This window comes from Melospiza georgiana, chromosome 1 (genome assembly GCF_028018845.1).
Source record: "Melospiza georgiana isolate bMelGeo1 chromosome 1, bMelGeo1.pri, whole genome shotgun sequence".
Lineage (NCBI taxonomy): Eukaryota > Metazoa > Chordata > Aves > Passeriformes > Passerellidae > Melospiza > Melospiza georgiana.
Genome location: NC_080430.1, coordinates 38974718 through 39263075, shown reverse-complemented (window position 1 = coordinate 39263075; position 288358 = coordinate 38974718). Strand labels below are relative to the sequence as shown.

The 288358-nt window shown below is 41.0% G+C and overlaps 2 protein-coding genes across 13 annotated transcripts; one reads left to right on the top strand and one right to left on the bottom strand.

Annotated features, from left to right (window-relative positions):
• The first annotated feature begins 52042 nt into the window (after positions 1–52042).
• THRB (thyroid hormone receptor beta) lies at positions 52043–221126 on the top strand. 12 transcript variants are annotated; one of them, XM_058021091.1, is made up of 10 exons: positions 93722–93742; positions 94829–94858; positions 136650–136720; positions 171681–171745; positions 201436–201536; positions 205311–205458; positions 206857–207062; positions 209805–209951; positions 213986–214244; positions 215686–221126. In XM_058021091.1, the coding sequence occupies exons 4-10, from the start codon at positions 171739–171741 to the stop codon at positions 215925–215927; spliced, it is 1110 nt and encodes a 369-aa protein (XP_057877074.1). In that variant the 5' UTR covers positions 93722–93742; positions 94829–94858; positions 136650–136720; positions 171681–171738; the 3' UTR covers positions 215928–221126. The 12 variants fall into 12 exon arrangements, with proteins under 12 accessions (XP_057877033.1, XP_057877042.1, XP_057877049.1 ...); XM_058021050.1 differs by lacking the exons at positions 93722–93742; positions 136650–136720 and adding an exon at positions 52043–52097; XM_058021059.1 differs by lacking the exons at positions 93722–93742; positions 136650–136720 and adding an exon at positions 64541–64576.
• Positions 221127–254528: 33402 nt separating this feature from the next.
• NR1D2 (nuclear receptor subfamily 1 group D member 2) lies at positions 254529–278512 on the bottom strand. The gene is made up of 8 exons (XM_058041656.1): positions 278215–278512; positions 274610–274870; positions 272580–272668; positions 271615–271759; positions 269409–270025; positions 266020–266205; positions 262039–262249; positions 254529–257662 (listed from the first exon to the last, which is right to left on the bottom strand). Exons 1-8 carry the CDS (start codon positions 278228–278230, stop codon positions 257466–257468), a joined length of 1722 nt encoding a protein of 573 aa, XP_057897639.1. The 5' UTR covers positions 278231–278512; the 3' UTR covers positions 254529–257465.
• Between the last annotated feature and the right edge of the window lie 9846 nt (positions 278513–288358).

Genomic DNA, 288358 nt, shown 5'->3' with positions numbered 1-288358 from the left:
AGGAAACCAAAGTAGCTAAACTATTTCTCTGGCCTTATTGCTAATTGGCTGGTGATCTTGGGTAGTGTCAGGTGGGAATTGCATATGAGACCTTCTTTACAGGGTGTTGAACTGCACACCTCAGTGCTCTGTACTCTTCTCATCCTGCATCTAGGCCTGTGGCATGTTTTAGTGAAGCGCTTGAAAGGCAAGTTTGTTCACTATTTGACATTTTGAGCTAGTTTATTTTCAGTACATTGTCAGAATTAAACCTCCAATGTTTTCTCATTTTTGTGTGCTGTTCAGAGCATCAATGTTTGCCTTGTTATTTTCCCCCTAGGAAGATTGCCTTGTCTACTAATTTGAATGTTTTGGTCTTTTAATCTACATGGATTTTAATGAAAACTCTTTTGACTGTTAGTTCACAGATTTTCCTTGCATTAAAAAGAGCCTGAGGTTTTTTCCATTGAAGTAATTTTCCTAATATGGTGAGAAAATGCCAGCATCTAGAAGTAGTGACTTAAAAGGAATGAATTAATACTTGAATGAAAATAAAACAGGATACTAATTCTGATTATGCAAAACTTTTTTATACAGTAGTGCTAAAACCCAGTAAATCTAAGAAGTCACATAAAGTCTTAGACAATAGACTATAGAGAAATCAAGAATGCATGTAGAGATTGAAGATTCCTGGAGAGAGCAGTTATTTAGAGGGCAAAATCTATCATCTGGATTTGGGAGAGCAGTGGTTTGGAAGTGTGGAGATGGAGTTACTGATTTTGGAGAGCAACTGCAGGAAGCAGTGAACAAGCATTTCTCGTAGGTTCCTCTTATTTTAAAAAAGTCACATCTGGCAAAGAGATCTTGCCTTGCCTCCATTCTGGAGCCTTCAGTTTAACAGGTGCTTCCAGACCTTGCACTTCTTGGCACATAATTTAAATTGCACTGTCCAAAGACGTCCCTGAAAGTCTTTCTTTCTCCCCACCAGGGTTTGTTTTCCTTCTCTGAATATAATACTGCATGAAACACTTATATGGAGAAAATAATAGGTTAAAAAATATTAGAAGTTGACAGTGCCTCTTTACTTCCCAGAAAGGCAAAGAGTTAGTCATTCAAGCATTTGAATCTCTGCAAGAAAAACCTCACAGGTCTTAAGGTATTCCCAAAGGACTTATGGTTCCTCTTCTCCTGATAGCATTTAGCACAAATCATATTTTCCAAGGCCTTCTGACCTGCCCATGGCCCTCTGTTTTACTGAAAACTCTTGCCAGTACACAGGACATATGCAAGTGAACAGGGACATCATTAATTACTGTAGCTTCACTTCAGGTTTCACAGATGCTAATGTCCTGGAACTTCTACCCCCCTGCTGACTCAGACTTCTCCAGACACAGGAAATTTGTCCTACTTTACAATAAAAACTTCTGTCACAAAATTTAAGGATATCCTGAACATTTGTAAAAAATGAGTGCTAAGGTGGGAATGTTTTTATGAAGATCCACAATCACCACCAGCCCGTGGGGATAATTGAGTCTATGGACATAGAAAGATCCATTCTAGAGAATACCCCACTTCTTTTGTGTGACTAAGAGATAAAACAAATAGTGCCCAGGTTTCTGACACTTTTTATAATTTCCATCTCCTTTTTGTCACTATGATTGCTGTGAAGCAATAAATGTTTCAAAATGCTACAGAGAAAGGGAAAACTAAAGATTTTCTGACCTAGAGAATGGGCAGAAAGAGAACAAAAGGGGAAAAAGCAAAATCCTAATATTTAAGAATTCAAAGTTTCAGTTTTAAGAAAACCACCTGCTTTACCGAAGAAGGCAAAATATTCCTGTTGAAGTTTTTGGTGTTGAGAGCAAACACATAATTTCAATTTGTGGGAAAGAGGATGCAAACATAAAATTATAAGTGGAACTGCGTCAATTGTGAATAATCATGGGTAAGAGGAAATGATAGTTCTGTAATACACACTTACTGTGCAACAAAAACTGGTTTTTTTCCATGTAATTGTATTTAAGATTGAGGCTACATTCTGCTTTCATTGGAGTAACTGAGTGTCATTATATAACAGATCTATCCCCAGTCTCTAGACCCTGGAACAGAGAGTGGGTGAAATCAATTATGCATCTGCTTACTTCTGCAGCAGCCTGTACATTTTTGTTGTTTTGGCAGCATCAAATATGTATAGCAGATGCCATCTCCTGGCAAGATCGCTTTCGGAAAGTAGTTCTAACCTTACACAGCTTACATGCAGGAACCGATTTTTAACTATTTTTGAAATATATTTAATGTGAAAGCAAACTGTTATGCCCTTGGAGTTTCATAGAAAGCAGAAACAGTTCCGGGACATTAGTTAAATGCTCTGATTTTCACTTGACAGTTCCTAATGGTCTTGTAGCAAAGAACTCTATAAAAGTTTAAACACATACATTTAAATACATATTTAAAAATTTTGGAATTCTTAAAAATCTGACGAAGTTAGGTAGGGGTTATTTTTTTCTTTAACTACCTGATACAGTTGGAAAGAGAACAAACTTTAGGATTCAAGAGGGGGTTTGTAAGCTTATCTTCAAATTCTTGTCTAATTATATACAGAAGGAATAGGAATCAAAGTGTAATGATTTTAAAGAGACACATGTCTTGACTAGCAGAGAAATCTAGTGCAGTAACATGGAAAAAAAACCCAGAGTTCAAGGGGGTAAAATGCAAACCAGTCTGATTTGACTTGTACGTATTTAGAATATTTTATTGCATTTCATGAATAATTATTGAATTTCAGAAGCATCTCTAAGTGGCAAACAAGTATGATAAGGCCACACAACAAGCTCATGGAAATGAGGTTCTGACATGCAGTGATCCGCTTTATTACACCAACAGATTGCCTGGCACTCAGCAGAGCATCTCCATGGGGTCTGTGGCCCTGCTGCTTTGACAAAGCTGAAGCAAAAACAATAGTGGTGAATCTTCCAGCTAACTGTAATCTGTGTTCATTTTGTATTTCCGAGTCCTTTTGGACTTAGTGATGTTAAAGTAAGGAACTAGGAGTAGGTGTCTCTTTGCTCCACCTCTGTTTGCACCGTCCTGTGCTTTGTGATTTCTGATACAGACAGGTTCACACAAGACACCAAACTGGCAAAAGTAAGGAGCTCAGAAATAGGCTGCAAAGTGGTCTTAGGATGTTAGGGCCACTGGGGCTTCAGGGAAAAAAGGAATTGGTAGAAAAAAGCTGACACTGAGTACCAGATCAACATTACTACAGTTTAGACAAGGAGAAAACTAAAAGCTAGACACATTTTTGGATGATGAGTTTAATCTTGCTGAAGCTTCTCCAATGTATTTAATGCAACACATTGCCATTGCTTCTTCTGTTAAAGAATAAGAAAGTAGGTGATTAAAAGATGCTGATTCTCAAAGAGTATGCTACATAATTTGCAGCCAATGAGTTCCATGGCTGAGAAAATGAGCACTTTGCTCATTGTTGTCAGACATGGAAGTTGCAGTCAAACACTGAAGCAATAGTGGTTAAAGGGCTACCTCCTTTAATTGAATCCAGGAGTTTGGTGTCTTTCTGGATAGGAAAACTGATGGGAAAATAAAAAACCTCTGACAGCTGGGCACTTCTACCCCTAGATGAGGTTTCTTATAGGGCAGCACAAAACCCTGGTGATCCATACTTGAAGCAGGGTGATTTTCTCCATTGGAGAATCATAGTAACAATCACAACTGGCCCAAATAATGGCATGAAAAGGCTTGGGGTCTTTGGAGCAGACCCATCCATATGGAATATCATATTCATGGAGAGTAAATATATCTGTGAGGTACTTTCAGACCCAGGCAATCCTGTGCATTCATGTATATGACAAGTAAAAAACTGTGTCTCAGCTGCTGCAGCTGGAATTGCTTATACTACATTTTAGTAATAAAGCCAACAAAGAGCTGCTTACCAAAATCATATCTTTTGCAGTGGTTTTAGAAATTCTCAAAAAATTATAGTGCTTTTTTCTTTAGGGCTTTATTTTGCTTGATTTTTCTATCATTCTGCTCAGACATTTTTTGGCAATGTTTTGCTGATGCAGCTGTATGGGGAACAGAGTCCCAGTCAGGGGCTGGTTTTGCCATTGTTGCCTATGTGGGAGCTGAGAGCCCGTCTCTCTGGAGCATCCCAGCTGAGCTGAGCGCTTCCCACCTCTCACTGAGCCTGTGATCTTGGTAGGGCAGAGACTGTTTCCATAGCCCTAATTGCTGGCTTTGCAAGGCTCCTTGTTACAAGTGTTTTTGCGCTCACTGAGGCATGTGAATCAAACTTGTCTGTGTTTGCTTCAGCCCCATAAACAGTGCTTGTTACAATATGGGCTGTTTGCCTGATTATTCAGAAGTCTAATCATTGTGGGCTTCATTCTAGCAGCGCTCACACTGAGCTTGTTTTGCAAAGCCCTCTCACTACTTCCATTATCGTTTTAGTACTATGAAATTCTTTCACATCATACTGTTTTCAGAAAAGGAGTGGGGGGAAAAAACATCAGAAAAAGCCGACACCACAGAAACAGCTTCTTTGCACAGCACAGTACAGTACTGTTTTCCAAGTCCTGGCCAGAACTACTACTACTTATTTTGCTCTATGGGAAAAAAAAAACTGTTTCCCTTTGGTAATTCTCATCTGCCCAGTCCTGAGCCTCATTATAATCTCTTTTTCCCCGCTTAAGTAATTATTCCCTGGCTCTTAATTCCAAAAGTAGAATCAAATAATAAAACCTGGAAATTGCTGTCATTGATGTAGGGAGAATATAAACCAGCCATGTTTTCCTCCTGGAGGTTTTAACTTGAAAAACTGGAGCGTAACTGTTGTCATTGTCTGAAACTTCTGTAGCGGCTGGTAATTTACATTAATTAAGTATGCAAATAGATGACATAAACAACAAATTGGCCTCAGCGTTAACAGTTTTCCTCCCACATTTTGAGACAAGCAAAGTGGTATAATGGTATGGAAGGGATCTAATTCATCCTAATTCTGATCTTCCTTTGGGAGCAGAAGGAATCCAGCTGGGCTGCTGGTGCTGTCAGTAATTTTGACACATGGAAGATTTTGGTTTTAATGTAATTTCAGATAAAGACTGCTTGACTTTTTTTAGCAACATTCACAGCAAAACAAAATGTGATGAGAATTAGGGAGTTGCTGGTCAATCACATTACCTCGGACATGCAGAATTCCCATCTTTTAAGTGGAAACAGAACTTAGTCATTTTTAGGAGGCATCAGATTAGTCCAAATCATTTCTAGATAATGTTCAAGAATCTTGGTTGCAGTTTTTACTGCCCTGAAAGGACTGTCTTGTTGGAGCTCTGGAAATTAGGGCTTACGGTTATTGATCCATTTTCTCTCTGGCCGTGGTAGAGAATGTGTGTCAGAAAAAATTTATAACAACAATACTCACTTATCTTTAGACATACTCTTCTTTTACAGCCAACCAAAATGAATAAAAAATGTATTCACTTTCAGATATCTATGTGCGTTCACCACAGCTCCCTATAGATCACTCTTTCCTTTATGTCCCATCCATTTTTCCCTCCCAGAAGGAGGGATGCCACAACCTGCCTCAGCCCCCAAGTCCTGGCTTGCTTCCCCAGCTGCCCCATATTGTCCCACAGGCCATTTGTTCTGCTCTCACGCGTTGCTCATCTTTCAGTCATGTCATGCATGCTGTTTGCTAATTGCATCGTGGCTAACTAATCTGGGTCTCTCACTCATTTGGGGTGGTGGGGGGGGCACTTCTGCCCTGCTCACAGGCCTCTGCAGCATCCCTGGCAGCGTAGCTGTGGGTAGAGGACTGAGCTGTGTTTCATCAGAAGCTTAACTTTTTTGGTTAATACATTTCTTTGCAGATCTATTTCTGCAATTGTACAATGCTGAACATTGCTCTTGTCTTCATACCTATACATATTTGCTGCATATAAATAAATGGTTGTAGAGCAAAACCATGCACTGGTGCTCTCATTGCCTCCTCATCTGCAGATCACTGCAAGTTTTACATATTTGAAGTGAGTTTTGCTTATTTTGACTGGCTGCATCATTCATGTGGTTTTGTATTGTCTCTTCTAAGTGGAAGTGAGACCTAAGTGCAAATTCTACATTCTGAGATAAGAATGCTCCATGATTTGCCAGTACCTTTGTTCATCAGGGCACTGGCAGAAACCAGTAGAAAGCAAACCCAGATAAAAGCATATTTAGTAGTTAGAAAATCATCACAGGTATTAGCTTGTCTCCATTCACAGCCTTTTAACTTCAAATATAAGATGGAAAAGTCTCATGTTTAATAAAGAATGAAAAACAAAAATAAACACAGCTGTATTCCACGGTCTTTATTTGACCAAATTATTTACAGTTGCCTTTTATTATTAAACTTTTCTGGTTTGGAGGCTGATAATTTTCTTTACGTAGCTTTCTGCTCAAAAGAACCACAATAGAATAATTTGATCCCATATGCTATCAGGACAAAACAAGGACTTCTCCAATAATAATTCAAGATTGTTCTTCAGAGTTTTCAGGTGACGAGATGTGAAGACAAATGTAAGTGAGTTATTTTAACACTGCTTTGGTTTTGTGTAATTTTGGTAAGTTACATATGAGCTCTACAGACTCCAGCAATCCTGTCACAGACTAGAGTTTTTAAAGATCAGTCCTAGAGAATTTCTGTGTGACCATTGCACAAAAAAAAAAAAAGTATTTTTAAATAATCAGCTATGTTATAATTTCATGTCAAAACTGCAGACATGGTGAATTTGCTATGATTGCACTGCAACAAGAACTACCAGAAGAGTCAGGCAGCAGCCTGGATTTCAAGGAATTAAATTTCAGCAGAGTGTCACACTCACATTTTCTTGCTCTAATCTAGGCTTGTTTGAAGTGATGATATCTGTAGGGAAAGGCCTCGACTTCTGATACTGAAGAAAAATCGGTGTCAGTGAAGTGCAGACTCAAGTGATAGGGCAGGGATGAACTTCTTCAGAGAGGAAAGAGCCAAGGAGTGTCTGCCATTTGGGACAGACAGTTCCAAAGGCTGGCAGGCTGATCTATTTGTGGCTGTCTAGTAGCATATAAGAGCAGCTAAGCTCTGTGAAAGAAGGAAGGAATATGGCCATGGACTTCTTTTCCTTTGGTTAAATTAGGAAAATAGCTGTGCATAAACCTGACAGGTTCTGTTCATATGGAGATGCCATTTCTGCTTAACCTCAGACTCCCACTGCTTGGATCTTAGTTAATTGTATCGTGGTCTGTTTGGATCATCTCTCTAGGCAGTGTCCATGGGGAGCACTGCTGGAACATACATTATTATTTGTGCAGAAGTATTGAAGAACAACTGAAATACAAGTCTTGATCCAAGGAGATCTGGTCCAAATCCTACCTCTTCCAACTCTGCCTACTGTGTGGTGGTGACCACAGAGCTCTGAATCATCTGGTTCTCCTAAAGGGAAACTGGTTCTGTGCCCAGTGAACCACAGTGACCTCCTAAATAAATGATACAGTAGAAAACTCGTTGTTGAACTGTACTGTGCGTACTGGCCTTGAAGGCTTTACACTGTGCCAGGCCACTTTTATAAAAATAATAGACTGTGGTTTTAAAAAAAGCATTGGCGTACATGTACATTGACAGTCATCTTCACAGGAAAGATTACATCCCTGTATTAAAAAAAAAAAAAAAGCAAGAACGACAATATTCTTTAAAGATGTCTGGGCTTTAACCTATCTTAGCTTTGTGAAATCTTTAGGATTGCAGTGGAGTATCTGAAGTCTTTGGTGAGGTGTAATGAAATCTTTATGCTGAGGTAACTTTCTTCCTTAATAGCATGGTGAGAGAGAATCCATTATGTTTTAAATCTGTCTTTGTCTCTGTGGAGACATTTATTTTAAAGTAACATTTTAATCATGGCTTCAGCCTGTGGGGAAAAAAGAAGATACCCAGAGCTGAATAATGCATGTCCAACTACCAAAGGGGATGCTCTATTAACTCTGATTTACATATGACTGATTGTTTAAATTTGTAATATCACCATTCAGATGGCATTTTGGAAAGGTGAAGACCTCATTTAGGGCAACCATAATTCAAGGAGTAAATGAACATAATTTAATAAACATTATTTGAATGTATACATTGTCAAAATAAGGCTGACTCCCACCACAATCACTTTTAAAATAAATTAGTTTCCAGGGTCCTTTTCCTACCACATGGGCTTAGAAATTACTTGCCTGGGTTTTCTTTACTGTGCCTGTTTTTATGGACCACAGGCAATTTTGGGGTCAGAAATAACACACATCAGCAGAAAATGCGAATTTAACAAACGTCACTATAGGCATGCATTTCTCATACCCATGTTATTTCCAGAATCAAACAGTTCTGCTCAGTTCAGTTTGGCCACTCATCTTCAGTTAATGGGTCTATGAAGAGTGATCCTTTATTTATTTTTCAGTGGTCTCTCCTGGCTTTTCGGGGCTGTGTGTGTAGAGGGAGACATTTTGCCCTTCTGGCAGCGTTTGTGCAGCACTAGTGGGGTGTGCCCTAGCTGGGGAATGCCTGGTTAAAGGCTTCCCCCTCGCTGGACTGGCACTGCCCTCAGTGACAGCCCTGCAGCTCCAAGCCCTGAGCTGCCACTCCTGCCTCTGAGAGTAACTGTGCCACCCAGTGCCACAGACAGCGCTGGGCAGAGGCACTAACAGTGCCACAGGCACACATAACCTAATATCTTATTCAGAAGGCTTGCACAGTAATCGCAATGAGAATACTTTCAGGATTTTTTTTTTACGAGCTAGAAGCAGTGAGCACTGTTATAAATGCTAGCATATAACACTCTGAGAGGAATAATTGCAGCACATAGTTACTTATGTTAATACTATCACATTATCTTGTGATAGCTGTGCAATTAAATGAGTCACCACTACGCCAAAATCTCATTTGTCTCCAAGCGCTCTACAAATATGCTGCATTCACTGTCTGTGCTTCGGTCTGATAGCTTTTTAGTCACTGCATTCTCTTTGTGTTTGGAGAACAACAGAGCTGTAGAGCCTTTGAAAAGATAGAGCATGCTGTTTGAAACTTAGTAATAGAGGGATATTAATCTAATGAGTGGTTTTCCCAAAATGTACTTAAGAATATACTTTTCTAAGAGATATTTATACAGCAATGTCTGATTCTTAAAAGAGTGTTTTAAGAACAAAAACAATGTTGTGACATAACAGTCTGTATCCTATTTATCCTCTGCTCTGACTACAGCCTGTGTACTCCATATTCCACTGAAGCAAATCTCATTGGCGCTTTTTTTAATTTTCAGATATTCCCAATAAGATATGCATAAGTTTTGTGATGAGCAATACTGGAACATCCCAAAAGTGAACGAATATTCCACTTGAAGAGTGGTCAGCTCTTGTTTTCTGGTAGGAAAAGAAAAGGAACCTAGCAAACAGAGAGGAAAAACTCATTGGTGTTTGGGGAAGCACATTTTTGACAACAAATATCATTTGTCCCTTTTGTGTTACTGATTTTTGCTGCAGAGATTATATCGTGAATGAGGAAGAAAACTGATTGAAAAGGTTTCCTTTTCCTTGCACAGAGTCTCGTCTGTTTCTTTTCCTAATTAAAATCTGCAGTCTGAATTTTGCATACTTGAAGAATGCCTCTCTGGCCTGAAAACACAGCTAGGTCTAAATGTGGGTAGAAATTGCTCAGCTTCCACCTAAATCAGTGAGGAACTGGAACATTGCCTCAAAGCAAGCGAGAGCTAAGTACAGGCACAACAGCTCCTCTCCTGGTTGCTGTAGCAGCTCAGAAATGAACTGAGGATAAACAAAGAAAAACAGACTTAAACAGCACTTGAGAAAATGTTCCCTGTGGCCTCAGGACACCGTTCTGTTATGGTCAGATGCTGTTAAGGTTTAAGGAAACAGAAATCGAGAGTGGTACTTTTATACCCCAGAGTTTAATTGTGACCTTTTGTATTTAGGCAATATCTTTTCCCAGCCCAGGAATTAAATATAGTGCAGAGAGACACTCCTCAATGTGACATCAAGTATCTTTCTTCCCCTGAAGAAATAAATGTGAATGATGAAAGCAGGAATGTGGAAATAAAAGTGTTACTTCCACACTTATAATGCCAGCTAGCACTTGTTACCAAACTTGTGAAAATAACACGATTTACTGTAATAGTTTACACTTGACTAGTGAGGTATAAAATATCTTTATCTTATAGCCATATAAACTATGGTTAAATTAGGCTGAAGAGAACACACAGAGAAGTGCCCACAAAAGGATTAGGAGTACAAAAGCATTACAAATACAAGTGGCAAAAGCAGAACATCCTGTTCGAAATATATGTTGAACGGAATGGAAATGAGTGGAATTAAACTAAAAAAAGAATGAAGCAGCTCACCTCTTGGGTAAATCTTAATCTGAAAGAGAAGTTGATTTAGGATGAAACTATACAAACCCCTTACTTCCCTGGAGCATTTTGACTGATAATAAAACAGGGACTGTAAATGTGAGAATGCTTGGAGATAATGTGATTAGTCTGATCACTCAGATTTTTACTAGAACAACAAAAGCTTTGATTGAAGTGGTATCATTGTATTTGCATGCTCTCACCTATCTAATTATTTACATTGAATACCAGAAATTTTCAAGGCTTGTTTTGCTTTATTTTCACATCAGGATTACTCAGAAATCTGAGGTGAGAGTATTCACTATTCTTGTGTTTGAGAGAGATAGAGATATCAAGCTTTCCTTTCCAGATATGGGAATTAGAGTTTCAAAAATAAAAGTAACAAACCAAACAGCTGAAAACAGCCTGAGCTGAAAAAACATCTCAACTGAATTACATTTTTCCCATTTCCCTGATGTGATAAACCTTACACTCTTAAAAGATCTGTCTTTTAAATGGAAAATCAAATGGAAAACCTCAGCGCTTTGGGTTTTTTTATACTTCATGAAATATTGAACAAAAAAGAGGTCATAAGCCATTTTGCTGACTTTATAGGTCTCGTGAGACTTCTTCAGGCTCTCTTCTTGTTTGCTGCTGTACATCTGGAGTGAGAGTCATGCAGAGACAAGATGGCAGGTGTAAGTTACTCTTGGAGATGTAAAACATTTTCCTCCACGGCATGCAAGACAAACACTTCTTTTCCTGTTTCCACCAGAAGGATAAAAAAATCTTTGGGCCGTGCTCTTGCCCCCCAAAACCAAATTATTTTTTCCAGAAGTTCCAGCATGACTGGGATTTCCTCCTATAAAGTAAAATATGCAGCTTCCTTTTGAAGAAATAAAAAAAAAAAAAAAATTAGTTACTGCCATGGGAAAAAATAGTTTCACATACTCTTCTATAATAATTTAATGTTGTAATTGCACATATGAAAAACAGTAAGCCACGGGGAAAATGAACATAAGGAAGACCTAGTGTGCACTAAAATGAAAAAAGTCTATGTCTCTAGCAGCAGCAACCACACGGCTCAGGAACCGCGGTGAGCTTGTGAGGGGCTCACAGAGCTGGAATCCGCCCCGAGGTGCGGGCGGCTCCCAGCGCCCGGGCCGGCCCCGGCTCTTCCCAAATGGCGCCACCGGGTGGCGCTGCAGGAGAGAGAAAGGAAAGGAAATGTGTCCCGGCCTCGGCCTCGGACGGGGAACGCCGATCCTCGCCATTCCGCACTCGCGCCCCGCTGAAATAGCGCTTCCCCTCCTCGTACACACGCAGCCTTCTTGTATTAAATTTCTGTATCGTGAGTTATTAATTTTACTGCTCTCGAAAGTTATTGAGGAGAGAAAATAATGCCGTAAAATCTGTGTGTGACTCACATGAAGGGCAATGCAAGAGTTGATGGACTGAAATGATTTCATTTTGCTTAGAAAACCCTCAAGACTTCACTATGTAATTCTGTTGCAGTTAAACCTCTGTGGTCAGTTCTGATTTCACATTCTTTTAATTTGTTTGTTTTCAAAAGAAACCTCTCTAAAACGCAGCTGTCAGCGCTGCTGATTCTCCTAAAATTTTTGCACATATTCACCAAATGGTTTGCAGCTAAAATCCAGGAGGGGAGCCCATCAGTCCTAGCCCTGCTGACCCATTCAGCCCTGCTGGACAGGGATTCACTCACTCTGCGCTGTCTTACCTGAGGCCTGATTGATCCTCATTTCATTGACAACTTGGTTAAATTCCCCCAGAAACCTACCAGGATTCTGGCAGAAACTAACAATGTGCAGATGTTATTAGGAATTGTAATTAAAAGGAAATTCCTGTGTTATGAGGACTTGCCTAGGAACCAAAAGGCAGTATCAAAGCATATGTCTCTGCTGTTTATTATTAGACTATTTTGTATTATTGAAATATGCAAATCATGGCTATTAAGGAGAATTTCAAAGAAGCAGCCAAAGGAGTAGAAAGTTTGCAGGTGGCATGCCGATTGTTTCAAGATGCTCTACCAGAGACTAACAGCAAACATTTACTGCTTATCAAAAAAAGACTTTAAAAGGACCACACGCACACAGAAAGCTGGCATGACAAAACAGAAATGTGAAAGTAGTTGTTAGAAGTAACAGTCAGTCTTCAAAAAGTGGAAATTGTGTTGAAATGAGGAAAACAGAAAAGAACATAAACTCTTATACGTTTAATATAAAGCCTTTATAAAGTGGGCCAAAATTATTTTGAGGAATAACTTGTGATAAGCATAAGAGTGAATAATAAAACTTGCTCTAAACACATCAGAAGCATGAATTGTGCCAGACAGTTTATAGGCATTCTATAATGTTTGGGCTATAAAAGAAGTATTTAAAGAGATAAGCCCAGAGCTGAAATGCTAAATGAATTTTTCACAATAATGTTCTCCATGGACAAGCTTAGGCAGGTTTCAATAGCAGAACATTTTTTTTGGGTCCAAGTCAAAGAAATTATCTCAATTTAAAGTGTCAGAGAAGAAATTTTAGAGTAGACAGAACCAAATGGTAACAAATCAAGTAGATTATATCAGGTTTTCAAAACATTTCTAAAGAAGTCTGATATATGTGACAAATTATTAATGCAATGTAACTTGACATGTAGATTGGCCTCTTTTCCAAAGGAATGGAATGTGGTAAATGTGATGTTCATTTTGTTCTTAAATTCAGTGGGACCTCAGGAATTACAGCCCAATGAGCCTGACCTCCTGTAGCAAGTTGATAAAACTTTTTCAAAAGAAGAGTGTAAGGCACAAATGACTGGAGTTTATTGAAAAATTCAGCATGCAAGAGGATGAGAATGATTTGGATGGTACATTATGAATGGTACATCATAGATGGATTTCCTAAATCTTTAAGCAAAGATCCTTCATTAAAGCATGCTGAAGAAAGCAAGCTTGAGATAAAGTAGGGTTTCTCGGGTGTCCATACACAATTGAAACAAAATCTTCAGAAATCAGGATAGGGAATGAATGAGTAGCTTTCCATTTTCACAATTCAGGGGTTTACTCATGGATTTTCTCCAAGATTTGATGCTCACACCTGGGCTACTTTATATTTTGAATGTTTTAGAAAAGAAGTAAACAGAGAGGTCATAAGATCAGCAGATGATGCAAACCAAGAGCCACTTGTGATGGGACGCAGGATGTTTTCTCAAGACAGAGCAATTTGGCTATAAATGGTGGGAGAAATTCAATGTTAAATACTGGAAAATACCCATGGGGAGAAGAAAAGTCTTCTTATGCTTATGCAAGTGCAGCTTTAAATAGGTAATATCAACTACAGAAGGAGGAGTCTGAGTTCTTCAGGAGATACTGTATGCAAATGTCAGATTAATGTTCAGCAAACAAACAAAACCCCAAAGTATTAGCAGAATGAAATTATGAATAAAATAGAAATCAGGTTGCAATCATAAACATGATACAATTTGCAGATGCAGAGTTATAAATCTGACCCATATTTTGAAGACCATACATTATTCTAGTTGGACTTATTTAAAAAATATTGTGGAACTGAAATATATAGTAATGATGGCAGTAAGTGTGGCCAAAGATAAGGTATGGCTACCACAAAAGATGGAACTTAATAGAGAGGGCGTACTTTAACTTGGATGAGAAACATCTACTTGGCATATGAAATAACAGAGGTTATGAAATCATTAGTGGCATGGGAAACATGAATAGGGAGAATAGGAAAATCTCCTCTTTCTGTCACAGTGTAAGAACTGGCCTCCCTGGAGTGCCTCTCGCAGATAGTAAGTTTGAAATCAAAAGAAGGGAGTAGTTTTTTGTTTTTAGTTGCCATGGAACAGTAGCCACCGTCTCAGCAGCAACTCCTGCTCTACAGAGATTTGAAAAGGCCCACAGAGACAAAAGAACATTAGATAAAGCTCTAAACTGTACCTCAGTCAAGTATAAACAAATGTAGTTGTCAATTGTTTATGAGAGGCAGACACTAGCTTAGGGAACTCTGCTCTGAGAGGAGACTGAAATCTGTAGGCTTGAGGAAATGGTGTGTTGGATTCATCTAAGAAAGGAGTCTATTGCTTGTCCTGTTCAGTTGTACCCCTCTCATTTACAGTAGTCCAATCTCAGCCAAAAGTCATGATTATCCTAAGAAAGCCTGGAGAATGTTTTCACTAAAATCCTGACTGTTACTTGTGAGTGCGATATGTTCCAGGTTTGTGATTTGTAAGTCAGTTTGTTTTGTGATTTGTAAGTCAGTGGATGTGTCCTGAGGTAGCTTCAACACCCAACAGACAGAACAGCATGCCTTCTACATGCAAGGGGCACAAATAGGCCCTGCCATGGGATTTCTCCTATCCTAAACTACAAGCCAGATGTGTGACTTATCAACTTCCAGTGGGAGTCTCACGACAGACAGGGAGCATTCAGGCCTTATCAGCCTGTAATCCTGTTGCCTTTTCTAGAGAGCTAACTCGAGTTACAGGGATGCTCTGTGCAGTTTTTGTGCAGGGGCTTTTGTTCAAGACAGCATGAAAAGAGTTAATGTAGATTACAGTTTAACTCTTCAGGGAAAACAGCTCCTACAACCTAAGTATCAGTGTTCTCCCAATGTGCATTTCTGCATAGCATTTCCTCTTCTGCAGAGCAAACCTCTACTGTGGACAAAGGAAATGCTAGGCACTGTGAGGCACAGGTCGCAATGACTAAATGAAATTAAGATAAATGTGTGCACAATCAGTGCAGGTGACTGTGAAGTTCCAGGCAATCCAGAAATCCTTTTAGATACAGTAGTTCAGTACTATGTCCAAGCTAAGTCCTGGGGGTTACTTACATTTTTACAGATTTTCAGCAATTTGTAAGGATTAGTAAGTTATTGCTGAGACTTCTAGCTAATTAAGTACTTAGTTATATAGCAGAGTAAGAGTAGGATGGTATTTCAAATGGCTTACCTCTGACACAGAGAGGTCACCTGGTTTTGTTAATGACACAGTAAGGCCATAAACTTTATTACATATGAACCTGTTAAACTCTAGCGTGTGTGGAATGGGAAATAGAAGTGCAATATCATCAAAATCTCTGAAAAGACTTTTATAAGGTCATGATATGCTGACACCAAGGATTTTAATTTAAGGTTAACATCTTCTAATAATACATTTGATAGCTATAATGAGACTTTCAATGGAAAAATTATTTAACTGTTATATTTAACTTTAAAAATTATGTACCCCAAATGTATTGTGGCAGATATTACCACTATAAATTAAAATTAATGTATATATTACATAGTTACAAGAGAAAAAGGGGCATTTTTTGATTAATGGAATGGTAATAGTTCAGTCTCTTTTCACTTGTTCCTGCAGAGTGAAAGATGTTATGAATATGAAAGAGAAACAAACCAGTAAGAGGTTTAGCTTCTCAACTTCTCCTTTACTTCTGTCATGCAAGCTTAATATATTCTGTACTAGTTTCCTGGGAACTTCAGAAGGATGAACATGAAAAAGGAAAAGAAAGGCTGTCTTTCTAAGCAGCCTTTGTCTAGAAACCAACATTTATATTAAAGGCTGAACTGTGTTATTTCAAGCTTTAGCATATATACCTCACCAAATAAGGGACCAGCCAACTTATGTAAAAGAATAACCTGCCTCTGAGCAGAACTTATTAGCTTGGGCACAGTTCCACAACAGCGTGTCCAAACAGCTTTTGGATTGAATGTATCTTCCATTTTGCACCTTAGAAAATGAGCTAAGCTATTCCACAACTGTCTCCACCTGACTACAGAGACATGCCTTCATAATACAGCTTGGACCAAGGCCCTTCCCCAGCTTGCTGACACAAGCTGGATGTCGACTGCTCTTACTTCCCAGCTGATGTGAGGCAGTGGCAGCACGATGAGTTCAATACCTATATTAACAGGAAAGCCATTAGATGGGCATTAAATGAGCACTCAAGAACACATAGCTTAGTTTCTGAATTTTGTAGGCTCCTTAAAAAGTGCTGTGTGAAAGCAAACAGCTCTCTCTGCTTGCTTACTGCCTTAAAATAAGAATTGTCTGGAAAAAAATTGCTGTTAAAACTGAAGACACAAAAGGGGTAGAAGTTTCTGTCATTAGCCTTACAGATCAGTCAACCTCCAGTAAAACATAAACTGTGCTTAAATAAAATTAGGAAGTCTTCCCAGAAAAACACATCTTTGTCTGTGGGGCACCTATAGTTCAGAGGAGAAGGACCATCCAGCAGGAGCTCTGCTCTGGTGAGTGGCTGTGACACACTCAGTAAGTATTGTGTGCTTGGCATTGCAGGGAATGTGCATCTTCCCAAATCCCCACAAGTTCTTGAGCACATGCGCTTCAGTCTGCTCAGCTCCTCCCCAGTCTCTCTTCTCAAAACCCATCGCGTTTTATTTATCTGACGTGTATGTAACAATTTCAGCGTTGTGGGAACATTGTATGACTGTGTGATTGCAGCCACAGAGGAACTTGTTGAAGGCCCAAAGCAGGGAAGGCTACATAAACAAGGGAAATATTAGAAAGAAAAGTAAAGATAGGGTTCAGCAGCCAGAAAAAAGGAAAAAGTACACCCCTCAAAAACATAGGAAAAGAGAAGGGGCAAGGAGGAGAAAGAAACAATAAATAGTTTAAATATGACATTGATTACAAAGTTGCTCCATTGTTCATGTTTGGCAGCGGGAGGGGAAGGGGAAAATAGCTTTTTGGAATGCTGCATGAACATTAATATTGATGACCTCATAAAAGTAAATTTGGGTTTCTCAAGGGAGAAGAGTGCAGACACTCCTTTGCCATTTAAAGCTGAAGTTCATGTGGAGGAGAGTCACAAAAGTCTTCAGTCTGTGTACCACGAGTGTTCAATAGACCAAATATTTCTGGCAATGTGCCTGCTTAGATGAGTGTGTTAGTGCTGCCTGCTGGGTTATGTAAGGGGGGATACTGCAGCAGAGACAGTGAAGCAGGAAGCCTGAAACGTTCCAGAGGACCAACTGGGATTTCCCCTGCTGCTGTTGTCACAGCAGAGACACTATTTTTAATTTAACTAGTAAAAATTAATTTACTTGTCTTATTCTATACTTAGTCCGCTACCAAAAAAAAAAAAAAAAAAAAAGTGTTCAGACAATGCTAGGGTAATTAAACAGAGTAATTTCCTGACTGGAGGGGAGAAAGCTGGAAGACCAAGCAGCACAGACACACCATGTCTGCCTCATGCAGTCCTGTGATGCTTGGTGATGGGGGGAAATACTTGGCTGTGGTGCAGAGGTGGTAGAAAGCCAAGTGAGGCTGGCAACTCTGCTAACATAAACCAGAAAATAGCCAAAACTCTTGAGGGGATGCATCGTAAAAAATATAGAGAGGGCAATGTGATGTAATTAGTTATTACAGCAGAGGCATGGGAACCAGAATGCCTTGATTTCTAGTGTTGTCCAAGTTACACACTGAGAGCACAGTCATGCCAGGTACTAAATGTCTTCTCACTCAGGCTCTTGTCTATTCAGGATATTGTTGTATAGCCTTTCCATATTCACCTGCTTTAGCCAAAACTTTGGACTACAAACACCATTCTCAATGCTCCTCTCTTGTAAGCTAGAGGCAGACACTTTGTGGTGTCATTTTTTTTCTAGGATACAATCATTATGTATGCAGACAAAAATTTTTAAAAGTAGTTATTTGAGAATATGGTTCCAGTAAGATGCATTGTCTTTTTTGATATTGCCTTTTTTGAGTAGTAATATATGCTGCAGTAACACAAATCCTGTGACACATCTCTGCAGGGTGTATTTGCACATGATAAATATACAAAACAATGTTAGCTCTACCATGGCTGAGTTGCTGATGCAAAGGCACAGTAACAAAGACAGTGAAGTGTAAAAAGTCATGCATTAGTCACATACAAAGCTAGAACTAACAGCTCCTGGACCCTGACCCAGTGTACTTTTCCTTTGGCCAAAGGGTAAATTTGAGTGTCAAACAGACATAAAAAGTTTAAATGTGTCCATGGTTACTTGAATTTCAGAGTTGATTACATGACTTCAGAGATGCACAGGAATGTGGGAGAATGTGATGAGTACTGATACATTCTGAAAAATTAGGAAGTGGCTAACAAATACTGCAATGTACTTACAAATAATTGCTTTTCAGATATTTATAATTTGTTCAGTGATTTCCATGGCATATCACATCACAATCCCTGGCTCCAGTCCTGATATCCCCACTAAGTTCCTTGTCTAGTCATTCTATCTTCCCTCTCTTCTCCCTGATCTTGAAATCCTACTGTCTGCCCATTATAAATTATTGACCCAATTTTTCTCCTTTTCCACAAGCTTGTAGTTTCTTGTCCTTCCAGATTTTCTCATCAGTTACCTTATGCTCTAGCTTCACACCCATTTGTACCTTGCACTTCTGTCAGGCAGCTTTGTCCTCTATCTGTAACAAAAAGGAAAAAAAAAAAAAAAAGAAGAAGATAAAACCCCAGGAAAAACAATTTCTTGGTCCTGATAGGTAAAATCCCAAAGCATCAACTGTAGTTAGGAAAAGCTGAGAATATTGTTGCACCCTTTGGATTTTCAGGTGAAAAGTGAGTCCCTTCTGAGCACTGATGAAGAGATTTTTTCCAAAGACCTGGACCCTGGTCAAACTTGGTGTGCTTTTCACTGAACGAAGGAATGGACATTCATTGCACAGAAATTGTCCCCTTACAAATTTCACATTTTCCAAGATGTGAAGTGCTGCAGCTGTTCAGAGAAAAGGTTGTGATCAGACACAAACCCGCCGTAATGGTAAAAGAGCAAACTGTTAAAGCACTGTGAAGTTATAGCAAGACAATACAGGGTATTCTCCCAGAGAGTGCCAGACAAACTTTCTCATAGCTAATGCTATCAGCACCACCTCTTGCTGCAATTCACACATAGTAAACTCATACTTCTTCTGTCATAGTTAGATTTTATGTTTCTGAAACACATCAGAGGGTGATATTTTTCTTGCATGCTTATGGCCAAAAAAATCCTGCTGTTGATTCTTGTGATTTACGTATCAGTTTTCCATTTTAAAATAAGTGCTGTGTAAACAACAAAGAGATTAATATAATGCTGTGGGAAATTGTAACCCATTCACATGCCAAGATTTCATCAGACTTTTAAAGGCAGGAGCTTCAGCTACATCTTTAAAATAATTGGCACTTCTTTCTCTGTAGCCCTGAGTCTGCAAAATATCAATTGCCTTATATGATGCCCCAAAATCTGTCAAAACATTCTGGATCAGATACTCAGCTCCTAGAACACTAAACTTCAATATACCAATTTCATGTGGATGCTGTCTTTGGTCTCTTTAAAACTCCTGTCTTCTGCCATTTTAATTTACACTCTCGCATAGTCAGCTTGCAGACACCGTTTCTTTTGAAACTTAAAATTTTGGCATGACTCTGAATAAAACATGCAGCATACCAGGTGTGGATTAACTAAATGGTGCTTGTGTTCCTAGAAATCAAAATCCAAAAAGTACTTGTGCTTATTCATTAAATATCTATTTAATCAACCATTAAATGATTTAACTGTGGGATATACTTAATCAACCATTTTCCAGATCAGAGAAACATGGTTTTTATATGGTAAATCAGGCCGTGTGAGATAATCCGTATTTTTCAGATTTCCCAAGGTGCTTATTTTAAATGGCATAAGGTTTTTTCTTTTTTTTTTTTTTTTTTTCTTTCATCTGCAGTATCACAAAGTGCTAGACAGCATTAAGCAGTAGAACATTTCTGTGAGGAAACATTGCAAATAGTGACAAACAGGAAATCTGTGTGCCATTTAAAGAGAGATTTGTAAAAGAACAAAAATCCCCCACACTCCAGCCCAGGATCAGATTGAAACTATTGGGATGGTTATCTCCCTGGATGTGAATCTTTGACTCACCTCATACCATTCTAATATTTTAACTGAAGAATTAAGTTTTATTACAAAAAGGACAGGCTTGCACTGGGGAGTCCAGGTTCCCTACAAGCTCTGCTTTTGCCCCTTGTCCTGACTTTATTCATGGCAGAGGCTGCTAGGTGAGCTCAGTTCTGGGTAGTTTTGCAATGTGCATAATCACCCTGAAGAAAACAGAATTATTATTCCCTCTGTTTAATAATTATTATTGGTTGAATGGAGCTTTACGAAATACAAAATGAAATGTATTCATTTCCATGCAGGCTCTCAAAGTCAAATGGATCTCACTGAGATGAAGACAGTGTCTGTCCCTTTATGGGGCTCTCACTCATCTGGGGCTGTCATTCACTCTGAGAAAGGTTTTCAGGGAGCAAAGAGTGTGCTGTGGACAAGACACTGGAATGGCTCCTACCACAGCAGTGTTATCACATTTCTGGTGGCACCAGGCAGTTTTGCTGCATGTGCATATCTCTGCTCCTGAACTGAGAGCCTGTGTAGGTGAGCTCCCAGGAGACAGTGCTGGTGCCAACCTCTGTGATTCCTGACCAAGACTCCTGAGCTTCCCATTCCTTCTGGATCCCACTGCCAAAGCCTGCAAATAAAACAAAACTCTCTGCTCCTTTTGTCCTGATGTTTTGACACCCAACTCTATTTTCCACTGGAAAGCCTCCCATTCCTTCTTGCTTCCCGACACTCACTCTGCAGCCCTGCAACAACCACGGGGCCCCCAGTGAGGAGCACCCTGCTCTGTTTAGCCTTTGATCTGTTCCTGCCTAGCTCTCCTGCCCATGTCTGCCACTCTTCCTGCTCTGTTCATCCAGCTGCTGCTAGTCCCCCACCTTATACACTCCCTTACCCTCTTCTTCACTGCCATGGCCTCTTCAGGGTGGTGGCCTGTCTGTGCCATGCCCACCTATTCCCTCCTTCCTGCCCACCACTTAGCCCTTCTTCTGATAGCATTTCACAAGAACGAGTTCCAGATGTGCTTCCTGGGAGTCCTGTCTGAGAGTAGTATCAGTAAATGTGTTCTGGACACAAAAAGAGCATAGGAGTAATCCCACTGCAATGCTAAAGAAGGCAGGAGGAACTTTGAAAAAGAACAGAAAAAGCCCCCACTCAAACCTAAACAAACAGAGTACATGGGTCTAGTCAGCCTGGGAAGGGGAGAGATGGAGCTTCAGGACCTGAGAGAAGATTGTGGTGGTATCGAGGACCGAGAGTTCAGGTGACTTTGACGAGGGCAGGGTTCAAAGCATGAATGGAGGGAATGGAGGGAAGGAAACAAATGTGCTGATGCACATCAGGAAGGTTGTTTCATTCTTGTAACTGTAGAAAACCACGAGGAAAGGGCTGTAGGAGTAATTTTTTATTCGTTTTCACCAAAAATAAACTAAGCGGCATTATCCTGTGCTGGGAGGGGAATGTTGAGTGTGGACAAAAGTTGCATCCGTGGCATCCAGCAGATCTTGTGCTGGATACCACCTCAGGATGTGGATGTGATGCCACTGCCTTTCAAATAAAAAACCATTTGCTTTTCAGAACTGTCACTGAGGAGCCCGGGCGCGCAGCTGTGACAGGCACCTTGCGCAGTGTCCCGATCCTGCGCTGTGACACGGCTGCACCAAAGCTCCTGGCCACGTCCCCCGGCCCCGCTGGGCACAGAGGATTGTCACCCGCTAATCCGCACCCACAGCTGGCCCTGGGCTCTGTGCTGAGCACCGTGCCATGGCATGACTGCGCTCGCTGCTCCCATTGTGTGCGCCAGGCTCTTTGCGCAGCCCTCGCTCTTGGGGCTCTATGCGCTGTAACTCGCCTTTTTGTGCTTTTGGCTTCCATTGTCATGACACTAGAGGGTGACAAAGATTCAAACGAGAGCCACAATGAAACCATGAAAACTGGAAACTTGAAATTCAGATGGATTTTTTAAAACTGGCGAGTCGTCCGGTGGAACGGGCATGAAGATTCAGTGATGCTAATGGTATTTTAATAGAAGCTGGTGCCACTTAGTGGAAGCTTGTTTGGTTTGGATCAACCCTGAAACAGATCGTTTAAAATTAAGAGGGGGATAACAAGATTGTTTTCTGGGACTTTTCCAGAACAAAGTTGAAAAAAATGAGCATTTTGTTGAGTTTTTTTACATGGTGCAAAATAAAGCAAATTTGAATTAGTGATGGGAAATCTGTGTTCGTGGAAAATGTGAACAAGGACAAGACAAAAACCACACAATCAAATGTAGGCACAAAAAAGTACTGCTGCTAATAGGAAGAGTAGTTTTCAGATATAGAATTATACAGAAAAAGAATATTTTTCTGTATGTAATGCTGTTTACAAATGTGAATATATTGGCTAAGAAGTGAAAAAGGTGCAGTTGTTTTACAACACTGAGGAAACCAACCTCATTTTTTGAAACATTCTCATTATTTGCTACTACATTTTTATGCACATACAGTTTATATTTCACATGAAAACAGGATTTGAATATGTATTAGCCACTTGATAACACACACAGAGCAAGAGATTCAGGATCAAATCAACCATGTTTTCACTTTCAGACACTGTAGCAATCATGTTAAGCCTTGCATCACTTAAAACATGGTCTATTATGTATGTCCAATACTTAAATTATTTAAAAATAGTAAGAAGTGCTCTGCTGAGTTAATTACCTTAGCTTTATTTGCCAACTCTGAGTAATTTTTGAGTGAAATTTGCATGATGTTACCGGCTCCCAGGGTCTTATAATGAAATTTGGTAGAAACTGCAATGTACTGGCACTAAGGAGTGTGTAAATCTCAGCTTGCATGTCTACAAAATATTTCCAGGCTGTAAGACAGTGGAAAAGGAGTGGAAAAGAAATGAATCTAAATTTGCATCATCTGAACTGCAATGAAAAGAGCTTCCTTTTGTTATTTTAAAATGTTATTTTAAATTTTATTGCTATTTTAAAAATGTTTAGGCGGTCTTGTGATGTTTGGGCTCTTATTCATCACTCTCAGGGCTTGCTGTTGGCAATAGAGTGTGCAAATGGCACCAGTCTGTGCTAGCAGCATCTATCTGTGCTGACTGCAGTGAGGAATTTACTCCACCCTGCTCTGAAAGGAGCAAAGGACGCGTAAACCCCTTTCATGGAAACTTTGCGAAGAAATAGGAGATTTGGTTAAGGATTCTGGCTGCTTTAAGCACTTGGCCAAAAGCAATGATGTTTAGTGGTCAGAATAAGGCACAGGCTGTAATATCTGCTGTTGCCAGAGCTAAACCAACACGTCACCTAACAGACCAAAAGTGCCTTTCCCCTCGTCTATCCCTCTGCACAAGTGTCCTTCTGGATGGTGAAGCATTTTCTGGCAGATAGGTTGGGATGCCGTTTTTGTGACATCTGTGCACAAGGCACAGTAAAGTTCAAAGAGAAGGTGTGTTTTTCCCAAAGGAGGATGAAAGCCCCCCCCCAGACTCTAATGCATGTGTTCTCCACTTGGGATAACCCCGTGGGAGAGGGAGGGCCACCTCCTTTGGGGCTTCATGTGCTTCTTGAGTGAAGCAAGGAGGCCAGGACACTGGTCTAAGACATAGGACTGGAAGAGAGACACTTCACATGCTATAATAGTCCACGCTTTGCTCCAGTTTTTGCTCTGAAATCATATTATATAGAAACTATAAAAACTTCTGTAATGTGTTTTGAGATCTCTGTGGTCCAACAGAAGCGCTGGTAAAAGCTGGAGATGAAGAAGTTGCTGTTGTGGACATGTGTAGGCTGAGCAACAAGGCCTGAAGTCATCCAGCCTAGCTGCAGGTGCTCAGCCCCCATGGGTGTGTTGGGGCTGGAGCTGCCTTTGGTCCCCACATAAGCAGTGACTGGAGAGATACTGGAGTTTTTGGGCTTGACCTGGCCCTTCTGCCCAAGTCTGTCATTTGCCTTAGTGCCATGTTTTCTGCTGAAAGAGACACCAGAAAGCATTCCAATGAAAATATGTTTCATAACAGTTGCTTTATGCAATCTTCTCAATGTTCCAGCAGCCCTGACTGATTCTCAGTGGTAAAAAATGAGGGGGGAGCCACCCAGCAGTCAGCTGGTCTGAGAGGAAGAGAGGGAGCTGCTCTCACACAATGCAAGGACTTAGCCCCAGCAAAAGCAGGCAATGGCAATTAGATCCCCACATGGATGGTTCACACAGCCACTGGTGGTTTGGGTGCAGAGAAGAGGAATAACACTAATGCACTCAAGATGCTGTCCAGAGAGAACAATCTACATTGGTGTCTCAAAGACTGCCCAAGGGAATATAAATGGAAGTAACCCAAAGCACAGGAGGGGTGGAGAGCATTTGATTTTGCTGTGAGATCTGGGGCTCTACTTATATATATGCAGGACACTTAAAAGAACTGTAGGTGGGAGACACCAAAAGCCCCCATGGTTAAAATAATGCTGTTGGGTATAACAGAAAGGCATTTGTGTTTGTTTTGCTTGCCACCTCTTTGTTACCCCAGCTGTTTGTTTTATTAAGCCACTCGGGCTATGGGTAGGTACGCGGACAGCCGCACAGCGTCTGAGGTGTCTGCTTGGCCGCCCTGCAGGCTGGGCAGTGACGCCTGTGGGGCTGCAGTGCCCACTGCTGATGGAAGGAGCACAGAGTCCTGCCTGGCAGATGGCAGAGGAACCTCACAGGAGCTGGCTGTGGTCCAGATCACCACCCTCATGTAGAAGCTGCTGTCCCCTGCGGTAGCTGACGTAACGAAGCAGTAGATCACCAGATTTTTCAGTGTGTGCTGTGGGAATCTGTTTGTACTCACACAAATGGTCCCTGGAAAAGGGACTCCAGTAGAAGGAATGAACACAACATCTTGCCAGTTTGTTTTGTTCAACAAGCTGATTTGCCATTTAAAGGAAAATGCCTCCTTCCTCTCAGACGATTCTTGTCTGCGGCTATTCCATTTTTCAGGAGAAAGATGGAAGGCTTTTTCCTCCCCTTTTTTCCAGACATTTTCATTTTTCTTTCTCTCACCTAATTCTTCAGTACTTTTCCTTTTTCCTGCCAAAAAGTAACTGCTGGTGTGATATTTTTCTGTAAACTCTCCTTGTGGGAGATTAAAAATTATTATCAGTATTTTGGAAAGAAGAAATCTAGACTATTCTGCACCTTTCTTTAAGTGATGTTATGTTTTGGCATGAGTTGGAAATTGTTTATAGCATTATTAATGTCAGTACTTAAAAAGTTTACCTAATTATATGCTTTGCAGAGAAACTATGCAGACACAGCATATTCCTCCAGAAACATATGGTTCTGAAGATATTTAATAAAGATTAAAAATACATAATACAGAAAATCAATAAGTACCTCGTAAATTCTGACTAATCTTCATTTTTGGATCTAAAATTATACACTTCCTGGTTTTGATTTCCACAATTACTTTAAGGTTCCATCTATTTTTAAAATTATCTGAATAAGTGTTGTGCTAAACTACACATCATCTCACCATTATAAATTTCTTGAATTCATCTTTGTCATCCAGTCCTGTGTTGTTAGCTTGAAAACTTTGATGTTGAGCTTGTAAGTCAGCGATAATGCCACTAAGAAGAAGTTTCTTTTGTAACTTGTGAATTGATGGTTGGGGTCATGATTCTTTGCTGACATTTACCATTTGTCACCACTGTAGCTTTTGTGAGCTGGATCTTCTGTGGTCCAGAAGTTACATTACTTCAGAATTATAAGTTACATTGCTTCAGAGCTTACGACACAATGGTAGTGGGGACTTCACTGGTTTTCAGAGAGATCCATAGATGAAGAGAGCAGTTTAATGGGTTTGTGGCATCTCTTCTACCTCCTTGCTTTGGAACATTGGGCAAGCAGATCAGGTTGGAGCATTACTGGGCTCTAGCTATGCCTTGGCTGCATGAGAGAGCTGCTGGGAATTGCTGCAGTCAAAACACTTTGGAAGTCTGTAACAGTTCTGGCTTTGGGAAGAGAGCCTTCGACAGGGTTAGAGGAAAAAGAAAAGGAACAAAGTTGCTGCACATCTATTTTCTCCCTTCCCTTCTGCATAAGCCTTAAGTGTGGGTTGGCAAGAGTGGAGGGTACTCTTCCACAAAGTTGTCTGTTGATGCTTTGCATGATCCCTAAGTTCATTAACCTATTAGATCTAGGAGTAATGTCCCTGGCTTATTACAGATCCTTCTCTCAAGTAAAGCCCAAGGAGCAAGCAAAATTAAATAGGCTAGAAGAAGCCAATTGTGGAGGTCTCATGGATTGACAGAAACATTTGGGGAAGTTTTAGAAAATGGATGACAAGTAATGTACAAAACTCCATGAGCCAAATCCTCATCTGGTTAATATAACTTTTTTTCCCTATGAAACTTAAACCTCTAGATTCATTAACACCAGATGAAGATCTGGTCCTTGTCTGAATTTTTCCAGCCAGACATCTATTACTTTTGCCCTCAAATACTAGCCCTATTCCTTCAATAAAACTAAGCAGCCAAAAATTCAAAAATTAGAGGGAGGGATATAGGGGGAATTTCAAATTCAAGCCAATAATGATAAGTTTCTTCAATCTAGTCTGGAGTAATAACATACTCCATAAGTGCTTCTCCATAATGGTCACATTGAGATGGTAAATTAATTCAGTTGTAAGTGTAATTGGTAGCAATCTATATGATTGACTGCTGGCAATATATAGATTTTGTTCAATGTCTCATGTTTTCAAAAAGAATATAAAGTCTTCCTTACAGATAGATCAAATAGATAGTAATAATAAGAAAATACAATTTCTTGTTTGCCCTTTCTCTGAAAGCAATCAAAAAATCCTGCTGGTTTTCCAAAAATAATTCAACTGAATTCTGAGAAATATGATTAGGGTCTGAAAGGTCTCTTTTTCATGAAAAAAATTCAGCTTAGGCAAAAATCTTTTTTTTTTTTTTGCCCTTTTTTTACTATGCTGAGACTCTCTGAGCAAAACTAAAATGTTACTGTGGTAACTGTACAAGCTGCAAGACACCATTCTCCAGAAAATTACATTCTTGGACATTTCCAATGTCTATATGCCAACATCTTGCTTTTTGTAATGTATACTTTGTGGCTCTTAAAATGGATCTTTTGTGATTGTTCTTAGTGCAGATCTAAACCCATGTATTTCCTCTGGCTCATATAAGCTTGACACTGTTACACAGACTCTTTCCTTTGTCTGGGTGTCTGTATGAGAAATATTGTCTATATTGAATTTTATCACTAAGAGACACCCCTGTACTTCCTGCGTTATGTGCTAACACATACTCACCAGTATTTACATTTGTTTAGATTAATATAAGTGGATAAAATTCTTTAAAATAATGGGTTCCTTCAGAAAGCCTGAGTACTCTTAGGGATCTGAACTGGATAAGTAAGACCCAATAACTCAGAGTCAGAATAGAAACTATGAGCCCTGGATCATCCAAAAGCACAGAAATAGGTGAGAAACCAAGCTTCTCATGAATCTTCATTGCAATGTGTAGAGCCAAGTAAGGTCACAATCTTTTTCTCTCAACTTCAGTGGTACCAAGTAAAAGAGATGACAGACAGAATCCTTGCCTTTTATGGCCTTGGAATTACCCAAGAAATGAACTTTGCAGTAAAAATTTAATGGTGGAATGTCATCAGACACATTGAGTCATTTTCTTATCTCAAGCCCACAATATATACAACTTTTTCAGATACCGGGTTTTCATAATTATTGTAAAATAATTAAATAAATGGACTTTGTCTGGGATTTTGAGTCTGCTAGCAGACAGTCTTAGAGCATAGCAGCTGTTTGGAGGGGTTTCCTGAAAGTCTTTGTTCAAAGAGAATTACAGCCAAACAAAACATTACTAAGACAGAATTAGTACTAGCTACAAAAGAGGGTGTTAAAAAAACCACACATACATATCAGACACTTGAGAGCTGATCATGGGCAAGATAAAAGACATGCAAAAGCAGCCAGCTTGTGTGAAATACTCTTACCCTCCCTGCCTGCCTGCTTTCCCAGGGTATTATCGCCCAGGCTACCCGTGTTATGGAGCAACATGAGTGGCAGTGATGAGCAATGGTGACCCCTCTGGGCAGAACCACTCCTTTGGTCACCTCTCAGCCAAGTGTCCATTTCCTCCTTCAAATAGCAGCTGGAGTAGAAACTCTGACTGGACTCTCTCACACTTAATTCTTTGCTTTCTTTGATGTGCATAGAAAAGAATTAATCTACAAGAATTATTTTATTTCTGGGAGGTTTTTTGTTTTGGTTTTTTTTTTCCTTCTGATTTCTGTGCCAAAAGCCTGGGTGTGGTTTCAGTGCTGTTCTCTTAAAATAAGTGCAATTCTTTGGCCCAAACAGACAAAATTCCATGTGACACCCCAACCTATTTTTTTCTCGATCAGAGAAATCAATATCCATATTCAAATAAAACCCCAATAAATTGTCATGATGCTGCATAAAGCACTTAAATGTTATTTCATAACTAATAAGATCAAAAAGCCTTTTGAATATGTTTAGTTGGGAATTTGTTGTTAGCAAATGATAAGATGTCAATGGCATCCACTAAGAGAGGGGGTCTTCGTGGTCTTTAAGTATTAACAGCCCAGAAGTAAAATTTATAAACAGACAAAAAACCAATGCCTGAGTCTTCCAATTTGATGAAGTGTTTTGTGACTTCTGCAAGGGAAGTATGATATCACTTCTGCTTTCTGCTGCTGTAGTTGCCATCACTGCACTCAATGAAAATTTTTTACTAGGAACCCACCTTATTTCTAAATCAGTAAATACCAGTTAAGGTACATTGACAGACATGACAAATGGGATGCAGTAGTGCCCAAACAGAGTTCCTTTGGCTTTGTTTCATGCAGTGAACTCTTGGTATTTTCAGGGAATATTAATTTTTTAAAATGGAAGAGGCTGCAAGTAAAAGTACAAGTCAGGTTCTTTCAGAGTGTTACATATAGAATTTGGAACTGCTAGCATGCTCCTTACAAATAATATCTGCATATGATTAATAGGGTTACTCACTGTTGCCACAGGTCTCTCTAGAATGCATGCAAAAGTGCCTCCAGCTGAACTATATAATTAATGGCACCATAAAATCTTATTCATTAATATCAGAAAATGATTTATTACCACAGATATATGCATTCATTCAGAAAAAAAATCTTGCATTGGATGCACACTGTGTTGGACAAAGTAATGTGGCAAAATTATCCTTAATACTCTCTAGATGTTTATCTGAGATCCCTAATGAAAGTTACATGAAATCACCTTTCAGTGTAGTCGTTTTTAATATCATTTTTATTATCTGAGGACATTAAATGCAAAGAAAAGAAAACTAAAAATGCACAAACTTTGCAAAATTGCTGTCCATTTAAAGAAAGCTAGGTCTAGACTTCAAAAGACTTGAACTGATAATCAAATATATAGGCCAGTTACATTTCTGATTTTGTCACTGTGGAAAAATACTGTAATATGTCCATTATATTCTGTGCTTTTCCCAAAAAATACTTAATAATTTATCATTGCCAATAGTTTCAGTGTGAAAACAGATGTATTTCTCTATGTCCCTATGGTATATTTGAGTTCCCCATGAAGGAAAATCACTACCAGAAGATAAGCAGTTCTACATGGCAGTTCTGCAAAGCAATGAAACTTCACTTTGCCTTTTCTCATAAAAAAGTAAATGAAAAAGAAAAATCTTGAATTTTAAGTCTGTCTCAGTTTCTACTCAAAAAGAAAGTTTAGGTCTCTCTGAATATCATGTGCATTAGTCTCTGCTGGAGTTTAAAATAGCTCAGACATAGTTACAAAATGTCATGTACTTACTGTCTGAAAACATGAAATAGCAGCCTACTACTTTTTGTGATATTCCCTTTTCCAAAATTCACTGAAGTAAGTGGAAATGTTTCCACTGATTACATGAGTTTTGGAACAGATTGTGTTCGTGCCAGTTAAGGTTCTGCCTAAGGAAAGATTACAGGAATATGATTCTATTCTGAGAATTTAAGAAAATGCTTATTTTAAGAGATTTCCATTTAACTTTTTTCTTTTTTTTTTTTTTTTTGCTGGACAACTGAGTACTTAAATGAAACTGAAAAAAATGGAGCTAAAGGAAGAGTAATCTGCTTACTGGATGGCAATCTCTCCTTCTCTATCTTCTTATTTTATTCTAAATGACACTTTTCTTCATAAATATTTAGCATCTAAAAATATTCAAATTTCAAGGAAGAAAATTGATGGAATTATTTGACTAATATTTCAATATTGCTGATATTTTGCAAATTATTAATTTAATACTCAGGAAAGTTTAATTAAGTATAAGTAAATTCTGGCATTTGCATTGCAAGATTTAATTGGCTTCTTTGACTAATAAATACTCTCCTTTTCTCACATACTGTAGATTAGAAAACTGCTGGAGGTAAACTTTTGAAGTATGGAGAATTGTCTGAGCTTCATGACATCAATTACAGGCTAATTATTCTCACCTATTTAATTTCTGTTTGTTCCCCCAGTATTGCAATACCCATGTTTTGCAACTATACTAAAGCTAAAGCATTAAATTTATAGCAGGTCCCTTCCTATGAAATAGATATGAATGAAATAAACTTCTTCATGTCTTATGACTAGTGAGATATTACATAAAGTGAAATTTTCATTAGAAAGTGACACATTTTTCATGTGTCATGTAAATAGCAAGGTTACAATACAGAAGTTCCACATATGGAGAGCAATCTGTCAGTATGATCTTTTTCACTAATGAGTACATATGGTTTTTCCTCATGTTTTCTCTGAACACTTGTACCTAACCCACAGTATTCCAGAGCAATCAGATATTGTGGCAACAAGCCCACACACAAAAAATAGAACTTTGCTTATGCAGGGAAATCAAAACTTTGCTATCATACGTATATATATCTATGAAGGATGTTTTTCCTAGGAGGAAAAGAGGCAAAAACTTCAAACCATATTGAACAATGAAGACTGACTGGCTCTGCCAAGTGTAGTTGCCTGTGATAACACAGAGCTGGACTAGATGACTCAGTCCCGTATTCCTGTTTATGACAAATCTGATTTGGTGTATAGAAAATATTGTAGGAAATCTCTAAGAGGCAGCTAAAAAGGAATTGAATAAAGATAACTATCCTTTATTCATTATCTATATGTAGGCAGAAACTAGTATGTCTGGCATATGTTACGACTTGTATTTCATTTCTTCTCACGGATCTCAATAAAGTATGGCTTTGTAATTATTTATACATGAGTTAGCAAGTCCTGAACCTCCTAAAGAGGAAGGTTGGTTTTTTGTTTTGATATTTTTTTGATCCTAATGCAAACTGTACGGTGTGAACGGAACCCTGGTTTTGGCACTACTGCTTTGACCGCTGCCGTGGTTGTGAAATTTCTTTGACACTTGGTGATGCCACCAGCACTCTGGGTACCAAGGTCTGCTTTGGAGATCATCTCTGTGGTACAGAGCCCACCTCCTGGTGAGGCTGGGTAGGCATGAAGAAAATCTCCCTGGGCTTACCTGAACTTGGGGTCCCAATCCCAGGTTTGACTGACTCTACTCTTCCTTGTAACACAGGAGGAGTTTGTGAAGCCCTGCTGAGTTTCAGCCCCTTTCTTCAGGGTTACCAAGGAACCTAAAACTGAGTGAAACCCAAAAAAAGAGCAGCTTTTGTTCCAGCCAGGAAGATTATGGCTAGCCCATGTGGCATTGATCCAAAGCCTGTGCTTTGGTAGCAGACATCTGTAGAGACTTTATACCAAAGGTCTGGGATAAAAGGAAAGGGATGAAAGAGGAGGTTAGCAAGGAAATGCTAACTGGAACTGAGAGATCTGGGACATGGATGAGAATTGCTGCCTCAGTGGACATACTTCTGGGTAGCACCTAGGAATTATATTGCTCAGCTCTGGAGATGAACTCAGGTAAGGAAAAGGAAATGCGACATGTCTTCCATACTCACATCCCTGCATCATGCAGAAACAAGATATTGAGGAAATGTACTGTCACCATTAGGGGAAAGAAATTATAATGCACTTATATCACTTTATTTCCTGTTGCTTTTATGTACTTACAAGATTTTGATAATGCTAAAATCTTTGCATGCAGTTTTATTACTCTTCACTTTTTCTCATGTATTTACATAGCAATACACAGCACAGTCAAAACCAAGTACTATCAAATATGAGTCTAAAATGAGCACTTTTTAAAGCCATTGCAGACTTTATCTGCCAGCTGAAGAGCAAATCAAGGCATGGAGAAGGCTGCTGATGCTGCATGAAATCAGCCTCTGCTGATTAGCTCTGCCTTAAACATATATATCAGACTATATCTGATAGCTGGTCTATTTTGTCTAAAGGTACCATGAGTATCTCAACTGAACTCTGCAATCTGCAGGACAGATCATTACAAATCACAGCATTCAGCAGAGCTGGGCTTTGAGCAGAGGTGGCTGTGTCCATGGCTACTACGGGGTGAGTCAAAATCAAAGTGCTGCTTATAAAAGTTGTTCTTTCCAAGAATTTTTAATCTGAACAAGAACAACAACAAAGATTATTTTTCCCTGGACTGATGAATTTGTGGGTATAAAGGGTAGATTTTGTCTTGTTCCCATTTTTTTCATGGGTGACAGCATACCTAACAGATCAAGGCATCCTTTCTCTAAAGTTTGAGCTCTTCTTTAATTTTGCAACACTGCCGGTATGGAGAAGGAGTTCAGATTCCCCATTCATGCCACAAGAACATGGGCTGGAATGAAACTTCAAGAAAGTGGGCTGGTTTTCAAAGGTCATTATAGTAATTTTTTCTAAGCTGTTCCAGCACTGTTCTGAAACTACCAGAGGACTTCATGATAAAGTACTTAGGCAAATTTAGCTGTAATACTAGTCCATACAATTTCAGAGACTAAATAAATGCTATGAAGATTATATTCAGTTGTTATGTCTAATTCGAAACCATATCCAGAAGCTGAATTGAATGTGACACAAGATCAAGAAAGTACAGACTACCAAAGCTTTTTCCTCATCCACTTTTGCCTAATAGTTTGTTACTGGAGATCAGGGCTTTAGTGCTTGGGTGATAGCTGTTTTTATTAGCACTAGGGGAAAATCCAAAGTGGAAAAAATGATGAGGCTTGTGTCTGTCACATTTTATGGATTGACATAAGGTTTATTATTGTTTAGCAATATTAATGGGCTGACGTAGAAAGAGAGATTTATTGGAACTGTTCTAATATTAAGATGCTTCTGCAAACACAATAATAGATTTAAGACCCAAAGGGTATCCAGGCTCATTTCAATGTCATGTACAAGTTTGGCAGTCCTCTTTGCTTTGATTTATCTGCTCTCTTGCTGAGTCCACAGTCTCTAAGACTGGCTCCTTGCTTATTATCATAGCATTATGGATTTCATTTGCTGTAAACTAGCGGGAGAACTATGGGAGAACTATTTTCATAACATAACATTTTCACAAAATATTATTTTATTATCAAAATGTATTTTATATAATAAAATTATAGCAGTAGTTATTAATAATTATTTCCTTTTATCTACTTTTTTTCAGATTACATTTTCTAGAGTTCTCTTAACTGCACAGGCAACAGAAAAACAAAACAAAATAATGAAAATACAAAGAGATGTCAGCTGACAAAACAACATATAAGGTACGGTATTATTTTCTTTTCCTGCAAATATAAAACAGATTAAACATACCTTTCCTGTGTTTATCTAGACTTTTCTTCATAAAACTTTTGACTGCAAGGGCTTGCAGACCTCAGACAAGAATTATTTTTGATCAAAAATTTCACAAACACCCAGTGATTATTTTGTTAGCTGTGTGGAGACCGTGAAATCAATAGCCATTTCAGAAAATTGTTGCCTGTCAGAGATAATGTTTATCTAGCACATTTCTGGTATTTTCTGCTTTTTACTGTTTTCCCACTATCTGATTTTCACTTCCACTTGAAATATTTTTGAACACTATCTTCCTACTGCTGTTGTGCATTGTCTTCAATAAAACTGTGTCTAAAGAGAAAATAAACATTCTGCAGCTCTCTGCTCTGATAATTTGGCAGCACCCTCTCGCTGGTTTCACTGTCTCTGTATAAAGCCCAGTTTCTGTTCGCTTGTACACAGCAGCAAGGCGAAGCAAAATACTTTAAAAAACCTAAATATACGTTTGAAATGGCAGGAATGGAAGGGAAAGCAGGGAGTGTGGGAATACATACTTGATATATTTAATCTCTGATCTATTGACCCAAGATAGAGCTTGCCCATTTCATGACTTGTTTCTTGTGCTGATGATCTAAGAGAATTTATTGTCTGTAAATCCTTCCTTAAAACTCACCCCCGCCCTGATGTATACCCTGACCTTTGCAAGGCAGCTGGGCTGGGTTCTCTTACCTAATTTAGTCATCTAAAAGGCATTTAAGCACTAAATATAGACCAGTTACCTAGGTGCCTTCTGCAGTCAATGGACACAACCACATGCAGAAAGTGATTCATCACATTCTAAAATATGTTGGATGAAAGGCCCATTTCATCATGTCACTCTCCATGGACTATGGCAACAGCCCAGGTGTCTAAGACCAAATGCCTTACTTTTATACAGCTGAAGTTAGGTGAGCTAAATCCCACTTCTGGCATCCACATTGGATTTCCTGTCTTGACTGTAACAGTCCCATTGTTTCGTTGTCTATCTTGTCTGTGGTAACTATACATAATCCTATTTACTGTAGACATACGTTCTGGGTCCAGATGTTTTTCCTCCTACACATAAATTTCAAGCTCTTTAGAGAAGGAACATGGAGAAGTCCCTCTTTTCCCAGTTTCTCCCTCCTTTCCCCCTCCCCCCCTCAAAAGAACAATAAGAAATAATTCTGGTGCCAACAAAAAATGATTTTACACATACCCTTTAAACTATCTATTACTGCTAATTTAGTCAGTAGAATTTATGACATCTGTTCATGGAAAATCACCCCAGATAATTTTAAAATTGGTACTGGAAACTCTTACTCTTCCAGTTAATACTACTGGGGGCAATTGAAAAATTTCTATAAATAAGGGTTTGAAATTAGTGAGAAGGCATGCAAAAATAAGAATTACTTGCATCAGTAAGATTTTCTGAATTCAGTCTTTAATTTATCATTTGCAAATATGGCCCAGGGAAGATGTAGTAAGATTTGCTACCCACTAGTTACAGTTCCAGGCTCTGTTATGTGATAGCCCATGATTGAATAAGTGCATGGTATTTCTGAAGGATTTGGAAGGGATGTAGAAAGATTACTCTCTTTGCCACTCTTCTAATGAAATTTCATGTGTTTGAACAGTGTATAATTTCAAGCTCATTTATGGCTATTTCCCTTTTTTAAATTAAAACTTATGAAGGTGGAAGCCAGAAACAATATCTATGGGTTCATTATGTGGCATGTAATAGGATTAAACCTTCAGGACCAAAAAATAAATGTCGTTTTCAGAATCATTAAGGCTTTAACTGCTTTGAAGTTGAATTAAAAAATCCGCAATGACACTGTCCTACACTAAGCTTCCTGGATTCTAACAGTTCCCATTCCAGACTGTCAAATTTATACACTTTGTGCCAATTCCTGAGAAGATCTTTCTAAAACTATTACACCTAGCTTAGTCTTTTCTCAGGGTTTCTCATTATAATTTAGCATTTCATCATTTCAGTTGGTTGTAGTAAATGCTTTGGACAGCTGGAATAAAAGAGGCTTTGTTTCATAAAATCATTTTGGTAGTTTCATATGTTTGAAAGAGTTGTGCTGGAAGGAGTTTGAAGCAGACTCAGAAATTGCAGCTCCTTCCACCACATCACATGTGAAGAAGTAATGCAGAGAGAATTCCCTTTGCTGAGCACAAGGCCAGACTTTGTGGAGCACTGAATCACTGCCAGCTCTCAGAATTTCTTGGCAGTTAATGTTCATCCTCACCTTTAAACGCGTACCTGCAAGTGCAGCTCCGGGGACTAATTTCCACCAATTCCTATGGGGACTAGATATTACCCAGAATCAAATAGAAATAATAACCCCCTTGTCTATTTATGTAGGAAGTATTTTAAATACTGATCTTTTTCAGCTTTGCAAGAAGAGTTTGTAAATACTGAAGTGATAGGTTGCTGTCTGTGTGATTGAACCATCTACTAACCCATGTGTCTGTGCATTTAAAATCCCTGAACCAAACTTGTACTTTCTCACAAGAAAGAAACTTTGCACTTGCCTCCATAGGAACATCTGAATAGAAAATCTCACAAATTTCATGCTGATGGTGGTTTGATGCTAGTTTTTAGAAAGCAGTCTAAGACTCTGTTATTGGGGAAATCCCTTAGCACAGAATCATAGAATTATAGAATCACTTAAGTTAAAGAGGACCCTTAAGACCAAGTCCATATGAGTTCAAAAGTGGAAATCAAGTCTGAATTTGTCTGTTTTTCTGGAGTATCATTTTACTTTTTCCGTTATGAGAAGAGATTAATCCGGCATCTGTGGAGGATGATTCACAGTAGTCAGTGAATAAAAAAAAGAATTTTAGGACCCTCTCCACTTCAGCTATGTACTGGTTGAAAGTTTTCAGTCTCCTGGGGTAAGGAGGATACACCCATGACCAGTTTTCAGAAAAGCTGTCATTGTGCAGCCACATGGCTCCTGGCCTCAGAGCCCAGGTTTCTGTGGAAAAAGAATGGAGGTTCACCAAATGGAAAAGTGCTACTGTGCTCCTGAGTCCCACCTCTGACTTGGGTGACTGGAGAACCTGAACTCTGGGTTTCAGGCACGGTGTTGTGTGAGAAATGCATCTCTCTCATTTCCCCAGCTTCTTTAAATTCTCATGCTGCTGCCAAGTCACGTTGTATGAAATATGTTCTTTGGTGCTCAAGTATTCCTTGCAGGATTTTCTTATGTAATAATTTGATTGCCTTATATTTACTTCTGCATTTATAAATGATCCATCTATTTTTAATTTAGGTAATGAGTTCCTTCTACACTGAAACAGCTCATTTTACTCATAGGTACACATTTCAGCAGAAATCTTAAAATATTCATAAGCTTCTCTAGTTGTTTTTTTCCCTAGGCTGTGAATCACTCTCTGATAAAAAGGACCTGACCCTGCTTCTGTTTAAATCAACAGAATAACTTTTAATTCCCCTCGGACAGAGATGAGCTCATGATCATACTGAGGAAAGTTTGTTTTACTTTTTTTCCCCAGGAAAGTATGTTTTCCTATCCTTCTGTAAGATTGAAGTACTTGCCAATATTTAAACTTTATTTAGGCAAAGCTCCCATGAATATGGGTGTCAAGATAAGACCTACTGGCTCTTCTAATAAAGGAGGGGGAAAATCCACAATCAAACAGAGCCCTGACTTCTTTTCTATTAGAGAAAAGCAGTGAGCATTTTTCCTCAGCTCCTCATACCTCAGTGTCCTGGGGTTATCCCTCAGGGCAGTAGGATGGGTGTGGAGAGGCCCAAGCTGCTGCCTCTGAGATTTTGGTTAAGGCTGGCTGCAATCCACGGCATGGGGAAGCTGTGGAGGCTGGTCCCTCTGTGAACAACCCAAGATGGATTTTTGTGTGGGGCAGTACAAAGGTTATTAACCCCCTGAAAAATCTGCCATAATCTTCCTTAGTTAATGCCTTGACTTGTGCTTTTTCCTTAAAACTTTTTTATTTCTCCTCTGTCATATTAGGATTTAAAGAGGAATAACCAATACACTCCAAATTCAGTGCATGAAGCTTTCCTGCCAAATCCCACAAACAAAATTATAAGGTCTGGTGAAATTGTACACTTTTTGGTTATTAGCCCTGTCAAATGAATCATGCTTCTGGGGAATCAAATGTTCATAGAATTTAAGCACTCATAGCTGTAAATGCAGAAAAATATCAGAATAAAAGTTTGCTGTTTAATGAATTTCAGCACATGATTTCTGCAACCTGTCCTGTTACAAAATGTAGGAATAACACAAATGTAGCACGACACAGATAATAGCTATCATAGCCCTTGCCAAGTCATTGTATGAGAAATGAAATTTATAATTAATAGTGACCAGTCTCTTGTGGAACGAGGTCCTGTTTTGGATAGTTTCCAAGTCATCTGCTGTGTCCCTAGGCATACACTGACTGCAGAGTGTCACAAAAATTTCTTGCTTCAGAAGCAGGAAGGACAAAATAATGTAAAAAACAATTTTAAAGCACTTGAGATGCCTAAGCTTTGGACAGATCCATTTTGTAAAATTCACAAAGGAGAAAAAGCACGTATTGAAATATTTTCTTGCAGTTCTTTTAATTGTTGGTTTATTCGTGGGTTTTCTTTTCATCTGCTTTGATGTGTAAAACATAAATAAATATACGACTGAACAAATGTAAACAGTGTAACCAAATTAAAAGAATTGTCAGCAATTACCATTGTATTTATCTTAATTTGCAAATTTAGTACTTGCTCTGAAAAAGACAGAGGCAAATCCTATTTGTACTGCTTTTTAGGAGAGAAAGCCCATTGCAAGGATCCCTTGTACAGCATAGCCTCAGATGGAAGTGAGGGACACAGCCCGACTCTAACCCAATTTTGATCCCTTCTCCAGCAAATAATTGGGGAGTTCTGGAAGTGTTCAGCCCTTTGGTAGGACCTAGTGTCTAATTCTACAGCCACACTGCAATTCAAGCCTGTGACAGCTCTCATTTCTTACAGTACATGTCAGACAGAATATGCTTGCCAAACCTGCCCTAAATTATTGAGGCAAGGGACAGAAGTCCATCATCTGCTACTTTTGCAGAGTTTAAGTGGTACCTTATTTCAGAGCCATCTCTCTGGAGCCAACACTCCTATGCACATCCCTGCTGGAGGCTGCGTGCCCTGCACTGTCTCTGTGCAGACCAGCCAGGTCTGTGTTCCAGGGATAAGCACGGAGCTGCCCACGCTCCTGATGCAATGGCACCACGCCAGTTAATCTGCTAAGGAGATGACATCAAGCTACCAGGGAATCTTTCATGCCTCCCTTCCCCGTGCTGCCTGATACACACAGGAACAGAATTTAGTGGTCGTCCTGGCTATCAGCCTGCTGAAATCAGTACAGGTTACGGCCATTGTGAGCAGCATCAGTTTGCTCCAGTAGGGAAAGTTCCAGTCCAGCCCCAAAATTTTCAAAGCTTTTAAAGCAAAAGAAAGAAACCTCAAAACCCCCTACAAATGAAGAAGTAAAACAATAAAAAACCCTCCTAAGACATTAAACAGGCAACCGAAGTATTTTTTCCAAGTACTGGATGTGCAACAGCTTTGAAGGGGGACATGCAATAAATTGTAGGATTTAATTTCTTACTCGTATTCCCATTATGGAACAGAAACTGATTTGGATTTTGTGTGGGGGTTTTTTCAAGCTTGACTCTGACCAGTAAATTTCTTTCTGCTACAAAATGTCCTCTGATGTTTCCTATTGTCATAAGTAGCCTTACATGGTCTGTTCTTGAGTCTGCTATGTTTTAAAATTCTTTAAAAAGAATGACCCTCTTTCTCCACTGCTAAATTCATTAAACCTGAGGGACTTAATCTCTGTAGGAAATACTGGTTTCAAAGAAATTTAAAGTTTTGGAATTTAATTTACTTTTTGTTTGTCTTCTCTCTGATATCATTCTGATATCTTCTCATTGGAAAATTAGTGTCAGGAGACCTTGATGATGTAGTATGTATTTCCATTAATTTATTCTTGCCAGATAAATTATTGCCAGAACTTCTCAGTCACTGTCTTTATTAACTCAGTTAAATTTCTCCTTTGAGTCATTGTCCAGTAGTTTGTCCAGCTCACTGATCTGCTGGCAGACTGAAGTAACCAGTGTCAGGAAGAGCACTCTAGCAGGGAAGATGATGAAATCATAACATTTTTGGAATTACACTTTTTATTTTCATTGAGAAACAGTTTTATGAAAACCAGTCACTGTGGATCACATTTGCCTCAGAACACAAAGGACAAAACAACTCTGTTTAGTAAAATAATTTGTTTGGGTCTGACTAGTTGGTTTTAAATACAGTTTTTCTTTGAACACAAAGTTTCTATTCACAAGAACAACCACAGCCTGCGCTGTTATTGAGGGGTGGTGCAGCATCCAGCAGGACCCATTGAGAGGCTTAATGTTATCTTCTTATTTGTATTTACTACACAGATAAAAGCTTCCTCCCTATCTAAATCTTCTCCCACCATGTTCTCACAAGTCTGCATAATGAGATTAATAACTAAAGCTTCAAAAGGTAACCCGATCAACAAGACTTTGTATTCCTCAGCTTTTGGTTGTGGTGAAGCAACCCGATGGTGAACTATGGTGAACTGCAAGCTCCTGGTGCTCCCAGACACTACAAAGCACCTTAAATTACAAATTTATTTTCCAAAAAGTGATGCTAGAAAAATGACACAACCAAGTTATATTTTTATATTGTTCTAATTTGTTCCAGACAAAACATATCAAATTTACAAGTGGAAAGGAAAGCTATCTCCCTTTTCAGTCCTAATGCATTAACTTGCCAATACTTGGCTCTATCAACTTGCTAAGAAGCTGAATGTCATTTTGGATTCTTTCTCTTGTTTTTCCAGTGTGTTGCAACGAGCAGGCCAGCTCCACCACCAGAAACACTTGGCAATCAGATTGTCTTCAGTAGCTTTGCGCACATACAATGGATTCTGACAATGTACAAGACAAATAACAGAAACCATTTCACTTCCTCTGGTCTGTGCAGAGCTAGCAGGAGTCAAAACAAACTGCCAAGCCTCCAGGCAAACAAATAACACGAACACACATGGAGGCTGCAGCAACAATGGCCAAATTTTGCAGGATCCTATAGGAAGCTGCCCTGCCTTTGAAAGCAATGGGGAGCTCTGCCTGAGGCACAGGCAGTCTCCCTCTCACCCCCTTGCAGCTCCTCAAATTGCACTGCTCAATGTCTGGTCCACTCAGCAAGGTTGGAGCAGACTTTTCCTGGAGAACTGGCCCAAATTATACATCCATCCTGGCACCCATTCAGCCTGCAGTCTTTCTTCCCTGTTTGCCAAAAAGCATGCTAGTAATTCAGATACACAGTTGGGTCTGGGATATGAATAGTTGGCCACTGGGAACAGTATGAAAACTTTATTGTTATCCATAGCCCATCATAAACCAAAAATGATTCGCCACATGTAACTGAGCTGGTTTTGGATTTTAAATCCTAAGACTTCAAGCCTTCCAATCTACTTCAATTACTTTATTTTTTTTCCTTTCCATTGCTCTGGGAGAGAAAGGGGAAAAAAACTTCACTTCAACACAGTAAAAATATCCAGAGGTTATCAAGAGGCAGTTCAGGGATTGTTTGTTGTTTGTCAGGCAAATTTATGCAGTCCTTAAGTATACAGCTGGCACACCACTGAAAATGGGTCATTTCTGTACGTCTTTTGGGACAAGGAGTTTAGCAGGTTAGTCAGATGGAGAGTTATGCAAACATGGTTTAAAAAGCCATGCTTTTGTAGATGGTTTCAAAAAACAGATTCAGAATTTGCAGTTCATCAAAAACTGGCCAGAGAGAGATGGAGAAATAACATAGCTAAAAACCAAAACATTGGAAGATAGATGGGATTTTCTTCAACAGTGTGATGAAGAACTGACAGTGAGAGTGGAATCTTCGTGGATTCTGCTGTATTATGCTCTCAAAGCCATTAAAAGAACTGTTGAAAAATTAACCACCATACAGGAGTTCAAGAAATCTCTCAACCGTGTGTTTATTTTCCCGTCATGACACAGCCTTATGCATGCAAGAGAAAGACGCAATCTACCATTCGTTTAAAATAGCAGAGTCCCAAGAAACCCTCGCTCTTATATAATCTAAAACCAGCAATATTAAAAATCTATCTACCCATTTCTCTAAGTGGACTTCTTACAGCATATTTGTGTGTCTTACAAGCCTGCAGAAGAAGAAGAGGCTGCTCCTCTCCTAACTGTCAAAGCTGTGGGCAGGTTTAGGGATAATGCCATTGCTGCAGTGGGCGGATACGGCAACATGGAAATCAGCTGAGCTTTGTCATTCTGAGTTTGTCTCATTCCAGGCAGGAACCTCACTGGTTTTCTCCACCTCACCTTCTTATGGTCTCTCACAGCCTTCAGTGCATGCCAGAGCATCCTTCAGCTGTTCCAAGTCCTTATTCTCTTGGCCTGTTGGCAGCTGGCGATTGCTAGCTCTGTTAGACACAAACCATTGCTTTTGGTGGAAGAAGGAATAGCTCTTCCAGTCCATCAGAAAATTACAATGGAAACCTGTGTGGACAAGGTTGGGCGCTGCCCACCCACTCTGCTTTCAGTCACTGGCAGCATTTCCTCTGTTCCTCCCTATTTTCCTCTGTTCCTAATTCAGCCATATGTTTGTGTTTTGTACATGTAAGTGAAGCTAGCAGGAGGCTTGCTGCTAACTTCAGTGGGGTTGGAATTTAACCCCCTATCTACATTTCTGCTTGTAATATTAAATGAAGGAACTGGAATTTCAGCAGCACTTTTACAGACAGAGAGATGCACACTTGGGTTAAGATCACTCGGGTGAAATTCAAGCCTGTTGCAGTCAATGTGGGAGCTATTTTTTTCACTACGCCTCTGTTTAGCCCACGCTTGAGAAGAAAACACACACAGACACCAAAGAATTATTTATTTAGAATAAACATCAGTTGAGGCAATTGAATGTAAATTGTTCATATCCTTAGTCACAATTATAAAAGCTGCCTGCAAAAGGGCATAGCATAGAGATAATACTATTCCTTTGGTCTTTTTCTCTTTTTCTGTAGCTATCTTCTCAGTAAAAATCTTAATGACTTGGAAATGCAGCAACAGTATATTGTAGTACTAATTTGAGTATGGAGGAAAAGTATTTGTTGTCAGTATTAACCTTTGTTTATTACTGTGAAAAAGCCACAGTAGCATGTCATGCAGATCTAATTTGAGAATTATGTGTTGAAATTATTACATAATTCTTTTGTTTCCACCCTGTTTAGATGTTCTAGAACTGTTTCTGCATATTTTGTTTTAAAGTGTTTATAAGATTGTTTACAAGGCTTTGTTTGTTTATTGTCTAGTAAGGTAATAGGTGCCAGATCTGACTTTACCTTGGTTCCTCACCATTATGTAGTATTTATAAGTAGGATTAACTTCCAAAAATTCAAATTTTTTCAACTGCCTTTGCTGTGCAAATAATGTGGTGCATTTGGTTGCTCTTTTAATTCACTTATTTATCTGCATATTAGATTCTAGCACCAAACTGAAAATGCACCTAAATTTATTAAATTGGCAGTATTTATTGGGTTTTCTAAGTTGTTTTTACATGGTTTCCCTTTCTTTCTCAGGGAAAACAAGAAACAGTGGATGAAAAGCCTGTGGATGGACACAGGCAGTCCTAGTAATGTCATTGCAGTCCCTTGGTGACACTGCCCTTCCCTGTGGTGCCATTTGGGAACTCAAGAGAACTACAGGTACCTCCTACTGTAAACTGGGCAGGGAGTGATGCAGGTTTGAAGGCTTATCTTTCAAGGAAATCTTTCCAGCACACACATGGGAGGATGCTGAACAGTAGATACACAGCTTTGCTTTGACCTGCTGGAAGAGGACCAATATTCTGCTCCACAGTAAATTTCCTACAGCATCCATTAATTTCTATTTCTTGAACATTAAGTCCCTCTCAATACAGAGCTCCACCTGTAAACTATGTAAACTGCTCTGGGAAGAAGATGGAACACATTCACTTCTCATGAAAAACACAAATATTTATAGATGTGTACAGGTATATATTTAGAATATTTTAGAGAGTTTCACCTGCTTTTTCAAAGTAGTATAAATATATATACATGTATATAAAGACTTAGTTCTAATACTCAGCTCTGAGTAAGGAAACAAACTGGTCTAAGAAGCCAAACAGCCTCTGCAACCGAGTTTAAGACTCTTCAGTTTTTTTTACTGGAAAGCTTCAGGTGGGTGCTTGTGATTACACAGCAGTCCGTGCACTGTAGCAGTTCCTATAAGAAGAAGTGGTTTCACCAGTTTTGCAACCTTAATAAAAAAGTCATTCTATCACAGAGAAAAAAATTTGCTATTTTAAAAAAGCGTGGCATGATTCATCTGTGTTTAAGTCACTTTTAAGAATAAACAAAATTTGTGCTTTTAGAGCACCAGTCTCTGCCAGTCCACTGCTGGAAATATATAGCAAACTGCTGTGCTTCACCTTCCCTGAACAGCAAACACTGGGGCCCGTGGAACCAGTATGAACTGATTTTACATAAAGGTTTAACTCACCCATGACATAGGAGACAAAATAACTCTCCTGCATGTTTGCAGAGCCTGCTGAATCATAAAAAATGCAGGCAGTCTGGAAAATACGCCATAACACGAGTTCAGAAATAATTTATATTTCCCTTCTGATTATATGCTGAATATTGGCAGGCCAGTCAAGGAGGACTGTTTATAATATACAGTAGTTGCAAAAAGCTATTTCTTATTTACAGGAAATGAAAAAAAGCGAAGTTAATAAGATGGTTAGAAAGGTAAGATGGTAAAGAAACCTTACACTTCTAGACATAAATAGTCAAATAATTTATGCATATGATTGACATTTCAGTCAAAATTCTGAGTTTGGGATGGTTTATTATGGTTAGGCAGTCAGAATTTCACTGTGCAGCGTCACCAATTTGTTCTTTTCTCCTACTCGCAAAGGGATGCTCTTATCGAGTGACTTTCCTGTGGAAGAGGGATGACCAGGCTTTTAGTTTTTAACACTTGTTAAGTAACCTGACATGTTTTTCCTTTGTTTGTTTGCTTGTGTGGCTCTCATTTCCAAGACATATCCTGTGGATTGTTCAAGTGCAATTCAAAAGTGAGAACTATGTATATCTGCACAGTGTCTCACTGCATGCTGTCTGCCTGAAATGAAATGATTAAATGAAATTACTGACTCTTATACTAATTGAGTCCATCCACGACTGTACCAGGGTTCACATTGTACCAGGGTTCACATTATCCCTCTTAAAAGCTCCAAAACTTAACTCTATTTTGGAGGGAAAAGGTGGAGTTTTTGCCACATTCCCGATGTCTATCCTAGTAGAGCACTGGTTTTGGCACAGACAAAAAGTTCTACCTGTGAAGTGTTAATTTTTCTTGTTGGACCAATGTCAGCCTTCCTATCCTAGAATATGAACAGTTCAAGAATTTTTTTTCTGGGACAACTGAGCTAATTAAATTTATAGTTTCACAGTGTCTCTGACCCTAAGATAATTTGCTTGTGCCCTTTTGCCCCCTTATTAGGTTACTTTGTCATAGATTTTATTTGGTTCCAGGAGACATCAGGGGCCAGTGAGAAATGGCTGTTCTGCAAAGGCAGGGGAGCCTTGACTTTATTCTGGTTGCAGCTTCAGTTGAGGAAAGAAGAACATAAGGCATTTCCCTCTCTACAGCAGAAAACCCAGTGATTTGCATAGACTCTGATCTCATCTGAATGTGGTTTTAGCATGGCTGCTTAAGATATTAATAGACTACTTTTAACTTGGACCTCCCTAAATATCCTCACAGTGGTATTGTTACTGTAACAGAGCACACTCCTACATGATCCTCTTTGGTTAGCCTTAAAAATACTTTAAAACCAGAAAGGAAGAATGGAGTCTTTGTCTATGAATGCTAAAATCTATCTTCATCCATGAGAAGCTGTCGATGATTGCCATGGAAACATTTACTAATTGTCCATGGAGCCTGTAAAATAGTAACAAAAAAGGTAAGATTTGTCAAGAAATAACACTTTGTGAGATTTGACCTGAACCAGAAAATTCTGAAAAGCCACAAAGGCATGGTGTGGTATAGCAAGGCCTTTTCTTCTTTTAATCCTCTCTTGCACACAGACCACCTTGGTGTCCTACCTAAAGAGACCACATTCCCATTGAATGGGAGTAGTGTCACCAAGTCCCTTGATGTCTGTTTACATCTTTCAAAATACAGGGACTGCTGGACTGTGACTGCAGTCAGAAGGCAGGACAGCCATCCACTCTGAATCATAGTTTGAAAGATTTGATAGGTCACATTTCTCACTTTTTTTTTATGCAATTCTCTTCCACTCTGTAAAAATGCCATTTTCCAGGTCTAAGTGTATGCTTCTGGGCGAGGTGTGATGCAAACCCAGTCATAGCTCTCACCCTGGGGACTTTGCAAGGTAATTTAAAATCTCACAGCATATCAGTGCAGGAGGATATCAGTGCTCTCCAAGGAGGAGAGGCAGGACAAAAGAATACACTCATGTATAACTAGGTTGGTCAAAAGTACATCTCAAGAAGCCTCAATAGTTGGTAGTTGACTTTTGGTTTTGGGGTTTTTTTTAAATAATCTTGAAGTGCTACTGCTAAAATCTATTATTTGCCGTCAGTTCTCCATTGGCCAACCCAAGAGGCATCTGGGCTCTTAACAAAACACACTAAGGCTCTCTGGATCTTTAAAGTGTTAATCATCAGGTAGCAAAGGAATTATCTGTTCTAGGAAGTATTTTTGTGGCTGCAATGGTCTTGAAAAAGTTATGAATGGCAGCAACAATTTTGTTCATCACCAATTCAGACTGCCAGCTATCAGTTGTTATTGACCTAACCTGCTGTGTACTACTAGATTTAAACAATTCTTTACTCATTACATGGGTCATTTAACACAGGCAGAAAATAGAATCTAACACAAAGAGGGGCTGTGCTTTGCCTCTGTATTCCCATTGCAGAGGACTCTGTTCCCTACTGGGTCCCAGTGTGAATGAACAAACAATGTCTTCTCTTAAGGGGAACAGATTCCTTACCCACTAGAAAAACGGTGGAGCTTAGAATTAGTTTCTGCTGAAAGGCTTTCCTCCTTACTGTTCCTACAGGGTTTTATAAGAAGAAGTATACCTATATATAATTTGCTTAAAAGGGGATGCCATATGGACTTCTGCCATGTGGCCACTCAGAACATGTATGACAGCATATTACTACAGAAGAATTCTTAAATAAAATTGCCATTTCAACCACCACATGACTAATATTGATTTTAAACCAATGAGGCCCCCTAACAGAACGATAGCAATGGAAATTTTCAGTGTGCTTTGGACCAGAAAGAAGTAATGAAATTGCTTTATATGTTCCTACTGGAAACATCACAAACCCACGTTTCTTTACTATCTGAAGTCCGTATTTTGACACATGAATGGCCATGCTTTACTGCAGGTGCAAAAAACCAGATCACTTAGGGGTCTAGTGAGTCTCTTAATATTGCCTATTGCAGATTTCACTGGGGATCCCATGAAGAGAGAGAGGTAACTGGAAGGGTGAGAGGGAGGCTTGTTAGGCTGAAGACAGAAGCAATGGCCAAGGCAGAGCTGTGTGAGGACAGGAGCTGTCCAGGCAGCCCATGTTTACTGAGAGCCACTGCACAGCTGAGGGCTTTTCCCTTTCCAAATTTTTTCCAACTCTTAAGCCTATGTTCTTTCAGTAACAGTACCAGAAAAGTCCATTAAGTGACCTGCGTGAAATTTGTCTGCTCCTTTATTTCTTGTTTGTGGATAAACCTTTTCATATAATGAATTGGCTGAGGCAGAAAGTTCATGGCAGGAACTTTGTTCCAGGTGAACTTTATTAGATATTTCCCTCACAGGACCACTGATGGCTTAGGGATAACTAGTTTAGTCCTAGCTCCAGCATACACTGTGTGGTGATCTCACCTGGGACTGGTCAGCACATGACCTTAGCAGGCTCGAGTGCATCTTTTTCCATATAAACACTGATTTAATTTTTCTGCCAGTGTAGAAAAGGGCACTTGGCCTTGTTGATGCATAATTTTTTCTGTCATGCATAATTTTTCTATTATTTTTTGTTACTTTAACCTTTCAGAGTGTGTATCAACATATTCTAAAAACAATCATCAGAGGAAAACTAAATAGCAAAAAAATACTGATATAAACCGTGCACATTTCACAGAAGCATTTGATATTCTCTGTTCTGATATATTTTGTTGCATCTTGATGAAATGTTTTATATCAAGGAAAGAAATTAATATCAACACAGATTTATATCCAGGTGCATCATGCACAGATAAAGAATAAATGAAACGAGATAAAATATTCTGCTTGATGATTAACATTGGACAAGGTTGTATTGAACAAAGAGATGGCAGGGGTTTTTTATATGAATGCACATCAACAAAAAATGACAGTGCAAAGTATTAAGTGTTCTGGGGTTGCTACTGATTCACTATCAAAAAGGTTTAGGCGGACAGACTACTAGACATTAAATGGCTCAAGAGCAATATGCTGAAATTCTGTTCAACTAGAGACTTGGATCTTCTGTATCCACTCAGACACGTAAAACCATCTGGAAAGGTGAGCTTAAAAAATACTGGGCATGACAGTAAACATAGGGTTAACAGAAATAATATGCAAAAAAAAATTCCAACAAGAAACCTAAAATTCAAGCATTGCTTCAGAATTCAAAAGAGTGCAAGAGATGAGTCAGTCTCAATACCTTGGCAATAATATGCAAGCCAGCGGGGATATCCAGAATGAAATCATGTCACAAATTGGCAAGGCAGCAGCTGCATTTATCTGCTTAAAGAAGATTCAGTCCTTGAAAATCTACAACTTAAAGAACAAGCTGAATATTCAATTCATGTTATTTTCAACTGAACAGATGGATGGGAAAGCTGGAAATCTACCAGAAGTATAGGCAGTCATCTAAGAAGTCTGATAAAACACTCAGAGAACATAAACTTAGAAAAATAGTAATTTTTTTAATAGGTGGCTTTCTAATAAATTTTCCAAAATATAACAGTATGTGTTATCAGATATTAACAACAACAACAACAAGATAGCTGTATCTGTGATACATGTTGGTAATAAACATGCAGAATGCACAGGGTAAAAGTACATAGAGAAGTGTAAGCAAAATAGAGAGCTAAAGGGACACTTCTGCTGAGCACTCTGAAGGACTCCCCTTCATGAAGGTCATAAAAGGTGCTGTGTATGGAGCCCACCTGGCTGCTGCTGCTCTGGCCAACCTCCCCTTGCCCCCCTCCCACAGCAAGGGCTCCCAGAGCAGCAGGAGCCCTGGGTGGCTGCTTCCAAACTGAGCAACAACCACCATCTCAGACAGTGAGTATCTGCCTTTCACATGGGCTTCTACGAAATTCAAGTCATGAAAGCTGAGGGTGTTTGTGAGCTCCTCTGAGTTTGTACGACGCAGAAAAGCAGGTGCTCCTGTGTGCAGGATGGAAGGGTGAAAGCACTGCAATGGCTCAAATAAACAATGCCTGCATGCATCAAGCAGCTGCTTCATCTGGTTGCACTCTCTGCTCAGGGGTTTTTCCAGTAGATTCACCCTACTCTAAATTTTAAAGGCAAAATCTGCAGGAGAAGATATCCCTTTTTTGTAGGCAAGTACAGAAAGATAATTCTAGTAATTTTTGTGTACTTTAAATTTAAAAAATCATCATTATGGAAAATAGTGTGACAGTCTAGTAGGAAGCATGAATAGCAAAATTGTAGACCCTTCTCCAGACACAATTTTTCATTACACTGGGCCTTGCCTGCTCTAACATGCTTCCCAGTTCTTCCCAGCTCCAGTCAGTTGTGTGTTCCTACCTGGTCCTTCAGCAAAGAGCAATATAAAACCTCATCAATAGTAAAATCGTGTATAGTTCAGATCCATTCTTTTGCTGTTGGAAGGAACTATAGACACTCCATAAAAACCCAGGAACTTAAAATGTACCTCAGGAAAGGTCTTGAAAACATTCTTCTTTCCTGATGGTCACTGTCCCTCCCTGTGCTCCTGTCTACAGCACCCCTTTTAAGCATCCAGCTTGCTTCCCTTGACCTGCTATGTTAAGGTGAAGTTTGTCCTTACTTGACTTCACCTTGCTCCTTTGCCATTGATTTTTTGACTTTATTGTCGTCACTCCCCTCACCTTCTCTCATTAACAAAGCATGGAACAGCGTCTTCTGTTGGCTTACTACAATCCTAGACTACAGACACCCTTCTATACAGAGCAACTGGACTTACAGGACGCCTTACGTATCCTTGCTAGCTGAAAATCTCTACATTTGTATAAAAATGAATAAAGATAATTCAGTTCATCAGCCCTAGATATTTTAAAGTACATTGATTTTTTCTCTCTAGAGTAAGATTGGCCCTTCTTCAGGTCTCTAGAATACATTGAAACTCTTCTAGACATCTAATCATTACAGTGGGTCCTGAATTTGATAGATCCACAAACATGATAAAGGTAGACCCTGCAGCAGTGGACCAAGACTCAGGACCAAATTCATGTTTGTTTAAATACATAGCATATTTCACCTGGATTATGAGGACTTATGCTTTTTTTTTTTTAGTAAAAAGTACACTTCTCCTTTACTGAAGACTTGAAAATACTGAACTGTGTATACAAGTTACATTTTAATGTATTTCAATATGCTGAACTTAAACAGTTATTTTATTACTTGAAAAGAAAATCCCAACTGGCTTTGTAGGATTGTAATTCACTGGCTACATCTTCTACATATAAGCTGAGCAGAAACGTGACGCAGAAAGCACTGATACACAATCAGCACGTGCTATCCCATTTTCAGAGCAGAATCACATTATAGAGTAACTGTGTTCTAGAAGCTTAAACGCTAACTGGGATGGAGCTTTAATCCTTTTACTGCCTTTGAACCACTCTCCCGTCTCAGCTGTGATATTATGAGGCTGTCTAGTCAAATTATTGTATCCCCTAGTAGGAGTCATGTAGGTGCTTCTTATTTCTACATTTATAATGCAGGCAGCACCATGACGCCTAAACTACGTCCTTGTGTCTTTTTATTTCCTTTTGTACTTTATCACATGTAAAAATTGTCCGTAGAGACGTGAAAAGCAGAAAGAAGCAAGACATTGAAAACGTGTCAGCGAAACGGATGTCTATTTTAGCGGCTCCGTTAGGTCAGCCTCCGCACCTGGCCACTGGTGAACAGTGGTGGGAAGGAAAAAAACAATAAAATAAAATAAAATAAAATAAAATAAAATAAAATAAAATAAAATAAAATAAAATAAAATAAAATAAAATAAAATAAAATAAAATAAAATACCACAGCAAATAAACTTCTTTGCAATCTGTAAAGAAGTCCACGGCGTGTTTGCAAAGCCACCTCCAAGGGGCCCGGGCGCAGGGGCCGCTCTTACGCAACCCGCTGCTGCCCTGCTGGGCGGCTCTGCGGAGCGCGGCTCGGCGCCGAGCGGGGACAGCCCCGAGCGCTGCCGCGGCGCTCCGCTGCTAACCAGGGCAGCGCCCGCACCGCTCCAGCCCGCCGGAATTAACTCAGTTCGTTGGCCGGCAGTTCTGGCCGTGCAGAAAAGGCGCATTCCAGCGGAAAGCTGCCGCGGCAAGGGGCGCTGGGGCCTCCCTCCGCCGAGCCACAGGGACACTGCAGGTCCCGTCCCCGGCAGAAGCGCTCAGGAGAGGCGTGAGGAGCTCCGGGACCCTGCGCTGTACCCGGCGCCCCGCGCCATCCCGGCGCGCAGCCCCGCAGCGCTCCCCGCCCGCCGCGCCGCTCGGCCCCGGCGCTGCCCGCCCCGCTCCGCTCCGCTCCGCTCCTCTGCCGGCCGCCTCCCTCCGCAGGGAGAGCCGCCCGTCCGCCCGTCCGCCCGGCCGCCCGGCCCCCCCCGCGGGGTCACCCGGGGACAGCGCCCGCCTCCCGCCGCAGGAAGCGCCGCAGCCGCCCCGGCGCCTCCCGCTCGGCGCTCGCCTGTGGCAGGTGAGACTCGCCGCGTCCCTCCCCGCTCCCCGGGGCCGCCCCGCACGCTCTCCCCGCCGGCCGAGGGGACGGGGCCGGGGAACTACCCCGGGCCGGCGTGTGGGGCGGGAAGCCCGAGCGGGGTTCCGCGGGCGGGCCGGGCCGGGCCGGGCGGGGGTCCGGGCCCGCTCCGCTGCCGGCGCTGGGCCGGGGCGGCCGCGCACGGCGGGGATGGAGCCGCGCCGCCGGCCGCCCCCGCAGCCCGGCCCGGCCTGCCGCCCCGGCGGGGAGGCCGCGGTGTGCCGCCGCCCGGGGAGCGCCGCTCCCTCCCTTCCCAGACCTGCCGGGGCTCCCCTGCCGGCCCCGGGCTCCCCGAGCCGGAGGGGATCGGGCTAGAGCTTCACTCAGCGGCTGAGTGTCCCCCGGCCCCGCGTTTTGTCAGACCTATTTACTGGCTACACGGGAAGAAAATAGGCTCCAGGAAGGGCTACGTCGTGTTTGCTGCTTCTGCAGAGTTCATTCCACCCCTGGGAACTGCTCCGTAGGGAATTCGGGCGCTTTCCCGGCGCGGCGCGTGTGGGAGCGCTGAGCTCAGCTGGGATGGCAGCATGGGAGATGGCTGGGAAACCCTGGGGAGCTCGGGTCACAGATGGCAGCGGCCGTGTGTTATCATTCCAGACTGCACTCTGTGACCAGCTGACAAATTGAAACAAGCTGTAAGAACCTCTCTGCGAATGTAGTAAGGCTGTTTGCTAATCGTGCTTGTGACTGCAAAGGATCACTTTTTTAATGAGTGCTACCGGCCTCCTACTCGAGTGAAGTCAATGTCCCACATGCAGAAAAACAGAGTTGCATAGGTTTCTCTGTATGATGCTTCTGCGGGAGTGATGTAAACAAACTAACACAGAATATTATGTGGAAAAAGGAATATGGAGTAACGTAAGCCCTGCAGCAACAGGTGGCAGAGCTGAGGAGAAGAACAGAGTGCATGTCCTGGCTGTCTGTCTTGCATGTCTGTCATAGCACCAATCTCCGTCCATTAGGGGCAGGGCTTTGTGTCACCAAAACAGTGGCAAACACGGGGCGAGGTGAGCGCTGCCGCCGAGGAGCTGGCTCTGCTGGGTCCCGCAGCAGGGAGCACTTGTGCCCTGGGGCACTCAGGAGGCGGTGAAAAGCGGAAGGAGCCTCAACAAAAAGCAAGTACTTGCAGCACATATCCGATAATCAAATCACAGTTCTTTCCCACGTTAAAGATTTTTCTTCTCCCCCAGAAAGCATACCTGAAACAAAATACTTCAGGATGCTGAGGCACTAAACCAGTGGCAAAGGAAAACAGAGAGATACTGTGTATCGTTAAAAAAAGTTCACAGAGTCAATCCATACAGGCAAAGTTGCCAAAATGCTTGCTTGAGACTTTAAAGTAAGACTTGCTTGAGAATTTAAAGCACAACAGCATGCTTGGCTACAAAAGCTTAAGGTCTTGGCCTTTCTCATTGAATCAATAATCATAAACTGAAAATAGATAGATTTAATATAAATTTATACTGATCAGTTGAGATAAAACTTGAACAGAATAAATGAGAAGGCATTGTTAGGAAAAAAAGCTTGGGAAATGGTATCAGGATTTATTAGGGAAATGAAGAAAGACATATTGTCTCAGATTTAAAAAGGAAATCTCTTTAAAAATGAGGCCTAGCAGAAAGAAAGAAAGGGAACCTGCTAATGCAAAAATACTTTGTTTTCATGGTAAAAGCAGCAGGGAAAATGTTTTGAGAAAAAAAGGGCCAGGAAAAAAATGTCTTTGATAATGATGGAAACATCCTATTAAAAGAAATTGAAGTTCTCCAGGTAACATAAACATTTTAAAAAGTAATATTGGAGTAAGTTGACTAGCTTAAGAGAAACAAACAAAAAGGACATGGGGGTAGTATTACTCAGAAGGAAGCTGAAATGCAGGAGATAAATTGCATTAATTTTCATCACACAAATTGTCACAATCTGGAGATCAGCTCAAGTAAGACACAGAAAGAGAGGTAGCTTGCAGAAAAATTGTGGAATAGGATTAGGAACAGAGAGTGGGAACCAGAGCATAAGTAGATAGCTGAAATGCTACAAGTGTTTCTGGAGACTTTTATATAGGAAGGAAGGATGCCACACTGCTGTCCTAGGGAATTGTGAGCTCCTTTTGCTATGTGGATGGCAGATAAGGCTAAAACCCCAGATCCTGAGACTTTACCATTTTATCTTATTGGCACATGAAGATACTTCAGAGAAACCTGAGACATTCTTAAATGTACTATGGTCTGCACTTCCAGAAGAAGGACTAAGCAGGAAAACAGCTGATATAGGATGATGTATCTGCCATGGCAGGGGATGTCAGAAGCAAGGCCAAGAAAATTGAGGAGGGAGACCCAAAAGTCCCTTATGGGACATTGAAAACCAAAGGGACTTACAGAAAATACAGATTTTATATACACCTGAAAAAAAGACAAAAGATTGTGAGGTGATTTCCTGGAAAGTATTACCAACTAGAAGGGGCAACTGTGATAAGGGCTGACGTTCAGCCACTCTTGTACAGCAGCACGTACACAGCTATGAGGTATGTTGTGTTACAGGATGTCCTGCAGACCAGGAACAGCCTGATAGCTATCCTGTACCAAGCTGGGCTTTCTAGGCCATGACAGACCAGCATTTCATGGAAAAAAAGGAGGCAAATAATTTCTTCATCTACCCAAAGGAAATGTGGCATTTTTAATGGAGTGTTTGACACTGTAACGGAAGAAAAAACAAAGCAAACCATGAATAAAAAGGAAGGAAAGCTTTTGAAGAAGGACAAATGTAACAATGTGGTGCAGTTATGAGAATATAGACAGCTAAAGAGAAGGCATTACATAAACAAAATTAGAGAAAAAACAGAGTAAAATTCCTAACCTTTCCAGGTCAACAAAGCAATTCAGCCCCATTTGCAGTCAGACATAAATTATGGCAGTCATGCTAGCAAAAGATATCTTACATTAGGATACATTTTCACACAAACTTTACACTTTGGTCTGACCTTGGCTTTCTGAATATGGACCAGTTTGTTTTTACTGGTTTTATGACATTCTTAACATTTCCATTACAATTATTCCATTTGCATTTCAGAACATGTTCTATGGAGGGGAAAACAATAATATCATTCCCAATCAGTTTGGTCCCTACAAGTTTAGCAAAATGAAAGGGAGAACACATGGAACCTATGAAACCCAAGGAACCTATAGAACTTAGGCTGAAAGGCAGATAGAGATATGAAGGATCTTCCAAACATTTTTTTATATTAATGGATTAATAAACCAATAATGGCAGGAAGAAAAGGATCAGCACAAAGCTTTCAACATATTAGCTAAAATGTTGCACTTGTCTGACATATAGCGGCTATAATTCAAATGAGCTATTGGGGCTGCATTATATAAATGCTACGATGAGTTCTGCCCTCTTCCTTGGTGAATTAAGATTTTAGCCATAGTTAATACATGTTAGGAGGTTTGATCTAGCTGTTTTTGGAAAACAACAGAACACAAAAGCCACATGGTTATTTCAGAGAAGTGTTTTCCTTTAGGTTTCTGGAGACATGTCCAAGAGAAGCCCTTGACTCTCTTCTGTATGACTTGGTCCTGGTAGTTAATCTTGATCAAAAACATGGTAAAGTAAAACTGCATGAACTTTACCTGTCCTCCTGGTGAAGGTAATGAGATTTTTGTTAAGAGGTTTGATTTCTGAATAACAGGTAACTACATCAGGCATGAGTGGAGGGAATGTAATACTTGGTGTTGAGATAAACTGCAGAGATCCTGTTTGTAAACTAGCCAGTGGAAGATTGAATGACAGAGAAAACTGAGTAGCTAAAATACATTGGAGGACTTTTAGAGGGTTCTGAGTCTTAACATTGCAATTAAAGAGCATTGGAGTGGAAAATGTTGTCAATAACTTCTATGACTTTGGCAAAAACCTGTCATATAGCACCACCTTCCTAATTTTGTTGGAATAATGAGAGGTTAATAAAAAAGTAGAAGGGGACTGTAAATAAGTAAGTAAGTAAGTAAATAAATAAATAAATAACCAACTAAATAACTAAGTGTGGTAAAGTGTTATGAAATGGCAGAACAGGTATATATCTGGAACTGGAAACTCAAACTCTATTTACTATATGTGTGCACATTTTGTTGTCCTTTACTCTGGCCAGGTTATATGGATTTAAGTTAATTTATAATGATTTTTTTAAAAATTTTTAATTAATGGTCTTCACAGTAAGGATGAATGAGTTATTTAGTGTTTTGAGATATTATGGATGTTCTTAGTATCTGAGATCTGTCCAGTCCTCTGGGATTTAGATGGATGATCTCGTTAGGTTCAGAGTCATGCAGTAAGTCCAGAAATATACAGATGCTAAACATAATGCAAAATCTTAATTATTGTTTGCAGTTAATTAAAATGCTATTTTTGTTTGTTTTGCCTCCCTCTGGCATCTTCAAGTCCTAATTAATTCTTAACTGTGGGTGGTGGGATTAGGATTGGCAGCAAAACACACCTCAAACAGCCCACCAGCACCACAGGGCTGTACGTGCAGAAGCTCTGCCGAAGCAAAGATCACATTCTTGAGAAGTTAGATAAAAGTCCCTATTGTTCTTGCCGCCAAGATTATTTTTATCACACTGTCAACATAGATGTTAATGTGCAAACATGCAGGTGAGATACAGAACACACGAAACTCATAAAAAGGGCGGAGACGATGTACGCACGTGCAATCAGATCACTGGAGATGAGATGCACATAAAAATGCTCAGGGGGAGCAAGTGCTCGCTTGACAGATTAAGGAGCTGGCTGGCACTGTTCCTTGTGGTGAGCTGCTTGGTGACATTTATGGCACTGATAAATAAGATTTGTGAGCAAATATCATTAATTGATGTAGTTCAAGGAGTGCCTGTTTGGCCCATTTCTGTGGAGGTGGTAATTCAGGTGCATAACCAGAGCGACACTGAGGGGTTTTGGATTTTGTTTTGGTTTATGTTTTTCTATAATGTTGCAGTTGTTCAGAGTACAATGAGATTTTTTGGCTTAGAAGTGCTGCTGTAATTGGTTTCTGGGACTTTCTTGATTTGACCTAATTGGACATTTTGAAAGGTTGCCAAAGTACAGGGTAGGATTTTGCCAGTTTTCTATCAATGATTAATAAAGCTCATTTGGAGGATCAATTAGAGGTTCAAAAAGAAGATTTTGCACCAGGATTGTTATAAAACCAATGAATTCTGTTTTATTAGTGAACATTTTCAATGTTGAATGATGAAAAATGCGGCTACAGTGAACAGTAAAGGCACATTGTTTTAGAGATAATTTCCTCCCTTCAGGTTATTACTATGTTATTTCAGTAATTCTATAATCAGGGTGGGGAAGCACTTTAATTCTGGTTTGTAGTGATACTTTTGGCAAAATTCAAATTGTTATTTTTAAAAAATCATTAGACTATTAAAGAGTGGTTTAAAGAGGTAAGATTTCCTGAAATGTTTATTTCCTTTTCACAGTGCTTGAAGTTTAAGTAGAAGATTTCTAAAAGTTTTTAGAAAGAATAAGTAACTGCCCTTGGTGTGTCTGAAGACCTAGTGAATTTAAAGACATGAAGTGATATGTTTGGAGGAAGGAAAAGCTGGTAGTGTATGCCATCATCAGTTTCTAATCATCCCAGCTCCTCCCCAAGTTCTCGTTTTCATAAAGATAATTTAAAAGCAACATGCAAGTGGTTCAGCCTGTCTCTGTGCATTTCTAATTTGTTTGTTTCCCTGGTACACAAGCATAGATTTGGTGGATTGTTTTTTCTACAGTCAGAGGACTGACTAGGGTGGATAAGTTAACAAGCAGGAGGTTCCTGCATGTTGGAATTAGCTATTTATCTGTCTCATCCATTGCTTGTTTGTTCATGTTTTGCTCATTCAGATGTATCCTAAAGAAATGAGATACCCAGCTATTACAGTAGTGCCAGTTTCTAATTTGTTCCAGGAGTTCATAGCCGTGGGTCTGAGCACATCAGGAAGGACCTGTAGGTGTGTAGGTGTTTCCATACTCCTTCTTATTGTATTTGGGTCATAAGTAAGGTTTTAATCTTCATGTTATTGGGTTTCAGCTGACTGGGTATCTAAATAAAAGTGTAGCACTGCTATGCTATGCTATGCTATGCATAGCTATGCCATGAGTTGCTATATTTACTCTTTAGAAGTCAAGCAAGAGCTTTTACTGAGGCACTTCCCTCTGCAAAGCTTTATGCACACCAGGTAACACTGCCATTCTGCTGCAGTGCTTGAAGGTCACTTGAGAAGCCAGAGTTTTGACTAAAGTGGGACTCTTCCTTCTTTCTTCCTTCCTAAAGAGATATTTTTCAAGCTGGCCTCCCAAGTACCTTCTGGGGTTCCTGACAGATCGGGTTTTCTAGGGGAAGGAACTGCTTCTTCTGCAGACACTATTAGCATAAATATCACAACTTGAAGACCATAAGCACACTCAGAGGACTCTTTCCTCTTGTATGTCAGGCAAATTGAGTTTAATTTGGCATTTACTGAAATATGACTGTTGAAAATCTACCAGCACTGCATATTACACTGAGCAGGTACATATACTACACTACGTGCTACACTTGGGGCAAAAAAATGGCAATCCATTCTAAACTAATAGAATTATAGCACTATCCATTATAGCATTTCTGCTAGCACCGGAGTAATATTTCTGTCCCAGTTCTCTCAAGAGAATTTAGGAACCAAAATACTTCCATGAAAACACTGTGCATATTTCCAAAATCTTCCAGAAATTCAACTATGAATGGATTCAGGATGAAGATGGTAAAGTGATCCCATTTGTTTCATGTGTTGGGCCTGCTAAAATAAAGCTTATCGAAATACTGCTGCAGCAAGGATGGAGGATGAATGGATAGATTATAGAGCATTATTGTACATGTTTTTACTTACTGAAATGAGTAGATGACCTAATCTTCCCCAGAGTAGAGACAGCAGGCTTCTGCTCTCTGTTCTGAACTTAGTAGAAAGGTTGAATCTCAATTCCTAGATTTTGTTATTTTTACTCTGAGGTGGAGGTTGTTTCCCGGCATGTCTGTGTTTCTTGCTCTCTTTTCCATAGTAATGATTGCTTATGAAGAACAAGTTGGTTTAGAATAGGACGAGCTGCACGATCCCTCAATTAATGCACCCACCCACCTGGTAGTTGAGCTCCATATGGTCTTGGATTAGGAATGAGAGAACTTGCAAAGCTCTTGCTTCTGTCAGGCCTCCAAAATCAAGACTCTCCTCAGTGTGTTTTAGCTTTGCCTCAGAGTAACCCAGTTATAATTATTCCAACTGAAGGAGCCCTTCCAAGCCCTAATCTTTTAACTGAAACCGCTGTGGTTTGGGACGAGGGATCTGGTTTCAATGGGACCTCCACACATCTTCCCACTCCACCTTCTCTCCCAGCTGTGTTCACTCTTCATTTGATTCTTCTCAAAAGAGATGTCCCTTGTCCACTGCTGAAAGGGAACTGTGTGGAAAGCCTTTGGTGCTGCCACAACCACTTCAAACCACAGGCTTTTCTGCAGGCCAGTTAAATGCTATTTCTTCTTGCCTGGTGGGCTGTCCTTACTAGTGTGCTCCTTGACCATCCCATTTGGCATGATGGAAAAGCTACAGATCTGAGCTACTGAAACCCGTCCTTTGTCATCTACTTTTTGCATTAATATTAATTTATTAATGTGAAGTTGCTTCTGATACGTATTTTTGGAAAATCCAAACTAGGTCCACTATCATGAAATTTGGAGCCATGACTCATTAAAAAAATCATCACAGATGGCACTAGGACAAGAATGGTCTTGATTATCTTTTTAGAGAATAAGAATGAACTACTGGTTTTATTTACTCCAGCATCTCATCTAGCCCAGTTGCCCTTGGCTGATGAGTAGAGGATGCTTGCAAAAAGACTGGAAGAAATAGAAAAAGTGTAGGATTTCCTAATTTCTGGCAGTCAGAGGATATGGGAATTTCCTAAACCAGAAATTTCACTGGATTGCATCATCATGTTTATTGGCCATTGATGGACTTGTCAACCATAAATTGTCTGATCCGTTTTGAACTTTCTTGAACCTCCACATCATCCTTTGATAACAGTCCAAATAGCCTTTTTTAGTAAAATAGCTTTTGCAATAAAAAGGAGAACATACATAAATTCCTGTTTAGTCTGGAAGCTGGCTTCTGTCTAGGAGAGCTGAGACCTATTTTTCCCAATACTTTCTTGCTGCAATTTAGAAACATAGATCTTAAAAATAATTTATTGAAAATAATTTAATCTTACTGTTTTCTTTCAGTTCAAATTTTTTTGCCTGTGTTCATTCGGTTTTCTGGACTGAGCACTAATTTCCTGTGTCATGTGCAACCCTGCATAACTTGAAAAAAATTCCCTGCTGTGTTTTTTCATGACAGATCAAAAATGGATATGAACTGTGCATTGGAGGTTAGAGTGTGCCTCCAGATTTGTTTCTCTCCCTTTTGCTTTCCTTCTTGTTATTTATTTTTCTTTCCTATTTGTCTCAATTTTCATTCATTTCTCTTCTGTTCTCACACATCCGCTCTGGTTCCCCTTGAGTTCTGGTGGTAGGATGGATTGGATCTATGTACAAAAACAAAGTATTATTACATTAGGTTATTTTTATATTCCCCAGAAATCTTGAAACAGACACATATCACACTCCATTGGAAAATGGAAAATAAAGAGGAAAAGAAAGAGTATATAGTACTACTGGTTTATTTTCTATTTTTTTTCCAGGAAATGGATATTTGCCCCAGACAAAGACTAAAGGATGTTGGCCAAATACCTTCAGTTAACACCAAAATGTTTTGTAGTGAATTTAGAGAAGATTGGCCTCAGTTAGCATAAATAATAAATGAAATTAATCTAAAGTCATTGCAGTCACGTACTGCCCATCAGTTTTGTTGTGTGTTTAAGCACTGCTTATCCATCATTTAGAGAGGGACTCACACAGGATGCTTTCCTGCTGTGCTGACTCACTCCTGGTAGTCTAAAAATGAAAAGGGGCATGTATGCTTCCTGATTTTCACATTCCTTTTAACACTTTTAAAACAAAATGTTTTGGATTCTCTTTGTCTGCCAAAAGGTGAAGTTTTCATTTAATCAGCAGACTGGAGTAATTTTGGAAATGCTTTACTGTGATTGTTTTCATTTTTAATCACCGTGTCTCCTCATGCACTGTAGCACTCAGGAAGCAAGAGGCCTGGGAAATTGCAAATAAAACCTGTATGGCTTGTAAGACCCTCCTTCATTAGAGGGTCCCCTGCCCACCAGATAATGTGTGCTAGGTGGTCAAGTGATTCAGCTTAGCTCATGTTTCACTGCCCATGCTCTCTGCCTGCTTGTGTACAAACAAATTAAAAATGGAACAGGTGAGGTGTGTACTACTTCTGAAAAAAACACAAAGTCATTTGCATCAGAACTGATGAGCCAAATAACCACTCTAAAATCAAAGATCAGTAAAGCAAAACAAACCAACCAGTAACAAGGAAATCTGGCAGCTCCTGTCAGATGCACAATGTCCATTACCCTTAGAAAGCCCAAAGAAACTGAAACTCTCCCCTCTGCCCAGCCCTAAGGTGTGAAAGCCTGACAAAAATTACTTAGGGGGAAAAGTAAATTGAGAGCAATAAAGGATAAAAAGCTGAAATCCACCAAGGTACCAAACTAAGTTGTTGTGTTAAAATGCAAGAGAAAGAATACGGTTTCATTGACAAGAGCCTTGTGCCCTGAAGGGCGTACCGATTCCCTTCCAGCTCACCTCAGAGCTGGACACATCCTAGGCATGCCTGGACCAGCTATCAGGCATTTGATGAGGTCAATGTTAGGTCACTTTTTGACTGAGGGGAAGTTTCTGGCTCCTGCATTTGTGCACACAGTCATGGACTGTGCATAACTGGTGCAGTGGGAAATTGTGCCTGTACATGACCTGAGCTTTGCTTCGCGGAGAGGAGGGAAACGCTGCCATTGCTGTCCTGGTACAAACTATGCCCTGCCTCCCTCTGCTCCTCCCTCCCTCTTTAGTGCCCGCTCCAGGTCAGGCAGCACAGACACTGCAGGGTTTCAGAGGCTCTTTGACATGTCCTGCACTTGTACTGAACCCTTATGCCAGGCATAAGAAAAGCATTTATGTGAATGCATGGTAGTCCAGCACATCCCTGAAACTCAAAGAGAACAACAGGACCTTTCCTTCTGCCAGACAGGAGTGGTGTTTCAGGCGCTTGGGGGAGCATTGATAGTGAAAGTTGCTGAGGGCTTAGGGTCCTGGATTTCCCAAATCTGGGGACTTACAGTTCATATGCAAGTATCATCTTCTGCCTAAGCAGATAGAAGAGAAACTGTGGTCATGTGAGGACCCAGGAGCATCTGTCCTCATGCACAGTAGGTGCCTAGAGGAACATTTCAACTTTGACATATCTTTTCCAAAAGATGCAGGGAATTGGAATCAGAATACAGGAGGAAGCCGTACCTCTACAGTATGCACAAATATTTGCTCCTGCCTTCAGTGAATGGCGTTCTGTCTCAGTTGCATTCGACGGGGATGATGACACAATTTAAGGCTCCCATTCTCACCATCACATGGCTTTGTGTCCCTGCATTTTAGTCATTTCAGAGCAGTGCATCACCACCCCACTGGCTCATGCTGCGCTCTGTGTTTAGCAGCACATATTTATGACATGGGGAGTGAAGAATGAAGTCTAACTCAAGTCCTTAACTAACCCGTAAGTTAGGGAGGGGATTAACTGCCTACTGCAATCTTTTACTAAGTATTAATCACTTAACATTATTTTCATTTTTTTGAAAAGTCTTTTGCTGCCTCAGTATGTCACACAACTGGGTTTGAAATCACAGCATTTGGGGGACTGCTGATACACTGCTGTTGTTAGCCTGACAAGGGACCTGTTGTGTTACTTTCTGGGTGAAGGAAGAAGTACATGTGGATGGGCTACAGCTATCAAGGTTTGCTCTTGCTTTACAAACCTGTCTTCCTGGCTGTGGTAGAGTTAAAAAATAATTACAAGTTTTTCAAAGGATCACCCACATACACATGGTATGAGAGCTCTTTTCTTTGTTGGTTTCATTTTATTTGTACATGACTCACTCTTGGCAAAATGAGTGAGCCTCGTGAGCCTGTAAAAATTCTGTTTGGATTAAATGATTTGCATTAAATGATTTATAACTGCAAGAAGGCTTTAATATTCCTGTAATTCCTTAAGGAAAAACAAACTGATCTTATTCTTTCAAGTAGCTATTGCTTTCACGCCTGTTACTTCAGACGCCATTTTACTCGCTCCAGCTGATAGCTGCTAATGAGACTCTGGGTACTTCTTCCTTGCTTTCCCTGCCTCATGAATTAGAGATGGGTGGTGGGGATGTACTGTCATCTTTTTCTGAGAACGTTCTTCTGAGCGTCTCTGAAGGCCAGGAAACCTACAGCCTCCCAGACCTGCTTGCCTTGCTAAGAGCAAGGAGCAGCATTTGTGCTGGCCTGAGGTGGGGTGATCATGTTTCTGAGACCCAATTTACCCCGGTTTTGTAGCCCAGAGGCCAATCAGTCTTCATTTTCCTGTCAGAGCCGGTGTGCTGGTTACAGCCACTCCTGACTCCTGCATGGACCAGCTGTCAGCTGCCCCCACACCCTGACCCTTGGCCCCCCCAGCTCAGAGATGTGGGGCATCACTGGGCATCCGTGCAGAGAGGGGACAGCCAGCCGCCGGCAGCCACCGAGGCTGCCCGCACCCTTGGGATACAGCCTCGCAGCAGGGTGTGCCTGGCCAAAGCCCATGGGAAAAGCATGCGAGTCAACAGCGGGACAACCCAGCCGGATGCGGGACGTGCCATCAACAAGCCCTTTAACTTCGTGTTTGCGCAGCGCCGCGACTGCCCCGGCTGCCCGCTCCAGAGGCTGAGGCGCGGCACAGTTGTTAGCGGGGGCCGCTGCCTTCGGCCTCAGAGCGCGGGGAATCCTCCTCCTTTCCCGTGCCCGTGTCGCTCTGACAGGACGACCCGCGGTCACGGGATTTTAATACTCGAAGCAGAGAAGCGTCGCGGTGCCCGCGCAGCGGCTCCCCGGGGCCCGCAGCCGCTCGCCGCCCGCACCTCTCCGCCCGAGCCCCCGGGGCGAAGCGGTCACCGGCGGCGCCCCGGGGCCCGCCCTGCCGGGCACCGCCCGCGGGGGGATCCCGGCTCCAGCGGCGCTACAAGTGGCCGCCGGGGGCGGTTTCGGCTCCGGCTCCGCCGCGGTTTCCCTCCGCCCCGCGCCCGCCTACCGGCGACCCTCTCCGCGGCGCGGAGGGGCCGCGGGGCGCGTTGCGTAACCAGCGCTGGGCTCCGCTCCGCCGCGCGTCGCTCGGGGCGGCGGGAGGCGCGGCGAGGCGGGTCGGGTCGGGCGGCCGCGGCCGGAGGTGAGCGCTGGCGGCGGGGCGGGCGGGGCCGGGCCGGGCCGGGGGGGCGCAGCGCGGCGCGGCGTGTGCGCGGCCCCGCGGGAGGCGGCGGCGCAGGCGGGGGGAATCCAGGTCACGTCCGCAGCCAGACGGCGGCTGGCGGGAGGGACGCGGCGAGAGGCACCGCACCGCGCCCGGGAGGGCGGGCGGCGAGCGGCGCGGGGCAGCGCTCCCCGGTAAGTGCCGCGGGTCAGTCCGCGGGCTGCGCTCGGCGGGCAGCGCGCCCGACCGCGGGCGTGGGCGAGCGGGGGCTGCCGGCTCCGCAGGTTGGCGTCCCGGAGCGCCCCGGGGAGCTGCGGGGCGAGCGCGGAGGAGCCGAGCCGCGCTCCCGGCCGCTCACTATATTTAGCCGTCACCGGCGGGGAGAGCGGCGGCAGCGGCGCGCAAACGCTGCCGGGGACGGAGCTCCGCCGGGCCGTCGGGGCGCCGCCCGCCCGCCCGCAGCAGCAGCAGCAGCAGCAGCAGCATCCGGGGGTGGCGGGGGGCGAGCGGCGGCGCGGCCCGGCCGGGAGGGCAGGCAGGCAGCGAGGGACGGAGCCGCGGCACCGCCGGTATTCATCAGCGCGGGGGGAGCGGCTGCCGGCGCTTCCTGATTTATTTATGTTTGCAGCATAGGTGGTATTTCCCCGTTAAGAGTTTATCCATTGAAGTTTTCTATTTGACTTTCTAAAGCGGCGGCGACGACAACGACAGAAATCCGCGAAGTTAAAATGCCAGATGTGTTAATTGTTAACTGGATATAGACGAGGAAGGCTTGTAGTGGGTGGACTGATCAGGCAGCGTACGAGTAAAAAGGAAAAGGCAAAATTGTCGGCGAGGTGCCGGTAGGAAGGAGGGATCGCACCTGTTCTGGTGAGTGGTAGGAGCCCCATTGCCCCGTGGTCCCCTGAAACCTTGTTTACCCTCCTGTGATGCGGATGGAGGAAGGCGAAACACAGGTTAAAAATGCTGTAAAAATACCGGGTCTGACCAGGAAGGCAAACGGGACATTTTTTTCTACAGTATAAGCCGTGTTCCCTTTAGTATTTTAACACAAAATTCGTGCATTCGAACTGAGCCATCTGCTAGTTATAGTAACATATTTAGCGTTTATTTACAAAACTTAGTCTGTCGTAAATGTATGCTTGCATAATTGATAGACTGGATATTTTTATAAAAAATGGTTTGTTTTCCTTTTATAGTTCAGCACTACTTGTGTGTTGAGACAATTTTCTAGATTTTTTGGTTCCTGTTTTCCCTTCTGAATAAACATTTGAGAAGAAAAACCAAAGCAACAGAGCAAAGGGTTTGCTCTTTTACAAGAAATTTCTGTAATAGGTAATTTTCAGCAGAATTTACCATAATCAATGCAGTTGCATTGGTTAGTTGCGTTGCCTCACAGAGAGGCTTGAGTTCTGTCCCTTATTTGAACTCTAAATATCACAGCTATCTGAATGTATGGCCATTTTAAAGTGAAGAACCTGGAGGAAATCACTGGAAAGTTTAGCCCTTCACTTTCTCATAGAACAGCTGTTTAAGATGCAATAACAACAAAAGTTTTGTGAAACTGTGTTTGCCTACTTCCTTCCTGACAAGGCTTTTTTTCTTTTCTGCCAACTGGCATGAAATCACCCTTCATATTAGTCCCAGGACCCTTAAATTAGTCTCAGCCTTCTTCCAGTTTATTTGAATTGGTGACCTTTGGATGAGCTGGTGTGTTCCATTGTTACTTGCTAATGATGGAATAATCTAGTCCTGACGTACCAGTTGTGAAACCGGGGGCGCTGCTGCTGGATGGAAATTCAAATGTCTTATGGCTCCATGGTGGAAAAGGCAGGATTTAGCTGTGGTTTTCATCTGCTTTTAACTCTGTGGACTCTGATTTCCAGAACTGAAAGGGCTCAAACCAAAGTTTGTTAGAGTTGATGGAAAATCTGCCATTGATTTTTACTGATTTTGAATAGAATCTTGTATGAGCTGGTGTTTAGCAAATCATGGCTACTCCAAACTGTTCAGTCCTTTTGAAATTCTTTGCATATCCAAGTCATTATGTAAAGTCAATTTTTTTTGTGCTCTTTCTTTGTGAGAATGTTCTTTTGCTTAGTAGAAAGTGGTGGTGTTTTTATTTGCTCTCTTACATGCTGCAGCATTAATTTTATTATCTGATCATTTCCTACTATGTGAGTCTGATGTGGGCAATTTTGGAAAAATTGAAAGTGCTTTTTCTGAAGGCTACTTACACTGAAGACAGGTTTCTACAGGTACTTTTCCAAGACCTTGCAGGAGCTGGACATCTTATGTCATAAGACATGCTTTCTCTGATGTCCATGTTGTACTTCCCTTGTCCAGTATATATGGTTGTTTGCTGTCTTTTGTGTTTTGGGGTTTTTTCCTTACAAATGTGAAGAGGGGAAAGTTGTTAGTGATAACAGATACTGTGAAGAAGCTTGCAGAATAACACATACCTGTGGTACGCATATATTCTCTCCTGGCTTCACTGTTGTTGATGATGAGCAGGATTTTTCCTCTTGGCTATATGTAAAACCCCAGCCAAGAGAAAGTAGGGAGGAGAAGGACTGCTAAACTTAAATTATGGAAGTTTGTCAGAGTTTGTTGTCTAGTGTAGCCTGTCTTGAAATTTGATTCCATTTGGAAGGGAGTCAAGGGATGAAACCTCAAAAAAACCCACCTGATTTGAGGCAGGACGTCCTCCAGCAAGAATCTCATTTGCCACCGGAAGGGTGAGACCAGGAATTTTGGCTCCTTGGAAAAGGAAATTCTGGAGCTCATTATCTCTCCACCATCATATTCTGGTTCACTGATTTGGGGTTTGCTTGTTACTTAGAGTAGAAGAAGGCAAAAGAGACATGCATGTGAAAGAAGCTCAGGTAAATAGGCTGAGATGAGGGAAGGCAGGTGAAACACAATTACTGTGAGCCCTCATGCCTTGGATTTCCTCCTAAGACTTGGAAAGTGCTAATCTTCCCAGCCAAACTAATTTGCTCTTAAATGAGAGATGGCTGTTGTGGCAGAAAGCAGAGCTGTACTGCAAGGTGCAGGGTAGCAGTGCAGAGCTGCATCTTTTCTCCATCTTGTCCTTTTTCCTGTGGGATTTCCAAAACCCATGAGAATCTGGCCTCTGGAGGAAAGGTGGAGATAGTGCTCAGGCATTCTTCACCTACCTGCAGGGACTGAGGCAGCACATCCATGCCTTGGGTTTGCAGAGATTATGGCCAGGATCTAAATGTGTGAGTTCACTGTCAGAAATGGTCGGAGGATCAATCAGGAAGGATTTTCCTAATAGTTCCACAGTTCATCTTCATTCCCTTCTTTCCAAATATCAGAAATGGCTATGTGTGTAATACTAGATTCTCTCCTCCATGGCCCCATTTAAGTAAATAAATAAAAGCTGTTTGGTAACTCTTCGGGTGTATGACAGCAAAATTCTGCCCAAGTCACCAAGGTCCTTTCCTTCTATCTGCTTAACTGAAGGAATGCCTCTGGGTGGGTAAGGAAGTCTTAGTCCAGGGAACTCCTTGGCTTAATTTATCCCATCAAAAGAGTTAGCAGAATAATTCACGTGGCCACTAATGTGGCAGTACTGCTGCTGGCGTTTTTTAAACTTGTCATTAATGGTGCAGTGGAGAAATAATCTCCCTTCTTAGGGATGAGCTAGGATTTTATGTGTTGTACAGGGATAACTAAACAAACAATGTTTGCATGTGTTATGAGAACCTTCGTCATTAAAGTCAAGGGCAGACGATAAATTTCTGTGTAAAGATTAAACAATTGTATTCCTTTAATTCTGTGTTATTCCATCAGTTGTATGTGGTCCAAGAGGACATTTTGAATAAAGTAATTGAGTCTTGCATAAGTTGTTTCTCTCATTTAATTCACAACACGTGAATGAGATTGTTTCCACTATTCATCACAACTACTTAATTTAAATATGGTCATGGTAGGGGGACAATGCAAGTAAAAAGACTGGTTGGAAAAGTTGTGTCTGTTGTTAACCTTTTCAGTGTATGGTCACACTGCCAAAGTGCATGTAAGCCTGCAACTAGAGAGGAGTAAATTGAAAGCAAATAAAATGGGGTTTTTTTGACATACCAAAGTTAACCTGAATATTCAATTTTGAATGCCTTTGGTTCTAAAAATTCTCATTTTACTCTAACCCATTTTGGCTTATTAGAAATTAAATATCCTGTGAAACTAGTGAACTAATGAAAGAACAAAGGATTAAACCACAGTTTAAAAAATACTTCATATCCTCACGTGTCTTAAATATAGAGAAGCTGTAATAATTTTTACTGATGCACTAAAATACTCTTATGTTATAATTAGATTATAGGCATGAGAGCGGTGTGATCATTCTAGACTGTTCTGTGTCCTCTGGTGAACCTAACCCAACAAGTTAGGGTTCTGTTTTTCCATTGGAAGAAATGAAAGGACTGATTATCAAGCTGCCTAACAGTAAGGTAAAAAACAGAGCAAGAAGATCAATGTCTCATCAAGTGTATTTAGAGTCAAACCAAGTGTTAAGTCTTTCTTCTTCTGGGTGAAGTTGGTACATGTAGAACCAAATCACTTGTATGTTTGCATACACAATGATTACTGTTTTATCTCGGGCAGAAGTTCATTCTGCTCACCTGCTAATTTTTTTTTTTCATTTTTGATGTTTAACTGTCTTGGATACCTCACAAGAGTTGGTTGGCATGAGCTGCATGCCACAGGTACAGCACCAATGTTGCAGTTGTTGACAGTAAGATGTGCTTTGCAACAGCTGTGGTGTAGGAAAATAAAGGAGCTCTTTGAAGAAAATTAGAAGTATCTGTCAACTACGTAAGTAGTTGGATCCTTGAACAATTGCTCACTAACTGATATCTTAGTGACATGCATATGGATGAACCATTTTCAAAACATTCACAAGAAAAAATATGCTTCTGTGGGTAAGAAGAGCTTTTCTCATCACCATTGCAAGTTGGCTTCCTTGAGTTGTGTGTCATGTTTGCTGTGATTATCTACATCTGTACAAGGTTCTTGAACTGCGGTCCTTTTCCTTTCTTACATTTTCATTTGCAGACCTTCACATCTTTCTTCCCCTGACTTGGTTTTGCACCTTGGCCCCCTTTAGTATCCTGTTATCTCCACACCTCCCACTCTTGACTTTGCATTGTTTCTCTTGATTCCACTGTGCCAGCTCCTTGCCATGTGCTCCAGCCCAGCTCCACTTTGGCAGGTGTGGAGTGCTGCTGCTGCTTGGTTTCCTACCAGTAGAAAGAATGACCACTAATAATTTTAAGCTATTTCTTCTTTAGCATTGCTTTTTTCCTCTGACCTTTAGCACAAAATCATTCCTGGTTCATTTGCCTACCTTCTTGCAACTTTTGACAGGTGGGATTGCCTTCATATGACTTTGTTCTGTTTTCTAGCTTTACATTAAAATAGTTTTATTCCCATGATTTATTAACTTGTCCCTGGCTCTGTTTTATTTTTAATATTTCATACATCTTAAAAAAGATGTGTCATGTTTGTGTGCAAGGTGCTTCAAAGTATAATTATGAGTTGTAACATTTATGTATAATTCTTAAAATAACTGTGTTCCTCCCTTCAGGAAATTGAAGGGTTTATCTTGAGCCTTATTTTATAAGTTAGGTGTCTTGCTTTCTATACTGCATTTTTTCTCATTAAAAGAAGATAAGGTGAAATGCATTATCCAGTTAGATAAACAGGGAAAGAGTCTGTAGAGGGTTGTATCCATGTAATTCCAGAATATACATGAGCACGCACATATGCACTGAAAGAATATTCCCCTGCAGAGTATTTGTGACAAATTTAATTATTAAAACAAAATAATTACTTCATTAAATATTAAAGTATAATTTTATTTCTAAAAATACAGAGAAAATTGTGTCTGGAACAGAGAGTGCTTCCTGTGCAGTGCTGAACTGCATGTATTTTGTGTTGTGCCCGATTCACTGATGTGACTTACTGAAGTGATTTATTTTATTGAAATTTTCTATGTGACCAGAATAAAACAGCTTGGGCTAGAGGACTTGGATCAATTATTTAACTGTAGAAGTTGCTGATTATTAAGGTTAAAGAAAGGAGAAGAAATACCATAATTAGGGTTTGATATGCAGCTTTAATTCAGGCCTCTTTGAATACATGCAGGTAAACTAAGCTTTAGAGTCCATGGATGGTATTACTTCTATTTTCAGGGTGTTTAGCCCTAAGTAATAATTGCCATCCTTGAAACCTCCTCTTAAATTTATTTTAAAATCAGGAAACTTGGGATCAGATCACAGGGAATGCAGTTGGTTATGTAGAATATTGTGGGCGTGTGGTCCTTGCCTGTGCATTACACGTGTGTGACAGTAATTTTTCACAGGTTGTAAATTTTAGTTGAAAATCACCTCTGCACCATGAAGGTATCTAACCTGACTACCCAACTTTTTATTTAATTGTTGCAAACTGTTTAGCTCTCTTTATTTCTCTTGCTTCTCCTGTTTCCCCTGCCCCTAGTCCCATGCCTCAGACCCTTCACACTTTTCTCCTTTGCCAGAAATGAGAGAGGGATGCTAGAGACATTTCATTTTTTTGAAGAGTCTTATGCATGGAGATAGCATCCTTGACCTTCTTTCCCCTTAGAACATCCTGTCACTTGCTCCAGTTCTGAATCTAGCCGATGTTGAGGGCAGCTGCCATGCACCTGGTTCTTTCTTACAGGGTCTTCTTGCCACCAGAAGGGATAAGCCAATGACAGGAGTCCCACTTGCTGTTTTGTTGACCAGAACCTGTGCTTTTGCCTTCTTGACTTTTTGCATTACTGAGTATTGAGTTATTTGAGGGTTTTTTTGTCTTCAGTCCCACTGCCAATTGGCATCTCCCTGCCTGGCAGCCCTACCTGGCAGTTCTGCTGGCTGTGTATGTGAGCACTGCCCCATGCTGTGAGACTTGGACATAAATGGTGATAGCCTCCGTAGCCTCCAAAAATGCACGAAACCTTCTTTCTTGCCGAGTAGGTTGTTGCACAAGATACCATCTTGATGGCAGCTGTCTTAATTTGCATTGAACTCTGGGAGAACCCAGAGACTGCTCTGATAGTCAGGCCTCCCTGGAAGCCTGTGTGCTTTCATCCTCTGCCCGGGGAAGATGAATCTCAGCTGCTGCCACTCTCACGGTAGGATGCGGGGAAGGCGCTCCCAGCCATTCTGGCCATGACTTTCCAGTGGGTGGATGGTGGGAGTGTGTTTTGCAAGGCAGAAGGATCTTCTGCTGTTATCTCTTCTACAGACCTCATATCAAAGCACTCTCTTAGATTTGAGAAGTGCTTTCTGTGCTTGGAGGTTAGGCATGAATGGGAATAGCATGACCTGGGGAAAGGAAAGTGCTGGATTCTGTAATTCCCAAGGGAGGACGGGCTCTGGTCGAACTGTCTCTATAGAGCAGTTCCCTGGGCTAGCCATCCTCATCTCTCCATCCTACTTGCAGTGACGTGGGTCAGTCTCCTTGCTTTGGCTCTGCAGTGGCTTCTCTTCAGTGCCACTTTCCTTGCATGGAACCATGTACATGGAAAACCATACATATATGGAGGGTGCTCCCTTCTGTTTTCAGATGTGTTAATATCTTCTAAAATACATGCTAGCTTACAAATTCCAGAATCTGGATGAAACAAGTTTTTTTTTTTTTTCCCACATACTACAAGAAATGTTTGTGAAGAACACATAAACTTAGGCAAGCCACTTTTCCTTTTTGACTAGACTATTATTTTCACTGGGACAGCAGGATTCATCCTTGTCATAAGGTCCTTCCTTTCCAAGTTACTGGTTCACTTCCAATGAATAGAATTTAAGTAGTTGAAAGAAAAAAAAAAATTAAAATTTGGCATATAGAAAAAAGCCCAACTCTAAACATTTTCCTTTGCTACTTCTGCAGAAATAGTATGACTCTTTGTACAGGTTGCCCAGAGGGCATTGTGACATCTCCATCCTTGGGGATACTAAAAAACAGGTGGCCATGGTCCAGGGCAACCTGCTGCAGGTGACCCTGCTTGATTGAGCAGGTGGTGGAATGGACAGTCTGCAGCCTCCGGCATTCCTTGACTGAAACTTTCTGAAAACATTTTGAAAGAGAATCGCAGTTCTCTTTGATAGAGCTGAGTGAAATACAGAATAATTTAAGGTAGATTAATTCAATGGAAAGTGTAAAGCACACTTTCAAATTAAGCTGGTATGCCAGGCTTCCCCATAATAAATTAAAGAGAGTAAAAAAAATTATGAATTTATACCAAATTAACAGAGCAAATAATATTGCTTCTGTCTACACAAACTACTGAAGCTCCTCTGTAACTTTAAAAGGTGCTCTAAATATATTTTCCATGCACAGATCAGAGTTATGAGCTTACTTAAAACTTAGAAAGAGAATTCATGCTCTCACCTTTCACATAAGAGGCCAATTCTCAGGATCATTGCCTTTGATCCCATAGAAAGAGTCATAGGATTAAAAAGGAGCCAGAACTTGCCTGCTGTTTAGTAGTAATTTTCTGATTATACTTTGCTCATACGAATGTAAATGTAAAGAGCTAAATTTACATAAGCAGACTACTCTGTGAACCTTTGCCCTCCCCTCTCCCTCAAACTTTGCTGTCCAGTTTGGCTCCCAGTGCATTTTCAGAAATCTCTTTCTAGGGTTACTTGTCTCTCTAGCAAGAAACCCAAGTTCTGAAAGCAAGAATGTGTTGGAATTGCAGCCACAAAACCTGAGCTCAAGCAGTCTTCCCTGTGCCATTACTGCTACTCCTGCTCACGAGGCAGCCCTGTGGGGACCAGTGTGGACACTGGCTGGCAGCCAGGCATGTACCAGACATCTCTTTACCTTTGCTCATAGATAGAGCTCATCCACAAATGGCAGCTAGAAACTCATGCCAATAATAGAAGTTCACGTTAGTTTGACCTGTGTTTTACTATAACAGTGCAGGCTGCCTTTTTCCTGAAAAAAATAATTTCTCAATATTTTTATCAGTTTATTCCCTCAGCTTAGAACTAGCAGGAAGGTTGATCATCAATTTGTGGTGGGAGATAGAAAGAAAAGGGGAATTGGATTGCTGACAGGGTATTGCTTGCTGGCTGTGCAAACATAGTGTGCAATAAGACTAAAAGTTTGGACTCCTCTTTGTGAAGTTCAACTCCAAGCCAAATTAACTTGACCTCAGCCTCTTCAAAACGTGTCTGTATAAATATAGCTGTAGTCGGTTTTGATGATCACAGGTCTCTGCAGCTGAATTAATTATTTGATGGTACACAAAAGATATGTAAAGGGAGACTTTTGCCCCTGAAGCCCAGATCTACAAGATCAAATCTACAGACTGATTTTCTTTTCTAATGTTTTCTTGCTAAGTGCTTCCTTATACATCATGCCTAATCTTGTCAATATTTCTTTAGGTCTTGCTCCTTTAAATAGCTTGAAAGCTGTTTGTGTGAGGATGGGCAGCTGAAAGAAGCAAAGGCATTGTGAGCCCTGCACAGTCTTAGGATGGTCTGTGTTTGGGACATGAGAGTAGTATGGCATTACTCTGTTTGCTTTGGAGAGTAATCTAATCTAAAAGAGCTTGAAACAGTTTGCAAATTAGGACTATGGAAACCTCAGTGTTGGGTTTTCTCTTCTTTAAGAGAAGAAATATTTAAACTCAGAAAGAGCATTAGGCAGGAAGAATTTGACAGATTCAACCTGGCAGATGTTACAAGGCATATGATAGAATAGGACTGAGCTTTTACCTGTTGCTGTGTGAAGTTAAAATCTGCAATCTCTGTTAGGAGCTCCAGATTTCACAACACTTGGGTGATGGTGTAAGAGGAAGAAGGGTGTGGGCAAAACTACAGAGCTACATATGAGTAATTCAAGACCTCACCTGTTTTCCCATGTGGAGAGCAGGACAAAGTGGGGAAAGCAGATGGACAGATCAGAAGTTAGAGTTTAATCGCTTAACTTTTGTTGAGGTTATCTCTATTGAGGATAATCTTCAGGGATTCGTGTTTGCTGCATGCTTTCTGCATTTTTTTTGGTGGATACATTTTGAGTCAGAAAAAATGATGTCCGGTGTCACACCTTTTATATTCTGTCTCAGCATAGCAAATCTGAGCTACTAAGTTATAGCCAGCAGATGCCAGCAGCCTTTATGGTACTATACTGTCAGTTTACTTGGAATTGTGTTTTCTGCAGTGATGTTCCCAGTGGTGAACAAGCTACCTTTTTAATAATATCAAAGGGGTGGAATTACTGCCTCACTTCCACGTGAAAAGTCTCAGTGAATATTACAGGCAGATTATGACTTTAAGTAGTGCCCAGGAGTGAAAGGTCAGAAAGAAAAAGCAATGATCCCAGCAATGATTTTTTAAATTGGGTCAGCATTACATGTGTTAAATAGATGCATGTCTTCCTGCAATGTCTGAAATCGGGGTCAGCACTCCAAAATGAAACTTAATGAGATTGTCTTCAGTGGCTATTATGGCTGGAGAATTGAGAAAGGCAAAAATAAAGGTAGGTGATACAAGCTTGCTGTTTTCCAAAGCTCAACAGTTTTCTGAGCAAAATTATCTGCTTACAGGGTGGTTTTAAGATGGAAGTAATTTTATCTACAGTGCTAAATTTGGAATCAGTATACCCAGCCATCTGCATCTGTGTATATGGCAAGTCTAATATCTTGATTTGGGGATTAAATTTATACCATGCTCTTATGTATTTTTTTTTTTCTGACCCTTACCTTAGGCTTTGGTTTTGTTCTGTTTTTTCTTTTTCTGTTATAATGTGGAATCTCATTGTTGAATATTGTTGCATTTCATATTTACTGATATCTTTATGAAAAACTTGGTGAAAGTTTGTGAAAACTCAAGGCTCCTTGTACTCCTATATGTCAGTTAGCCAGTGGTATTGATACTGAATGCAATTAATGCTCTTCTCTTTGTAATCCAAGCTAATGTCCTCTAATCAACATTATGTAATTCAACAAATAGAGCAAAACCTACTGAATTAAGATACTGTTCTGTCCTATTATCTCTGGATGTGCAGCATAGCACGTATTTTTGTATCTTCTGAACATTTTGTAGATCAGCAGCTGAATTTCTGGGAGCAAACACATTGTATTTTTGAGTTAATGAATTTCACTTTCTTTCAGCACTTATGTTCAAGTTATGTTTCTGCTGAATTACACATTGTTAATTAAGAATAATTTTATCTCTTTGGTTAACAGAAGAAATTGGGGCATTATTAGGGTGTTGGCCATGCTGTTTCCACAACGGGTTAGCTGCTTTGATCTGGCTGTGTTGACAGTAAAATTGGGTCTTCTGCTTGGACATGTAGAAGTATGTGTTTGTTAGACTGTTATCAAATTGGAGGAAATTACTAGAATCAGTAAAGTGAAGACAGGCACAGTAATGAAAATCAAGCAATGCAGGGTCACTCAGAACACTGTCACTTTGCTGATGTAATTTGTGGCTGTAAACAGAGGTCGTGATGTCATGCTACAGCTATCCCAGCTCTTCTCAGTTTTGTACCATTTTCCTGTAGCTCACACAAGCCCAGTCATAGAACACTGCATTCCCTTTTGTGTACTGCTCCTTATTTAGTCTTTTTCTCCTAACCAGAAGAGATTAAGCAGCAAAGAATTCAGGCAAGATTTTGAAAAATAACAGAGTGTGAAACAAGAATTAAACTAGAAAAGACTGCAAATATGTGTATATATATATATATATAGATACACACACATAAATATACACACCCTGTCTCTATACATCCATTAGTGACCTTGTATTTACTGAAAGAATTGGTGAAAGGTTACTGCAAAAAATGAGGGGTTTAAAAATTTTAACAAGGCGATTTACTTCCTAGACTTTGGTCCATGTGTGATGGTATTACCACCCTGGGAGTGGTCGATAGGAGTTAAGCTGTGTAAAGCACCAGCAGCTGTGAATTATAGAACAATAAAACTTTGGTAGAATGAGCGGTAGGCACCTACTGAAGTCCCCTCTTCCATGACCATTTTTGGCATTAGTGATATGTCCTGGTTTTGAACACTAAATGCCTTTGACCTAATTTAACTCTAGTGTAACAGCATTGGAAATATGAGGCATATCCATCATGGAAAGGAGGAAGGAAAATACATTGAAGTATTTCCTTATTTAAGTGTAATATTTTTCCTCAGTTAAACATATGCAATAATGTAAAGCAAGATACAGCAAAAAATAGGATTCAGTGGTATTTGCCTAAAGTAAGCATATGTAATCTTATAAGCACTGTGTGACATTTTAGATTTTATTTAATTTTCCCTTTAAGCTTCAGACTGGAAATTAAAGTGCCCTAAAGGAGTCTTTATTCTAGCTGAAGTGCTCTGATTGCGCTGATCTTTTCTTCCTTTTCCTTCTCTTTTTGGTAGTATTTTAAGGTTTGTGGCTTGTCAGGGAGGAAGTGCCATCTATCTTATTAGGAACATTGGCAGCTAAAGCTACTCCGTGCCTCTTCAGTGATCTTAACAATCACCACTCAGCCAGAAAAGGAGGAGGACCTTGCAGAGCTGCAGGTTATCTGCGACCCTAATTCAGAAGTGTGTCTGTAATTTAGAAAAGTTGCAGGGCAGGTTGTGGGATCCATGCTGTGGTTGGCCATCTCACTGGCTGTTTGGTTCTTCTCAAAAGAAACACTGTTCAAAATGTTACGACAGCTTTCGCGAAACTTGTGATTTAAAATCACAAGTTACATTTAATTTAACACAAGTTTAATTTAACTTAAATCAAAAACTCAGAGCTGTGACTAACTATATGAAGACTGTAGGTTGGTCAGAGCACGAGAGATTACATTTCAAGACCAATGCTAGGAGAAGTAGACAGGGAAGAAAGGGGGGAAAAAGCTACCCTGTCTCCATGTCAGAATTACCAGCTTTTTCCCCCTCTATTGCTTGGTATTCCAGCTGGGTAGCACTCCCAAAATGGGGTGGTCATACCTGGGTTTGAGCAGAGGTGTCATCGTAGAACTTCAGTGCTTTTCAGTGCAAAGAAATCCAAAGGGACTCCTTCATCCTCGTGAATTTTTCAAATATATCCTGACATCCTTAATTTCAGAATGTAGGACATCAAATGAAGAGCATTAGTCCTAACATTTGGACAACACCCATTTCAAGTGGATCTTTTTCCAACACAGCAGTGTTCACAAAGAAAGCAAGTTGGGTGCTTGGTGTTTCCTATATTCACGTAATTCCTTGTTGTTCTTAATTTTTATTTTATTTTTTTTTTTAGAATCCAGTTTGTTCTACTATAGTCCTTACAAGGAAACATTTCAGAAGTTTAAATGAAAAGTTGCAGTTCTCGTAGAGTATGTTTATGGTCTCCAGACCTACCACTCTCAGCTGCTGCAAAGTCACAAAGGATCACTAGATACAATTTAATTTGTCTTCTAAAACTGCTGATGAGCTTCACAGGTGTCTGGGTGGCTCTGCAGAATGTCTGGGAGCAAACTGTTTCAGGCAAAATCCTTACAGGTGAATAGTGGATGTAAGCTTGTTTTTCATAATCTTCATTCTGTCATCATACTCCCCTGAGGAACTTCTGGAGCCTGGTGGTGGTTTTAGAAGTGTGTGAGGTAGCAATAGAAATAAGATGCATATGGGAGTAGCAATAATGAAGGAGAGACTATTTCACCACTGTTGGTGATTGTCTGGAGGTGAATTTCCTGATGTTAAATTCCCAAAGTGCTAGGAGGTCATCTGATAACATATAATAAAAATGAGCAGTTGCATCTCTATTATAATTATGGTGTTAAATTTGTGCTGCTTTCTTGCCTGAATTCCAATATGTTTGGTCTGAATTGTTTGTAAGGATAGAGTAGTAATCCATGAAGAATGACAAAATTACCATGGTCTGTTTGTGTTGTGTTGTCCAAATAAAAATCTCTTTTCTGTTTGTACCTGCATATATTTAAGACTAAATGTACCTATTTCTATGTTACCCATTTGTAAATGGTGCTTTACAGTCATATGAAAAGAGATACAGTCTTTTCAAGATCTTCCAACATATTTTTATGTAATTTTGTCTATTTTCTATAGCCTTTCTGGTTTTTAGCACTTAATTAGGACAAATACACCTAAGTGATTCAATTTTCAGTGCTGTCTGGTTACCCATGTTAAAAATTATTCTTTAACTCTGTGTGTTTGCCTTTTTGAGGATATCATGACTCATTATTTACTCGTGGGTAATCATCTTTAGTAAACAGGGCATCTTGTGAGAGCTAATACAGAGCTCTGTGTGTATCAGTTAGAAAGGACCCTTCGAATCAAAAGTTCCTGCCAGCTGCCACCTCCTCAGCTAATATCACCTCATAATACAGAGCTAGTCACAAAATACAGAAGTGATGTTTGTGTTTCAGGAAACAGGAAAGCTTGCAAATAAACCAGAACTCAGTAACATCTATGACTTCAAGGCTGCAGCAAAATATATCGGGGCATGTAATACTCCAGATTTCTATTTTGTGTCTGGTATCTTATTGCTATGTTTAGTGAGTATTGTATACATTTTCAATTAATGGAAGCAACAAAAAAAAAAAAAAAAAGGGCAAAAAATGGAATAACTTAATCTTGTCCTTTTTTCCTGCTGTGGGAAGAAAATATACTTTGTATCTATTACCAGTTACTTTCCTTAACATGATATCCTAGGTTTAGATTTTGAATCATTCCCTGGCTGACTAAGTGATGACTCGCTCGTTTCGTCTCCTGTTTAGAGAAGAAGTGAAAAGATTTAGCTCATGAATTTTTCATGGAGACCACAGATGTACTGGTTGGGGCCAAGTGCTGTCCTCAGCCCCAAGTCAGTGTCGCCGGTGAGCTGTCGATGGCAGCGCTGCGAGCGCGTTTCAGCCTAGAACTGAGATTCAAATGTTTTGCTTCTCGTGTGCATGTGCGGGTAAGAATTAAGGAGATGGCAGATAAACTGATTATAAAAATAGATAGGAAATAGAGGTTCATTTTCCAGTCCAACATGCTGCTGCCAGTACTGAAGCAAGGGTAAAACCATTACTCACTGCCCTGCGGGTGCTGCACCCTGCAATGAATGAGTACCATATTTTAAAATATCTAGTAGCATTATGAAAAACTGAAGTCGAAGCAGGAGTTCAGATCTTAATTAGTGAAACTGCCTTTCCATCTTTGGTGCTCTGAGCCAGAAAAATCTGATTATATTTTAAACTTTCCCAAACGGACTTTGCCTTTTCCCTTCTTAGGAGCTGCCTGTGAAACCAACAGCAAGGAAAGGTGTAGCACAGAAGGCAGCTTTACTTGCCTTCATAGCCTGGTTTCAGGTTGGAAAGATCCCTCTGAAGTTTTACTGTATTCTTTCAACCTCTCTGTTTTTCTGTACTTTGAAGTTAAAAACCAAGTTAACCTTTGACCAAGAATTTCAAAATCACCTGGTAGAAAGCCCTTCCCTTTCTGCTGCCTGATAAATGAAAAACTCTCCTTTGCATATAAGACTCAAAAAACCTCTGTAGAAAAGACATGAGGCTTTATTAATTCTGAATTGCAGTTTTTCTGGATAATTCTCTTTAGGATGAGGCACCTCTTCCAAGTGTTTGAAGCTCTTCCTTACATTTGGACCTGGAAATGGAATACTGAGCAAAAATAATTAGAGGGAAAATGTTAGCAGCACTGTCGTGATGTAAAGACCTTACCTGCAGCTGGGGTCTGCCCGGTAAATGAGGGTGACTGTCAGCCTCACCAGCTCGACACCTGATATAAAAGAAGAACCAACACAAAGAAAGCTAAATGAAAAAATGCCTATGCCATGTGGTTTCTGTGCTGTAATGAAAAAAAAAAATCCCTTTGTGCTGAGCTTAAGGTTGTGTGCTGAGCTTAAGGTTGTTTTTTCCCATTGTCTTATTCAGCATCTATTTTATGAAAAAGGGCAGAGCATGGGCAGAGCATGGGCTGGTTTCACAGCTCTCTCCAGCTAGTGGGCATAGGAAGTCTCAGGCCCCGTACTAAATTTCAGTACAAAACGAAGAGCATTGTCTGGTATAGGGTAGATTGTGTATTTCATGTTTGAAATTCCAGCCACTGCTCCCTGCATGAACAGTGGAGGTTTCTCACTTGAGGTTTCTGAGTGAATCTGTTAGCAGTTTCATAGATTTCTGTCCTCTTGTAAGGCTTTTTCAAACTTTTTTCCTGATCCTGTGTCAGGATGGCTCTCAGGGGCGCTCCTGGGCTCTGCTCTGTTTATGGGAGGGTTTTGTGTCAGGGGAGAGCTGTGCATTGGTACCTCCTGGGCATGGCACCATGCCTTGAGCTAGTGCTGTGCTGCTGCTGCCTTACATCCCCTCGGTGCTCCTGGCAGAGGGCTTCAATGGAGGGGGCTTTCTGTCCAATGCACGGGGCAGCAGCAATGGCATGGCTCAGCAGAACTGCAGTTCTGAGTGAGAGGAGGAGATCTACAGACTGCATCATGTGCTGTAGAGCTGGGTGAGTGGCCAGCACCTCCCTTGCACCCATAGGCTGTCCAACAAGCTCTGCAGTGCTGTCTGTGCATACAGGCTGAATGCTCCTGCTTCAGGTTGGGAAAGTCAGAGATTCCTGCTCATGGTGCAGCTCTGGAAGCATCGGGGTAGGACATTTTTAGTGCCTTTTCAGGAGGTGATTTGTACCTGGGAGGGACACTCTTCTAATGGAGGCAGTGTTGTTTATTGTGCGATACACAGGTGGGACACAAACTCCTGAAGTACTACCGGGATATAATGCAAGATAGGTCTTTTAAGGGAAATCATAAACATGTTTGGCACATACACACAATAAAGTGTCTCCTGTAAGACTCATTCTTCCAGTGTTGCCTAATCAATTTGGTACGCTGTTTTTGAAGGTTTGATTTCTTTTATGCCTTGTGTCTCCTCCTGGTATTCGGCTGTCTGGCTGGCGAGGCCTTTTGATGCTATGTGTTGTATTTATAGCCCTTATGAACTTGTCTTGCAAAATCACTAGATTTTAATCACTCGCTTCTTTGAGAACTGAATCTTAAATATGCAGACTCCTTGGCACTTAGACAGCTTTATTTGTCTATCAAAATATATTAAAGGCAAGTCAGTCTATCAGACCTGGTTATCTTGAAAGGTTTACTGGTTAAGTTATCAGCTTTTTCCAGGGGCAGCACAGAGGTGAGTAACAGTAGATAGATGGGCAGAAAGATTGGAAAAGAATTATTAATTTAACTATCTTGGAGTCATAAACTCCTGTTTTAGCAGAGCAAGTCTGTCATTATCTGTTTTGCTCTTTGTGCAGGAAGCTCTGGTCTCCCTAAGGCTGAGTGCCATTTTGAAAATCTTGTCAGGGATAATTGCTGTTGCGAAGGTAGACGTTCACACATTCTGGAAGATGCCTGGGATATAAAAATGGTGATGTCTCTAACTACCCATTTCCTTGCTTTTCTCCTCTTTTCCTGAAATTTCAAAAAAGAGGTGTTAGAGAATGATGCTGTTAAAATCGATTGACTGCCTTTCAGTTTTTAAATTCTATCTTTTCTTTGTTTTGTCTTTTGATTTCTTCTTTTCTTTGAGTTTTCTGAATTTTTCTTTGCCTTTTAGATTATTTTCTGTGGAGAGTTAAAATTGTCAGAGAGGTTTCTAGACATAGAATATGAACTGTGCTAACTGAACAAAGAACAGTTCCTATTGAAGCCTGTCTGTGTGGCAACATGAGCACAGAATAGAAGAAAATAGGATATTAAGAGGAGTCTCAAAGATGTGATAAGACCCCCCTTCCTTGCTACTAAAATACCTTAAAAATTGAGAGAAAGCTGATAAGGCAGTGTGTTGAAGATAGGCAATACACTATATAAAAGCACAAGTTTGGCTTTCAGCTTACATAATAGACAGGGGAAAATGTCACTCCAGATTATACTAGTTGCACTAAATGCCTGTCTATTAAAAGCAATTGAGTTTTTTTCCTGCTGTGCTGGCATATAGAGCTGCTGTCTGCTGTGCTGTAGCATTCAACCAACACAATTTCAGCTATGTTGATTTTTTTTTTCCCTGAAACACTATGTCTGTCAGTCACTTTGCAGAACTTGCTTGGAATTACAGATATAAAAGTTTGTGTGACAAGGAAGCAGGCTGCTGTTTCATCAGTCTCTCCTTTTCAGTGTCTTTTCTCTGGGCAAAGCAGAGTTTTAAGAGTTTTGGAATGTCAGTTCTTCAAACTGCTACTTATGCTAATTTTACTAGGTAAATTTTGAGGAATTTTGATCCTTAGCATTTACATTCAGTCATAAAAATATGAAATGTTTAGTTTAAACTTTCAGAGGGACAGTACTCGAAATGGGCTGATGTAGCATTACATGCCATGTCAAAAAAGGAGACAAACTTTTGTTATTGCTATTTTGATTTTTCTTCTGAAACACAGGCAGAAGCTGTTCAATTTGGGAGCAATGTAAAATATTTTTTGTTTTCATTTAAGAAAGAGGCTTATTTTTGTGTTTATTTGTTTGTTTTTAACTGGCCAGTTTAAAACCTTGATTGTTGTGTTTTGTTTTGCTTTAGGAAAGAAACTAGCCAAAGTGATCTTTCATTTTCTCCAAATTATGGTGCTACTCTGATAATAGTTAAGGAATTTATTTTTTGCTGGATTAGACACAGGATCTTAAATTTTCAAAAGTGACTCATGATTTGGAATAAGGCCATTTTAGAGTGCGTAACCTAAAACATCTGAAAGATGGTATTCAGTTCTTACTGGAAACAAGATTCCATTAAAGACATTTCAGTTGGTCAGAGAAGTGCCCAGGCATCCAAAATCACCACTTGTATGTTCAAACTGAGCTTATTAGATTTAATAAGAAATTAGATTTGAGAGCTTTAAATAATTTAAGAACGTTAGAAGATTAAAATCAATCAGATTTTTACATCTATCTGTAATTACATAATACAGTGTGATAATAATATAATTTATGATATAATGTCATTTATTATAAAAAGATTGTGCTATTATTGCATGTATTAATGCAAGGGGAAGGAAAGCAGGCATAACTGATGGGCTAGACAGTGTGTTAGGTTCCACTGTTTTTTATACTGCAACATAGAATGCCCTGTAATTTTCAGTTTACAGCACTTACAACGCTGATTTTGTGGCTATTTCATGGAATCACAGAATTGTAGAATGGTTTGGGTTGGCAGGGGCCTGCCATGGGCAGAGATACCTTCCACTTGATCAGGTTGCTCAAAGCCTTGCATTGAATATGTCCAGGGTTAGGGTATCCAGAGCTTCTCTGGAAAACCTGTTCCAGTGCCTCCTCACAGTAAAAAATTTCCTCCTAATATCTTATCTAAGCCTACTCTATTTCAGTTTAAAGCCTTTCTGCCTTATCCTGTCCCTGTAAAAAGTCCCTCTCCAGCTCTCTCATAGGCTCCCTTTGGGTGCTGGAAGGTGCTCCAAGGTGACTCCAGAGCCTTCTCTTCTTCAGCCTGAACAACCTCAACTCCCTCAGCCTCTCTTCATCAGAGAGGTTTTCCAGCCCTCTTATCATCTCCATGGCCTCCTCTGGACTCACTCTAACAGGAAGCTGCTAAGCAGCCTGACATAAAAGAAAAAACTAAATCCTACAGAGCAAAATGTAAGACCTAGCAGAGGTTCTTAAAGCAGCAGCATCAAAATAAAAAATTCCATTGAATGACAACGTATACATTTATTGATAAAAGTGGTGTGCTGTGTTTATTTCTGCCAAGGAAACATTGTTCAGGTTTTTGTCACCAGTAACTACCTGGGAGGATAATCGGACACAGTATATTGTCTTCAAAATACACCTGTGAAGACAGTCCATAAGCATGAGCTTGTTGTTGTGTTTCATTCCCAAACACTGGTCAATTCTCTTAATTGCTAAAACAGTCGGGAAAATAATTTGAACATTATAGATAAAAAGATCTGATTTCAGATAGATGAGACTGTTACAGTCCGATTTTGTGTTTACAGCATCATTTTCATCACAGCATAAAATGGAAATTAAAAAACTTAGAGTTTACCGTGGATGTGTCCTATGGGTCAGGTTTTCAGTTCATTACTGTTCTGAATGAAGAAAGCAGATACAAAACAGAAGGAAATCTAAAATAGTTCCATGAAACAAGAAGCTGCTTATCAAATAATCTGATTGTAAGTGTCAGCATCCAGTGGAAGATGTGTTCATAGTTAATAATTTTGATTCTTTATCGGTGAGGAAACCACAGAGTGTTCTGTCCAAGTTTTTAAAGATGCCATCCAAAATGCCGTCCAAGATTTTGATTAAAACAGCGTATGCCTTTTGCACAATGAGTTGTTGTGGCTGGATCTAATTAACAATGAACAATTGCAACCATGAGAGAACAAAATAAAATAATGATTCAGATAAATTATGGAGCTTTTCCATTGCGTAGTCCATATGACTGATCCCAAATACAAAAATTGCAGATTGTTTTTTGTTTAAATTTCAGGGTCAAACACCAAAGATGAAATATATGTAGCAAAAGCTCTTATGGTTTGTAAAGTTGAAAATGTGGCTTTCTAATCCATTGTAGCTTAGCTTACATTTTACTTAAATTTTACTTAAATTTACTTGCTTTGTCATAGAATCACAGAGTATCCTGACTGGAAGGAACCATGGAGTTGGACAAGGACCATGGAGTCCAACTCCTTGCCCTGTACAGGACAGCTCCAGGAATCACACCATGTGCCTGAAAGCATTGTTCAAACACTTCTTGAACTCCTTCCTTTTAAACAAGAAAGTAAACAATTATAAAAACATTGTCTGAATGAAATGGAAAAGAGAGAAAGTAGAATGTTTAGTTTCTTACTATTTCCTGTGGACATGGAATCATGCATCAGCGGGATCAGGCTGGAAGACTATGAACCTCTGCCTCTGTCCCCTGTTTTCCTGTCCCTCTCCTCTGCAGCAGGTGATCCTCCTGTCACCACCAGTTTATGCTGCTGTGGAAGGACAGTAGAGGTGATGCTGCCTGTTCCTCCCTCCAGTCAAACTGGGACCACTCAGCCCCCTTGTGCCTTGGGTTTGCTCCAAGTGCCTCCTACCACTGTATTTCTCCCTGTGCATTTCTGTCCCACTGCCTTCCTGCAGCCCTGAGTGGTTCAGGGATCCATGCCAGAAGTCAAAACATTGTAATTAGTATATTAAAAAAAAGGTTATAGTTGAGAAACATATTACTAGTGCAACTGGCATCTTTTTCATGGATCTGGAATTCCCTTGGCCATCTAATTAATGCCTGTCTCCAGAAAAGCAATTAATAATAAAGTAGTGGATTTTTTTTTTTTTTTGATCATACATTGTGCTAGCAATTGTTCCAATGTGTTCACGTGTAACCTTAAAAAAACGGAATTGCATGTTACTGATACCAATAATCAGTTATTTAAAAAATCTGAACTAGGAAGATGAATCACTGATCTTAGACAAGAGGTTTTGGAAAGTAATTACAATTTTATTTACTGTATTTTCTTGATTAACTATGAGATTCTCCCATTTTAGTTTACCAATAAGCTAGTAAGGTCAAAATGATCTCAGAATAAATTTATACAAAATATTTTGACTTTGTGATTCCCAGCTCCATGTGAGGAGATGTAGAAATCATCGTGACTTAACAAGAGTAGGAACTGTGGTAAACATTACTAAATAAAAAAATGTGCATCATATAGTAAAATAACTTCTCAGCTACATTCTGCTCATGGAATATATTGAAGTGCAACCTTACATCATCTTTAATTCAGACAGTGGGATGCTTGAAGTCATCTTTGCTTTTGTGTTTTCTTACTGTTGGGACAAGCTGGCTGGCAGCCAGCTTCAAAGCATCCTCAGGGCACTGCTGTAGCTGGAGTGTGTCCCCTGGGGAATGCTGTGCAACCAGCCACAGGTCTTGGGTGCACTGGGATCACCTGTCCTCGAGAAGCTGCTGGTGAAACAGGAGAATCAGAATACTGGCTGCGTCCCCCATGGTTTAGAGCATCCTGCTCCCGTGTGTCCAGGCGCCTTTCATGACCAGGTGGACCAGTGCAAAGGCAAGAATACGGTTTTTGTCCTTGGTGGTGTGTTACTCAGTGTGTGTGTTGTCCCTCGTGCTGGTGTCCCTGCAGGAGCCTGGTCTGCAGCCGGACTGGGCTCCTGGATCCACGGCTCTGCCGGCGCGGCTGCCGGGCACGGCGCGCTCCCCTTGGGCTCCGCTCCCGCTCCCTGCCAAGGCTTGCAGCAGTGACGTGCTGGGGCTGCCTGCTGGAGTGCATCATCTGCCTGCAGTGGGGTTTGTTTCGGGCTCGGGGTTTGCTCTGCTTGTTCATCACCATTAGCTAACCATTAAACAGGTATATGCTACCAACTTCAGCCTACCCAGGGGAGCTTGGCAGAGTCTGCGGGCATCCTTTAGCATGGCATCCCTTTTATGGTAAAAGAGGTCTTATTATAAGCAGTGATAATGCTCAGAGGATTTCTTTTAAAAAAAGTTATTTTGTGTATGGTATTTCTTTTAATACATCCTTGTGCATAAACCCTCTCGGTATAATTACAGCTTTGTAAATCCCCATTATTTGTTCTCTCTTTATAACAAAGGATTTGTCTGTTAAGTTACAATTGCAATTACCTCATAAACCCAGCAGCTGAGTATTATCTTGTGATATACTGGAAGAAACAAGCAAATACCACCATCTTTCTGAAAATACAGAAGTGTAAATGAAGCCTTTTTTACCGAGCATCCAAAGTGAGGGAAATACCATTTTCCCCTTGCCTGCTAGTTGTTAGTTGTGCATTCAGAAGTTTTCAGTGTGCATGAATCCAATTTTGAATTTGAATACTTTGATAGTTCTTTTTTTTGGTTCTGTTTCTCTTTGGTAGAAATAAACACAAAAGGCAGTTCCAGTGGATTTGGTTTGGTACATTACTACATAGCTCCTAAACAAATATTTGACTCTGTCAATTTGACTCTTAATTGGAGTTTAGTCCAATTTCACCTTTCAAAAAAAACTCCTGAAGCTTCAGCATACTTGACCTTAGCTCCAGAAAATAAAGCAAAAATAGTTTCTTAAGGCTTTTATCCTGTTAGCTTAGCCAGAAAACCTTGATTCAACAAGGTTTTGAATTTATTCATAGTTGGATATCACTGGCAAATGATGTCATTGTCACTAACAATGGTGTCCACTGCCTCTCCACAGAAGATGAAGAGAAGTTAGGCAGCTGCAGACACTAATGAAATATAACTCAGTTTAAGTGAAGATCTATCTTTGCTTTGTATACTGGGCACAGGGAGACATTTTCCAAAGCCCTTTTTTAGAAATACCTGTTTCTGTTTCATTGCATATTTCTTATATTGGCAACCAAAACTGCCATTTGAAAAACACTTCCCAGCAGAATTGTGGGCCTGATCATTATACGGTGTTGTTGTACAGTACACCTTCAAACCTCTATGGAGTCCCATAAATAAGAAGAAATAACTCTTCTCTTTAAGCTTGCTTTCACTGACTTTCACATGTCAGGTTTCCATGTTATTTATTCTTTGGATACTATTCATAGCTCTCAATATGCAGTATGCAGAGTTTAAGGCCATTTCTTGCTCAAATCATACAGTCTGTGCCACAGTTCTGAACTGCATTGGGACAATTTACTGGGATACATGCTATACAGGGCTCGTGCCATACAGGTAGGAAAAAGCAGAAGAAAGAAATGTAACAAAAAAAAAGACCCTAAACTCAAAGCAGTTAGTGTGCTACAGACCAGTTCACCATATTTTTCTGTGTGTATTAACATTTGCTTTCATGGAACTGCCTTAATTTTGGATGGAATTACCCTGACAGCTGCATTCCAGTGTGCAGATGTGATGGTTGTCATCCACCATCCCAAGAAGAGCAGAATAGCACCAGTTTTTAGAAAAAGCAGTGCAGGAAAAAAAAAATTACATGTTCTGGATGAGTTGGAGGCTGCCAGGCTTTATTAAGTTCTAAGATGTGTTGGGTTGGTAGTGGCACCTTGGGAAAGATAACATAACAAAGTCTGTCATATTTTATTCTAGGACTCAATAATGAACTTTACTGGCTGGGGATATTATGCAGCAGTACTTACTGTATGTTTGTCCTTCAAGATACTAGCTTATTTAATTTGGCCATCTCACAGAAGATAAACCTGGGACAATTAAGAAAAATCATAGTCATTCACTTATCAGTGGGGTGATTACAAGCAGAAAAGTATAGGCTTTCTGAGAAAAAGCAAGAAGGTCCAAGTCTTGTCTCTGCAGTGGATTCTTTATGCTTACGCAGACATATGGACAATTATTAAAATCAGGCATCTGGTGTAAAGCAGTCTGAGTCTGAGGATGATTGAAAGGCTGAAGAAACCTTGTTTTGGCTGTCTCAGCTTATCTGTTCCCTGGGTTCCGCTTCACTAAGTTGGCAGAGGAGAGGAGAAGATTCCAGGGTGCTGTTTGTACCATCAGTCTCAGAAGAATTGGTGGTGACCTCCACCAATAGTTGCAGTATATGGTTAAACACACATGGGATGAATACCTCTGAGTTCCCACAACTTCCCATATCACTGTCATCGTACATTGCATATAGTGCTTGAAGGTTTCTCTTAGATTTGACTATTAGTTGGTTGGTTAAGTTTTTTAATTTAATAATTCAAAAATATGTGTGAAGGCTTGTTTTCAATATCCTGATGCTTTTCAAGCTTGAGTCTTTGGTCCTACACAAGGTTTTCAGGCCTAAGTGGAATGCAGGGCTTCTTATCAGCTACAGTTTGTTTGCTTTCTGTGGCACTGGGCCCGGCCCTATGGAGATGACATCCCTAAATAACTTTCAGAGGAAGAAAATAACTGGATTTAGAGCATATGATTATATTATGTACAGAGAAAATAGCTGCCCTTTTCTGGGATCTGCTTAGTTCTCTTAAATTCAATTAATTCTTACCTTACAAAAATGCAATAGCTTTTCTTTTTAATGGCATAAGCAATGTATTTTTTCTATAAAGAGCGGTGGAATAAGTTTGAAGATTTTAAACAATTATTTTTGGTACAGTTTTTATTTTAAAGGTAAATTAATTTATCATTGCACTTTTCAAAGTCAAGAAGAATTGCGACATTAACATTCTAATGTAAATACAATGTACTGTAAGAAAACTTGAAGGTCTGCTAGCCAAAGAGTATTTAATCTTGTTACTTCTTCATTAAAGCAGAGAATTGTAATGGAAATGTTGACAAAACAGGACTGCAGACATTACTGTCTGTGGACTCATCAGTTGCATTTTCTGTAAAGCAGCTTTGAGCTCTTTAGTATGGTCTGAACAAACATACAGCAGTAGCAATGGTTATTTTTGTTTCCACATTATTCCATCTCTCAACAGTTGGGTCAGGCTACCTGGCTGATGCCAAGACTTCTTATACCGAGGAGGATGACTAGCTTCCAAAAAAATCACTGATGCCCTTGATTGCTATGACAGCCAGTCATCAAGAGCAATAATAAATGGTGACTCTTTCTTGGGCACTTTTTTGGGGAGTAGGACAGATGTGAGATGGTGGCTCTTGGTTGGTCATGCTAGTGGGGCAGCAGAGCACATATTCCACTTACATCTGGCAGTCCCTGCAAAGGCAGGTATAGCTGTGGGTGGGGCTACGTGCAGTTTTTTGGCAGCAGTGGTTAATTCTTAATCTGTATGTATGTTTTAAGTGGAGCGATTTTATGGGTTTTCTGCCTCCCAGCTATGGTCTTGTTCTTGCTGTCCAACCTAAACACAGGCTTTCTTCTGCCCTTTTATCCTGCAGAGAGCCTATACCTGCATGCTGATGGTGATTAGCATTGCACTGGTGGTGAACACTCTCAGGATGCATTCTCAGGATGCATCCCTGGGTCCCAGGGCTCAGGCTGGGCACACTGGGTGCCTCGCAGCGCCGAGCAGTCCAAGGCGCGCTGTGTGGAGTTCCAGGACTGGGAATGCCTGTTACAGATTAGACTTTGGCATGCTGCAGTCATGGCTTTTCACTCTGCAGAGTGCATGGCATGGCTTGTTAACTACTGCAGATACTGGAACTGTGAAATCAAATGGCCTTGAGTCAAGACTGGTGGGGCAGGAAGAATTAAATTAACTTTCTGTGCCAGCAGAGTTCCTTGCATCTTGAGGAAGAGCTTTGCTGAGGGAGGTCAGTGAGATTTTTCCCTGCTGTCCTTTTCTTTCCCCTACGTTTTTGTTCTTTTTTATTCCACCTCCACTGTCATGCTTTTAATTCTGACTGGGAGCTGCTAAACAGAAGAACTGAAAGCCAAACTTACTGGAGCAGCTTTAAGAACGAATTTATCTCCTGGTCGGGAGTGCTCATCCCCCACTCCTCTCTTTTTCCTTCCTTGGCTCTGACGGAATGAGAACTCTCTGGCTTTTCCAGGCCTGGGTGGCTTTCTGGGATCTTTTGTGAAAAAGGAAATTGTAGTGAGTTTGTTCAATCAGTCTCTTTGTGGACTTCTGAACACCAGAGCATCCTGCAGGGACTAAAAAAGTAAAGTGAAATAAATTCTGGGGTGATTCTGTCTGGAGGACTGAATAGATGCTATCTTTTGGTAACTTCAGGTTTTTTTCCAAATGAAGATGTCTGTGATGGGTGTGAGGAGCTTGAAAGTAAGTTTTAATAGGATGAATAGGATTTGATGGATAAGAAGAAAAGTATAAGAAGAAAAGTACTGCTCTCATCCCTAATCTGATAGCTGTTCAAAGACTCAGGCAGAATACACACTTGATATCTAAATTTTCTGAAGAGCACTTGGATGTCTTTTCTCCTACTGTGTACTGGATAAGTATTGGATCATATGAAAATAAGTTGTTTTAGCTAATTGTGTGTATTCCTTTTTGGGATTAAACCCATACTTTAGTTAATGACAAGTTATTTTCAGTTTTTCAGTTTCTGCTAAACAGCATACAACAAAAAAAAGGTGAAATAATGACTGAAATGAAAAAGGAACATTTTTACTTGGACAACTTCATGCAGTCAGGAATTTTCTCTATGTTAAAGTAGGAAATTTTCATCTACGTCTATTCTGCTGCCTGATCATTTTAGCAGTATTGGTTTCCTGTGGTTCAGCAAGTCAGTGGTGAATTTTCCTTAAGAAAAATCATGAACAGCTTCAGTAGCAAAGTACATTATTTTAACAATCTCTATCAGTAGTTTTTTTAGTGTTAATGATAGTATTTATAAAACTGAGAAGGTTCATAAGTTGTTCTGAAAAAGATGGAACTTGAAAAAATATTTACAATTCTTTTCTCTCTTTTTTTTTTTTTTTTTTTTTGGTACCGGGACTGAAAGGATAATTGTAAATACCCTGATGAATTTACAGGGCCTCTTGTCACTGAGTGTGGACAGTTGTCTACTTAGTTTAACTTAATGGTACTGATGTGCCTTTGAGGCAGTCTGGTAGAATCCTCCTAGAGTCTGTCCAAAGTTAACACATTTGGTGACTGGCAACAAGTATGGTTTTTACTGTAAAGAGGCATATGCTTAGCAAGATGACACATCTGAATATTGCAATGTAAATGTCCTCACTTTTTTACTTTTTTTTTTTTCCCTGTAGCGCTCTCCCCCTCCATCTAAGCAGTAGGCTTTAAGCTTGAAGGCAGTTAACAGGAGATATATTTTAATTTTAAATTCTTTGCCAAGGTGTCCGAGGCAGATAAAGCAGGAAACCCAGTAAGTCTTCTGCAGGGACCACTGAATGCTTGCACCTCACTTATCCAGTGTTGTTTTGGGCACACTGGAGGGGAGGTTATCTCCACTTGGATAAAAGCCAGATTTTCTCAGGCTAGAAGCTTCTTGCTACCTGATGGAGATAGTAATTGGTCCTCTGAACAAATGTCTGCTGAGACAGGCAGCAGAGCCCATAAGAACTTGTGATGGGAGGTGCTCATGGCCCTCATTAAAGCTTGTCCTGTTATCAGGAGCTAGATCAGATAAGGAAAACTTATGCAAATCGGTTTTTTTTAAGCATGTTAGGGTGGTTTTTTCGGTTTTTTGATATTTTTTTTTTCTGGGAGTCATAAACCCTGCCAAAGTAAGCTTTCATTCTTCTTTTAAAAGTATGTAGGATGCGTTAAATATGCTTCAAAGCAGCTTGCACTGTGAGTGTTTCTAGCATAGAAATACTTTTCTTTGAAACTGTGGATCTTGTCACAAGTCCAAGATGACTTTTAGTCTTCTTCAGACTTGCTTCTGTACCTGCTTTATATTTAAAACAGGCTAGCCTGTAAGGTACTCCTATCCCTTCCCAGAAAGAAACATTCTGTTCCCAGAAACTTGGTGCTGTGGAGCGCGGTAGTATTGTGACAGGTGAGTAATAGAGAATCAGGGATGCAATATGTCCTCAGTTGCACTCTGGCTAGCTTCAATGGGTGTTTTGCATGAGAAAACTAAGAAGGATTTGGCTCGTGCTGTAATAAATCCCACTCAATCCTATTGAAACCCTGCATAGCATCCAGTGATAAAATGCTTACTGGTTCTGTCCCTTGATTTCTGCGTGCAAAATCTTTCTTAAATTACTTTTTATGGGTGACCCACACCTGTAGCCAGACAGGTAAATGTGAACTAATCTGGTACTGATGTATTTTTTCAATAGCTGATTATCGTGGGAGCTGTAGAAAAATTAAACCTATGAGGATTTTATGTTTGACTAAATAAAGTGACCTTATAGTTATTTTTCTTCCCTTAAAGGTAACATGTGCAGGTACTCTGTTGTGGGAAATCACTTTGTAAATGTCAGCTCTCATGAGCTGACTCATAAAAATGGGATCTCATGGCTTTTCTCAAACAGGTGGTTAATCCAGTGTTTTACTGCACTCCAGGAATGTCTCTCTGTAAGTTTACCTGTTCCATGTGTGAAGCAGTCTCATTTTATAGGTCTCTCAAAAATATCAGGTGACCATACCATAAATGAAGGGAAGACGCACTTCTACTAATCTCTTCGGCTTTGTTTCCCTCAGATTGACAGATTCATTCCTAGAAGACTCTGTTTGAACCCTGCTGTCCCCCAAATCACAGTATTTTCACTGCAGAGCAGTGAAGAGAATCCATCTCTTCAACCATTGCATTGATTGCATGCTTTGAGGACAAGCTTCGAATTTGTCCTTGGCAAAGATGAACGAGGTCTCTCCTTGTTTTCTCTTCATCTGTAAATCTCTAACCATACTGACTGATGGCTAATGAAGTGTACAGAAAGTGCTAGAGGTTGAGATGCTTTGCCTGTGACTCAGCATTATTTTCTCTGCTTTTCAACAAATACTGCTAATAATTGTCAGATTTTATTAGACTTGGCTTTTTTGTTTTCTATTTCATGCTATATATTATGCTAATTTAGAAAATGAAATAAGAAAAAGTGTTATTTTATTCTTGCATGCATTGGTGACAAAAAAACCCCCATTTACTACAGAGTTACCAGAATCCAGTCCTCAGCTATAATGCAGATAGATGCTTGCAGATAGTTCTCCCTGGTTTTAAAGGACTGAAAAAAACTAATGAAGAAATAAAAGGTTAATGAATATTTTTGCATGCCTCACCATTCATTGATTGTTCTGAGTTATGCCTGAACTTTCCCAGAATACTCTTAAAGCTTTTTTGGTTTTTGATTTTGTGATGTGTGTTGGTAGATTGTTGACAAATGTGTCATTCAGAGCAGCTGAGTTGAAGTAGGTGTTTATTGAAATTGCTTGATGCTTTCATTCTTCTAAACTGCCACTGACCCTACCTGTTTGGGGTTTGAGCAGAAAATAGCTACTTTTAAAAAAACCTTCCAGGCTGAGGAACTCTTTAAATGGGCATACTGCAATGAAACCCATCCTATACTAGAAAATACCAAATGTCCAATAAAAATATTGGCAACACAAACACAAATACTGTTCATGAGATAGAGCTTGAAGTGAAAATAAACCTACTGAATGTGTCTAATCAGCCTGTAAGTTAGGTGGTGAATTGATGAGACCAGTTGTTTGTATTGATATTTCCAAAGCATTTGAAATGGTTGTTCAGAACAGCTAATTAAGATGGCAAATAAATAAAGGCATCCACTCCAGAGTGTTGAGAATGATTAACCCTGCAAAAAAACAGAGACTTACTGCAGTTATGTAAAAAGAACCTTTTAGTTTTGGTGTTAATTGAAGCGAAACTGAAATAGTTACTTCAGAAGGTTCTTTTAACCAAATGGATCTTTAATACAGATTTCTTTACTCTTTTCAGTGAAAGAACAGAAAATGAAGCTCTAACAAGGTAAGAATTTTTTTTATTCCACTTTAGTAAGATATTCAAGTTAATTTGAGATAATTTTAACAAATATACTCAGCATTTTAGGCTAGATCCTGGACCAGTAGGTTTCACATTTCACTAGTAGATCCCAGTTTGTGTCAGTGTGTCGAAGCACAAAAAAGGAAGAGAATGAGTCTAACAATATTTAACTTTTTTGTGGTTGTTGTTATTGAAGCACTATTTGGTCTTTAATCAAAATAAGATGCCTTCATAGATTTGGAAACTTCTTTTTGTGTGTGAGGAATTTACGGGTAATTATTTGTCAGCAGATGATATAGTTTTCACTACACAGTCAATGAAAATCTTTGTTTTCTTCCAGTTTGAAAATGAAACATTAGAGAATGTGCTGATAAAATAAGTAGCTTGGTCACAGATTTTTGGTTTTTGAGGTGTGGTGGTGGGAGTTTACGAATTATGTAGTTCAATAAATAAAGGAGGGGTGAACTCTTCTAGGAGTGAATATTTCCCCTTATATATAACATAGTTCAGCTGCATTCTGTAAATGGACTCTCAGTCATCTGCTAGATGAGCAAAAGGCAGAAGAATGTCTTTCCATATACTAATGAACTGTATTGGATGTTAAAAAAGTGATTTTATCTTTCCATTTCTTCCATTGCTAGTGAGGATGCTGACATTCATGTGGTGTGTCACCTAGAAAATGAAGCATCGCTGTCGAATAACAAAACCAGGTGTACAATAGCAAGTTGTTCTGACAGGCAGCTGAAGTATGAACCTGTTCAGAGCATTACAAAAATACATAATTACTTTTCTGTCACAATTAATATTTCAATTATAATAATCATTCTCAGGATTCCAAGGAAGGGAAGTATTGTTGACTATTGGGTTTTTTTCCTCCTGTATTTGCCTGGTTTGGTTTTTCGCATCAGTGGTTAAAGTAAAATTTTGCAGAGTTGTTAGCTGGATTTCATACACCTATTTCAAGTCAAATGACTTCCAAATGGAAGTGTGTTCATAAGAAATTTTTTTAAAAGCTGTTAACATCAATAAAAGTTGATATGTCTGCATAAACTGTGTTCCTGGTTTGCAGAGGGGCATTCTTGGAATAGGGAAGAGGGAGGCTCAAAAAAAAAAGGCATTTAAGCTATGCAAAATATAAACTGCTAGAAACCGCAAGTGAGTAGAAATGTGAAGTATTAATGGAAAAAACAGTAGTGTTGTGAAAAAGTAATGAGGTGTCATAACAAATGGTGGTGTTAATAGCAGACTATCTTTGCAATTCTTACTTTGTATTGGTACATGGAGAGTATGTGCATCTATTTGCAGCTACAAAGGTGTGTGCTTATGTAATACATCTCTGAGACAGCAAGATGCTGCTGTTTTTCCCCCAATCAGGGGGAAAAAGAAGGAGAAGGACTGAACACCCTTCTGTAACAGGGCTAATGAAGCTAAGGAACTTTATAATGTGTTGAGAACCACATGGGTAGCGCAGGGATTTAGTAAATGCCAGAAGAAATTCTAATTCTGAGCAGTCTTTGTACACTGATCTCATCAGCATCCATGATCCAGGAAGAACACAAGTCCTCCTTCTGTCTCTTTACCAGGATTCAGCCATACAAGCACCTGGCAAACGTTGCAGAAACGAATTAAACTCACTGTGTCTGTAGGTGATCAGCTAACACAAGGGAGCCTTATGTGGAGCCTCTGAAGGCCACAGTAACACAAATCCCTAAGTAATATGCCTAAGTAATATAGCATGACAGCAGTAGTGGAAATTTACTTATTTTGTTTACCCAAGTCACAGCTGGAAGTATTTTAAGGTATACATTGCTCACTCCTGGATTTCTGCCTTGGCAGTGCCTGCAGAAGTACCAGGTCATTTTTATGTGATTTGACATATGGGCAGTAGAAAACCACCTGCCATCAGCCATCTTTTTATATCTAAGTTAACAGTAGTGGTTAGTAACTACTGATCCAGTTTGAGCTAGAAATTTTCAGTTAGGCTGAAAATGAAGCTATGCAGGTCACAGTGCTGTTCATCCCAAATTTCCAGGTCATACAAATGGGTGCTGCAGAAGCTGGAAAAGCTTGTTAAAGATGTTTGGTGCCTTCCCCTTGCATTTGAATTGACTTTTCTCTTTTAGTCTCTTTAGTCAAAAGCTATCTCTAATACACCACCACAGATGCTGCACAATTGACTCAGGAATCCCTGTTTAGGTTTGCCAAGCAGGCAAACTATTTATCTCAGGTAAGAGAAGTTTGAGGTGTGATGTGGTTAGTATCTAAAAATATCAGTATAGGGAGATGGGATAGGGCTCCAACAGACAAAACCATGGCAAGATAAGGAAGAGGAGTTCACGTTGGAATTACGATACCGTGGGTGTAATTAACCACTGGAAACGCTTAGAAAGGAATGTGGTAGATCACTTGGAGTAATTAAATCAAGATTAGATCTGGTTCTGAAATATCTTCTAGTAGAGTTACAAGTTCTTGTGCTTTGTGAAGAAATTGCTGCATGAGGTATTACAGGCTGTGCCAGGCAGGAAGTCAGACCAGATTACCATAAGAGTTCCTCCAGGCCTTTTAAATCCACATCTCCACCAACAAAGGCTCTTATGTGGTACAGCCTGCCACAGAATTTCCAAAATCTGAGGTGGAGCAGGTCACTCTTGTTTCAGTGGTGAGAAGTTGAAAAGTCTTTGAGCAGATCCTTGCAGAGAGCAGAGATGCTGAGGTGGGTACTCAGCGCCGCTGAGCTTGTGCATTGTGTGCTTCAGCCCTGGGCACCAACACTGAGCCACCTCCTGCTCTGTCTGATCAGCCCATAAATGCATCCTTCTGCCCAATCTTCTGATATTATACCTGATTTATTTAGTGGTTTGCATTTTTTATTGTGTTCAGTGAAATTTAATAATTATTCTATAAAGCTTATTGAATCCCTTCTGTGTTACAAGTAAAGTCCTGAAGGAGTTCAGAATTTTCTTCCGTTGCTCAGTGAGCATAATTCCATTGTCTTTAACACAGGATCTTCTATAACCACTCTTAATATCCCTATGAGCAGAAAGGGCAGGGAACATTATTAGCAGATTATGTAGAATTCCTAGGATAAAAGAATCTGCTTTCCCCAAAACTGAAAAAGTAGTAACTTGTATGTTTGCTCCGGGATGTGCATGGAATAGTGAGAGTGGAGGACACTCATCTTTTAATTCTCTTCAGCTACAGGGAAGTGTATTCTTGTCTTACTGGGTAAGAGGTAGTAGATCCTTTTAATAGAAAAGAGATTAAAATATATCAAAAAGTAATTTTATACCAGAAGAAATACAAAACACAATGGTGAACAAGAATAGCCTTTACAAGAATAGCTTACTTTGATAAGCTCATTAATTTCAACATTCAGAATTAATCAGGAATTACTGTGCAAAGTCTTGCAAATGAAAAAATCCATCAACTTGAGCTCAGAATTATGTCGCCCTAGGTTGCATAGCTTTTGTTAGAGGAATGTCTAGTGTAATTCCACAGCAGCATGACAGGAAGAACAGCTAAGAATTGTCCTGGCTGTATGTGGGGATAAAAACTTACTCAGGAAAGTTTTCATGTAATTCTGGCTCTGTAGAAAGATCTATGAAAAAGCTTTTCTGTAAAATTATCTAGGGTAAATTCAAGAGTGAGCCCAGGCATATTAGAAGATTTTTTTCCCAGAATACCTGATACCCAACCTGACAGCGCGTAGTTTGCACTTGGTACCTGACCTCCCTACTGCTCTCCCTCCCTGGACTCTGTACTTATGGTTTACACATGGCAGCCTAGACCTGAAAAAATACTGGACTAAACAATAGAAAAACTAAAGTAGAGAAGAGAGATACCATTGTGTTTGATAAACCAAAGTAAGGCGGTTGAGGTAAATAAGTTTGTGTCCCTCCATGTGGAGGCAACACCTGCTTTCCTGGACATCCGGGAAAGAGGACAATATGCTGGAAAAAGATAAGGAAAGGTTATTTACCCTTGCTATTAGGTTAGGGATTCATGGCTGTGGTGAAAGGAGAGAAGACTTTGGTTAGTCAGGAATCAAATGTTTGCTTGGTTGCCATGCAATAATAGTTGTGATTTTTTAGCATGAGGGTTTCTTCTGTACTACGTCTCTTGAAAGTATAATACATGCCTATGGATTTTACAAATTCCTGATAGCCGTAATACTGACTGTGGAGAGTATTTAAAAACAAACTTCAGGATGTCTCTTTTTCACATATTTTTTCAACCAGTGAGTCACTCTTAATGGATACTTCAGTTCTGAAAAGGAATGGAGAAGGCAGTGCCATGGAAGAAAATTGCCCTCTCCATTAGTAAGGTATTTGAGACATCATATCGCTGCTATTTCCTTCCATGTGAAAGCTCATAGCTAAGTCATTTAATGTAAAGGAAAACAGTCTTTTCTACCACAGAAGAAGTGCCTCTACTGGACAGCAGCACACAGGCCTGCAAAATTGACTTTGGTTATCACCGAGGGTTTCCTTGGCGTTTCTTTCTGTCCAGGCAATTAATGCTGTAAAAGCATTCCAGATGACAGAAAAGAGCAGTTGTGTTGAGGTCTGGGGAGTTCCTTTGGCACATCTCCAGTGCGCTGCTAGTCCCAAATTCATTGTTTGTATCTAAGAACCACACTTGCTTTAAAAGCTCAGTTTTACTGCATTTGAAAGCTATTCAGTCTTGTTTCCTGCACTTTGTTTACTTAATAACCCCTATAGAGAATCCACAATTTTGCCTGGGTAACTTGGTGCTCTCTTCCAAGAGAGAAATATACTACTGGTTTTTAAATTTTTTAAATCCACATGCTAGCTTGGAGCACAAGTGAGTGTAAAGAAGTACCTGGTGCTTAGCCCTGTGCTCGCAATGTCTGCTCAGATAAGAGTTAAGCGTCCTGTGCTCACTGTTACAGAACTCTCCAAAAATGTAGATTCAGGGAAATTCTGCTGCCGTGAGAGAACGGGAGCATCAGGAATGTTCTCTCCCACTTAATGGAAATGTGGCTTTTGGTGACCAGTGCATTTAAAAAATAGCAGATTGCGTGTATGTGCTCGTTGACAGAGTCCAACTTGAACATCACAGGGATGTTCAGGGCAGCAGATCCTGCTGTGTGCTGCAGCCCTGGGAGACTGGATGAGGCTCTGGTAGCAGCAGGCTGGTACAGCATATGTCTGGCTGCTACCAGAGGGATTTGCAGCTGTACAATTTTTGGGTTTGAGTAACCTTTCGAAAAGTGCATCTGAAAAATTGCCAGGGTGGCCAAACAGATTGATTCCCATCAGCAGGAGAGACAGCTGTTCATTTGACTACATCTGCTTCATTTGACTGTGTGGATCGTCTTACTGGATGGAATGGGCTCCAGAGACCTGCCTGTGGAGAAGAGAAGCAGGTAGGACAACGTGCACTGTGTCAGAAATTCTCTTCATCTTTGACATTACAGAAATGGCCTTGCCTTATGGATGTGGTGGAGGGGTAGGTGGCTTATCTAATTGTTTGACCTTTGCCCATTTGCCCATAGCCCCTCTATTTCAGACCTGAGGAACACTACATCTACAGAACAGATGGGTTAACTACAGAATATTTCAGATGGCTGCACCCTGCTGATAGCACTAGTCAAAGCCTCCCCCCTGCCCCAATATATTACTGTGAAAACATGGATAAAAGATTGGAAAAGTCAGTGTTGGCTGAATAATATTAGTCCTAATCTCTATAAGCAATATGTATTCTCTGCCTTTTTGCTCACTTTAGGGTCAAAAGCCTGTCTAGAAGGTGCTAGAGATCTAGATGGTGTTAGCTAGATTTGCTTCTAGGTCATTCTCATTCAGCACCATCCTCAGAGCAAGCTTTGGTTCTATTGTTTCAGTTTCCCCATCTGTGGCTTTAGTCCAGTTCTCTTTCTTTAATCACATCCTATGTTAAATTGTCCTGCAGCTCTTCTCTTCTCTGAGTTTAAGGTTTCAGTTGCTGTGCAGGAGACCCTGTGAATGATTTTATTTCGTCAACTGAGGTAAAAAGATAGTAACAACATACACTAAGGCACAAAATCTTCTCTAATCTGTTATTTGACAAGTGCATTTAATTATTTAGCATGGCTTGTAAAAGTAATGAAGTCCTTGTAACATGAGATTTAACACTCTCCTATTAATTTTTCCCTAAGAGGTGGGAAAAGACTGCCATCATTTTGTGTGCAAACTGAGAGCATGAAGTTAATGAGATTTGACTGAGAATACGTAAAAGGGGCTGGAACCTTTCAGTGCTTCTTAAGAGTTTTGCTAATAGGTAGTAAATCCAAGCACATCCCACAGTTAGATAAGATTCTGCCTGTGTTGGCAAACCAGAAGGTGCTGTCTGATGCTTTGCCAAAGCAAAACAGAGTTTTCTTGGACCAGCTGTATTTTTTTTTTTTTTGGAATGTTTAGCTTAGTAAAAAGGAAAGCTGTAAGTCACAGTCTTGCTCAAGAGGCATCATTCAAAACAATTTTTTATAGCATGATAGATTTCATGTTGCTACAAAATAAATATTTAATCGGCACTAATAGTTTTGGTTCCCTCAGGCAGGCAGGGAAGTTCTAACTTTTTACTCAAGTAAGTGCAAATGGAATCTAGCAGGAAGTTCAAAGTAAAATGCATGCATATCTTAGAGATTTTTTTTAATGGATTTTAGGTCCAGCCTGCCAGGATTGATGGCTGATTTTGTTCCTGACAGAAAATATTTTATCTCAAAGTTAAAAAGCCCCTATCCCCAAAAATGGAAAAGAACCCAAGGAGAATCTGTGTTTGATTGGTTTGAATTGTGTGGTGAACTAGATCAGTTACAATTACACTGAAAAAAGAAAAAAAAATAAGAAAGGCAGCCTGAAATGTTTTGTTTACAGTCACAAAGCTGCCTCAGCCATGCCAGCCCAACTCTGTGACTTAAGAGTCACTCAGAGTTGGGCTGGCATGGCTGAGTCACTCAGTCCAGTGACTCTGTAGAATTGCTCTTACTGCTTAGTTTCTAATTCCTCGATCTTATGTCATCTACTGGGCTCTTTATTCAGGAGCTTCACTTTGTAGTACATAAGAATATTTGTAGAATATGCAGAATGTGTGTGCAGTGGATATTTCTTACCTTGACAGCTGCTCTGTCAAGCACAGTAGCAGAGTTTGGCCCTTGGATGCCATGAGCCCTCTGTGGGCTCCTGAGAAAGCTCTAGCTCCCATGATCGTCATCAGACAGGAGGATGGGAGACAAGCACTTGGATTTTGTGCTCCTCATGTGGACTAAATGGAGCCCACTTCATTTTTTTTTCAAATGTGAGCCACTGAGTGAGGCTCCTTCTGCTGTTCTCCCTTTCTGCCCAAGAGTCAGTAAGAGCTCTTCCCTGGTACCATGATGGGCAGATCTCTATTTGTAATGGATCAGTCTTGAGACTGTCATCATGCTTGCATTTAAGAAAATCTTTCAGGACGCATCTACTCATTAGTGCTCTCTATCTTTTGATCTGTTAAAACTCATTCCCATCCTTCTAGCCATCAGCATCTTTCATTGTCCTTTCACAAATTAATTTAAAAACCAATCCTCCCTTCTTTGATTTAATAATCACCAAAAAGAACAAAGAGAAGTAAAGGTAAAATAATACAATTTCAGGCAGGAAATTGTGTGTTCTGAACTGAAACTTTAATGCATGTGCACCTCAGAGAAAGGCATCAAGTTTCTCTAATGTTCATCCAGAAATTAGGGAAAGCATTCCCTCCCATGTCTGACTGTCACCAAGGAAAAGTACTGAATTTTTGCTGACTCTGAGGATGTCAGGTTAAAATTGTCACAGTCCTTTAGCTGTAGTAGATATATAATACAGAGAGAGAATACTATTGAGCAGTTTTGACAAGTTTTGACATTTCTGATTTCCTTTATATTAAGATGCTAACCATAGACACTATTAATCTCACCCCCTGACTGGGGCTGATTCAGACAGCCTTAAGTTTTCAGATACAGAGTGGGTTTGTGAAGTGGTAAGACATACAGGATAGTAAAATTTTCAGTGTAGAGCTGCATTAAAATACAGTGACAGTACTAACGCATCAAGATTTCCAGGTAAGTAGCCACAGTGCAGGTGTTCACCAGCTCTGATTTTCTTGAGGTACAGGATGTTGTGCTTTTTCTGGCCTGAAATTCCGTTTCTGAGAACAAATTGACTGGAAAATACTTAGATTTATAGGAGGAGCTCCTGCTTTGCTGGCAGCAAAAGCTAAGTGAAAATGACAGGGAGGGCTCACTTCTTTCTGCAAGTTCTGTCGGCAGTAGGAAAATGGCAGGCTGACCCTGGTGTGTTCCAGCTCTGTGTGGGAGGATTTGATGTATTTTGTTTCCAAAACTTGGTTATAGTTGCAGCTTTCACATATGGAAAGAGGCAGAGGTTAAACACGAGACTGCTGTAAAAATGTACTAACATTCATAATTATGTTAACATTTTATTATTCCTTGCTTCTGTGAAATAAAATAATTAAAGGAACATGAAATAATAACAGAAGAGAAAAAAGTCATTTCTTGTTCTTATAGGATCATAAAATCCTAGAATGGCTTGGGTTGGAAGGGACCTTAGACGTTATCTAGTTTTTCTAGATAACCCCTCTGCCTAAGATAAGGACACCTTCCACTGGGCTGGGTGGCTCAAAGCCCCATCCAAGCTGACCCTGAACACTTCCAGGGTTTGGACACCCACAGCTTCTCTGGGCAACCTCTTCCAGTGCCCCATCACCCTCACAGAAAAGGATCCTAACCAGGTTCCTCAATCCTGGTTCTGATAATGTTGCAGGCCTTGTTTCAGAACCTTTTTAAATTGCCTTCCTTAAAACCTTCCTTAAATTGCCAGTACAGTTGCTCCAACTAATTCTTAAATGGAGTGGAAATTACACAAATAGGAGTTATTTGAAGCTGCAGAATGATTTTACACTCATTCTTATGTAATGAGCTAGAATTGCACAGCTGACCAAAAAACAGTCCTTAATTCAGAATTCCAGCCTGTTTTTCACTTCAGTGGCTTTGTAAAGTTCCCTCTAGTCTTTATGCACCATTTTATGTGGTTTAACTGAAATTCTGAGAAAATAAAGGAAAATTAACCATGGGCATGGAGAAATGTGGAAGGACAGATGAAGTGAGATATTTCACACAGGAATGGGGCGTAGAGAAAGCAGTTCTGTAAGAATGGTTTGATCAAAATGTTTGGGATGGTAAAGTGACATAGAGAAAAAGTTTTATTAATTGAGAAAGAATGCACGACCGGAAAGATGTGATTTATTGGACTGAAAAACTCTTCCTCAACAACAGCAAGTGGCATCATCTCCCAAAGAAAGTGTCAGTCTTATTTGGGAACTGAAAAATTGTTTGAATAAAGACTAGGAAATACCAGTGTAAAACCTGTGCTTCTGTAGGTGAGCACTCTTGAAGCAGAAACCTTTTCTACATCCACATTCTGACTTGCTTGAGAGAGCTCCATGAATCTGATTCATGCTTGGGATAAAACCATAAGGTATGTTTTCTCTGCTCGCTCCCTTTTTCCCCTAAATGTTATTATACTGCAGCTTGGCTCTGTCCAGACAGTCTGGAGCAGACTGTGTTGTAACTTGCTTTAGCCGCCGCTGAATTTAACAGCTTTTGGCTTGGTAAGGAATGCCTTAGGAGAACTCTTGCTCATCTGTTCCCCGAGCCAAAGGAAAACTCCTCCAGTAGCTTTCCCAGTGTTTTCTCTGGCTGGAACACATAGTTACCGATTGCTAGGTGAAGATACACTACCTTTAATCTTATTTTGGGATTTTTGGTTTGTCCAGCTGACGTATTCTAAGATAACCACTTTGACTAAAGCAGTGAAAGAGGACTTTCTTTTCTTTTCCCTGTACTCCATGTAATTAAATTCTTCCACTGGTGGGAAAAACGCTTTTCCTTGATGTAAATGTGTGGCAAATAGTTGATTGCTGAGCCAGTCAGTCACATTTCCCTGCTAAGCGTCCTATTTCCAATATTTTTCATAACAAATTTACTTATCTTTGTTTCCTAGCCCTGTATGGTTTGCTTTCTGATCCTATTGTCATTTAAGCTGTTGCAAGAAATGCATCCATTGGGAAATTGTTAAATAGGATCTCAATAAACATTTGGATTTTATTTAGCAAGTACAAATCACTAGGAGATGTTTGCATATTTATTTGTTGAATTTCAGCTTCCACTTCAGGTTAGATGAGACATAAACAATTATATAGCACCTCTGGCAAAGAATTAGTCTTCAAAGCAAGTCAAAGTAACACTGGGAATTTGGAGGAAGATTCCTGAAGTTTTAGAAAGAACTGTGAAAGGCTTGTGCTTTGTTTTAGCTCCATACATTTTATGTCAAGTATGGAATTAATGTTGTAGACTTTTACTCTGATACATCTTGTTTGTTTTACTCTAATATGTATTTCTGACAAATATTTATGGCAACACTGGTCAGAGTCTGCTCCTTTGCCTGCCTTATTAATGTAAAAATTACCCTAATTTAAAGCCAGCTAAAATATTTCAGGGGTGGTGGTTTGTTTGTTTGTTTGTGTATTTTGTTTGAGGTGGTTTTTTGTTTGTTTGTTTTCTATTTTCCCTGGGTCTAGTGATCAGACTCTCCATTGTACTTTGTAACAGAGACCACAGATAACTGATCTGCCAGAATGGTTTTAATAGGTTTTATGCAAGATCCAGGATCAGGAGGCCAGGTACCACAGCATGCTTTTGTGCCCTAGCAGAGGAAATACCTCTTTGGATGTGTTCTTGGCCTGCTTCATTTTAGAATGTGTAAATTATGGGTGAAAATTAACGTAATTAATTGTAATTAGTATAGTGTTTATAGTGGATACATGTTCCAAAATCTTCAACAACAGTGCAGGAGACTTCATAGTTTCCAGGAACTGTAGATTTACAGTAGCAATTAGATCATTTAGGCCAACCCTGAATACCTTTTGAACTCTGCATTTACTGTCCATTTGCGTCTTTGAAAATCCTCCCACTTATTGACAATTAAATTTGATGCCTTGTTACTTGTGTACATGAAAGCAATTGGCATACTCTTTCTGTCTGTGTCTCAGTGTGCCTTATTTATTTAGTAGCATTGTTGGATTTTAAGTTCTGGAGATAAACCAAAGCGTTAAGGGCACAAGGCTTACCTGCTGTTCCTTGCTTGTCCTTTCTTGCATGCCTAAAGGAAAGACTTGCACTGACAGTGAGATTGATAAGCTTCCCATTCTCAAAACAAAGTGCTATTTTTATTATATAGTAAAAGACTTGAGACAACACTTTGCTTGGTACTCTGTTCCTACACATTCACGTGTTCTTTGAACTCTGTCCTCAATATTTGTCCTATAAAATCTTTGTTGTTTAAAGGGGCAAAAACAATAAAGTGCATTTTAGAATGTGTGATCCCTTAATGTTATTTCAAACTTTGATGAGAATAATCAAGGGTTGGAGTCTGTACTTTGATTAGCAGAAAGATATCCTTGTTAAATCCTTGAACTGTATTTTCTTTTTAGCCACGTGTTTCTGCAATCATTTCCAGTTTGCAGAATATTATGTTCAAAATACTGTGTTCTGTGTGAGGTTCACATAAACTTATTTTTCCTATTTCCCAAGCATGAGGAATCATTTGTTAGTACCTAGCCTTGTCTCAGAAAATTAAGATTACTCAATCTGCATTTGTGATCTATGACACGAAATTCTTCCCACTACTTCTTTCATTTTCTTCCACCTCGGGAGGCATCCATTTTTCTTAAAGTTTTAGAAGAACATCATGTACAAGAATCCAAGAATCCCTGCCCTACATGTGACTACTCTTTCTCTTTTTTTTCTTGTTATTTCCCTGGTGTTTACAAGACCAATATGTAGTTTTCAGTGGATTAAACTTGTAGCTGAAGAAGATGGGGGAGTTTTTCTGCCTTTGATCACAACTAGAACTTTCCACCCAAGAGAGCTTTGTTCAGGCAGATAACTGCCTTTCAGTCAGTGGCCAGAGGAAGCCAGCATTTAATGAAAATTTAGAGTCTGGATGCATTTCATCTGGGCTATTTATTTTTCCTTGAAGGCAGAGATGAGGAAGGATGTGCAGTGATGCAGCACTGAATGAAGGATAGCAGAGGAGACACCAAGACTTGATGCAGGAACAGAAGGAGATTTACTTTCTTCAGTGTTACCTGATAGAATCTATTTTTATCTAGAAATGTCACCTGACAGAAGTCAGGAGAGAGAATATCCAAGTAGTTTAGATGCAGCTAGAGGCAGGGAGCTAAAGCCACGAGGGAATAGAAGAGGCAGTTGAGGTGATCTGAATGCACAGCTGTACATAAAAATAGTAGTTGGAAGGAAGAGGTCTTTGAGGGAGCTGACCACGGACTGCATGTGGCTATAATCACAGGATAGAAGCTGGCACTCATTGGTTGTGGAGAAATCAAGTGAAAGACTGATGTGTTATGATGGGGAACTCAGGAGAAAAAGTGAGAAACAGATGACTGGAAGAAGAAGTGGCACCAGGAGAAAAGGAAGATAAGATGGAAATAAGTAGAGATTTGAGGCTGAGAAGGAAGAAGGATGTAATTAGAGAAATGAGGACAGCAAATAGTTGGGCAACATCAGGGAAAAAAAGGAAAAAAAAACCCCAAACCCCATGAAAATCTGGGTTTCCTTGTGGCATGAGAAAGACACAAGTGTATGAGTCTGAAGACATTTTCTTTAGGTGGAAAGGCACATCTGTCAGCAGAGTTTATCTGGGGGAAGAGCAGTGGTTTGTTTTCCAAGAGTAAACAAACACTATGGGAAGATAAAACTAAAAAACAGTCCTGGAGTAGAAACTTGAGACAAAGATGTCAGAATCCCTTTTGGAACAAAACAAAGATTAGTATATCTAGACAGAGAAAAGTCTCCTAAAATCTGTGGCTGGTGTGGTTTTAGTAGAATTACCTTGGTCTCTGGGAAGGAAGGTGGGTGAATGACAAGCTAATGAAGATGTACCAAGAGGCATGAAGACCTCAGGGTCATGCAGGCATGAAAAGGTCTTCATGCAATGGGCATGTCTGTACTAGTAAATTAAATGGAGTCTAGAAGCAGTCCCTGGCCCTGGAAATTAAATGCATCTACTGTTGACTGTCCCTGGCCTAGTTTTGGTGTACACTTACGGGAACTCACCTGAACTATTCCCAGGTAAGGTTTGAAAGTTATCTTGGGATTCTTCCCAGTAAGCAGTTAAAAGCAACCTCCCTGTTCTGGAGGGTGCTAGACTTTATTAGCATGGCACCTTTCTGTGCCAGTTGGCCTCAGCATTCTTGGATATGTTTATTTTGCTTGTAGAAATAGAGCTGCAAATGGCTCAGTAGATGCAATCCCTTAGAAACTTAGGACATCACAGTCTTTGATGCAAGCTGTGACAGGTACTGAATATGATTTCTTCTTTAAAATGTTGCTGAACTGATGTCGATGTGCTCTCAGATTTTGTTTTCATGGAGCACAGGGATGTTGTAGAAGAGTTGGTTATACAAAGTAAGTTTGTATGAAGCATACATTTACTTATTACCATTTAAATTTTAGACAAGTATAAGCAAACATAGGTCATAAGTAACACTCCATCTCACAGAAGGACAGGCTGTGAAATTAAAGAAACAAGGCCATGAGGTTGGTAGGTAATTCAGTTGGCTGGACTAAAAAGCCCAAACATTTAAAAGTAGCAAAAACATTTTTAAAAGTTCCTGGAACTTCTGTAAAAACAAGGCAAATCTCCAGACCTAAGCAGATAAGATAAATATGGATCTAGAATGGAATAGGTGTAATGGGAAGGTGATGGAAGCATGGAAGCTTTGCAGTCAGTGTAGAAAATTGTGTAAAACAAAATTTCATGTGTTGTTCTGGATTTTGAATTCAGGAATGATTCAAACTAAAACAGAAACAGCAAGAAAAGTGTCACTGAGAGCCTTTATCTTAGCAGAACAGGCTAGCAAAGTGAAACCTAGAGCATGATAAGTTCCTTGATAAATACAACAAGGAAGGGGCTGAGGAAAGCTAGTTAATAAAGCTAAACAGTGTTGACACGTGAACAAAGTTAATAGCAGATGCCAATTTTAGCAGAAAGCAGTTAGTTAACTCTGAAACTGAAGTTAGGTCATCCATGTTACTAGAAGCAGCATGCACCTCAGCTCACATTTGCTAAATGGGTTCATGAGTGTGACCTGTTCTTAACCAGGAGCAATGTTGGTTTTGTGAGGAGCTTCAGAGATGAGCAGGAGGATTTGCACTTTCCTTTCAAATGCCTTAGGCTGAGAAGCCAAATGCAACATTTTTGGAAAGGACTGTGCAGGGTATTTGGCAGTTCTCCTCCAGCATATCATCAGTCTTTCAGCAGTCATCCTACACTCATGGATCCTTTCCTCTTCATTTACAGAATTATAGAATCATAGGATGGTTTGGGTTGGGTCTTTGACCGGGTTGCTCAAAACCTCATCCAACCTGTCCTTGAATAGTTCCAGGGATGGGGCATCCATAGCTTCTCTGGGCAACCTGTTGCAGTTTCTAAGCACCCTCACAGGAAAGAATTTCCTCCTAATCTAAACCTACCTTCTTTCAGTTTAAAGCCATCACTTGTCCTTACACTGCATGTCATTGTAAAAAGTCCCTCTCCAGATCTCTCATAGGCCCCCTCTAAGTGCTGGAAGGTGCTCTAAGGTGTTCCCAGAGCCTTCTTTTGTTCTGCCCTTCAGATTTTCTCGGTTGAGAGTTGATGTTGTATGTTCTCTGTGGTCCTGCCATCACAGGTGCTGTGCTGCTTTCCTGGATGAGCTGTATGGGAAACCAAGCCCACACAGCAAGTTCACCTGAAGGAGCTTGTCTCCAGGGAGTGTTGTGTCAGACTGTGTCAAACTGTTGCACTATTGTTTTTCTCAGTTTGCCCTATTGCTGAGGCAGGATTTCATGGAGAGCATTCAAAATGCATGTCAGTGTAATTTGGGAAATGTTTTGTTTATATGTGAGTGAATGTGAATGTAAATTGGTAACCCCAAATTGTGAGAGAAGATGATTTTAATGTCTTTCTTATTATTTTTGTTGGCATGTACATATTTCTATAAATACTGTGTAGTTGAATGAGTACCAGACTGATGAATGTGGAAGCCCTCCATGTCTCTAAATGAAACTTCCAAATATAAATAGCTTTAAAACTATAAATAGAAAATATTTTTACTATATTTATCACTTTTAACCACTTTCCCCCCCCTTTCATTGCATCACCCATTTTATTTTTAGTGATGCTTACTTAAAATAGTTTCCCTGCTTCCCTGTTGGCCATTATATGGCCACTGTGGAATCCAAGTGATTTCTAAGCCAGATGGTAGGGAAAGTGTTCCTTATTTGAGCAGTGCGAGCCTGAAGTCTTGTCTGTTCAGACCTTGTTCACTGATGGCATCAGCTTTGTCTGTTCAGTTAATTTCACATACATATTCCTCAGCTGGTTTCAAAATGTGATTCCAGCATTGTTCAGGACCTCCTATTCTTCTTCCATTGATGTTATTCTATGTCCCCCTCATAAGATGGTAGCTCTGGTTTTGCTGAATTACTAAAGTCCATACTCTTCACAAAAGTCACTGTGTTGGCAGTCATAACAATTTTTAAAATTCTAATTTAATTAGTTTTACAATATTGATGTGTTGGTGGTCACTTCAGCTGCACACAAAGTAATAGGAGTAGCTTTAAGTTTTGACGGCCCTCAGGCCTTAGCTTTGACTTCACTGTTGAAACTGCAGCTTCCTGTGCACTATTACATCCCTTTCCCCCTTTGTGTCTGTGTTCACAGATACATAATTTAAAGTAGGGTTGAATGTAGTGTAAGCCACATTACTGTTTGTTAGGGTTTGCAGACCAGTGTTGCCTTCCAACACTATGTGTTTGAAGAGGCTGCAAGGGCACCACATAGTTCTTTTCTCCTGAACTGTCTCAAAAGAGGGAAGTAAGTGTCGGTAAGGGCTGGCTGGTTATCTGTACACTGCTCAAAATGGCAGGCAAAGTGTAGAAATTCAGTTATTTAAGGCAAATAAGATCACAGTTGGTTCCTTGTAACTCTGACTCTGCATGCTTTGGTCTCAGCCTGAAACACTGCTGTGGGAAGGAAGAGGAAGGAAGCAAGATAGGAGATTGTATGGCAAAGAAGTAGGAAACAAGTAGGACAAGTGGACAAGTTTTGTGCCCACACCACCAGCACCGAAAGATTTCCTGGCACTTCTGAGGCAGCAGTGGTTCCCTCTTGCACCAATAGAAATGCCTTTTCCTGTGTCACTTTGCAGGAGCTGTGTCTGTATGGGCAGATGAGCTGGGCCCAGGGTGCACCTCAGACATGTCAAGGTGCTTGGCACCATTTATTGTGGTGTTAGTGGGGCCCCAAGAGCAGCATATCTGGGAGCTGATGTGATGAGATAGAGTGAGAAGTGATGTTGCTGTCTCTGCCCAAGCCTGTACTGCTGTAGTCATTGCCATGAGACCACTTGTACCTTGGACTTCTTGCAGATTTGAAGGACTGAAGAGAGGAGTAAAAAAGTGTCCTGTCGTCTTTGAGAGGTGGAGGAGGCATTGCTCCTTGTCAGATAGGAAGTTCCCAGCTACTACTAGTAGGGTCATGGACTAAAACTGTTTTCCTGTACTTCTCAGGCAGGAATTTTTCTCCTGCCAGTAGGCCATCATGAAGATTCCTAAACTGCACATCCAAGCAGATTGCTGTTGCACCCAGCCAACGACAGATGAAATGGTCTCTGTTCATGGGGCTCTGAGACTCTGAGGAACCATGGACTTGTTTATCCATCAATCTTCATGCTTTGAGGCATGCCAGCATCTGCAAGCTTCTTAGTTTTAAATGTGATTGATGTAGTTTTATTTTTATGCGGCATCTTGGGATGCCTACTGAGAAGGGCTCTTAAAATAGGTGTAACTTAATGAGCTGTTCAGACTTCTCATTAATCTGCTTGTCTTTACTCTTACCCAGAGGTAAAATACAAAAGCTACAGAGGGAGGAGTTTGGAATAAAATTATATAAAAGGAGGGTCTGAAATAAAGACATTTATTATTGAGGACTAAGACTAGGAGTGGAGGAAACAGAACAGGATGTTCAGAAAGTCCAGGCCCTTTGGCATGAGTTAAGGAGCTTGGAAAATAAGCAGGGCTACAGTGAATTTGTGAAACAATGTTTGTCTTCCTAAGCTGAATACTGGAAAGGATCCATTTCACACTTTGCCTTTGCCAGCACCCTGATATCTATTGTAGCACTCATCTTCTGGCTTCTTTATTTTCAGAGGAAAGTTTGACTTTGTGTTTAGAAGTTATTTGTGCTTCCCACTTTCTTATGACACTAACAGGATCATGTTGTGGCTACGGGGCTAAACTTTGGAGCCTTAATCTTTGGTCCTGCTGTGCCACCCTGTTTCTGATGTTTGTATTTCAACTGCAGCAATGGCTAATGGGCTTAAAATACTCCACTTCCACTTTGCTTCACTGCTGCTTTGTCTGCATGGGTACATTCAGCAGGGCCAGGACTTGTATCTTATGATTGTCCATATTGTTTAATTTCTAGCACATTCCATGACATGATTTTGGTCCGTGCCAGCTAGCACACTCCCAGATGACAGCTGTGGCAGGATGGCGTGGGAGAGACACTGTTCTCAGCAGGCATTATTGAAGAGGTAACCATGTTTTGCAGGGGAAAACAGTGTAAAGATGTGGATTGGAACTGGCTTTGCCTTTCTCCCCAAGCCTCTGGAGTCTGATGTACTTTATTCACTAAGACCAGTCTCTCCAATCTTAGCATTTGTGAAAGATACTGAAACACAAACTTTTGCTTCCTCATTGCATCACTAGGTGCTGTTATCCACAAAAACATCCAACCACCTCCTCCTTCTCCCTGTGGGCCATCTGCTCAGGCTTATAGCAACACTTCCATAGTGATAAGATTTTATCTTTGAGTAAGTCAGGTTAGGGGCACAACTCAAGTTTTATGTCAAGCTAGTTCACGACAAAACCAATCCCTCTGCAACAGAGTGAGCTTTCCAGAAAGTGGTCTTCCACCATGCAGCATATCTGCACCCAGAGGTACAGCAGTGGCTCACGAAGCCAGTGTTGTCACAGGCCCACAACAGCAAGTTAGATAAGTAATTGCTGTTCTGGTATGTATGTATTTGCTTGTCACACAGGGTCATGATGATTGCACATACAGATTGTTCATTTGCTTACTCACATGGGTTTTTTTGAATTTCACACCTATAATTCACTCTTCAGGCTTTGTTTGTGACCCTTTTCATGAAAATAAGGAATGTTTACTTTTCCCTGCGGGATTTCTAGTTTGTGAAGCCCTCTGCAGTTCTCTGCTGTGTAAGGGACCACTGAATTTCAGAGCATTGCCGATGCTTTGGCTGAATGTGTTTTTCCAAAAATTGTTTGTATAAGGTGAGATATTCTCTATGTGAAATATTCTTTATAAACCTTGATTGCTCTCTTTCTGACTTAATTTTTTAGTGTCTGAGTTTTTAGTTGCAAATGGAAATATTATTAAAACCATAGTCTTCCTCACTCACTGTTGCAAATATTTTTTGTTTATGTAGTACATGTAGGATGTACATCAACAGTAGCTGCAGTTTGCACAGACTTGGGTTTTTGTCGTGAAAATGATAGGATTAGCTGCACAGTGAGCCTGTATCTATCATGAAGATTTAAGCTCTTGAGCCTGTTCTTGGTGCCACTGGAGCAGCAAAGGAAGAAACCACTGCTGAGTCATTGGACTAACCAGTGTAGGTTTCTTCATCGTGACAATCTGTGTACAGCGCTGTTATCAAGGGGATTAGGAACACTGAGCAAAAGGGATTTTGTTGTGTTAGTGCTAGATGAAAGGGTGCTTTTACAAACTGGTGCGGTGGGCAGGTTTGAGGCTAGTGAGAGCCATGAGAGCCATGATGGTAACAGTCACACAGAAATTGTTAGGAAAAAGAAAGGCTGTGAGGGGTACAGGGTCTCCTGTGTAAACTCTGTTTTACAGTTTGTGCCAGTCTATGCACTCCTCTCAGTATTCATCAGCTGAACAGACTGAAAAGTCAGTCTGGAAGAGATTTGCTGACTACAAGTTTCTGTAGCCTTTGGTGGTGCCAGCTGCAGAAATAGGCAAATCCGGCTGCAGCGGAGAGCGTGATGGGGCAGCTCCAGCCCAACTGCTGCCCTGGAGGTGTTTTGGAGGCTTTGGCTGGAAGCCCGAAATGCATCTCCCTGGGGAGGACTGCATTGCAAACAGGCCTTGCCCTTCCCTGTCGGTGGATTCCTTTGGCAGTAGGCTGGCATCAGAACACCTAAACATATTTATGATAAACTGCAGTGATTTTTTTTGCCCCTCTTTGAGATGGATGTGAGATTTGCATTGTGTTCATTAATTCATCTCACATATGACCCTTTCAAAAGGTCTCATTATAGCAGCCATTCATTAGTGGTGGCATTGTGCCTGGCTGAAGGCCAGGTGAAAACATGTTTCTCAGTTTCTCACTCTTACATGGCCTAAACCAAACATTAACAGCTCCCCATTGATTAAAGTGGCTCTTGATCGGATCAAGCCTGCTCTGGTGTAGGAAACAAAGGACTGGAGGAGTATTCCTATTTTTCCTTGGAGTTTGGCTTTCTTAAAGAGGAGAACTGAGAGGTCCTGTGCACCCCAACCTGAAGGAATACCTTTGAAATAGGATATTTGTTTACATGTATAAACAGATTAGCATTAGAAGTAACTTAGAAGTTACTTTATGCATACTTTAGAGGACTTTCTCTTTTCCCACAGAATTATGGTCCTTGGTAACTTGGTCAATTCTGTGTATAAAAAGTCTTTCTGGGAAGGGATTATTGTACAGGGACAAAAGCCCACTGAACAAAGCAAGCTCTCTGCTGAAAATGAAGAGTTTAAAAAAACCACAACACTGCTTTATCAGTTACAATTTTATGCTATTTTTTTAGGGAATAATAAATCTTTCTTGTTCATCTTATTTACTTACTTTTCATAGGAATGGGAAACTGTTGGGATCACTCAGTAAACAAGAAGTCTCAATAAGAGCCAATGTTTGCTTCAGGCAGCAATTGGACCACAGCAAATGTAGGCAGGCAGGTGTTAGCTCCCATGAACTGTAATGACACTTAGATTGTTGCTGAACTAAGTATGCAGGTCAGTGGGTAGGTCTCTGTATCCCATACTGGAGCTCTTACTGCTGTATGATTCACTGCTTTTAGGACCGGCATTAGTAAGATTAAAGTCAGTGCTGCTTTGCCTACCTAGCTCCTTCCTGCAGGGAATGCAGGGGAAAAATACTTGTGAAATCCTGAGCACACAGAAAAGAAAGAGAGATCCACACTTACCTTGTTGCAGTGATTTTTGAGGCTTTTCTGCACTTTCCTGTGGGACAAATTGCTGTGTTGCCTCATTTTCTTTGGTGGTGTTCAGACATCAGTTACTCAGTTCCTACCCTTGCACAAGTGCCAAAAATCACAGATGTGGAAATCTTGGGCACTGTGATTTTTCACAGCATTCATGACAGAAAGACAGTTGGCTTCAGAGATCAGAGGCGTCTTTGAATATGAGAAAAGCTCTTTTAAGTGTGTTCTTCCTTTGTAAAGGCAGTTGCTCATGCACCCCACAGTCAAGTGTGAGTACCCTTAGCTGGAATCCTCTGTGCAGTGTGGTCTTGCTCCTGTTTAGAGTCAATGGGGTTGTTTGCACCACTGCAGCTCATTACCCAGGCTTTTCATCAGCTGCTGAACTTAATTTGTTTTCTGGAGTTTACTCCCTTAAAAATATGGTAGCCATCAGTTGAAAACCAACTGAAACAAGAAGTGTTGGACTTGTTTTCTATTTTAGGTATTATGTGGTTCTACAGCAAATAAAAGGTATAGATTATTTAGTTTTATTCAAGCAAATAATTTGCAACAGCTGGTAAGGAAGGGGAGCAGCCATGAGCTGAAAATAAAATTTACAGCACAATTCCATGTATGTTGTCAGGGAATCATTCCCATGCAACCCAGTAATGGCGCAGAGATTTCAGGGATTATGTTCAGATTAAATGTCATCAAGAGCTGAGCCTTGGCAGTATGCCAGGAAGGTCATATGAGGAAAGTCCCAAACTTTTACACTCAAATAAAATTTTCTGCTTAATAGCCAGAATACACTGCAAATTTTAGCACAAATAATAGGTTAGGAAATATAATTTTATTTTTAGAAAGTTTACTATTTAACTAAGGTTCAGGATTTTTCACTGCTTTTTGGGATTTAAGACTATGTTGGCAATTTTATTTGGGGGTACAGGTTTTGTCTTGGTAGTATGATGTTAAGAAACTTTATACCAAAATTTTACAAGTTTCAAAATTTGAAATTTTTCATTTTCAAGTTAAACATGAAGGGAACAACAGTCTGCTAATACTTCCACCAGTATTATTATTTCCCAGAAACATCCCTGTTATTTTTAAGAAGTCTAAAGTGCTGTAATTCCATTGCATTTATGGAAGATTACTTTATTATTGGGAAGGAATGAGAAAATAGTTAACAAATGCATAGTTGAGAATTGCTTTTTCTTTTATTTATCTGTGGCTGGTGTGTACCATTCCAAAATACCTGTGGAATTATGAAGGAATATGCTGACAGTCTAATACTGCATTGAGAATGTGTCATTTTGGTTTAATCTGATCTATTTACAGTGGATTGGTTTCAACTACAGAAGGGAATTCTTTTCCTAGGGGATATCTATACATGAAATTGTTGAGCCTTAGCTATACCACTGGAAACAAACACTCTTTTAATCTACTTGCCATCTCTGAAAAAAAAAAAAAAAAAGCCGAAACTATTTAAAAAGTGATTTCTTAAATCTCTTAAGTGCTCTCAAATGTGATCCTACTATGAATATGCCTAAGGGTATATGATGATTTTTTCTGTGGTGTTTCATTTGCTGCCTGGCACTGAGCCCAGCAGTGGTGTGGGCAGAGCCCTTGCTGCCCTTGGTGGCAATCGGGTCTCACAGAGAGAATTCTCACAAGACTTTCTTTTGGGTGCCACCAACCTCCCGAATCAAAGCACTGCTGTTGCATTTGATTTACCACTGAGCTTCAATAAAATGAGAGCAAAACTTGGGGTCATTAGCCAAAGCAGTGATGAGATTGTGGATTCAGGGCTCTACCTTTATTTTCTAGTTATATATGCATCCCATATTTGTAAACCTTATTTTAGGTCTACTGAATATACTTACGTATGTGCTTATATACCCAAGCGTGCATGTGTGTGTAAACATATGTGTGTGTCTATGTGCATGATGAAGTTTATTTTCCCCTTTCCCCTCCTCTCCTCTTTGCTCACCTTGCCTGCTGCAGCGAGGCACAAGACAGGGTAGAAAATTGTTTTAGCTGACGAAGGCCAGCATTGCAATGGGAGACTCCACAAACTCGTCTTCAGTTCCCTGAAGTGTGGAGGTTGGGAGGTAGCGATCAGAGCTGTCAGATTCTGGAAAGGGTCACAGTGATAGCAGTGGGATCAAAAGCCAGGCTGGAAAGCACCAGGAGATGTGGCTGGGTGCAGCAGCAGGACCCAGGCTGGGTGCCCAGGCTGCTGAGGCAGGGGTGCTGCCAAGTTCTGCAGAGAACAGATCAATTGGATTGTTATTTATGAAGGGTACGGTATGCAACCCTCAACGTGGCAACAGTTCTTTAAAGTGCAGATGTGAGAAATTCCAGTTAGAAGTCAGTCCTTTAACTACTATGAATAAACAAGGTAAATTCATTAATTATTTCAATAAACTTAAAGACCTTATGTTGTACCATTAATTTGTCCTGAATTATTGATAGCATTTTTTCCATTACTTTTCTAGACCTTTATTTAAACTACAGTCAGTAAAATTTTACCATCCTACAGCCCCAGACACACAGTAATAAATCACCCCTTATTTCCTTGTTTGCTTGAGGCTAATGAGACAACAAATAGTCTGTTCACATACATTATTTCTTTGTACTACATCGTATGCAAATATTTCAATTATTATCCTTTTATCTCTATAATATTTTAACAACATGATACAACATGTTTCTCTGATAAATTGAGTTACATAAAAGCAGCTTCGCATCTACATAATGCTTTAACAAAACATTCCCTCTATTTCAGCTTAAAATGTGTGTTCAGCTTGGGAAGATCCTCATAAAGAAACTTAATTTGCCTTATTAAGAAACACTTGTGTATTCTTATAAGTTTAAAATTTTTTTTCTTTTAAATAATAATTTTATCACATTTTGGACTGCTGCCTGCCCAGGCTGCCTGGGGCTGGCAAAGGTTTGGTAAGTTGAGTTCTGCAGTTAAATTGAGTTGGTTTCTTGTTTATAAAGGATATAGCTTGTCTTCCTTGCACCTTTTTCTTTTTTTCTCGCCTTCTGTGACTATTTATGTAACTGGATGTTTATTTTCTGGTATTAATCCTTAGGGGCTTGAGAATGATGGCTGTCCCTCTAAAGCTGGTGGAACCCTGAAAACTGATGTTACCCCAGCAGGGTTCATCCAGCTTTGTACCTGTGCAGCTCTGTGTCCCCAGCATTTTTTTTGAGCAGGATTGATCCATCAAGGGCCTGTGGGATCCCTTGGCATGGTGCAGCTTCCCCTGTGTGGGTGGCTGTGTCCCAGTGCCCTGCTGGGACAGGCGGGAGTTTCGGTGCCTGTGCTGTCACAGGGATGGCGATGGCAGGTGCTGCCAGGGTGCTGGAGCTGACCTGGGTGTGCTGCCCACCCAGCCTGCCTTCCTCAGGAGGAGCTGAGTGTCGGGCACTCAGGGCTGCGTGAGCTTGCACTGCCTGTATCCTGAAGTATTTGAAGTGTTTATCCTAAAGTGTAAAGCAAAATATGCGAGGGAGGAGCAGGTATGTCTCCCCCCTTCCCAAAGAAGGGGAAGAGAAACACATAATGATAGAAGAAATAATTTCCTCTTAACTCTCTGCCTGTACTGTCTCGAGGCTTTTTATAAAACCAAATAGCATCTGTTTGCTGGAGGAGTGTGAAATAGCCAGGTGTGCTTTGTGTAAAAGCAAGTGGTTGTAGCTTGAAACATCGCTGCAGACGCTTCATGAGTCAGATCATTCATGACTGCAATAACGAGATTATTCATGGCAGGCTCCTCACTGTGACAATGGTCCTTTGTTTGAAGTCTGCATTGTGTATGTGCTATACTTCCGATTTGAAGATTCCTTCTCTGCTAGAAAACAGCGTTGCAGCAGGGAACCAGAAGTGAAGATCAGTGCTGCTAAGTTCAGGATGTTGCTCGGTGCTGGAAATAATTGGGAAAGTTCATAGTTGAGTTAAAAGCTGTAACCATGAACTTCAGTGGGATGATACTCCTTCCTGTTGGTCCCGAGGTAAGTTCTTATTTGATTTTTAGTGAGTTGTCTCTTGGTTTTGTGGGTTTTTTTAAAATTATGTCTTCTGATTAGAACTGGTTAAATACTGCCAAGAGAGTTTTGTTGCTCATGATCATGTAAGAGGTGTTTTGTCTTGATAGTGACGGTCCTTTATGTACACAGCCATTTTGTTTAAGGAAAGAAAGAACAAAACCACAGCATTTCTTTCATGTTCAGAGTGAAGTTAATTTTTAGCTCGCCCATACTTCTAATTTTTTATTAAATTATTCTTGTCTCCATTATATAACTTTCATGAGGTCCCTGTGTTAGGAGGTGATTACACTTTGTGGTGGAACCATGACCAGGGTGTTTTAGGTGCTATAATATGGCTTGGATTTGTCTCCTGTACCCAGGTGGTCAGACTGAAACCAAGGCACGTTGTGCTCCAGATTTTATCCCAAGTGGAGCATCCTCGTGTGATCTTCCTGTGCCTGGTGCACAGAGCAGCTGGGAAGTTCATCCCTGGCGAGGCAGGCTGGGAGCAGGAGGTTCTGGAATCCTCCTGCTCTTCCGTCTTGAGGAGTCCCACGGAGCTCGCAGGCAGCTCTGGTGTGAGCTGTGCTGAGAGGAGGCAACCTCTGCCACCACTGGGAAGATGATGATGGTGAGCCGGGGATGACTTTTGGGAAAGCAGAGAGACCATCCCCGTGTGGGAGCAGCACCTCAGAGCTGTTTGCTGCAGTAGTAGAGTTGAAAATAACTGTGTTTCCCATGGTCAGCAACTTGTAAGGGAAACAGAGCAAACTCGGTTCTTGAAAAGCACATCTGAAACTAAAATACTGCTTTTGTTTTTACTTTTGATTCCAGCTTCTGTCCTTGAAGCTCAGAGGTTTCCTGGTGTTTTCTTTTGAAACTCTGCTGTTTCATGCAAGGCAAACAAGACTAAAATAAATCCAATGCAAATATTACAGAGACTCTGTCCTCTATTTGACCATGTGATTTTTAATTTTTTCCCCCAATTAAGTATTATAGTCTACAGCAGAAGATTGTTTGCATTGTTATGGATGTTAGTGATTAATTTTGTATTCCCGTTTCAATTTGAATTCCAGGGCATTTTGTTGCAAGTTCACATAATATTTAAGTGCTCACATTCAGAAATAAAAAAGAAGGAGTTAGTTGTTTGACAGGAATAATAAAGCATTTGAGAATTCTGTATTGTGTGGGGTAGTTATGACAGACTTCTTTTGGTTGCACAGCATTCAAATTATGCATCAGTAAGGTAATATTGCATTATATCATCTGTTGGTACTTCTACAAGCAATTTCATTACTTCATTAAAAATTTACAGTGTTCTGATAGGCACTTTGAGATAGAGTAATAATTATACGCATATGATTTTGTATAGTGTTATGTAGATCAACATTTTCTGCATCCTATAGCAAGAAATAGAATACTATTCCTCTTGAGATACTTGCCAGGTAATTGAATTTAAAACCTGAATTTTTAAATGAAGCTTTTAGTATTTGGATTTTAGCCATTTCAGTTGCAGCTGACAAAAACACTCTCACTATTATTGGGAAGATAATCAAATTGAGTTTGCTGAAACAGAGAGAATTTTTTTGACACTTGATTTATTTACAAATGAGAGTAAATGGGAATGCAATAATGCTTTTTGCCGTAAGCAGTCAAAGGGAACAGTGTTTATTTATTACCTTTTCCACACATCTAGATCAGGGCTGTTTAAATTGCAGGTTTGATTTTGGCTTGAACCATGAGAGTATTTGACCTGGCTGTGATTACATTAACTTTCCCTGATGGTGTTGGAAATGTGGCACATCTTGCTGCTTTTTCCAGTTTCTTGGAGAGTGGATTCACCATTCCTAGGTGTCAAGACTGGGCATGACTTTTGGATAGCCATGAGGATGCAGATTGATCTCACAACAAATGGCTGAATAGCCCTTAGTAAATTAACTGAGTAATGCAGATTAATACAGTGTTAACTTGTTATTTACTGCAAAAGCTTATTTCTCTCAATGAAAGGAAAAAAATAAACTGTAGAAACCTGTTGTCACTGAACTTTTGACAGTTTTATTAAAAAAATTTTTTTCTATGAAAATATATAAATTGCTATGAAATTGAATAAAACCTTTGTTATGATCAGAACTGAGTTACCTAGTTTAATAGGTATTAATGTAATTTTTGCTGTGCCATGCTTGAGGAAGCCCTAGATCTTATATTGGTTATAAGGATTATCAATGTCAGAAAACAGGTTGGGAGTGAGGGATATTGGCTTCTGACATAGTCCCCCATGTGTAAAAGTGCAAAATGAGCAGTAATTATATTGTGACCAGGATGACATGTAAAGAGCAGTTGTTGGGATAGGAAAAGGTCTCCTTGGAGTTGCAAAAACTGATTTCAGTTTTCTTATTTCTTTTTATGTTTTGAGAAGTTCACAGATTTGCAGTTGAAATTTTATAGCAAATACCAGGTTTGAAACTCTTCAGCAGAATTACTGAAGTGTAGTTACTGCGTCTACACAACAGAGGAAAAATCTTGACAAGAGAATCCTCCCATTTCCAGTTTCCTCAAAACTTTTAAAAGGAAAAGTCGTGTGAAAATATTTTCTTTAAATTGTTTGACAGTGCTGTTCAAAAATGAGATGTTTTGTACTCCTACTTGTTAGCTCAAGCACAACCAGATAATGATAATCTTAGACCTGTGATTATTAACTGCTAAATTTATTAATAATGGTACTCTTTCACTCTTGTACAATTGCTTTCCAAAGCAATCTCCATAGTGAAAGGCAGCCTGCTCATATTTTTTCTTTTACCACCATAGCAGTTTCCTTTTTTCTTTTTCTCCTTTTCTCTTCTTTTTTTATTTTTCTTTTTTCTCTTTTTCTTTTTCTTTTTCTTCTTCTAATTCTTTTTCTTCTTCTATTTCTTTTTCTTTTTCTTTTTCTTTTTCTTTTTCTTTTTCTTTTTCTTTTTCTTTTTCTTTTTCTTTTTCTTTTTCTTTTTCTTTTTCTTTTTCTTTTTCTTCTTCTATTTCTTTTTCTTCTTCTATTTCTTTTTCTTTTTCTTTTTCTTTTTCTTTTTCTTTTTCTTTTTCTTTTTCTTTTTCTTTTTCTTTTTCTTTTTCTTTTTCTTTTTCTTTTTCTTTTTCTTTTTCTTTTTCTTTTTCTTTTTCTTTTTCTTTTTCTTTTTCTTTTTCTTCTTCTTTTTCTTTTTCTTTTTCTTTTCCTTTTTCTTTTTCTTTTTCTTCTTCTTCTTCTTTTTCTTCTTCTTTTTCTTCTTCTTCTTCTTTTTCTTCTTTTTCTTCTTCTTTTTCTTTTTCTTCTTCTTTTTCTTCTTCTTTTTCTTCCTCTTCTTCTTCCTCTTCTTCTTCTTCTTCTTTTCCATTTTTTAATTAATTATTGTACAAAATTATTGTACAAAATTTCATGTTGTACGAAATTTTAATATACAGCCTTGCTAGGGAAGAGAATGGAGGGAAATAAGATAAATTGGCCTAAAAGCAAATTGAAGTCTAAAATCGAAGTAAAGCTCTTAACTTAACTGAACTTTGAAATATTTATCTTGATCAGTAATGATTTCCTCTGTGGGCACTGTCTAAAAAAAAATAAAAAAGGAAATCTGGAATTATTTGCCTAAGGTTGAAGCACATCATTATCAGATACGTCACCACTGTCTGTGGGTTATTCAGTGGTTAATATGTAACAATCATTCTTTATAGTGATCAGTTTATTTTTATCAAATTTTGCTCTTTAAGATCTTCACAAATGTTGAGGAAAGAGTGGGAGGAGAGATTTATTTTCTTAATGTGCTGGGATTAAAAAAAAAAGCACTACCACTAAACCTATTTTAGGACTATTTAGAGGAGATTTTTTACACATGCTTTCAATAATACTTTACCCAAAAACATCTTTTCCGCTTCTCTCATTTTTTCTCAGTCTGCAATAACTATACCCCAAGGGTGTCTTCACTTCCTTCCAAACTTCTCCTGGGCTTGGGGTTATTCCACCCATACACAGAGACCTCAAAATACTTGTCCATGGAAGTGTTTTTTCTCAAGACCTCTGGAAATCAGTCTTTCCCTGAGACTGAATTGGTCCATTGTTCAGCTCAGCACTAAGTAAACAAAGAATCTTCATATGATTAGGAATGGAAATGTATTTCCATGCTCATGAACTTCTACAGAGAAATCCATTTGCTGTCTTCAGTGTAACAACACTGTTGACACAATTTCTGCATGCTTAGCATCCTTTTTTGACATTACCGGATGAATTTGGAATATGTGGCAAAGCCAATGCACTACACCACCATAAGGCTGTATTTCTCTGTTTTCCTCTATCTGACCAGTTCTGACTTGGAACAGGTGATGTTGCCATATGAGTGAAATATTTAAAGTCACAGATGTGAAGAGGAGCTATTTTAACTAGTTTGTTCAGGAGACAACACTATTAACTCGTCTGCATGTACACACCCTTCTTAATTGCTGAAAACTTCTTAAGGAATTTCTGGGTTAGTGTGAGAGCTTGGCTGTAGAGTAACTGAACTTCAGAGCTGGAGAAGACCTGAAATTTATCTGGTGGATTGTCATCTGCAGTTCCCATCTGCACAGAGATGACCTAGATCAAAACTTTACCTGTCAGATGGGTTTCAGAACAAATAAAAGCAAACCGAATGCAGTTTTTGAACTTTGATTAATTTTATTGGATTGCCGCACTTGGAAGGATCATGGCCAGCCCATTTACAACAGCACCAAAGTGGGCAGTGATCAAGACAAATGTCTTAGTAGGCAGAGTCCCAGAAACCTTTTGGAAGCATCCTTTAATCTGGTGGTGTGGCATGTGCGAAATCCCCCAGGGGTTACTGTCATTAACTACTCCCATGAGACTCCTGACAGAGAAGGTTTTTCAACACCAAACGTGAATCATGAAGCGTGCCTTTGATTGATTGCAGCCTCTTGTTTGGGAGTGTAATTAATGCCTGGGTTCAGCGGCCAACACGCTGATGCACAGTGATGCTTGAGATGTCACAGAGGGTGTCCCCCTTGGCCTCCAGCAGTGGCTCTAGAAGGAAGGGTGTCTCTGTGAGAGATGCCCCGTAATGTTGGGGGGGTACTTGGAAATAGGCAGTTGAAAAAAGCCCTTCTGTCAGGAGAGCCTTGTGTTTTTTTAAATTCGTATGAGAACTTGGGGTGTTTTCCATTTTCATCATTTTGACTTCCACTTCTTCTTCCGTTATAAATAAAACTTAAATGTTTCTGTAGAAGAGGACTAGATTGCCAGCAAAGATACCAGCCACTTGTCACAAGGAAAGAATTGTTAGTCTTGGTCTTCATGATGTGTAATAATGGCCAAATGATAAAAACATAGCATTTTTTCTTTAGTCTTTTTGATGCAGAGATTAGCAATTCATAAATTATTTTCTTCTTTGGCTGCTGATATCTTCATTATAAAACTGAAGGGTTCTTAGGGCAGTTCAGTGACGCTTTCACAGCGTTTCCTCTTGGATGAGATCCAGAGGATTCCAGCATGGTCGTTTTGGCACAGTTGGTTGGTTTTATAAAACATGTGTCTACATGTGTGTAATAAATCCAGTTATGCTGATAAATCTGAACAGATAATTGAAAAGTGTGTTTTACAGTGAACAAAGCTGGTAATTTACCATGTCAGTAAAGCAAAATATAAGCAACATTTCTGTAATGTGTGTAATGTTCAGTAATTCTGTAATTTAATGGCTCTATTGTGTGAGCCATTTTTAAATTCCTGTTCAAGATGTTCTTGATCCAGATGTTCATATATTTTATTACTAGTTGCCTTTCAGTTAAAATCTGCAAAACTGATTATCTTCTTGCTTTACAGTGGTACCAATCAGTCCATGACAAAGGATATAAAATTAATGAGGAAGTGAAGAACTGAATCATACACATTAAAAATATATGTAGTAAATGAAAATCATCAGTAGGCTTGTATTACCAAGAGTCACTTTTCCAGGTGATGTTCCAGCCTATTCTTTGAAACCAAAATGCTTTTTAATCCTGCTCATATCACTTACATTAGATTGTTGCTAGTTAAGTTGCTAAGATTCAGCATATAATATCTCAGATGGCCTGGAAATCTTAGAAAAGCAGACTGGCCATTTTACTGTAATGAATTTCATCAGCAGCATTGTGATGTTTTGGGCTCTTTTTATACATTTCTTTCCAAAGTTTTGAAGTCTCAGTCCTTATTTCAGATTAATGCCTTGACCTTATTATCACCATATTCACGTGGAGTCCCATGACCTTCAGAGAAAGGCAGAGGATCTTCAATGTTTTGTAAAGATTATTAACAGCTGAAAAAAAATTAAGCTCAAATGTGATAACCTCCATGATTACTGCTACTGAATTAAGCATCGGAAGCATTGCAAGGAGACAGTTTTATTGCACTCACTGGTTAGCAGAAGGTCTTCTAAAACCCAAAGGATGTCTTTGGTCATTGTTCCTCAAGTGTGTAACAGATTTCAAGGGTTGCCTACAGCTCTGGGAAGAGCTAGGACCCGTGAGCAAAGATTTCAGAGATGCAGGGAGAACTGCTAAAGGAAGTCCTGGATTCTGTGGTGATTTGGGGCGTGTGCTGAAGCTGAGGATCAGTCAGTCAGGACCAGTAGAACAGTATCTATGTACTCTGACTGTACCCATAAAGTATATCTATATTGTATCTGTACATTCAGGATCTGTGAGTTGATGTGGCCTCCATAGCTCATCAAATGATAGTCAATCCCTTATTCCTTTAAATACTCTGTAAAAGTCCACGATTCTTAAGAGGCCACCTGGATGAGAGCTGACAAATGGGACTGTTCCAGATTCTTTTCTCCTCTTTAGGGTGTTTTTTCCTTTGCACAAGCTCTGAGAATAGGTCTGATCCTGAGGAGACTGATCCTAAGTGCTTTTGTTCAGGGAAGTGCATATATTGCCCCTGTTGCCTCCCTTCCTCCTGCTCAGGATATCCAGCTAGAGCTAAGGGCAGCCTGGTGAATTAACAGCTTTTGCACTTTATTTTGAGGGTATTTTCATCATCATGAGTTTAGGAGCACAAATTCCCTTTAGGATCTCTCTGCACTGCCAGGTATGAGTGAAGGAGCTGTTCAGTACATTGTCTGAAAAAGCAGGCATATAAATCCTCTTCAAACTGGGAATATAACTTCAAGTAAAGAACTTCTTTTATGTCCCTTGATGCAATGATAGTCAGTTAATCTAGTTCTCTTAGCTGAGTATTGTGAGGTGTCTTCAGACCTAAATTCAAATATCTAAGGAGAGTTAGGATCTGTAGATGAAAGGCTTGACGTCCATGCAAAACACAGTGAGAACAATTTGTGTGTTGTCCTCAGATTCAGCTGTAATTATGTTTTGTGACCAAGAGGAAGAGGGAAGTGTGATTTACAGTGTTGAGATTTGTGAAGCTTTCCATTAGTTTTGACACAAAAGCAGTTTTGGAGCTCTTGTATTCTGTGTTGCAAGTCTCCCCTAGATGAAAGTAATATGGAGAGAGCAAGAAAACCATAATATTGACCACCATGCTTGTAAGAGTGTTATGTGATAATCCATTCTAAATCAAATAGTGATGTACAAGTTTGTGTATATGTTCCTGATTTGGGTTTTGTTGATTTGTTGGGGTTTTTTTGGTTTTGTTTCTTTGGGGTTTTTTGGTTGGTTGGTTTATTTTGGTTTTTTGGGGGTGAGTGTGGGTGTGGGTTTGAAATCCAAAGTTCCAGGATATACAACTATTGAATTTTTTTTTAAGAGTTAATGTTAAACTCTGTACTTGCTGCCAAGTCAACACATAAAAATAAATGAAACACTCACACAAACATTCTGCTTACCATTTCTGTGCTCAGAGAGATTTGAGTTTTTATTGCATCTCTCAGCCAATATGTAAGGACCCAGCATTTCTGCTGCTGAACAAGATTGTTTTGTTGTGCAAAATTGATGATACTAATTATTCTGAGCTGTTTTCTTATGTCTCTGCCCAGTACATTGGTGATGATGTGGGAGTAGGATTCCAAGGCTTAAGTGCCTGAACTGCTTGCAGAAAATCTCACAAAATCACAGAATATGCTGAGTTGGAAGAGATCCACAAGGTCCAACTTTTGGAAGGTCCAACCCAAGAATCATACAGGGCCAGAGAGCATTGTCCAAATGCTTCTTGGACTCTGCCAGGTTTGGTGCTGTCACCACTTCCCTGGGGTGGTTCCAGTGCCCAACCACCCTCTGGGTGAGGAGCCTTTTCCTACTATCCCACCTAAACCTCCCCTGACACAGCTTCAGGCCATTCCTTTGTGTCCTGTCAGTGGTCACCAGAGAGAAGAGATCAGTGCCTGCCCCTCCTCTTCCCTTCAGGGGCCTCTTCATCTCAGGAGCATGCACAGGGTGCATCAGAACATGAGTGTATGTTATGGGTGTTATGCTTGTATTGTCTTGGACCTTATCTGTATTAGAATATTGGAGGATTTATGCCCTACAGATTGAATATTAGTGGAATGAATGAAGAATTGGATGGGATTCCAACACCAGCTTTCGAGTGTAACTGGATTGAGATTATTCTGCTTCTGGTTTAGAACTAGAAAAGTTTTTAGAAACCTCAGCTAAACAGAAATGGGGACTTGCTTTATCATCTGGTAAATGGAGAACAGTCCCGTGCTTTCGCCTCAGCCACTGCATACATTCTCCATAGTAATATGATCAATGCAAAAGTAGTTTATACCATATATTAGTGTCTCGTTCTTGCATGGATACAGCCTCAAAGTTGTGTATTAACTTTAAAACAGTGAATGGAGATGGACAGGAAATATGAGACAGACCAGACTAAGGAAGGACAATGCAGGTTTTATTGATGATACCTCCAGAATTGCACTGGTTTTTTGTCAGGGTGAAGTACATGCAATACTAGCAAGACCGTTCATGCCAGCCTTGCCTTGTGATTTTTTTCACTCATGATGCATACCCTGTTGTACCAGAACAGAAAGAAGTCTGCAGGGAAAGAAGTTCATTAGGCCCTTTCCAGACACATGTGAAATATGCAATGAATAAAATCTTTTAAGAGTGCTACTTAAGGTTATAGTGTTCATATGTCAAGCTCAGAAGAAAAGTCCAATTACAATCCCCATGCAATGAGTGGTTTATGTTATGTGTGCAGTGCAGGTGTCATAATTATTTTCTTCTCTTGATATATTGGTAATTTATTGAATAGTGGCATGAGGTAGTGATTTTTTTTATGGCTGTCTAAGATCATGGTATATTATTAATGCTTCATATTCTTCACACTGAAATGGTTTGGATGCTTTCTCTATTTTATTGAGGTCTAGTGCTATGCGTAAATGTATTCTACCTTACTGATTTATCAGCTTTTCATAACCATATCTGAATTGTCTCAAATATCCTCCTATTCCAAATCATTCAGCTTGTGCTGTAGTCACTCAGACACCTTCCTCACAGCTTCCTGTCCTCTATGATCATCTGTGCTTTTATACTCTGACAGAAAGTGTAATTAGAGAACAATGATTTAGCTTTTTGCTTGACATACACTAAAAACTTATTACAGTATGCTTTCATCTGCTGCTGTTGTCTTATTCAAGTGTTAGGTATCTCTTGTTTTTCTCCAGGTAATTTCCCAGCTCTGTCAGAGGTGAAATGCTCTGTCCATTAGCCATATAAAACATTGTTGTCTAGGCGGGGAAGAGAAGAGTTATTTCTCTTAGTCAGCCTAGTGTGGGAATTTGGAGAGACAGAATGTAATTAATTATCAGGCTTGAATTTTGGCCAAGGCTCTATTAGAGATGAGAGCTACAGTTTATGAATTTCTTTCATTCTTGTGATGATAGGATGAGCAGGAGGGAGACGAGAGTGGGGTTTTATGCAAACATAGAAGTTTGGGCTCTTGCTGTGGCAGCGTGTTTCAGTTGTCATCATGTTAAACTGGACTGTTTTATGTGGCTGTGGCAGGAGAATGGGGGGTAAAAATGATAGCACAGCTTCGAATGAAATTGTTTGCAGGGGAAAAAATGGTTAATTATACATAAATCAAGCTCACAAAAGCCAACCAGAGCATGAAAGAGCTACAGTGCATGCCCTCTGCCTTTCACAGACTCTTTCCAATTCACTTGGTGCTTTGTGTTGCTTTTCTGAGGCAATTCTTTTCTCTTTATGTGCACCAACACACATTTTGTCATAGTTTGTTGATTGTAATTTTGGGACCAGATCTAGCAAGTCTCTAGTAGGCTGTTTAGCAATTAGATCAAATATAAACTAAGAAGTTGCTGTATAAGTTATATTCTGTAATTCCTCTACCACGTCTAGAGTTAATTTTGTAGGGAAGGAATAATCACAGAGACAAGTATTAAGACTGAACACATCCAGAACTGGAGGGGAGGAGAAGCTATGTGTCCATCAAGGCCATTTTTCTCCTGTGTTATTGGGAGTACATGCCACATCAGCCAGCACTAAAGGAAATAGTCTTATGCAATGGAGAAACAGGACTGGAGAGTAGATGATCTGTTTTTGACAAATACCTCTCTTGTGAATTTTCAATTGTGCTCCTTTTTACCATTAAAATTCTTCAAATGTTATCTAATAGTTTATATTTAAATGATGGAAGGAAGTAATTAAAGGTTCTAAGTTTTCAGAATCTCTTGCTTTTATGAATTTGTCTTCTGAAATGCATGGTGTGCCAAGTCCCAACAGGTCTCGGTCCTTAAATAATAAGAAAATAATAATTCACAGAGAATGAGATCTGTTTTTCTTCTAAGGAAATGCTTGCATTCTGAAAAGGTTGTAGTGGTGTACTGTGTAATGGTTCCATCGTCCTTGTAAAACAAGATGTACTTTCTCCTGTTAAAATTAGAACTACTTAAGAGTAGTTCTTGCCACACTTGGTATGAAATTGCAGAGAGTCTCTCCTGGGAAGAAGGTGATTTTCCTTGCTGAAGGAAAGTTGGCATTGATAAGCACATAATCCATGAAAAAAGTGTTGCCATAAAAATGGATATTGAAGTTTCTATCTGTGGGAATAAATAATACTGTAGGGGGTAGGAAGAAAAGCAGGGTGCAACTGCACAGCCAGTGTTCCTCTCCATCTTATGCCTTTAGGACTAATTCATCACATAACCAGCTAGTTGGGCGAATTCACTGTGGAAAGGAGAACACATCAATGAGATAGAAAGTGAGCTGAAAATTGAAAGAAAAAAAAAATCTTTGTATCTTTCAAAGATTAATCACTGGGTACAACCTTGAACCCCCAGTCACAGGAAGTTTTCTGCCTTACTTTGTTCCATTTCAGCTCTGGACTGTGGTGTAGTTGCGCATGCAATGCCCTCTCTCCGTTGAGCAATCAGCACCATAAAGGCCAATAATTAACCAACACTTGGCTACTGATCAAAAATCACAGCAGAAATCAGAGAAAACCATCACAAATTCTCCCGTGCTGAGGCAGATCACCCATCCCACTCTTTGCCCACAGAGGACAGCAGTTCAGGGCTGCCCTGTCCTTGCCCTGCCTTCTGACCCTGGGCGTGCTGGCACGGTGCAGCTGCGGTGGAACAAACTCTCCAGCGTTGTACATAGCTGGATTTGTAAGGGAAGATTTTCAAAGGCATCTTTCCTTAAAAAACTCTGTAAAATTATCTACCTGATTGCTGTAAGAGGTACCTCAGACCATGTTTCTCATTTTGATATGTACATTTCTAATCATGGAAACAAGGGGTGTACTTTTAAATGCATTTTAAAAAGAGGACTATTTACCCTCTTTTTAACAGAGGTTTATTTCTGACTTCAGTTTTGGGGATGTTTTGAATCTCAGTAACAGGAGACCTGTGTGGAGTGGCCTAAATATTTAGGAGCAGCATGTTTTAGTCAGTATTTGAGAACATTAGCTTTGAATTGTGCATTTCCAACTCAAAAAGTTATTATTCATTTTATTCTTGCTTAAGTGAATAAAGTGCGCAGACACAACAAGCAGTTTGCAAAGTCAAGTGCTATTCCCCACCCATGACCCTCTCTGTTTCCTTTCATCACAAACTCATTATCAGTCAGCTAAATCCTCTTCTTTTTAATCACTTCGGGGGATCCCACTCTCTTCTGCATAAATGGTCTGTATGGGCCAGATATACCTTAGTTCTCCTCCTCTTTCCATCAGTTTTTCCCTGCTGGAGTGTGGGTCAGCCTGGTCCCACTCTCTGTGCTGCCTGACCTCCCTCCTGGGCTGTGGCACAGGAGCAGCAGTGGCAGCAAAGGCATCTCAGCTTCCTCTCTTTGCCTGAGGATAATGCTCCTCAGGGGAACCCAGCATTAAATCCGGTGTCCAGCACCTCTCACAAGTTTGCAGACCTTTGGAGTGTCATCACATTTGAACTGATTTTTACTGGCCTGGCAAGAGCCACTTCCCTGACTAAAATGAATCCTCTACTATTTAAAACAAAATGAATATCTGAATTCTTGAATATAGTATTTTCTTATGGCAAAACAGTGTATTTTTTTTTCCTGGCTTCTATCTTGTAAATAATCAAACCATTTTGGTTAATGTAAGAAAAAAATAGCCTGAACCATGCATCCAATGTGGAAAGTTTCAGCCCAAACAATTAATCAAGCAAGTGAAAATCAGATTTATAGGAAGCATTGGATAATCCTCAGTAATGGTCTGTGTCACAGCTCCCACCTGTGTGTATTGAATTCACAAGACCACTTTCTTGTCAACATGTATGCAACTTGCACACAGTCTCATGCAGTGTATTCTGCTGAAATGCATATCTCTCAAATAATAATCCACTTAACGTGCATAAGAATCTCTCTAAATATGACTGTAGCTAATGGCATGTGTTGTTAAACCTGTTAATTGCTTATCATCTGTTTGCATAGATTGTGTTTTATAACAGCAAATGGAGAACCAAATGCTCAGTTGTCCTTTATAATTGTTACTGTTAGACATCTTTAAATAATTATAAAATTTTTGTCCATCCTCAAAAACATACAGTAAATTTATAATATAAAAGCTCAGTAATTGAAATGCTATTGTGACACAGAAAGCTGTCTAGCAATTAATGGTTCAGGAAAACAATAAGTTAGTGCAAAGCCTTGAGTCTTCATTCTCCTAATACATCATTTTGTTTATTTCCATACATATTTCATAGTGTTGTTCGCAGTGGGAGTCAGAGGAAGCCTTTGGCTGAATATTCTCTACCCCTAGCTAAGAGACTCTGTTGTGTTTTCATTACATTTGCCTCACATAATTACTCACTGTTAATTTCAAAAAGCCTTTGATATTTCTGCATGTGTGTGTCCTAAACAACAAGCTGATCCATAATGCAGCATGATTTATTGCCTTCTGGCCTTACACACAGCTTCTCCTTGTGGAAAACAGCTTACAAATCTGGGTGTTAACTGCAGCTCGAGTAGCACAGAAAACTTTCTTCCTGTGTGCCGTACCTGCATTCCTGGGCAAGGTCAGTGATCTGGTCAAGTGAGGCTTTTTTGTTTGGATGGCCTGTCCTGCCCACATTCCTTATAATAATTTTTTTTCCCCCTATACTCAAGTATGCTTCCCAAACCAACTCTGCATGTGTGGAGAAGTCTCACTGTTTACTGTGACTGCAGGCTGGCAATGCAGTGCATCTAGGCTGAGTACTCCTAGGACCAGATGGAAACTGCCAGTGTGCTGGGGAAAATCAGCAGCAAGCATGAACACCTTTCCTTCAGCTTGTTTGTTTTGGTGGGCTCACGCTGTGCCACCAGAACAAGTCTGATGTAAGGGATGCTGGGGCAGGAAGGCTGAAACTTACCAGGTAGACATGGAGAAGGAAGGTGGTGTGCAGAGAACATTGCCTTAAAGCTTATAATTTTCAGAGAAGCTGTCTGCAGGGAATGCTGTAGGCGTGGAGGAATGAAGATCTCAGGGAGCACTGAGCTGTATCCTGGGATTTACACCCATTGGTGGGAGGAGTCTTCTCACAATCTCTACCTTGTAGGTAGAACTGTATAAATTTAGGTGGCCTAACTGAACCCAGAAAATCATTGCCCAGCATTGAAAAGTTGGAATTAGGAATTTGAGTCCAGGAATGTCTGCTGCTTAGTTCTCTGGTAGATAGATACTTGTTGCTTAAGGTACACAGGAGGGAGAGGGTAAGAAGAAAAAAAGTAAGCAAAGATTTTGGAAATCCAGTATCTTTACATAGGACATATGATCAAAGTCTGCTAGAAGCCTTTTGTGTGAGAGAGAGAATGTGCAGTTAAAATAGTAATTTGTTGCTCAGGCAAGTTCTTCTGGAAGAAGGTGGCTGACTGACTCTCCAGGTGCTAATGGTGAGAGTGGCAGTGGTTACTTTTCTGGTTCTGCCAGAACTGATGCCTTGTGAAGTCTGACCTAGAACACAGGCTAGATGGAGTTAAAGAATAAAGTAGGGATTTATTAAAAGGTGTCAATGGATGCACATTGTGCAGCACAAGAGCCCAGCCAGGGCTACACCCAAGATAAACCCAAAATGGTCACAAAATGAATGACCAGTCATGAGATCTCTCACTTTTATAAGTTCTGGTCCATCAGCATATTGGAGTTAATTGTCAACCTGTAGCTTTAGGTTATGAAGTCTCATCCTTCTTGTTTTTCTCTCTTCAGCCCAGATTGTTTATACTCCTGGGCCTGAAATTTGGATCAGTTGTCCTTGGTCCCAAGCTAGAAAAGGAATTGTTTTGTCTTGCTGCTCAGTGAAAGGAGCTTACCATCCCTTAATATGAAACTCAGAATGACACACTAAAGCAGTACAGAATCTGAAAAATATAAAAGCTAAAACCTAAGGCATCATGCTCACTGTCATGGCTTGGCCAGTTTTACCTCCTCTGTCAGTCTTTTCAAGGTGAGCAGAGCCAAGGAGGATTTTAAAATGGCATCATGCCTTGCAGTCAGTTCCAGAGTAAATGGAAATAATGGAAAAAGTAATAAGAAGGTGGCAGCAGTGGGGCAGGGAGAGAAAAAAAGAGAGCACAGTGGTACTGCTCTGTTCTGTGGGAATGAAGGATCACACGTTAGGGGAAAAGCTGGCTCTCATGTGTGTGGAGATCTGCCTCACACATGCTCATGTGCTGATCATGGTCAGTGACCTCATCCATATGCAGGCCTGGATATCACAGTGGTTGGGGTTTGCCAGCCAAGGACTGACTCTGGAGGAAAGTGAACTGACTCTGGCTGGTTTTGGCAGAGAATCCCCACTCTTTGCGGACTCACTTGGAATCTTGTGAAGGCTATGAATCTTAGAGTCTTTTCTTTCAGGGCTTTAAAGGTGCATGGCAGATGAAATAAGTTCATTTGCTGGTTATTTTATTCCTCAACTAAATCTGCGTTCTATTTGTACCTGCATGAGCTCACTGATTTGCATTCCTGTTATGTGCTCTTTCTCTTTTCTTTTGTTTTTTTGGGGGCTATCTTACTGTAGAGTCCACAAATCCAAAACCCTACTAAGTCCACTGAGACACAGAGGAATGGTGGTACCCATTCCATGTGCAGGAATTATGGGAATGACCTTGGAAAGGGTCATGACAGTCTGGATCAGTGCTACAAGTCTGGGCTGAAGCCTCTGTCCCTGCAGGTGCTCTCAGTTGCATGCAGGGTCACCAAGCTGTGTGAGCTGGGACTTGTCCTGTAACTCAGCGTTTCCAGGCAGGGAAAGGCATGAGAACCGGACTGCTCTTTCCCAGCAGTGCTGCTCAGCTCTGTCCAGAACGTGCCAAGTCCTCATTAACACCTTTTTCCCACTCTTGACGTAGCTCTGGGATGGCAGTGGTTGGTATTTCCATTTAGAGGGACTGATTTTTAGGTTCCTTTCATAGTTCTGCATCTAGCAGTCCTTGCTGAAGCGTACAATAAGTATACAAGAGACTCCCCTGTGGTCTCCACAGCTCTGCAGTAAAGGTAGAACTGGTGATCCCAAGAGACAGAGCATTTTCCCATAAATTCTTTGCCCTGTCTGTTTTCAAATTAACTGGTGATGGATGAGGGGGAAGAGGAAGAGAAAGAATAGCATAATAAAACTCCCTCATTGCATCACTTAAAATTCTCAAGGAATGTTCATAAAAATCAATGTTGCTTCTCTTCAAGCTGCTGGGGGGCACAAGTCTTTAATCAATTAAATTCTCATTTTTAGAATTTTTTTTTTTTTAGCAAGGCTTCTTAAATGTCTTTGTGCTATTATGTGTGTCTGGTGTTACTTTTCTAGCTAGAATATTGGATAGGTTTTGCATATTTTAGGTATATACTAGATAAGCAAATAATAATGGGAAACATGAAAGTATGGTTTACATTAAGAATTAAAAGTTGATGTAATCTGAATGGGAGCCACATGAGTTTGAATAGCCAGTTTAGTTCGTGCAATTGGGAAAATAATGGAAAGAAATGTACGTATGTCTGGTACATTTGGATACCAATGTATAAATGGATAAAGCAGAATATAATCTAAAATTTTGTATTTCTTTTTGTGTATTTCTATTTGTAATAATAATAAGAAATAATAATTTCTTTCTAGTCTTAGGGGGCAATCAAGATAAAATAAGGTCTGTGAACTGCCATTTTCCCCGTAAGCTATTAAAAACTTACTCTGGTAATTTGTTCATGAGTAGGTGAACATGGCTGTTCCTATTGTATTCCCAATTTTAATTTTGAATAAGGATATTAATCTAGCAGGCTGTACTTGATTTGTTTTTCACAAAAAAACAACTGGTGGGATATGTGTAGGCCAGATAGGAATAATTTTATCTGGAGATACTCACTTCTTTAATAACAAGTCATCCCTTTTGCTCAGAGTAGTTTATCCCACTACTTTTTCACCCATTTCAACTCCACCAAGGGCTGGTATCCTGAGGAGACCTCCACTCCTTGCGTTTTGTGCCTGACCTCCCAACAGTAGTTCTTGTTTACCTAGGGAGATAATTGTTTTCTGGAGAGCATCCAGCTGATAACTTACTTTCTCATTAGACCCCTTTTTCCTATTAGTTATCTCCTGTCAGTTGATCTGTGTCATTTGATAAAACTAATTAGGTAATAAAAGACTGTTTCTGAGCTCCTCCCTTTAATTTTGGCATGGTGAAATGTGCTTCTTGGCACCTTGCTCTTTCCACATAAAGACAGCCTTCAGTTGACAAACAACATTAATCCAAAGGAAAACAAGCCAGTTCACGCATCCTCTCTTGATATATCCTTGTGCCAGAACAAAGTAGTTCCTAACAAATTATTTGTACCAAAGATAGTGACATAACCCTGGCACTGTTTTAGAGTTTTGCAAATGTTTGCAGAGCTTCTGAAGAGGCCAGGCTAAAAATACTCAATGAAACCATTCAGAATTCTACTAAAAGCATTTTGTTTCCTAGGACTTTCCTCCCTTCTGAAAATGCCCTCCCACAGCTGCATGGCATTTATTAGAAGGTGATGAAGGTATAAGGTAGGAAATAACATTTTATGTTTTATTTTATAACTTGGGCTAATTTTCAGGCTTCCTTTTTAGATTACATACATTTTTGTAAAGAAAGGGATATTTCAATGGAAGGTAAGCTTTTTTATTAGCTTCAAATTGAAGTATGCTCATCCAGTGAAAAATGCTGATCAGATTGTTCTTCTTGAAAGTTTTCAGTGCGGGGGTTTGAGGTGTCATGGTATGCAGCATTTCAAAGACAAATAGCCAAGAATTGCTACTCCCTTATGGACAATGGCCTCTGCTGCACCCTAATGATGTAGGAATTTCCTGAGGATGCTGGTGGATTTCTTTTTTTCTCGATTTCTTGCTGCACCCCAGAATAAAATTCTTCTTCCAAATTTACTTTAAGAAGAGTATAGAACATGCTATGCTCAGATGTAAGACCTGAAGAAATTGCTGTAATCATTTTCCATTCACCCCAGAGAGAATCTATCAGAGCTGGTGAAATTAGACTAACAAAAGGATCTCCACAGTAGTTGTTCTGTGTTTTACACCCAGAAATGTCACCTCTCATAAAAGAATGGCTTCTACCTGTTTGATGTTGAATGCAAGCAGTGCTTTGGTCAGATCTGAAGAACTGTTTTGGTGTTAGTTGCATATTTACTGTGTGTTGTATTTACTTCCATCTCAGAAAGATCTACCATGGGGATGTTCATGTTGTGCTTGCAGAGATTTGGAGTATTACATCTTCTGGGATGCAGGAGCCCTAAAATAGCAGTATATGAAATTTTAAAATCAGTGGTATGATAAACCTGGATAGTACCAGTGTGTGTTTGTGATAAATAAATGATGGAAGTGATAGTGAGAGTCAGTTACAGCAATAAGAAGTGACTGCTTTAAAAACTAAGAAGGAATAAAAGTTTGTACTTTTATTTGTCTTAATTAGATTCAGAAAAGGTTTTTACTTGCTTTTTGCCCCTGAACTTTTTTATCTTCTCTAGATGCACTTATAGGCAATAGTGACTCATGGGCATTCAGCTAAGATGCCTGAGATGATTATTAATCCTCTGGAGCTGCTGCTTTACCTAACAGGAACAGTCTGAGATACTGCAGTTTATAACCTACCATAATGCTACCTTTTTCTGTCTGTTTTGACTATCATACCTTGTATCTCAAGCAGAGTTGATTTTGCATTTCTAGCATTAAACATAAGAGCTTTCCAAGCAAATGGCAATCATCATTGCAAGGGAATTAAAAGCATGGGCTAGCCTGCCATTGTGTCAAATCTGATAATTGGTTTTCACACATAAGCAGCTCTGGAAATCCAAACTACCAAGCCTGTTTGTCCTGTGTGCTTTCCTTTCATGTACTACTCATTTTCACTTCAGATAGTTTCTTAGCCCTCCTGGCCAAAATTCAGTGCCACACGAAGCCCCTGTGAAAGCCTTGCTCAAATTGTTCCAGTGCTGTGCTTAGTGGTGCATCAGTGAATTGTATCCTGTGTGGCATGATTTTCAGCTGTGAACAAATTCTCCAGGATTTGCTAAGTGGTAGTGTTGGGAAACTGTATTTATAGGCAGCCCTGTGGTGCCCAGCAGCATGACACTCATTTTCCCTCAGGATCCTTTCCCTGTCTGGACTCTGTGCTGTCCGCCCTGTTGGAAGTGAGGATGTGGAGCAGTGCCAGAGGTGCTCTTGCCAGCAGGCTATGGGCTCATTTTGGCTTGACCCCAGCAGAAGGGCAACAGATAAGGAATAGAGGAGGCTACAGCCCAGTTTTGAATGGAGTTGCTCTTGGTTTCTCTGCCTTGGCTCAATGTTTAGCCATGGTCCCTGCACAGCTGTCAAGATCTGATCCACGGGAAGGGAGAGAGACTGCTTGGCTCACGCTGCTGCAGTCCTGTCCTAGGCACTGCAGAAACACATGAGGAAGTGCTGTTGAGCAGAGACACTGCTCTGGGTGTCCTGGCAGGAGACAGCACAGCACCTCTACAGCTACCTTGGCTGGACAGGTTGAGAGAAGTCACCAGCCTGCTGCTCATCTGGGCTGCTGACAGATGCTGCTTGTACAACTGCTGGGGGAAGCCAGCCTTGCCATCCCCAGCCTGGCACATGAAGACAATGCAGTTTAATATAATCGTGTCCTTTTCACTGCTTATTAAAACAGAGCTGTATGTTAACATTTTGTGGATTAAACCATTAATATTCACATTTTCACTCCTATGGGGTCCACAAACGCTATCTGTATATGGAATTAAGAATGCATAGCTGTAGGAGAACTGTCTTTACCAACTAACTACTGTGCAGGATTTTCTGAATTAATGAAATCTTTCTATAAATCAGGATTGTTTTTTTCTAGTAGGGATTGCTGTTGTGACTCTAGATTATTTTCAGGTTCAACGACATTGTCCTTAGATGAGACAATGAATTGTTTTGTTGGATTTTTTTTAAATTAACACATCAGAGAAATGCCTAAACTCATCTGAAAATTAGAAGAGGAAAAATGCACCCTATTTTACTGCCATGCTAGTGCAAGGTTTACTGACAGTTCAGCAGTGATGATGTTTTACAGTGCTTTTGTTTGGTGCTAAAAAAAATTTTCTGTTTTATGCCTAAGTTACATGGAATACATATAAGATCTAAAATTGAGTATATGTCTTACAAAGTAGAATTAAAATTGGAAGGAAAATACACTAAATTGTGGTGTGAGTGGGTTATGACAGTGACTTTCTTCTATGCAAAATTTAAGATAAAAGATGAAAAATGCTAAAAGCTAAGTAACAGCTGGTGCTGCTAAACAGTATTTGTCTTCAAAGAGCCATAGGGATTTTCATGAATTTCAAAAGATCCATAAGTGAAAGAGATTATTTGGCTTGACTTGCAGATACTGCTGCTGAAGCAAGGAACTCAAGTAACTGTCCATAGCAGAGTCAAAATGAAATCTGACTCAGGTATTCCTGATCTCTCTCCCTGTTCTCCAGTTTCTTGACTGTCAAGGCAGACTGACACAAAATTGTCAGCAGGTTGGTCCTGGTTTTTTTTTTAGCCATTAGAAACATTGGTTCTCTGCAACAGACAATGTTTGTACTGCGGATGCTTGAAAGTGGTTTGAACATGTCTGCTTGTGGATATATTTTATTTTTAGAAACTGCAGAATTTTCCCCTGTTCTTACCATTTCCTGTGGTTTTACTCTGGAGCATGATGGATGAAGAAGGCTATTTGTGTGATTAAGGTATGAGAATAGCAACTGTAGGTCTTGGATTTGCAGTTGCAAGTCAGATGTGACGGTCAGTCCCCGAAGTGTAGTGGCAAAAAGTTAACTTCTTCATCTAATAAAAGAACATTTGTCCTGTTAGAAGTGTGTAGGAGAAGTGAGGCTGCATTAATATTTTTAAAGCCTTGTGGGATCCGTGTAAGAAAGTGTCCGTAGAAGTGGTATTAAGTCAGTGAGAGTGTAGAAACAGTACATTCACCTGCAGTAAGCAGTGAGAGAATTAAGCTAAACAGGAACACGACGCACTGGAATAAGTGTTGACACATGGAGTTAATTGAGAGCAATTAGGTCTGTGCATAGACAAGATCTACACAGCCCGTTTGATGCACGGCATTATGTGAGTAAAGGGTGCAGGATTACACCTTTTGTTTACAGATTTACCTAGTGCTTTGAACTATTTGGATGAATGGTGTTACACAAATGTTAGTCATAATTATTATTTAATTATGACCGCATGTTTACTTTGAACATAGTCCTGTGCCTAATATGTAGGAAAGTCGGGATAATGTTGCAGCTCCAGTGTGCAAGCCACTGTTTGCCAAGCAGCGTTTCCCTAATGGTTTCTCCTTCCAAGGGATGGAAATGCCTCCCTGGACGGTGAAGTTACACCAGCTGTGGTATGTAATAGGCAAATAGCTTGCATAAGAATACCTTCAGCTAGAACATTTTAGAATATGCATCTCAGATAGAACGCTAACTTATTAAAATTGAGGCTATTAAATGTGCTGCTTGTATATAATTTCAAAATCCCTGAGATGCCAGTATTTCATTCTGTTTCCACTGAGAGTGCAGAAAGCAAATTTCATAGTATGATTCATAATATAGGAGTGCTACAGAATTTCTATAATTCATGTGTTGCTACTTTAATTTGCATTTAAATGTTTAAACTGTTATAAAATTGAAGATTCGTTAAACTTTAATCTATTTTTTTCACTCTTAAGCAGAATGAAGTTGTCCCTTGTTTAACTCTGTTTTGAGGTTTTCCTTTGCTCTGATCTTCCATTTCAGATACAGTGGAGATCTTAAGATAATTTTATGAGTGGCTACACATATAAGCAAGAACGAGTTTAGTGGGGGATTTTTTTGTTGGTGTTTTTTTTTTTTTGTTTTGCTTTGTTTTGTTTTGGTTTTGGTTTTTTGTTTGGTTTTTTTGCTTTTTTTGTTTGTTTGGTTTGGTGGTTTGGTTTGTTGTTGTTATTTTTAACCTTTTTTTTTCTTTTTTTAAAGATTCTTATAAGAAATATAATTCTGATAAATGTATGGTATCCTAGGTTGCAAGAGATGGAATGCTTTCTGTCCTATCCTTTCCACTAAGTTAATGTGGGTGTTTTTTTAAGTGACCAAAGGTAAAGGAGAATATGAACCTCTTCCTTGGAATGCTCTTAGTGCTTTGAATGGAGATACCTCAGTTCCTCCATGCCTCGCATTTTACAATGATTGTTGGTCCTACTGAGAGGGGGGAAAAAGACTTCTCTTGAGCAGACTGAGCACATGGACTTGTGTGCAGGATCACCCTCATTAATTCAACAAATATCTGTCTTTTCTTTAACCCAATACAGGAATCTTCTGATTCCTGAGATTCTGGGTTACTGGATCCCATAATTGCAGCTTATATTTTTCTCATTGTTTAAGGCACTTGATCTTCCCTGTGGGCCTCCCCTGACATGCTTGGCCCTGCTCACCAGTCTGTAGAAGATTTGTGAATCTCCTGGTGCTGACAGGCTTAAGGTGACATGACACTTCCCACGTGCACCAAAAAAGCACGTGTATTTCTGTACTTCAGCTTTCCTGAGCACCTGTTTGCTTTGGTGAGAAATTACTTATCCAGTACATTTAAAAAGCAAATTAAAGTAGTCAATTATTTAGAGTAAGTGTATGCTTCCTAAAGGGAAAAGGGGAGACATGCTGATTCCTTCAGGAGAGAAGAAACTTTTTTAAAGTCTAGGTGTTCAAAGTTTACTTAAACTTTCTTTCACACAAAAGGCATTCTGCTCTATATGACTGTGTCTATCTGGAAAGAAAGTATTAGTTTATGTTTGATTTGAAAAGATTTCTGAAAAGAAGTTTGGTTTCAGAAAATTATTTCACCCTTTCAATTTATTATTTTGGTGTCGAAATGAAGGTAAAAATAATTTGTGAATGCAATTTCCTTGAGAGGGCTTGAGTTTCTGCATTCCTTTGCTTTTCTCTGTGTTTTTCCAGCCTGGCCATACGATTGAATGTTTGAATATTGTAGTGTCAACAGCTCCTTGTATTTTCACTTGATACAGTTGAGCAAAAATTTTGACATTCAGCTGAAATGTTTGAAGAGCCATTACCAGCATAATTCTGCTTCTTTAGTAAATCTCATCTCGGTGCTTGAAATCTAAATGGATTAATATTTTTAATGTCTTGTTTACAATGCTGCCTATGAAAGCCTGTATTTGTCTACTTGCCAGCCTTCCTTCTTGGCCAGGAACCATTCTGGCATGAATCTCAACGCTGGGCTCCCATCCATTTTCCTTGAGTCTCTCTCTGGTTCCCTCCCTTTTCCTCAGGGGCTCTCTGGAAGATTGTCAGAAGGGCTTTAATTTCTTGAGCAAGTCAGCTTTTTTTGACTCCTAAATATTTCTGCCCCAGCCCTGAATTTTGGAGTTTGCCAGCCAACCACAGATGGCTTGCCCCAGTGGTGTTACAAAAAAATATATACGTTCTCTGGTTTTGCTGAAAACAAACCTAAAAACAAACCAGTGTTAGCTTTGGAAGGGGGCAGAAAAAGATGCTTAAGAAAAAAGAATCAAATTGAGTGTGTGTGTGGGACTTGATAGGGTGCCCAGCAGTCATGGTGGAGTAAAGGTGAGCTAGTAGGTAATTCCTAATGTAGATTATACCCACTATAGCATCCTGTACCACTTATATATTTTACCAACAGAACCATACTAGCTAGGAATGCCCCAAAATTTACTAAAATTAGAAAAAACCCCAAATATGACCATTATGGTGGCACTGGTGGCACTGTGATTGCTGAGCATCTTCAGGGTTAGGAGGGGTCTTGGAGGAGAGTCTGGGGACTTGGCAAGTGTGGCATAAGCCCAAGTGCTAAAGCAACAAGCAGGTTAGTAGAGTAGAAACCAGGGGTTTATGATATCAGACTACATTACAGTAAAATTATTCAGCTGCAGGTATGGTGAACCCTCTTCTGAGCAGGCCAGCAAATCCTCACTAGTGGTTATTTTGATATGTGATATTCTGATGCTAATCTAAGGAGTTGAATGCGAAACCAAAGAAACCCCAGCAACAATGAGAGCCCTTAGCTGAGCAAGGAGCTCTTGGCAGTTCCTCTGCCTTCCTAGAAACAGAGAGTGAGCACGAGCTCCCGCAGTGACAGGGTGCAAGGTCCCTGGAGAGGTGTGGGCAGTGGGTCCCTGCTTGGTGCCCTGACTCAGGTACATGTGGAAGGAAGAGGTGGGGTCCCCACACTACAATACTGGGACTGGTAACCAAACAGCCCCCAAAGCAACAACAATTTCTGCTGGATCTGGCTTGGATGGGGGTTTTCTGCCTGGTCTGGCATTAGAGGGGAGTGCAGTAGAGTGGCAGCCCTGAAACAGAGTCTGGCCAGACACAGGTTTTGCCAGCCTGCCCCTGCCCTTGGAAGACTGGGAGTCACTCTGACCCCATGGTGGAGGAGAATCCCAATTGCCCCTGCCATCAGTCCAGTGCTGGTCTGTCTCCTGCCTGTGCTTCCATTCAGCTCCAGCCTCCTGGGAAGGGTCCCCTGCGCTGGAGGTGAAGATAGAAGGTGTGAGTGAGAGGAGCCAGCCAAAGCCCTGCGTGCCTGCCCATGAGACACAGGTGGGGGCCAGCTGCACCCCAGGAATGAGTGAGTGAGGGAGTGAATGCATGTGTGTGCGTGTAAGATGCTGATTTCCAAGGAGATTTTAATTTCTGGTTCTTAACATGCCATTTATTTTTGAAAACACGGTATTACTCAAAATGAGATAGGTTGATGAGCCACAATAATCTTGACAATCTTTCATTAAAGATATCTGAAGGAATATGAGCTTTCTTAATGTTTTATAGACTAGTGTGTCTGGCTCTGAGAAATTATAAAAGAAATACAAATAGCAGGGATAAAGAAAAGGGAAATATGGATTTAATATATGAAGCAGCGCACTGTTTGGCTACCCTTTATCATTTATTGATCATTCTCTCTGCTGTTCAGAAATTATTTGGAGTCAAGGACTCTCAGATTTTATTTTTTTTTAAATCTCACTGTCTGTCTCAGACACCAGGCTTACAAGATGAATGTACAAACATGAGTGTGTGAGTCAGGAATCATGTCAGTGGAGGTGGCTGTGTGAGCAAGGCTGTAGGTAAACAGAAATAAAGTTAATTGGCGCTTTTCTTGTATGCACGGGCAGCTGAAGTCCTTTTCGCTGGAAGAAATTTTCTTTTCCCATTATCCTTCAACATTCTCTTGGAGGAATTGTCTCAAGGGAAGTGAGTGAGTCAGAAAATATGCCAAGTTCATGTCATGGCTGTTTCGGCGTTTCTTTCTCTTGCTGGCCTCCAGGAGCTTTATTGGCAAGTGTTTTTAAAGGAAATATTGGCACAGGAAGGCCTTATTGTTTATGTCATGAAAGTCTCTTGGCTTCTTCTGCCTTGTTATTTTCTCCCTTAAATGGGGAAATTAAGAGTGGGGGGACTGAGAAAGGAAAAGAGGAGAGAAGCAGAATCTATTGACGGTTGCTACCAAAACTCTTCCCCCTACATCAGGATGTATCTTGGTGAGTCCTCTCTTTGCTTTTTCTCTGTTGCTGCTTTTCAGGCTCTGCTACAGCTGGTAAATGGTTTCTAAATGCATAAGTCTCCTTTTTATGCTTTTCAAGATGTGGCACTTAGTGAGGTTTTTGAAAGAAGCCAGCAGTTTTCTGCTGGACTCTGCTCTGCCAGAACGGGGCAGGGAGAGGCAAACGCAGAGCCCAGCCAGGGTCAGATCCCTGCTGCCTTCTCACATGCAGATCTGAGCTCTGTGATGGGCTGTGGAGGACATTTCATTAAATTCTTTTTAGCTCTGTGTAAGGTTTGCATACAAAATACAATGTGATTTACAGGAAAAGAAACAAAATCAGTATGTTCTGCTCAGCAGATGCAGCGGGTACAGAGAGAAACAATGGTGAGATGGTGCACGGTCAGAAAAGTTGCTTGTTAAAAACCAAGGCAGAAAGCAAAAGCATTCCATCAAATGTGTATGCGTTCTTAAAAAAAAAACCAAACCAATGAACCACCCCTCTCCTTCTACCTAAACTTACTCATATGCATTCAGGCAATTTTGGCATAACATAAAAGCACACAAAAAAAGAATTGTGTCCAGTGCAGCAATAAAAATTGCTGTAACCTATTACCCTCAAATTAGGTGAGAGTTGGAAAGTCTCTGAGGATGCTATTAAAGAATTAAATATTAACATTTCAAAGAACGTTTCAGAATTTAATTTTTTTTATTTGGAAAGTAAAAAGTTAACTCTCCTTGTGGTACGTCATGGCAGAAATTCTGTTTCTAAACCAGGTTCATTTTTATCTATGATATTTGCCTCTCTGATATTTGTGTATGCAGCTCAAAGATCTAGGATAAAAAATTATTTCAGGTTAATGTAACAAAGGTATGCATTGATGTATAAAAGAAGCATAACCCTATTTCTTTTGGATTTGTCACCACAGAAAAAGAAATGTAAAGCAAATGCCTATTTTTGTGAGTTAAACAGAGAAAATGACATCTAAACCACTTTTCTTTGTATCCATTTAAACTGAAGATTGTCTGTGGAATTAAATATCTATTTCAAGGCTGTGATGCATTTCTTGTGATGTCTCTTCAAACACTAAGTATTTGTTGCTACATAATAATTCTTTTTATTGTGGCATCTTCCTTTCATTTTGGTGATTCCTTGCCTTTTTGGAATGCTCTTTTTCAAAGAAAGGAGACATGAATAATCTTGGCTCTTTAAACCTGTATTGTTTCACTTTTCAACTCTTTCACGTTCTTTTGTTTTCTTACCTACCTATTTGCAACCTCTGTGCAAAATTCTGTAAGTGCATAGCTGTTTAATTTGTGGAAGCTTTTCCCTTCCCCCTCTGCTTCCAACTTTGTACTTGATTTGTGTAAACCTTGCTTCTACTTTCTTTAAAAATGTATGTACAATTGAAGGTTAGTTCGAAGTTCTCGTGGAACATGCATTTCTAGACCTGAATATTCTTAGAGCTTGTTATTTTTTCGGATTTAGGATCTTGCTCAGCCTGTTACAGGAAAAGTAACTGCCTGCCAACATTAAAATCCAGGGAACAGGAACCTGGGTTTTGCTTGGAAAACATCTTTAGGAAAGGTGGCCGTGGCTTTTATATGCCTGCCTTCAAGTGTTTTTACCAAGACTGAGCCATAAGAATTATATTGTAAAATGACAGTTACAAAACCAGAAAAAAAAAAATACTCCCCCTAGCAGCACTAGCATATTTTGTTTATAATTCATTTGTATGAAAATGAATCTGTAACAAAGTAACCAGTTAAAAGGATATCATAGTTTCATAGAGGATGTTGCAAGTGAGCCATTATCACTTTGTTGTAATTGTTATCTAGAGTGAACCATAATCTTTTTCTGTTTTATTTTCTGTGTGTACATACACCTATATCTATAAATATATTTGAATAGTTATATCAAAAGATACGCATGGTAATACTTATGGTAATATCACCGTAGGTTTTTTTTCTATGTTAGGAATTTGTCAGTTCAAGCAGACAGAAACCTTTGTGCTGTGATTTTGTGTCTCGTGTCATAACATGAGAGAAAACAAACCATAAAACTGGGTGTGATAAACTGTACTTTGGCCTGTGTCTGCTACCCCCTTTACCAGACAGCCAGAATTCTTTAGACATGGCAGTAAAAGCTCAATATTAAATCATCAGCCCATATCTACTGCTCCAGTGTCAGGTACACTGTGACAATATTACTTTATTATTATGCTGGAGCACTGAGCAAAATCACCTGTTTCCTTAGGGACTTCCATTGGAGATGTATTTCTCCTCTGTGCCCTGAAACTTGAAGGTCTCTTCTGAGCAAGGAAGCCCCCAATTTGGGCTACTCCATTGGTATTAGGCTTGTTGGTTTCCTTAGCAATGAACTGTAGGAAAGCTACATTCTCCTCTTCAAGAGCTTCCTCCTCTCTCCCACAACTCCATCAATTTTTGTTGCATTGGAGAAATAGAAGAAAATAAAAGTTGGATATGGCTGATAACAGTCTTGTAAAAACCATTTCCATATTTCAGAACTTTTAATTTTCTGACAGCCAGACTGTCACATGTGTGTAGAGAGCTGATCAGGATGAGTGCTCTCAAACCACAGCTACAGTTCAGTGCTTCAGCATGGAATGAATGGGAACAGGGAGTCAATTGTAATTTAGGATTGTGTTGTTCATCATGCAGGCTAAACAGCCTGGCTTAACAGGAGGAGGTCAAAATTCACAGGTCTACCCAATTCTTCAGGGGAGGCAATGATTTGGACAAAAATTATGATCCAGTTATAATCTACTTGAATTTCCAGAAGTTATTAATAGGGTTCTTTCCTGAAGGCTTATAAAGAATTAAAGCTCCCGTGCACTGAAAGGGAAACTCTTGTAGTGAATTAGTAGCAGGTTAAAAGTTAGGAAGCAACGGGGAGTAAATCATCGAGTTTTACAGTGGGGGAATCCTGTTAGGCATCAATCCAATATAAGGAAAAAGGGATTAATATTGAAGTAATAAAGCCTGATGATGGTGCTTTAGTCAGCTGGGAAGAATTGTACAAGGATTTGACAGTATTGGGTGTGACTGAACTCCCTCTGATGGCAGAGGGAATTCAGTCACAATAAATGTTAATATTTTTACAAGGAGAAGAATTACAATCACAATGGACTTATGACCATGTAGGGAAAAGGTGCTGGTGTCCAATAGACTTTTTATAAAGGTAACAGCTAAATGTGCATCATAAGTCAAAAGCAAACATTGCGAATTTTTAGGAAGGGGAAAGAGAAAAATGTTTTATTCTCCATGTTTCACTCTACATAGGACTGCATCCAAGTAATGTGGTCTTTGTTCTGACCTGTTAGATTTTCATGTCTGTAGTGTTAAAACATGTATAACAGCACAGACTTTTCCATTCTCAGATGCATCGTTTTCTGACATGATCTAAAAACCCTATAATATGAAGAACAAGTGAAGATAGACTAATGCCTACCAATGTTGTAGCACTTTGATAGAAGCATCTAGCAGTTTCTTACTAGTAATTAAGAAAGGAAAACACTGAGAGCATATCTGAAAAGGAGTGAAGGCTGTATGAAATTTTAAGCTGGGAAAAACTACAAATGTGAACAGCTTTATGCCCTCCTTAATAAATAAAGGTAGTTCATCTGGGGACTTTGCTGTAACAAGCCTGTCTTCAATAATGTTTTATTCTGGAATGGGTTAGTCCCAAAGGACTTTTTGATTGTGTGGTTTCAGATGTATGTACATATAACTGCTGTACCCATCAAATCCTCTATTTATTCCAGAGCAATTTTACCCAGCAAAACTTATGCCTGTTAGGTACTAAGCACCAGTATTGTGGCCATAAATGTGCAAAATTAACCACTTTGCCAGGTACTTTCCAGGTAAAATAACTGCTACGTATTTTGTATATATTTCAATTGTTCTCTTGGTTACAAACTTGCACATGAAGTATGGGATGCATACTGCACGTAATGATTTCTACTTTTCCCTCCCTATCCATCTGAAGATCTCAGATTTTAAAGAGAAGAAAAATATTCTAATCATGCATTCATAAAAGTCATTGGTCTTTCAATCATTTTACTTATGGTTTTATAAAATGTTAAAATTTTAGAATTTCTGACAAAAAAAAATTTACAAAATTCTTTTTCACCTGCAAAAGGCTTGAGATTACACTGACCAGACTGCTCTTCAGAATTATATAGGTGTATTCAAACAGCTTAAAAGATTATTATCATTGCTTCCCTGATTAAATAAAAAAAAAGAAGAAAAAAATTATGCTAATGTTGTTCTAAGGTTCATCTAATATGTACATAGAAGTAATAAGTAATTTTACAGTTTACACAAGTTTAAATAGAAAAAGATTAAAATTAAAAGCAGAAAACCCGATGGATAATCAAATTTGTTTCTTCACAGAAAAAGTAATGCAAAGATTTCTACTATATAAATAGACTCTGCATAATGACAGAAAATGTTACTTCTACATTGCTTAATTTCTCATATTTCTCCCTGACATTTTGAATCCTGCATTAGTCTGTAGAACAGATTCAAAATATCAGAGGTAAAACAAAAAGCCAAACTTTGTCTTCAGGATGTACTTTCACTAACTTGATTGGGCATTACTCAGAGCAGATCCATTTTTAGCATATTGCAATTTGCATACTGACCTTTTCTGCACTGTGAATGAAAATTGATGCTATGATGTGTTGATTAGTCCTGTAAAATAACGTTTAAGATTTCATTTAAATATATTGTTTGGTGAACAATAATGACATCTACTCTATTACTATAACAAAAATGTCCATTACAATAATAAAATAAATCTAGATTGCTTCCATATAGCTGAAAAAGATGATCTTACAAAGCTAAGCATTATTTTCGGAAATGCTCACTGACATTTTCTGTCATTGGTAGCTCTCAGTAAAGTGCATAACTGTTGAAAGTTTAACAGTCTTATGCAGGATGGATGTAGACATCAGGTCTGAAATGGGGAAATGTGTACATTTGCATGTGTGCATATGCTGATGATAATAGTTTGGAAAAATATCACCTCAAAACTTTAGACAGAGCAGCTGCTCCAGGTGAGCTACGTAAATGGATCCTTTTATTTCTCTTACAGTGTGATCACTGCACAATTTAATATAAACTGAAAGCAGACTTACTTCAGGGAGAATAATCTGGAGTAGTTAATGTGTAGATTGCCCTAAGTAATGACTGCAAAATAGGTGCATAATTACTTTGACCTGCTGAGGTCCCAGGTGCAGCACCTGCTCCAGTTTAGTACTGTCAGAGAGAAAGTGAGCAACAGGAGAATGTCTAGACAGGAGTATCAAGAAATACCAAAGGCATGGGAAGCTTGAGTTCTAAGTAAGGTTTTAGCAAAGCACAGCTGCTTAGTTTTGTGAAAAGGTGATTGGGAAGACCATGATAACAGTTCTCATGAAATGGATATTTCCATTTCCAAATGGAAAGTTAGCTGTGAAGAAGAGCCAGCCATTGGTTGTGGATCTAGCCAGACACTGACACTTGTGTCTACAGTAAGAGAACCCTGGGCTGGGAAAAACACTTGAAATAAAGGAAGAGATGAGCAATACAAATGTTGCCTAGGGTAGGTGTGGTGTTTGAAGCTGGCATAAGTGGGACTGGGTGTGCAGGAGAGATGCACCAACTGACAGATCTCTCTTTGTCACAACTGGTGAGGTTCTCACTTTGGCTCGGGCGAGACATGCTATAGCAGTCCTAATAGGTAGCCTCTAGTATACCAGAATTTATATAAACCTCTAGAAGATGAAACTCCTTTTGATCACTGCTGTCCTTCACTATTTCACCCTGCACTTACACAAATCCTGCTCACAAATTACAGCAGTGAGTCTGTATGGATAGAAGGAGTAAATCCACTGCTGGACTGGAGCTGATGCTGCATTGAAAGAACAAACTTTTAACTTGTTGAAATACTAAAAGCCTGTTGAACTTTGCAGTTAATTTCTTAATGCATGGCTTAAGGATGTTTCATTACTACACAGAAATTGGGAAAATACATGCAGATTGTACTGTTTCAGAGAGGTCATTCAGTGTTTAACTTTCAGCTATGTGTCTTGAAAAAAGGAAGCAAACTTTTCCATCCTTCATACTCCAGTGTTCATTCTGAATGATGTTTAATGTACAGCCTGCTGTGGCACCTCCTTTAATTAGCACTCGCTGCTTTTCTTCTTCTGAAGACAATTGTGATAGTGGCAGACTTCATGTCTTTATTACCAGCAAGATGGGAAAGGCTCCTGTAACTTCTGTAACTGCTGGGCTGAGACAGTCTGGGTAGCTCCTAATGAGCAGCGCATGACACGGTGCAGAGCATTGGCAGGATTAACGAGCCCAGATTTCCTGACCAGCACACTGCCTTGTCACAGCAGCACAGAGAAGGAGTCAGAGAGCATTAACAATGGTCTGCAATGTACCTTTGCACTGATGGGAAAATCCTGTGCAACCAGCCGCAGGAATAGATGTGAACAAATCTTCAGGTTTCTATTTGCAAATCAGGATTTGTGCAAATGGTTGGGGACTGATGATTGTTATCAGACTGAAGCCCTAAATTGGGAATCTGCCATTGACCTTGTTTTGGGAAAATATTCCCATACAGGAAAACAGATCAGAATACACTCCCCTCCAAAACTGTTCCCAGTTCTCTTGGCAGCATGAAAAGGTGTTTTTTCTTTGTTGAAGTCCCTGTCAGTAATTTTCTGACATCTTTAACAACGTGCTTCATTTTAACAACAAAGCATTATCACATAAGCCCCCTGAATTAAATAATACTAATTCTGATGTTTTCTAATCAATAGATTCCTGCTAAGTTTTCCTCTGTACTGAAAATTTCCTCTGTACTGAAACAGTTTTTTAAATGCCTTAGTTTGGAAAGCTAATGACACTTGCAATGCTTTCTGATTAAGACTTTGCAACTATCTGATTTTCATCTGAAGGTTCTGATTTTGTGATACAGACAGTTCTAAGGAAGTGTAATCTTTTGGGTAATCTTGAGATTGTGAGGACACAGAGGCACTTCAATTGAATCACATATTATAACCATTCAACTCATAACTTGGCATCTAAAGTGCTTAAAAACACCCACTGATTTCTTATATTTCCTGACTCTTAAGGAAGACCAGAAAGATGAAATGTTAGGAGGCCGTATGAAGTGGGAATGAAAGAAGCCTAACAAACTGAGTATGTGCTTTACCTTACCTTCCTTCAAGGAGATGAGCACCTGCACACTGGAGAGACCCGAGACTTCACTTGAGATCAAAAAGCTGAATGCTGTACAGGACTCCTGTGTAGGTAAATACATGAAGGGATTGCTTTGTGACCCCTATTTCTCAGTCGGAAGGTTATTTCAGGCCCAATTCTTGGTGTTCTTTATTGCCTTTACACATGAACCCCTTCCAGCTGCCCATAATGAGAGATGCCTTGCAGAGGAATGGAATCAGTCTTACCCCTGAGCTGCTGAGTTGGGGCTGACAGTGCTCAGTTCTGGAGCCCGGCAAGTTGTATCCCTCCATGTCTCCCAAAACCTGGAGGGAATGCCTGATACACAACCGAGCAGGTTGGCAGCACTGAGGCTTTCCTATTTCTGCCTCTCATCATGTTTGATTTGATCTCTGACTGTGACTCTCCTTGGTAGGTAGGTAGAATTAGCCACTGTGGGTCTCCCAGCAGCCCTGATGAAGCTGTTTCTCTTTTTACATAAAATATTTAAATATTCCCTGAAAACACAGAAAAAAAAAATCAGTCTTTTCTGGAAGAAATCTGTGCAGCATGGAACTGAAATCAGTCTGAAGTTGTTTTACATGGTTTTAGAAAACAAAACAAGACAGAACAAAATATCCACCAGCTGTGAAAAAGTACTGAGAGAAGCAAGCATTGCCCAGCGTCAAGTGAGGGTTCATTTGGTGAGTCTGTAAAAACATAGATTTCTTCTGATGATTTACATGGTAGTACTAATTTTGTAAGGCAGAAGAATATTTCAGAAATCAGCTGTCCAGCTCCAGGGAAGCTGATACTTACAAACAATGGGTTATAAACACTGCTGAAATTTCATTTGAAAACCTTGATCTCAGGCAGTGCATCTGAGTTGTGAGACAGTGCACCAGTGAGGGCTGTGGAATTGCAAATGAGCACCGCGCTTCCCTTCTCCTGGGTGGTGTAGGCAGCTTTCTGCTCCAGGCTGCTGCCTACCTTGCCTGCTGCCTTGAGCTAACTCTGCTTTTCCATGAAAGAATATAAGCAGTGGGTAGAGAAAAATTCTCTCAAGTGAAATGGGAACAGGATCAGGATCAGACTGCTTGTTGGGTTTTTTTTGGTTTTGCAAAGTCAAAGTATTTCAGGTGAATGTCATCTTTATTCTACCACCTGAAACAGGGAACTGACGATCATTGTAAAAAGGGTTTCACTTGAGATCATTCTTGTGTACAGTTGCCAAATGTTATATGTGGGCCTCAAATAAAATCTGAGTGTTATATCAAAGACCAGGAGAACTGTGATTACCACTGCCTAAGAATTAGGAAAGTCATTCGCCCATATATATTCATCATGATTTTTTAAAAATAAAATTAGTGCAAGTTCTTTCCATCTGATTTAATTATTTTAAAATTTGATGGGAATTTCAATAGCTTGTAATTAAGAAAAAATAGTTTTACTTGCATGTCAGAAGTTTTCCCCACTGAGCAATAACAACAAAAAAGACATACAGGTTATTTTGTTACTTACCTTGTAAATGTGATTTTTGGCACTGCAGGTAGGTTGATCTACTTCCAGACTCTTGGCTATTTCAGTGCTGAACAAATCCTAACAAACAGAACTTTTTGTTTAGCAGCTTAAAATCTTCTTCCTATTAACAAACACACTATATAAAATACTGGTCTTCTGTAGAGAGCATTAATAAAGAACGTATGGTACTGTTAAATATTCTAGTAGCTAAACCAAGCAAGAAATATGCTGGCAATGACTAACATGCCAAATCTCAGATTCTTCCCAGGAGTGCCTGGATTCTCTGGTATTATGCCGCTCTTTGTGCAATTGTTTGCATTTTGTAGGATTGAATAGTGCTTTTGCTCGGTTGTAAATGTGCTGTGAATGCAAGTGGACATTTTTCAGTGGTTATTCAGAGACATTCAGACACTGTGTCAAAAAAATTGAACAGGTTTCAATAAAAAAATTGTAATTAATAAGAGTTAATATGTTTAGTGATGTTTCTGGATTTATATCTACTGTAGGTGTCTTGGTGTGGAAGCAATCAGATTTCTTTCTGCAGGCTGGTCTCTGGATTTTATTAAGTCTTCTCCTTAATGAACAAGCCTCTTTTTTTTTCTTGTTTTTTCTCTTGTTCTTTCTTTTCTAGCTCTCTTTGAGTGTTGTAGAATTCCCTTTTGTTTTTGAGGATAATGACTCTCATATACGATTTCTTTTTGTTCTGTGGCATCTCACTTCAGAATTTGAACTAAACTTCAGAAGCACAGCTAGCACCCAAAAGACATAACATCTCTCTGCTGGAAAACTAAGCCTTAGTTATTTCTACATCAGTAGTTTACATTCTTAGTGAGGGTACTTGGATTTTATATCTGTGAGGATAATACACTATATACTCCTTTTAAGGATAATTTGTGCAGTATCTAAAGGTGCTAATACTTATAAGAAAATTTTGTCTGTATGAAATAAACTGAAAAGAGATCTAAGGGTCATTTTAGAAAAGCAGCTGGGAAAAAAACAATTTGGAAGGAAGATATTTTGCCTAGTTTTCTAGCTAAGCCCCTATTGTCCCCAAAATAATTCTTTCAATGTTAGATGCAATAATTTCATGTAGCATTTTAGCAAAGAAATGGGCAATTCAGTTTCATTACCTGCTCTTCCACTTACTGAATTTGAAGACATTAACTCCTTCTTTGGGACTAGGCAAGCAGTGAAATGACTTCAGATGATTTTTTCCAGCATGCATATGTTGTGTAGAGACATCTAAAAATAATCATCCCCTCCTAGCTGGTGAAATTATCCTGGCAAAGCCCCTAATACATACGAAGCTATGCCAATGGAAAAGTGCTGCCGCCTTTATCAATTTAGCTGATGCCATTTCGGGGAGATGACGCAGTGTTGGTGGGAGAGGGTTTCCTTCTGCTGGTGTGCATGTGAGGAGAAGGTCAGGAAGAGGCTGATGCTGTCAGGCTTGGTACATGCACCACCATGACAACACGGAATGCTCGATCCGTCCGCCTTGGATGTTCCGCTGAGCCCATCCCACTCAGTCCTGTGAGTGCGCCAGCAGGTCAGCACACACGATGTGCTCAGAACAACAGGCTTGATTGGCTGTTCCCATCTGGGACAACAGCTGCAGTACTCAAGTGCACCCCCACCTTGTTGTTACCCCCAAATGGCCCTGGTTAACATCATCTGTGTCTGCTGTTACTACTTCTGCCATTTCTGGATCCTCCTTTGTGCTGCCCTTGTACCTCTTTTCTCCACTCCAGTCTCCTCCCCAATAAACAACCCACGCTTAATTGCTTTTTTTCCCATCTTGATCCCATTTTTCCATACCCATCTCACCCTTGTAAACCTGGCCCCAGATGCCCTGAGTGGCTGTACACCTCAGCATGTCCTCTGCCCTCCCCCTTCCCTGCCTGTGGCACTCGGCCATCTCTTGCCAAGCTCCCATCAGTGAAATCACTGAAACCTGCATAAAGAGTGCAGGAGTGACAGTCCCAGTAGACTTTATAGAGCCAGCTCAATGGAAATGAGTGCAAATGAAGAAGTACAGAATTTGGCATGAGAAGCTCTTCTTTGTGTCCTAATCCCTTGCTAGAAGAACATGGTACAAAATAGCTGATGTCAGTAGAAAGACTCCCTTGGTTTCATAGGCCTTCCTGCAGATCCTTATCTTTTCTCTTACTATCTTAATGCTGGCAGGATGACTAGTACAGACAGATATCCTAAAGCTGACAATGACATCTTAAATCTGTCATAAAGGATTGAACAGAATACTTATTTCTACAGCTGAGCAGTTTTTCATGAATTATAGCCCGTTATTCTACAAAAAAGTGCAAGGAAGAATAAAATCAAAATTAAGAAATGCTTGTAAAACTTAGCAAAAGGACATATCATTGAAAAAAAGATAACTGGAAGAGATACACATATTTTGGCTATGGCTAGGCTATTGCCTAGTGGGGTTATGAAATTCCAGCAAATTGATGTCAGTTTGTTCAGGAGAGATGTCTGTGTTATTAAGGCATTTCTAATGATGCAGTACTGTCAAATTCCAGTACTCAGGAACTGTGAATCAGGCCATTACTGCCAACTCTGCTATTTCATGCTGAATTTTTAAGACTTTTTTTCCATTTTATTGTCTGTATGTAGTCAAGGACAGCATTTATAGTCCACTGTCCCCTGTAGCTTTTGTGCCACTTCAGAAAATGCTGATAGTATACCAGTCTCCTTTTTGAGAGACCTACAAAGAAGGTTTTTAAAAAAAAAAGTCTGGTTTAAAAACACATCTCATCCTGTTTCTTAAGTCTTCTTTTTCTATAATTTGGATAGGATACCTCAAAGAAAATTCTATTTTTAAGTCATTATAAATAACTTCTTATGTAAGATTCTCCAACAACTTCACAGATACTAAAAAATAAGCCCTTTCTAGGAGCTAGTACATTTTGTGCTTCCCATATAAGCAAACTGCTTTGTCATTTAGACCCAAGTATCTTAGTGGATGGCAGACCATGAAAATAAATCTGAGGATCCTGAAATAAATCTGGGGATCCTGTTCTGATAAAATTTTCCTGCAACTGGTTGCAGATACCTTCCACAAACAATATGAGGTGTTCTCTCATTCTGTCAATATTTTTTTGGGTTTTTCGAATTAATCTGTATGTTTTTCATAGTACAGATATTCCATTTTGAATTGCACAAAATAACAGAATCCTCCATGCTGTATTTTTTTTTTCCACAGAAATTTCACCATGAGCTATTGCAATCTCCACATATTGTATCTTGGCACAAAACACTACCTCTGCTTCTGGTTTGCATCATTAACTATCAGATTGGCTGCTCACTGTGTTTATAGGATACAACAAGAAATAGCCTGTTAAATCTGGCTGGTTGGTACAACTGATGTTGAATCATTCTGCTCCTGTGTTCTCACATCGTACAGAGAACAAAATCCCATAAAACTAATAAGCTGCAAAACAGAATTAAAGTCAAAGGCAAAGAATATGCCCAAGTGTTGTTAATAAATTGAGAATAACTTTCCTGAAGTCTAAAACAGTAAACACTGAGAGTAGACTAGAATTGGATTCTGTAAAACTGTTTTGAAGTAAAAAATGCATGCCAAGCATATATGATATTAATAATAGCAGTTCTGATGGCTTATCTGTAGATCTTACTGGCATCCTGTTGGAACTGAAGTGAGTATTATCATCTCCACCTTATGGATGAGGAAGCTGGGTAACCGTAAGAATAAATTTTCAACACAGTACATGAGGCAGTGCTGATTCCAATTCCCGTTGCAACTCCCTAACTTTAATTATTTTTCTGTGAGCTTCGATTGTTTCTCTTCATTATACAGAACTTGTTCTTTCAGCACAGGGTAATTTGGATAACACTGAATGTAGATTAGATCCATCTATAAATACTTACGAAACTTATTAATTCTAAAATTGCTGTGATAGATTAGCTCCTTCCCATCACTGGATGGGAAAATGCCCACATCCTTAATTTACACTGGCGTTGCTTTTCACACTTAATATTTTTCTGCTTGAGACACTATGAAAAGCAACAGGAAAAGAATGTCTCTGATGCTTATTTTAGCATGATTCCAGATAAGCCTGGTGGGAAGTATGTGGAATATCATTTCTAAGATCATGTATTTCCACTGTCCTTTTTAATATCCATGTGATGCTGCTCAGATAAATCATGGGAAGCCTCAGTATCAGCAATACAAGGATGATTTCCCATTCTGTTTCTCCTCATTGATTGAGGGCGTAAAAACTGTCTCTGAGTGTCTGGCTAAAATCAAACTGCATATTAGTTAAATAGAAATGGTGCTCAATGAAGGACTGATATCTACTGAAAAAGTAGCGATTTCCATCTTGTCTTGTGTTTGGGACTCATTTTGCTTGAGGCTTCTCCCTCGACTCCCTTTGGCTTCTTTGTTGTCTTTATTTTCAGAGCAATCTTTCCTGAGACAAGCAGCAAAAATTCATCTGGTAATTTCACTTGGGTAATCCTCAAATTTGTATCTTCCATCCCTTACCACTGCAGTGTGTTTATGTGGAGCTTTAACCAGGAAACTCTTCAGTTCCTTGGAACTGTTCTGTTGCGGCACCTCTGGGAGCACTCCCTGCTTTATCATTGTCTTGCCCCTGGCACTCCATACCAGGTGGGATTCAGCATCTTCCTGCTAACCTTTGAAGTCATCTCTGCTGGGTGTCTTAAGACAAAGTTTTCCTTGAATGGTGATTGCCCCTGCTTGCAGCTATGTTCTTCAAGGATCTGTTTGTTTGTCAGGCAGCAGATGCACAGGAGCAGCACACAGAGATGGAGTCATCAGGGCCACGGCTTTGGCATTTGGTAGTGGAGCCTCTCAGGAATGAAATGCAACATCCAGTTTTCCTGTTGCACAGCTACACAAAGAAGATGGGAAATTAGAACAGAAGGAGAGATTAATTGGAAAATTGGAAAGGAGGAGACAGGAGAGAATTATGTATTAAGGAAAATCCTGGCTCATCCCACTGACTCAGGAGAGCAAAGAAACTCAGATTGATACTTTGGTCTTACCTCAGTCACATAGCCATCATGAAACACTGTAGTAATGAGATTTTAATGAACTTAGTAAAATGGGTGGATAAGATTCCGGCATGTGATTTTTGGTGTACTTTCTGGGCAAAGTGTATCTGCTCCCATGAGGGTTTTGCTTCAGACCCTGGGAGGATGCTGCTTCCATACTGACCTCCCTCTGCCCTTTCAAGACCCTTAATTTCACTGCTTTGATAAATACATGCCCTAAGTCGTACATAGGGGTAGAATGCAGGCAATAGTGACTGTTAAGATTTGAGCCAACTACTGACAAACCAGGGAAAGCAAAACAGCTTCAGATGTGCAACTCACAACTCAGGGGAAGCAGGTGCTGCTGAACAGGCCTTACAATTGAATTTCTCCTGCTCGATTTTTCCATTCTTTCCTTCCAGAGGCTTGGATTCCTTCTGTGTTGTCTCCAGCACGGACCTATGCCTCTGTGCCTCTGGCACCTACAAGCAGACCACCCTTAAAGCTATCGTTTCTTTCAGTGGTTTGGCTTTCCCTATCATTCTAAGCTTCTAGAACACGTGTCCAAAGCTCATCATCTCAGGACAGATCAATATGGATCTATTTATGACGGGTCATATTAAAGCATGTTCAGAATCAGCTGTTAGAGATACCTTTCTGAGTCTTACTGCACTTCTGTTGCTGCATCTTTGATTCTTTACCTTTGATAAGCAAATGCAAGCTTTCTGAATGTATTCTCACTCTCTGTACAGAGGGTACATCTATTTGTGGAGCTTTTCATGGCTTCTCTCTGACAGGCTTTGCTGTCCCTGAAGGCCATCCAAAAGCTCCTTTTTAAAAAATTAGGTCTCCTGTTCTCGTTTACATCATTCTGCAGCCCCTCATGTTCCTCCTCTGTACCTGTGAGCTGTCTCACAGTGGAAGTGCCATCACAGCAAATGCAGGGATGGGGTGTTCTGCCCAGGAGTGACACAAAGACTGGGGGGTGGCGAGATGAGCTTCCCAGGCATGCTGCCTGTGGAGGTGTGGAGCGAATGAGATCAGCAAGGATGGTGTCAAGGTGAAAGCAGTAGTATTCAAAATGCAGCACCAGAATCTTCCAGCCATGTCCTGGTAGCCTGCAAGTGAAGATAAAATACATGGATGACATACCAAGCTGAAGAGGTCAATTGCAGCTTCCTCACTGCTCAGAAAGATTGTCCTTTGGATGGGTTACTGTAGGTCTTATTCAGGTGTGTTTCATAAGCTACTTTATTTATCCTGTTCTTTTATTCATTTTACTCCTGATTTCATACACTTGCTTTTTTCTGATAGAAACAGGGAAGAAAACATTTAACATCTAGGCTGGTCTTGAATTTTAGTGTTGTTAACAAATTTTCAGAACAAAGTTTTTGTGGCAAGTTCAGCTAACTAACTTTGTCTGCTAAGTCTTTCCTGGGTATGGTCTTTATTATTAATTTGGCCCACTGTTAAGTTTAAGTAACTTAGCAATGATGTGGACTTGGGTTCTTGCTGGAAATGTATTCTCATCAGTACTAGATTCATGGCTTTACTTAGTGCTAAAGGGAAGACTGACTTTACCAATTCATACTGTCATTCTCCAGAACATACAACTAGCACTTTTTACTCCCTTTCTTCGATGTATAAGGATCTAAACACAAAAAGAGTTATAATTAATTACATTGTCTTTAGGATTGTTTTTTTTTCACAGTGGAAGACTTACAATCTTCAAAGGTGTTTCAGAAAGCTTCAGAAATAATTAGCAATTAAAAAGTAATTTCAATGCACAGAGTCATAAATACCCTATTATATTACAAAAGACATCAACCCATCCTGCGTTCCTCTAGTGTGCTGTTTTATGAGACAGGGTGAACCTCATCTCCCTCCCCTTGCCTTCGAGCAGCTGTGGTCTCCTGGCCAGCTGTGGTGGTCACCAGCCACTTCACAGGGATAATTCAGCTCACCAACCCAGCACAAAACTTACCCAGCAAAAAGTGGGTATTTTCTGCAGAGTCAGTGAAGCGAGTCAGGTAGGCGTAGAAGGGGGCTGTGCTACAGAGAACAAAATCTTTTATGTCTGTCCTCATTAAATATTATGCCTATCCTTAAAGCTATCACCAGTTTTCATAGTGTTTTGCATGAAGATTGTTAATGGGTTGACTGTTAGCCTCATACTTAAAACTCTCTATGTCCCATGTGTTAGGCCTTTTTTATTCTCCTTATTTTGAAATTTGGCTGTTAATATATAGTTGTGTTACATTTCAAAGAGTTGTGCTATACAGCAAAGTAAGCATTTCGGTATTGACATTTTCTAGAACCATTAGCATAATTATTCCTTTACTAAAAATTATTTCAAGCAACAAATTAATGCCCCACATTATCTACATACTAGGAATAAAAAATGCCCTCCTGTATTTGCAGTTAACTTTTATCCATTAGAAATATGCCACTAGACATTAAAATCAAATCACCTAAGGAAAGCAGCTTAACTCCTCTTTATCTTCAGCAACTTCAGCAGTTTTGCAGAGCCACCTGTAACTCAGAGTGGTTCAACAGCTCCCCACTCATGACCCCGTACAGCCATACCAGGAACTAAATAAACCCTACTTACTAGCAATTAAAGTGATTTAATTTAAAACACACTGACAGATGCATAATGGGTTAATTAGAAAATAAGTAATTAGCAAATAGGATGGAAAAGGTTAAAAGGTTGTGGACTTTTGTTGTTTGCTTTGGAGAGATAGCGAAATCATCAGCGATTAAACTTTTTCTTTTAATTTCTGGGCTTAATTCTATTATTGTTAGCTGTAAATGAGGCAGCAAACAAGAAGAGAGGGCTAAAAAATAAGAAGAAATCACTGTTTTATCAGACATACTGAAAGGCCATTGTTAACACTTAGGCTGTGTGATTTATTTCCAGTCTGCAGAGAAAAGCAGGCACACATCTATGATGTTTGTACTTAATATCAGTACATTTAAATCTTCTGAGAAGAAGAAGTTATCCTCTCCTCTCTGCACTGGGCCCCCAGTGAGGTCATGAAAAAGGGTATAAGACGTGATAGAGATTAGAACACACTTCTTAGGAAACTCTGCCTGCCTTAAAGATTAAATCAGTGAATTACTTAGTTGGGAATGAGCTGTAATGTGTTTGCTCTCAAAAAAAAAAAAAAATTAAAAAGGAATAGACTTTGAATACAGTAACTTCTGAGCTGTGGAAATCCTCAGCTGAAATCCAGTTAACTACATGCAGTGCTGATTATACAGACAAAGCTATTACAGAGGGTACAAGCAATTTTCTGTTTAAAGAAAAAAGCTAAATAAGAGCTTCTACTTCATTTTCACAAGTATTATTCCTTCTCTCCATGACTTCTGTCTGCCCAAAACCAGAAGCAAATGGGCATTTAGATAGTTTTAATACAGTCATATTTTATGACCACTAGCTTATTGCCAGGTAACTTGAAACTTTTTATTTATTTATAATAATTATAAATGTATTGATGTATCTATGAAACATGTGGTTTGTATTTTGAAATTTCAGGGAGAATGTTTGCAGAAAGCCTTCTCCAGTGTGATTCTAATTTTTACTGAAGTCATTGAATTTTTTCTTTTGAAAAATAAGCTTTTGGGTGAACCTCAGAAATAGCAATATAAAGTTTTCCATTTCAAAATATCAATTAAAACCAGGCATGATTTTTTCTTTTTAAATATAGCTGCCTGCTAACCTAATTATATGTCCACCAGTAACCATTAGCATAATTTGACCAAATTTCACATAGCAGTCACATTCTTCCATCGTTCCTTGCTCTCTTTTGTATGTGGCTATCCCTGTGTTCACTGCCTCGTCACATCACCAAGCCATAGTTAACTCTCAACAGATATCTGTCACTCCATCCTCATAATAATTTAACTTTACATGTTTTTCCCTCCCTTTCTATTAGTCATACATTTTTGTGTCTCTGGTGTGCCTTCAGGGATGTTTTCTGCTTTACTGCTTGATATAAAGCCTGAACCTACACATCCAGAGATGCCTTGTCCTCTTTTGGTGTGTGTCACACTGTCATCAACCCTCTGGTGCCCTTTTCCCTTGAGCCACTTCTGGAGTGGCAGGCAAAGGCTCCAGGTCTGCCAGTTTGACTTGTGGAAAGGATCTTTCACAGATTCTAGCTAGACTTTATTCACCCACCATGGTTCTCGCTGGCTAGGGATACAGATTTTAGAAAACAACTAACTTCTGGTTCTGGTCTGTTACTTTGATTTTGTTGAAAATCAACTCCTTCAAAATTCTTTCCCAATTATAATTGAGTTTAAGCCATGTATTTCAGGTCTGGAATCTGTGTCAAACATTTCAGAATTCGGTGGTTTGGCAATTCAGATATCAGTTTTTAGGAAAAATAGAATCAAATTTGGAAACCCATCAAGTTACACAATAGACAAAACCCATGATGCTAAATCCATAGCTGTAAAAGCATCTCTCATTTTGTTTTCCAAGGTTTTCTTCAAACTTCTGTATATCTGCACACTGTAATACAAAGCCTGCAATACAGACAACAATTTTTCATTTAGATTTTTCTTTTCATTTTAGAATTTATTATTTTCAACTAAGTGGTGATTTTCTGAAGCTCTGGTTAAGAAAAGCAGAAAGCCTAAAGCTGAATTAATTCTGCTGTTCATATCTGAATCCCTGAAAATAGCTCAAACAAATGCCAGTACCAATCTTTGGGGTAATACTTATCCCTATTCAGAGTGACATTTGTAGATTAGAACATACTCTTTTCTGCTTCACTGATTTTTTAGGCACAGCATATATAAGATGCATTGACAAAATGCATTCATGTTAACAAGATTCGTCCAGGTACCTCCCCTCTTGACATTTAGAAAATATTCTTTTTCTTTATCCCTTCCACTGTAAGGGGGGAAATTCGCCAGTTTCAAGGGAAGTCTTTGAATTTTATTTTCCTTGGGATTAACTGACATCAGTCAGTTGCAGAGTAGGTAGGTCATTCAAGGCAGCCTTCATCTAATATACACTTCTAAATGAGTAATAAGAGAAATTAGCTTCGAAGATAAACTGTTCCCTGTTGAAATTTCAGGGAGAGCTAATGTTTCCTGAGTCAACAGAACAAAAGAGACAAACAAGGAAAGTTTTATGTCAAAGCTGTTGTCTGAATGGAACACCCGTGTGCTGCAGAAAGAACACAAAAGCCATGAAGTATCTCAAAAAACCACAAAATTATCACTCAAATTAGAGATCTTTTTTATAAACCCTCCTCCCTCTCCCCCTTTGCTTTTCTATCATTCTTGGCCTTCCAGGATCCTTGCTCAACTTGATATTTATTCCAGTTGGTAGAGGTCTTTGTGAATTAAGGCTTAAATCTTTAATGATAGAAACATCCCTTAATTCACAGTTACAGATCAGCAACTCTTTGGCAAAGCTGGCTAGCTCACACAGAAACACTTCCAGGTAAGAAAATCACTGAGGGCAATAGAAGCCTGGTTATCAGAGCAGTGGCTGAACAGGGCTGTCGGCAGTTCTGTGCTCCTCTCATGCCCTCCTGTGTACACATGTAGTAGGTCAAAGCAAAGTGCTGGAGAGCTGACATTTCTGCTCGGGGATGAAGTAAAGCGAAGAGAAGGCTGCAGCCCATTATGCCAACCTAGTGTTAAGCTGAATGTAAGTAGATTTCTTAGAGCCTTTACATCTTAGGGGCAGTCAGCAGCTTCAGATCATAATAATAAGGGATTTGAGATACTCTGGAAATGAGATAACATTACTCATTTCTGTAAGTACAGGGCAAGAGGAGAATTACATATTCCATTTTCTGCTTGATGCCCAGGTGGTTTAAAGGTAAAATTACAGTCTCCATCTGTGTTTTTTCAATGATACTTATGAAACTGCCTTTCTAATCTGTTCAGGCTGCTGGGAGACCAACAGACACGCTAAAATTCTGTTTCTTTTTGCTTGAGAAGAAATGCATTATTATATTTTCCATGCATAATAATTCATTATTATATTTTCCACTTAAAAAAAGATCTATTTACTCCAGTGCAGTAAGCCATTAAGTTTTGATGAAATCCAAAAAACAGCTTTTATCTTGCTTCTGTCTTGCATTACTTTTTTTTGTGGTGCTGGGTCTCTCTTTTTTTTTTTTTTTTCTTTGTAGCTATATTCAAATCAACAGCTTTATGATTCAGGCTGTCCTGCAAACCATATGCCAGATTCAAAGCCTTACTACAATCAGACTATAGGAAGAATTATTTTTTCTGTCTAATTCAATAGTGTTTGTCCTGCAGATCTGCTTATTGAAACACAAGAGCTTTCAAAAACCTGCTGAACAGTGAATTTACCCTTATCTTTTTTGAGACTTATTGTCTGCATGTAATAATTTTCTGGCTTTTGTGCTGTAAAAAAATCTGCTGATGCCTGCACAGAGCTGAGCACGAGTTGAGTCTGTGTGAAAGGGACATTACACAGAATTACTGGACATTCCTATTAAAAAGCTCAATTGCTCTTTGCTTTTTTGTTCTTATGTTTTGGGATAGACTGCAAATGTTTATACAGATAGTGCACTGTGGTTTTGATTTTATGCTTTATTGCAAGTTTTTGTGTCCTCATGAGCTGAGCTATACTAGCAATAAAAAGCATGAGTCAAAGCCCACTTCTGAGCTTGTGCCTACAAGCTAGTTCTTATGGGTGCTTTTCATTAAACATATTTGGAAAACTAGATAGATTTTTATTTCTCATGCAATGCACAGTTGTTCATTATGTTTTGCAAGGGAGGAAATACTCCTGCCTCATGATAAATGTATCATGTACCATAAGCCATGGTCTAGTACATTTTATACTCAGTATGTAGAGCTTGCAAAATCCTCTGTACAACTTGCTCCAAAATACTAATTTACTTTGTTGTTAAATATTGCAATATTAAATATTGAAACTAATTTAAAAATTCAGTTAGGCATCAATACAACCTATGGGCTACACTGTAATTTTTCCTGATGCAGAATTGCTACTCTGGATTTTTCACTAAAGACAAACTTAAAATGAGAGGAACTTTCACAGAGGGAGTTTACAGAAGAAAATATTCAGATGATACATACCATAATTCATCACCCCCAAGCCAAGATACGCCCAAGGAAAAAAAAGGAAGTGACATAACTTGTGGAATGGCAGGGCAAGAGGGGCTGGTGTGGTGTTGGGGCTGTGGCTCTCGCTCTGGCTGTGATGGAACTTCCCCCCTGTGCCTGGTTCCAAAACCTACATGTTCTGCTATCCCCTCAGTGCCCTCATCTGCTCCCAGGACCTGGGCAGGCTTCCCCTACCCTGTTCCAGGTCTGCCAGCAGCCTGCCCCTCTCCTCAGCCTCCCTGGAGGCAGCCCAGTGCCTGGCAAGGGTTGTGTAAGAGCGTTGTGTAAGAGTGCCGGGATAAGGCAGAGCCATCGGGAGCTGCAGGTAGGGTTACAGGAGGCACTTGTGCCAATGAGCCAGGTTGCCCCATGGTCCTTCCTCTGGCTTTTAAAAGGAGATGTCAAAGAGCAGTCCAGCAAGGAGCTGGGCAGCTTGTCACTGCTTCTGAAAGGTGCAAAATCCCTTTCCCACCTGTTCCTGCCTTGAGAAGAGACAGGAGGCAGCAGTGCCTGTCCACCCTCTGCAGCTTCTTAGCTTCTTGATGAGTAGGAAGGGAAGCCTGAGGCCTTCCAGAAGGTGTGTGGTTCATGGTATGGACAGGAACCAGGATTCAAACCACAAAATTACCCTGGCCCTGGCTTAGAGGCAGCCACCATTTAAAGCTGAAGCATCAGAATACGGTCAAAAACACCCTCAATCCCCTGGGCAGCACACTCCTGTTAGATAGTCATTGGTTAATCTGATGCATTCCTGTGAAGGAGGAGGCACTTGGTGAAAGTGGGAAAACACATAACTACACTGATTAATGCTAATTAGTTAATTGCCTTTCATTATGGAAAAAATAAGGATGTGCAGTAACTGGCAATATGGCTAGACAGTGCTTCTGTTTTGGAGAGCAGAGCCTGAGAATTAATTTTAAAAATCACCTATTCAGGCCGGAGAATCTCAAGATTCCAAAGATGTCTCTTTTTAAAAATTTATTTAGGACCAGTATAAGAATATTATTTTCCTGGAGCAAGGCTGTAAATCTGAAACAATACTCGATATCAAGATGCAGTATGCATTTTGCTTTCATCTGAGGTAGCCAATGCAATCATGAGGACTATCTTGTTTAAAAAAAAAAAAAATAAAAAAAAAGAAGAAAAAGCAGGGTATAATGCCAGTGATGGAGAAGGAGCACAGTGCTCAGTCTGCTGCTGAGACTCTCTAGCAGGGAGGTCATGCGGGATGTGAGATAGCAGCCTCTGAATTGATGCTGCAGCACTCAGGGACTGTGACTCAGAGCCATGAGACCTTGGGTAGCTCTTTTGTGGGCAAATAAGTGCTCAACACACAAAAGATAATCTAACAAAGCCTGCTCCCTGCTCCCTGTGACGTTAGCAAAGCTTAGCCATAAAAATTGTGTCACTTCTGGCAAGAAAGGGACTTACTCGGCAGTGTCCATAAAGACCCCCAGACATTCCTGGCCTGATGTAGTGGAGACTCGTCTGTGACTCATCCTCATCCTTCCCTTTGTGCCTGCTCACATACTTTTTAGCTGTAGACTCTTAAAAAGAACCTGATTTCCTCCAACATCTTACACAACTATGCCTTCAAGAGGAACTGGCTACAATTAATGTAGGCATCACTTAATACTCTTGCTCGTGTGAAGTAGAAGTTGTGTTGTGCCTTCAAAAGGCTGTGCTATGAATGTGCCAGAATGGATAAATAATTCTGTATATCCACAATGTTTCCATCTATGGGCCACATTCCTTGGAAAGAAAAATAGGAAATTGCTTCTGGCATATAAAATGCAGTGTAAAAGCATCCTTTAGAAAAGATCCCAAGACATTTGGGAAGATTATTAAAATCATAAAAGATTTTAATTATCACTATGATTTTAATTATTATTTATTATGGTTTAAATTAATGGTTTAAATAATCATAATGATGATTAAAATCATCATCACAAAGCAGGTATTACAAATGGGCTCAGTTACTGTGTATCTTTTGGTGGTTGCTAAATTGACCTAGTGGAGATGTCAGATGGGTGAGATGCTGTACATCTACAGCAACATCAAGACCTGCTCCAAGAAACTTTGTCTCTAGGCAGGTGTGAGGAGAAAAAGAGGATGCACACTCTCCATTTTAAACCACGGTACTCAAAAAGACTGCCAAAGCCAGATATGTTAGTGTAATGCTTCAAAACAAAAGACCAGCTTTTCTTACAGTTATTTTGTAATTAGTTTTTTTACACAAGTGACAGCTGCTTTTATGCCAAGTCCTAGTCTCATCAGGGAAAATGGCAAAACTCCCAGGATAACTAGAATTTTTCTCTTTGTACAGAATTCATTGAAGAACATTGTATTTATTCTTTTTTTACCATCTTTTTTTAATAGATTGGTGCAAAACCAATAATTTTAGGTTTAGTAAGTAATTATTTACAGAAGGAGCAGAATTTTTGTTTAAAACACTCAATTGTTTGCTTCAAATATGCTTGTGTGTCAATGAGTCACTAAACCACAATTAAATTCTGGGAAATGGCTTATTGTTGAGGTTCACAACATCCCATGACGTGGTGGGAAGGGTCAGAGTCTGATTTTAATTGGAGGCCTGATCTAAATTTATATCCTCTCAAATTTGGATTGAAAAACTCTGAAGGATTTTGAAGTTCCACAAGATGTCAGCAGCAAAAAGAATGACCTCTGGTTGTGTGGTTTGTACATGGAAATATCAAACAGAGTATTTGCTCTTCCCTTATAAGATTAAAGAGATTCCATCTTGTCTAGAAGCCCAGATGAAGTCTTGGGTGGCTTGCTTGGGAGAAAAGATGAGGTAAAAGCACATTGTTACACGTATACTGGAGGATATTTTACCAGTTCACAAGACTTGTTAGGGTTGGAAGGGACTTCTGGAGATCATCCAGTCCAACCCCTCAGCCAAGGGAGGGTCATCTAGAGCAGGTTACAGGTGACGCAGGAACGTGTCCAGGTGTGTTTTAAATGTCTCCGGAGAGGGAGACTCCGTGGCTTCCCAGGGTAGCACGTTCCAGTGCTCTGCATCCCTCATGTAAAGAAGTTTCTTCTGTAAAACTTTAGTAGGTTTTGCATTGTGTTTGCTTTGCAAAGAGAATGAACATTATATCCTGAAATCAGTAATTTCCATTCAATATAATATATTACAGGGAGAAATTATTTCAGATTACTAGGAAATTAGAAAGGACAAAATAAATTGGGAAGTGGTCACGGTTCCAAGCCTGTCAGAGCTCCTAGAGCCCGAGGCAACGCTGTCAGGCACGTGGAGCCATCCTCAGAATCACAGAATCTGCTGAATTGGAAGGAACCCATCAGGATCACATTCCTGGAGTAGTCCGGGGCAGGGCCAGGAGCTGGAATTCGACGATCCTTGTGGATCCCTTCCAGCTCTGGATATTCTATGTTTGGGGTTTTTCCTACTTTTTTTATTAGGGAGAGGGTGTGTACGTGTGTTTGTATCTTGTGGGGGTATTTTGTGTGTTGTTGTTTGCTGGGTTTTTCTTGGTTCTTTATTGTTCGGTTTTATTTGCTTGTGTTTTCGGTTTTTTTAAATCATGAACAATTCCGACGTTTGGAGTAGCAACTAATTTAATTTAAAGCTATACGCCGACGTGCCCGGTTTAGTCAAGGAGGAGGGGGGGTGATGGAGAAGCCCGGGAATGGCGCTCCGGGCCGCGCCGCGGGCCTCTCCCGTACAGCCGCCAGGGGCCGCTGCCGCGCCGCGCCTCGGGCGCGCTCTGCCTGAGGGAGGGCGAGGAGGCCGCGGCTCTGACCGGAGCCCCTTCCCTGCCTTGCCGCGCTTCCCGGTGCCCTCTCCCTGCCGCGCTGCTTGCCCTGTGCCTCCCGGCCCTCGGTGGGCGCGGGGCACGGCCCTGCCTCGGTAGCGGCGCGCGAAGCGGCGCCCGAGCTCGGGGCGTCCCGGCCGCACCGCGTGTAGCTGAGCGGAGCCCCGGGCGTGGGAGCGGCCCGCAGGCCGCTGAGGGGCTGAGTGGAGCGGCGTGGCCGCGTCCCGGCTGCATTAATTCACCCCGCTCACCTGCTCTCTCGTTCTGACTCCTGCCTAACACAGCAGATGTGCCCGATGTTCAGGCCGCTGCTAGGGGAGGATATTTATTCCAAGGGAAAGGCTCCCTGTGTGAGGAAACAGGGAGCTGTGGCACTGAATGGATGGAGAAAAATAAAATCCACAGGTTTATTAATAAAAAAACAGTTTCTTACCATGAAATGGTGATCAGGACAATTTAAGAGAGGTTCTACTTCCTCTAAAATGTCACTTCCGCACTAATGTTAAAAGAGAGGTGTTTTCTGTTCAGAGAATCACAGAATCAGCAAGGTTGGAAGAAGTCTTTTAGATTATCCAGTCAAAACATCAACCCAGAACTACCACTGTAACCACTAAATCACTAAGCCACATCATCCAGCACCAGACCCAGATGCCTCTTAAACACCTCTGGGGATGGTGACTCCACAACCTCTGTAGACAACCTATTCCAATAGGTGTACATATTTCCAATAGGGGAAAACTTTATGTAATATCTCATCTGAGTCTCCCCTGTCTCAGCTGAAGGCCTTTTTCTCTGATCCTCTCAGTGCAGTCACACCTCCCTACATTCTCCTTTTGGGTAGTTGTAGAGAGGGATGAGGTTCCCCCTGAACCTCCTCCAGGCTAAACAACCCCAGCTCCCTCAGCTCTTCCCCAAAGAACATGTTTTCTTCACAAGCCTTGTTGCCCTTCCCCATAGGACATGTTTTCTTCGTGAGCCTTGTTGCCCTTCTCTGGACATGCTGCAGCACCTCAATAATCTATTTAAAGTGAAGCAAAACTCACCCAAACCTGAACACAGTATTTGAGGTGTGGCCTCGCCAGTGCTGCTGAATAAGGAGGGTGTTCCAGAGAGCAACTCTATTCTCAGGCTAGTTTTCTGCAGGCAGTATTGGGGTCACTTGTAGGCCTGGGATTTCTTATTTAAAAATTCTAATGAGATCTTGTCTCTATTCTGGAGTAATGCCTTTAGGATTGTCTCTGCTTGGGTTGGATTGTTGGAGCTTAGACTAGGGAGTGAGCTGGGATCATCTAGCTGGGCACTGTGTTTTGGGCAGGGGTGGCTGAACAAGGGCATGCTGCCTGTGATGCCTCCATGTGAAAAATGTGAGGGCTAGTATAAATACCGACACAGCCAAAGGATGTCCTCATAACTGGTATCCATGACTTTCTCTCCTGGCACTAAATTAACTTGCAGGGCTTTGATCTTTGCTACCAAGCAGAAAAAGAGTATAGTTAGTGTGTGTGTGTGTGTGTGTGTGTGTGAGTGTGTATGGACATTTGAAAGGGAGACACAATCTAAATATCAAAAACAAGACTTTAAAATGCCAGATTCAATTCTTCACAGATGCAGATGTCTTGTTAATAAAATAGAGGATGCCATTGTTCAAAAGTGTTAAGTACATGTAAATTAGTTTTCTACCATATGAACAAAATTATAATTTACATCTCAGAACTTTGTAAAAGTCAGCAGACTTTTGGGTTTCAAATGACTGGGTAAGAATTGGTGTAACCGTGACAGATAATTTCTAATCCCTTTGAATCCTCTTGGTTTTACTGAACCTGAGAGTAATGGTATATGCATATCATTAGAAACTGTAAAGTAGAAGCCAATTAGCTCCTGAGGTCACATATGAGACTTAGAGGAACTTCTGCAGAAAAAATAACGGAAAGTATTCCATGAAATGCACAAAAGCATTATTTACTTTTTTTAGCATCAATAGACATAGGCTTTTGGACATTGCTTCCAAATCCCTGTTAACCACTGCTCCTCCATGTTTTGGACTTGATTTACATTTGTTGCCTCATGCAGCTAAGCAAAGTGCTTTGAATTCAAAGTGTTAAGCCATGAGACATTGACCATGCTATTCAAGATCCAGAAGGTTCCACCTTGGTTAAATGTTAATGGTATTCTGCAGATGAGCATTTATGAATATATTACATGGATTTTTTCCTTTTTTTTGGCAGGTGATATTGGTGACAGAAGAAGGACAAGAATGATTACATATCCATAACTCCCAGCAGTATGTCAGGTAATCATATTTAATAAGAATATCTGGGCAATGTTTCTTGCCTTTCTGGAGTGATTATTGCTAAATATTTATTGAAAAATGCTTCTTTAACAATTTCTGAATTCACTGAAATTGAAATTTGTTTAAATTCTGCATTCATTCACCATAAGTGCTGGGAATTGAACTCTTTCCTCCATCCGGAGCACAGAGATGTGGGACACAGAGTAATCTTCCCCAATAGTTTTGAAACTTTCATTGTCCTTGGTTTGCCTTCTGGAACCCAGTTGTGTTTTGTTGTGAATGCACATTCAGAACAACTTCAGCTATCCTGCAGAAGCTGCCTGCATAGGAACAGTTTCTGCTGAGTATCCTGGCCTAAGTTATTTCATAACATGGACATATCCCCTGAGCTTCAACCTGAGACAGTCAAATTTATTTTACATTTGTTGCAAAGTACACTTCCGAGAATTATTGACTAGGTTTGCAGGTGGGCTGAAGATCCAGAGTTGACATGGCCAGTAACCATTTTAAGCCTGCTTAACCATCTTATCCCGGCCAGTTGCAGAGCATCTGAAGGTTACACATAAATTAGCTGTGTCAGAACCCCCATGTATCTAATTCCTGAACAGTGTCTAGAAAGACATGCTTATTATGTGGAGATTGTATAGAAGGCCAGAGAATTTCAGACTTCCAGAATTTGTTTTAGTATTCATCAATTTCCCTAAGAAAGTGTTCTACTGATAGTGTTTGTCAATGTGAATTTCAAGAGCCAAATGCATAAATGGGACCTTTTAAAAAGCTGCAAAATACAGCATGTGCTACATAGGAAAAGTCATCACTAACAAGACTGTATTCCCAGTGTTCTGCTCAAAGGACAGTTTATTTTTACTTGACTATGCAAATCAACTTTCTTTTCCTTTTGCCTAGAAGGCTCCCATCCATTTGTATCGGCCAGCGAGGGGTAACAGCTGCATTCACCAACAAAGATGGTCTTCTGATTTTAGGTTTCTAGATATGAGGTGGAGGGGGAAAGAAACAGAGTATTATGTAAATACAAGCTTTCATAGTAAACCATAGTATTTGATAGTATGAAAAGGCGTGTCTTTTTGTGGTTACTTTGCTGCCCATTGAAGCAGAGGCAAATATAAGAAGGAAGCAGAGAGCAATGAGGCATTTTGTGGAATGAAGTGGAATATTGACCTGTGGCCGGTGTGTCAGGCTCTGACTTGGCATCACTGCCACATGAGGATTGGGAATGAGTTTGTGTCCTTAGGCTGCATTGGCAGGCCCTGCTAGAGCGGTTTTGCATTGTCCCGCAGGCAGGCATTCTGGGCATGGTGATTTCATTTGGCAAATACCTGTTTTGGAAGAATTTGAAGCACTGGCATGTAACTTGGTCTCTTTCAACTCTCTGTTGTGCTCTCCCCTGTGTCACGCTAAACTGTGTTTTATGGCATTTTACTACAGGGCTTGACGTTGCTGTGGTTTTGGAGGGAGCAGTTAATAGCTTCTGCTGAGTGATGGCAAGAGATGAGGAAGGAAACACAGTGTACCCACTTTATCCTCACCTTCTCTGCTGGATCTGTGGCTTCCTGTGGAGGGTGGGTTTGTGGAGATTTTCCACTAGCATTCTAATCAGTCCTGTCTCGCTGGACTTGCCCCTGGCAGGGCAGCTCTGCTAAGCTGAGAGAAACACAAAGCCTGATTGGAAGGACCTATATTTTCTGCATTTCTTTTGACAGAAGTCAGCAGAGCAAATATGTGCAAAGAACATTATCATCAAGCAAAAAAATAAATGTTGAGATGGAGATGACTGTTTGTACAGCTGTAGATGTCCATCACTTTTCATTATGAGCAGTTCGTATGTTCTGCTTCTGATTATAGGAATGACATTCCCTACATGAGTGTAAATGTGAAGAGAAACATGGATGAAATGAAAGACTTTCAAACTGTATAAAAACTTCATAAATACCGTGATCCAGAGCCAGACAAGAGTCCTTTTCTAATGAATGATAATGGAAGTTTAGATTCTGTTACTGAGTCACTGGAATATGGGAGCAGAATCTAATACGAAACCAAACCAGCTGGCTAAAATAACAGGCTGTATTATTCTGTGGTTTTGATAGATAATTTTTCCTCCCCATATGTTATGTTTCTACTGCAGTATGTATTTTCCACTTGTAGGCACTGCCTGAAAGCCTTCAGGTTCTAGTGCAATCTAGAGAAGTTTTTCTGGCAGGAGTTTGTAGAATTTGACTGACAGTAAAACCAGTCTTTAGTGCATTTGCAAGATAAAAAATTTGTCCTCATCTTTCTTACAGCCCCTTCAGGTACTAAAAAGCCACAGTAAAGTCTCCCCAGAGCTTTCCCTCTTCAAGGCTAAACAGTTTCAACTTTTTCAAGCTTTCATTATAGGAGAGGTGTTTGATTCTTGTGATCATCTTGGTGGCCCTCTTCTGGACTCACAGGTCTATGTCCTTCCCGTTCTGAGGAACCCAGAGCTGGATGCAGTGTTCCAGGTGGGGTCTCATGAGGGAGGAATAGAGGGGCAGAATCTCCTTCCTTGCTCTGGTGGCCACACTGCTTTGGATGTAGCCCATGGTGTGATTGGTTTTCTGGGCTGCAACAACAGTGTTCATCAGCAGTTTTACAGTTGACATCAACAGTTACTGCCCACAGAGTAATGTCTGAGAAAAAAAAAATTATCAGCATAATAAAATTAGTACTATCTTAGCAATAAGAGCAGGTTCTTTCATGTGCATACGTTTGCACGATTGAATAGTAAAAAAGTTGGAAAGTATTATTTTCTCATTGAGAAAATAAAACAAATAAACAAGTATGTAAAATAATTTTTAAAGTTCTTTCTATTGTAACATTGTTATGAAGCTTCTGGTTTAGCATCACTATTCACTGGCCATAGCTATCACTGAAGGCTCCCTTCTGTACATTTTCTCCCAAAATGCAGGACAAATCTTGAGACATATTTTCATCTTACTTTATTTACTACAGTGCAAACTGAAGAAGAAATTCAAGAAAGGGTTCTAAAACCTAGAAAATAGTATTTGTAGAATGTAGTAAATCTCATAATATTTACTTTCATGGCAAATGAATAGAGAATGTAAAGAGTGTAATAGTGGTTCCAGTAAAACCTGCAGCAGTTCTTCCACTGATTTCAGTAAGGCTAGGGTTTTACTCTGCTTTTACTTGGGAGCTTCAAAATCAACCCAGTCATTGTCTTCTACTCAAATATCCACACTGTTCTATTTTGTAATGACTGTAAAGTTAGATCAAGATAGGAATTATAATAAAATTAAGTGCTTACATTGGGGAATATAATTTAAATGTCATAAATGCATATTTTCAGAAAGTAGAATTTAATATGCAACATTTCTTGAAACAGGTCCCTCATTTGGAGAAGAAATTAATCGGCTTTCATGCAACAAATCCATTTGAAAACCAGTGTCTGAAAGGGTGTTGCACGTAGTTTCCAAGAACTGGGAAAAGTAATAGAATAGGAAAGGTACCACATTTTCTTCATGAGTCTTTTCACTGTAATGCTCATTACCCTGTAAACTTGGCATTAATTCAGGCAGAGAACAGTTTATTGTTTAACATCAGCTGAGAAATTATTTCTCCCAAATTTCTATAATGATTTTCCTAGGATAATTTAATTTGACATACATCACTGTCTGACACTTCTTTGCCTGCCAGACCATGATAAAATCCGACTAACTCAAGTGTATTATTTCTTTTAAGTAATGGACTTTTAGGAGGATGGTAAATACTTTAATATAAGGTTTTGTTATGCCAGGATTCAGCAGCTTTGTAATGAGCTTTTGGGGATTTTCAAAAGGTTAACAAGATTTATATTGTGGGATGTTTTTGCATGAAGCTATGAATCACTCCATGATGGCTCTTATTACTTAGAAGCGCATTTCTGAATATGCAGTTAAAAATATCACACTTGCTAAGTTCTAGGTTACAGACACTCTGGGTTAATTTTTTGGTTCAAAAATTTAATATTTTTAAAAGTGCTTTGTAAAAGTGCTGTCTAAATACAAAAGCCGAGTAGTCTGGGAAACATTTTTTAATGTTTCAAATTTTATGCAATTCTTTCATATGTTATATTTTCTTTCCAACTTACGAATACCTGCTGCTTTTTTCCTCAAAAGATCACACACTTTCAAAAAAAAAAACAAAGAGGGGAGGGGGATCTGATTAGATTTCACAAAGAACAGAGAGAACAAACTTTTTTTTTTGTAGTAGCAGTATTTTTTTTAGTTTTGTAGCATTTGCTAGTAATTTTAGGTATATTTCATTATGTTAATGCTGATATGTTTGTTCTGTTTTCTTTTTAATGATCTATCAGTATATTTAGTCCCTTTCTATAGTAGTTTTTTTTAAGCCAGAGCTGTTTCTTTTAAAAACTCATTTTTCTGAAATTTATTTCTGTTGGGAGAAGACTGTTGTGTTTTAAATTTTGAGTGTAATTCTTAGACTGTGTAGTTGTCTTTCACTACTGACATCAGGTAAAGGAGAACTGCAAAGTGCTGTCAGTATAAAATGTACTTGTTCATTTTGCAGGCAAGAAGCTTTTAGAATAGTCATTTAAAAGGAGTAAAATGTCCTTCTGTTTTTTTCTAAGTCTTCTCCAATAGCCTATAAAATAAAGCACTTTGCTGTGCTTGCCACAAGAGTTACAGCCTGACATTCTATGATCTTGAAAAGCCTGACCACAGCTGCTGTTAATTCTTCTGATAACTGTATGTCAGACCAATCAACTTACAACATTTGTACTTGGTATTGATCCCTATGCATAGAGAGGACTTTAAATTTTTTTTGTGCCAATTGTAAAGCTGTTGGTAAATTGTGGGATCACAATTTACCCCACTTGGGCATTTTCCAGTTATTTCCATATGAAAATACCTTCTACATTCACTAAATGCACTTCTCCTTAAGTTCTTTAAAAGCATCAGATTTGCTGCAGTGCTATCTTAAAAAAAGACAAATGTTTAAGGAAATTTGTAAGTGTTGTCATACACAAAGGCCTTTCACTATTGCTTTATTGTGTTTCTGAAAATGGTTTAGATCTGTACCAAGCTTGAGTTTATTTGAAGTTAAAAGAATTCTCTCCTCACATCCAAGTTTGTCTTTCTTACTGAAAAAGCTTTGACTACATTGTTTGGGCAAACCTCATTTGTTTATTTACCTTTTTTGTCTATAACAAATTGCATATTTGTCAAGACTGCTAGTTTTAGTACCTTTTTTTGTTTTACCTGGCCATTACTCAAACCTCAGTCCTTCAATGGGAGGTGTTATTTCAAGATATCTCTTTAAGCAGTTTTAGAACCAAAATAACTTGAACTGTTTCACCCCCTTGAAAGAAGAAAAAGCTTCAATTATGTGCTTGTGTCCCCAGGATTTTGTTAGCAAGCAGCAGCCAAATGTACACTCCCCAGTGGGAGGAAATGGAAGGTCTAATGAGAGATTAGGGGAAGACCATGTGAATTAATTTGAAAGCTCATGAGGAAAGTAATATTCAGAATCAGGATTTCAGAAAAATGTGGCAGTGATCTAAAGTGATTTGTAGAAGTGATTTGAATGATTTACTAAATGGTTTCACTGTAACTTACTTGTTTTTAAAGATGTATTTTATGTATTTTGAGCCATATTCTGAAAATGGTGTTTTGTCTTCTCACTTTTATTTTAGTAGGTTCCCAGGCATTACAAATATTATCTAACACAACATGAAGAGAGTAAACATGCATTAACATTCCCATATTCACACAAACAGTAGTCTGTAAAATGAGCCCTGGAGAGGTGGATTGCTGTCTGTGGGGGACTAAATCAATGCTGTTTTAAAACAGGGAGGTGGTTCTTCACATGAAGACAGACACTGGGATTCCTTGCTAGAGGGGGCTTTGAATACAAAAAATGTACTCAAGAGTAGACTGGGGTGTAGTTCAAAGAGAGATCCAGTGGGTATTGCTGCATTTTAGAAAGGCCACAAGGGCTCAGTCAGTCCCTTGGTCTGAGGAATAGCTGGGGATTGAGAGGCCCTTGGTGGGAGCTCTCATATGTGCGGGCTTTGTTCTTACTCTTCCCTGGGTATCCATGTATGACTCCTGTTGGAGAGCAGCAGCCAGGTGAGCCCTGTGGTTCAGCTATAGCTTCTTCTCAGAAAAACTCCCTCCCATGTGCTGGGCAGAACTGTGAGAGGAAAGAATGCATTTATAGCATCGATGTGGCTGTATTGGTTAGCACCACCATTTTAGTTCCATGGCGTGTCCTGGTATTTTACTGCTTTTCCCCATATAGCTTTGGTCATTCATTTCTTTTGGTAAGTTTGTTTTATCTGGAGCTGCTACAAGATTCTGTTTTGGTCCATACAATTCCTGTTCATTTCTCAAAGGACAGGTTTTCAGAGAGCTCTTTACATACCAAAAACCCTGAACAATTTGCTTCTCTGTACTCAGAACCTGCCTCTGGTTAACTTACAGATGAACTGCCAGGTTCTTTTGGATATTCTTTTTCTCTGATTAATTTTTTCTCATGTTTAGAAATTTGAGCGTAATGTTAACCCCAGCTCTTGATGAGATAAGTGTATGTGTAATATTGCTTTAAAAGTTAATGGAAATTTAGCATGTTTTTAAAAAGTGATTGCACTGATTCACAGAGGAGCTCATTAAGATGTATCAAGAACAAGGATAAAGCTATTACACTCCTTATTACAAGTTTCCTAATATTGCCTTTCTTACACATTAGAAACTGTTTACAAAGTTTATTGTAATTATCTGTGCACTCTTCTTTCCTAGTGATTTAATACTTGTCAAAAAGATTGGAAATACTGAAATTTAATCTTTAAATCCATATTCTAAAATGTAATATTTAAATATTTTATAATATTGCCACTGCTAAAGCAAGTAGCAGGACAACGAGCCTGGATTAAATAACCCTGTCTGTTTACTTCTACAAGCATACACATGTGCACATGTTTCTGAAATATTGAAAATCACCTAATGGACATTGTTCATTCTACCTGCTACAGTTCCTTTTACTCTACAATTTTTTTATAGGCATTGTAATTTTTATATTTTAAAAATTCAGGAAAGAAATCACATGTTCTGAAAGGTTTTATTTAGCACATTTGCAGAGGCAAAATTTGCATATTTAAGAAGAGTCTGGCTTGTCTTTGTGAGCTGAGCTCCATCCTTCTGCTTATTCAGTGATCATATGAGCCTAGTTTAAAAGTTGTGAAACTCAATTCTGAAGTGTTTCCCTCTTTTATAAGGAAGCATAAGGACAAAGTGCTCTGCTCTTTTCTTGGGAGAAAATGGAAGGATAGGCGATAAACAAGGAAGATGAGAGAAGAAGAAAAATAAATGAGAGAAAATGCTGTGAACTGACAGCAAGATTAATGAGAAGAAATGGAACCTTAGCCTTGGCTGACACAGATGATTTTGTCTTTCCCAGCACAAACACACATGAAAACTTTACATGCTTTTACTTATAGTTTGTGGGGTTTAAAATGATGGAACAAGGTATGAATCAGGTGTTAACTTTACTGGGGACATGTCCTTTAATTGTAGCTTGGTTGCTTTTTTCTTTTTTTTTCTCAAGTCATCAAGTAAAAATCCTCTAGTTTTATTGGTCTGGGTCCATACAAAGCTAGGCTGCTTCATCAACCTACTGTGCACCCCTCAGTCCTAATCCTGATTACATTTGCCTTAGTTGATCTCTCTGAAGCCAACCTACTTCAGTGTCCTTATATGCTTGCACTTCAAGGGCAAAACACAAAAAAAAAAAAAAAAAAAAAAAACAAAAAAACCCAAAAAAACCAAAAAAAAAAAAGGCAAACAAAAAAAACCAAACAAAAAAACCTGTAAAGTGTTTTTGTCTTTGCTGCTCTTTTTTCAGTTAACCTCAAATATCCAAAAAGGCAAAATTTTATTATGTACGTTTGCAATCAAGTAAGTTAATGGCAATTCAGAGATCTCCAAGCTGGTTTCCTAATTGCCCCTGTTTCGGTCAGCTGCAAATTGAAATACTGTATAGAGAGAATTTTCTGTGGAAATTCTGCTGTGAGCAGTTTTGGAACATTAAATAATTTTTTGTTGTTAGAGGAAGTGTCTTTGTAACTGGGAAAACAGCAATCCTCTGACTTTCCAGAACTGTTAATTTACCTTTTGTCTAAGTGACAGCCTGTTGCTGAGGGTGAAAAATAAATGTTTGCACTCCCCCAAAAAGTGTGAGCAATGTAGTCAGTCTCTGAGGAGCAGGCACTGATTGCCTCTGTGGTCACAGCAGCTTTCGTCACCAGTGGATCTAGCTGTTTACTGGAACTACTGTGGTATAAAGCAACAACAGTAATAATGGTAATGCAAATCCAGCCTTGATTGCAACAGGGCAGATCCCAAGCAAGGAAAATTAGTGTAGCTCTCAGGGCACAGCAGGGGGAATTTCATGCAGTGCCTCTGGGGTTGTTGTGAGCATGGGGAACAGGCAGTCTTTCAGTGTGGTTTTTGGTCTGATTTTGTGCACTCTGAGTTTTTGTCAGGATTAAAGTTCAGGTTGGTATCCAGCTCATTCCAGCAGGAAACACTGTCTTCCTGGCTGGCTGGCTGGCTACCACCTTCCATCTTTCTGGAGATACTACTTAATGCCTCTCTTCGCTTGGGTTATATTAAAAATGGTAGAGCTTTTTGTATATTGCTTCTTTGACCACTGTTGGCAGATACTAGTAGAAAATTGGGAAAAAAAGACCACATAACTGAGATGAAAACAAATAAATTGTTCCATATTTTTTCTGTAGTCCTTTATATATTGACATTCAGATAACACTGCATGCCTGAGAATAGGCCAACCTTTACAATTACCATTAAGGAGTATTTGCTTTGGCTTGTAATAAAAGAATTCTTAGGGATTCCCCTTGCCTATTCTTTTAGGTAAGCTTAATGGGCAGTTCATCTGCTAAAAGTTTTCTTCTTCTGTAAAAACAAACTTGCCTTTAAAAAAACCTTCTGATGGGAATTTGAGGAAGTCTTTTGACCTGTTGACTGCTGAGATGCCAGTTATTGCTACAGTGTGCATTTTGAAATTGTTTGGTGATACCTTGATGAGAAGAGCTCTGGCCCTGCTTGTTAGTTCCTCTTAACTCAGAAACGAGGCCTGTGGTTTTTAGTCATGGTTCATCCCAGAAGGCTGTACTGCTTCCTGTCTTGATTATACCTGTTTTAACAGTAGCTAGAGGGAGAGAGAGATGCTTCTCTTGCAGGTAAGAAGTGGAGACAAAATTACATTATCATCCTTTATCAAAGATTTTGGGTTGACAAGGCCAAGAGCAGATGCAGGAGATTTCAAGTGGTTTTGTTTGTTTGTTTGTTTGTTTTTGCTAAAAAGGAAAAAAAAAGGCTTTGAGAAATTCAGGCAGTATATGTTAGAGCCAATGGAGTAGAATAAATAACGTAGTCTTCTCATGAAAATAATTTAACGTTATAATAAGAAGAATAGTAATTTAAGACATAAACATCCACTGTGCCTCAGTATAGGAAGTACCAGAAGAGAAGACAAAATATAAGAGCCTTCAGTGGTAGTTCCTTGCAACTTAATCTTTGACTAGCAAAACTTGAATGTGTAATGTCCCTGGTGACTGAGGAGAATTTGTGAAATAAAGTGGAAACTTGTAAAATTAAATGAACTGTAACTAACATGACAGGCAAAATAGTGAGACAAATTTCAGAGGGAACTAAAAGGAAAAGAGAGCATATAGCTTCTTGATGTTTGGCTAGCTTTGGTAAACTGTGCCTGGGTAAATTGCAAATGATGGAAACTGTAATTGAATCAATTTCTCCTCATAGTTTAAATGTGTCTATAATCATATTTCAAAGTCCCATGGATGCTTTACTAACAAAGAAATTGGAAGATTTGTAGATTTGTTTTGATTTTATTTTTTAAGTTATGAAGGCTTTTGGAGTTCCTTGTTAAAGGTAAAAATCTATAAGCCTTGTGTGACACCTTCTCTGAATCCTTGAGGAACAGAATTTTTACCATAGTCATGAATATATGGGTTTTGGTTAAAATCAAAAGTAACACAAATCCTCACAGGCTAAAAGACAGCAAAGATGCCCTTTAATATCAAAGATAAATTTGAGGAAAATATATAGAATTTTTTGCCTAGTTAGATTGAACAGCCTGGATTATGAATCACTGATCTTGAAGACTAATAGCAAGACCTGAGTACCTGAGGATACAACTGACTTTTCTAAACAAGGTCAAGAATTGTGTTGCATCACTGGCCTGCTCAAGGAGCTGACAAAACATGGATCTATTTATGAGTGCATTATAGAAATGCCAGTATTTTTAATATGTATATTGCACATGCCTGACTCTCACATTTGAGGAGATGCAATGTCATCCATGTAGGGAGATAGTTAGGGTGTGAAGGAACTTAAGGGAGAGCAGCCTTCTGCTGAACCAAGTACACTGTTTGAGGTTATGCAAAGTCTAGAGGAAGGGTGGCTTGTAGTGCACAGTTCCTCTTTGTGCCACAAAAAATGAAGTGTATAAGTTCAGATCTTAGAGGGAAGTTCTCAGTTCCCAGAGGAACTTAACAGAGAAACCCTATCTCTTTCTCTGTACTTAAATTTATGAAGTCAAGAGAATATAAAAGTGTTCAAATTATGAAAAAAAGTTTTATATTCTATTCTTTTTATATTTTTTAAATTGCCTAGTATTTCTGGGTTACTTTCACTATTCTATTTTAAACTGATTATCCTCCTACAAGTGATATTCTCTTGCCATATTACCTGCATTTAGAATTAGTTTTTAATTTTACTTACAAAATGAAGTCTGAACTAAGAGCAGATCTATAAAGCTAGAAGTAAGTAGGTAAGAGCAAATTATGTAGGTAACTTACCTGCCCTTTGCACTGAAGTCCATGATGCCTGGTACATTACTGATGTCCAGCTGAGATACAGTCAGTAGAAGAAACAGACTTGTAGCTGCAAATGTCAGGTGAGCTTGTATTCTTAGCAGCAAAAAGGTGTTTACATCTAAAATTAAATAACATACTCAGGAAAGGTGTATGTACATACAGGAATTAAAGTAGGATAACAGTATTTAAAACTAACCATGATTAAGTTTTCTGAATTTGTCCTGTAATAACAATATTCCGCTTAAGAGAAGTCCTAAGACAAAGGATTCAGAAGCAGCAATATTATGATAGAACTGGTAACGGAAATCCCAATTTACTTTGAATCATTTTTTTCTGGAAATTAATGATTTGGCATTCCCTTACTAATATGTTGCTTTACTGAGTGAAATGCATGTAAAATTGACTCTTAGGTTGATTAGAACAGCAGAATCTTACTGTGATTAACACCACTGTGGGTATCAGTCATCAGATGTCTGGAATTTGCTATTTTCTTTATGCAAGTTAAACAGTTTTTTTGTATTTGAATTTTGTTACATATAATATAAAGTAAAACCATTTCTTAAATACTGAATATGATCTTTGTTGGGTCATTTCTACTGATTTTAGTTTTGCTCTCCAGAAATAGAAATTGGACTACATTTAGTTTTACAAAATTTTCAGCTAGTGGTATCTCAGTTTCTTCTATACCAAAGAATAAGCAATGACCAGTTAGATAAAATCATGCAGCTTTGGTATTGTTCATTATCCACACTGCAGCCAAATGTCCTTGCTCCTGAGATAAAATTAGCACCTCTGATACTCCACTGTGACCACAGGCGGAGAAAGGCAGTAGGTAGCAAAAGCGGAACTGCTAAGCATGCCCACATAAGAATGTCACACTTAGGTAACTGAGTGTCCCTCAGGTCAGCCTACGATAAGAGCAAAGTCAAACAAGGCTGAATCCTTGATGTTTTGTGTTTTAAGTATCTGAAAATTGTTCACGACCAGCCTCGACCTACAAGACCTCAAATGATCATATGAGCAAGGCAATAAATCGGTGTTAACTTGCCCTGGGGCCCATGTTGTAGTTGTGATGTTGTGAAAGTTGCATCTAGTGTTAGCCTGTCCACATAGATCTGCCTGCTTTTTCAGGATTCTCAGACAGGAAAATTTTGTATTCACTTTTACTGAAGGGGAACTATGGTGGCTGAATGGGCATGGCTGAAAGGCTCTGCATCGTATCAGTGCAGTCCAGTGGAGATGCACAGGAATACCACAGCATCAGGAGAGCTGGGGAACCACTTGCTTTCCAAAACTCCACACCTGAGCAAGATTTTGGCAAAGCCAACGGTTTGTAGCCCTGCAGTATTTGCCAAACATCCAGGACGTGGCCTCCCATTGTGGGACAGACTGATTCACCTTCCTGACAGAAATCAGAAATGGAATGTAATGGGCATAACAGAAAATCATTTCTGTAGGAAAAGACACTTCAAAAATTATGATATCCAGAGGAATGGACAGCAGCTTTCGCAATGCCGACATGCTTCAACTTGGACTAGTACAATTTTACAGCCAGGCTATACAAAAGCAAACTTTCAAATCATGTCAAGTGCCCAGGAATACAAAAAAGAAGAAAAAAAGTGTAAAGGTAACTGACATTATCATTCAGAGCACAGCAAATGCTGTATTTAGAAAAAACAAAAAGCAAAATCAGCTTATGTCTTTGTTTACTGTCAGGGGTTTGGCCATTGGTAAAAGCATTATTATGTGGGGATGTTTTCTAGCTACCAACCTTTTTTAAATTTATTTGTTTTTTATCAGTGATAATTGTGGTTTTTAGTTTTCTCTTCTATTTAATTTAATAGCTTTGTGAAGAGCCCTTATGACAATGTGGTTAGTACTTACTGGGGTTTTCTGTGTGATACCTAATACAGAATAATATCTCTTCTTTTAGAGCTTTTTAAAAGTATTTGTTTCTCTGCTTATAATCTTTATAAGCTGATCAAAAATCTTTTTCTGAACTTGGCCTTTTTTTTAAAGCATATCTTTGATACATTAAAAATGCAAAGACAAAAGAAAGCCTTCTTTTCTGCTTTCAGGGTGCTCAGCTCTCAACAGTGACTGTGTTGTTTGCCTTCTTTCTTAATATTAACCATACCCAAAGCCTCAGTGGGTACATGTACAGAGCTCAAGTGGGACTTCTTGTTAGGAATATTCTCTGCCTCACTAGTCAGGAGAATAAACCATTTTCTCTGAGGTAGGTTGTTTTCACATCAGCACAGCATTGAAGGAACTCCCTTTAAGAATCACAGTTGCTAGGGTATTAGCACAAATGTAGTGCTTAAGTTATTCTTATTCCTCTTTAAACTTGGCTAAATAGTTCTTCATTGCTCTTTGCCTAAAAAATAATTACTGTATATTGTGAGGGGGGATTACAAGTTGTTTTCTTTTACTTAAGTCTTGCGTCACTCCAGGAAGAAAGATTACAGTGTCAGGCAGGATATCACCTCATGAAAAAGTTAAACTGGTCTAAGTACCTGATTTCTTTAGATTTAGTTGTACTTTACCTCAGAATGCCTCTTTGCTAACAGATGTCAGGTGTTGATCGCTTTAACGTCTTACTAAGGGCTGTCAGGAGGCTACCAAACCCAGACAGTCCCATCCAGGAGCCTGTTAATTATGTTATGTCAAGCTAAATTAGCCTGTTTTCTGCTTTTCTTTCTTTTTTTTTTTTTTGAACAAATGAAACTTCTTACCTTGATGTTTTCATGTGAAGTTGAGGCAGGGAATGACTCAAAAAAGGTACATGTTTTAAGTGTTGGCCATTACTTTCTCAAGAGATAAGCTCTGTAATTAACTGATGTCTGCTAACAGGGTCTTCCAATTATGATATATGGGGAGGCTTAACAAAGTGGCTTGTCTGGCTCACAGGTCTATAATTACTCTTAGTAATATTTGTTCTGGGACCATCTTAAAGTCTTCCCAACTATACAAGAATTTTGTTTGCTCATTTGTTGGCTGACATCTCAAGGAGTAAATGCTTTCTGACAAGACCGTGTGCTACCTATCCATGTCATGAATCGTGCAAGAAAAAGCAAGCACAAACCCTGGAGGAGTCCTCATCAGAAAAGAGCAAGCTCCATTCTCTTTTTACCAAATTTATTCAAGGTGTCAAAAATATTTTGAGGGATAACTGGAATTGTAGTGTATCTGAACGTTTAAATATAAACGATGACATTCTTTGTTATTCAAGCAGACTAATGAGTCTGAAGTATTTCAATAAAAGGCACATCACACTGGCATTTTATGAGTCACAGACAAATTTAGTGTCATGTCATAACCAAGGTACAGTGGGTTTTGTGAGAGGAGCAGTTTTAGAGAAATAACTAAGTTGGTACACGTGGAGAAAAGAGGTGTGCTGTTGTCTAAGTAAGATTTTCATCTAGTTTGTACCACAGGGCAGCTAGTTTGAATCTTCCTGCATCTGTTGCAAACCAAAGGAAATCATTTTATGTCAGAAAGATTTAGCTTTTTCTCCTTCAACTGTTATAAATGTGTCATAGACAAAAAGATTATTTTTTTAATGTCTTATCTTCCACTGAGACATACTCCAGGAACTGTCAAATGCTGTTGTGACTTTTCCGCCCCAGAATTCCATAATCCTACCTACCTTATGATTTAGTCACAAGTAGAGTTTTCAAAATAAAATAAAAACCATGAAAAATTAATTTTCTGTTCTTGTAAATGCTTGTTGTTATTTTGGATTCTGATGTTTGAGGTTTTCTTAGTTAATCTCTAAGTTTGCGTAGTCATACTTCTGAGGGACCATTTTGAGTCTTTGATAACAATGCATAAAGTGAATGAATAAGGTGGTGCAAATCCATATATTAAAGAGAGATGGTAACTCATTGTGTGGGCCCAGAGAGAGTTGTATTTGATAACTTAAGGGAGTTGCAAAAATGACATTAGTAGTTTTGCTCAAAAGCTATTGCAGTTTTCAGTATATGTACCTTATGATGTGAGAAGATCTGTCTGGAATGTAGCCCATGTTATGAAAGTGCTGATTTGTGTTTGCTCAGAAAAGCCATGATCTATTTTATTTTTTTTCCCCAAAACCATCAGAGGTGGCTAAGACAATTCAGGCAACAATAAAATCCATAAATAGGAAATATAACAGTTATTTTGTAATGGGTAAAAATTCATTTTACAAAACTAGGAACTGATAATACAGGCATACAAAACTGTGAAGAGTTCAGAGCGGTATGTTTAATCTTTGCAACTAGGTGTTTAAATGTGTAAAATTTTTTAGTAAATCCTGGATTTTTATTCATCTTTATGCATGAAGTCTGAACAGCAACCAAGATAAGATCCTTGCATTTGGTCCTTCAGAAGTGGCACTCTGCCCTGACTGATTTCTGATTTGAATGCTCTGCAATACCTCCCACATACTGACACTGCTGAATCTTTTAGGATGGCGTGCAGGGGCCCTATCTGCAGCATTACGATACCCAGGACTCTAGACCAGGGCTGCACAGTTTGGAAAAAGTCAGGAGAATAGGACTCTTGCAGGTAATATTCCACAGCAGATTAAATTGCACTGCATGATACTTCTTTTTTCTGTGTCAGGGACCTCTGTTGGTTGGGCTGTAGTGTTCAGAGGGACACGACAGGATTTTTGTCTTTCCTTAACATTTCTGTGAGTTCATTTTGCTGGGTTTTCTAACCAAGCTAAGTCACAAGAGAAGTGCATCTTAATGGGGGTATTTCATTGTTTGTAATTAAAAATCTTAGTCATAATTTGTAAAACAGGAGTTAATGAAGAGCTGAATAGTGTAGTGTAAGGCGATCTCTTCTGCAGATTCCCCCTTTCAGGCATTCACAGCCTTATTTTTGCCCACCCAGTTAATATCACTGACTGCGTTAGACTTCTGATTTACACCAGGGTGAGTATGTAAAAACCTTTGGGGCATTCCAAAGTTCAAATAATTCCTGTCTTTTTTAGAACAATGGACTAACACCTTAGACTGTGAGAGGTTTGAGCTTTGGATCCTCTGCCGTTACAGTGTCAAAATTTCTGTTTTATTCCTGGCCTGTTTGCTTGAATTGAAGGGTTTATTCTGATGGTGATTAACTTCCATGTGTTCACATAATCAGACACATGTGAACTCATAAAACTCCTAGTGTGATATTACATTGCTGGAGGCAACAAAAGCTCAACATGACATGATGTAAAGATATATATATTCAAATAGGAATACAAAACAAAGAAAAAAATACTATTCTACTCCACTTTCAGACTTTTGATAAAGAAGACACTGTCTGACTGTCTTGTATCAGAGAATTTAATTCAAAGGCGTGCATGAAATGAACCTACAGGATTGGACCCTAAAAGATTAAATGAAAATATTTTAGGAATATTTCAGTTTTTAAAATCTTTGCAGTGTTCTTTAAAGTGATTTGTTTCCAAGGGAACAACAATCTGCAGAGCTATAAGTCTCTTTAATAGTAACATATCACAGGTAAGAAACCCACATTCCCTGGTAGTGTTCATAATTTTTTTTGTTTGTTGGAAAAGTAATTTTTCATTTTTTCCTTATCCTTCACAGTTTAATGTAATTTAATTTCCTTATGGTATTAAAGGAACACTTGACAAAAATAGTACATGTGACACATTTCTGAGCATTATTGATGTAGCTTAGAGTATAAGAAATATTTAAGGGATTTATTTTGAAACAGAAAGTAAGTCACAGGTTGTGCCATGTTGAAGTACCATTTCCTCAGGTGCCGTCCTGGCTGGAACAACTCTGTCTACAGAAGGCTTCAATTCTGTTTAGTTTTTCAGTAACAAACCTAAATTCAGTCAGGGGGGGAAAAACAAGAAAATGAAAGATTCGTGGGAATTTTGACTTTGCTGGCAAAGCAAATCCACATGGGAAAAATTCTCACTAAGAATTTAAAGCCCAGCTTCTCTGGGTGGTGTCAAAGTATCCAGGTATTGTGTTTTGCTAACCTGTAAAACACAGCCTCACGTCTGTGGGAGCTCTACATAAGTTCCTGTTGGTGGTACAGGGGATCTTTTTGTGGTAAATTAACAACCTAAGTACAGTACTTGGGAATGTTTTATTGAGAGCATGGAGAAGTAAATTCGGCAAGCTGTATATGTTACATACACTACAGCATTACCAACCCATCCCCTCAGTGGAATGGTTTGGGGGTTTTGGTATAAACAACTACAGAATTTCTTGAATGAAACAGGCGTTTTTATGAAGTGCTGAACATCCATTATTGAAAAATCAGATCTTGCACAAGACATGCTTTTTATCACAGGCAAACTCACTGTTTTTAAAATCTAGATGATGGGCCTGAACTAAAGTGAAAATTAACTTTTATTGTGTGCTTTTTGCACTGTATTTTACAGTATTATTTGTTGAGTTAGACAATGGTAAATGAATGAGGGTTCATGAGGGTTTTGCTTGTTGTATTTCAGTAACTGTTTGCGGTCTTCATGAAATGAAATGTTTCAATTATTAGATTTTAGGAGAACAAGTTCATTTTAGAGGCAACTTCGTTGACTTCAGTAGCACTGATCTCAATAGAGTTCAGTTTGACTTACCAAATGTATTATTATGTTGTAAGCAAGTTAATAAGAAAGGCATGTTAAAGATGCTTCTTTTATAGTTAGAGAGGGAAGAAGAACTCCAAGTATGAATTTTAACTTCTCTGATCATTGGAAGGACTTGTTCTGGATTTGGTAGTTAATTAGACATTAACTGAGAATGCTACTTATTTAGAAAAGTTAGTTACAGTTGTGTGTTGGAAGGAAAATGTCTCTCTGTTGGCTGTTTTTATTAGTCTGAAATATTTAGCAATATCGGATAGGGAAAATTTTGATATGTCATGCCCAGTTCTTACCTATTGCACTGAAATTTTAAGGACTATTTAAGAGTATGTTCATCAAGATTGTTAGATGTATGCTTAAGATCCTAGAGGAAAAGGGCCAAGTTACACAGTAATTTTAGCAATCCTGTAGTTTAAAATGAATTAAATACGAAAGCCCTCATTGTCAAATCAGTAATAACTAAACTTCCTAATAAGAAGAACCGATACTAGAAAGGTATACGGTTTATTACTGACTTCACAAGTTTTACTGTATCTTAACTGTGCTGTAAAGAAAAAACCACATTTTTCCTCATAAAAAACAAAATAGCAGTTAATGTAAGTTAAAAATAAAATAATTTTTTAGATTTAAAAAAATGGCTGATTAAAGGAGGTATAATAACCATGCTGAAGCTTGAGGTACATTAGGCAATTAAAATATCCTACAGTTTTTGTTGTAGTGGCGTTGTCATGTTCATAGTTCATAGGTGAGCCAAAATACGTTCCTTCCTTTCCTCGCTCTGTTATCAGAAAAAAAGCTCTTATAAAAGTACTTCATTACTGAAACAGAAAAGATAACAGAGCAGAATAGCAAAGCAATTAGCCTATTGATAATATTTAAGCAGAGTTCTTTTTGATTATTATATTATTTTGAAGTTTCCCACCTGTTGAACTCAATAGAAATTGCTTCTTGAAATCACTGAAGTTTAGAAAAGCGGCTTTCCTGTAAATTCATTATAAGGCAGTGGGGAGGATTGTGTATGTGTGGAAGGCTGGGGAGATTCATGCATGTAATTCTGTAAAACAAAATCAATAAAGCTGATGACAGATTAAGTTGCTAAATTTTGTAACACTAGACTACTGTTTGGGTCATCAGCACAGCACTATTGGATTTTCTATGGTTTAATGCTGAAAAACAGGATTATTGATTTTAGGATTTTCAGCGTATCCCCTCTGGGAGTTCTTAAGCAGTCTTTATAATTCTTCACACTTAAGTTGACAACTACAGTGACATAACTGTGTCCTTGCCTTAGTAATCGTTTTCTAATCATATTGGAAAAGGCTGGAAATGGTTTATAAAATGATTATTCCAGACAAATGGGGGAACAGAAGGGTTGTCAGGATGTCACTTCTTTGTCTGGTGGTCATTGCTACCTGACTGCCATCTTCCCTTGGAATTAACTTACAGTCACAGATTAAGACCTTTGACTGTCATAAATCTGCTTCCCAATATGTTTGACTGGCAGGGGAGTTCACAAGCCGTCCCAATATAAATAGGATTTTAGCACATCAGGTGCTGCTCCAAAGTAAAACGGGCTGTTTTGCAGTCGACTTTGTTGGTGTATATTCATTGCTCCTTCCCCGACCCATGTGTATGCATGCCTGCGTGTGTATGCATGTGTGTGTGTACGTAAAGTAGAAGCTGAGATAGGCTAACAAAATGAACTACTGTATGCAAGAAATATATGAAGTGCACCCAGCTGCTGGTAGCAATTGCTACATGCAGTCCACTGATTATTGCACATATATCGAAGATAATCAGGGTTACAGCAGTTGTGATGCTCAGGTCCTGCACAGTAACAACATATATATGGAACAGGCCTGGGCGGTGAATCAGCCTTATACCTGTAGTTACCCTGGAAACGTTTTTAAAAGCGAGTACTCTGACATGGACATGGCCCTGAATCAGTACAACCAACCTGAATTTTTCACAGAAGAAAAACCTACTTTTTCTCAAGTGCAGTCGCCATCGTACTCTCAGAAGAAAGGTAGGGGCATTTTATTTAAATAACAAAAAAAAAAAAAATCTCTGTTTTTGTTATTGTTTTGCTTTAAACTTACATTTGCATCAGTTGGCTCAGATGCATCTTTGAATGTGAAGGCTGCCTGTTCAAAATTGAAAGCAGCAGTAACATAGGTTGCTAGGTGATTGTAAGGTTTTCGGAGAGCGATGAGGATTTCCAAGCACTTTTTCTTAATATATAAGAGACATTTGCAAGTATATTGCTTCTTTTTTCTGCTTTCCTGGGCTATTAAGTTCCTTTGCTATTCACCAGTGAGCTTGATAAGAAAGTTTCTCTCCTGAAATGTCATCATTATATATGCTGCATCTTAAAGCTGTGTTTCTGTTTACATACAAACTGTGTAAGTCCGTGTTTTCAGTAAATGTGAACTCTGTTTGCTCAGCAACTCAGGAAAAAGATTTTGAAAATAGGACTGTAAATATGTATGGAAAAATGTGTTTGAATTACTGTTTTCTAAGTGAAAACCACGAGTTTCTGATTATGCAGAGCAAAAAAGACTGAAAATTCAAGAATATATCTATGCAAGAAAGATGACTTTGCATCCAAAAGGCTGATCTAATCAATACATTTGTGAGACAAGTGCAGTGTCTGCTCCCTAGGGGTTAAATCATCACCAGTTTTTAGAATTTATTCTTTTGATTTCAGGTAAGCAAGTGAGATTTAAAAGGAGCCCAAAATACTAACAAATACTTGGAAATGTTTTCAGTGCTGTTTGTTTTGAACTCGGTAACCCAACTTACGCATTGAAGTATGCCTTCTCTGTGTTTCTTTCAAATCACATTATTAAAGAAGGAAAAAAACTTGTATGTTATACCAAAATAATATCCTTTTCTGATCAGACCAGATTTTCTGTATGCAGTTTTCCAAAATCCAGATGAATCGGATGTAACTAGAGAGATAAAGAAAATACCATTTACTACTTTTGAAGTATCTTTGTAATGAAGAGCAGACTGTTTATTTTTATTAACTACATGGAAAACTGAAGTATTTTCCTCTGGACAGAAAATACTCATTAACCCTTGATGCAATAAATCTCTGTGATTGATAGAAAGATGTCTTAATTTTATACATTGAACAGCATCATATTTAATAATAAATAAAATTATTTTTTAAATCCTTCTTGGAAGCTGTGACAACATGATCAAATTGTAGGCTAAATGTAGTTGTGGATAATATATGTTTTTGTGTTGTGCAACATTTTAAATGCTTTTTAAGGCTTTTTTTATCTGTTGTTGGGTTTTAATTAATGACTTCATATCCTTTGTAGAATTCTTCTCTTTCTTGTTTTTGGTTAAGGGAAAAGCTTATCTCAGGATTAATTTAGAAAAAATAAAGACTTGCTGTTGCAAAGTCACTGAAGGAATACATTTTTCATAATGTTAAAGGTTATAAATAATACTTAGTCCACCTAGATCAAAGCTTTAAGTTATTTCAGTGCTCAGGCACCCAACATCTGCCCTGTGTAGAGTTTTTGAACTTGTTGGTTTGAAAGAATACACAGTTGTTTTTAAAAACGGCTTGTATGCCTTTATTTTCTACCACCTCAGTTTCACTAAGAATTTCCGAGGAAGCCTCTCTAGCAGGCTTTTAATTGATCATTCACAGAGACTGAGCAACGTGTTTTGGGATTCTTTAGAGCCTTATTACTGTGATAATCAATAAAAAGTGGCCTCCCTTCTGTCAAACCTTTGCAAATGTTGAGGTTGTTAAGCAGAAGAGATCTAAACTGCGTGGAACATGTGCGTCTTCTCTTTTCTTCTTTTTTTTTTTTTTTAATTTCCATCTTTTAAGCAAGCTATCGTAAAACTAACAAATCTTTTAATCCTGTCCTAAGAACAGAAGGCTTTTCACAGGGCATGTGTGTCTGTATTGATCCAGAATTGATTGGGGGAGCGAGTGAGTTTGTTAGAGAAGCCGTGGTAATAGCCCATTAAAGCAAAATTAATTCCCTAAACAGGTGTTCATGAAGAGTTTTGATTGCTGCAGTTGGTATTTTTGTTAGTCCCCTGAAATTTCTTATAATCTCAATAATATGCTGTTCAAATCAGTTTGTACTTTACAGTAGCACATGGACTTGTTACTTGTTTCATATCAGAGCTTTTGCTAGTTACTAAATGGTTAAAATCTTGTTTTCCCTCTGGGAAGAAACAAAATCAACATTGTGTATGTCGAAAAGCTTGTAATTTGTGAAAGGGTATTTAATTGCTTCTCTATTTTTATGTCACTTTGAACGAATTCAGAAAATAACTTGAAAAACAACAACCAAAGACCCCAGCAATGTGTCACTGGGAGGGGGGGGGGGGAGAAACATTTATAAAACATAGCCAGTTGTTCTAAATATCAGAAAGCTACTTCAGTTATTACAGTACATTAACAACTATTATTTCCTGGCTATCTGTCAGAAATTCTGATGAAAGAATTAACCTTTAAAGAAAAGAATTGTAGTCCAGAAAATCAGGAGTTGGAGATGTGTGTTTAGCTTTCCATCTACTTGTTGCTCCATTACCTTTTGTGCTCTGGTGTACACTGTTAGAAGGTGACAGCACAACGTTTGTGCAAGAGCTTACTGTTTTATTAAGGAAGCCCTTTCGGACCTGATCCTGCCCTAGGAAACAGACAGCCACATACACTCTGTTTTCTGTGTAACGCTGTGAAATCTGATAAGCAGAACAGGGCTCATCGTTGTGAGAACAAGGTGCTATTCTCAGTTTTGTCCCAGAGAGCTTAAACTGGAATATTCTTCCCCTCACACAGTGTTGCCAGCTGTGGTGAGCTTGCAGCATTGCCTGCTGGATGGGTGATGCTCAGGGTGAGCCTGTGCCCCCCTGCCCCTGTGCAGAGGCTGTGCAGACAGACAAAAATGTCCCTGCATCTCCTCACACCACCTATGCTGTGAGGAGGAGTACCCAGTGACAGGAGGAGATAATGCAGTTAGGAAGGTACAAAAGAAATATGTACAGGAATCCAGAAACATCAGTCTCCCCACACTAGGTGTCTGCACAGTGTTTTGGACATTTGGACAACATGGGAGAAGTGTCTGCAAAGTTAAAACTGGGATAAGAGTTGGCTTTTCACTTTCTTTGCACGGTGATTTCTCGTACACTGTTAATGAAAGATGTCCACAGGTGTCTGTGAGGTTAGGCTTTAACTTCACATTCTGTGGAGCAGAGAGCAGTAAGCAGGGGGTGCCCCCCCAAACCAAGGGTTTTGGGGGGAATTCTTGAGATTAGGCTGTAGCAGAGCCAGCTTCTCATCCTTGCAGCTCACCTTGCTTCCCAGATACCAGTGAGATACTGGTGAGGTTAATGCCATGTTTGAAAGGACTCATGGTATGGTGGGAGAACAGGGCTTTGAAAGCTGTTGTTATTGTTGTTATTTTATAATTGTATTTGCCATAATTATTTCTCTCTATTTTTTCTCAGGCAATTAAGGTGCAGCTGAGAATATGTAGTGTGTGAATGCTAGAGTATGCAACAGAATTGGCCCAAACTGAGTTCTCAGCAGTGTGAGAACATTAAGGTACTTTCTAAATAGCTAAGAAAAAGTAACATGAAGCTTATGCCAAAATGTCATCTTATCAATGCGGGGAGTGTGTGTGGATATAATCAATTTACAGAAACACTGAGAATTTGTCATCCTGGCCTCTGCAGCAGAGCAGTTCCCAGTATGTTAATGATTATTCAAGCTTAAACATATTAATTTTGCTCTTGACCACCCATCTAAGGAAATAGCACTGAGAAAAATTGCATAATCCATTGCATAAATCATTATGTATTTGGAGTTATGTTTCTTTCATAACAAAAGTCAGTGGAAATAATGTGTTTTCATCTCCTTTACTGTAACCTTTCCACAACCAAATGAAAGATGAAAAAGTGAAGTAAGTTATGCTTTGCTTTGTTCAGTGAGGCTTAGATTTCCAAACAAATAACTTTCTTGCAGTACTAAGATACTGTCTCTAAAAACATTTAAATTATTTGAAGGATGGGGAAACTGCATGATATGACCCCTTAAAGTGATGTATTTTGTACCTGTGGCTGCTAATGGCTGCAGGTACAGTACTGATTGCAGAAGTTTAAGTGACAACACAGTTTGGGCTAAAATGTTTTCAGCACATTCTCTGCAAAAGCACTGCTGTTGATAAGGTTTCTGACTCAGCCTAAGGAGCAGGGCTAATGCACTGAAAAGTCATGGAGAGAAAAAGGACTATAAAATGTTTCAGATTAAATCATTGCAGAATCTTTTGTCAAATTTTAGTAATTTCATAAATCAAGAAATGTCAACAAAGATCAAAATTGAGGACATGCAGGCCGGTTAGCTAGCAAGAAAAGTGTGAATCTGCTCAGCAACATTCTCGGTGCTTCCAAGCTCAAAGGAGAAATAAGCCATTTTTCTCAGTGGGAGTAATTTAAAGAAAGTGGGAAACAAGGATCAGTGTATCTGCCCAGCATTTCAGATCAATGTTGATAGTAGCACACATAAGAATGGAGTATGCTTTTTCTCTGTTGGCTCTATGCTTTCAACAACACTCCATTTAAGCTTTTTCTGCACAAGTATGTCCAGGATGATGCATGGCTGTTCCTTGTAATTTTTTATAATTTGTAAAGAGTTCAAGGTGACTGTGAAAGCAGTAGAACAGCAGTACAAATTTACATATCAGTTTAAATACAGTTGAGGATTCTCAAGGTAGTAATAATTTCATCTTTTTCATTTTCATACTGTAGTGTCTAGTAAGTGAATATCAGCTTACTGGTAAGTCCTAACTCCTCATTTTAGTGAGTGATCTCTGGTCATGCAAACCATACCAGATGGGAGAAAGAAAAGATTTCAGGGAATATATTTAATACATGACTCTGCCAGTGTACACTGAAAATTAAAGTACTGAATAATGGTCTTGAAGTGTAACTGTCCTTCTGCAATAGCAAAAAATGGCATTTTCTGCCTTCAAGCTATAAATCTATGGTGGATTAGGAACAAGCTAATAATGAACATCTGGCAGACAGGCATAATTTGTTTGCATCAGTGTTACTCATATTCTTGTTTGGTAGTCAAATACCATTTGGTTCTACAATTTTTTTAAGGTGGGGATTAATTCCCTAGGTGAATATCACATTATTTTTACAGATCTAGAGATATAAAGTATGTGCAGTGATATTTTAACAAAAATGAAGTTGTTTTTTTACTTTTCTTAGAAATGCTTTTTATTGTTGATGTTATTAATGTGTACCAGGTACAGAGGGAGAAGAAACACTATAATTTTTCAGAGTTTTTTTATAATTGAAATAGTTTTTCTTTGCTTTGTTGGATGGAGGAATAGGCACTGAGTGTCTCGCTTGTGCCTCTCCAGCCCATTACACTGTGCAGGGTCATATATGGTGCTGTAAGGCATCATTCCTGCAAATGGTAATTAATGGAGGAGTACCTCAGATGACTGCATGGGGTAGCAGATCTCCTTCTGTTCTTACAACTGCTTGGGGCAGGCTCATTGTGCATTTTCCTGTTGAAGGCAATTGTTTCCTGCCATGCCTCTACAAAGCTACAGTTGTTATTTAGATGGCTCTCAAGATTGGCTATAATGGATTATATGACATATTCTTCTAGAGAGGGACAAGTGGTCCTGCTGTGTGCTTAGCCTTGCCAAGACAGTAAGATTAGGCAGACTGGCAGGTGGGAGTCTGGGAACCAAAGGTGTTACTTTAGGCTACAGGGGAAACACCAGACAAGGCAGATCAAGGTGATTCACTGTTATTCTTCACTCAAAGATCCAAGGTGGGCATTGGGATAAACAATGTCAGGTCATACTTGACAGATAATTAACTTGGAAGATCGTATGGGATGCAACAAGTGACAGTCCATGAGGATGCTGAATGCAGCAAACAGACTTGAAACAACAAGGTTGTTTTTGTGCAATTCAGTGAGGCTGGTGTTGCTCTTGAACAGTTCCTCTTAGATATTTACGTAAAAGGTTTTTGACCAAGAAATAAAAAATAAATTCTGACCACCTGAAATAGGAATAAACCTGATGTTTCCATGAAATTTATCAGTAAGTTAATTGATTAGTAAGAAATTTATCAGTAAGAAATGTATTAGTAAGAGCACCAGGGTTACTCTGTCCAGACAGCATCTGCTTTTCCACATGGGCATTTTTATTTTTGCTTCGGTGTTATTACACAGACATGAAGCAAATGTACTTGTTGATATGAGAGACAAGTTACTAATAGTGGTGCAAAGAGTGAGACAAGTTCTGTTGCTCTTTTCCTTCCTCAGAACATCTAACAGACAACTCTGCTGCCATCCATGACTTCCTCAGGAATCTCCACTGCACTATTCATTTATTCCATGCTGGTACCATGTTTAGAAAGACAATGTTGAATTTCTTCCTGCTAATGCTGTCTCTAACTCTGAGAAGCAGAAAAAAATGTACTGTCTGTTTATCTACATGTCTTTCAAATGAAATTGTATTGAATTTATACAGAGGTCATACAGGATATTTGCCACTACTAGAAATTACTTAGAATTTACATTAGTGTTTGTAAGAACTGAATGCAAATCCATTTACTCCTTTTGCAGTGATGTCTGTCTGAATTGTGTCTTTTAAAAATACTACTGAAGGTCCAATCTTCCCAGTCTAACGGTTTCTAACCCCATTAGCTGTTAGAAGAAGTGTTAAAAATACAGAAAACTGTAATAGAAAGACAATATATATGTATTGCACAGTTTTGTTGCCAGTGATTTCTCGGAATAAGAATTTTCTACTCATGTTTCCTGTTCAATTACTAGAAGAGTTCCAGTTGTGTACTTCCCTTGTGACATGGAGTCAGTCTGTGGCAGTACTGAACATAATATTTAGGTAGCTTTAAGTAGGTGACACTTAATGCTTCTGATGCAAGAAATTTGCAATGTGGTTGCATGTAAGGATGCCATTTTTAATTTCTGACTAGGAGTGCCCCTAGGAGATTTCTGCCAGATTGGAAACTTTATATTGGATAAAGTCATGAAACCCCAGGAAGAAGATGGACAGCAGTGATCACATGCATGACCTAGTGTATATATTTAAGGAAACAGTTTAGACAAGTGATCTCTTGCTCCTCCAGTAGAACAAGTTGCCACTGCATAAGCAGCACTAACCAGCTTTTATAATTATTGAAATACCATTTCATTTAATTCAAAAACAATTCTTGAGGAAGCTAACCAAGGATACTGAATTTTTGAGGATGTAGATGCTATACAAAGACTGTGTTTTGTGAATAGCAGTAACCAGCAATAACAGAAGCCATTGATCTTCACGATACATTTAGGGGAAAATTCTGCATCCCTTTGCTGCATCTTCTGCCCACTCTGTCAGCTCTGTGTTGTGTATGTGTTGCATGTGCAGAGGCAGGTGTGAGCAGAGTAGGGGCAGGATGGAGATAATAGCCTCTGCTAATCCCCCACTGGCATAGTGTCTGCTAGGAGTCAGTGATGTAATTAGAGTTGAAACCCTGCTGTTTCTCATCTCTCAATGTCACATGGCCACCAGTCTATCCGAGCATAACTTGTTCATCATGGAGAAATATAGCCTGAATATAAATCTGCTCTTTTGCTGTCTTGTAGACTGGTTTGGTACAACATTGACATCTTAGCTCATTCCCCCACTCCCCTTTCAGAATATTGGCAGACCTGAGATGCCTGTATCCAGGAATGGCTTCCAAGTACTACTGCTTCCTTGCTTTAGAGAAGAGGATACGTACTTCTCTATAATTTGAGGTTCTCATAATTATACTCAAATTAGGCCATACAAGTACTTTTTGCCTTCTTTCTCCTGATTTACTCACCAGACTCCATAAAGTTTAAGCATTTTAAGCTCAGTTAACTTTAAGTGTTTTGTCTAATTTGGACTTTCCTTTCTAGAGAGCCTCTGGAAGCATAGCCTTAGGAAGGCATTTGAATTTAAAGTGCTACTGAGCTGACCCTCTGGCATGTTAATTGCAGGAAGATGATGGCCACCCCTCTTGCAGCATCCCCTAACAGCCTTCTGCTGCCCTGTGTCTTGCTGGTTGCCCTCCAAGTGACTGGTGTCCCAAGTCCCCCCGCTGTACCAGCCCATACTGCTGTGAGGGCTGCACAAAGACATTAACCTTCATGTCTAGCCTTATGTGTGGTGCTACAGATGGACTCAGCAAGCTAGTGGTAAGGGATCGTGTTACAGGCAGCTGCATCCAAAGGGCTCTTCTTCATTGCACTCAAAAATTCCACTCAGACATCTGGCAGTTGATGCCAAACTGGGAGGAGTGGCTGGAACACCAGATGGATGTGCTACCCATTCAGAGCAACCTAGGCAGGCTAGAAAAATGGGGTGAGAGGAATCTCTTGAAGTTCATCAAAGGCAAAGGCCAAATTCTGCATGAGGGGAGGAGTAATAAACAGAGCAGTGCAGGCCCAACTGGCAGGAAACCGCTCTGCACTGGAGTGCTTGGGAGTTCCTGGTGGGCAGCAAGTTGCATATGGGCCAGCAGTGTGTTCTTGAAGCAAGGGAGGTAAATGGCATCTCATCTGCTTTTGGAAAATCATCACCAGCAGCTTGAGGGATGTGATCCTTCCCTTCTGTTGAGCTCTAGTGAAACACATCTGCAGTGTTTGGTCCAGTTCTGGGCTCCCCAATAGAAGAAAGACACAGACATTCTGGAATAAGCCTGGCAAAGGGCCACAGAGATGATGAACTGGAGCATCTCTTCTATGAGGAGTGACTGAGAAAACTGGGACTCTTCAGCTTGGAGCAGAGAAGGCTCAAAGGGGCATATCAGTTGTGTGAATATCTGATCCCCCACACTGTAGAAGACAGGGCCAGACTCCTCTCAGTCCCCAGTGACAGAACTAGAGACAATGAGCTCAAATAGAAGTACAGGAAATTCCTTCTGAGAGTAATAAAACAGTGTTTTCTTTTCACTCTGAAGGTGACAGAGCAGAACACTTGCACAGATTGCCCAGAAAGGTTGTGGAGTCTCCATCCCTGGAGATACTCAAAAGCTGTCTGGGCATGGGCCTGGACAGCTGGCCCTGTGTTGAGCAGGGGTGTTGGAGTAGTTGACCTCCAGAAGTGGCTTCCAACTTCAGCCATTGTGGGACCCTGTGCAATGTTTATTACTCCACTAATCTTACATAGCTATACATATAGGTGCACTTTCCTCTCTCCCCTCAAAGGGAGTCTGAGATGTCTATGTTACGTCTTCACAGTGAGATTTTTCAGAAGGTAAAGTTACAAACTATAACTCCATTAGTTATGAGTCATGGAAACATTGATTTTGAAAGCTTTGTATTTTACCCTGTTAAAAAGTTGTCTCTGGTTACAATTACTTTTTGCTTGCCATCAGTATTGTTTTGGTTTTTTGCTCAAATTGAAAATATGTTTGTGTTTTCAAAACAAATGTCATTGTGGGAAAAGAACCAAGCATTGCCAATTTTTTTCACAGCAGGAATATTTTCACTGGCTGGATCTGGTAAACCACTTCTGAAGAGAAAATGTCATTCTAACACATACGTGTACACACTCACACATACACACATATTTGAATGTCCACATATTTTGCTTTAAATTCAGGCTACATTAAGTGTTCCTATGGAACACATCCAGGTCAGGCATGATCAATAAAACTTGGGCTATATGTCGCTTGTACCTTTCTGTTTTGAAATAAACCATCTGTCAGTAAATATTTCTTACTACAAGTCCCCCAGTCACACTGAAACCTGGGGTCTCATCTACAGTATACAAGTATATTGAGGTTTTTTCTGATATATAGAACGGAAACATACTGTATGCATTCACTGCCATTTTATTGTTTCACATCAAATCTTTGGAAGTAATGAATATTTTCTGATGTAGGATTTCACTCAGGAGAGAGAAATCATGTTCCAACTTTTCCCTCTTGACCAGTAGACACTGAATCAGTCTGAAGAATAGAAAATCTTATAGGCTGTGTTTAAGTCTGTAACAGTACAAACTTTTATTCAGGAAATTCGGTGAGTTCAGAAGTATGTCACTGGCAGACAAGATCTGTGGTGGATTTTAATGCAATCTTTTTATATCACATGTATAATATAAATTTGTATGGAGTTTACACGCCGCATCCTCTTTTTCTTTGCAGGGTACATACCCAGTTACTTAGACAAGGATGAGCTATGTGTAGTATGCGGGGACAAAGCCACCGGATACCATTATCGCTGCATCACTTGCGAAGGTTGCAAGGTAAATGGCATGGTGGGAAAGTGGGAATCAGAAATAGCTCTCCAGCTCCTCCATTATACAGACTTCCTGAACTGTGCTGTCAAAGCAAATAAAGACAGATTAGAAGCTAATAAGAACATCCAGTACTGATGATAAGCCGCATCTGACCATGCTGCTGCTCTTCATATGCATAAGGAATATAGTTGGTTTTTGCCGTGTTTGCTTTTGAAAAGAAAACAAGAAATTTAGACTGGTGTTGCTGCTGTTTAACAGTTAGCTTTTGAATTTGCATTTTTTAATGTTTCTTTAGCCATGTTCTCAGCCAGGGTACAGCAGCATGTTCCCAGCTACTCCACTGAAGCTGTTTATGCAATAGCTAAGGTTCTGCTTATGGCCATGAGATTAACAGTGTTCCAGTGCCTCTCATCATCCCTGTGAAGAAGCAAAAATCAAAATCCTTTCCACATGCGCATATTACAGTAACATCCATCAATTTGGGAAGCATTGACACCCAATTAAAATAGTTTCAAAAAGATTTTGACTTCTTTAACTTAAGCACATTGAAATGTGCTTGCAGCCCTAAAATGCATCTCCAAGACTACATGCAAAATTAAATTTAAAAAGAGATTGCTTTGGGCAAGTAAATAAAAAAATGGAGTAACACAATCAGACACATATTACATGATTTCACTGCCACGAATTTGCCTGAATAGCTTGAGATTCTGTAAGAAAGCTATTCTTTCCTGCAGAAAGTAAAAAAAAAAAATTGTTTTTCTAAACAAATGGGACCACACATGTCTTGGGCTGGTGTCATGAGACTAAGCCATGAAAGTCTCATTTTGTTCACCCACAAAGTCTGGAACATTTGGGTATGATATTTTGGGTTTGGATTGGCTTTAGAGCTCCTCATTGCAGTAACTCTTGTGTTGAAGTAGTTCTTTTGGTTGCACATCATTTCCCTAAGTTACATTTATGAAATGAACAGAGACCTAAATATCCTATGTATAGCAGATTCATGGTAATACTCATAATGGCTTTATACATATACTTACATACAAAGTAATGTATAATGTATATATATCTTTATATCTTTATATGTATATATCTTTAAAAAGAACTATGGAGCTGCACAAGTGGTTCTTATACATTTGCATCCTGAATACCAGATAACAATACATAACATGTATGGATGCAACTTAATTCAGATATAATGGGAAGTAAGGAGCGCTGGGGCATTATGAAGTAGACTTATCTCCCAGCTGAACAGCTGTATCTGTTGCGACTTTTTCTGCTAAGATTTTCATTACTTCAAGTCAAGTAGTTCTTTTTATGCCTGCCAGCTATTTTAGAGACATATCATACAAATTTGCTTTTATCTTCACATACAGTTCTTCTGTCTGATGTACAATTTAAAACAATGTTTATGCGCACAAGTACCTGAGATAACAATTTGCAAAAAGTAATTATTTTCTTGAAGGAGCTGCATACACGTTTCAAGCTGTATGATATATCAACAAAGTTATATGTTTTATCAATACACAATATATATAATAAATTTTCAATTAATTTGATGTTTACTAGTTGCTTCCACTCAATGTCGCTTTAGTTTTGTAACAAGCATAATCAAGGCTGACAACCAAAGATTTGCTTTGGCAAGTGCTTTCATGAACTTCATTCTCACACATGATTTCTGAAGAGTAAATTGTGAGGAATTTAAACACAAATAAATGAGCAGTGAGGTCTGACATCACTGAAATGTTTTTCCTGACTTTACCCATTGCATCTACTGCTATATAGGTGTGTAGCAAAGGAGTTTAGAAGGAGTTGCTCCCTACTATACAATGTGCTTTCTTTTATTGATGAGAATAACGCTTCTGTGGTGAAGTGTTTGGACAGATATAGAGAGCAGCTCCCTTAACATCTAGCTGGAGATGAACAAAGAAGGATTTTTGCAATTTTTTTCTGAAAAGTGCAAAGAAATGAGAAGGTGAAATGGGCTGTCTCAGCAGAGGTGATTGAGACCCTTGCCAACATAAAGCTACAGCTGCATTAAGTCCTGTGCAAGGTTCAGAAAGCAGAAGTTCACTTGCTGAGATTCATTAGAGATTTTTCTATCTCTTGTTTCATAACTATTGATAACCCTGTGACCCTGGTTGTCCAGAGCCATCTTAGGTCTTCAGGAAGGGGTGGAGCAGATCCTGTCTCTAGGAATTCATCACAGGGTTGAGAACAGAACCTAAACTGGGTGTTCAGTAGATGAGAGTTTGAGACTTATTCCAAACCCCACATAAGGATATCTTGCCTGTGATTTCCTAGATTTTATCTTAACACAACTGGTCCCAGTCTTGCAAAGGCTCCCACACAAGCTTTATGCCACTCAGTTTAATTAACATTTCAGGTCTTACCATAATTAAGGAAGAAAGAGTTGTACTCTTAGCTCAAGCTGAACCTCGTAAGATAAAACTCTAATGAGGACAAGGCTCTTCATTGTTTTCACAGGAGTTAGGAGTACAAGCTGAAATACAGCCTTATCTGTACATGTTAATTCAACACTTTGTGTTAAAAGAAATTGCGCACTGCTGTAAGATTTTACTGGGTATTATTTAACATGATTTAAAAACAGACCTTTCGCCTACTGAAGTGAAGAGACTATTCATTAGACAAAATCCCAGCTGAAGAGACTATTCACAAGGTAAAATCTCACTTGAATTTTGCCATTGTTTTGACTAAAACCAAAGCCATTCTGAACAGCCTCAGTCGAACAGGACCTGAGTGTCAGTGTGTTGTCTGTGTCAAGGTAATCCTGAGCTGCATTGCTGAATCTAGACAGTCTCAAATAATGGTGAAACTTGAAATTGAAGTCTAATTTTCTGCTTTACAGCCTATCTTGTTCATATCTTTCAGTCTTGGGGAGTTTATCCAGCCCCTTGCAAAAGTCAGTGAGAAAAGTCATTTTGGAATTAAAACCAGGATTTTGTCCATAATGTTTAGAGATAACTTTTGTCTGATTTCATTACTTACAGCAATGTTTTATGGGGCGTTTGAATGAGTGAATTCAGTGGGATTGCATTAGTTCATATGGTCTTAGGATCTGTTTAAATTTGCAAGATATATCTGTATTATGACTAGATAGATAGACCACCATCATGAATCTTTGGTCGTCATGAGGCTTTTGGGGCTTTTGAAATTCTGTGGTAAATACAAATTAAATCTGCTTTTCAGAAATACAAATAATTTATAAATTAGGGATCCTTTGAGTTTAGAACCAAACTCAAAGATTGTGTAGACTGTATTTGAAAAATCTTTTTCTTGCCCAGATTTGGTTGGTTATTTGGCTTTTCTGGAAATAAAGGAGTGGAACTGTTTGTCCTCAATCCTTTAATAGCACAAGCACACCACCATTCTTACTATTTGCAGAAGCTGCTTTTTAGTTAAGACTATGTGTATGCCTTTCAATATCCTTCAAAATGATTACAGAATTTGAAAAGGGGCTCAAAAAATACTTAATATGCAAAAAAAAAATATGACTACAAGAAGACATGTACATAGTATTTGTGTCTCAAGACAGCACTACTTGCACTTTTACTTATCTAAGATCTCTATGTTTTTAATTGTTAAGGAAAATCAAGAGAAATGCCATACACTATAAAACTGATTTGAGAGCTTTGAGAATTTTTGGGAATGAAGTTTGTTATCTTGCATAGTTAGGTACATGCCTAACAAATCAAGCAGCTCCCAATTTTTAAAAATTACTCAGTGCTAATGCTTTCCAATGTACTTATTTCTTGCACCTAGGGTTTTTTTAGAAGAACCATTCAGAAGAACCTCCATCCAACCTATTCCTGTAAATATGAAGGAAAATGTGTGATAGACAAAGTAACAAGAAATCAGTGCCAGGAATGTCGCTTCAAAAAATGTATCTTTGTTGGCATGGCAACAGATTGTAAGTATATTTTCCTGGTTTTTCTTTATTTTATTTTTTTCAGTGTCTGTGTTTGCCTAAAGTATGTTGATTGATGAAGCTTGTTAAAGTAAAGTAGAACTGCCAGCCCTTTTCTGGATTTAATAATACCAGGGAATCGCACTCGTTGCATTAAGCCACTTTCACAGGGTTGTAATTTTTTGTTTATCCTTCATCAGGGTGCACCTTCTCCCGGCCTTACCAAGCTGAGTAACAATAGGAATGTTCACTATTTGGAGGAGAGGAGGGAGAAATGCATCTGGATGGACACTTCTCTTGAGATAAAAACATCTTGTTTAGAAAATTCTGGAGGATGTGAAATTGAATGTCATTGTATGAGTCATCCTGCAGTTGTTTGTTTTATTTTTAGCCCTGAAGAAGTTATCTGCTGCAAAGATTTTGAGTCTTTTCTAAAGAACTAGAAAATATGGCTGTAAGATTAATCCTTAGGGGTCTTCTTTTCCTGCCATTGCACAGGGATTTACACCAATAACTTCAATTACTACAAATGGGAAGAAATCATGTAAAGCCCCCCAGAATTCATATAAATCCCCTTGTGCCTTCATGGTTGTTGCCAGTGCAATCCTTTGCAGAAGAACTGACAGGAAAACAGGCCCAGTAAACAACAGAAGAATAGTCTAACTTAGTATTTTCATTGTTAATGTAATGTATAACAGTTCCCTCTGTCTAGAGGGAAATAGAATAAAGGGGACATTTTCATTGTGGCCAGGTAGGACCTTCGGGGAAGGGGCTGGATACCAGTGAAGTGATGAGCAGAGAGCCCTGGGACCTGTGTATCTGGAGTCACTGGAAGTAATGGGGCTCTACAGGAACACCACTTGTGGGGATCAGGGAAAGAGCCAAAGGCATGTTGGCACGTTTGTGTCATGCTTCAGGCAGATGAGCCTTCTGTGAATAAGTGCTCCTGCTTTCTTTGATCCATGTTACCTTCTGCTGGCATCCAAGTACATTTTCTGCACTTCAGAGCAGTGAGTGTGAGAGCATGCTGATAGGGACAAAGAAAACAGAAGTGCATCTTTCCCAGTATGGATTACTCCAAGTCCATTATAGGAGCACTTGGATACCTCACAAAGCTTTTGCATATTGCTTTTATTGGTGGAACAACCCCTTGAGGGCAATGGCAGTATATACAAAGCATTACCAGGACGGTAAGTCACTCTTTGCTACCCAGGCTTCTGAGAAAATGAAGTTTGAAGGGCGAAGTAAGAGAACAGTCTCAACTGTGGGTCTTGCCAAGACACTTCCTTACTGATTAGTTAAGGTGTTTGTAAGCAACTGGTACCTCAGGCACGCAAAAGACCAAAGTTCTGACAGTCTTATGAACTTCCTGCCATTTTTGTATGTTTTTTCCCCTGCTAGTGGTGTTGGATGACAGCAAGAGGTTGGCAAAGAGGAAGCTGATAGAAGAAAATCGAGAGAAGAGACGTCGGGAAGAGCTGCAGAAAACCATTGGGCACAAACCAGAGCCAACAGATGAGGAATGGGAGCTCATCAAAATTGTTACTGAAGCACATGTGGCTACCAATGCACAAGGAAGCCACTGGAAGCAGAAAAGGAAATTTCTGGTAAGGGCTGTAGCCTTATACACTGCTCTTAAGCCAGGTTCTGTTATTTCTTCTGTGGTGCCTTCCCAGCATTGCAACCCCAAAGAGATTTTATTGCCAGTGTACTGATGCTTGTGAAAAAAGGGTGATTTTGCGTAGTTATTACTTCATTTTTCGTGCCTGAACCTCAGTGTTTGATCAGACCATGTATTTCAAAAGATAAACAGTGTGTTGCTATGTTAAGGCTTACTCAGCTTGATACTTTTATTGTGCTGTGATAAGGAAAAGTAGAAAAATTGTTTCTCTCCTTGCTGAGAACAGAAGCAGTCTATAATACATACTGTATTTTTTAATATATTCTATCTAGGGATAGTTGTCTTTATTAGGGACTATCATAAAACATATTGAAAGTGTTAAAACAATATAAAGTTCTAGATGAAAGCTGATACTTTTGGTTAATAACTCAGGGGTTTTGCCTCTTTTGGTTAATGGTGAATACAGTACTGAAAATAAATTGGGCAAGGAAAATTAATTTCAGTGAGAACAGGATGATACATACACTATATCATTGGGGTTGCAGCCTACAAAATAACTTGGATTTTCATCCTATTACTAAGGGTCAGAAAATAAATGTTGATTTATGATGCTCGAGCTTAAAAAAGGATTTATTTGATTTTTCTAAATTGATTTTTAACAGAAATAAGTGCAGAATGCAAAATGCTTCTACCACACAAAAGAGGGATTAGAGACTGCATTTCAGAAATACACAGGAGTCTTTAACAGTCAGGGTATACTAAATCAGATAGAGCACACTCATCTTTTTGCAAGCCCAGGTTCCTACTGCGTAATTCACCATGGGAATTTGAACTCACTGTTGAATTGCTCAGAGAAATTACGTATTGAGGACAGCTGATCTCTTTCATAATGTTGGGGTTTTTTTAATGCCAGTGACACCATCTATATTTCTATATGAAAGGCTTGTGTTCATAGACTCCACAGTCAGGAAACCACAGCCAGTCATCACTGGCAAGAACCAAGAGAGCACTTTCCAGGGGTGTTGCAGAGCAAGGTGTGAGCAGACCAAGAAGCACGTGCAGTCGTACTTTTGGTTGATTGGACAGGAGTGCTGTTCTTCAGGTATCAGCTGGTTTGGGATAAAACCTAGGGAGCTGGAGGCTGGGGCTGGGAATGAGCTGTTGAAGAGCAGGAGAAGCTGACAGTCTGCCCCAGGAGTTATGGATCTGTCCTTATGTGGCTGAGGCTGGTTCTTTGACAGCAGGGACTTCATTGGGGTCCACCTTACCTCTTCTCCTGTTGAGTTAGGTGGAAGGGGCTCCCCTCCAGTGTGTTAGCTTTAGCTGGCTCTCCTGACTTCCTTTGCCTTTCCCAAGAAAATGCTGTGCTCTTCCTTTTTCTCCATAACAATGGTTTGCGTGAGTTTAAGCATTTGGTCTTTTTTGCTTGGAAGGGGTGAAGTTTGTTTATCATGAGCACACAGACAATGTGGTTTAGTTACCCAAGATTCAGGGAGGGAGAGAGCCTAGAAATGAGTTTATTTGAGTTTTTTAGTAGGAACCATCAGATAATTGAGCCCAGTCTTCTTCATTGTTCCTTTACAATTGGTGCTTGCTTTATTAACACATTGCTGAGTTTTTTTCTTATAAGAAGTTAGATTTGGATTTAGATTAGTTACAGAAGGATCTTTTATGATGTCTTTCTTTTAAAAAGTCGTTGAACACAAGTTTTTATTACAGACAGCACTTTCAGCACCTCCAGTGTTTAAGTGTGTTATATAAATGTCATGGGGCTCATCAGTCTTAAAGGTCTGTGTCTCTGGATTTTATCTAGTTTTTGACCTTAATGTGAACAGAATGAAATTTCTTCATGGTGTTTGGTAGGTGTTTGTAATTGCAAAGCCGCACTTCAAAAAAAAACAGCTTTGATATGCCTGTTTTTAAAAGACATGGTAACATTGACCAGCTGCACAAAAAACAAGTGAACAAGTTCAAGTGCAGTTGGAATAAAAACCATTCATTACAGATTCTGCTTGAAACTATTTCATTGTATATCCCTATTGAAATTTTCAAACAAAATTTTACACAGGTAAGTTCAAATTCCATTTACATTATCCAGGGTACCTTTAGGTTAGCCTGTTCTTTCTTGCTCTTAAGTTGTTTTAGCTTTGCACATAAGTTGTTTTAGCCTTTTGGAAACTGGCCTTGGCAATTGCCTGGGGGATGCTGTGTGATACCTGGCAATCTGTTCTGGGGAGTCTTTCTGAGCTTTGAGTGGGTGAAAGAGCTTAATTCTGCAAAGCATGCAGCATCTTCTCAGGGGTAACATGTCTCCTCAACTCTCTTTGCTTTTAGGGAAACTTGAGAGCTTTCAGCTGAGAGTTTTCCTGTAAGGAAAAGCGTGCCTATGTTTTTAAGCAAAAGATGTATGTGCTGCACCCATAAAATACATAGATACAGATACAAGGAAGAAACTGTGTGCACAACAGCCAGCTGTCCACAAAGAATGGGTAGAAGCACACCAGTCACCCATTTCTCTGTGCAGTCACCTCTTTCACAATGAAAATGAATTCACACATTTGTATACCTTAGAAATGAATTCACATTTTGTGACGTAAGCGGACTTCACTTATAAAGCAAATAGCGTTTTATTTTAGCGCCTCTGCCATACCAAGCAGGACTTTTTGGAGTATAAAATAGTTGCTCTAAGACAGACTGCTCCTTTAAATGTCTTTGTTTATATCCTTAGCCAGAAGATATTGGGCAGGCACCAATAGTTAATGCCCCAGAAGGTGGGAAAGTGGATTTAGAAGCCTTCAGCCAGTTTACAAAAATTATCACACCAGCGATTACAAGAGTGGTGGATTTTGCCAAAAAGTTGCCTATGTTTTGTGAGGTAAGAAGACTTTCTTGCACTCCTCATTTATATGCCTGTTGTTAAAAACTACTCAAAATACTCTGGCATGGAACTTAAAAATTCAGTTTGCCTAAAATTAAAAAATTAAAGACACTCAAAATTAATGGGACTAGAATAATCTGTATTTTCATTAATTTTCTTTTTCCTGTGATTGCTGAAATCCTGAGTTTGTTAATCTGGAAGTCATTGTGGTTCATTAGGGATTCAGATATGTCTTTAGAGGTGGCCTTGAAAAAGCAAATTAACAAAAAGATACTGTCTAGAAGCATTGCTGATATGTTTAATAAAATCTTCCAGCACATGGTTCCCTATGTATCTTCTGGTTCCTTGGCAGGTACAGTATTGTGGAGTTAGGTCTAGACAGTAAAAAATTTTTGAAATTCAGTAAAGCACCCCTGTCCAGGAGTGGCACTTGCCTCGTTGGGTTTCCTAGGCTTGGTTTTCCTAAATGGGGAGGTTGTGCATAAAAGTGTCTGTGAAAGCAATGGATTGTCATTCCAAGTAGATACTCATAGGTAAATATACAGTAAATAGACTCAAAGGCTTGGTTGCACATAAGGAATACAGAGGCCTTAATCTGATCTCATTTGTACCAAGGTATCATTTTTATTGAAGGACCAGATGCAATGGCTGATTATATTTTTTTCCTCCAATTTAATAAATGGTATCAGAACTGCAGCCTGAAATAATATTTCAGTCTTAATAATCTAAATAATTTTCAAAGAATCATAGAGAGGTTTGTGTTGGAAGGGACCTTAGAAATCATCCAGTTCCAACCCCCTGCCATCAGCAGGAACACCTTCCATTTCATCCTTTGAGGTCAACACCCTACCAGAAAGGAAGGGTAATGCAGCCATCAAATTTTACTGTGGCTGGCATCTTTTTTTTAAAGTCATTCAGGGAGTGCTATATATGTTCTCTGGCAAGTACAGAACAAGAAGAGGTAAATATCAATAGTAGTCACAGTGTAAATATCTCACCCTGGCCGGCCTCTGCATTGGTCATCAGCCATCAGTCAAGGAAGCATGAAATGTAGCCAAGCATGAAGATTTTAAAATACAAGGAATATGTCCATAGCTCATGAGCATTTAGTGTCTGAGGGAATCAGTCTCCTCTGATGTGGCATTTGTTGGTGGGAAGTTGCAGTGACATACCAAGGTAGTCTTTTTAGTTTAGAAAGCTCTGCCAGTCACACACAGACCTCAGTGCCCATCTGACATCTCCTACCCCTCCTGGCTACCATGGACCCCCTTGTGTCAGAGCTAGGCAGGAAGCATGGATGAAGAAGTCAAGGCATTGCTGAGCATGACATCTCTTTTTATGTGGCTCAGCTGGACAGGCTTTGTTTGCAGCTGAGCACTGTGTAACCCTGACACCTGCCCAGACACAGCAAGATCTGATGGCTGGGTGAGGGACAACTCCTCATGAACACAAAGGAGTGGGACAGCTGTCCTCCGAGTTGTCATATAGCACTTCCTGTAGCATGAAGAAAATGACAAATGTTTGCTTCTTTTTGAAGGGGCACCCTCCTGTTAACTTTGTTTCCATTATGATTTTAATCCATACCTTTTTCTTAGAAGCAACACTGTGTGGGCTGTAGATTTTTTACAGGACAAAACACTTCTTTCTTCCATAGGATCTGCAGAGCATTTAAACATTAACTCAGTTCATAATTCCAGAAGCTGAGAATGCAGTAAATCTCTATGAAAGTAGGACATGACAGGGAACAACCATGGCCACTTATATTTTCATAAGGCTACTTTTCCTTCTTTTTCACATCTTTGGACACATGTAGAAACCAGCAAAGCACTGAGTGCCCAGCTTAGCTTGTGTGCACCCATTGTCCGCTGCCTCAAACCAAGTGTCCAATCTCAGACTAATCAAAGTATAAGGAAAACTTGATTTGCTTCTCAGCATTTCTCCTGTTGTTTCTTTCCTGCTTTTCTTTCTGCTTAGAAGATGAAGATTGAGGAGAATGTAATAAGTTTAAAGTGGGTTTTAAAAGTCAAGGCATCAGTGGTTCTACAGTGGGTGAAGCTGTATGAATACTCTTTGAGGTCACTCAGCTCAGCTCAATTCCACAGTGCTGCATTGCACATGTCCTGCAGAGGTGAGCCCTTCAGGTTCCTGCCTTGTGCCTTTTCTCCCTCCAGAGAGAGAGGAAAGGACAACACATGGCAGAGTTTCAGTCACATTTATTGATCCTGCTACTGGAAGATGCTCTGGTGGCAACACTCAAGTGATGAATGTAGGTAGCATTAAAATCTGCACAGCTGGGAGTAGAACTGATGTTCAAGCCTCCTGTCTCTAGTAACTCCTGCTACTGGCAGATAAGACCTGAGGCTTGGCATCTGTGAAACAGGTGTCCCATGTATCCTTCAGAATTAGAAAAGCAGGTGAAAGACAGGTGTGGTCAGACTGCCTCTACCATAAAGAGGTTTTAAGAAGGATCAAGTAGAAAGAATTGAATTCATTTCATGGCTCACTAATTAAACAGCTGAAGCATCACAAAATATCTTCTCTACTGTTACCTATTTCTTTTCTACTATTCTTCCTACTGTTTAGAAGCTTGGTGGTTTTTTTTCAATTCTCTTTTCTTGTCCCTTCTCTCTGCCTTTATTTCGTGTTCTTTTTTTCGCTTCCATTGCTTTTTCCAGTATCTCTTCATGGTTCCTCTCACAAATCTATCCTCGTTTTAATTTTTTTAAAACTTTATTTCTTTCCCTTCTTCAGTCTCTGCTGCCAAACAGTGGAACTGTCATTGGGTAGCAAGACTTCTGCTGTGCCTGTGCAGTCTTCCTCACACTGCTGCTGAGCTGAGGGTCATCTGTAGGGAAACTGATTTGCTCTGAACAGGATGAGTCAATTTTCTTGTGTATTAAACACTTCACACCTGGAGCTGGCATTGCTGGAAAAGTAGCTGCATGACTCAACTCATTTCCTGACCATGACTAGCTCTGTGCTTAAAACTCTGCTCCAACAGGGAACTGCTTTCCACTTGCATTAGGTAGCTCTGCATCATTTCCCACCAAATCAGTGCACTTGCTTTGCAAGTACACCGTTGCCATGTAAACCTATTGTTCAGGGGGGGTTCATTTTTGAATTGCAAAACAGGTAAATATAATAATTTTATATAAATCAAAAATAAATGGCTTTTTGCCTCCTTTCAAGCCAAGCAGAAGTGTGTTGCTCTTTCATATGTGGGACCATTGCTGTTCGCTTACAGTCTCAAAACAGTCTTGGTGGGGTTTTGTTATTGTTAAATAACCTATGAAAACATAAGGACATTCTTTATAGGACATGTTCTGCTCACGTGTCAGCATCCTGATTATAGTCTGTAAATACAGAACCTTTGGGCAGCTTGCCTTTGTTAATGGCATGGAAAAGTCACATGCCCTGAAGATCACAGTTTATGCTCCAGCATAAAAGCTGTAGCTATACCATAGATTTTCTGTCTGTCCAGCAACAGTGCAGGGAGAACAGCCTTACTAGATTAAGTCTAGATTAATAAATTCTCTGTTGTTAAAATGGGCAGTGAGAATTTCTGCTCCACTGATTGAGGTATATCCTGTAGATATAAATATTTGTTTAAAACACAGTCCACTCTTACAGACCCTCCCAAATGTCTTTCCTTTCCTCTGGTCAGGTAAGAAATAAGTATGGCTGATAGTGAATTTAACTGGGATGGCTGAGGTTTGCACCAGCCCCACTTATGGTTTATTCTCCTATGATAAGTTGTAAGCTGAAGGAGCCAACAGCTGTGTTATTGCTAGATTTCCCAAGGGTGTGTGGAGATGCTAACCAGGGAATGTTAACCTGCTGGCAGTTCCTGAAAGCAGGAATGCAGATCCTGGGGGTTTGTGCAGAGCAGCATGTTTGGAGGGGAGCTGCACTGTGCAGGGCAGCGTCCTGGGCTGTGAACTGCAACTTTGGGCTCATGGATCTACTGTAGCTGTAAAAGCCACTCATTCTGACAAACATGTATTTTTCTTTGCCATTTATAATTTCTGCAGCTGCCATGTGAAGACCAGATCATCCTTCTGAAAGGCTGCTGTATGGAGATCATGTCCCTCCGAGCAGCAGTTCGCTATGACCCCGAGAGTGAGACTTTAACACTGAATGGGGAGATGGCAGTGACAAGGGGCCAGCTGAAAAATGGGGGTCTTGGCGTAGTGTCTGATGCCATTTTTGACCTGGGCATGTCTCTTTCTTCATTTAACCTGGATGACACCGAGGTTGCCCTTCTTCAGGCTGTTCTGCTCATGTCATCAGGTGAGAACAGAAATATATTGGGATCCAAACAATTTTGAAACTCTTTGGTCTTTGTCACAAGCCTCTTTATAAAGAAACAAGATAGGTTAGATCTTGTAGTGCTGACTAGAGTAATGTGAGAGAAATTTTCTCTCAAAACCCCAGTGACTTATTTTGGTAGAGCATCATAAAAAAATTCAGGGTGTTCAGAGAGGTGGACATAAAACTGGTTTTGGTAACACACCTTACTCATTTTGGTACTTAGGAATGAGCCAGGGGTGATCATCAAGAAGAAATCAGTTCTGATTCTGAGCCAGTTTGCCTTAAATGAAAAATGGATAATTTAGCAACACTGGTCCTTATGATAAGTTCCCTCTTCCCCCAAGCAATGTCGTGCACTGGGCATTCATACACATTTCCATCAGTCTTATATGTTCAGTTTGACTTGCCCTCCTGTTTTCCTAATTAACAGCACCAGTGCTTCCTAATGGGCATTTACAAGCTGTGCTGCTTCCTTACACTGGGACCATTTGCAACTGGTCATGATACAAAAGCAGCACAGACAATTTCCTATGATTTCCAAAGAGTTTCTAACCTTCTCAATTGGAGTATGTTTTCATATCTGCTTCCAGTGATTGTGCCAGCCCAAAGAGGAAATTCCATTCTTGGGCAGTGGTAGATCTGGCAAGATTTTATTTTAAGATGCTTTGAAGATTGGGCACTGAATAACAATACACAATCAGTGATTTACAAGCATTAACTGCATCTGAGATAAAAAGATTTCCACATTAATCACAACACAGCACTTCATTTTCCCGATCAAAACATTTTGATTTCTTTTTTAGGTCCCTACACAATGATATGGGAGCAGGGTTTTCAAAAGCTAGTTCAAACTTACCTGCTTTCCCAGAGGTGTCTCCTGAGAAGTGATGTGAAAGGGGCTTTCCCAGTCCCCATCTGGGTGCCAGTTGAGACAGCCAGATTTTCAGCCTTTGTTGTTCCTTGATGCTCCATAACAGCCCACCTGGGATCAAAGCATGATCAAACCATTAGTCAGATTGTAGAAAACCAGATAGAAAGGAACTGTAATTTAGATACCTGACAAGGATTTTTTTTTTTGTTTCTTTATTAGTTGTTTTATAGAAAAATGTAGATAGAATCCTTAGCTGCAATCAGGGATCTGATGTTCTAGTCACTGTAAGGAAACACTTCCCAAATGGCTACACTCTGTGTGTGTGTAAGTGAGCAAAGCAGGCATTGGATGAAGAAAGGAAGGATTATCTTCTTCTTTTAACAGGCATAGTACTAGCAAGTGAGTTGGCTGGAGTGAAAGAAGTGAAAGTCCCTGGTCTCTCTCCTTTCTTTCCTAGCATCAGAATCATCCTCTTTTTCCTGATTCATGATCAGGCATTTGTTAAAGCAAATATGTAAGAATGATAATTCTGCTGCTTTGTATCTGCAGATCGCCCAGGCCTTGTTTGCGTCGAGAGAATAGAAAAGTGTCAAGAGGGTTTCCTCCTGGCATTCGAACACTACATTAACTACAGAAAACACCATGTTGCACACTTTTGGCCAAAACTGCTGATGAAAGTGACAGACCTGCGAATGATCGGAGCCTGCCATGCCAGCCGCTTCCTGCACATGAAGGTGGAGTGCCCCACAGAACTGTTCCCTCCGTTGTTCCTGGAAGTGTTTGAGGATTAGAGACTGAAGTGTTTCTCCACACCCCGGTCGCACTACTGGCTGTCATTTCATCCCGTTGCCCAGCTCTTCTCACCTGTTTGTTCTTCTTTCGTGGTCTTCTGTTTCTTGAGATGGGGCTGGGGTTTTGTTTGAGTTTTCTTTTGGGGTTGCTGGGGGCAGTTGTATACACATGGATGAAAACATCCCTTTAATGCGGGTACTTGTGACTATTGCAATTTGTTCTTCAGTCCTTTGATGTGAGTGCTTTGACAGCTTAAGAGTGAAAATACGAACAGACCAATCTCATTCACCAGCATTTGCGTGGTCACCAGCTCACACCCATCATTGCCTGGAAAATAGGGGAGAGAGACTGAAGTGGCAGAAAAATAAATTTGCCTTCAAGTTGAAACAGCTTTTGTTAATTTGACCCTGACAATTCTGTCTTGTATTACTCCTTTTGCAGGGTACAATTCATAGTACGAAATTTCTGGTCTTTGCCATGGTTTCTATTGTAACAATGACCACTATGATCTAGAATCTTCATCATCATTATAGTCCCATCATTCTCTGAGGTTTTTTCCTGCAGATGCAGTTTAACTGGGCCCCATAAATCAAGTACTTAAGATAATGCAGTGTTAGAAGGGACTGAGTCTTGTTGGTCTTTTTTTTTTTCCATGTGTATAAGATATTAAGATCTTCAGTTTCTAAATTTGGACTCCAGGTAACTTCACTGGAAGGTTTGTTGGAGCGAGGACAGAAATTTGATTCCCTGAGGTGCTCCTGATAGTGGAAGGGTCTGCTTTTTCTGAGGTGTGTGGAAAATCTACCACTCTGAGGGAGAAGGCTCTCTGTCAGGATAGCAGGCAGTGTCTCAGAGTTAATTCAGGAAATGAGAGCTCACGGAATGACGACAAGGAGAATGGAACATATGAGGTGACCTTCAGATAGGACAGAAACCAACTGTGTTATTAACAACACTCAAGACTGTAGAGCTTTGTCCCAGGAATACAAATAGTGTTGCTCAGCAGTAATCCTCTGTTTTATATATATATATAAAGTTTATATGCACCTATATATATAATTTTATATATATATAATTACAAATCTTCAGCAGATGTCTTAAACATATTTCCATATTTTTATCTTCTCTCTCTCTCTGACTCTGCCCTTTGTGTGTGTGCATGTGGATCAGCTGAGTTCTCCCTCCCTACAGGTATGTCTGTATGTGTTTCATTAGGCTAGATGCTCTCTTGATTCTTCTAATTTATTTCCACTAACTGCACTAGCAGGAACCAAACTGAGCAATGACAAAATGTCCTGCTGCCGAAGTCTGCAAGCCAGTACACACAGTCCTGGAATGTTTGGAGGCCAGTGATGAGGACATTGTAGGTAGAGGTTCCTCTCTGTCACCATCTCCATTCAGGGATGTTGTCCCTGGGTTTTATAAACTTGATATTAAATCATCCTCTGAATTTGTATGACACTTCTAAAACATCTTTCTCTTCTTCCTGGGAACTAGAGACTTAGTTCATGTTTTTTGCACTGCCTCATACCCTACATTCTTTCATGCTGTGCATTGATTTGTACCGGTTTCTTTCTCTGCTATTTATTGTCCCATTTGCCCAGCAAGTTGTGGGCATTGTTAGAGTGGATGTGTTGACTTTCAAAGCTCATGGCCCATATCTGAACCCACAGGTTATGTACTTATCCCCTCATAAAAACAGGATACTCAGGAAAACTAATAGATGGAACACGATATACGTGTGTCAGGAGTTAAACTTTTTCTACCCTTCTTTCCCTACATCATTGATAAAGCATTTGGAGTGCAATTGGGCACACTTTTAGGGATGTGGAATCTTGTTCTCTCTGTTGTTTGATACCATATGCACTTGTGATGAGCTGTGAGCACTAATGTTATCACTTAGGGGTTTTTTCTGTCAGAACATGAAACACATTGGGGTGTGTAGGAGTTTTTCTGCAGGTAGCAGTGAAGGCACACCACTGGAGATTAATTCTTAAATATTTGGTGTAAAACCTCTTTTGTTGGCTGTGTTGGCTCCATCTTAAAGTGTGTGTCTAAACATCTCTATCCAAATTCCTTGTAGAGCACTGTCTTGGAGGCAAAGAGTCAGAAACTGCCTTTTTGGATAGGTGATTTGGAGTGACTTGATGGAGGACTTAGAGCATGTAGTAGGGAACTCAGAAAAGCAGCCAATCCCTTACTTGCACTGATGCCTTCACAATCTAGAAACAAAACAACACACTTTCGAGAAAATATTAATATAGCAAGGAATATAAAAGCAGAATTGGAGGCCTCCAGGTGCAAATATGGCAAAATGCACATGTGATACAGGACTTCTGCAATTTTATGAGTTTAATAAATAAGCATATTAAACAATAGTGTCCAATTAGAAGAGCATTTAGTTAAGTAATCCCCTGTTTTGGTTCTGCCCATTTGGAGTCCCTCCTGAGTTTCTAGTCCCATATTTATTATGTCTAGGATACATGGTAAAAGGAAATAACACATCTTTGGCTAAAGAGGCAAGACTACATAACATTTCAGGAATGTAGCATAATATGTCTTAGAGGTTATCTTATTGATCTAAAACGTAGGGGAAAAGGGGTAGGAAAAGTACTTTACTTGGAGCTACAGCCATGTATCAGAAATCTACAGAGTTACAAATATATGACAAATACGTGAAAAGTTTAGGCATCTGTGCCTATGCCCACAGTGGCTTGCAAAGGAAAGAGAAATGTGCATGTCTTTTGAAGCCCTGTTCTGCCGTGGATCTGAGCATGGAATTCCTCCTGAAGCCAGTGCAAGTACTTCACCTGTTTACTTAATGTGAGCTTGAGTAGGCATTCAAGCTTTTGACTGTGCTGCAGGTGAGACCCAGGAGAGGAAGCATCACACCTCTTCTTCTTCCTAAATACCAATGCAGTTTGGAGCTGTGCTTAGTCAGGGTTCAGAAAATCAGGCCTCCTTCCTTAGGTGATTGCAGATGGACTGAAGTGCCTAAAATCAGGCAACCAACTTAGACAGTTCTGGCAGTGCTCTAAGCAGAAAGGACATACATCAATATGTTTTTCTAGCTTTTCAGGTTAAGTTGGAGTCTGGCACTAATTAAGAGACTGAGTTAGTAGTATTCCCTAACTGAAAACTAAGGCCAAGCTCATAGTTGGACAGATTTGATGAACTGACATTTAATGGCCTCTGATCTCCTACCAGTCTTACTTTGTCTCATTTCCTTTCCTTTCCTCAGTATGACTTCTGATTTATATGATCATGAGAGCAAAACTAACTGACCTTAGCTCTGCAAAGACGTACTTCTAAATATCAGTGATCTCAAGCCATTGTGGGATTGAGCCCTGGACTGGCCACCTCAGTGGCAGACACCAATGCCACCATTAGCCCCCTTTGCAGTACCTGGCCTTCTGAGTGAAATAACAAACTTGTGCTTTCCAGCGCAGTCCAGAGTCTTGTTTCTGCTGGTGCCACATGGCTCTTGTGTTTGCTTTGTGGTCTACATGTGGGTCTCACACAGAAGGTTTTTCCTGTCAAACCTGATTGTCACCATTCCTGGTATTGCCCTGAGTGACATGTGCATTTAGATACTCATTTCATGTGTAATCTCAGTTAAGTCGTGATATTTATTATAACATATATAGTGTGTGCTAATGATTTTTGTTTACATTCTGCCAAAATGTAGACCTTAGAGTTAGACCTCCCAGGTCCAAAATCATCTTTAAGCAGACTGCTTGCTTCTTCAGAGGCAGGTATGAGAAAGAGGAAAAAACTGTCCAGAAAGACCATTTATATCAGAAATCTGCCAAGAGAGGGCTGTTAATCACAAGCAGAGCATGTCATTGCTAGTGATGTATTTTTATGCTATGGAACTCTAATCTGTATGTGTCATATTGACTTCTTGCTGCATGAATCATAAATTTTAAAAATCAGTCTTACAGTTTTGAGATGTAGCCAGCATTCCTAAGGCTAAACCTTTTTCATTGACAGAATCAAAATCCACAACCAAGGAACGTTTTCCTCTCACTGTGAGAGCAATTGAAAGTGTTCAACATTTATCTTTTCACAAAGGAAGAGGCAACAGAGCCTCTTAATGTGTCTTGTTATTGTGATCATCTGGAAATGATTGCCAGACATTTCCTTTTGATATAGTAATGAAGTGATCTGTATTTAAATTTTATAGAGAGAATTTTATTCTAGTGTGATAGAGATTTATTTTCCACTTAAAGACTCAAAACGGTGTGAGCACGTTTTTGGTTTGTTTTTTTTTTTTGTTTTTTTTTTTTTTTTTACTATGGTATATTTTTGCTTTAAAATTAAAAACAAAACAAAAAAAAAGGTTTGGCCTTATCACAAAGTTTTAGTATAGATGTTAGCAAACGCAAAGAGTATGCATTATTTGTGTGTATCCACATTGACTGATGTCGCCTTCAAAAAGCAATATTGTGCAGGTAATAAGTTGTTTGTGACTGTCCATTGCACAGTTTACCTTCTTTAAAAGCTAACCTTGTTTATGCACAAGACAATCAAATGTAAATCTACATCAGCACCCAGGTGTGGATTAAATTTATGTAAATTACTGAGCACAATGTAAAACATTAAAAGACACTTTATTTAATTACACATTTAATGTTGGTAAAGATAGTATCAGGGCATGAACTAGCTGACATACTGTAATTTCTTTTTCTCTTTTCCTACTTCCTTAGCTCTCTACAGTTTCAGTTTGCTCATAAATACATCAAATTAGTCATTCATTATTTTTTTGAAGAGGAGGGTGGTTTGGGTTGTTTATTTGTTTTTATGAAGTCAGTTGGGAGGACTTACTACTTTGTCTATGAGGTTTGTGGGTTTTACTTATTTGGTTTATTTTTTTATATCAGTTTCATGCCCTGAGGGTAAGGCAAACATTACACCATACAGTAAAAAACAAAGTACCTTGGATGATGTATTTTTTTGCAAACAGTGTTAAGAGTTATGCTAGATTGGTAATATTTTTTCAGCCTAAAATATATTAAAAAAAAATCTGTGATCACAAATGTTTTAAACTATCTAAAGAGAAAATTTGTATATTTGGGGAAGAAAATAATTTTTACATAGCTTTTGTATGCAGATATTAAAATGTAATTATGAATATAGTGGGCATAGATAACTGTGTAAGCTTGAATTCTAAAAAAGAAAAAGCTTATAACTGAAAAGTGGTCCTGGTGTCTCTGTCTCTTTGTTGCAGGCTCTTTTGTCAGCTCTGTCTCACGCTTCCAAACCACTGGAATGGGAAAAGTAGAACCTAGAGCACAATGTTTTATCAGCTATAACCTGTTCACATTTCTGTGCTTCTGCATCCCTTTCATCACCTACCTCATATCTTATCTCCTCTCCTCCCTTCCCTTGGGCAGCCAACCAAAGGTTTTCACTTCCTCACTCTTCACAGCAGCCAACCTTAATTTACTCCAGTGAACTGACTCTTGATTTATGTCTCACTTGATTACATTTTTTAAGGGAACACCCTTTCTTTCCTTCTCCACTCCCAGTCTAAGCAGGGATGGTGTGACAAGAGCAATAAGCTTCCCATCCTTTCATGCTTTCCATACCTTGGTCCCCCACCTATTGGACAAGATCTTCTCATTCAGATATTTTCTCTAGCCTTATTTTCCTTTGCAGTTCTTATTTCTCCTCCAGTTCTTCCACTCCCATCAGGAAGAAGCCAGGCCTATTGCCTGGATCCAGAGCAATGCCTTGGCCTGTCCCAGATGGCAAACCTGTTCTGGGCTCTTGTTTCATGGTGATTTCCACAGGCATTCCCTGGCTGCCTGCCAGCTCCTGCTCCTGGTCCCCTTCCACAGGAGGTGCCAGGAGCCTTCCAAGGGATGCTGAGCTCCCTGAGCTCCCCTGGGAGCCCATTCCTGACACCTGGCTGCTGTCCCTGGGCAGTGCTGTGCCAGCAGCTGGAGGGTTTGTTCCCGTTGTGGCCTGTGGGAAGAGGGGCTGCCTTCAAAGGCAGGAGCTGTGTGTGAGGAGCCAGAGGGCAAGCATGAAATCCCTGCTGTGCCTTCAATGAATCCCTCCAAGCGCTGGAGTTCAGGCACCGCATGGGGAAGCCTTGCCAAAGCCTCTGCTGGGTTTGCACCCAGCGAGCGGCAACGTGGGTTGCTTTGGCCCCCCAGGACCAGCTCTGGAGTGAGGAATTAATCTGGTGTGTAAAAACTTGTTTATTTGATGTGAAGAAATAGTTCTGCTTCCACAGATGCCAGTGATCTGGGTACAATGTTTTCATTTGTAGTGGTGAAATCTGTTTTTCAAAAAGTGGTGTGGTATCTGTGGATTCTGAGTCACACGAATTTGCTTCAGTGTCTATTTATCACTACAGAGAAGGACATTAGAAATGGTAGCTTTTCCTCTGGAGCTCTGGCACTAAAGCAGGAGTGTGTTCTTGACCTGCTGTGGGCTGCTTCTTGCACCTTGAGCCTGTTGATGAACACAGGTGCTGTTTGTTTGCCCACTTGGTGAGGTGGGTGAGGGTTTTCTGTCCTTGAAACCTCAGCCACATCTGAAGGATTTTCTCTGTGAACTTGGAAGTCTAACAACAAACATGTGTCACACACATGGCCATGTGTTCTATGTGGTATTCCCCATAGCATCAGTAGTTCCAAAATGAAAACCTGCATATGAAAAGTGACTGCAGGCACATCACCTTTGAAATAAGTAAAGGGTGTGTACAAAAGTCCCTCAGCTCTGTTTATCATATTGCAACCCTCCTTTCCAGACTGAATCACAGAGCATCTCGCTCTCCTCTCGTGCCTATGCCTGCTGGAAGCACTGACCTGCAGGTACTGCCACAAGTTGCCTTTGTACACACAATGAAAAATTAGAAAAGAAACCTGAGGAATCTCCTTTGTATCATTTGGGAGAGCTTTGAGGCTTCTAAGGTCAAGGAATATTGAAAGGCCTGTGGGATCTTTAAGTCAGAGGCCCCAAAGGGAGAAATAAAATGTCTCACAGGTCATCCTGACCTTGTGGTGGCGTGAAAAATTACAAACTTGGAAAAGTGCTTCATACTCTGTACCTTGCTGTGCAGAACTGGGGTGGAACCTGCAGGGAAGACAAGACAATACTTAGTGGATTGTATTTGGAAAACACAGTGTAAAAAAAGTAGAGAAGGACATGAGCAAATCAAAAGCATAACCCAGAATGAGTCATTTTCTGAATTTCATTGGAATCTGAATTTGCTGGAGACTGTCTGAGTGGGTACGGGGATAGTTTCAAGCAGTGTTTCTCTGAACAGAAATGTTCTAGTTGCAAGAAATAAAAAGGAGTTTTTCAAAATTCAAGAAAAGCTCTATTTAAAGAGGAGAAACAGTGTTATATGTGGCTGCAAGGTCTTTGGTATCTCCTTGCTCAGAGATAGGAACAAAAAGGAGAACAAGTTGTCCTTTCTGGGCTAACCATAGAAGCAGAAAGTTTCACTGCCCCTTATAATGTTTAAAATGGAAATGGAAGGTGGGGCATGTCTTTGTGCTTATAGAAAGTTGGAGGAGGAGTTGGCTAGGGCTGAAAACACATCCCAAGTGCAATCTCAAAGAGGAAGGAAGGAAGGAAGGAAGGAAGGAAGGAAGGAAGGAAGGAAGGAAGGAAGGAAGGAAGGAAGGAAGGAAGGAAGGAAGGAAGGAAGGAAGGAAGGAAGGAAGGAAGGAAGGAAGGAAGGAAGGAAGGAAGGAAGGAAGGAAGGAAGGAAGGAAGGAAGGAAGGAAGGAAGGAAGGAAGGAAGGAAGGAAGGAAGGAAGGAAGGAAGGAAGGAAGGAAGGAAGGAAGGAAGGAAGGAAGGAAGGAAGGAAGGAAGGAAGGAAGGAAGGAAGGAAGGAAGGAAGGAAGGAAGGAAGGAAGGAAGGAAGGAAGGAAGGAAGGAAGGAAGGAAGGAAGGAAGGAAGGAAGGAAGGAAGGAAGGAAGGAAGGAAGGACTGTGCCCGCTGGAGCTGTAGATAATGACAAAAGGCGAGATCCAGCCTGTGGATTAGTGACGTTCTTTGCTTCAATGAAGTGTAGGAGAGATCACAGGTATTGTCAGTTGCTTTCACAAAAGGCACAAGAAAGTATTTGGCAAATGAGACACAGAAATGTAACCCACATTTTAAAGCCAGCACATCTTGGTGCAGTGGGTCAGAATCCATGACAGTGAGGAGCAGAGAGCCTGCAAGATCCAAAACCAGAAACATCCCAGAGGACTGAGCCAGGGAGGGTGGGAAACATCTAACTCAATGTGATTGTGTTGCCAGCAGTTCCTGTACTTCTCCTGGGCAGGAAATCCATAAGAAGGGCTCTTCAAAGACTCAGAGAGATCTGACAGACATTAACTGCCAGTGCCTTTAAGCCTCCAAGGCCAGGTAGGACAACCTGGATGTCCTCTTGCCCTCCCACTGCTATGCTGCCCCCACCTAGGATACAAGTGTGGTGGCTTTGGTCTGGCTGCTCTGCAACCATGGTGGGAAATTTTTCGGAGACTTCCAAAAAAATGGAGGGGCAAGCAAGGTAGGTTTTTCTTCTGAATGCCAGAGCACACACCAAAGCTGCTGACCTCTCCCTCCTGCCAAATTGAGCTCCTTGCTCTCTGTGCCCACAGTCCTGGCTGCAGCCCTGGAAAGGAGCAGCTGAGCATGCTCTGTGCTGGCTCAGCTGGGTCCCTTGGAGGTGAAGCCCATCTGTGTGACTGTCTGGGCAGTGAACAAGGCACTTCTCCATTCAGTCAGAGCCTGCTTTGTCTATCATGTGTTGGTCACCTCAGTCCTAGACACTGTTCCAGGGAGAAACAGAGAGCTCTTCCAGACCTCCCACTAATGGCCTGTGAAGGCAGGTCCTGACATCCATCTAGCATTCCAGAGCAGCTCGTGTGGAGAAGGAATGTACCCCAGAGGCATGAGCCTCCCTGGAAGTCCTGCTGGCACCAGAGATGGGATAAAAGACACCAGAACAAATTTCTCACCAGGTCAGGAATTACAGAGATGGAGTGATGGTCACAAAGGTCTGCCTGGAGGAAATGGGTGGTGACAACAGGGACAGGTTTGTGGCCTCCAAAGCCTGTTGCAAAGCTTGAGGGCAGAGTATTCTTTGTCAGAACTGTGTAGTGATAAAATGGGCACCTTTGGTTCTAAAATCCCAACATTCACTTGTTTGTTCTCCTCAGAAGTATCCTGTCACTGGAGTTTGTAAGCTGGTATTGCTGCCAAGGCCCAAGGGAGAACTGAGAGATTAAGGGGGAAGGAAGCTGCTCCATCCAGAAAGAGAGGGAATTGAGCTCCCTGCAGACTGTGCATATGAGGGCTTTGCACTCAGCACAGGGCTAAAAACCAAACTGGGCCAAGCCATTTCCAGGCTATATCACTAAAGCCCTATGTTGAAAAGGAGGTGCTGATTGCCCTTTAAATTAAAGGTCCTCTGGGGCAGATCATTTTGGGAGCCAGGGATGGCTTCAAGTCCCAGGCTGCCCTGTGCTGAAAGCAAGGGAACACTCTGGGCTGGGAATATCCATGGAGCAATCACCACGTGCCTGCGGCAGCTGACAGGCACACAGCCCTGGGAGCCTGGAGCTGCTGGAGCTGCACTCCAGCTCTGGCACCTGGGCTTGGCTGCTGGTCTGAACCCAGGCCAGAAAGGACACACAGAGTCCACCTGGGCTGTGAGGTGTGGGATTCTTCTTAACTTCATTTTTATTTCAAGTTCTGTTAAAGAAATCAGTGGTGAAACTGGGCAATCAGCTAATATTAATGATAGCTTGTCACATTTCTAGCTGTGCTGATCTGATCAGATTTGCCTCTAGCCTTGGCTTCAGACAGTTGCATGCACCTACACTCCATTATTACCACACATGTTTTTTCCTGAACTGGGCATGATGACAGTATTTCAATTTCAAAATCAACCTCTCAATATCCATTCCTTTTTTATGGTGGAAAAAAAGGTGCTTATAAGTACTTTAACCAGGAGATGTCGAGACAAGATTGATGTCTAGGTCAAGAGAAGAGACTGAACTAATAAGCCAGCTTTCAAAATCATTTTTATAAATTGTAGTGCTCCACTTTTGTCCATCCACAGCTCCAGTCATATTTTTATTTTCATCAGGGAAGTAAAACTTTTTCCCTTCTGTGCTTCATAAGAAACTCAGGAGATGTTTGCCTTTCTCAGAGCAAAGATGTTTGACTTCTTCAAATTCAAGTGAGACCCTCTCAGCTGTTGACATTTGTCTCTGCTGCAGATGAAGTTCTCTTCCTATTCAAGGTGTATTTTAAGCAGAGAGGTTAATCAAGAAGAGGGAATAGGTGTAGCCCTGGCCATTTGACCTTTGTTCCTACATGTCACCCATATGCACATGCTGATCCTGGGCAATTTCCTTTCCAGCTGCCCCTGGATCAGAGGTCAGGTGCCAAGGGCTTGTAAGAGGGAGAATTGTTCTGGGTGCTTGCCAGTGCTCTCCACAAACTGGAAACAGCATCGCTCTAAAAGAAGATATAAGCAAAAGCTTATATTTTTTGTGAGAGGGTGCAGGCTTTTCCTGTTGCATGAGTTAAGGATCAGTTATGAAGACCTTGCTGTTCTTTCCTTCTGCAAAGTTGTGAGATAGCTCAGGGCTGCATTATTCTTGGACCCGATTTGGAGTGGTCTAGCACTGAGCATAAGAGCATAATCTGAGCTGTAATTCACTTGGCGCTTATTTTAGAAGTTGACCTAATATCATTGTATTAGGAAATCTGCTGCCTTGCCTCTAAGCATCCATCATGCTGCTGAAACAGGTGCTGATTAGTCTGTACTGAATTTTCCCTTTATTTTTTAACTGTGTCATTTCAGGCCCACAGGATGGAATAATTTTTGCACAGTGCAAACTAACTGATGACTAAGAATAGGACCCAAGACTTGAAGCTGCTTTTGAAATTCCACTTCTTTAAAACAGACATTGAAAAAACTCTCCATTTCTCTTTGCTGTACAAATCTCAGTGTAAAATGCCTTATCTAGTACAGAAATATTTCCTACTTCTTCTGCATTGGAACATCAGTATTTTAATGATTTTTAAGTGCAAATGGGGTAAAAAACAGATGACAGCTATAATCTACAACAAGTAAGCAGAGAGAAGGGATAGCTTAATGCTTGTTTTATATTAAGAACTGATTTAACTGATGATGATGTGTTTGTGTTCAAGCCTAAAAGCTGTTAAAAATGTTCAGAAATCAAGTGGATATAGAAAAAAAATCCTACTTGCATGTAAGTCAGTGATCCCCAAAATGTATTTTAGTAGGAATCTTTCTGAATAAAACTTTTTTTTTCCTAAAGTGGAAATAACAGCATAGAGAAGTGGTACACTTGTCTAACAAAAAGTGAGAGAACTTTGGCCTTTTTCACCAGTTTTACTCTGCACAGAGCCTGTGTAAGGGGGAAAAGCCCCAGAGGAACTGGGCTTTGCAAAACATCTCATTTGGTTGGGAAGCCAACTTTCTAGCTAGCCCATCTGGAAACACTGTGTTCCAGCCGTAGGTTCAATGCACATACACAAATGAAGCTACAAAATAAAGTGGTTTTTACTGAGCCCTGACTTTGTGACAGCAGCCTAGCACACTGAGTGCCTGGTCAGCTGTAAAGCAGGGCAGAGTGTTGGCTCCTCTGTTGTTTAAAATGTCAGGGCTCTTCCCACATGGAAAGGTGGTGCATTGTGCTGTCAGTGTTGATTTTGCAGCTAGACAATAAGTGGTAGCTTGTGTGACAGACACACTGATGAATAGATTTAGGGAACTGTTTATCATCTAAAATGTCTGTGCTGAGAAATATCCCCTGGCTGTCAGTCTGGAGTGACCAGGGTTGCTGTCAGAGCCTTTGTAAGCACCAGGATGGTTTTGGTCTGATTCTGCACAGGCTTCTTTGAAGTGCTCCGTGGTTCTTACAGCACACAGCTGGTGAGGACATGCTACAGGGAGAGAGGAATTTTTGCTGCCTGCAAATCACGCCCTGTTCACAGCACAAGCATCAGTTACACTCTCTGTAGCTGGGCCATGCAGACAGGCTGAGCTTGTCCCTTTGAGCAGTCTGGGCACAGAAGTGCATTGAAAGCACAGGTAGTTGTTTCCTTTGGATCATCACTAGGGAATGCACACTGGGCTGTTTGGAAAACTGCATTTGAAAATGGTTTAGAGAGAAAGATGGTTTTCCAAATGAATTAGATGTTTGGTAAAAGCATTCTTCTTTCCATCAACTTCCTTGATTCCACAGTTCAGATATTCTTTTTCAGATATAGCACTGCAGTTTATCCTGGGTCTGCAGCATGGGCATGAATGCCCAAAAACTTACACCTTCAGCTGGAACAAAGTGAAACTGGCATTGGAAATAAAACCACAGGATCTTCTGAAGCTTATCTCCCTAGCCAGGCTGCCTCTCTCATTCCTTATCACCTGGCCCCTGTGCACAGTGCCAGAAACTGTGTAATGAGCTCCAAACTCTCAATACCCCTTCCCTGCAGCAGAATGGGGACACATAGAAGCCCCACCATGTGCTGTTAGAAAGCCTCTCTGCCATCCCTGATTAACTTCAGGAGAGCAAATAAAAGCATTTCTTTCAACTATTTTCTTTCCCAAAGTACTTTGCCAAAACTGCAAAAGTCAGAGAAAGAAGAAAAATCCAGCTAATCTAAACTGCAGTAAACCTCTGGTCAAGGAGCTTGCCAGGCTGATGAACAGGTTACAGAAATTTCTGACTTACATTTACCCTTCTGCCTCCTCCCCTCAGTCATTTGATTTCACAAGTTTCCTAGGGAGATTGTAGATTAAATAGATGAGCTTTGCCCAAACCAGTAGTAAAAAGTACCGGAGAGCCTGAAGTGAAAAACAGGAAGCTTCTACACCACAGGAATCCTGAATGTTCGGTTTAAAGAGGAGTCACTGATTGGAAAATGCTAAATATTGACTTGAGGGCAATAAGAATGATGAATTTTCAGAAAGGAGGATGTGAAATCCACTTAAAGAAAGAAAGAAAAATAGGGGAAGTAGTCCAGCTAAAATTCTTATTTTGCCCTTTGGGAGGGGAAATCTAGAATTACATAACTATGCAAAAACCCTGGGGAAAGTGTTTGAGCCTTCACAAGCTAAGGATCTCCACTGAATACTGAGTTTAATATGGCCTCTAAAGCTTGAAAAGGAATGCTAAAGTAGTTCCCAAAAGGCCAGAAAATGTCCATTTACTTTCTTCTGGATATTAAACAGACTTCCAGACATGGGAACAGACCTCAGGTACCTGTCACAGCCTCTGTCTGTGGTTCCTCCTCCCTGGTCAGCCCTCAGGCCAAGCTGAGGGCTGGAGTTTGTGCTGGGCAGCCCTTGGCTCTTCCCTCAGCCCCATGCAGTGCCCAGCTGGCTGCCCAGCAGGAGGCTGGATGTGGGCTCTGGATTGGGCTCTGGATTGGGCTCTGGATTGGGCTCTGGATTGGGCTCTGGATGTGGGCTCTGGATATGGGCTCTGGATTGGGCTCTGGGTGTGGGCTCTGGATTGGGCTCTGTTTCCAGGAACAAAGGCTCCTACCAAGTTCTTTCGCAGCCTGGAGGCAAGGATCTGGCATTGCTCTGAATAGGAGCAACACCTTCATCCTCTTCCTGTGGCCAGGAGCATTGGCACTTGGCCAGCTTGGCCAAGGCAACCCAAATGGGCAGGAGCAGCAGGAGCAGCAGGAGATGTGGGAAAGGGGCGAATGCCACACTTCATTATTTCCTGGGTTTTAAAAACCTTCCAAAGTCAGGCTGAAGACACACAACCCTTTCTAGGTCTTCAGCTCTTTGATCTTAGAATCATTAAGGCTGCAAAAGACCTCTGAGACCATCAAGTCCAGATGTTAACCCTGCATCGCCAGGACCACCACTAAACCACATCCCAAAATGCCATTTCTATGTGTCTTTTGGTCACAAGAATAAGGATTCTACTGCTTTCTTGGGCAGCTTGTCCCAGTACTTGACCACCCCTTCAGTGAGGAAATTTTACCTAATGTCCAATCCAAACCTTCCCTGGTGCAGCTCAAAGCCATCTCCTGTTTTCCTGTTGCTTGTTAGCTGGGAGAAGAGAGTGACATAGAATCACACAATCCTGAGGTTGGAAAAGGCTTCCAAGCCCAACAGATGAACCCACCTGAAGCCCAAACTCAATATGCTGCATGCCCTGACCATCCCTGCACCTAAGAGACACAGTCTGGAGTTCCTGCACCAGATCCTGTTGTCTTCAGCTCCATGGGACCGCACAGGAATATTGCCCATCGATTCCCCCTTCAACAAACTTAATTCTGAAACTGCCACCAAGGCACAAATGCATTCCCCAAATTGTGGGGGAGTCCAAAGAGGCCTAGCACAAATAGGGGACCTCACCAGCCTGGACAGCAGCTCTGTGAGCCTCCCTGGGGACTCCCTGTGGGACTGTTCCTCCTATCCAGGCACAGATCCCAACCCTGTTGTCAGCTCCAGGCACACATGATGGGAGAGTAAAACCATCACCTTGTTGGCTGAAAATACTAATTCCTTCCTAGCTTGTGCCATCACAGGCACCTTTCCAGCCATTCCAGGTATGCAGAACCAATGATCCATTTTCATCTTCCCTCTACTCCAACTTCCAGCATTAAGAGAGACAATGCTGTCCTTCTGTACCTGGAAAAGTCACTTCTTTATTTCACAAAATCCCATTTTTTCTGTTTGATTTTTGCTGGTTTTCACCTCTTAATTAATTCTGCTTTTCTAAAAAATTTCATTGTTTAACTTTGACTTGTTCTATTTGCTTTCCTGGACAAAGATAACACAGTAATTTTTAATTCTTCACAAAATTCTTGTTGCTGCACATAATAATAAATTAAATTGTTCATAGCATATAATTCACTTTTATGATCATGTGCTCGTTCACCTTGAAAGAGTGAAACTTATGCAGAAATAAATGAGTAAATTAACTACTTAGGAAAGCAAAGGTAGGACTTAATAATGTCCAATACGCTCCAATGTGCACTTGAACCTTATAATGTGTAACACAAACAGTTCTTGCTCTTTCTCACCTTTTTGTAGGATAGAATAGCACCTGTGACAACCAGACCATGTGCCAGGCTTGCCAACGTACCAAGAATCTGAAAATCATGGCCATCATCTTCTCCAGTGTGTCATGGAAGCAGATGGCCTTCCAAGCCAGCACTGAACCTCAGTGCCCAGTGCTCTGATGGGGAGCTCCCATTTCTCTCCTCTGTGCTGCTTGTGGGATGCACCCACGGGCAGGGAGCAGACTGAGCCTTACCTGCTTTTTCTGCCTTACCAAGAGCTCTCTTATTCTTTCAATGTATACTGAAGAAAAACAGCAAGCTGGAGCCAGCTGATAGTCTCCCAATGTGTGGGATCTGACAGGTCTGAAAAAGGCATGGAAAAACAGGTAAGACTGTTTATATGCTAGTCAGGACAAGTCCACAAAAGTAGACCTGTCATCTATCCTTATCTCACTGGTTCGGAGCAATTCAGTGCAGAGAAAAATTATGTAATGAGAAGATAAGAACATGCTAGAGAGGACCTATACTCTGGAACAGTTTGCCCAAAGAAATTGTGGCTGCCCCACCCTTGGAAGTGTTCAAGGCCAGGTTGGATGGGGCTCTGAGCAACCTGCTCTGGTGAAATGTGTCCCTGCCTGCAGCAAGGGGGTTGGATTTTGAGGACCAATTCAACCCAGGCCATTCTGTAATTTTGTGATCTTGGCAATAACTCCTGATCATTGAAAAGCAAGATGGCAGAGAGTAATGCAAGTTCCCTGAGCTGTTACAGAAATTATAATAAATGTGACACAAAAGCAGAAGCCAGAGAAGCTTTTACTTCATCACCCTTCTTTAATTAAAATATCCCATGTATGTGGTCAGGAAAAGAAGCCTGCTAGTGGGAGCGCAGTGTAGAGAAGGTGTTTATTGTTTAGCATCCTCTTATTTTTTCCTCTGGGGATGTTCTGTTATACTATAAATACCTTCTGTCATTTCATACTTGTATTAAGAGAAATTAAGAGAGAAATGGGGAAAATGGCAGATATATTTTAATAATCTATCATCAGTAGCAGGATCTCATCAGTTTAGCAACGGTTTATCATCAACATTCTGAACTTGTTTGAACTGTGCAAAACCAAAAAGTGGCAGCTTTGGGTTGCATCTTACATGTTTGCAGATAAATTCACAAATGTATCTCAGCTTCATTTCTGTCCTATTTCAATGCATGGTAGTAACTGTTTCCTTAGCTGGCAAGGCTATGACAGAGTAACTAAGAGCAAAATTGTAACAATTTTGATTTCTCAAAGCATTTAAGTCCTCTGCTTCCCATCTTTCCTTCTCCAATCCGTTGTTTAAAAATCGTGACTTGGAGAGCTTTTCCACTCGTAAGGCGTTTTCCGTTTGCAGAGGAATCTGGCTCCACCAAGTGACAATTGCTGTGATTGCCGCCCTGCACCTGCAGCTAAAATAACACAAATCTGCCACTGGGTCCCAACCCGCCCGTGCCTCAGATTGCCATTGGAGAGCTTTCAACTCCAGTAGTTTTGGACTGTAGGGTTTCCTTTAACTCATATGATTCCAATGTGGACCGCAGAGCATTGTCACTGATATTTTTGGGCCTTGTTGCACTGCACTGTGCCACCAGCACCCAGGTTTCTGTGTGCGTCCATAATGTATAATTTAAAGATATGCATTCCATGGAGGGGTTCAGAAAAAGCGAAGTGTAAATGTACATTTCATTGTCTGTGTTTGTCTCTTCCCTACACACACACACCCACACCCACACACATATAAATAAAAAAAAAAAAAAAATATATATATATATATATATAAAATAACATTATGCATGTTACTACTGTATTACTAATTGTATCAATGTTGTTAATTGGTGTTTGTGTATATAATATATAATATATAATATATAATATATAATATATAATATATAATATATAATATATAATATATATTGTATATTGTATATTGTATATTGTATATTATAGAATATGTATTATATAATTGATATCTGATATCTGATTTGTGATATATTATATGTTATATGTTATATCTTATATCTTATATATTATACATTATATATTATATATTATATATTATACATTATGCATTATACATTATAAAGAGTGCTATGTGATGAGGATATATCTGTGGCATCCTCGCTTTTTTCTGAACTTAGACCAGTGTATGCTAAAGTACTCATAATAAATTTTCCCTGTAGTAGAAAAAACAACAGTTTTCAATCAATGTAATAACCCCTGCATATATTTTCTAATTTTGATTTTCCTCCATAAATAGATGAGAAGGTTTATTCATCTTTTACTTACCTATTTTCACTGGTGATCTGGTGAATGACCAAAAGTAGTAAAAATCTTTTTCTACAAAAGACTGTACTACCAATTTATGTTACAGGTTACAGATGCCCAACAGAAATGTTATAATTCCAGTTATAATCTGAAGAATTTGATCATGGGACCAACAAAACCAACTAATTTTCATTGGACAGGACAGTTCAGATCCAGCCTGTTGCTCAGCTGGGAAAAGAAACTTTCTGACCACATACAGTCACAGAGGTGCTCTGTGTTGGCCTCTACACCACGTGTCACACAACAGCGTGTAGCTCGAGTTCCAAACTCCAGTGAGAAGTGTCTGGAATGCTGCCAGAAGCACAGCTCTGATTCCTTTGGTTCAATGTAACTGTATGGTGTAACTCTATCCACATGACTTAGTGGAGTGAGATCAAACCTGACTTGAAGTTTTCTCTTTGAATCCTCCACACACTGTAACAACTGTTTTGCCATACGAATACACTTACCTGCTATATTAAAGTAATATTGTTGATAGATGCGATATAGTATGGTCTTCATAGAGAAAAACATCAGCTTACCTGCAATGTTAAACTAATATTATTGATAGATACAGTATAGCATGATCTTCATAGAGAAAAACATCAGCTTACAGTAGAGAGTCGCTTGAGGTAGAAGTATTGTCTGTTTGGGAGGATATGCCCAAATCTTGGGGTAAAAAACAGTGGAGGGTTTGGGATGAACTGTTAGGATGATGGTAATGTACAGTATCATACAACCTTTGCTGTGTTGGGCACTTGTTCCATACCATCCAGTGGAATCTCTCTTTTCCCCCAGCTTGGGGGGCTTTCTGTGTTTAGGAGGAGGCTGGTGGATGTTTGGCGGAGTTAGGAAGAATGAACAGTGGGACAGAAAGGAGAGTGAGGGAAAGAAGAAGAGGAACTGAAATGCTGATTTGGCTTTCTGTGACATTAGGAGCTAAAGTGGAGGCTTTAATTAACTAATTTGCTCATCATTTTTCATATTGAAGACTAAGAGATTGTCACTCTTTGTGGTACCATCATGTATTTCAAAGCGGGATCTTTACTCTGGATTAATGAAATGTGTTCCCACAGAAACTTACTTGACAGAAGGAAAGTGAATTCCAAGTTTTGGTGTAAATTAAGAATAAGTTAAACAAAATAAATTACTTTAAATCATTGTAAAAGCTATGCAGACAAAGCCAGTGATTTTGGGCTGAAGAAAAATAAATAGAGAACCTTCCAAGGACTGGGTACATATAAATGATTTCTGTTTCCATTCTCAATGCATAAGAGGTTTCTCTAGTTTGAAATATGTCCCTGCTCACGGCATAGACTGGGACTATGTGATCTTTAAAGGTCCCTTGAAACCCAAGTCATTCTACAATTCTTTGTTCCTATGTTCTGTGTAAGTACCTTTCATTAACCTGTATTTATATTTGAAAATTCTACACAATACACTTATCCTTCTGATCACAATAGAACTTGTTTGCTGCCCTAAAAATGTTGTTTTTCATTAAATTCTACCTTTTTTTTCCTTGGAGAATTTCCACAGATGGTGAAACACTTGGATGTGGAATCCAATGTTGATAGTTACAGAAATGAGCCTTCTCATCTTGTTTCAGACTGCCAGCAGTCTGACAACTCTGTTTCCATAATAAAAATGGCTCCAGACAGAAGTAAACAAATCTAAGTAGAAATTAGGCATTGTTTCTACAACATAATTACTGCTTTTGAAGTAATTGTGAAGCAATTTTAACTTATTATCATAAAAAGGGTACATTAATGTCAGTAAAGGATAGACCTTTTGGATGGAGATGCCTAGCAGAACAGAAGAATTTGAAGATGGGCTTTCTTATGTCTGCAGTCTATTTTCATTATCTGCTGAGCAGTTCAATAGAGACAACTATTGTTCAGTGGTGCAATTAGTATTTATGTAATCAACAGCTGTTACAAAGTAAAAGATTTAGAAAACCTATTTAGAAAAACAGATGTGGCCTGCAGCTAAAATTCCCAAACTGCAGTAGTTTAGAGGAATTCTCAATCAGTAGTACATTTATGAGTTCCTTTCTGGAGGATGGCTTGAACAGAGATTAATTGGTAACTATATGCTGGGTGATGCAAGTCTTTCTAGAAAGCTCCTAACACTCTAGTTGTTTACAGGTTCCAAATATGATCACAACTCCTTTTTTTTTTTCTGGCTTGTTTTCATTTATAAAGGTGTGCAGCCAGTTCTTGTCTGGGCAGAATAGTGTCAGAGCTGGGAGATTTTTTTTTTTTTTAGTGAAGAGAGGCTATTTTTCAGTATATTACCAAAAACCATGTCCACTGGGCATCGCTGCTCAAAGGATCAGTGAACTCAGGATGCACTTGGTGTGTGTGGCTTGGACCTTTAAGAGACACCAGATTCAATGGGAGAGTTGTGTAAATGGGGGACAATTGGACTTGAAAGGCTAGAGGAGTGCACTGCAGGAAATATAATTCCAGTATTTTCCCAAGATATATCTAGGATGAAGCAACTGGAAGGATAGATGGATTGATTTCAAGAGTGTCAGTGTAAATGTTGATTTAATCTTAATTGAAAGTTGCCTCTGTGACATGCAGCTGGGAGTTCCTGTCTGGCACCTTCGCAAATGTACTCTTTTAACATCCTTGTTGGCCTGAATCATCCTAAGTGCATAATGATCCATACCTTACATTTTTAAAAAGCAGAAACTTCTGAGCCACTTTCTGGTGCTATCAAAAGTACTTCATCATTGCAGCACGGTGAATGCACATAATTGCCCCAGAAATTGTCCCAGCAGCTCCAAAAGGCATGTGAATTGTGCATTGCCGTCTCTCAAGAGGCAAGTATTGAGGGAAAGATAGTTAGTGAAATTAAGCTGAAAATTACGTGCATCAGGCGATCTTTAAATGCAGTCTTGGAAGAGGAGGTATTTATATATGAAAAATATATTCTTAATTAGAACCTTTACAGAAGGATTGGGTGAGGGCAATACAAAAGAGTTCAAGTAGAAAAAGACTTCCTGCACTGCCAAATGCGTTTCATGGTATACTACCTATTGGAAAAGGTTTCCTCATTCAGATGTTATCTACATTCCCATACTCCTTTGCAATTTTGAATTATTCTCCAGTCCTTTCATGCCCATCAGGAAGAAGCCAGGTCTATTGCCTGGATCCAGAGCAATGCCTTGGCCTGTCCCAGATGGCAAACCTGTTCTGGGCTCTTGTTTCATGGTGATTTCCACAGGCATTCCCTGGCTGCCTGCCAGCTCCTGCTCCTGGTCCCCTTCCACAGGAGGTGCCAGGAGCCTTCCAAGGGATGCTGAGCTCCCTGAGCTCCCCTGGGAGCCCATTCCTGACACCTGGCTGCTGTCCCTGGGCAGTGCTGTGCCAGCAGCTGGAGGGTTTGTTCCCGTTGTGGCCTGTGGGAAGAGGGGCTGCCTTCAAAGGCAGGAGCTGTGTGTGAGGAGCCAGAGGGCAAGCATGAAATCCCTGCTGTGCCTTCAATGGATCCCTCCAAACACTGAAGTTCAGGCACCGCATGGGGAAGCCTTGCCAAAGCCTCTGCTGGGTTTGCACCCAGCAAGCGGCAACGTGGGTTGCTTTGGCCCCCCAGGACCAGCTCTGGAGTGAGGAATTAATCTGGTGTGTAAAAACTTGTTTACTTGATGTGAAGAAATAGTTCTGCTTCCACAGATGCCAGAGCTCTGCTGGGACATTTTCACCTCCTTTATTTGTAGGAGTGAAGTCTGTGTTTTTTAAAAAATAGCATAAGATGTCTGCAGGGGCTTCCAGAATGTGTCAGAGCAAGTCTGCCAGGCCAATGTGCAGCAAAAAGGCACTCGAAAGGGATGGCAATGGTGTGGGGAAACAATCACAGGCTGCACTTGGGTTGTGTATGTCAGGTTTTACTGCAGAATTAGTCCCATCCCAGACTTTACTCTGCCGACCTTGAGGGCAAGCTGGGACATCAGCAAGTGTTGTGAGGCTTGGGACATTTTGAAGGGCAGAGAGAAGAGGGACACAGTGGGCAAATAATGACCCCCTGGTGGTTTGACCAGCAATAGTTAGCATCCCCCAGGCTTTCCTCGTTGCTCTTTAAATCAAAGATCCTCTGGGGCAGATCATTTTGGGAGCCAGCGATGGCTTCAAGTCCCAGGCTGCCCTGTGCTGAAAGCCAGGGAACACTCTGGGCTGGGAATATCCATGGAGCAATCACCACGTGCCTGGGGCAGCTGACAGGCACACAGCCCTGGGAGCCTGGAGCTGCTGGAGCTGCACTCCAGCTCTGGCACCTGGGCTTGGCTGCTGGTCTGAACCCAGGCCAGAAAGGACACACAGAGTCCACCTGGGCTGTGAGGTGTGGGATTCTTCTTAACTTCATTTTTATTTCAAGTTCTGTTAAAGAAATCAGTGGTGAAACTGGGCAATCAGCTAATATTAATGACAGCTTGTCACATTTCTAACTGTGAAATCTAGATCTGATCTGATCAGATTTGCCTCTAGCCTTGGCTTCAGACAGTTGCATGCACCTACACTCCATTATTCCCATGAGTGTGCCTCTTCTTGAACTGGTCACGATGACAGTGTTTTCAGCTTTAGAACATACCAACAATATTCCCCATGTTTTCTTTGTTGTGGGAAAGAGTAAGGACTTTAGGACTTTCAGTAATAAGGGCTTTAAACAGGAAATGTCAAGACAAGGTATGTGTAGAGTAGAGGCTGGACTAATAATACAGGTTTCAGAAAGGTTTCATGAGCCAGCAACTGCAGTGCTGCACTTCTAAAGGGCTATTACAGGGCTAGTTCTGCAATTCCCCTGATTTTACTGATAAAGTAAAAAATACTTATTGCTTTCTTTTTGTGAGCTTCAAAAGAGAATGAGATGATGCTCACAGCAGAGGAGCTACACCCCCACAATCATCTTGGTGGCTCTCCTCTGGACTTGCTCCAACAGGTTTATGACTTTCCTGGATCCATCCTCACTACAAAAGCACTGCACTTGTAAAAATGTGTTCTTTTCCAAGTAAAGTTTGTCTGTTGCTTTTACAAAGAAGGCAAAGGAAGGGGGAGTGTGGATGTTCTGGAAGCCTGGCTTTGCCCTTGACACAAAGCTGTGATTTGTGACTGGAAGGCTGGGTGCTTGATCAGAGCATGGCAGCTGAATGTTTGCACCTCCATCATTCAGAATGTTCTTCTCCATGAAATGGTCAGTTCTTTGTGCTGTGAGTGTTGTTGTGCACCTATGCAGCACAAACAATCAGGTTGTGACAGACATATCAATACTTTGATGCAGGGAACCATTTATCAGCCAAAGTCTCCCTGCTTTGAAATACAGCCTGGCTACGAGCCCTAACACATCTGGTCTCCTGACAGAAATTCTGTAGGTCCAGGCTGATATCAGTCCAATTCTGTCCAGATTTTTTCATACTCTGGTCTATGTTTCTTGCCGTGCACAGCTGGTGTGGACATCATGGCCTGACTGAAAACCATGTAGTATTTTTTAAATCTGCAAACAGATGACAGTGCCCTTACCTGCCTTTGAAGGACTGAGCAGGTCATCAGAAACCACTGGGCATGTTATGAGCAATGGCCAGACATGACAGGCTACCAGGGAGTGAAGGGATCTGTACCTGCCCCTCCACTTCCCCTCATGAGGATGCTGAAAACCACAGAGAGGTCTCCCCTCAGACTCCTCTTCTCCAGACTGAACAAACCAAGTGGCTCAGCCACTCCTAAGACCTCTTCCCCAGGCCCTTCACCACATTTGTGTCCCTACTTGGTATGTTCTCTAAAAGCTTAATATCCTTTTTATATCGTAGTGTCCAAAACTGCACACACAACTCAAGGTGAGACATGCAAGGTTAACATATCATTATCAGAAGTACCTAATTTTTATACGGATCCAGCCAGATTATGAATGAAAAGGAAAAAACTAATTAGGGTTTTCTTGTTTATTTGGGAGAAGACTAGGGTGGAGAAAGGAGGTTTGAAACATGGGAAAAGGCCTAATGGATGACAATGATGTAAGCACAGCTGTCCGTGGGTTCCTGCCCTCTATCCCTACAGCCTGAAGCAGGACAATTAGCCCAGCCTGTTGTTGGGATCACACCATGCATGTCTAACTTGTTCCCAGAGCCAGGGGCCCAGTGTGCATTCAGTTGCCAGCAGGAGAACACCCAGGATGGACAAACTGAGCATCCCATCATCACCATGTTGGTATCTGTTCCAAGACTGATGCTATCAGCATCTCCCCGTCAGCCTAACATCAGCATTTGTGACACAAATGTTGGTTATGTTCTTCTTAACAGATTGATTGCCCTGCTTCAAAATGCTCTGTGTATTTTAATGACTCATCTTGGAAAATTTCTTGTTCCTCAGCCAAGATGTAATAGGGAGAAAAGTTACAGTCTCCAGGCAGGGGCTGTAGGATGAAACCTGCAGTTGTCCCTTTGGGGACCCAAGAAATGCTCTGAGAAGCTCACACAGTTCTTATGTTGTTTTCTTTGGATCTTCAGGGCTCAAGCTAATCTGAATTACTCCAAAACCCAGGTTAAGGAGCTTGCCAGACTATATGGTGAACAGGTTTCAGAAATTACTTCTTCATATTTATGCCTCTGATTTCACAAGATTTGCTTCATTAAGTAGAGAAATTTTTCCCATGCCATTTTTTGTGTCTCTCTAGTACTTTTTAGTAGTAGAGAGTTATGAAAATTCAGAGTCCTACACCACAAAGATTTTGAACACCAGGTGAGCACTTGGGTCTTACAACACATTGTGTGCTTGGTGCATGTTCATTCCTGCATCCTGTACCAGGTATTCTCCTCACAGCACTGCATTTCCAGAGCTGATCTTGATCATTGCCCTGCTTACCTGCTCATCACAGAATGAGCACTGAAGGGGGAGGATGGGGACATTGGGTCTGTCTCAGAGATATGGTTTGTAAATGGGAATCCAGGAGTGTAGTTCAGTGGAAGGTTCCTGGGATAGGGGTTTCTTCATGTGCTTCTCATTCAGTTCCCAGGACTCAAGATCCCAAGTGAATTCTGTTCCCAGAGCTCCAGCTTCTCTGCCTGCAGTTCTGGAGGCACACTCAAGGCTAAAGGCTGCGTCACCTCTTACCCATTGTCCCTCTTCTGGCTTTGACTTCTGGCTTGGGTTATGCAGTGCACTGTGGCAGCCATTTGGGTATAGAACCTGTTGACCATTGAGAATGAGACAAGAAAGGGGTTGATGAAAATGGAACTGAAACCCAGGAGGTCCAAAGCACATTCCTACCTTAGCCCCAGATCCTCTGTGTGATCTCAGGCATGGGTCTTAAGCTGAACTGTCCACAAAAAGGAAATAACATAACTCTGCCTTCCCAGAGCACTGATGATATAGAAATAGCACAATAATAAGGGGCATACTTGCACCTTTTAGAGCAGTGTAGGACAGCCTGATCTCTTCCATATGTGTCACATGGAGTGCCACCCTTTGTATACAACACTGTTGGCAATTGCCTGAGTCAGCTTTGCTTGTTTGAATGAATTCCTCTGGATGGTGGATTTAATGCAGTTTATTTTATCAAGCCTTCCTAGGCTTTCTGACAGGGTAATTAATAATAACACAGACACAGCATTGGTAGGTTTTGTGTGGCTCTTATTGTGAAACACTTGTAATGATGAAACATTTTCACCTGGAGTCTTGAGGACTGAGTCCACAGGGTGTTAATAAAATTAATTGAACAGAGTGAAAAGAATCCCGGGGAGGGCAAGACCTTTCCTTCTGGCAAGCACAGGTATTTTGCAAGTGGGTGTGCTGCTCTGACAGAGGAACAGAAACAATGGAGTAAAAAACCTGCTGGTTTCCAGACAAAGAACAGCCCAGTCCTCATTCTCCATTCATTTCTCTATGTCTGCAGCAGACAGAAGTGTCTTGAACCCCTCCAATTCTGCCTTCTCAGTATCCTCCTGGCATGTAGGACATGGAACTGAGCCATGTGGAACAGAAAGCTTGCTCCTGCTCTGCTACACTTGGTGTTTTCTTCCACAGGTCAAGTAACATAAATTGCACTGGTATTTTCTCTGTGATTTCTTCGGCTGTTGCATTAATGGATATGAATTAACACTGAGGAAGAAATGCTTATGAGCTGTAGGTTCAGGATGTACTTCTCATTGCAGTAATCGATGTCTGAGAGTGCTGGCTGGCTAAACTCCACAGTTCAGTCCAAGAATGAGTTTATTATTCAACCATTCAGGAGCTTGGATAAATTGTGGCCACAGGTTTTACCTCAGGAAAGGATTAGCCTCCTTAAGAGACTGGCATGTTCATGCCTGATGTGAGACATGACACATGGAGCTGGGGGAAGGCAAAAATATGACAGGTTGAGTGTTGATGGAAACTGAGTGTGTGTCAGCCCAGAGCCACTCTTTGATTTCTACTAAGTGTCCAGAAAAGGACAGCAAAATTAATTCTCTGAAAACACCAGGAATATGAAGGAGGCATCATGAACAAATGAAGAACAAGGAAACACATAGGAACTATTTTTTTAAATGTCAGTTTCTTAAGATCACTGTAATTATGCTTTCATTCTCTCTCTCTGATTTTATGTGCCCCCATTGATTTTACCCTTCCCTCTCATCAGTAAGTTTTGACTCCTGGCATTTTCTGGAGGAACCAAAACCTCAGGAGTGCTGGCTAAGATTCCTCAGGTTAAAGGGGAGGCTCTGTTCCCCTTCCTATGGCAAAAGACAAGCTCGGTGCTTATTCAACAGAAAGGGTTCCATGTGGGACAGAGAGAAAAAAGGGGGAAAATGGATGAGGCCCACGTTGTGAAGTGCATAATTTCAAGATTATGCAGAGTCACAGCTGATTATTATCAACGTGCTCAACACTTTTTGCACCCCGTGTTATATTCTTATTATCAAACATGACATCTGCTCTTCAGCAGCAATGAATCAAGTCTGAAAAAATGTGCACGCCTATTCTAAGGCTGCTGGACTGAAAAGATGAAGATATGAGCTTCTGAGGGGGAAGAAAATGAGAATAGGAGAGGGAGATAAACAAGCTATTTAAATACTTTATGCCACATATTAAATGCTTTTATATTTGTTCTTTCTTGGTAAGGATAATGAGGGTTGTTTACATTACTCAGGGGTGCCACACAGAAGGGCTGCCAGGAAGGCTTAGAAAAAAAAAGGCTTTGTGGATGAACTATGGCTCCAAAGGTTCAAACTCTGAGCTGCAGGGTGTGCCAAGGGCACGTGATCCTGTGCAGCTATGTAGTGGTTTGCAGGGATTGTGGCATGCAAGAGGCAGTCCAAAGAGCCCTTTGGAGTCTGAAGAGGGATTTGGATGCTTTTGAACCATGTCTTAATATTATTCCTGCACAATTTTGTTGTTTCAGAAAGTTCAGAGAAACAGATTACCTTTGAAGAGGCTTAAAACCAAACCGTCAGGTGTACTCTATTTTTTCCATAATTTACCCCAGCCCTCAAAGTGTTCCACATATTCTGCAGATAAGGAAGGAGGCTGAGGGATAATTCAGCAATCTTCATGCACAATAGCAGTCTCAGCAGCAAGGCTTACTCTTCTCTGAGGGATTTATGATTTCTTAGAGAAGGGGCAACTAAATAAAGAAATACAAGAAAGTGATGGTGTGGGAAAACTTAGCTATGTCTTCTAGTTTGATATCACTTTGCTGTTAATTTTTATATTTATATTTGGCATCTTTCTGAAGTGCTTCTCATCACAATGGAAGAACAAATCATGTTAATTAATGAGAGTAGCAGCCAAAAAAAAAAAAAAAAGCTAGCACTTCTTTGCCATAGTCAAGAGCTCTTGAAAAACTTGTCCTTGATGTTGTTTTGGCTGAACAAAAATTAGATGCATAATCACTATTAGGCTTGATTGAGTACATAATTCTTTCTATTACACTGATGAAAAGCACATGGCAGGAATTCTTTGCCTTGTACAACTTTATTGCCACATGCACATATTGCTAAATATCTGAGCATCTCCTTGACTTGGACATTCATCACTGAGGGCGTTAAAATGTCTGAGGTAGCCCACAATAGTTTTGGCATGATGGAGGAAAACTCCTTCCTGTTGATGTAAGATCTCTGTCAGGCACAGGGCTGGGGTAGGATGTTGTGAATCAGCACAGTGAACCTGCAAGCTCCAAACCCTTGGGAGCTTTGTTGTACTCATCCACAGTCACTCACTGAGGCTGAATTTAGTAACCCCCATTTTTACCTTGGGTAGCAGCTCTCACTGCTCACTGTGGGATGCTGTCCCCAGGCCACACAGCAGCAGAAAAGTTCCAAGAGACCACAAAGGCTTCTTCAGTCACCAGACACAGCAGTGCAGCCTGTAGAACCCATGCCAGAAGGGAAGGGTGCAGCTAGTAAAGTGCTCAGCAAAGGCTGCCTTGTGTGCCATTAAATTCACAACCTATCCATCATTCAGTGGCTGCTCCCCAGCTCTCCCACAGCAGCCAAATGTTTTTCCTGTGGGCTCAGATAAGACGGTGAAAGAGAAATAGAAATTTACAAACAGAGTTTATTCACTTCCTTCCCCATCTTTGGATAAGAGGTGATGAAAATGGCTCACCATGGCTCACTCACCACCAGCATCAAAGTGATGCAAGTGGCTTAGGAGGGACACACAGAGTGTCTGAAGGACAGACTTTCCCTGCACTTACTGCTCATCTCAAAGCTGAATCAGGGTTATATGTAAACAAGAAAGAAAATGAGCTGGGTTTCCCCACAGCTAAAGATCAATGTAGTCTGAAGATTTTAAGTGCAAGACTGGTCCTGAAAATGCGCTTACAACCTTTCTCTAAGAGCCTGCCATCGTTCAGAGCTGCTGCCTCGGCAGGAGTTAAATGGAGCAGAGCTGGGTTCCTGCCCTCCCACCTGAACAGATAATCTCTGAGATCTCTGGTACAGTAGCCTGGTGTTGAGTCAATAGGCTCAACCAAAATACCTCAAATTGTTGACAGCCTAAAGAGCTTGAAAGCTGTGGCTGACACAGCTGCATCTGTGGCATCACTGAGGTGCCAGTCGTGTGCTGCTCTGTGCTTGGGAACCATTCTTCTGCTCTTATGGCAGATCACCCCTTGGTTCTTAACCCACCCTAGATCACTCTGTCTCTAATAGAATGCCATTGATTGCTACTGGGCTTGCCAGGCATGGATCAGGCTCTCAGGGAAAATTCAAGTTGTCTTTGTGGCCAATTCTTGACCGTGTTGTGGGGTGGTGGGATGGGAAAGGCTGCAAGGGAGCACTTTCATCAAGGCGGGGAAGGGGGAGAGGATCAATCACAAGCAGGGGATTTCAGTGGGAGCAAGGAAGCTCCAACAGCCCTGAGTCAGGCAACCTGAGCTGATGAAGGCAGCCAGAAAAAGCAGGCAGGACACAGCAGGATGTGGGAGAGTGTCTGAGGCTGGCTGCACAGTGCCAGGGGTGAGGAGGGATCCCAGGAAAGGAGAGGATCTGCATGGCTGGAGGTGCCAGAGGGTCAGAGCAGGGCTCTCTGCTCTTTGACCAGCAAGTGGGCAGAGCAAGAGCAAAGGGAGCTGTGCAAGACAAGATGTAAACCTGGATGTTACCTCGTCTGGCAAGCACAGGAGGTACTGCTGGAGATGGGGCTTGAGGAGAGGCACAGCAGAGCTGGATTCCTTCCTCTCAAGTGAAGTGCAGCCACAGCAGACTCCAGCAGGATCCTCTGGAGTTGGGACCTGGCATAGAAACACATTAATTGCACTGCTATTCATAGGAGCAGTGCAAACCACCCAGGGGGCTGGCTCACAGCTCCCATCAGTCACACATGAAACCCTATTTATACCTTCCTACACAATCAAATGAGCTGTGATTAACAAACACAGGCCATTTCAAGCATCACAGACTAGGCTTGATGGTAATTTAAAAAGGGGATGGAGAGGGGAAGAAAATGTTTTCCAGCTCCCCCTTGTGCCTCTTCTCTGTCTTTGTTTTGTTCTCAGTTTTGCTGGCAGTCTCCACGTCCTGCCTCCCAGAAGTGATTCAAAGGATATTTGATTATATGAGGACTGTTTTGTCTTACAGGACAGAACATCATCCCCTGGGAAACTTGGGAGATGCTTCTGCTGCAGGTCCTTGGCTGCAGCTGATGGTCCCCATCAAGCCCCAGGTGCTGGAGCCGTGTTTGTGCGTGCATGTGCACTCATGGGTGTTTGTATTTCTGCGTCTGTGTGTCTGTGTGTGTGTGGGCATGAGCACTCATTGTCTGGCCAGGTGGAATCTCTGTGTTCAAACAGGAGAAAGTTAACTTGTGAGCCCTCCTGGGTTTGAGAAGGAAAAAAAAAAAATCAAGAAAAGGTGAATCCTAATACACAGATACAAAACAAAAACAACAACAAACAAACAACAAAACAAACAAGCAAAAAACACCAACAAAAAACCCCAAACAAGCAATAAGTAAAAAGGAGGAAAGTTAAAGGTATCTGGTATTATTATTTCCAGCCCCCAGAGGAAGCACAGAGGCTGGTGTTGAGCCCTATTCTGTAAAGAGCTGCTTGCTCTCAAGGCTCATTCCCTCATCTTTCCTTCACCAGCAGCAGAAACAGCAGCTGAGGAGTGGCAGGAGCCATGGGCTGAGGCAGAGACCCCACAGAGACATCCCTTTGATGCTCCAGCTCTAATGCTGCAACACCTTCCCCCTTCCCTCACCAAGTGCCCACTGAGAAGCTCAGCAGACCACGTTGCATCCCAGTTATGCTCAGCATTGTTTTGGGGCTCTTCCCCTGCCCTGATCCCAATTCCCTCCTGCTGCCTTGCTGTGTTCCAGGGCCTGTGCCTGTTAGTGGGCTGATGCTCTGCCCAGCCCCGGTGCAGGGGCTGCAGTGAGGAATGGCTGTGCATTGCTGAGCAGCTGGAAGCAGTTATTAACTGAATTTGGCATCCAAGCTGAACTACAAATGCATCTGGGTGGCTTGAATTGTCCTTAATTATATTTTTGCTTTATTGTTTTCATTTCGCACTGTGCTCCACCACCGCTCTCTGCACAGCTCTGTGCTGTGCATTTTCTTTGCTTCCAGCCCAGGGTAATTGCTCCTTGTCGTGCTGTGTTTGCCATTTTAATTTTTTATCATCTCAGATACTTTCTTTTCTTTCTCCCTTTTGATTATTTGGTTATGTCATTCCCATTTGCCCTGACATTTCAATAAATTCACTTCTACATTATCTTTGTCCCTAGAGCAGCAGTTTATCCCTCTCTTTCTAATGTCTCTGTCTCAAAGCTGGATATGAACTGTTTATTTTTTCCCGAGTCCCCCTTTTGGGCTGAGCAGCAGCCAGCAGCAGAGAGCAGGGTGCTGGGCTGCAATCCTGGAGCCAGAGTGCCCCCTTCCAGAAATTCTAAGGAATAACACAGTTCCCTTCAGGGCAGGAAGCGCAGCCAGGCAGGACCCTGCAGCTCAGGGTCTAGCCACAGGTTAATATCCAGGTGAGATATTAGATGAGACTAACTAAAAGGATATTGCTGCAAATGATGGAAGTTTTTTTAGGAAGTGAAGTTTTTTTAAGGAAGTGAAGTCTTTTTGAGTACATTCCTAGACTGAGGGAATGGCCTTTGTCTACTGCATTTCTCACTTCCCTCTCTCCTTCAGGTGCTTCTTTTGTCTCTTTCAAACCTGCATTTTGATCCTTCCAGCTAAGAGCTCAGAGGAAGGGTGTACAACGGTGGTGGCCCTCCTGCAGGACAGCACCTCTTCCCTTTGCAGCAGCTGATCCAGCCCAAGCTTCTGTTTGGCCAAGGCTTTGAGCTTTGGCAGACTCTGACAAAATTCACTCTGTGGTTAAAGACTGCTCTCAGCTGGCCAGTCCAGTCACTTAGGGAGGGAAAAGCTCCTCTTGCAGCATCGCTGGAGAAAAAATGGCTCAGGCGAGACCTTATCACCTGAAAGGAAGTTGTAGACAGGTGGGAATTGGTCTCTTCTCCCAGGAACAAGAGGGGGTAGCCTCAAGTTGCACCAGAGGAGGTTCAGATTGGATATTAGGAAAAGTTCCTTTATGAAAGTGTGATCTGGCATTGGAATAGGAAGCCCAGGGAAGTGGTGGAATCAGCATCCCACGTGTGTTCACAAAAGTGTAGATATGGCACATGGGGACATGGTTTGATGGTGCACCTGGCAGAGTTAGGTCAGTGGTTGAACCTGATAACCTTAAAGGTCTTTTAATGCTTCTGTGATTCTGTGATTCTTACATTTTTTGCTCAGCAGGGTGGCAGGAATGGAAGGGTTCAGGAGCCTTGTCTCTGGTCTTTGGCTGCCATGGAGCAAAATCTGGCAGCTCAGTTGGAAGAGACTGATGAAGATGGATTTTGAGGGAGCTGTTGGCCTCTGTGGGGTGGCACAGCCAGCTGCTGCATCCCGGTGTTTCTGTGGGATACACAGAATACTGCTGGGGTGGATACTGCAGGTGGAGAGGTGAGGGGAACAGAGGAATATGATACTGCATTAACCTGCCTTTTTGGGGCTGAATAGTGCTTACCTTGTCACCACTCTCTAAAGAGAGGGCCTCCCAAATGGTTTGTTTTCTGTAGCAACAAGATGACCAAGACCTTGAGCTGTGTTTGAACTGTGAGTTCAGCCCAGCATCTCTCTGAAGTGCTTGTGTTGAAAACATTTGTCCATTTGAAGCGAGAACACAGAGACTGAGACAGACCTTCATGTAAAAACTATTCTCAGCACAGAGGAGGCTGCAGTCAGACCTGCATCAAGAGGAAATGTGAAGGAAACAGCGTCCACACCTCTTTCCAGGGAGGTATGAACATATATGGTTTGTTTGAAACTCTAACACCAGGTTTAAGGTAACTGTAACGACATTATGCAATCTCCTTCAAATACTCTTCTTATTGCTAATAAACTTTATTAATATAAGAATATAAGTGCTTCAAGGCACTCCTTTTAGACTTCAATAAGGTCCTCTTGTATTAACAAGCCCCTGGAGTCTTGCTCTTTCTTGTAAGACACTCCAAAGGCAAAACTTACCCTGGCAGCAGTGTGTTTGCATTCCAGGGCAGGAAGGTCCCTACATGGCAGCTCCTCAGCACTTTGGGAGACGCAGGCTCCTGTCAGGGCTGTCCCAGCAGCCAGCTAACATCAATCATGGAAGGGGAGGCTGTGCACATGGTGAGATCTGTGCTGTGCAGCCAGGGAAGTTTGGGCAGAGCGAGGGAACACGACGTGTCTGAGAGCACACAGTGAGTAAGGACAGAGCAGGGACTGAGCCCAGCTGCTCCTCTCTAGGCCTTGCGTTCACTACACCATTTATCCTTCCAAGCCATGGCTGCAGCGGCAGGAATGTGACCCACAGCCATGCACTCACACTCGTTCAGGTTCTCCCACTGCCAGGCTGGACAGACAGAGCAGCACCTCAGGCTCTGAGGCTCTGACACTGCTCTCCCAGCTGGGGATGCACACTGCTGAGGGATGCACACTCCTGGGGGATGCACACTGCTGGGGGATGCACATTCCTAAGGGATGCACACTGCTGGGGATGCACACTCCTAGGGGATGCACACTCCTGGGGGATGCACACTGCTGGGGATGCACACTGCTGAGGATGCACATTCCTAAGGGATGCACACTGCTGGGGGATGCACACTGTGAGGGATGCACACTGCTGGGGGATGCACACTGTGAGGGATGCACACTGCTGGCTGGGGGATGCACATTCCTAAGGGATGCACACTGCTGGGGATGCACACTGCTGGCTGAGGGCCCCTTCCCACCCTGATCCAGCCTCAGGAGTGCCCAGCTGAGCACACAGGAATGCCCAGGTGCTGTGCTGGGAGAGCAGCAACCCAGAAATGCGGCTGCAGCCCAGCAGGATGAGGCTGAAGCTGATCTCTCCTCTGTGGAAACCTCAGCAGCTGCTGGACATCAGGGGATTTGTACAGAGCAAAGTGCTGCGGCTGGGTCACTGGGCCGAACCAGGCACTGAGCCTAAACTGGGCCAGTTGCAAGCCAAGAGGCAGCCACTGCTTCAGGGCTGCATTGAAACCAGCATGGCCAACAGCTCAAGGGGAGGTTCTCTCCCTCTACTCTGCACTCCTGAGACCCCATCTGGAGCACTGCATCCAGGTCTGGGTGCTCCAACATCAGAACAACATGGGCCTCTTGAAGTGAGTCCAAGGGAAGGCCATAAATATGCTACAGCAGCTGGAGCACCTCTCCTATAAATACAGGCTGAGATGGTTGGGGATGGGAAGAGAAGACTGGGGAGACTTTATAGCAGCCTTCCACTGCCTAGAGGGGCCTGCAAGAGAGCTGGAGAGGGATTTTTCACAAGGGTATGTTGTGATAGGACAAGGGTTAATGGCTTTGAACTGAAAGAAGGCTGGTTTGGATTGGATGTTAGGAATGCAGCATCCTGTTCCAGTGCCTCAGCACCCTCTTAGTGTGAGGGTGGTGAGGCACTGGAACAGGATGCTCCAGCCCTGGAAGTGGTGAATGCTCCATCTCTAGAAGTGTTCAAGGGCAGGTTGGATGGGGCTTTGAGCAGCCTGTTCTAATGGAAGGTGCCTCTGCCCATGCATTGAGCTGACCTTTAGGGTGCCTTCCAGCACAAACCATTCCATGGTTCTGTGATCAGTAACTGCACAACAGCGAGGGTACACATCTGCAGACATTTGTGAATAGGCACACAAAGCTGTGCCCTGGTTTTGAGGGCCTTACAGTTTTATTTCTCTTAGTTCTAATGAAATGATAGGGCTAAACAAGGAAACTTGTATCACTAAGTCAAACTTAGCTCTGTCTGTTTCTGGCCATTTTAGGGGCTCAGATGGGTGAAGAGGCGAAGCAGCCATCCAGGGTTTGTGCTGAGTGTGTTTGCAGGCCAAGCCACAACTGGAAATCCTCACCACAGACAAGCACAGTGTGGACATCAGAGCCTGCAAGCACTTCACCCTTCAGGCCCAGAACTGTTTTTAAAGATCCTGACCTGGTTACAGACCTGCAGACACCTGGCAGGTGGGAAGGAGCAAACACAGGGACCTTCTCCATGATCTGAAAATAATTATTAGCTGTGAATGTAGTCACCAAGACCTATTATCCTGGCCCATCCCATGTTTGTCATCTCTTCATCTCCTCCAACCCCCCAGATGTGACACACTCTTGTCTTGGCTGCAGTGCATTAGGAGGTTTTTCAGAGCCCCATTTTCAGTCTGAGCGTGGATCAGAAGCTGTGGAGCCTGGGGCAGCCAGGGGAGGGTGACACCCACAAAGCAGCAAAGGCTGAGCCCACAGCCTGCTCGTTCATGCCAAGGAATTTTGGCTGCAGGTGTAAGTTAATTCCTGGTATTGCTGGCAGGAAATCCCCCTAGCTATTCACATAGTGCTTTAATTCAGCCCACCTATGCTCAAGAGAGGATCCTGTGCAAGAACAACCCTGTCCAGAGCTTACATGAGTTTAGATACCAAGAAAGGCTTTTTTATGGTGAAGTTAAAAAGTGATGTGTGAAGTTGAAAAGTGACATCCCACCTTGTCCCAGGAAACAAGGGAAAGACCTCTCCATTGGTGAAGCACCTATATGAAAAATGGTGCTTTTGTGCCCATGATTATCACAGCATTTGCTGTGTGCAGATGTATTAAAAGCAAGCAGCCATTGAGTGATAGCACTGGGCTTCCTGATACATTGGTATTGCAGCACTGAGCTCCTGTGAGGCACAGGGCAGATGACTGTAAATAATGATAGACTCATAGAATCAAAGAATCATTTGTGTTGGAAAAGATTTCTAAGATCACCAAGTCCAACACTGCCAAGCCCACCACTAAACCATGTCCCCAGGTGCCACATCTATGTGGTTTTTGAACACTTCCAGGAATGGTGATTCTACCACTTCCCTGAGCGGCCTGAACACCCATTCAGTGAAGACATTTTTCCTGATATCCAATCTAAACCTGCCCTGGCATATCTTGAGGCACAACATTTCCTCTTTTCCTGTTTGCTACTTGGGAGAAGAGACCAACCCCCATCTGGCTACACCCTCCTGCCCAGCAGCTACACAGAGCAAAAGGTCCCCCCTTTGGAGCCTCCTTTTCTCTGGGCTGAACACTCCCAGCTCCCTCAGCTGCTCCTCATCAGATTTGTGCTCCAGATCCTTCACCAGCTCATTGCCCTTCTCTGGACCCACTCCAGCCCCTCAGTGTCTTTTTTTGCAGTGAGGGCCCCAAAAGTGAACTCAGGATTTGAGGTGAGCTCTCACCAGTGCTGAGCACAGGGGGACAATCACTCCCTGGTCCTGCTGGCCGCACTATTTCTTTTACAGGCCAAGATGCCACTGGTGTTGTTGGCCACCTGGGCACACGCTGGCTCATGTTCAGATGGCTGTCAACCACCCCCTGCCCCCCTCCCAGAACATTTTCCACCTGGCAGCTTTCCATGAATTCCACAAATTATGGAAAACATGACTGAATTCTCTTTGTGAAGTGTAAGAACCAGCATTCATTGATGCATTAACCTGGCAGTTTTGCTCATGCTCTCGTAAAGGCACTCACAGGACAGATGTGCTCCTGCAGGTGTGTGTGCAGGGGGTCAGTCTGGCCCCGTGTCCGACTCCCAACAAGGGGGAGCCTGTGCATGGGCACACACAGGGCAAAGGCACACTGCACAGTGGCAAGCAGGCTGCCAAGCCACACACATGCTAAGCAGAGGCTCCTAGTGGGCAAGGATAAGAAGGTGAAAAGAAAAAATCCTTCATGCAGCTCTGCACCACAAGCCAGCCTGAGGGGTGCTAGTTTAGACACTGGAAATGCAACAATGTTAAATTGGTAAATAATTTTTGTCATCTGCCTCTGGGAAACCAGGTGCATGTCAGGCTGACCATTTACCCATGTTTTTTCTCTACCCCAAAGTGCTGTGCAGAAGAGAAGTCAGCTATCAGGATGTGCACAGGTCTGGATTGCTTCCTTGGGCTTCTGCATGAGCAGAGGGAAGGGGACCAAAGGATACTTGAGGTTCTCCCTGAGATCCTCCCATATTCTGGAACTGTGCAAGAACCAAATCAGTCAATCTCTTCTCCTTGAGATCCTCCCATATTCTGGAACTGTGCAAGAACCAGTCAGCCTAGGTCAGAGAGTCTTCAGCTGTGTGCTGGCAACTGAACCTGCCAAGGTGGCAATCCAGGAGGGCATTGGTGTCAGCCTGATTTTATACAGCATTGCCACTGCAGCTAATCCAGGGCTGCCTGCATGAGGCCCATGGAGCATCACCCACGATGGAGAAGAGCTGTTGTACAGCAGCAATCCAGCAGCAGGCCTCTCTAGCCGCGCTTCATCTTGAGCTGCAGTTTCTGACCCAGATGGGCTTTTGGCTGCTTTCCTCTGCCTTGTACCATCTCACAAACAGTGCTCGATGCTGCTGCATGGAATAATTTGAGTTACAGTCTTAAGCTGAGTGGGTGGGGGGGCAGATAGAAGGGCCCTTTGGGAAGATATCTCCCCCATCAAGTTTTAAGCAAGTAATTTTACAAGTAATCCCCTCTCTCCAGCCAGAGGCAAAGGCAGTCATGGGGCACAATGCAGGGGAGCAAACCCTGCCGTGGGAATTCAGGCCAGGCAGGAGACAGAACAGCTCAGCCCTGTATCAGTGCAAGCTGTGCATTCACCAACAATTCAGGTGTGCATTTACAGCAGGTATGAACTGCTCTGTGAAGGAACCTGGTGTGGCAGAGCAGTGTCTGCACAGAGGAAGGTTTTTTTTTTGTGAATGGGCATTTTTTTTCCCCAATAACCAAGAGTGTGCAGCCTGCCAGCTTCCACACACACCTGCTCAGCTCCTCTCTTGCTGGTGATGCGTCTGTGTCCTTGACCAACTTTCCTGCCCAGCAAGCTGCCCATTGCAGCTCAGCCAGGGGCGGCTGCCTCCAGGCTCTGCTCATACCTGGACGTTCCTCCCTCCCCACTCCAAACTTCAACTTTAAATGAAAAAAGTAAATTACAAGGGGGGGAAAGGCGGCATTCGCCGATGAAGGCTCTTGCAGCTGCTGGCTGCACTCATCAAAGGGGAGGAAGTGGCAATTACTTCCTTGTAGGAACTGTTTCTGTAATCACAGCGCTCTGCGGCGGAGCTGCCAACGCCGATTCCCGCCCGGCGCAGCCCCTGGCTCATGAGCCACAACAGGAGGCAGCCGGCTGCCCACGCCCTCATCCCCGCACACTTTCACACAAGACACTCACACCTCTGTTTTCCTTGGGACACTCAGGATTTCCTGGTGAGTGAGGGCAGGCCAGGCTGCTGCTGCGGGCGCAGTGTCACACTCAGAGCCCAGCGAACTCCCCAGCAACAAGCACAGGCACTTCCCGCTCCCAGCCCAGAGCATCCTGCCACACCGGGAGGCTGGGAGAGCGAGGGGAACTGGATCACGTTTTTGCTGGGAAATGTCCTTCCTGCCCCCACCATCGGCTGTGGAAAGGCTCTTGCAGCCAGACAGGGAAGCATTACTTGGGGCCCATGCATAGACATTCAGGAAGAGTTGAGAAGAGCTCTTCCCAAGGACTTCCCAGGCTCTGGAACCTCTGTGCCTTGTAACACTATTCACAGGGGCTCAGACTTCATGGCAACAAGAAAAACCGTGTGCAACCATGGCACCAGAGAAAACATATCACCAAAAAAAAAAAAAAAAGGCTTTTTTGTGCTGTTATTTTTTTCCCAATGCTGGCAGTAATAATTTTGTTGAACTTTTTTTTGTGTGCACCTTTCAAAAAAAAAAACAAAACAGTAGATACAATATTTTCTAGAGAAGCTTCTCTTATCTCCTAGAAGAGCGCACACTCTAAGTAGGAAATGAAGCTGGAACAATAACAGATCTTTGCCCCTCCTATTCTTATTTTTTTGTACACTTTATAAACCCAAGACTTGTCTTAACCAAATAGTATTTTTTTCAGCTTTATTCTTTAGCGTCTTATCCTTTCCTCAGTTACAACGTTATATTCTCCAATTAATGAAGTGTTTAAAATAACAATTTTAATGATGCACCCAAAAAATCTCTGTAACTGTAGCAAGTGGAGTGCACCAGGAAACCCCATCCAAACACCTGGGAAGGCAGAGCAGTAGCACAGAGGGAGGTGCTGGCTCTCTCTCCCTGCTGCTGTGCCCCAGCACAGCCCCGTGACCTTACAGCAGCTGATGTTCTCATCCAGAAGAGAATCTCTTCTGCTTTGTTCATCCCAGCGTGCTCTCCTCCCCCCCAGATTTCATACAGAGGAATACAAAGAACACAGACACACAAGTTTAGCTTGCTGACATAATGCCCATATTTAATCTTTTAAAACAAGAACAAAATCAAGAATAAAATCAAGAATAAAAATTTCATTTAAGTCATACAGTACATTAATCTTTCAGCAATGACCCAATCTACAGTACTCAAATGCCTGGCATGAAGTCTATTATCTCAGCATTTAACAAGTGTATAACCAGTGACACAGTAAAAGAAGAGCTCACAATACACAGCTAACACAATGAGTTTAGATTTTCTTCTAAGAGTCCAGCTAGGGTTTGTAATACATGGGTCATTTTTGAACCATACTTTAATCAGCTTTTTGTTCAGTCAATCTGTTTGGGGCTTTTTTTTTTTCTGTTATGTGAGTTTTTCCATTATGTACAGGAAGATTATTTCAAATGAAATTGCACAAGTCAGAATATCTATCTATAGGCATACATGGTCAATCTAACTAAAAAAATTTAATAAGCAGTAATTACTCAGTCCTGGTTATACATTCCTAAAGGCTTAATAATACAGTTTTAAGAAGAAAAAAAATTAAAACAAAACACAACAAAACACAGCTGTAGGGTGGCAATCTCTGTAAGAAGCCTTCTTCCCTCCCAAAACAACCAAAGGCTAACTGCATTTCCATGTTTGAAATGGGGTCTACAAAGAAGTCATTTCAGCAAATAAACAACAAAAACCGTGTGACTGTGTCCTCTCTAAAGTCTGTATGGTTCAATGCGTAATTCAGTGAAGCTCTCAAACAAATAATACTGGTAGGATGCAGACTGTTAACAGAAATTAGGACAATATGCCCTGATAGAACATTTGGGTAGCAAAACTGTATGTATGAAAGGGCCATTACCCAGTGGTTAAAGCAGCTTGAAGCAGGACAGCCCTGCCTGGGGAAAGGGTGGGCTCTTCTGCTCCTCAGCCAAGGCAACAGCTCAACTCTCCCCATCCCTTACCAAGCACCTGCCCTGCCTGCCCTCAGCCCCTTCCTCCTGTCTGAGCTGGAATCCCCAGCCCAAGGGCCAGGGGAGCATGCAGGGTGTGAGCTCTCTTCTTCCCATCCCACATCCTGATGCTGAGCAGCAGGCACGGCTCTGCTTCTGCTGCAGCTCCACCACAGGCAGGAGGGCTCCTCGCAGCCCACCACAGGCAGGAGGGCTCCTCTCAGCCCACCACAGGCAGGAGGGCTCCTCTCAGCCCACCACAGGCAGGAGGGCTCTCTCAGCCCACCGTAGTGCAGCAGGAGCTCTGCAGGCTGGAGGCTCCCTCCATCCTGGCCCTGACTGCCAGGAGCAGCCGCCCTCCCAAGAGCAGCCAAACACTGCAGACCCTGAGGGCTACCTCTAAGGCAAGTTCACTGAACTAGGGTGATGGAGCATCTTCTTCCCACGTTAGCAAAACATAAATGTAACTAATTAACACAACTGCTTTGACTTCTTTTAGTCTCTCTTTTCTGGTGCCAGGTCCTGCTACAAATGGAAAAAACCCCATAGAGAGCTGCTTTCCTAGATGGAAAAGCAGCAGAATTTTACGCCTTGTGGATCTGCCCCGTAATTTGCTACTGGCATAAACAACAAAAAAAAAAAAGTCCCATTTATTTGGTTGGTTTTTGTGGTGTTTTTTTAAGAAAAAAACCAAAACAATCCAGACCATCTAATGCACCTTCTCTGCACATCACACACGCTCACATGCACACACACCAATGGAGAGCTCCAGAAGAACAGGCATGGGAACCACGAAGCCCAAATGGAGAAAAGACATGGGGAACCTCACACTTCTGTTTTCAATTCTCATTTAGCAATGAAGCAGCAAAATGATGTATTGCGAGAAATAAACAGTCACAGAAGACACATACACCCGAATGCAACCATGGGTACATTTTTCCCATTTTTTCTTCTTCTGACTGACGTTGCTATTAATCTGACAGTTTCTTTCTGGCTGTGCTGAAGTTTTTGAAGAGCATCTGGTGCTTATTTAACCTTTATCAAAACACAAGAACCTCAGTGGCAATGGACAATCCATCTCATTAGTGCCACAACCAACCATCTCTGCTTGAGATTCTCTACAAAACCCTTCTGGAAGCTGAATCTGACTCCGCCTCTTTAGTGCCACTCTTGGTTGTTGTTTTTTTTTTTTTAATTAACAAACACAGCATATTAATGCAAATTTGATGTTTTCTAAAAAATGCTCAGATAATTAGTTCAGCAGTATGCAAAGTGCATCTATTTGGTTCTTTCCATAGATCACCTTCTGTTTTAAGTTTAAATTCCTTCACAGTTTAAAATATTGTGAAGAAATTATATGTATACTTTATGTATAGAACTATTTATATACATACACATATATACACACAACTCTGTACTTTATATAGCCATAAACACTCACTACTTAACTATTTATATTATATACACATGGCATGAACACACGCTCAGTGAAGAGTTGGTGCAGGCTGAAACCATTCCATCGGGTTTAATGGAATAACAACAGTGAAACCATGAGTGAGTTATCAAGAGACACAGACATACATCTATTAGATAAGTGAAAGACCAATTAAATCAGCTCTTTCATTTTCCTATTAGCACAGGATTGTTCCCACCCCATTCCATGCTCCATAAGCACATACACAGCTACTCTGCATTCAGTTTAGGTGAGAGGGCAGTGGTGGTTCTTTTTCCTAGGTGAAAGAAGAGTCCATATTCACTCGGGCTCACCGCAGCCCCTCCTGCAGGAGCGGGCACAGCTGGGCCTGGATGCCGCGCACGATTCCGAGGGCTGCGCCGCCGCCAGCTGAAAGCACCTGCCAAAGCTTTATTGCATGGTTATGGGACAGCTATCAACTGTTCACAGTCTGTGAACTCGCTCCAACAAGTGGTACAACTGTATAAATACATACTTTAGCACAAAACAGTTTAACACGAGGCAAGTCCAAGTACAAATGAGACCTAAAGGCCTATGGGTGAACTTTAAAGGCCAGCAGTTCTTCAGAGTGCATGTTGTTTAAGGAACGCAAGTCGGGTAATTTCAAAAGGAGTTTTGTGAAAATAGAGGCTTCGTTTGGGTGATTTTTCATAATTAAGGTCCTTAATGCACGGATTAGTGTTTCCTGAAGTGCCTCCACAGAATTGACATTTTCTATTCCGGAGCGATCTAAACAAAAGGGCAGGGTGAGAGGGAGAGAGAGAAATTAAAAAACAGGAGGGTAGGGGGGAAAAAATTGACTGAATAGATGTAGCCTGCAACATAAAACCAGGGCAAGAATCCCTTACTAAATTAACAAGCACAAGAAAAATCAGATACTTATGCCAGAAGTTTTAAATCACACACCGAAAGTCTTTCAAAGGTTATTTAGCATTAACTTTTCAAAGTACTAAGTTCATGCCAAACTGGAAGCATTCAATCTCTATTTCTGTGATCCCTAACCCATGTTTCCAGAGGATGACAGATTGAAGCAAATGTTTAAATATGTTGCTGAATCACAACTTTCAACCCAAGGAAAAAGACAGGGTGCATGAAAGTAAAAATTTCAAATGTTTCTTAAGGCTAGATATAGAATCCTAAAATTAAACTGAAGGTTTGAGGAGGAAATCCCACTTTGGACAAGCCACAGCTGTTATCTGCACAATGGAATTCTCAGGGGTAAAGGGAGTACAACCCTTCATATGACTGTGCACTATTTCCAAGTGTGTTCTGAAGCACTTAAAAAAAATGAAACATGATGCAGCCAAAAATTCCCAGCCGAGGAAAAGAAGAATGTCAACATCAAGACAAATATTATGTTCTCGCATATTGCACTCCCACCACACCTGAAGCATTGCTTTCAAGAGAGCTGTATTTAAGCTGAACACACCTGGTATCATTAGGTGGAACCTCAGTAAGCGGCTTGAAAGGATGAATTTTTAAGTAAAACATCTCACCACATAATCATGCACAGTAGCTGGGTTTTTTCCCAAGCTGTAGCTTCTTTTCTTAAACACTATGTAAATTCAGCAGGGCACACACAGCCGAGTGACTGGCACAAACAGAAATGTGCTTTGATGTGTACATGTACTTAAGCACTTTGCAGAACTGGGACGTGGAATGACAACAGCTTTCTGGAGTAACACTGAGTCAGATCCTACAGAGTGGGAATCCCTTCCTTATGCTGTCAGTGCCAATCCCATCAGATTGCTCAGGTGAACAGGCTAGGAAGTCCTCCTGGACTACTCAGTGCAGTTCCCTACTGCTATAGGAAAAATTATTACGTAATCCAATTAAGGATGCATCTTGAAGCAGTTGCATGTGTTTTGTTCCTTTAGGATGATTGTTCCAGAATCTTCTACAATTAGGAGCTCTGGTTACTATGAAGCAATTTTTATTAGCACACATTCCACTTTTCTGTGAAGACTGTCCAATAGGTTTGACAGCTGCTGTCCAAGAGAACATGAGTGAGGAGACATCTCTGCCTTTATTTATTAAATTATCTCTCCTGCTTGTCCCCTGCTCTGCAAAAGCTTTGCTCTATTCTGAGCAGGTACAGTGACATTTGCACAGAACATGCCCAACAGAGTTCCACAAGAGCTCTGGACAGTGAGAACAGCACTGCCTTGCCTCTGAAGGTGGAAGAAAGCAGCCCAGCCTCTCCTGGCTGCCCTGGGTGAGTTACTGTAGCCTCCTCACTTCCATTAGTCCAAGTCTTTCTACCCCCTCTCAGTCACTTCCAGTTGCTCCCAGTGGCCAGCAGAAGATTTTAGTATTATGCCAGTAAGGGAGAATAATAGAGGGTGTGGACTTCATATTCTTCTACCACAAAGCAAGACCCTTAGTTAAGGGATTATCTGCTCTCTAGACCTGCACAAACCACATTCCTTCAGCTTTGCTTCCGCCCTGCCTTTTCCTCCTCCAGTGGCCATGATCCACCTTACTACCTCTCCTGCATCTTCAACACATCCAGCCAACTGAAGCCAGAGGTGAAGCATTCTTTTAATTCTGGAACAGTACCAAGATAATTCTTCAGCACCACCCAAGTGTGATCCTGCTTTTTCTTTCTTTGTCATATGACATGGGAAGGAGAGGATGTACAAAGTTACAAACAGTCCTTGCTACTACCCCTGCTTCTTCTGTACATTCTAAATACTACTCCTAAGAGTGGTTATTCATCCAGTGTTAAGTGGAGATGTTTCTCACAAGCATTCTCCCACCTAGCAGTATTTAGAGACCTAACTTCTTTTTTCATTGGTGGGTTTTGTTTTTTTCTTAGTTTTAATAAACTAAAAGTCTTTAAAAAGATCTTGAATTACTGCAGCACCATACTTTATATTGTGGATCACTTAATCAACATTCAACAGTCACACTCCTTTCTGCTTTTGGAACTGATGTAAATTTTGACTACTATTTTCCTTTCAGTCTTTTCTAAAATAACTTGAATTCTGAGATGAAGAAGTCATAACGGCCTTTTTCTTCCACCTTCAGTCCTTCTTACACTTATGGCATTTTTCCCTTTGCCTGCATCCCAATGTCAATCTCTGATCCTGTTCTTCAACTCTTTATCTCCAACGAAGCGCCACCTCCCCTTATAGGAAATTACTTTTTTGGTTACACTACTCCTCAAAGAGTGGGATGCAGGGATCTGTCTTTCAAGATCTGTTTTATCAACACATGCCCACAATCCTTCAGTTCTATGGGCACCTTCTCCTCCTGGCACTCCCTCTCACTGTAAGCACCTTCCCCAGGAACTCTGCTGAGGACACTTCTGTTCTGCACTACCTGCCTGAGCATGAAGCCAGCTCATTTACTCACTTGTGCAAAGTAGCAACTGCAGCATTTCAATCCAGTCTCATGCAACACAGCAAAGTTGCTCTGAAAATTTTTGAACTCACAGTGACCATCAGGGTTAGCCTTGTGTCTGGAATACAGCCCCAACACTGACTAATAAAGCTGTACTTTATAAAACCCTATAAAATTTTGTGAAGATGTCCAGGAAGGCCACGATCAGGCTGCAGATCAGATCATGAGGCAGCTAAGATAGACAGCAATAATATCCAAAATATGACCTGAAAAACCCTCAACAACTGCAAGAAGCCTGAATACCAAACACCTTCTCTTTGTCCTGCTGCATGTCCTGCTGACACCACATGCTGCACATGTTACATGCCATCCCTAAGCTAACCCCTGCTGGGAGCTGGCAATCAGCACAGTGCATTAAAGGCTGGGGAGATGGCACTGTGCTGGAAGCACATTTAACAGAACAGATACACCCACTTAGACTGAAAACAGGTGGCACAGAGATTGAGATATTCTAGGACCCAGGAGCTGAGCAAGCAAGAAGAATGGCTGTAAGCCTAGTTAGAGTGCACAAGAAGAAAAGAGACCTGGTTGTCAGTCCTTATTTTACAGGCTGCCTGCAGTTCTTGTCAAGAATTTCCAGAGTCTGGGAAGGCAACTAAGACTTCAGGTTTCTCTGTGCTACCTGAACATTTTCATTAACAGATTCCATGCTTCCTTCAGATCATAGTGCCATGCTTCCTTCACACTGCCATTTGTTCTGGCCCTTGAAGCTTGCTAATTCTGTGCCTCCCTCTGCTCATTATCATGGCTTACAACCTGAGGAAGCGACAGCTGCCCTGTCCTGTGCTGTGACATTTCAGCTCAGCCATGCACAAAGCTAACAGACTGAACTGTCCTACCTTGTTAGAGAGGCCTCACGTGCCTACAGCACCATGCCTGAGTGCCCTTCCTTGGTAACACATGGATCTAAATTGCTCATGTGAGAGGGCTGCCCTTGTTCAAGGAGTTCAGTGCTCCCAGCTGCTGCCTTGCTGTCTAAGTGGGCACTGTGAGCATTTCTGCTACCTACCCCTAGGAGAGCTTCTTACCCAGCAAGCAGGGATTCTGCATCTTGCATTCCAGGCATTATATGCAGAGCTAATGTACCTAATTTGAGGCTTGAGATAATACTGCAGAAGTAGGTGCTTAATCCTTCTTTGAATCTGGGCCAGGGTGTTCTGTCTATCCAGGGACTGAAACAAGATAGGAGGCTGGTGAAGATGACAGTGGATTGGCAGGCCTTTAGTGGAGAGAAGTCACGATGCAGATGATGGGGCTTTCTTAGTGACATAGGCAGAGATCAAACTGGTGGATTTAGACTTAAGCAAAATACGCAACAGACTTAAATGACAGCACTGGGAAGCAAAAATACCACCTTATCCAAAGACTTATGCTGTGCAAGTCAGGAGCAATTTCAGTGATGTTGTCCTGTGAAACTCAGAGGAGCCAGACAAATAGCATCTTAATGGCCATGGAGCAGCTATTCGTTTTTGCATTACACAGAAAGCAGTAGGAAACATAAGCCCATTGTCACCTTTTTTTTTTAAAGGCAATATTAGAAAGACTAGGTATCTTAAAAAGTACATTACAGGCTGCTAGTACCTTAAAACCTACTCAAGTGCACTTATACATGAAATAACAGGGTATACATTTTACAGAAAACTTTTAATAGTCACACTCAATTTTTGGCAAAGGTGCAAAAGTTAACTTTCTCTCCTTACCAGCAGATACCAGGACAACCGCTGTAAACAAACTCATCTCCTCATCACTAAGTTGCAGGGCATTTAGTTTCTCACTAAATTCAAACATTGAGTTGAGCAGATCACCAGCTCCCATTGAATGCAAGTCATCCACACTGTACTTCTTGCCACTCAGAAAGGTGACAGTACGTTCCTTTGCATCAAACAAAGATGCAAATCGTACCATTAAAACCTGGAGAAAGAAAAAGGAAGGAAAAAAAGAACAACAAAACCAGATAAATGCAGGTGCATTTGTAGAAAAGCCAAAGAAAAAATTAAACCTTTTAACATCATTCGAAGTGTCTCATTAACCATTCTAAAAGCATTCTATACAGAAACTGTCAGCATGCTATTGAGCTGCAAAACACAGTGCAAGCTCTGGCCCCGTAATCTGAGAGAAACAAACAAGTGACAAAATTAGGGAGTGGATGCAAGGGAGGGGCTACAGCATATGAAAGGCAGGAAAATTAAAATTTAAGCCTCAGACAGCCTGAGCCACACAGACCATGTCATTCGGTAGGACAATTTGCTTAAGCCACACAACAGCCAAAGGCACACAGAGCATTAAAAGAAATGTTTACTGGGCCACACTCATGAGGAGCAAAATGAAGGTACTGAACCAGATTCTCACTTGGCATAAAGTGGAGCAGCTCTATGGAAACAATGCTGATTTACACCACCTGATGATCGGGCCCCCTAGGCATTCTTTGGAAAAGTACCATGCCACATCACTGTACCCACAGGAATGTTAATGAGCTCTGCTAGAAAGGAGCCACATGTACAGCTTTGAAGAGGCTGGGGAAGCACAGCTTGAGATGGCACCTGGTCTGCAGCAACTGGGAATACCCCTTTGGTACAAGCACCTGGGCTGGAGCAGTTGAGGTGTGCTAAACTTACCCCTTTGGGCTGAAATTTCTCTTGTGGTTTCTCAGTTGTACTGTGAATGTTTCCCTCTGGAATGGCTTGTAAAGTTTCATTTGCTCATGTTCAACAACCTTATTTACATTTCCAAGGTTTAAGTTGCACAGAACAACTTTCTTATTTGAAGAAAATGAACTAACTGGCATTAGTTAAAACTTCAGACTCACTGTAATCTCTTGGTGTGACAGTTGTCTCTTCTCATTTGCCCTATTAACTGCATGAATTCAAATGTTTACTACAGGTGAGAGGAGAACCAGGTTTTCAAAGACTAGTACCTTTGACAAGCTTAAAGAAAGGAGTGTTCAGAACAAACAAAAATATTTGAGAATTCAAACACTGTTCATGCACATGACATAACCTGCTCCTAAATGTAACGAGCCAAACAACATGCAGCAACCTCGATGGACAGAGGAGCACTACATACTATCCACTTTGGTCAGCTAAGCTATCTGTCCTTTGATGACATTAACTACAGAGTGCAGAAACCCAGATGCAGAAGCCATCAGAATACAACAGAAACAGGCAAAGGGCAGGCAGACAAAGCTGAACTTGTGCATTAGCACAGACCCACCAGGTATCCAGCAACCTTTCAGTTCAAAATGGTTTTCTCCCTATAGAACTGGGCTTTAGAAACATCTTTAAATAACAGGAGCAACCAGGATTAGTGCTGATATTCAAAACTGAGGCCCATAAAGTTGCACTGACTTATTCTAAGGTAAAGACCCCACCTTTTTCAGTGCCACCATTCTAAACAAAGAAGAACAGTTTGGACTATGGCATAGCACAGGATTGATTCATCCCACTTCACTTCAAACCAGGCTCATACTTGTGCATGCTGAGGACACACCTGATCAATCCTATCACCTGACCATAGCAACACAGGCACATAAAAACCTCCGCTCTGGAAGGTTGCTTGATCATGTCCCTAGCAGCTGTAGTCAAATCTGAGTCACTACTCAAAGGGATCCAAGGCCCTTGTTAGCTCTACCATCAACTACATTTGGAGGGGAGGTGGAGGAGGGCCCACTCAAAACCAGTCGAGTTCCTTATTTTAGGCTCAGTGCTGTTTCTGAGCTGGCTCTCAGAAGAAGCCATGCAAATGCCACCACGATACACTGAGCTCCCCAGCACTCCCAGTTCTGAAAGACCTTTACAGCTTGCCTGTGTGTGAATATAAATATAGCTGTGCAGCTTCTGCACCAACATTGTCTCCATGTGTCCTCGTACCCTCACAGGAACAGGCACTCCTCAAACATGAACTGCTAAGAAGCACAGTGCCAAGCCAGCCACACCAGACCTGGAGGCAGCACTTTCACTCAGGTTCTTCTATTAACATGCAGACATTGGAATATCCTGGTTCAGTTACCCAGAAGACAGAAATGACCTTGAATGCACCAGGCTTGCAAGATGCTTCTGCCTCTATCACAATGGTTTCATTAATCCTGTTGTGGATTTTTCTCCACTGTTCTGCAGCCCTACCTTATTTTTTTTTCCTGTTGCTAAGATGCCACATAGGCCTTTAACTGCAAGTTGTAGCTCACTAACAGGAATCATTAATGTTTCTTATAAATAAGTGAATAGTGACAAGCATGCAGCCATACATTATTACTAATTCCCTGGATACAGAAACCTCCTTATCAGCAGGGCTTGTAACCAGCAAAAAAAGCACAGGAGTGAGGCCTGAGAAAAGCTTCAGGTGAAGGAAGGCCAACACAAAATGTTTTACTTGCAAAACATGAAGGTTTGGCTTTACATTATAGAGACAGTTCAAGCCAAATTTTTCACTCTCCTCCTCCTTTGCAGAGGAAGAAATCAACATTTTTGTGAAAGGTAAAAGTAGTGAAGAAGCAAAAATACAGTCCTTTCACTACAGGAGTTGTAGATGAATATTAAAAGGTCAAGAATAAGTATAACAGAAAAAAATACATAACAGCAAAATGAAGGAAACAAGAAAACTAAGAGACTCCAGGCAACAAGTCTTCCTGTATAACTTTTATCTTCCAACCCAACAATTATTCATTTTAGAACTGAACTGTATAAATGCAGATAGAAGACCCAACACATCACACAAGAAATGTCTTCATTTCAGGTAAATATAAAATCCAGCATCTCTCTTTGAAAGAGTAAATCATGTAAACAAGAGCAAAGGCATCACCAATGCTACACTCCCCAGAAAAGCACAGTAACACCAAATACTTGGGACTTCGGCTCCTCTGACCCTCTCTATTCAAATTTCACATTTGAATATTTATGAAATGTGTTCTCTCTACTAAAATTTCACATTTGAATATTTATGAAATGTGTACGGTCTCCAGTAGACACAAGGGTCTGGAAGGGCAACTAAAACATGATGTAAAGGTCATCTAGTGAAGGTCACTAATTATAAAACAGCACCAAGCTCTGTGGTATCATTTCCAAATTAATACCACTAATTCACATATACGTCATGACCACAAGTGGATGCAATTAACCACGAGGACCTAGTGGGATTAGTCTAGAGTAAGTCAGGCTGCAGCTGGCACACAGCATCTACAGAGCTGCAGCAGAACACGTATTTATCACTGTTACTGAACTGGACATGGGTGCTTCAGACACTCCCAAGGTGCCACCTAAGTGGGGACGGGTCAGGATTGGATACTCTGGCTTTTGCAGGAAGCAGAGTGGCACAAGGAAGGACATGCAGAGCAGGAAACACATTCCTTGACAACACCTGTAAGTCAGACAGCTTTCTAACCTATCCACCCTTCCAGATGCAGTACAGCTCCCCAGAGTAAGCAAAGGTAGCTAGAAACCCATAATTATGCATTTATTCATGTCCAGGAAGGAGGGAAGAGTAGAAGGGCTGAGTAGTTTTGAGCTCAGCGGAAGAAGGACAGGTCACCAAAGTCTGACCAAACAGATCCCTCCGACACCATCACCTCAGAGAAGGCTCAGAGCATCCATGAACAAGGCAGTTTCACCTGATGCACCCCAGTTCTATTTGTACAGGGTCACACTGATGCACAGCTTGTCAGGTTTGGAATACACACACAGTGGTCTCACCTCAAAGGTCCCAGCCTTCAGAAGATTGACCTGGTCATGCTGGGAGAGGTCTCGGAAACCTGGGATGCGCTTGGCAAACTCCACCACTTCCTTTACTGCAGGAGTAAAACTCATGGAAAACTCTTCCCAGATTTCATGGCCAGACTTGTTTGGGTCCACATGGGGAGTCTTACTCATTGGGCAGACCTGATGTTTGCAAAACACAGACAGAAAACAACTTTTAAAGGTATCATCATTCCAAATACTGACAAATACTCAAGAGAAACACGTTTATTATTCAGCAAAAGTCTGCAATAATGACACGGAGAAAAAATGAGATCAGTATTCATCAATCAATTCCCAAAGAAACTGGATTTTTTCCCCTTGCTTTAAAACAAACAAAAAATCCACGGGATTTTTAGCAATCTGTTTATAAATTCGTTAACTCTGGAAGCTACAACACTGTGTACTGCAAAAGACCTGACACAACCAAGGTTATGCTACTCTTCCCCGATCTCAACTGATCTGCTCTGACATCTGAATTTCTCTTTGCTTGTATTATCCCTGTAATTTCACAGTAAATTGCAATTTCACAATCAATCAGTTGCAATCTCACAGTCACTACGACATTCATTCTCCTATCTTTCTTGTTCTGCAGGCAACTGAAGTGCTTCAGTCAAGGCGACAAAGATGTCAACACCAGAGCAAGAAAGCAAGCCTTGGTTTCCTGAGTCACAGGTTTACATCCTCATTACAAGGATAACCCTCTTCTGCAAGTTTGCTTTTACTTGTATCACTGAAGGAGAACACCAAGGAACTGGTATTCCAGTATTTCTCAGTCACAAGATGATAAAATGCTCTTTCTTTTATACAAATATACAGCAATTTTTTGTAGGAAAGTCTGAATCCATTACAGTGAGATCAGACATATCAGTCAGGGCTGACTGCCAATAAATTCCCTCTGCAAGATCCAACCAGAAGCTCTGCGATATTTTCAGTTCTAGCTTCTAAAATTTACATCTTTTAATGAAGCTTAAACCTTTTAATATTCATTTCACCTGTCACCATCAAGGACAAAAATTCCTTTTAAGTATTCCTCACAAGTATACTAAATGGTGTATGTAATCCTCCATAATGTCAGCAAAACAAAGAGAAAACAGTGAAATAAATTAGCAATTCCTCAGAGCTGTGCTATTTTTTCAGGGCATCTTGAATATGGTAACTGCCTAGCAATTCTTTGCGTGGGAGGTCCCAAGATTACAAGACTATAATATTTTGGTAAAAGAAAAGGTCTAGGCACACAACCAAAAGGACAGCAGATGCCAACCACTGCTCTGCCTGTGATATTGCAATGGTTCACACATAGGTACTGTTATAAATACAGCACTTTCCAAAAATAAGGAATGTCCGGCTTTGTAATGGACACAAAAATCACCTCAATTTCTCTTTCTACAACAGCATACCCTTTACCCACAGGCACTCAGTCCCAAGGGGAAACTACCACTTCCACACCCAGTGCATTGTGTCTGTGGTCTCTTGATAGACCTCAGCCCAAGAACCAAAATATTTCAAGTTAGAGGAGACCCATAGGGATTGAGTCCAACTCCGTGCTCCTTGCAGAACCACCTAAAACTAAATCATATGCCTAAGAGTTCCATCCAGGCACTCCCTGAACTCTGACAGACTTCCTATGGAAGCAGTTGTCAGCTTGTACAGTCACCAGTTCTCTTCAGAGGAACCTCTTCAGGAATGACCTGTTCTGCTTTTCTGGTTACAGGGTTATTGAGTAAAAACGACCAAACCCCTGAACATTTGTCTCCATACAGGTTCAGAGCCTAATTACTTGCCCTTATTGCTGATGACTCATTTTGGTCAGATTCTGAACTCACTGAGTTCTTGGGCAAAACCCTCATTCATATCAGGGATGTGGGGCGGGGAGGGAGCTGCAGTGCTCTGCTGGATATGGCTTTGTCTCTTGATCACTGATTAACTCCTGCCTGCAGCTGCCATGCACAGGTCAACCTGACTGGTTGAGTCTCTGCAAGGCAGCACCACTCCCTGCCCGCCCATACTGCCAGGCTTAACCTCAGCTTCTCAGGAGTGCCAAGAATGCCGCTGTAGTGACACCACATACTTTCCCTGCAAGGAAGAAAAGGCTGGGAATTATTATTTGCCATGTTGCAGTGCCTGGAGTCTGGAGTCTGCAATTAAGGTCAGACCCTGCTAGGGATGGCATGGTCTATATAAGCAGTAGACGAAAAGATCTTTTTTTTTTTTTTTTTTTTTTTGAGAAAAACCCCAAAAAAACAAAAAAGCCCCCATGGAAGTGCAGCACCAAAATAAACACCTTGACTGTGGAGACCTTTGGGGGTCTTCAAGAACATGTGAAGGATCTTCACAAAGAGGCAGAAAAACACTGGCAGCTCAAGTACCACAGAAAGGTCAGGGGCTCGCGCTTCACACCAGGAGCGCAGGATGAGAACGAGGATGTTATGTTCTCTCATCCCAGGCTCCAGTGATAAAGAGAAGGACAATCTATTTTAAGGGGCTTACAGAACTGGTTGCCTGAATGGCAGAGAAACAGCAGGTGCAAGGCAAATGAGAGGGACCTGTTAAGCAAAAGCAAAAAAAAACACCCAACCAAACCAAACCAACACCCATATGCAAAAAACCAGGAAGCATCCTTGTTAGGAATTCAGTGAGAAAATGATCTAGCAAAGTCATCTAAGGTACCCAGAAATGTGTCCAGAGCCTCATTTGCATAAGTACTACAGAGAAGACCCTGAACTTCTCTCTAATGGTTTAACTGCGCATCTTCCCCTTGCCTCTGTTCAGATGTGAACATGTTCTACAGTGAAAAGGATGCACAGCCTCATTAAAACAAATCAAATCAAAAAATCACCAAAAAAGCAGCCTACCCTGCAACAGAGATTTTAAAGCCCATAGTAAGGCCTGTAGACTGGCTTAAAATCCTAGCCCTGGGGTTTGACCCCAGAAATTTGCTCTTAAAACCCTTAAAGAAAATACAGTACCTCTGACTGTACAGATTATTTGAAAGTAAAGTCTTCAAAAGGACCAAGTGAAAAGGGGAATTTATAAACTCCTGTTTTCATTTTAAAGTCAAGTCACATAAAAAAACCATGACTTTTTTTCAGCCAATACTCTTTGATGTTATTTTACTTTCAGTTAGCTAGAAACCAAGCCAAGAAACCCTATTACTTGTATGATTTCAAATCCTTCACATCTTGAGCCATTTTTGTCCCTGATCACAATTTGCACTATCAAACTTGTGTCACCCTTTAAAATTTCAGCAGTTGTGCCAACTGTGTGCAGCTTCACTGACTACTGAGGCACAGCTGGATCACACCCACCAACAACTAAGTCAAATCAAACAACTGATATCAATATACCAGATGCATTCTTCCTCCAGTGCTGCAAGAGTAAGTGGCGTTCTTGTTTGGAGAAAAGCCATCTTCTGGGATCCTCTCACACATTCGCTGAGTGTAACCACTGGTGAAGTTCATGCAGTGGCTGTTTGTGAAGCACACAGGGTGCCCACTTGGATAATGCATTGTGCTTCTCCCTTTGTACTGTCCACCAAGGTGCTGCTCCCTGTCAGGGTACTGAGGGCCACCAAGGCCACCAACACAGTGCTCGCTGCTCAGCATGTAGTGCTCGGTGCTCTTTGACACCCTCTCCCCACTCTGGGGCTGCATCATCTCTGCTGGGTTTTGGGACTGTTCTTGGTTGTACATGAAAGTGTCCTTGTGGGCCCTGGTAACCATGCCGATCACCTCCTCCTTGGCCATGTCAGCACTAGGAGGGGGAGAAGGGCTTTTGATGGTTTCTCGCTCTTGTTTGGGCTTGGAGGAAAGATCTTCTTGAGGTGCTTGGTCCTGATGTTCTGCCAATGCTTCATTGGGCAAGTGACCGCTGAACTGACTGTTCATCATGGTTTTCATGGCACTCTGCATTTCAATCAACATCCTCTGTTTTTCACGTTTGGGAATACGGCCAAATCGAACAGCTACCAAGGTGGAGAAACGGATAGTGGTGGAAAGGGGAAAAAAAAAAAAGAAAAAATGAAAAAAGTCAGTCCTGAAAGCGTTAGCATGCACACACAAAATAACACACCCCAACAAAAAATCCTGTCTTTTAAGGCAAGATTTTAACTGCTCTCACCAATACTACAGCTTGGGTATTACCAGTGAAGTTAAAGAGCTTTTGGGGCACAGGACTGGCACGAATACAAATGTATGGCATTGTTTAGGGAGAAGGCAGCTCTAAGGCACACAGTCTGTAATGCCTTTTCCCCTTTTGCCTCAACCCTGGCTATGCATTATCCACATAGTTGTGTTAACTGCAGAAGTGTCTTTATTAAATCAGCACACCTTCATGAGCTGATAATTAGCTGAATGTAAACACAGTTCATATCATCTTTGCATAGAAGTCCTACAAGACAGGTCCTTACGGATCAATTACGTAACTTACCAAAACAAGAGAATCAAAGCTGAATGAAGCTTACCTTGGCAAATTTTCTTGGTAACTTTGACTTGAAAAGGACACTTTCTGCTGGCAAGGGGATGGGCATCATTGTGGCTGCAGCACTTTTGACCCTGTCCTAGGGAATCTACAACTGCCTCTACCACCCTGTCCAACCGCAGCCGCACAAGGGCTCATAACCAGTTTCGACTGATGTAATTATGCAGTAGTCCATCATTAATGTAACTCTCTTTCATTAAAGCAGGTGCAACCTCGTGCGCAAACAAGCGCCTAGGGGATGAAATAACTCCTATGCACGACAAGAACTCGGAACAATTATTTAAAATAAGTTCTGGCACTCCACCCACTAAATTATTAACAGCCTGAGATTCCTAGTTCTTGTGAAATAAACACCCAGAGAAAATTTAAAAGTGAAACAGAAGGAAGAGTTCTGGTTGTGGCACTAAGTTGTAGCACACAAATGAACTACACTTTCAGTATTATTTATTAAAATGGCTCAAGGAGTGGACAGCAAGCAAGGCGGTCAGAGACACAGACCGATATCAACATTTCCTCCTTGCCTTTCCTCTCCCTCTAAGGAAAGAAAGAAAGAAAGAAAGAAAAAAAAAAGAGCAGATACATGCTCATCCTATACACCCAAAGCTAACTCTTTAGGCTCTATGGTGACTACTCTAAAGCTATCAGGTTGGGCAGAATTCCCTTTCATTGAAAAAGCAATAGTAACAAAAGAAAATAGAAAAAAAAAAAAAAACAAAAAAAAAGAAAAATATGAGTCTTGTTCAGATTCAGGTAGGATACAGCTGTAAGTCTTAACATTAAACAAAAATTGAGACACTTGTTACAACCATCCCCCTAGCAGGCCACTGCAGCACATCCCACTGCATCAGCTCCACAGGCAGAGAGGTCAGCTCTGCAGCTGCCTGCAGTACCACCTCACCAGCCCAGGACACTCATGGAGCAAAAAGACAAGCTGAACTAAATGCTCTCAGACAGGGAACCTCTCCTTGACAATAGGCCTTGGCTGCATTATCTGTCATTAAGACCTCAGCAACTGTTTTTGAGGTGGGCAGCAGATTCCCTCTCAGAGGATCCCTGCTCAGTACAGGAACGTACCATCTCTCGACATCCCAACAGACAGGCATTTTTTGAAACGACACTGCTGGCATCTGTTCCTATTCATTCTCATTATAGAACAGTTGTTATTCTTCAAGCACTTCTTATACTGGATGTTTTGCTGAATGCTTCTTCTGAAAAAACCCTGTAAACAAGCAAAAAACCCCCACAACTATCATTACAGCACATGTCAAATGCTTCCACCAAGATTCGTGTCTCTGCGAGCACAGTAAACCTCACTGCATCGCATCAGCAGCTTCAGAGCCATCAGCCCCAAGAGATTTTAAAGAACTTGGTACTCCTCATGACTTACTTCCCCTTTGTGTGTGATCTGTATGTAATGTGAACTAGTTATGATTTCTAATTACAGAAGATGCTAAGTTGCTCCCTGCAGAGTCAGCACCTAAGAGCAGAGTATCTCCAATATTACCCCTATCACTGCACCAACAGTTCCTAAGACATGCTCTCAAACACCTATGACATCAAGTGCAAAGGTGGGAGTCAAAATAACTTATTCTGACTTCCATCTCTGCAGTTTACAATGTTACAGATTAAGAAAACACATATGTAGTTCTGGCTTTCCTCGTGGTAAAGAACTGCTTTTCCAAAGCTGTTTTGTTCTGTGTCCCAGCCCAGGTGACAACTCACACCCACTATCTCTTAATGCCATTAACATGCACATGTCTTGTGTGACATGGTCCTTACCACCTCTGCTTCCAGTTCTTGCTCTCTGCTGTGCGCTCCAAGTCAGGCAGGACTGGACAAGGGGTGGGAACAGAAAGTACTGCAGAGTCTGGAAAATGCTGTATACTCCTAAGTGGTTTGCCTGTTCCCTACAGCTTCCGCAATTTCTCATATTTAACAGAGCTGTATCAAAATCTGTTTTGGCAGTATCACCCCTTTTTCCCCTATGGGGAGAATTTGAGCATTTCACCAGCAGAAAGGTGAGCAGAAATATAGCTCACCTTGCAGCCCTCACAGGCATGAACACCATAATGAAATCCTGAAGCGACATCTCCACAGACTTTGCAAAGAAGAACCATGCCATTAAATTCTAGAATCAAACAAAAAAGTCAAGGATATAGAAACCAGTGACAACCGCAGGAACACGTTTCCAGCTTTTAAAACCTGGACTTAAATTGAAATATGTCAGGTCAGTTCAACACATGAAAAAATACAGCAGAAGAACAGACAACATGGATGTACAAACCCCCTGAACAGTTCAGAAGGTACCAGTGCAAGGGTGGGGGGAAAAGAGGACAAACATGAAGCACTCAAACAAACAGGGAGAAAGCACACATTCACTGGGCTGTCAGAGTAGCACTGCACTCAGTAGCAGAAAAAGAAAGTCTGCTTGCATTTAAGCACTTTTAAAAGGACCATTCAGTTAACTAGGCCACCAAAGTTCAGGCTCAATCTGTTTTTTCCATCAGGACAAGAGAGCCTGTGAAAGGCTACAGTTTCCCCAACAGAGAATAAACACTTTTTCTTAAAAACCAGAAATACTAAAGGACACTTTAGAATATATTCAACACTGGCTATACACTGTACCTATCTGATAACAATTTAGGATAACTCAGCCATATCTACATTTGTAGAGACCACTCATTTGAGTGCATACCCAGAATGGCTTGCAAACTTGAAAATACCTTCTCAATCCCGTAAAAATGCTCATAGCTTGGGTTTTTTTAAGCTTTTCCCCACCTATTTTATTTCAGCTTGTCAATAAAATTTTTTTGCAAGTTCTTAGCGCTGGTCTAACATGGGTTTCACTGAAGCCAATGGGAATTTTACCAGCGATTTTAGTAACCACAAAGTTACCTTAATTCAACAGAGACAGCTGGAAATACTCCCACAGAAACATATTCTACCAGAAGAGTAACTTATTTAACATTTGGGTTTCATTTGTAAAGTGGAACTAAAACCTTTTTTTTTTAAGGTTTTCAGAAAGAAAAAGAGCCAAACCACAACTTTTTCTTTTTTTTTTTTTTTTTAAGCATAGTTAGTACAGAGCTAAAAAAGTTACCTATCTAGCTGAACAATTTACAACAGGTTTCATTCCAGGAACCTCTGCCCTGATACCAAAAATCTAGTTACTTAAGAATTTTTTAAAAAAGGTTCTTACTAAGAACTTAAGATAGGAGTACTTAAAAAAAAAATACCCCAAACAACAACACAACAAAAAAAACCCTATTTGAGGTAGAACTATTAGACAGTTATTCTAGCTTCATAACAATCCAAAACAATAAAACAGTTCTGCCAGTAAAAGAATTCAGCCTCCAAAAGACTAAATTCTAGCTGTTTGCTGAATCACTCATTCCAATACTTATTTTGAATCCTGCCCTTCCAAATATACTTCTCTATCACTGATCTTTTCTGATTACCAAAAGAAGTGTGAAGTAAATATGTATAGATAGATTGTTATGTGTATTTTAAAAGGCCATTCTTTAGTTCCAGTTTATTAGTATTTTGTTTTTCACATCCACAGAATTATGACTTGGAATCAAAAAGATAACTGTTCCACCCACAGCTATAAAAGTATTACGCTTGGGTAATTTATGTTGTTCCTCACAGCTGGTGGGGGAGGGAAGGTGAAGGAGCAGGGGACAGAGTATGAAAGAACAGAAAAACTAGATTTCCAAGACAGCTCCATAAATACTCTTGAAGGCAATTTCTGATTATATCACCTTTACTTCATCACTTCTTCTTAACAGACTCTTTGATTTTCCGAAGATCAGTTTTCACTAGTGACAATTTGAAGTAAAGCTGGACTGTATTTATGGGCTGTTTGAGGTTGGCAGCAATGGGACCCCCATCGTATGAGCATTGGCAATGGCAATACCTTATGCATTACCACACACATAATGCCAAAAGATAAACATGGAGGCTTTGCTATGCACCTACACCACAAGCCAAAGGGAGACCTGGTTGTAACACACGGGGCTGTAACACAGAAGGGGAAAATGGTGTTTTCAGGAACTGGCACCAAACATACTTGTGACTCCATTATGGCCTTTTGTCAAACCAGCAACACTCGACTGGTTTGTTTTAATAGTCTCCTCCAGCCGATCGCTCTTGGGCGCCCCGTCAGAGCCTTCACTGCTCCGGCCATTGCATCCGCCTTCCGAGGAGGAGCTGTTTGGAGGAGATGGAACAGGCGAAGAGGACGACTGGAAACCGCTGTCTGAGCTCTCGCTGTGACATGAGGCTGGGCTAGATGCCGAGCTCGAAGAGCTGATGTAAGCTATCACACCCCCTAAGGCAAGAAAAAAAAGGCAGCACGTAGTGACATAACCAGCAGACATGCACCGCTGCCATGTGAGCCACGCCGTGACCCAGCACCACCAGATCAGCCATTACGTGCTCCTGGGAGCACTCCCTGCCCTCCCTCTCTCCCTCAAGCTTGTTTGTCTCCATTCGTTTCCTACCGCTGACCTCCCAGTCTGCCTCATCCCCTTCTCCCATCCTACCAGCCTCCTCTGGTCCAGGCCAGGATGAAATGGCATAACCAAAAGATGGAGCAACAAGCCATGGTGCTGGAAGGATGGGGCAGCAGGGACAGGGCATGGAGTGACCCAGAGAGGGTTTCCCTGGCCACCCTCTGAGCAGAGCTCATCTGGAGCCAGAGCCAAGACAGGATCTTACAGCGCTGTGGAGCCAGAATGCAAACAAGCTAGGTTAGGGACAGAAATAGGGCAGAGAGAAAGACTTCATGCAGGCTACACGCCAGAGGCACAGAAAGGAAGGGCTGGGAGGTGCTCACGATGCAGAAGGAAAGGGGGCAAGGGAAGGAAATAGCACTGCAGTCTGGTTAGCCTACTGAACGCCATTTGTCCGACTGCAAGCCTTTGTAGCCTTCCTAGCAGCAGCTAAACTCCGAGTGCCAGGCTGCTATTTGCAAACAGCCTCTGTCCTGCCGCGTCTTGCAATCTGACACACTTGAGAATCCCTCCTATGAAACAGCTTTTTGTCCTCAGGCAGACCTGGGAGCAGTTCTGGCTTTTCACAGGCTCCCTCTTCTTGCTCGTAAGCAAGAGAAATTGTTTGCACTTCATATGAGTTTGTCTCCAAGACTCAGCATTTCAAAAGTCAATATAAAAACATTTGATATTTCACTCAAGAATTTCAAAAGCCATAGCCATGAAACTGTTTAAATAAATTACACTCAATATGTTCTACATTTTATGCCCTTATTGCTCAGTAGACTCTCTTCACTGATGACTCAGGACATTGCAGCAAGGAACTCCACACACCAGTAAGAATTCAAAACTTTAAAAGGGCCATGCACTGCCTGCCTTTGAAGGAGAAAAGCACTGGTGTCTGTAGAATCCTTGATCAATCGAACTGGCACAGCAGGCAGAGGCTGTAGCATCTTACATCAGCCATACCCTCCTCACAGATAAAAGCAGTGGTATTATACAACCCTGAAACATCACTGCTTGCAGGGACCAATTCTGACTTACAATTTTTCAGTACTTTTATTAGACATAACGGTCCCTTTAGCACCTCTGCAGCAGCAAAACTGGCCCACTTCCTCTTCAACATTTCATTTTTTCTACCAAGTAAACCTTTGGCAGGAGGGTTCCCTAAACGGGACACAGCCCAGGAGCTCCTGGCAGCGCTGCCTGGGAGCAGAAGTCAGACCAAGGGGCCATGTGACACGTGCAGGACACACAGACTGCTCACGTTCCCAGACAGCAGTGTCCCTGCACCCTGCCACATGGGCTGGTCCTGCACAGATTCATTTATTTATTTTTTTTTTTAAGAAATCCTCCACTCAGCATAGCACGCATTCCGGATCAGGTTTTCGGAGAAAGGAGGATTGGCAAGGGGGGGTCATGAGTTCAGCCAGGGCATGAGAAGCAAGGCATCATCAGGCACCCGTGCTGGGCTAAGGCACCACCTGTTTGACAAAGGTCTGTGCCATCCCCCAGCGCCGCACGCGTCTCTGCCAGGTGCCAGGGCAAAGCTCACTGTTCACCTGGCCCCAGGGAGGCACCGGGCTTCCCAGCAGGCGCCATCCTTATCGGCAGGGGCAGATCGGGACACGCAAGCACAGCCAGCCCCTGCAGGGAGCTCCACGTTTCTCCACGCTGCCACCGCGCCCCATTATCTTTAAACCCTGCTCGTAAAAGAGATGCTCTTTTCCCTCAAGGGTAGGGCCAATGTCACCGAGGAGCAGAGAAAGTGTGTGCCTGTGGGGCAGTTTCACCCCTCTTCTCCTCAGAGCTGGAGGAGCTCCAGAGAGCTGGGCTGCTCCGGCACCCTAGAGAGCTTGGCAGGCTTGCCAGCGTCACAGTCGCAATTCCTCGTACTTTCTCTGTTATTTTGGAAATTGCACTTCCCTGTGAACCCTGCTTTTGTTTGGTCAGCAGTCAAAAGTTGACTCTCACGCAGAGCGCAGGGTGACATCTCAGAACAAAGAGCACAGACACGGAGCACGTACACGTGCACTCCGCAGAGAGGGGGTACCGGGCTGCTCGGTGGGGAAGGCCGCCCCGGTTCTGGGAACTGCCAGGGATTTTCCTAGGGAACCCACCTGCCGGAGGGTGGTGAAATGAGTCCTCTGGGCTACGCGCTACTGCTGCAGCAGCGGCGGCACCGCCGGCTCGGTGACAAGGACCCTTTGGACTCTATCTGGCGGGATCTACTTTAGGGATGGGGCGGGGGGCACCGCAACCCGCTGGTGTTCCATTAACACAGATCTGGCAAGCGGTAGCGCCGCAGGGGCGCCAAGCAGGCGGCGAACTGCCCGGGCGATCCAACCGGCCCCCGGGACGCTGCGGCTGCAGGGGCTCCCCGCGGGCAGCCCCGATCTCCCCGGCTAACAAAGCGGGAAGGGAGCGCGCTCGCCGTGCCCGCGGCCGCCCTCCCGCCTCACCCCATTCCACCGCACCGGGGCTGCGGCTTTTCCCTGCCGCGGTCACGCGGCGCCGGGGCTGGGAGAGCCGGGCCCGCCCTGCGCTGCCCCCGGGCCGCCCCCTCCCCGTTACACAACACCGCCCCCGCGCATCGGGACGGGCCGCGTGCCGCCGCCGCCGCACACGGCCGCACCGCGTGTCCCCCCGCGACCCCGCGCACTCCCCCGCACCGCGCCGCGCCGCCGGCCGCCCGGACCCCCCCCGCTCCACCGCGGCGGGGGCGGAGCCGCGGGAGCCGCGGGGGCGGGGCCGCCCGGCGCCGCAGCTGCGGCGCGGCCCCACGTGTCCCCGGCGCGCCCCCGCCGCCGCCGCCGCCCCGAATGTAGGTCACCAAAACAGCGGCCGCCCGCGCGCCTCACGTGTCCGCGCCGCTCGCCGCCCCGCGCCGCCGCCCCGCCGCTATTATGCAATGCGCGCGTCACCGCCCCGCGCGGCCAATGAGCGGGCGCGCCGCGCGGAACGTAAACACAGCGCGCACATGGCTCGCCCGGCGGGTCCATGTGAGGCGGCGCGGGGCCGTCCCGGCCACCAGCGGGGCCGGGGCCGGGCAGCGCCGCCGCCCGCCGCGCTCCCCCCGCCCCGCCGCGCCCCGGCCGACCCCCGCCCGCACCCCCGCGCCCGCCCGGCCCCGCGGGACCCTCCCGCACAGCTGCCCCCCGCGGCGGCCGGCCTCGCTTACCCGCGCTGACTTCCATGGCGACCTCCTCCCGCAGGGGCACGGGCGGCGCCGCGCTGGGTTCCGCCGGGCCCGGCTCGGCTCCGGTCGGCGCGGCGCGGCTCCGCTCGGTCGTTGTCTTCCCAGCTCCGTGTCCCCGCCGCAGCCCTACATGCAGTCGGCGGGAGGCTGGCTGGCAGAGAGAGGGAGGGAGGCGACCGCGCTGTCTCCTGTCAGAGCAGCGGGTGCGCGTCCCCGCCGCGGCGCCCTCCCCTTTACAACAAAAGCGCTCTCGGGGAGCCGCGCAGAGCGAGTGCGGCACCGCCGCCCGCCCCGCCCCGCCTCTGCCCCGCCCCGCCCCGGCGGCCGCCCCGCCCCGCCCCCGGCCGCCCCCCTCACCCAGTGACACACTTTCCGCGCCGGCGGCCCCGCTCACGTGCGGCGGGAGCGTGCGGCAGCGCGGGGCACTGCGGCGGCGGCGGCGGGGGCAGCGCCGAGCGGGCTCCCCCCGCCCCTCGCCGGGACAGCCCCGCCGGGGTCACCGCCGCTGCCGCTGCCGCAGCCGGAGCGGCGCTCGCCCACCGCGGCCGCGGGGCAAGGTGAGGGGCGGCGGTGTGTGTGTGTGTGTGTGTGTCAGCTGCTCCGGCGCTGAGCACCGGCAGGAAATGCCACCGCTGTGACTGCCGCAGCTGACGAGCTCCCTCCTATCCCGACACGGGCATCTGACAGCTCCCAGTTCCAACTGTCAGCGCTCCGTGCCCTTTTAACCGCGTGTTTTCTCACTGCCTGGAAAAGGGAATATCCGGGAGAGACCCTTCTCGGCAGCGCACACACACCGCTGCAGCCATAGTCTCTCCCTCTGCCGCCATAGGGAGAGGCCATCCCAATCTCCGTCTCTCCTGGTTTTCTGCCAGGTCGTGATTTTGTCACTCCCAGAGCGATTCCAGCCTCTAATACCTTATACCATGCAGTGATGTCCCTGGAAACAGATCCCCCGCTGCGGGGGAGGGATGCGCCTCCAGAGGACCTAAAGCAGGGGTGCCCCCACCGGGGTCCCCAGACTCCCACTCCCAGAAGGAAACCCGCGAAGAAAATGCACCACAACAAAAAAGGGAGCAGAAACTTGGGGAATGCACTCCATTAAGCTAATACGGAACCCAAAGTGAAGCTCTGGCCCTACCTGACTCCGGGGTTCAGAGGCAGATGCATGGCTTCATGGACTATATTGACCTCCAAACTGAGAGCAAGGCAGTGGAGTTAAATGAGGTTAGCCAGTGGAGGTTAAATGCAGCTAAATGTAGTCTACTGCCTCCTAATTTGGGTGAGTTTCCTCTCCTCTCAAATGAGGTAAACAGGTCAGTTTGTGTGAGCTTCATTGCTTCTCAAATAAGGTAAGAGGGTGAGTTTTCCCATTTTCCTGTGCGTGGTCAGCAGCTGGGAGGCATACAGCTTTCCTCTTGGTCCACACTCAGTATCCATCACTATCTCCAGACCCTTCATCCCCCAGCCCCAATTTCCTACAGAAAAAGCTCCTCATATTCCCAGTTCTCCTCCTCATACCAGTTTTAAACTACATTTCCTAAGCCCTGCCATGCTGCCCTCTGGGCTCTTGCACAGTCCCTGCCTGCATGACTGGCAGCCAAGCAGAGCTGCCTGCCCTGGGCACGGTCAGGTGCAGGGCACGATGGCCCACACTCCCTTCCCGTGCTCAGGGCTCTGGCTCGCTCCTCTGCCTGGCTGCTGGTCCTTGTGGACAGAGCACAAATAAAACATATTTGATATCAGCCTATCACGGCATCTCAAACCTCTCAACAGATTAAATTGGCCTACAGACTCAAAGCAGAAGGTAGTGAATACATCAAATGCTATTAGAAAACCAGCTTGGACATCAGGAACAACAGCAGAGCAAGTTCTCTCTCTCTCTGTATTCTGTGTCTCTGGGGTTTCTAATGCTATATTTGGACTTTAACAAAAGAGATGTTTGGGTAATGTTTATTAACTGGTGGGTCGTCAGCCCCGGGGTCTGCTAAAAAAACCCTACAGAACTGCACTGGGTGTGCTCAAAAAACCCTACAGAACTGCACTGGGTGTGCTAAAAACACCCTACAGAACTCTTGCTTTTGGATAAGGCTTCAATTTGCAGGTGGTGGTGGAAGCACCCAGAGATGAGTACGGAGGCACTGGCACTCAGACCAAAGGTCCACCTGGCCTGCAGGCCATTTGTGGTGCTCAAGGGAGGCTCCTTGGTGCATGGGTGCATGGACTCCATTCCAGAGAGTGGTCAGTAAGGGAAGGACTGCTTGTTCACTTCCTTTGTGGGCAAGGATAAATGCTGCTGCTCCTGCCTGGCGGGACAAATGGGAAAGGCAATGTACGCAGGTTCATAGGGAGAGGCCATCACATTATTGCTCCCAATCTCAGTCTATCCTATTTACTGCCAGGACATGATTTTGTCACTCCCGGAGAAATTCCAGCCTCTAGTATCTTTTACTATCTACTTTTGAGACTCTCAGGGATCATTATAGCAGTTTCAGCCTGCTCTTGCCTCTGGTGCCACGCTTGGCAGTCCTGAAGCCAATCCCCATCTGTCTTCAAGAATATATTTAATTTGCTTCCCTCTCCTATCTCAGAACAACCCATCCAGACCTAGGAGTGCTCTCTGTGTTCCCATACTCCATCCTTTCTGGTTCTTTCCCTGAGGTGGCTACAGACACACACAGTTTGTAAGAGCCAAGCACTTCCCTTAGGGATGTAGTATGGCAAAAAGCAAACGATGGGCCCACCACCCAGCCTCACACAGCATCCTTGTCCGCATCAAGGGCACCAAAAGGTGTGTTTCCTGAGAGGGTCCAGCAGGTAGAGCTGGCTGTGGGTGGCCACAGGATGCAAACAGTGTGATTTCTGTCCTGGAATTTCCACAGGAGGTGTCAGAAATGGCCCATCCACTCCTGTGCTCTAGTTCTGCTGTTCAGCACAGAGCTGTGGACTGCCACAGCAGACCATGAGAGGCACTTCAATGTTTGGAGAAGAAAACTGTCTTAGAGAGCATTAAGGTTTTTATTCTGCCCTCTAACCTGGAAAAAGACTCCACTCTGCCAATGTAATAAGAGGGTCAAATTTTTCTTAGAGCCTCTTTCTGCCTACCTCTTCCAAACCCACACAAGCAAACACCTGGCTAACTAACAACTTGTGGCTCTGGGTGCTGGCCAAGTCGTGGTGCCTGGGCTTCTTCTTGAGGAGCTTCTCTTTGACTCTACTTTGGCTGCTAAAGCTTTAGTGTTACTTGCTGAGTGGCAAATAACATTCCCGTAAAGATGTGATGCTCAGTGGATGTTCCCTGGTCCCCACAAGGGTCTGTGATTCAGCTTTCCATGAAAGGCAAAACAAATCCTGGCTTTATGGAGAAGCAGTGTACTGCTGGCATTCACAGTGGCATGGCACCTCTCCAACCTGAAGGCTGGGCAGGCACTTGAATGATCAGTGGAGGAGTGATTGGGAATTTGTGTGTTTGGTCAGTCCTTAGAATCCTTCAGCCTCTGTTTACTGCTGCTGTCTGCGGAGGACCTGTGGTTCTGGGAACAGACTGAAGCGAGGCATTGAAACATGAAGGAGCAGAAGAAGGGAAAAAGCACAGAAGGTGGGACAGACAGCTTCTCCAAACCCCTTCCCACCCCTGGGAAGGAACACAAACATTTATCCCTCTTTCCTCCCAGCCCACACACATGGAGCAGCTCAAGCAGCATATTTAAATTCCAGAGGCTGCAGAGTGATTCCCATCTGTCCTACCTCTGGGTGGGAGATGGCACAATGTTGTTGCAACCAGCTAATGCTGACTTAAATGTTAAGTGCAGCCGATAGCTGGATGGTGGGACAGGATGCACTTTGGCCACCTCAGGAGAGGTATGTAGAGGCTGATGACTCTTTTTCCTCAGGCCTGAAATGCTGGTGGTTCCTCAGGTTGGATCCGAATGCCTGCACCTTTCTGTCCCCGTAGAGAGGCCCTCCTAATCCTGGTAAACATCCACACATCAGCCAGGAACGTGTGAGTTTCCATCAGCAGGCATTTCTGCTTTCGGATGAGTTGGATTTCTTCAGTGCCTGGCACATTTACAATAGTACTAGTTTCATCCCAAAACATAAACTTTGCTAAGAGAAAAAAAAATTGTTTACTTGAACAGTGCCAAGGAGCAGCATTTTTTCATGCCACAACAGCTCCTGAAGTTTTCTATTTCTTTTTTTCCTTATTACCTCAGGAAAAATTCCTAACCTCTTATTTGTCTTTTTGACTGATGCTCAGAACAGTGCTGACATTTGCACAGTAGATCTACAGTAAGGCCAGGTTCTCTTCCCTGGTTGTTTACAGCATACAATGGTTTAAATAGAATAAAAGATATTTTCCCCCATATAAAATTCTTTGTCATTCTGGTCAGTCTGTGCGAGGAGATCCTCATGAAACCCTCTGTCTGCCCTGAATAATTTGTGCTCCACAACTGCAGATGGAACTAGTTCATACAAGTACACGTAGGTGAGGCAACTGATACCAAACCCATGCTTGCATTTCCAGTTTCTTTAAAGCAGAGATTCACTTGCTATCTACAGTAACTACCTTAAATACTGCCCTCTAAAAGTCTTTATAAAGATAGCTGTAACTGTGACTTTCTTTCGTACATTAAGTGATATAAATAGCCAGAAGTCATCTAACTAATCTTAGCCTCTGGAAGCCAGTGGAAATTTTTCTATCGATTAGAGTCAGCTTGGGTCAAGCCCTACACAGTGTTTTCTAACCCCCTGCCCTACTTTTTCTCCATTCCAATTTAACATATATATCTCTAACTCTTTCAGTTGGTGCACTTTTTTCTCTCTGTCAAACAGAAATCCTGATAAGGAGGTCCCAGAGGTCTTTTAGCTTGTCATCACATCCCTTCATAGGCTGAATGTGTGCAGAATGCTTTAGGAAGAAGCAAAAGCTAAATATAGAATAATTTAAAGCTGCCCATTAAGGGCATGCCTACATGACACAAATGCAGCTAGCTTAGGTCCTGGGAGTGGTGCAGTCACAGAGCTAAGTATAACCAGGCAGAGGATGTGGCTCACAAACCATCCCCTTGCACTCACATCCTGTCTCTCGGTATCAGAGCCTTAGAGGAAGATATAAAAGCTCATAATAGACAGTCATATACTAACTTGCCCATAGGGTAACTCTCTTCCTGATTAAGCTCCTCAGCAGTCAGTTTATAGCCTGAAGCACATAACCCTGCCACTTTTTTCTCTTACCCAGCATTATTGCAGCCACGCTTTTTCTTCACAGACTTTGGTAGTACAACTGGTGGCCTGGGCTGGTCAAATTGATGGGAAATAACCTCATGCAATAGTGATGTATTACCACTAGCCTCATCTGCCCCTGTAGATCTTAATGGAAGGTGATGACTTGGACTTTTAGTCTAGGAGGATAAAGCATTAATTCTATGTTAATCAAGCCTATCTGATATGGCAGTAATATCACTGCCCACCTTTTTCTTTTTGTGCTATAAGTTCCTTAATCTGTCAGTATATCATCTATTTATACAGAAATCAAATCATCACCTAACGAGACAAAGATGAGAATATATACTGCTTGATTGGGCCAAGTGGGATTTTTGGGAGAGAAGCAGAATGGATAGTGCAAAGGATGTACAAGGAGCTACCCTTTGCCTTCACTGAAAAAGACTCACACAACTTAGCTACAGGTGATTTCTGACTGTGCCGTCTCAGAGAAGGCATCAGCAATGTTGTATTGAAGGCACAGTCAGCATCCACCTGCTGCCTTATGCTCTGACAGCTGCCAGTCCCCCCTCCCCACCACCCAAACCTCTCCAGGAGCAACTGCATTTCCCATTCTGGAGTCTTTTGTACTAAATACCCTTCTAATTCTGGATTTCTGTATTTTCCTCTGCCTTTTCCCAACTCTTTTATATCTCAGTGTCCTGAAGAGCACCTTATTTCAAAGCAGTGATGCTCTCTAGGAAGTTAGCTAAGCTGGAGGCTGGCAGCAATCACCTTGGCACTGCATGACATGGTGCTGGCCAGGACATCCCTGGTGTGGTGTCACTGCTGTCACCAGATCAAAACCATTGCTTCAGAAGTCTTCTCGTAGCTCAGCTCCACCATTCCCCTTCTGAACCCTCCAGGCCACCAAAACGTAAGCTCAGTTTGATTATTCTCTTCATAAGCTATGTTCGTTCTTGGAGAGATGTAGTGTCACAACACAAACATAAAGCTCACCCTGGGCAGAGCAGAGATGCAAATGATGCCTTCTCCTTGTTTTGGGGAAATTCTGCAGGTTGTATGAAGGGGACACAGACAGGAATGATAGCCCCAGCTCCTGCAAGGCTTTATGTATCGCCCTTTCTTCTCCCCTCTGCAGCAGCACAAACTTACTGTGATTACTGGTGTAATTTACAAGGAAAATTCCAGAGAAAACTCAGCTCAGTCACCAACAGAGGCAAACAGGACTTGCATCTGGGCCTTAAATATCATGAGTTTGTAGAAAATGAACAGCTTTCATTACAGGTGCCATTGGTCCCTGTGCACTGGCCCAGAGAGTGAGAACTGCCTTTTACATCTAGGCAAAACAAAGGCAGCTATAGTCAAATCTGAAAAAATTCTCTGGGAAATAAACCAAAATGCATTTTTCCCCTGAGACTTATTATCTGTAACTACCCAAAGGACAGCTGGCAGCTCAAGGGCCAAGACAGCTCCAGGCTCTACACAGCACAGTGGATTTTCCCCTGACTGTTGTCTCACTTGGAGTCCAGAAGATGACTTACAGCTTCAAGGTGCTGAGTTGAATCAAGAGATGATGCATGGGACTCTGTATTGGACCTTGTGTGCTGCTGGATTAAGCCCAGCTGGTCTAACTCTTCTTCTGAAAAGCTGGCTTCTGTATCCTGCTAAGAGCCTAAAGAGTTAAAGTTATTAACTGGCTTCTGAATAAAATGCATTAGGAATAAATATGCTTTAGGATAAACCTATTAAATGGATAAAAATGCCATTACCAGGGGTGAAATATGATTGTGTGACCTTTTAAATAAATAAGCCTGCTATGCACCAAATTATGTCAGATAATAAGCTTTATACATTATAAAGTCATGCAGTAGGTCTCAATCTTCGGGCATTCAATGAAATATCGCTAGCCATAAAGGGCTCCTGAAATGTTACACTAAAGAAAATTGCTTCCAGCTATAAAAACTTAACTGTTAAAACAAATGGAGTCTCTCTCATAAAACCCTTTGCAAGGCACTGGTAGCAAGAGCAAAAGCTTACTAGAAACAAACCTGAGGCATTTGCAAGTACACAGCACTTCTTAAAATAACTCAGGCTCCAGATAAATCTGGAATAACTCTGTTGAAAGCAGAAGGGTATAACCCCAGAACACCAGCATGAGATCCAAATTATGTTTGTAGGGCCTTAGAAATATGCTGGTGGGATAGCTCTGGGTACAAACATTGCTGTGTATCCAAACTGATCTGACTTGCAGTTTTGGCACTTGTGCAGGCAGTGGAAATGCCGACCTCTCTGTCTGTCCTGAATCTTGGGTCTGGCTGTGTCATGCCTCAGCGACTTGCCCAGATTACTCCTGACACAACAATATTCCTGCTAAGGGACCATTTGTATTTGATGGGATGGAAACAGAGCTGGATATTATCAGCCTTGTGAATAAAGGCAGACGTGCATTTAGCCAGATTCAGCTACCAGCTTCACATGCGGCAAAACTGGCTCTCTGCATCAAGTCAGAGTAAGAACTTTCTGCTCTAAACCATTACAAATAAGAGGGAAGGAAGCCAATTCTCTCATTCCTTCTAGTGATCACAGGCAAACCAACAAAACCTCCTGGTGAGGCGCTTGCAGTTTTAATAAAATCATCATGGTCACTTAATCTCTTGTTACATGAACATCAGCAAATAAACACAATTCCCAGCTTGGGTCTTGTGCTGGTTTTGGCTGGAACAGAGTTAATTAGTTTCAAACATAGTTCCAAGGACTGGAAATACTCTTGGAATTCCCTGACACAATCAATTATCTTCTTAAAAAGTTGATGTCAGACACTGACAAAAAGGACCATTCCTGTTTCTTCTGGGTTTTCATTTTTTTGTTTGTTTGTTTGGCGGAGTTTGTGCGGGGGTGCTTGTTTTTTTTGCCTGTGAACTGGGAGAATGCATCCTAGAAACCTTCATCTACAAACACTGATAATTTTCACCAAAGCACAACCCAGTGCAATCTTTTCCAGGAGGGGCACTTAAAGAGACATAGCAAAATTCAAGCACACAAAATTAGCCAGCCCTGCTCCAGTTCCCAGAGAGTTCACTCTCTGATCCTTAGCAAAGAAAGAGGTGCATTCTCCACAACTAGTTTTGGTGCTCCTGCTAAACACAGCGAGGTACACTATGGCAAACACAACCTAAACAGGACCACTGCAAAGGAATGGGTGGCATCATGAGGCCAGCAGTGAAATTTTATCTTGTTTTCCTGAACTGGAGTGCAATGTCTAGAAGCAAATAATAGATCTGTTCCAGGCAGGAGCTCAGCTGCATCCTGAAGATGCCTCCAGGCGCTTGCCATTTTGTTTTATTGCTGTTCCTCACACTGGTGAATGGTAAGCATTAGTCTCACAGAGAAGACACATTACTGGGGTGAAGGACAATGGCTTGTTATATAATCCTGCCAAATCCTTGATACAGCAGTTCTCAGCAAACAACCATCTTGCTCTGAGTCATTTGGAAAGTCTCTGGTTCAGTGAGCTTCCAGGAGCAGACCATCAAAACAGGTTGTATTTCCACTTCCCATTTCAAATTACAGGAGGCACTTATGAGTCAAGGCAGTAATTTTCTCTTTATCTGCCTTCAGATGCCATCCCGCACACGGATCCAGCCCGTGCACCTGCTGAGCCAGAGGCCCTGTGGGAGTTCCCAGCCAGTGCTGGATGTCACAGCTTGCAGCTGTCCTGGGTGGCTGCTGGCACGAGGGCAACCACAGTGTGAGGAAATCCTTACCCTGCTCTTCAGAGAACTGGAGATGCTCCACGTGGGGCTGGACTTGCTCCACACTCACCAGCCTTTTTCCAAATGCCCATGGCTGGTCCCTGCCAAAAGCAGGCACTGTGCCCATTAGACCTCTGGGCTGGCCCTGCATGGCCATTCATATTTTTTTCTTGTTTTATTTCCCTTTGAGGCAATGCCAAATCCTAATTCAGTTCTGGGGCACAGATCCCACCCAGCAAGACACATTACACTGTGTCTGTCTTGGAATAAGGAGGACTCCTGCCCCAGAGCTTGGCCAGCTCAGACTCACTGCTCTCCCACCTCTGCCCAAACCCACTGCTCTCCCACCTCTGCTCTCCCAGCTCTGCTCCTCCCCACCATGCCTGACAGACAGTCACAATCAGCTCTTGTGACAACAGGATTGGCACAAGAAGCTGACCAGCTCATCTTTTACAAACCAAACAACCACAACTTTGGCAATCTCACTCCTACTGAATAACAACAACAACAACAAAAAGAACGGAGTCAGCAGCAAGCAGTAGCTGTTGCACAGAGCTGTAAATAAACCCAGGACAAATGAGATGAGGCAGCTTGGGTTGGCTGGTGGGTGCTGAAAGAGCTGGTCCAGGGTTGCCCTTTCAGGGTGGGCCAAAGTGGGGGAAGATGGAAGGCAGTCACTTCCCTGGTTTTCTAACTCCCTGCACAGGACAAAATTGCTTCAGCCTTTACTGCTATTACACACTTCCTATGAAAGTACCATAGAATTCAGTGCTCAAGCTGTAATGCAATTAATGTGATTCTAGGACAATTTGCAGCATCTGCAAAAACCATCAAGTTTCATATCTGTGGTTCATTTCAACAGTCATAATTTGGCTAACAAAATTATTCATGCTCAAAACTTCTCTTAATTTTTTTTCTTAAAACAGGTTAAAATTTCAGAATGTGGTCAGAATAGCATCTACTAGAAGGTGAGATTGTTTGCTAGAGAGGCATTTTGAAGTTTAAGTTCTAAACAGATGGGACCATCAGTGGAGGAAATAGAACTCATGTATGCCATATGCTTTACATAGTTTTATGATTCTTGTATTTTTTATTAAACTAGCCAATGAAAGTAATAACTATACTGGAGATTTTCATTTAGTCTCAGGAGC

Bases quoted from the DNA above. Each gene is read 5' to 3' on its own strand.
- THRB (XM_058021032.1), top strand. From the start codon at position 183,837: ATGGTGGCTGAATGGGCATGGCTGAAAGGCTCTGCATCGTATCAGTGC. The intron at 205,459-206,856 runs GTAAGTATATTT...TTCCCCTGCTAG, and splicing joins TGTTGGCATGGCAACAGATT to TGGTGTTGGATGACAGCAAG. The intron at 207,063-209,804 runs GTAAGGGCTGTA...TTATATCCTTAG, and splicing joins AGCAGAAAAGGAAATTTCTG to CCAGAAGATATTGGGCAGGC.
- NR1D2 (XM_058041656.1), bottom strand. The intron at 272,669-274,609 runs GTATGTTTGGTG...GTTTGATTCTAG, and splicing joins AGGCCATAATGGAGTCACAA to AATTTAATGGCATGGTTCTT. The intron at 257,663-262,038 runs GTAAGGAGAGAA...CCTTTTGTTTAG, and splicing joins GGTTGTCCTGGTATCTGCTG to ATCGCTCCGGAATAGAAAAT.